Raw genomic sequence first — 288358 nt, forward strand, 5'->3', positions numbered from 1 at the left:
AATCTGTTTATCCATGTACACCTCTCTAATTTGTTTATCCATGTACATCTCGCTAATCTGTTTATCCATGTACACCTCTCCAATCTGTTTATCCATGTACACCTCTCTAATCTCTTTATCCATGTACACATCTCTGATCTGTTTCTCCATGTATACCTCTCTAACCTATTTATCCATGTACACCTCGCTAATCTGTTTATCCATGTACACCTCTCTAATCTGTGTAACCAAGTACACCTCTCTAATCATTTTATCCATGTACACCTCTCCAATCCTTTTGACCATGGACTCTCTAATCTGTTTATCCATGTCCACCTCTCTAATCCTTTTGACCATGTACACTCTAATCTGTTTATCCATGTTCAACTCTCTAATCCTTTTGACCATGTACACTCTAATCTGTTTATCCATGTACAATTCTCTAATCTGTTCATCCTTGTACACCTCTCTAATCTATTTAACCATGTACACCTCTCTGATCCTGAAATCTAACTAACAGCGAATGCTGTGAAATACTTTGCTCCAGAAAGATCTGGTACATATAGGTAAAGGCTTAAGAATCTGCTTAGCTCTGGAATAATAAGGGCATTAAAATAAACTATTACTCTGAATGCTTCCAGTTTGTAGTTGCAATTTTAGTGATCATCTACCCTCATATTATTAAGCAGCTTTCAGAACAATATTGTAGCCATAATAATCATTCTTACTAATTGAAATGAATAATTAAGAACTAAAAGTGATCCCTAAATTGCTAATTACATTGCGTTTAACCTTTCCGCACCATATAATTTAAAATTTAACCTTACTGTGCTTTGCATTGTTAACCATTATTTCATTTAATCAATCGCTCTTAACCTTAACCTTCTTTATCTGTGACATCAAGTGAGTTAACTGCTGGTCTTTTATCTCTCAGACCGATTTCAGAGATATTACGAATCAGAAACAATGAGTGGAAATTTCCAATTTGTTTTGGAGTATCAGTTCGGGTGGGAATAGTGGTTTGTCGCTCACGGGCTGCACTGCCGGCTTTTCCCAATGATGTTTTTCACAATTTTGGGGGAAAAAACAAGAAAGTGGGTCCCACGACATCATGCTGACGAAGTGGTTCACTCGGAATCCGCTCTGCCAGCAACTTAGGTTTGTGAGACTTTGGGGCACCCCAGTGTACAAAGGAATGTATCGCCCTATGGTCACGGACCCCTCCCTTCTCCAGAAAGCTCTCCCCCTCTCACATAGTCATGTAACACCGCCCCCCCGCCCCCAGGGAATCACCACTCTCCTCCCCCGGGAATCTCCCCCGACGGACAGATAACCACCGCTCCCCCCCCCCCCCCCGCCCCAAACTCCTCAACAGAAGCCCAGCCCCTGGCGTGGTCCCCTGGCACTGCCCGGGTAGAATCCTCTGCCACTTTCCTAACCTTTCTTAGCATGTGTCGCCCAACAGTACAATATTTGCCCCAGTTTGACAATAAATTGGTTATTTCATTCCAAGACATAAGGATGGATTTTTAAAATGTTGTCCTTCTGGATGTGGGCAATGGATTCAAGAGGCACTGAGGCCACTTGGATGTCTTGTGTCTTCCACAACAAATCCCTTCTTTCAAGGACACATGTGACTCAATTGAGTGTTAACCATCCATCATATTTTTTATATTCTTTCGCCATCACTGGCTAGGCCAGTATTTTATTGCCCATCTCTAATTGGATTGGATTGGATTTGTTTGTCATGTGTACCGAGGTACAGTGAAAAGTATTTTCCTGCGAGCAGCTCAACAGATCATTAAGTACATGAGAAGAAAAGGGAATAAAAGAAAATACATACTAGGGCAACACAACATATACAATGTAACTACATAAGCACTGGCATCGGATGAAGCATACAGGGTGTAGTGTTAATGAGGTCAGCGCATAAGAGGGTCATTTAGGAGTCTGGTGACAGTGGGGAAGAAGCTGTTTTTGAGTCTGTTCGTGCGTGTTCTCAGACTTCTGTATCTCCTGCCCGATGGAAGAAGTTGGAAGAGTGAGTAAGCCAGGTGGGAGGGATCTTTGATTATGCTGCCCGCTTTCCCCCGGCAGCGGGAGGTGTAGATGGAGTCAATGGATGGGAGGCAGGTTTGTGTGATGGACTGGGCGGTGTTCACGACTCTCTGAAGTTTCTTGCGGTCCAGGGCCGAGCAGTTGCCATCCAGGCTGTGATGCAACCAGATAGGATGCTTTCTATGGTGCATCTGTAAAAGTTGGTAAGAGTCAATGTGGACATGCCAAATTTCCTTAGTTTCCTGAGGAAGTATAGGCGCTGTTGTGCTTTCTTGGTGGTAGCGTCGACGTGGGTGGACCAGGACAGATTTTTAGAGATGTGCACCCCTAGGAATTTGAAACTGCTAACCATCTCCACCTCGGCCCCGTTGATGCTGACAGGGGTGTGCCCAGTACTTTGCTTCCTGAAGTCAATTACCAGCTCTTTAGTTTTGCTGGCATTGAGGGAAAGATTGTTGTCGCTACACCACTCCACTAGATTCTCTATCTCCCTCCTGTATTCCGACTCGTCGTTATTCGAGATCCGGCCCACTATGGTCGTCAGCAAACTTGTAGATGGCGTTGGAACCAAGTTTTGCCACGCATTCGTGTGTGTTCAGCAAGTAAAGTAGAGGGCTAAGTACGCAGCCTTGCGGGGCGCCGGTGTTGAGGACTATTGTGGAGGAGGTGTTGTTGTTCATTCTTACTGATTGTGGTCTGTTGGTCAGAAAATCGAGGATCCAGTTGCAGAGTGGGGAGCCAAGTCCTAGGTTTTGGAGCCTTGATATGAGCTTGGCTGGGATTATGGTGTTGAAGGCGGAGCTGTGGTCAATAAATAGGAGTCTAATGTAGGAGTCCTTGTTTTCGAGATGCTCTAGGGATGAGTGTAGAGCCAGGGAAATGGTGTCTGATGTGGACCGATTGCGGGGTATGCGAATTGCTGTGGATCAAGGCGTTCTGGGAGTTTGGAGGTGATGCGCTTCATGATCAACCTCTCGAAGCACTTCATTACGACTGAAGTCAGGGCCACTGGTCGGTAGTCATTGAGGCACGTTGCCTGGTTCTTCTTTGGTACCGGTATGATGGTGGTCTTCTTGAAGCAGGTGGGGACCTCGGAGTGGAGTAGGGACAGGTTAAAGATGTCCGCGAATACCTCTGCCGGCTGGTCCGCGCAGGCTCTGAGTGCACGACCAGGGATCCTGTCCGGGCCCGTCGCCTTCTGAGGGTTCACTTTCAGGAAGGCCAATCTGACTTCGGAAGCTGTGATGGCGGGTATGGGTGAATTATAGCTGAGGCACTCAACAGTGGATTGTTGGTTACCTGCTCGAACCGAGCATAAAATGCATTGAGTTCATCGGGGAGGGGTGCGCTGCTGCCAGAGATACTGTTCGGCTTCGCTTTGTAGCCCGTTATGTTGTTTAGTCCTTGCCACAACCGTCGAGAGTCTGTCTGTGACTCTAGCTTGGTTTGATATTCTATCTTGGCATCTCGGATGGTTTTGCGGAGGTCATACCTGGATTTCTTGTATAGGTCAGGGTCGTCTGCCTTGAACGCCTCAGATCTGTCCTTCAGTAGGCAGTCAATCGCGCGATTGAGCCATGGTTTCCGGCTGGGGAACGCACGTACTGCTTTCTTTGGCACGCAGTCGTCCACACATTTGCTGATGAAGTCTATGATGGTGGTGGCATACTCATTTCAGTTGGTCGCTGAGTTCTTAACTTAGAGTCCACTGACTCTAAGCAGTCACGTAAGAGATCTTCTGTCTCCTCGGACCAGCACTGCACAACCTTCTTAGCTGGATTCTCCCGCTTGAGTTTCGGCTTGTATGCCGGGAGAAGGAGCACCGTCTTATGGTCTGATTTCCCAAAGTGCGGTCGGGGGATGGAACGGTAGGCGCCCTTGATTTTTGAGTAGCAGTGGTCAAGAGTGTTGTCGCCCCTGGTGGGACAGGAGATGTGCTGGTGGAATTTTGGCAGTACACTCTTGAGGTTGGCCTTGTTGAAGTCTCCGGCCACGATGAACAAGGCCTCCGGGTGTTCTGTTTCATAGTTGTTTATTACTGTGTATAGTTCGTCCAGCGCCTTCCTCACTTCTGCCTGGGGTGGGATGTAGACCGCTGTGATAATGGCTGAAGTGAACTCACGTGGAAGATAATGTGGGCGGCACTTCACGGTCAGGTATTCCAGGTCTGGGGAGCAGTAGGTCGCCAGAGTCGCCACATCCAAGCACCAGGAGGAGTTGATGAGGAGGCAAACCCCTCCACCCTTCGCTTTGCCTGATGATGCCGTGCGGTCTGCCCGGGGAATTGAGAAGCCTTCAGGTTGTATGGCACAGTCCGGTGAGGCGGGGGTAAGCCATGTCTTTGTGAAACAGGGCACACAGCAGTCTCTTACTTCCCTCTGGGAGGTAAGTCTGGCATTAAGTTCATCCAGCTTGTTTTCAATCGCTTGGACGTTTGCCAGGAGTATGCTGGGGAGAGGGGTCTTGAAACCACGTTGCTTCAGTCTAACCTGCAGACTGCCGCGTTTCCCTCGCTTCCTCGGCCGGCAGCTGCTGCTGGATGATCCTGGGATCCGCTGGCAGATGTCAGCTCTTGTGGAAGGTAGGTGGTTGCGTCTGGCGGGGTCCAGGGCGCTGGCGGGGACCAGAGCGCTGTTTACATATCTGGGGTCGCGGCTGGCAGGGTCCGGGCCACTGGTTGAGGTAGAGGAGTTGCTAGGGGGGCATGTTTGCGATCCGGATGGGTCCCGGCATTCTGCGGGCACGGGAATACCTTGCAGCGCGTTTGGGTCCTCGTGCGGGGTCTCTGCCTTTTTGGGAGTCCTGGGTCATGAGCAGGGGCTTCCTGCGGCAGGTTGAGCTGAGTCCCGTGGTCTGTTCCCTCCCTGGGCGCTCCTGGGGTCGGATCTCGAAGTAGGCCCGGTTGGGCCTTCACGTGGATTTTTCTTTCTTCCATCACCAGGAAGGTCGGGTTGTTGGGTGGGCCTCTCCAGGTCGGGTCGCTGGGCGGGTCTCTGGGGGTCGCGTTGGGCCGGGTCTTGCCATCGGGGGTCGGGTCGGGAGCTCCGGGGACTGGGCAAGGCGATCCGGGGGCTGGCATCGGTAGTTAGGCCAGGTTGGGAGCTCCGAGGTCCGGGTCAGATCCAAATCGAGGTCGGGGCTTCACTTCCGGTTTGGGCCTGATCTTCTTCCAGGTTGTGGAGGTCAGGTCGGGTCGGGTCAAAAGGTCTCCAAGGGCCTCGGAGGATGTTCAAGCCTTCAAGAGAGGATAAAAGAGAGAGGTTAGTAATAATGTTAGTTTTAGAATTAATTTTTAAAAGATTATAACGAGTATAAGTTAAGTAAAAAGTGGATCTGTTTTGCAGAGCTCGCAGAGAGTCGCCTCGCTCCGGCGCCATCTTGGTAATTGCCCTTAAGTAGGTGATGGTGAGCTGCCTTCTTAAACTGCTGCAGTACATGTGGTGTAGGTACATCCACAGTGCTGTTGGAAAGTGATTTCCAAGCTTTTGTCCGAGCGACAGTGAAGGAATGGCAATATATTTCCACGTCAGGATGATGAGTATCTTGGAGGGGAACTTCGACCTTGTAATCCTGGAATTCGACCTTGTGATCCATTGGGTTGCTCATCTGGCACCATTAACATTCAGGTCCTGCCTCCACAACGATTGATGCACAATCAATTACTCGTGAGACAATACTAATCGGCTTTAATCAGCTAAACTGTACCCAGCAGCTTCGATACAGAAAGTGAAGGCTGCTGGGACGGCATGGGTTCTTATACCCCGCCTAACAGGGTGGAGCTATGTGCGTTAGCCAATGGTAGACTCCTAGGTCTAGCCAATGGGCATCCACCTCTCAGGTACTGCAATACCTGGTATTACCACATTCACCCCCTGTTAAAAAAGGACCCAGCGGTGTGATGGCCAGTGTTACTGTCGCCTTTTGCATGGTAGGACCAGGTATTGCAGGTACCGTGATGTCGAGGGAAACAGAGAAAGTTTTTATTGTTTTATGGTGCAGCAATCAGACGATCGGGTGGCCTGGTCGTCCTTCTGGAGCGTCTGGGCTTCGGCGATGATCCTGGTGTAGGCCCCGCCGGTTGTGGCTCCGGGAACGTGGTGTCTTCCTCCCTGGCAGCTTCGTCACCCCTAGGCGGCGCTGTTGGGGCGAAAAGTGGGCAGGGGGAGGGGCGCCTGTAGGGGGCGTCGGTGCCTGTTCGGCGCTGAGTAGGGGCGGCGGCAGTACTGACCCTCCGGTCAGGTGCTGCGGGGAGGGTGGGGGTGGGGGCAATGGTGCGGGTGCGTGTGGGGCACCGGCGGGCGCCAGGTCCCAAAGAGAGACCGTGTCTTGGCGGCCGTCAGGGAACGCTACGTAGGCGTACTGGGGGTTGGCATGCAGCAGGTGGACCCTCTCGACCAATGTGCACCCTCACATGTTTCCGCATCAGGGTGGGTCCGGGTGTCGCTAGCCAGGTTGGGAGCGAGGTCCTGGAGGAGGACTTCCTGGGGAAGACAAGGAGACGTTCATGAGGTGTCTGGTTTGTGGCAGTACAGAGCAGCGACCGAATGGAGTGAAGGGCCACTGGGAGGACTTCTTGCCAGCGGGAGACTGGGAGATTCCTGGACTGAAGGGCCAGCAGGACGGTCTTCCAGACCATTCCGTTCTCCCTCTCTACCTGCCCGTTTCCCCGGGGGTTGTAACTGGTCGTCCTGCTGGAGGCGATGCCTTTGCTGAGCAGGAATTGACGCAGTTCGTCGCTCATGAAGGAGGACCCCCATCACTGTGTATGTACGCGGGGAAACCAAACAGTATGAAGATACCCTGGAGGGCCTTGATGACGGTGGTTGTGGTCATGTCTGGGCAGGGGATGGCGAATGGGAACCGGGAGTATTCGTCAATCACGTTAAGGAAGTACGTGTTGCGGTCGGTGGAGGGGAGAGGGCCATTGAAATCCATGCTGAGGCGTTCAAAGGGACAGGAAGCCTTTATCAGGTGCGCCCTCTCTGGCCGGTAGAAGTGCGGTTTGCACTCCGCGCAGATTTGGCAGTCCCTGGTGACGGCCCTGACCTCCTCGATGGAGTAGGGCAGGTTGCAGGTCTTGATAAAATAGAAAAAGCGAGTGATCCTTGCGTGGCAGAGGTCCTCGTGGAGGGATCGGAGGCGGTCCACTTGTGCTGTGCACAAGTGCCGCGGGACAGGGCATCAGGAGGCTAATTTAGCTTCCCCGGACAGTACAAGATCTCGTAATTGAAGGTGGAGAGTTCTATCCTCCACCGCAAGATCTTGTTGTTCTTAATCTTGCCCTGCTGTGCATTGTCGAACATGAACGCCACCGACCGTTGGCCCATGAGGAGAGTGAATCTCCTGCCGGCCAGGTAATGCCTCCAGTGTCGCACAGCTTCTACTATGGCCTGGGCCTCCTTTTCGACCGAGGAGTGGCGAATTTCGGAAGCATGGAGAGTGCGGGAGAAGAAAGCCACAGGCCTGCCCTCTTGGTTGAGGGCGGCCGCCAGATCTACGTCGGACACGTCGCTCTCGACCTGGATGGGGAGGGACTCGTCGATGGCGCGCATCGTGGCTTTTGCGATGTCCGCTTTGATGCGGCTGAAGGCCTGGCGGGCCTCCGTCGACAGGGGAAGGTTGTGGACTGGATCATGGGTCGAGCCTTGACTGCGTAATTAGGAACACATTGTGCATAATAGCTAAAGAAGTCGAGGCAGCGCTTTAGGGCCTTGGGGCAGTGAGGGAGGGGGAACTCCATGAGGGGGCGCATGCGTTCAGGGTCGGGGCCTATGACTCCATTTCGTACTACGTAGCCTAGGATGGCTAGACGGTTGGTGCTAAACACGCATTTCTCCTTCTTGTAGGTTAGATTAAGGAGGTTCGCGGTCTGGAGAAATTTTCGGAGGTTGGTGTCGTGGTCCTGCTGGTCATGGCCGCAGATGATGACGTTATCAAGATACGGGAACATTGCGCGTAAGCCGTACCAGTCAACCATTCGGTCCATCTCACGCTGGAAGACCGAGACCCCGTTCGTGACACTGAAGGGAACCCTTAAAAAGTGATAGAGCCGCCCATCTGCTTCGAAGGCAGTGTACTGGCGATCCCCATGACGGAGGGGCAGCTGGTGGTAGGCAGACTTGAGATCCACCATGGAGAAGACCTTGTGTTGCGCAATCCTGTTCACCAGGTCGGCTATACGGGGGAGAGGGTACGCGTCCAGCTGTGTAAACCGGTTGATGGTCTGGCTATAGTCGATGACCATCCTATGCTTCTCCCCGGTCTTAACCACCACTACTTGAGCCCTCCAGGGGCTGTTGCTCGCTTTGATGACCCCTTCCTTCAGCAGCCTTTGGACCTCGGATCTGATGAAGGTCCGGTCCTGGTCACTGTACCCTCTACTCCTGGTGGCGACGGGTTTGCAATCCGGGGTGAGGCTCACAAACAGGGAAGGCGGGTCGACCTTAAGGGTCGCGAGGCCGCAGACAGTAAGGGGGACATAGGGCCGCCGAATTTAAAAGTCAGGCTTTTCAGATGGCACTGGAAATCCAGCCCAAGGAGGGTGGCTGCGCAGAGGTGCGGCAGAACGCACAGGCGGAAATTGCGGAATTCCCTGCCTTGGACAGTGAGGTTCGCTAGGCAGAACCCCTTTATCTCCACTGCGTGTCACCCAGAGGCCAGGGAGATCCTTTGATTTACGGGATGGGTGACAAGGGAACAGCGCCTTACCATGTCGGGGTGGACGAAGCTTTCCGTGCTCCCGGAGTCGATCAGGCACGACGTCACGTGGCCGTTGATAGCGATCGTTGTGGTGGCTTTCGCTAGCGTCCGGGGCCGACTCTGGTCCAGGGTCACGGAGGCCAGCTGCAGCAAGGGGAAGGTCTGGTCAGACAGCGTGGAGTCGGCAGTGCTGGGGGCCTGAGGCCGGTTCCGGTTAACGGAGGCCAGCTGTAGCAAGGAGGAGTTCTGGTCAGGCAGCGTGGAGTCGGCGGTGCTGGGGGCTTGAGGCCCCATCCAAGATGGCGTCAGCCACGGGTCGCACATGGACTCCGGGGATACAGAAGATGGCATCGGCGAGGGACAAAATGGCGGCGCCCATCCACCCAGCGTGGTGGCCGGGGGGCAAAATGGCCGCGCCCGTGGGTCGCACATTGCCGGTGGGTAGGAGGGCGGCGGTGGGCCTTGGACGGCCGGGACCTGGAACAAAGGCTGATGATAGTCGCTGGTGACCGCTGCCACAGCGCGGGCCTGGCAGACCGCGACATAGTGGCCTTTCTTGCCACACCCTTTGCAGGTGACGGTGCGGGCCGGGCAGCGCGCGCGCGGATGATTCGTTTGGCCACAGAAGAAGCAGCGTTGGCCAGCGGTGAAAACGGGCCGTCTAGTGGCACAGGCCTGCGGGGTTAGCGGGAAAGTCTGGGGAGCTGCCGCGACGGGGTGCCACGCAGCCCAGGGGGGTGCCGTGCGCCCGGGAGCAAAAGCCAGTGCGTTTTTGTACGCAATGTCCATAGACCCTGCCAGGGCCCGTGCCTCAGTGAGGCCCAGTGTGTCCATTTCAAGGTGCCTTCTGCGGATGTCGGGAGAAGACATACCTGCCACAAAAGCGTCCCAAATTAAAAGTTCCGTGTGCTCATTCCCCGTGACTGGTGGGCAGCTGCAGTTCCGGCCCTGCACTAGTAGAGCCCGATAGAAGTCCTCCAGTGTTTCTTCAGGGCTCTGCCTTCTAGTTGCCAACAGGTGACGGGCGTAGACCTGGTTCAGAGGACGGATGTAATGTCCTTCTAGCAGCGTGATAGCTGCAGCATAATGCTCCGCCTCCTCGATCAGAGGGTAGATTGCAGGGCTGACCCGGGAGCGTAGAAGGTGCATCTTCTGCCTTTCCGTGGGGGTGTCGGCGGCTGTGTTGATGAAGCTCTCAAAACACGCCAGCCAGTGCTTAAAAATACCAGCGGAGTTGTCTGCGTGGGGACTGAGCTGAAGGCACTCCGGCTTGATGCGGAGGTCCATCCTTTCAGAAGTAATAGTTGATTAAATTGATGCACAATCAATTACTCGTGAGACAAGGAGAGTCATACTAATCGGCTTTAATCAGCTAGAACTGTACCCAGCAGCTTTGATACAGAAAGTGAAGGCTGCTGGGACGGCATGGGTTCTTATACCCCGCCTCTCAGGGCAGAGATATATGCGTTAGCCAATGGTAGACTCCTAGGTCTAGCCAATGGGCATCCACCTCTCAGGTGCAATACCTGGTATTACCACAACAGTGAAATTAATGTCACACGAGGACAGTGAGGGAGAAACCCCAGTCAGCAGAGAGCACCAAGGGAGGAGGGGTCTAGCAAAAAAAACTGAGGATTCTTGGAAGTGTGAAAGAATGATGTCAATATTGGAGTCACAGCAAATATGGCAGTCGAACCCTGATGGTGAATAAATGAGGTGAGCTCAGTGGAAATAATTTCTTCTTTTAACAAGTTCTTTTTTTAAAATTTAGAGTACCCAATTCATTTTTTCCAATTAAGGGGCAATTTAGCGTGTTCAATCCACCGACCTTGCATATCTTTGGGTTGTGGGGGCGAAACCCACGCAAACACGGGGAGAATGTGCAAACCCCACACGGACAGTGACCCAGAGCTGGGATCGAACCTGGGACCTCGGCGCAGTGAGACTGCAGTGCTCCCACTGCGCTACTGTGCTGCCCTTTTAACAAGTTCAAATAGCCTGGAGATAAGGAGAGTGGAGCTTAAGAAGCTTGGAGAGTTAGTGAAGCAGCAGCACAGGGTGAGCAGGAGCACCAACGAGTAAGACCAGGAAGGTCCTCATTGGCCAGTCTCTGGTGAGTTGTTTTATGTATAGCTTTAATAAGTCGATAGTTTGTTTCTGTTAAGTTTCTTCTAGTTTTTCTTTTGGCACCTAGTGCCATCTGAGGCAGAGAAAGCTTCTAATTGTTTTCACAGCTAGTTTTACCTGGAACAAGTTGCTAGCCATTTGCCAGGGGCCATAGCTTGAAGGACACCACTCTGAATTAAACATGGCTGACCAGGAGATTCTCCCGCTCTTACCACCTGCCACAGCCATATTGGAAGGAATTACAGGTTGATTATCAACACCTCTTTGGCCACGTTACGAATGCACCTTCCTTGGCCATCAAGCCCTCAACTGGCTCAGAATCAGGCATGTTACCAACTGCATCTCAAGATTTCCTTTTAGTTAGTCTAATAAAAACAGTTATGGCAGTGCACCTCAGTCCTGAGGGGTGTGCATCCTGTTCCATGTGGGAGTGTCGGGACATTTCTCATGCCCTGGCCTACCACATGTGCAGAAAGTGTCATCAGCTGCAGGTGCTCGGGCTCCAGAGTTTGGAGTTTGAGCAGCATCTGGCATCACTATGGTGCGTCCACAAGGCAAAGAAATATGCAATAGCCTGTTTTTGAATGTGATCACTCCATGTCTTAAGCGTATTCAGGCAAAGAGGGAATGGGTGACCATTTGGTAGTCAGGGATGATAAGGAGTGCAGGATTTCCCTGAGTATATCTCACTCCTAGTTGGTATACTGGTTAAAGTGATTTTGTTTTTATTCTTTCATAGGCATCACTGGCAAGGCCAGCATTTGTTGCCCATTCCTTATTTCACCTTGCAATTAAGTGGCTTACAAGACCATTTCAAAGGGTAGTTAAAAGTCAACTATATTGCTCTAGTTCTGGAGTCACATTTAGACATTTAGGAGAGGATTGCAGATTTCCTTCCTGTGATAACGTGGCTCCTTTAAGGAGCGATCTTTCGCGGGCCACGTGACCTGGTCAGGTCCTATCGTGTGGGAGTGCACAAACCACATCTAATGGGGAAATAAGTAGAGCCTCAGGAGCCCGAGCAGTGTGGACCTGCTAGTCAACGGTTAAACATCTGTATGATATATCTCTGTGCCAGTATATTGTTAAACCTCATTGTTGTTTCCAATAAACCTCTTTGTTGCCAGAGGTAGTAGTAGAGGCGGGTACAATTGTGTCTTTTAAAAAGCATTTAGATAATTACATGGGTAAGATGGGTATAGAGGGTTATGGGCCAAGTGCGGGCAACTGGGACTAGCTTAATGGTAAAAACTGGGCGGCATGGACTGGTTGGGCCGAAGGGCCTGTTTCCATGCTGTCAACTTCTATGATTCTATGATTCTATGGTTAGACAAGGAGCCTCCTCAGTGATACCTTGCATTATTACACTTCCCTAAAGGATATTAATGAGCCAGATGACAATTGATGATGGTCTCATCAATTTATCGTCACTATTATTGATACCAGCTTTCAATTGTCGATACGTTAAATTTAAATTCCTTGGTGGGATTTTAATTCACATCCCTGGACCATTAGCTTAAGCCTCTGATGTTACCATTATGTCTCTCCCTCTGGGGAGTGCAGCCAGAGCTTAGTCCATAGCTGGCTCAGCTCTATGGGGGTTCGGAGGAAGATGAGGAAAGAAATAGTGAAATGGGGGCTCTGAAGTCTGGGGAATAGAGAAGTGTTTCTGCAGCTGATTATCCAGGATGGTATGTTACCTCCCTGATGCCACAGTCAAGAACATCACTGAGCAGCTGCAGGCCATTCTGAGTGTTAATGGCCCGTATAGGTACCAAGAGGGATAAGGTCTTACAGGCAGATTTTAGGGAGCTAAAAAGAACACAGGCAAGCAGAACCTCTGCATTATTCCCAGTGTCTCAAACCTGCTAGTATAGAAATAGAAGTGCGGTGCAAGTGAGTATGTGACTGGAGAGATGGGACTACAGGTAATGAAACAAGTGATCTACTCCGAGCTCCGCAATGGCAAGCGATCATTCAGAGGGCAGAGGAAACACTCCAAGGACATTCTGAAAGCCTCCGTAAATAAATGTAACATCCCCATTGACACGTGGGACTCGCTCGCCTTAGAGCTGGAGAAACAGCATCCACAAGGCAACAATCACCTCCAGCTTCACAGTGTGGAGCACGCAGAGGCCAAGTGTGAATAGCGGAAAGAAAGTACAGAATCCAGAGGGTCCAACCCACCCACCTCCTCAAACACCGCCTGACAAACCTGTGGCAGGGTCTGTGGATCCACGATTGGACTATTCAGCCACCACAGAACCCACCTCCCCTGAGTTACGAATGCACCTTCCTTGGTCATCAAGCCCTCAACTGGCTCAGAATCAGGCATGTTACCAACTGTTACCAGAATGGCACAGGTCATCCTCGACCCTGATGGATTGTTCAAGCAAGAGAAGAAGATGTGAGGTTTAGATTCCTGGGACATTGGAAGTGTATATAAGCTCAGGAGGCCCGAGAAAAAAAGTCCAAAAGATGTTTAACCAAACAACAAAAGTAAAGAGCGGAACATGGCTTACATTCCAGGTCCTAAACGAGACTACCGTTCAGCCGGACCCAGTCCGGGCCGGCTTTTATAAGACAATTTGTACGAGGTCCAAGTGACGGGCCTCTGCCCACGAATGAGGGAGCTCATATTCCATGAGTCCCATGGGGAGATAATTGGGCGTCCCTGTGGTTTTCGTGGGAGGTGAGATCAATGCAAACTGGATGGGTTGCACCTCAAAAAAGCTGGGACCAATAGGGTGGTTTGTTGCTGCTGTCGGAGCAGGTTTAAATCACAAGGTTGGGAGCCAGAATATTGCATTGGGAAGGGGGAACCCGCTGCACAATGAATTGAGAGAGATGCATATCATAGTAACTTAATAGCTGGGGTCAGAGTAACAGGGAATGCAATAAGGTCAAAATTAGGCTTACAATGCATGTATGTTGGGCAGCATGGTGGTGTAGTGGTTAGCACTGCTGCATCACCGCACTGAGGACCCGGGTTCGATCCCAGCACTCGGTCACTGTCCGTGTGGAGTTTGCACATTCCCCTCGTGTCTACATAGATCTCACCCCCACAACCCAAGAAAGATGTGCAGGATAGGTCAATTGGACACGCTAAATTGCCCCTTAATCGGAAAAAAAATAATTGGGTTCTCTAAATTTAAAAAAAGAATGCAAGTATGTTAACTTACCAAGTGTGGCTAATAAGGTTCATAAGCTGTAGGTGCAGATAACTATGTGTGAATACAATGCCATGGCAATATCAGAGATGTGGCTTAAGAAAGGGCAGGACTGGGTACAAAATATTCCTGGATACAATGTGTTTAGCAAAGATAGGGAGGCAATTGAAGGAGGAGGGTGGCAGTATTGATGAAGGAGAGTATTGCATTGCTAGAGAGAGGATATCCTGGAGTCAAGGATAGAATCTATTCGGTTAGAGTGTTTAATAAATTTTGACTGATCAATTCAGTCGTTTGCAGCCTAATTAGCACATCGAAAACTAACCCTTTAAACTGATTCAGTTTGACAGTGATATAAACATCAGGCAAAGACTCAGACACTGAATTGGCAAATCGTACCAAGGTTTATTGGACATAAGGAAAATGGAACAACAATACACTTATCAATTAATCACAGACTTATGAATGAACACAAAAGTGTGCTTATCAACCAAACACTACAGACCTCTGACTGTCTCGGAAGGAAGCTGCACTATCCCGGGTCCACATTGACAGGAATTCTGACTCTGTGCCTGGGCTCAGTGCTTCACTGACAGGAGCTACCTCTGTCTCCAAAGGATCTGTCGATGAAACTCATTTCCCTTCACTTGGTGTACACACTGTAGCGCACAAAGACTCCGAGAGACGAATAGAGTGAAGTCGATGAGGCTTTATTAAGCGTGACTGTTCCCCCGCAGTTCAGTAGTAGATTGTCTGATTGCCTGCGGGGGAGTACTCCTGGTTCTTATACTCCACCTTCAGGGCGGAGCTAGAGGTCAACGGCCACCCAGGACCCGGGATCTGTCAGCCAATGACATCACGGCTTCACAGTCCCACATGACGCCTAATGCATACTACCACATTCACCCCTTGTTAAAAATGAACCCGGCGGGGTGATGCTTCGCATGGTGGTAAGGGTTTACAAGGCTGGTCCTGGGAGGAAAACTTTCGCATGTTATTACAGTATGTATAAGGTTTTTTTTTTGTTTTGAACTATTTACAGTAATCGTCAGGAGAAAAAGACAAAATGTTCTCGTTAAAAGTCCACATATTGTAGTGTTAGATCGACGCCACGAGTCGGTCGGGCGGTCTGGTCGTCCGTGTCGATCGCCTCGGCCCCGGTGGTGGCGGTGGTGCTTATTCCGGTGTTGTCGTCTCCGGGAGCCTTACGGTTTCAGCTTGGGCTTCACTCCTGGTCGGGCCTGGGAGGAGGACCGATCCTCCTGGGAAGGGGGCGGTCGCGGGGTGCGGCGGTGGCAGGAAGGGGGTGATTGGTGTCGGGGGTGTGTGTGTGTTGCCGGCGGGCGCCAGATCTCGCAGGGAGACCGTGTCCTGTCGGCCGTCGGGGTACTCCACGTAAGCGTACTGTGGGTTCGCGTGAAGGAGGTGAACCCTTTCGACCAACGGGTCCGACTTGTGCGCCCGCACATGTTTTCGGAGCAAGATGGGTCCTGGGGCCGCCAGCCAGGTCGGCAGCGACGTTCCAGAGGAGGACTTCCTGGGGAAGACGAGGAGGCGCTCATGAGGCGTTTGGTTAGTGCTAGTACACAGTAGTGACCGGATGGAGTGGAGGACGTCCGGGAGGACCTCCTGCCACCGTGAAACCGGGAGGTCCCTGGACCGTAGGGCCAGTAGGACGGTCTTCCAGACCGTGCCGTTCTCCCTCTCTACTTGCCCGTTCCCCCGGGGGTTGTAGCTGGTCGTCCTGCTCGAGGCTATACCGTTGCTGAGCAGGAACCGGCGCAGCTCGTCACTCATGAAGGAGGACCCCCTGTCGCTGTGGACGTATGCGGGGCAACCGAACAGTGTGAATATGGTGTTCAGGGCTTTAATGACTGTGGTCGCGGTCATGTCAGGGCAGGGGATGGCGAATGGGAAGCGGGAGTACTCGTCCACCACATTAAGGAAGTATGTGTTGCGGTCGGTGGAGGGGAGGGGTCCTTTGAAATCCAGACTAAGGCGTTCAAAGGGACGGGAAGCCTTAATCAGGTGCGCACCATCCGGCCTGAAAAAATGCGGTTTGCACTCTGCGCAGATGTGGCAGTTCCTTGTGACTGTACGGACCTCCTCCAAAGAGTATGGGAGGTTGCGGGACTTAATAAAGTGGTAGAACCGAGTGACCCCCGGGTGGCAGAGGTCCTCGTGGAGGGTTTGGAGGCGGTTAATTTGTGCGTTGGCACATGTGCCGCGGGATAGGGCATCGGACGGCTCGTTCAGCTTTCCGGGACGATACAAGATCTCGTAGTTGAAGGTGGAGAGCTCGATCCTCCACCTTAAGATCTTGTCGTTTTTGATTTAGCCCCGCTGTGCATTATCGAACATGAAGGCTACCGATCGTTGGTCCGTGAGGAGAGTGAATCTCCTGCCGGCCAGGTAATGCCTCCAATGTCGCACAGCTTCCACTATGGCTTGGGCTTCCTTTTCCACTGAGGAGTGGCGGATTTCTGAAGCGTGGAGGGTTCGGGAGAAAAAGGCCACGGGTCTGCCTGCTTGGTTAAGGGTGGCCGCTAGAGCTACGTCGGAGGCGTCGCTCTCGACCTGGAAGGGGAGGGACTCGTCGATGGCGCGCATCGTGGCCTTTGCGATATCCGCTTTGATGCGGCTGAAGGCCTGGCAAGCCTCTGTCGACAGAGGGAAGGTCGTGGTCTGTATTAGGGGGCGGGCCTTGTCTGCATACTGGGGGTCCCACTGGGCGTAGTATGAAAAGAACCCCAGGCAGCGTTTTAGAGCTTTTGAGCAGTGCGGGAGGGGAAATTCCATGAGGGAGCGCATACGTTCGGAGTCGGGGCCTATTATCCCATTGCGCACTACATAGCCCAGGATGGCTAGCCGGTTGGGGCTAAAAACGCACTTGTCCTCGTTGTACGTGAGGTTCAAGGCTTTAGCGGTCTGGAGGAATTTTTGGAGGTTGGCGTCGTGGTCCTGCTGATCGTGGCCGCAGATGGTTACATTGTCGAGATACGGGAACGTGGCCCGCAACCCATGTTGATCAACCATTCGGTCCATCTCTCGTTGGAAGACCGAGACCCCGTTTGTGACGCCAAATGGGACCCTTAGGAAATGGTATAATCGCCCGTCTGCCTCGAAGGCTGTGTACTTGCGGTCACTTGGGCGGATGGGGAGCTGATGGTAGGCGGACTTGAGGTCCACGGTGGAGAAGACCTTATATTGGGCAATCCGATTGACCATGTCGGTATGCGGGGGAGAGGGTACGCGTCTAGTTGTGTGTACCTGTTGATGGTCTGGCTATAGTCTATGACCATCCTTTGCTTCTCCCCTGTCTTTACTACTACCACCTGCGCTCTCCAGGGACTATTGCTGGCCTGGATTATGCCTTCCTTCAGTATCCACTGGACTTTGGACCGAATGAAGGTCCGGTCCTGGGCGCTGTACCGTCTGCTCCTAGTGGCGACGGGTTTGCAATCCGGGGTGAGGTTTGCAAACAAGGATGGGGGCTGAACCTTGAGGGTTGCGAGGCCGCAGATAGTGAGTGGGAGTATTGGGCCGCCGAATTTGAAGGTTAGGCTCTGTAGATTGCACTGGAAGTCTAATCCCAGTAATGTGGGGGCGCAGAGTTGGGGAAGGACGTAGAGCCTGTAGTTTTTGAACTCCCTCCCTTGCACCGTTAGGGTAACTATGCAGAAGCCTTTGATCTGTACGGAGTGGGATCCTGCAGCTAGGGAAATCTTTTGTGCGCTGGGACGGATGGTCAAAGAACAGCGTCTTCTTTGAACCCCGTGGAGCCGTCGACGTTGGGGTCCGTTGTTGCCGTCCAAGATGGCGTCGGGGGTGAACAAGATGGCTGCCCCCATGCATCGCACATGGCTGGGGGCTCACAAGATGGCGGCGGGGGTGGACAAAATGGCCGCCCCATGCGTCGTACAGGTCTGGGGTGGTCCAAGATGGCGGCGCCCCTCCTCCCCTCGTGGTGGCCGGGACCCAAAATGGCGGCGCCTGCGGGTCGCACATGGGGCGCTGGGGGGGTTGGGGAGCGTTAGGAACACGCAGGACTCCCTCTTCTCTGGGGACAGCGGTGGCCGGGACCCAAAGTGGTAGCGCCGGCGGGTCATACATGGATACATGGGGAGCGGGGGGGGGGGGGGGTTGGGGAGCGTAAAAGGCGTGCAGGGCTCCCTGTTCTCCGGGGAGAGCGGTGGTCGGGACCCAAGGTGGTTGCGCCTGCGGGTCGTACATGGGGCGCTGGGGGGGGGGTTCGGGAGCGTAAAAGGCGTGCAGGGCTCCCTGTTCTCCTGGGACCGCGGCGACCTCCCGGGACCGGCACACAGCCGCGAAATGGCCCTTTTTCCCGCAGCTCTTACAGATCGCTGCGCGGGCCGGGCAGCGCTGCCGGGGGTGTTTCGCCTGGCCGCAGAAATAGCAGCGGGCTCCCCCGGTGCAACTTGGCGTTTGAACCGCGCAAGCCTGTGGGGTGTCCGGGCGGGTGGGTTTGTCGCGACGGGTGCGTACGGAGCCCAATGGGCTGCCGCGCGGTCGGGGCCGTAGGCGCGGGTGTTTCGCGCGGCCACGTCTAGGGAGGCTGCTAGGGCCCGTGCCTCTGAGAGTCCTAGCGACTCTTTTTCTAAAAGTCTTTGGCGGATTTTGGAGGAGTTCATACCTGCCACAAAAGCATCGCGCATTAACATGTCCGTGTGTTCATTTGCATTCACCGGCGGGCAGCTGCAGGCCCGTCCCAAAATTAGTAGCACGGCGTAGAATTCATCTATCGAGTCTCCGGGACTTTGCCGTCTCGTTGCGAGTTGATGGCGAGCGTAGATCTGGTTTACTGGGCGAACATAGAGACTTTTTAGTGCTGCGAACGCCGTCTGGAAATCCTCTGCGTCTTCGATGAGAGAGAAAATCTCCGTGCTTAACCTCGAGTGCAGGACCTGCAGTTTTTGGTCTTCTGTGACCCGGCCGGGGGCCGTTCTGAGGTAGGCCTCGAAACAAGTCTGCCAGTGCTTGAAAGCTGCTGCTGCGTTCACTGCGTCGGGGCTGATCCTCAGGCATTCCGGGATGATCCTGAGCTCCATAGTCCTTTAGTCATGCTTAATAAATTGTAGCGCACAAAGACTCCGAGAGACGAATAGAGTGAAGTCGATGAGGCTTTATTAAGCGTGACTGTTCCCCCGCAGTTCAGTAGTAGACTGCCTGCGGGGGAGGACTCCTGGTTCTTATACTCCGCCTTCAGGGCGGAGCTAGAGGTCAATGGCCAACCAGGACCCGGGATCTGTCAGCCAATGACATCACGGCTTCACAGTCCCACATGACCCCTAATGCATACTACCACACACACAAAAAAATAGTTCCTGAAATCTTCTTATGTATCTAATCCTGGCATCACCTCACCTCAGCCCACAATTGTTGCAATGAGCCAATTGGTCAATAATGTTGTCAAGTGAAAAAAGAGATATGCTGGGCACGATTCAGCAGATTCAAGTTAAAGTTTGCTGAATGGTGTGTTTAGCAGGGTGCTGGCGAGCAGGAAGTCTACTCGCGGATCATGGCACCATTTTTAAAGGCAGCCCAGATCGTTCAACCCCCCCCCCCCCTCCGCCCCCCCCCCCCTGCCCCCCCCCCCCCCCCCCCCCCCCCCCACCAAGACACTGAATTATCAAATAGTAACAAAGTTTATTGGAGTTAAAGTTTATAAGGAAAATGGAACAACAATAATAGCACCCCCCCCGCCCAACCCCAACTTCATACAGCTTTGTTCTTTACCCAGAGAGTAGTGGGGGCATGGAATGCACTGCCTGTGGAAGTAGTTGAGTCGGAAACATTAGGGACCTTCAAGCAGCTATTGGACAGGTACATGGATTAAGGTAAAATGATATAGTGTAGATTTATTTGTTCTCAAGGGCAGCACGGTAGCATTGTGGATAGCACAATTGCTTCACAGCTCCAGGGTCCCAGGTTCGATTCCGGCTCGGGTCACTGTCTGTGCGGAGTCTGCACGTCCTCCCCGTGTCTGCGTGGGTTTCCTCCGGGTGCTCCGGATTCCTCCCACAGTCCAAAGATGTGCGGGTTAGGTGAATTGGCCAATGATAAATTGCCCTTAATGTCCAAATTGCCCTTGGTGTTGGGTGGAGGTGTTGAGTTTGGGTAGGGTGCTCTTTCCAAGAGCCGGTGCAGACTCAAAGGGCCGAGTGGCTTCCTTCTGCACTGTAAATTCAATGATAATTCAACATCGTGGGCCGAAGGGCCTGTTCTGTGCTGTATTTTCTATGTTCTATGTTACCACTTCAGGGGTCACCGAGCCCCCCCTCACCCCAACTCTTATGGACAAGATCCCCCCTGGGCCCAATCCCTGGATGGGAAACATGGCATCTGAGCATCTTGGCACTGCCAGCCTGGCATCCTGCAGTGCCCTTGCCAGCTTGGCAGTGCCACCTGGGAACCCTGACAGTGACAGTGTGGCACTGCCCGGATGACAGTGCCATGATACCAGGCTGGCAGTGCAAAGGTGCCCAGGTGTCGGGGGAGTGCCAGGGTACCACCCTACCCTGTCCCAGACCACCTGGTGGCCTCAACCCCTGAGTGAGATCCCAAAGGTGCCATCATGAATTGGGTGAGTACATATTTAAATTAGCCTCAAGGTTTCCTCCAAGTAGTTTAACTGATTTATCAGCTAAGGGAGAGTGGTAGGTGATGGTCAGCAGGAAGTTTCCTTGCCCATGTTTGAACATTTTGCACAATCCAAAACAGAGGTGGACTTACAATGAAACTGCAGCGCGGGGCCACGGCCAATGGGGGGAGGGACCCATACTGAAAAGTGACTGTGGTATGGGAGCACCAATCAGAACCTGTTGGCTCTGAATTTGCTGATATGCTCATTCAAACTTCGGGCCTTGATAGGTGGACTCTCCTTCAGAGCGGGAAACCAGCTTGCCAGAGATTGGGAGATGGCGGAGACTTTCCGAGGGGAGCAGTGGGGTGACTCCCGACCTCTAGGCCAGGGCTGAGGACGTCAGGCAGGTAGCCAACCAAACAAAGAACAGAGGCCAGGCCAGATAAAGCTAACAGCAGCCAAGCAGCAAGTGGTCATCGAGGTTTGAGGCCTGGCCACCTACCCGAGTGAGAGCTGGGATGTGAGCAGTCGGGAGGTGCGAAGGACAGGCAAGAGCCGGCATTGTGGTTTTCAGGGAGCAGTGGCAAGCAGGTCAACTTGACCAGAGCCAGAAGCTGAGGGCTGAGAGCGAGTGGGCTAGGAGGAGTCAGATCGCGAGGGCCAGAGTGTAGAGGCAAGGCCAGATAGCTAACAGCAACAGCCAGGCAGTCAGCCAGGGGCACACATGGCCGTTGAGGATATCGTGTAGATAGTGAGTTAAAGTTTTTCCTTTTATTTAAGAACTGTTTAACTGTTAATTGTAAAGCTATTTCTTTGAAGTTACTGTGAAAAGCCTCTTGCCGCCACATTCCTGCGCCTGATCGGGTACACTGAGGGAGAATTCAGAATGTCCAAATTACCGAACAGCACATCTTTCGGGACTTGTGGGAGGAAACCGGAGGAAACTCGCAGACACAGGGAGAACGTGCAGACTCCGCACAGACAGTGACCCAAGCCGGGAATCGAACCTGGGCCCCTGGCGCTGTGAATTGAATTCAAAGTACTACCACCACTTCCCTATTCCCCCGATAGGACTTCCCCGTTTCCTAGTTTGGACTGCCCCCAATCCCTGACAAAGCTGCACATTTACTTCATTACAGTGTTTTTGACGGTGAGTCGGCTTGCTGTAATGTCGGTTATTATAATAAAATATTTTGGTGAGAATGCAAGCTCTCTTTTTGTTAGTTTATCTAGCATTGCATATTCCATTTAATTGGAAATTGAATTCCGACTGGTGGTATTACAACTCTTATCAGGGTCAATTGCACTTCTACATGCACGCATATTCTCTCCCTCCCGAAAAATCAAGCTGCACTTTTCCAGATAAAATGGAATTTGCTCCATGAAAATTCTGATTGAACTAGTTGATTAAGGAACCTCTGCGGGGAATTGGAGATGCAAGTGAAGTTGCTGGGCAACGGATCGTGAAGTACCGTAAAGCTCTGTTGTGTTCTTTGCCTAAGAAATGATCATTAACTCGACATGAATTGTTTCTCAAGTGATACACAGTTTATAATTTCCTTCTGCAGAAGTAGATTTCACAACAGGTGTGCTTTACAAGTGCAGAATGCAGCATGCTGCTTAATAGGATAATGACATTGACTCCACCCACTTAATTTGCACAAATAGAGACACATTTTTCTAAATGGAATATAGGCATATTAGCTCAAGGAGCATGAAATGAACAGATCCCGTGGGTTATCAGCGTGCCAGAAAGAAATAGGAACGACAAATAAAAGGTTGTGTCCTTCCACTGCCATGTAGTTCTTCAAAGCAAAATGATTGCATCACAGCTAGATGTAAATGTTGAACATAGAATTCCTACAGTGCAGAAGGTCATTCGGCCCATCGAGTCTGCGCTGACCCTCTGAAAGAGCATCCTACCTAGGCCCACTCCCCCGCCCTATCCCTGTAACCCCACCTAACTTGAAAATCGTTTGGACACTAAGAGGCAATTTAGCGTGGCGGAGGGTGCGCACGAGGCTCTCTGCAGTGGGGTGCAGGGCTCACTCGTGCCTGATGCTGTGTCACTCCTCACGCCCTCTGGAGAACTCCCGGAATCTGGCACATCATAATTGAAGGTTCTTTTGTTTTATTCTGCCTCTGTAGATAGTTCAGGCAGTGGCCCCACCACCCTGCTTTCCCCTCTCTCCCCACCACACCCCATTCCTTTCCCTTCTGTTGGTACAGAGGCGAGGGTATCTGGTCTCTCCAGCGCAAAGTTTAGTGCGTGTACCGTTTGTTTTTTGTACAACTCTGTTGTGAACTGTTTTGATAATCAGAGTATCCTACCCCCCTCCTCCCTGTACGTTGGTACTGAGGGGAGGGTACCCTCTTTCTCCAACACAAAATGAGTGTTTGTACCGTTTGGCCTTATATATTTTTTTTACTGTTTTAATAAAAAGATATGGCCAATCCACCTAACCTCCACATCTTTGGAATGTGGGAGAAAACCAGAGCACCCAAAGGAAACCCACGCAGACAGTCACCCAAGGCTGGAATCGAACCCGGGTCCCGGTGCTGTGAGGCAGCAGTGCTAACCATTGTGCCATCGTGCCGCCCGAAGTTAAAGTGTTTTCACCTGGAGCAGTGTTTGTCATAAAATGCCGGAGAAAGGGCCAATCTTCCTGCCTTTCCACAAGAAATCTGCAAAAAAAATCTATTCGAAAGAAGTCAGCTGGCAAAGCACAATGCTTGATGGAAGTGGCAGTTTTTCCTGTCAAAACTGCATGCTGGGGCCCTCACTCACCGGTCCTCCCAAGTGAGAAAGTGATTGGCACAAAATTAGCTTTTTCACATCCAAGGATACCGTTTATTAAGTAACCTGCAGTTTGTGGTATAATGACGGCATTTAGAGGTGCTGTTATTCCCACTGTGTAGAGTGAATTGGGAATACAGTAAGTGGCATTTCCTTGCCATTGCACGATGATTGAGCCCATTCACATTAGCTGCTTGGGGAAAATCACAGATCAGGCTTTGACACATAACATTCGGGATGATTTTGACTTAGGTAATGAGATGAGATGGGCATTGGCAGAGATTGAATTCAATCTCTCATATTGAATTCTATAGAAAGGAAAATCAGGCCGATCCAGGCAGCTGGTTAGAGGTCACCTGTTTTATGTTCTAGGTCAGAGTCAAAATTATTGTCCGTGTCCCTGTTATGCTGCGTGGTCACGAGGAGGTGACCTATGCAATGCATATGGTCAGATGGAACTTTCTGCTTCCTCCTGCTGTTTGATCCCGCTTGGATTTCAGGCCTCAGCAAGGTGCCTCTGCCAAACTCATATTCAATTTGGGGTCGGGAACCTGATGCCGCCATTATTTCCATGCCCCGACCAGTGTCGCATCGACACCAAGGAAACTGAAAACCATGGCCCAGATATCCCAGGAAGCAGGGTCTGTATTTTGAAGCGAGTCAGTAAATGCAGAAAATATAAATGATAAAATAACACCACTAAATAATTAGGGAAATTAAGATCAGGGCCTACTGATAAGTCTCAAATTAAAAGTAGTTAATTTAAAATCAAATTAATCTTTCAGCATTTTCAATGTGAAGTTCCATAATTGGTCAAGTTTACATTTCAACAGACGTCCGGTGGCGGCCATGGAGTGGGCGGTCGCACATTTGGTGGCTTCCACTCAAGGTGGTATTTTTCTGTCCTTTCCCCACCTGAGGGGGAAAATGTTGGCTGGAAAGAAGCATAGGAGTACCTGGAGAAGGTGTAACTCCCCTGGTGTAGCTGGTGGATCGATCCACAAACTAGTAGTGGGTCGAGGAGAAAGGAACTGTTGGAGCACGAGAGTCTTCATGCTCTGCTACAGTTAAGTTGGCGGGGGGGGGGGGGGTAAAGGGGCTGTTTTGCCTGCCCAGTGGTCGACGGAGCAGCTGATGGAATTTCTGAATGCTAAATTCAGCCAGGAGAGGAAGGAGGCCCTGGAGGACCTGGCGAAAGTGGTGGAGCGGGTTAAAGCAGGTATTGAGAGAGTGGAGCAGAGGCTGGAGCCACAGAAAGTGGAGGAGATGGTGGGGGAGCACGTGGAGCAGTTGGTCACGTTGGTGGCTGTGATGGGGGTGATCAGGAGACCCAGAAGAGGCTGAAGGAGAAGGTGGAGAATCTGGAGAACTGCTCCAGAAGTCAAAATATGAGGATCGTGGGGATGCCTGAAGTCATCAAAGGTGCAGAGGCCATCACATATGTGGCCAAAATGTTGGCGCAGTTGATGAGGGAGGGGACCTTTGACCAACCATGGATGGGCTCCTGACTTGTGCCTTCTAGATAGTGGACAGGCTTTGGGGGGTCAGGAGGTATGTTATTCCCCGCAGGATTCCTAGCCTGGTAGCCAAAGTATTAATATGGCTAATCTAGTCCACATCCGTTTCTGACAATGGTAATGCCATTGAATGTCAAGGGATGATGGTTAGATCCTCTCTTGTAGGAGATGGTCATTGCCTGGCACTTGTGTAGCATTAATGTAACTTGCTCTTGCCAGCCAAAGCCTGGATGTTGTCCAAGTCTTGCTGCATTTGGGGACAGATTGCTTCATTACGTGAGGAGTAGCGAATGGTGCTGAACATTCTGCAGCCACCTGCAAGGGAATCTCATTATGAATGTTCGGCTGAGTTCTAAACCCCAATAACAGATTCAGCTCAACAGAAGGTGTTGATAAGCTGTCAAGGGAACTATGAGCTTGTTTATCGAGACAGTTTTATTACCACTTAATAGAATTTTGTTATTATTAAGTGGATTTTGAATAACTGTGTTTTAGCTTGACAGTTCTGACAACTTAATATGCAGCCAATCACCTGTGAGAGCACACGCACTATAAAGACAGGGGACAGAGAGTTCCCGCTCATTCTAGTAGCAGCCAGCTTGGAGCACAGAGCTCACAGCCTGCAACACAGACATTCACCATGTGCTGAGTGCATCACCTGGTTAGGACTAGGCAAGGGTCAACAGTAAAAACCGGAATTGCATTTTCCCACAGTTCAAGTATGTTAATATAGTTAACCTTATAATAAAATAGAGTTGCACCACTTCAAGTGTTGATGACCTGTTTGTGATCCAGAACACCCAACGCATCATGATACCAGGAGTGAACTGGTTCAGTCCAGATAGCCATACCTCAGCGTACAGTGACAACCAGCAATGATACCCAGGCAAGATGTTCACGATCCGGGTTCTGCAGCAGCTCCAGTGCCACATCGATCTCCGCAAAAACTGGAGGGCATTCCGGCAAAGTTTGAAATCTTCCTGCTGGCAGCCGAACTAGAAGACCTGGCCGATCCTGAAAAAACAGAGCTTCTCCTCACCATCGCCGGTGACAGTGTAGAAGAAATCTTTTAAAAATTCAAGTTCTCCAAGGGGCAAAACAGGAACGACTTCCAGCCAGTCCTGGACAAATTCGGCAAATACTGTGAGGAAAACACACTCCAACCAGCAAGGAAAGGTAAGAGAAGCGCCAGTACTCACCTCGAGGCCGAAATCCCGGAGCAGAGAACGATTTTGGTCGGCGGCCATCTTTCTAAAGGGGCTGCACTTGCGCAGTTGCGCGGTGCCGCACATGCGCAATCACGAAAACGGCCATCAGTAAAGGAACCGCGATCTGCGCATGTGCAAACGCCTCCTACGTGCTACGTCATGCGCGTCATGACGTCAGAGGCCCCAACCACGCCCATTTAAAGGGGAAACGTCCCAAATCAAAGAAAAAATCTTTTAAAGCTGTAAAACAACCTTCCTTCACCTGGAATGACAGCACAATGCCTCAAATTGAATCAGGAAATTATATAAACCTCCAAAGAACCCTGCAACAAGCAGTTACCTATTGCCCAAACCGAGTCCGATTCCGACTTCCCGCAGACCAGTGACACCGAGGACCTGAGGGAGCCTTTTCGAGTCGCTGTTATAACAAAGAACATGCTGTCCCCGAATCAAAACCACCAGCCGCTGTTGGTGCACAGTATTGATCCAGACGACGAGTGGTGTGTCACCCTGACGGTCAACCGATCCCAGATACTATTCCGCCTGGACACTGGTGCTTCCGCTAATCTCCTAGCGTGGTCAGACTTTCAGACCCTTGGGGTTAAACCAACCATTCTTCTGTCGACCTGCCAACTAGTGGACTACAATGGCAACGTCATTCCTGCTACCGGTTCATGCCAACTCGAAGTGACGCACAACACGCGAAAAGCCATCCTTCCCTTCGAGATCGTGGGCTCCTCGAAGGACTCTCTGCTAGGCGCACAAACTCCTAACCTCGTTCAACAAGTACACTCTCTCTCTCCAGAGGCCACGTCTGCCTTCCAGGATGCGGACTTCAGGGCGCAACTCAATGCCACCATCGATCAGCACCGCGACGTTTTCGAAAGCATGGGCACGCTTCCATACACTTACAAAATCCTGCTCAAACAAGACGCCACGCCTGTGGTTCATGCACCTCGCAGAGTCCCAGCACCCCTCAAGGACCGCCTCAAGCAGCAGCTGCAGGACCTCCAGGACCAAGGAGTGCTCTCCAGAGTGATGGGACCAACTGACTGGGTCAGTTCCATGGTGTGCGTAAAGAAGCCCTCCGGCGAGCTCCGGATCTGCATTGACCCAAAGGATCTGAATCGCAACATAATGAGGGAGCAATACCCTATCCCCAAGGGCGAGGAGATCACGTGCGAGATGGCTCGGGCCAACATCTTCACCAAACTTGACGCCTCGAAAGGATTCTGGTAAATTCAACTAGACAGGTCCAGCAGAAAGCTGTGTACCTTTAATACCCCGTTTGGCAGATACTGCTACAACAGGATGCCGTTTGGGATTATATCGGCATCAGAAGTATTCCACCGGATCATGGAGCAAATGATGGAGGGCATTGAGGGTGTGCACGTCTATGTTGACGACATCATCATTTGGTCCACCACCTCGCAGGAGCATATCAGTCGACTCCAACGCATTTTCAAACGAATACGGGACCAAGGCCTTCGCCTCAACAGAGCCAAATGTTCCTTCGGCCAGACGGAACTCAAGTTCCTTGGGGACCACATCTCCCGGTTGGGTGTGCGGCCGGATGCGGACAAGGTGGCAGCCATCACGGCCATGCAGAAGCCAGCGTATAAGAAGGCGGTCCTCCGATTTTTGGGCATGGTCAACTTCCTGGGGAAGTTCATCCCCAACCCGCCTCCCATACGACAGCTCTCCGGAACCTGGTCAGGAAGACGACAGACTTCCAATGGCTTCCTGCCCACGAGCGCGAATGGGAGGAGCTTAAGACCAAGCTTACCACGGCCCCGGTATTGGGATTTTTTGATCCCACGAAGGAAACAAAAATTTCAACGGATGCCAGCCAATCTGGCATTGGGGCGGTGCTCCTGCAACGCGATGAGGCCTCATCATGTGCCCCCATTGCATATGCGTCACGTGCCATGACCCCCACAGAACAGCGCTACGCGCAGATCGAAAAGGAGTGCCTGGGCCTGTTGACTGGGGTCGACAAATTTCATGATTACGTGTACGGCCTCCCCCAATTCAATGTCGAGACCGACCATCGCCCGCTGGTCAACATTATACAAAAAGACCTGAATGATATGACCCCTCGCCTCCAGCGCATTCTGCTTAAACTCCAGCGGTAAGATTTCCAGCTCCTATACACCCCGGGCAAGGACCTGATCATAGCCGAAGCTCTGTCCAGGGCAGTCAACACCCCGTGTGACCCAGAGGGGTTCGTCTGCCAGGTTGACGCCCATGTGGCCTTCACGGCCTCCAATCTGCCGGCCACGGGTGAACGCCTCATCCACATTCGCCGCGAGACTGCGGCTGACTCCCTACTACAGTGTGTCATGCGCCACATGACGGACGGGTGGCTCAAGGGCCAATGCCCACAGTTCTACAATATCAGAGACGATCTGGCAGTAGTCGATGGTGTCCTCCTGAAGCTGGACCGCATCGTGATCCCGCACAGCATGCGCCAGCTCCTTTTGGAACAGCTACAGGAGGGCCATCGAGGCGTGAAGAAGTGCTGATGGAGGGCCCGAGAGGCTGTGTACTGGCTGGGCATTAATGAGGACATCGCCAACACATCGTCAACTGCCCCGGTTCCAGCCGGCCCAACCACGCGAGACCCTACAGCCGCATGAGTTGGTCACGTCCCCTTGGTCTAAGGTAGACATTGACCTGTTCCATGCGCTCGGCAGGGACTATGTTCTGATTGTAGACTACTTTTCAAACTACCCGGAGGTCGTACGCCTGCACGACATCACATCATCGGCGGTCATCCGTGCCTGCAAGGAGACCTTTGCTCATCACGGCATCCCACTCACTGTGATGTCGGACAATGACCCCTGCTTCGCGAGCCAGGAATGGTCCAACTTTGCCAGAAGGTACAACTTTGTGCATGTGACATCCAGTCCCCTGCACCTCCAATCCAATGGCAAAGCGGAAAAGGGCGTCCACATCGTCAAACAGCTCCTCTGCAAGGCTGCCGATGCAGGATCCGACTTCTACCTCGCCCTGCTGGCCTATCGTTCGGCCCCACTCTCCACGGGTTTGTCGCCAGCCCAGCTGCTCATGGGTCGCACCCTCCACGGGTTTGTCGCCAGCCCAGCTGCTCATGGGTCGCACCCTCAGGACCACGGTGCCATCCATTCACGTCCCAGACCTCGACCACGTTCCAGTCCTTCAGCAGATGCAACAGTCTCATGCACAACACAAGGTGGCGCATGGCGCTCAGGCGACTCATCTCCCTGCTCTGGCGCCGGATGACAACATCCGCATCCATCTTCCGGAGGGTGGCTGGTCTGCTACTGCTGTGGTTCTTCGGCAGGTGGCTCCCCGCTCGTTCCTGGTTCGTCTGCCAGATGGTTCCTTTCGCCGCCGCAATCGACGTGCCCTCTCGTTCCACGCTCGCTACGTGATCCTCCACCGGTGCCACGCCCTCCTGTTGTCCCCAACCTGGACTATGTGGAGATTCCGAATACTCTGCATCCTGCTCACTCTGCCGTGGCCCAGCCCGTTCCTCAGCCGGTGGCTCCTGACCCACCCTTGAGGCGGTCAACTAGAATTCGTCGCCCACCTCAGAGACTTGACTTATGAGTTTTACGATGTTGGACTCTTTGATCTGTTCTGTTATCCTGTTTCATCGTTCCAGTAGTTTGTATATAATGTTCATTTCGTTGTTGGTGTGACACCCTATTTCTCTGCACCAGGCACCATCCCGTGTACGCCTCATGTACATAGTCATGTAAATAACACGCACACACATAGTCAGGCACATTCACTACACGATATTTATTGTCACGCAGGCACATGTTCTTTATATAAAAGGGGGGATGTCATAATATACACCAGTCTATTATGGTGCAGACACACACACACACTGACGGACATGCAGTGGGACCAATCAGCATACACAACACCGCAGCCAATCACCAATGAGAGCACACACACTATAAAGACAGGGGACAGGAGAGTACCCGCTCATTCTAGTAGCAGCCAGCTCGGAGCACAGAGCTCACAGCCTGCAACACAGACATTCACCATGTGCTGAGTGCATCACCTGGTTAGGACTAGACAAGGGTCAACAGTAAAAGCTGGTATTGCATTTACCCACAGTTCAAGTATGTTAATATAGTTAACCTTATAATAAAATAGAGTTGAACCACTTCAAGTGTTGGTGACCTGTTTGTGATCCAGAACACCCAACACATCAAGTGGAGCAGAGGCTGGAGTCACAGAAAGTGGAGGAGATGGTGGGGGAGCATGTGGAGCAGTTGGTCACGTTGGTGGCTGAGATGGGGGTGATGCAGGAGACCCAGAAGAGGCTGAAGGAGAAGGTGGAGGATATGGAGAACTGTTCCAGAAGTCAAAATTTGAGGATCGTGGGGATGCCTGAAGTCATCAAAGGTGCAGAGGCCATCACATATGTGGCCAAAATGTTGGAATAGTTGATGAGGGAGGGGGCCTTTGACCAACCATGGATGGACTCCTGACTTGTGCCTTCTAGATAGTGGACAGGCTTTGTGGGGGGGGGGGGGGGGGTCAGGAGGTATGTTATTCCCCGCAGGATTCCTAGCCTGGTAGCCAAAGTATTAATATGGCTAATCTAGTCCACATCTGTTTCTGACAATGGTAATGCCATTGAATGTCAAGGGACGATGGTTAGATCCTCTCTTGTAGGAGATGGTCATTGCCTGGCACTTGTGTAGCATTAATGTAACTTGCTCTTGCCAGCCAAAGCCTGTATGTTGTCCAAGTCTTGCTGCATTTGGACACAGATTGCTTCATTACGTGAGGAGTAGCGAATGGTGCTGAACATTCTGCAGCCACCTGCAATGGAATCTCATTATGAATGTTTGGCTGAGTTCTAAACCCCAATAACGGATTCAGCTCAACAGAAGGTGTTGATAAGTTGTCAAGGGAACTATGAGCTTATTTATCGAGACAGTTTCATTACCACTTAATAGAATTATGTTATTATTGGATTTTGAATAACTGTGTTTTATCTTGACAGTTCTGACAACTTAATATGATGGCGTTTTTTGAAATGATATTTGAATGACTGTTTGCTTATCTTGACAGTTTTATGAGCATCTCAAAGATTTCTCAATGTTATACAGGGCTCATTAGTTCCATACAATGCATACTAGGTATATGTGCATGAGGGAGCTGATAGGCTGAGAGGGCATGGGAAGTGGGGGGGGGGGGGGAGCGGGCAGGGGGATATTAGGACCATGAGGGGTATGAGAGTTGAAGGGAGGCATGTGGGTGATGGGGAGGTATGAGGGGCATGTAGGGGCGAGAGATGGGCGAAGGGTAGGTGGTGGGGGGGGGGGGAGGTGTATGGGGCCTGATGCTCATCTACCGGAGTGGGTGATATCCCACTAATTGGAGTTGGGCCATCTAACTTGCTGCCTCGAGAGCTACCTACCTCCGTTTCTGACTCCTCTCTGTTTTGGGAGGTGGTGGTCCCAACTCCAGCCTGCCCCCAATATTGAGAAGTGGGCATGGCACTCGGGAGACAAAATTGCATGGTTGGAAAATGGCCCGATTCCCGTTACCCATCTCAAATGGGGAAAATTGGCCCTATGTCTCTATAAAGCCCAGAGTCGTAATCATTAAACTTTTAAAATATCAAGTCAACACAATGTCATGCAGCCTCTTTAAAGAGCGGCAGCAGGCATTTATGTGGCAATCCATATCCGGTGGCTCTTTCTAGTGCTGACTTTGACTCCTTTACCAGCAGGACGGCATATTGTGCTAAGCTTGGGTTAAATTGGCGTTTTAGCTCAAGAGCCCATCTTGAACACCTTGGAGGAACATTACCAATGAATGTGATCATTTTCGGTGGCGGCAGAGTGTGATCGGTCGCACACAAGTTGGCTCCTGCCTGGAGGCCTTGGGTTTTGGATCTTTTTACCGGATTTATATGGGGAATTTGGTGGAAAGTCATGAGGAAAGATGAAGGTGATCAGTTCTCTCCTGGACTGGAATGTCTATGGGATATCAGACCCAGTTAAAGACGGTGAGAGCCCTGGCCCAGGAGTTGGAGGGGACTCGTGACGCAGCACAAGCTGAGAAAATGGCGGAGAGGGCAGGGTCGTCATCGATGGCCAAGCTGCCAATGGGACAGTTGATGAGTTTCATCAAGGGGGAATTTCGGCAGCAACGGAAGGAGCTGCAGGGGGACTGCTGGAAGCCGATGGAGGGGGCAGTTGCACCTCTTTGCAGGACCTTGGATCAAGCGGAGAAGTGCTTGGAGGTGCAAGGAATGATGATGCAAGAGGTGGAGAAGGTAGTGTCCGACTCGAGTGACCAGATCATGCCACTGGAAGCGGAGATGGGGGATGTTTCCAAGATGTGGGTGAGGGTGGAGGAGCAAGACAATCGATCTCGGCGTCAGAATTTTTATATTGTGGGCCTGCCGGAGGAGTTATTTTGTGAGGACTTTGGTGAAGTTGGTGGAGGCGAAGACTCTAGACAAAGCCCCGGAGGTGGACCAGGCCCACAGGTACCAAACTTTGGGTAACTTTTGAGGTCCGGTATCTTATGGACGCCGGAAGGGGCGAATGACTTTGTCAAGGAGCATGGGTTGCGGGAGGGCTGAATGGTGGACTTTGGTACCTGTTGTATATATTTTCACTTGTTCTCTCGCTCGTCTGAGGAATTTTGTATGTTATATGTTTACTGCACCCTTTGTAACTGGCAGAAGTCACTGTGCCCTCCAGGCCTCTAGGTGCCAAGTGTATACTGGTTAACTTTTTTTGTATCTTTTTGTACGCTTGGTACAGTTTATGGTTGGTTAGGCTCACGTTTGCGTGAGTCCTTGGGGTAATTGAGAACATATTGTATGGGAGCCACTTTGGTGCGTTTTCTTCTTTTTCATGGATATGGGTTCGGGACACTGAGGGAGGGGCTGGGGTGTGGGGAAAGGAGGGGGGGGGCGGTGGAATAGGTGAGAACAGGGGGATGGGTGAATAGGAAAGGGTCGGTTAGCCTCTTTGTTTGGGCCTCTAGGTGGGAGTCGTCACGCTAGCAGGCAATGCTGGTGAACGGAAGCAGAGTGGGAGTGGTAGCTGCAGCGGTCAACCAATGTACAGGAGGAGGGGGGTAGTGGGGGGTGGTCCCAACATGGTTGGTATGGGAGATGAATTTGGGTGAGGACAGAGGGGCCGACCATTTTGAGTGGGCCCGGTCTAGGGAGTGGAAGGGAGACTGGGCAGAATTCGAGTTGGGTGATGATGACGGATGTTAGGGGAGCGGGAAGGCAGAGGCCTCCGGGAAGGTTTGTTATGTGGAATGCCCTTGGGTTGAATGGGCTAATCAAATGATCCCGGATGTTCACGCATCTAAAAGGTTTAAGGGTAGAGATTATTTTCCTGCAAGAGACACACTTGTGGGGGAAGGACCAGATGCAGCTGAGGAAGGGTGGATGGGTCAAACCCAGGGTTTGACTCGAAGTCGAGGGGTCACTATCTTGTTCAGCAAGAAAACAGAGATTGTGGTGGTGAAGGTGTGGGACCCGGGAGGTAGGTTTGTGATAGTGAGCGTGACGTTAGCGGGAGTGCCCGTGGTGCTGGTGTATGTGAATGCGCCCAACTGGGACGATGTTGAGTTTGGGAAGAAGTTGTTAAGAGCGATTCCGGACCTGGTCTCTCACCAATTGATTATAGGTGGGGACTTTAATTGTGTAATGGAGCCTAGGATGGACAGATCGAGTTTCATGTCAAGGGGTGGGGTGAGATTGGGAGTGACAAGGGAGCTAGGGGCGTTCATGGATCAGATAGGGATGGTGGACCCATGGAGGTTTTGGCACCCGGGGGTGAGGCAGTACTCCTTCTCTTTGTATGTTCATTGGGCATATTCCCATATTGACATTTTCATGGTGGACAAGGCGGTGTTGTCGGGGGTGGTGGGGACGGAATATACGGGGATCGTGATCTTGGACCACGCGCCACATCTCTTGGATGTTAGGCTTAGGTCAGAACGGGCACAGAGACCGGGGTGCAGGTTGGATTCGGCGCTGTTGCTGGATAAGGTGTTCTGTGGTAAGGTGGCAGGGTCCATCAAGAATTATGTGAGCTCAATCAAAATGGGGAGGTCTCGGCGGCCATATTTTGGGAGGCTCTGAAGGCAATGGTTTGGGGGAAAATCATTTTGTTTAAGGCCCACAGAGATAGGATTGAGAGGGCGGAGAGGTGAAGGTTGCTGTTTGAGATAGTCGATGGACAGGAGGTATTCTGGGGCCCCAACTAGGGAGTTACTGGCAGAAAGAAAGATGCTTCAGGGGCAGTATGTCTGATCGGTTGACAATACGGAAGGTGGTGGGGTAGCTACGGCAGGCATGAGAGGTGAAATACGAGTATGGGGAGAAGGCAAGTCGTCTGCTTGCCCACCAGTTTCGGCGACAGGCAGCGTCAAGTGAAATTGTGCATGTAAGGGCGGCGGCGGCGGCGGGCGGGGGGGGGGGGGGGCGGAGAGAATTAATGAGGTGTGTGAGGTCTTCTATCGAGGCCTGCATAGGGCATGGCAAGTGTGAGGAAAAATTAGATGAACTTGGGATACTTTGAGCTGCATAGGAGGACGAGACAGGGGTGCCCACTGTCACCGTTGCTGTTCACGCTGGCAATTGAACCCCTGGTGACATCTTTGCAGGCTTCCACCAAGTGACAATAGATTGTATGGGGGTATTGGGTAGGGAGCACAGGGTGTTGTTGTATGCTGACTATTTATTGCTGTTTGTGGTGAACTCACTTTGATTTGATTTATTGTCACATGTACCGAAGTACAGTGAAAAGTATTTTTCTGCGGCTGAGGAACGTACACAGTGCGTACATAGTAGACACAAGAATAATCAACAGCGAACATTGACAAATGGTACAATGACAAAACAGTGATTGGTTACAGTGCGGAACAAGGGGCCAAACAAAGCAAACAAAGCACATATATGAGCAAGAGCAGCATAGTGCGTCGTAAATAGTGTTCTTACAGGGAAAAGATCAGTCCGAGTGGAGTTGTTGAGGAGTCTTGTAGCTGTGGGGAAGAAGCTGTTCCTATGTCTGGATGTGCGAGTCTTCAGACTTCTGTACATTATGCCTGATGGAAGGGTCTGGAAGAAGGCAATGCCTGGGTGGGAGGGATCTCTGATAATGCTGTCTGCCTTCCTGAGGCAGCGAGAGGTGTACAGAATCAATGTGGGGATGGCAAGTGTCATGCGAGAGTGCCTGTAAGAACTGGATGTTTAAGCAATGTACCTTTAAGAAAACAGTGATGTCATGGAGTGGGTGGAGCTCAGCTCAGTTCAGCCATTTTGCAGTTTGGTTTTGCAGTTTGAAAATGCCTGGCTGGTTTTGCTGAGAGCAGCTAAAAAGTGCCTGGCTGGTTTTGCCAAGAGCAGTTTAAAGGTAGAAAGCCAGGTTTGAGAAAGCAGCTTCGGTGTGCCTGTGTGCTTCCAGAGAGTTTCCAGGAAGAAAACAAGGTGCTGGAGCTGAAATCAACCAAGTTAATATATCTCTGCCATTCTACAGAAAACATTTATATCCTTTAACCTGATGTGATACTGTTTAAAAGTGTTAAGTCTCTTGGAAGTTTGAAGGAATATTTTAAGGAGTTATTTACTGTTATAATATTTTCTGAGTTATCTTTGAAGTAAGGAGTGTTATGAGATCCAATGTTTATTTAAGATGTTAAGTTGAGTTCATGGAATAAACAGTGTTTTGTGTTTAAAAACCCACGTGTCCATAATTGTAATCCCACACCTAGGGAAAAAGCCGCGTGCTAGGAAAAGCAACAAATCCATTAAAGGGAGAGGTTGGTTGAACTCCATGATACATTTTGGGGTTCTGAAAACGCCTCGCCCATAATAATTGCGGGCTCGAGGGGGATAAAAGTCTATCTATTGGATTGGCTTTTGTGAACTTAAAGACAGTGAAGGATTGTTGCTTTTCCGGTGTGGTATTTTAGTTTAAGTGGGGAGAGTGTTGTGAACAATGGCTCTTTCAGAGGCTCAGACGTTTTTGGGGGTGGAGAATGTCACACGTAGTACTTTACGGACAGAAACGAAAAGCAGACTGCTAGATTTGACAAGAACATTGCAGTTAACATTACCTGATAAAATGCAAAAAGATGAGATAATTATGGCGGTGGTTAAGCATTTAAAGTTGCCTGAGATAGAGTTTGACTCATTGGAAATGGCAAAAGTTCAGTTGCAAATTAAACAAATGGAACATGAGAAAGAATTAAAGCGGCTTGCATACGAGAGTGAGAGAGAGGAAAAAGAAAGAGAAAGAGAGAGAGGGGAAAAAGAAAAGGAGAGAGAAGAAAGGAGAAAAGAAAGAATAGTCCTAGCAGAACAAAAAGAAAAAGAAAGAGAGATACATATCAGGGAAAAAGATAAAGAGGGAGAGTGTTTGAACTTCAGAAAATGGCCACGAAACATGACAATCAGTTAAAATTGGCAGACGTAAAGGGAAACGTACAGTTGGATGATCGTGATGAGGATAGTGAGCAAGAGCATCATGGTCGAAGGCTTGGTGGGAATCTATTCAAATATGTCCAAGCATTGCCGAGGTTTGACGAGAAGGAAGTGGAAGCCTTTTTCATTTCATTTGGGGGGTGGGTTCAAAAGGGGGAAAATTAACAAACTGGAGGCGGGATTCTCCGTTTCTAAGACTAGTGTTGACACCAGCGCAGGATTTGTGAACTTTCACGACAGAAGAACTGGCGCCGCACCTGGACCGATTTTGCTACTGTTGAGGGCCTAGCACCAACGCCATGTGGAACACAATCGAATCCAACCGGATTTGCCGGTTTTGCGATTGACACTCAGGAGGCTGACAAGATGCAGCCGCATATACACTCTTCACTCCCCACACACACCATCCCAACCAAAAAGGGGGCAGCGAGGAGAGCAGCCTTGAGGTTGACTGATGCTGAGCTGGAGACCCTCTTGGACGAGGTGGAGGAGATGACCCTGTACCCCACGCCATTCGCTGTGCCTGGGCGCAGGTGGCAGAGGCCGTCAGCACAGTGGGTAACACCATCCGGACCGGCCAGCAGTGCCGTAAAAAACTGTGCGACACTTTGTTTTCTGTTTGCTGTCCCCCCCCCTCGGGTCACGGATAACCGCCGGAAGCTGGAATAGACAGGAGGGGGAACCGCCGGACCTGCGGCCCCTCATTGTGGGCCGGCAGACTGGAGGAAAGGGAGGTCGGCGAGGTGGAGTTCGGCATGGGCGAGGAAGTGATACCCTACTTGGTTGCGGTTTTCCCATGACACACATCAACTGCCCCCCCAACACCACCCTCACCCCCACAACACCCCCACAACATCCTCACCCTACATCACCCCCACACCATCCTCACTCTCACTCCACACGTAAAGGTTCACGGTAAACGTCACCTTGACGGCCACCGGAAGTGGGTGTCCTCTCCCATACACCTGCGGCACCAGGTGTGCCATCATCTGGCAGATATGTCGCACTGTCCCTCTGCTCAGCTGGAGTCTTTGACGGCATGCGCAATCCAGCAGGTCCTCGAATGACAGGCGGTGCCGGTACACACGAGGCCTCATGCGGCGTCTCCTTGGGATCTCCTCCACATTGGTCTGTTGGGCGGCTTGCTCTCCACCCTGGGAGGCTGCCTCCTGTTCCTCTGCTGCACACTCCGCTGTTGCAGCTTCCTCCTCCTTGAGCAGCTCCAGCTTGTACAGCCACAGGGCATCCCCCAGGGCTGCGGCGACCAGCAGGAAGGCCACCATTGCTGGTTGAATTCCAATATCCATTGTCTGCAGGGGTGAAAGGTTGACATTTTAGCATGTTGCATACCCCCATGCCCAACCAGGTCCAATGGGCTACATGGTGATCCCGGTTAGCACCACGGGCTCTGCCCCTGTGTGTCTCCCGCCCAATTCCCCTGGCTCCATTGGTGGCCAGAACCATGGGGGCTTCTGGCCCTTGTGTCAAGGGTACTGTCGGCTGGCACTGCCCTCGCCAGCAGTACACTCCATGGCTCCCAATGGATGGGTCGCTGGAGAGTGGCGGCCGGGTGGAGGGGTGGTGTGGCAGAGGGGTGTGGCAGCGAGAGCAATGCGGTGGTTGGGCCGCCCATATGGCCGGTGTTACTCTGCAGAACCAAGGGCAGCAAGATGGCCGCAGTAATGGTGGTCCGTGCCTGGACACTGCCCCAGTCTTGCGGTGGGCTGTTTGGCCTGTTATTCTGTCACCACCCCCCTACCCGGCCCTGGCAGGGTGCCCCCCATTCCAGTCAGCCCAACCACTGTCCGGCCCGGCAGCCCAGAGTCACTCCTCTCCATGTCCTACCTCCTCTCTCTCTCCTTCATCAGCCACGATGCCAGTTTCATGATTTTTAAAAGCACAAGTGACCGCGCTTCGGAGGTGGAGAAAAGCGGAGGCCCCAGAGAAAATCGGATTGGGCCCCACTACTGATATGCAAATGGTGTCTATTGTACCTGCGTTCTGGTAAGCATTGACATCGCTATCGAGGTGACGGAGATTCGCGATTTGGCATTAAACCGCCGCCCGCCGCGATTTTGATTTCGGAACCTATTCTCCGCCCAATCGCATTTTGCGATTTTGGTGTCGGCCAACGGAGAAGCTCGCCCGATATGTATTCTCATTGGTGCTGTGCGGCTGTTTTTTTCGAGTGTTTGGGATAAAATATATATTTTTTAAAACAATGATATGGTGTGGAAAATTGCCCCTTCTTGCTTCAGGAAGGCTTCTTCATCTGGGAACACAACTATAAAAATGATGTTAATGGTGAGAACAGAGGGCGGCATGGTGACGAAGTGATTGGCACTGGTGCCCCACAGCGCTGCGGACCTGGGTTCGATCCTGGCCCTGTTTGGAGTTTGCACATTCTCCCCATTTCTGCGTGGGTCTCACTCCCATTCACTCCCATGGAAGCATTCCAGAAAGATTTGCTAGACAAGCCCAAAACATATAGCATTGAAGAGCTACTCGCAGATGGAACATGAAGGGATCCTCTCAAGTCAACAATGTTAACAGATCCTAAGTGCAGAAATGGAAGGCCATAGCAAAACCTACTACTGTGCAACATTCAGCTTTCAATAGTTCACTCATTCCATAGTCCTGGAGTGCAACTATAATCAATCCTCCTGGGTGTCGTGGATGTTCTAAATCATGGAGACTAATGGCCCAGTGATTGCAGGTTTACCGATATGCTGACATCTAACACTGGCAACAATCCATGGAATTAATCAGACTTCATGAGAAAGATTAACCTCAGAAACTACTCCTCTCACCTCAGTTCATGACCTAACATCAAATTATCCAGAATGTTTTGGTAAAATTTGTAGTTTCAATTGAGCTGGAATGTTATGAGCATGATAATAATCAATTGATCTGATACATTTTACAAAAAGCCAACAGCTACAGAAGAAATGGTGAAAGAGTCCACACGACAGAAACTGAGGAAAACCATCATTGAAGGATGGCCTGATTCAATACAGCATATCCAAGAAAAAGGACATTATTTTGACTTTAGCAGGATGAGCTGGGGGAGTCAATTTTAAAGACATACCGGATTTTTTGCAATTGATATTCTTCAACAACGTCATCACTTACACGTGGGCATAGATTGGAGGAAAAGACTCGTAAGAGAAACAGCCCAATGGCTGGGTACAAACAATGACATTGAAGTCATCATCAACAACTGTGAGGCATATTAAGAGCATATGCCAAGTCTGCACAAAGAACCACTGATTCCACATGAAGTTTCTATCCATCCTGGTCTAAAATTGCATCTGACCTCTTTTATGTCCATGGCTTTAACTTCTTCGTCATCATTGACTACTTTACCAAGTACCCCATTATTCGACAATTACACAATACGTCAAGTACATCTGTCGCATACATTCTAAGTGCTATTGTCAGTTTATTTGGTGATCCTAGAGAGATTATTAAAGATCATGACCTGCAATTTATTGGTAATCCATTTCCAGATGTGTGTGAGAAGTGGAATTTTGATCACACTACCTCAAGGCTGACCAGTACGTACCAATCTATCTCCTCTTACCTCTCCCACTCTCTCCAAAACTAGAGACCAACTTTTGAAACTACAAGAGAAGATGATAAATGCACACCTCCCACGAGAGATACATAGCAACCAGTCGTGGTGACAAGGATTTATTCCAAACCAATATCCTATGACGTAAAGCTTCCAGAACACGTAATATTACAGAGAGCATAGAAAGTGGCAGGAATCTAACTTCAGGCACAGCAAAGAAGGGGACAACTATGAGTAGGGGGACGATCAACACAGAACTGAGGGTGTTGTACCTAAATGTGTGCAGTACATGAAACAAGGTAAATGAGCTTGTTGTGCACATTGAAATGTTGTGGGAATCACAGAGACGGGGCTGCAAGGGGATCAGGGCTGGTATCTAAATATCCAAGGATATGTGTCCTATTGACAGGACAGGCAGATCGGCAGAGGGGGCGGGGTTGCATTGCTAGTAGGAAATGAGCTTAAGTCGATAACAATAAGAATATAGGGTTGAATCTGTGTGGGTAGAGTTGAGGAATCGCAAAGGAAAAAAGACTGATGGGAGTTATGTACAGGCCCCCTGGCAGGAACCCTTAGGGGGCAGTGACCACAATATGATAGAATTCACCCTGCAGTTTGAGACGGAGAAGCTGAAATCAGATGTAACGGTTTTACAATTGAATAAAGATAACTACAAAGAAATGAGGGAGAAGCTGGTCAGAGTTGGTTGGAAGGGAAGCCTAGCAGGGAAGATGTCTTTTAGCTAAGATGAGCGTGAGGTCAGGTGTAATGCCTGGATCTGGTATGTCTCTCTTGTGGAGACCATGAATTGGATTCAATTTGAATTGGTTTTTGGAGCAGGCAAGGAGCTGGATTAGGAGTTTGCCCCTGTCCACACTCTGAGCTCTGGCTTTGTAACTCTGATAAAGTAATTTAAAAAAAGACAGTTGAACAGCAATGGCAGGAGCTTTTGGGGGTAATTTAGGAGACATCACAGAAATTCATCCCAAGGAGGAGGGAACATGCCAAGGGGAGGACAAGACAACCATGGCTGACAAGGGAAGTCAAGGACAGCATAAAAGCAAAGGAACAAGCATACAAAGTGGCGAGATTAGTGGGGAGCCAGAGGATTGGGAAGCCTTTAAAAGCGAGCAGAGGTCAACTAAAAAAACAATAAGGGGAGAGAAGATTAAATATGAGTGTAAGTTAGCTGGTAATATAAAAGAAGGTTGCAAGAGATTTTTTTGATGTATAAAAGGTAAGAGAGAGGCAAAAATGGACATTGGACCACTTGAAAATAAGGCTGGAGAAGTAGTAAAAGAAATGGCAGAGGAACTGAAGAGTTACTTTGCATCGGTCTTCACAGGGGAAGATACCAGTGGCAAACCAGAACTTCAAGAGAGTCAGGGGGCAGAGGTGAGTGTAGCGGCTATCACTAACGAGAAGGTTCTGAAGAAACTGAAAGATCTGAAGGTGGATAAATCACCCGGACTGGATGGACTACACCCCAGGGTTCTGAAGCAGATAGCTGATGAGATTGTAGAGGCATTGGTGGTGATTTTTCAGATATCACCGGAGGGAGTGAGGATCCAAGAGGATTGGAAAATGGCTAATTTAATGCCCTTGTTTAAGAAGTGTGTGAGGCAGAAGACAGGAAATTATAGGCCGGTTAGCCTGACTTTGGTTGTTGGTAAGATTTTAGAGACTATTATTAATTCTTCAACAACGTCATCACTTACACGTGGGCATACGGTAGCATTGTGGAAAGCACAATTGCTTCACAGCTCCAGGGTCCCAAGTTCGATTCCGGCTTGGGTCACTGTCTGTGCGGAGTCTGCACATCCTCCCCGTGTGTGCGTGGGTTTCCTCCGAGTGTTCCGGTTTCCTCCCACAGTCCAAAGATGTGCAGGTTAGGAGGATTGGTCATGATAAATTGCCCTTAGTGTCCAAAATTGCCCTTAGTGTTGGGTGGAGGTGTTGATCTTGGGTAGGGTGCTCTTTCCAAGAGCCGGTGCAGACTCGATGGGCCGAATGGCCTCCTTCTGCACTGTAAATTCTATGATAATTAAGCATGACATTGCAAAGTACGTAGGACTGGGAAAAGGCTTCAGAAGTCAGAAGCACCAAGGGACTGAGGAGTCCTAGTTCAAGATTCTCTTCAGGTTAACGTGCAGGTTCAGTCGGCAGTTAGGAAGGCAAATGCAAGGTTAGCATTAATGTTGAGAGGGCTAGAATACAAGACCAGGGATTTACCATAGAGGTTATATAAGGCTCTGGTCAGACCCCAATTGGAATATTGTGAGCACTTTTGGGCCCCGTGTCTAAGGAAGGATGTGTAAACCTTGGAACGGGTTCAGAGGAATCTGTTCACATGAATGATCCCCGAAATGAAGGACTTGTCATATGAGAGGCGGTTGAGGACTCTGGATCTGTATTTGTTGGGAGTTTAGAAGGATGAGGGGGGGCCTCATTGAAACTTTTAGAATACTGAGAGGCTTAGATAGAGTGAACATGGAGAAGATGTTTCCACTGGTAGGAGAAACTAGAACCAGAGGGCACAGCCTCAGACTGAAGGGAAGATCCTTTAAAACAGAGATGAGGAGGAATTTCTTCAGCCAGAGGGTGGTGAATCTGTGGAACTCATTGCCACAGAAGGCTGTGGAGGCCAAATCACTGAGTGTCTTTAAGACAGAGATAGATAGGTTCTTGATAAGGAGCTCAGGGGTTATGGGGAGAAGACAGGAGAATGGGGATGAGAAATATATCAGCCATGATTGAATGGCAGAGCAGACTCGATGGCCCGAATGCCCTAATTCTCCTCCTATGTCTTATGGTCTTATTACATTCGAAGGTGCAATGGTGAGGTGTAACCGAGGACAAATTAGATCCAATCCAGCTCCTCAACAACCGTACAGCCCTATTGTCTCGAGGGCAAGATCCCAATGCAACCAGAAACAACATCCAAGAATGACAATCCCAGAGATCACCGTGAAAAATTAAAGAAACCTCCAGACAAGGATACCATCACAAGATCTGGGAGTACCAGCAGATTACCTTTATGTTTTAAAGACTCATAGATTCATCAATTCTAAACACTTGTGTAATGATTACTAAACATGAACATATATTGTAAATAGTCCAATTTCTTTGGAAGGAGGAATGCATATATTTAAATAGAAAGGGGATGTCTTAAGAGATAGCAGCATGTCACACGAGAAGGGAAATGTGCCAAGGAATCCAGTCTCAGTTTCAACCTGTGAGCAGAAGACTGTCCACATAGCTCCTCTACTGATGCCTTCAGGTTTTCGATCTATATCCAAGTTTAAATAGATAAACCCACAATGTGTTTACACATCCCTTATGAGTGATTAGTGTCTTTATATCATTAGAAGCCACAGCATACCTTCAGGCTGCACTGGAGTATCAGTCTGAATTAAATGCTCAAGTTTCTGGCAAGTGACTTGCAACTCAAGAAGATGTCTGAAAGGGATTGGTTTCTGTTTCTGAAGCTGCCGGTTATTCCACGTTGTGTCATGTTCTTTTTTCAAGAACAGATACACAATCCTGCGCTGGCGTAAACTTCATGCGCCAGCCTGAAGTTCTGTGCAGCGAGAATTTATTTATAGTCAGTCACAAAAGAGATTTTAAAATCGTTGACTCACAAAGGGAGCAGGGGCATGGGAACATCATCATGTCCAAGCCACACAGCATCCTGACTCGGAAACGCATCATCATTGCTGGGTCGAAATCGCGGTGTTTCCTTTCCCAATGGCATTGTGGGAATACCTTCATGTAAGAACATAAGAACCAAACACTGTGTCGGTCACATGCCCTTTGAGCCTGTTCTGCCATTCAAAACAATTGTGGCCTATTTTCCTCCTCAATCTCATTTTCCCACAATATCTCCATATCCCCATCCCTTAGTACCCAAAAACTTATCAACCTCTATCTTGAATATACTCAACTATACTTCGGCACATGGACTGCAGCAGTTCAACAAGGCTCACCACTACCTTGCGATGGGCAATTAGGGAGGGGCAATAAATGCCCAAGAATAATTTTTCTTTGAAGCCAACTTTAAAAGGCAGCATCATCAGTTACACATGGTGTCAGGACTATCACGTAACATATTAAACTCTCAACTTGTCTTGAAATAGGGGGGGGGATCAATTTTCAAACAAATTACAGGATCAGCTTTCCATGCTGATCCATTGTGGGAATTTATTATTTGCACAAATGAAATATTGGCTGAGAGTGTGCAAATAGATGCCAGTGCTGGGTGTGAGGCAGAACTAGGAATGCAACACGATCAATTTGTGAGAAGCTGATGTTCCACTGGATCCCCTGTACCATAGAACAAAAGACTGGTCTGTTGAAAGCGAAAGCCACAGAGCTGGGGTCTTTTATATGGTTGGAGAGGGCGGCCTGTGCCTCAAAACCTGCTCTAAATTGACAGCTCAGAACTTCCCCAACAGGGGGATCCAGAGACTCACCCAGGAGCTTGGAAAAATACGAAAGCGTTTTAGTCTTCAGCTCCTAGGGGAATGCAAATGTCTTTTTATTAAGACAATCCATTTTCTCTGAGATTTAATATCTTGAACTCAACAAATCCTGAAACCTCTGCAAGAGCTTTAGTAAAATTTGCAGAATCTTTCAATAGAGGGTGCAGCCACAGTGCAGGATGGAGTAATAGAGGTTCCCTTAAACAGAGTGCCTTATGAAAGGTTAATTATGAAAATGTTGCTCTAAGAGGTGCTCAGGATGAGCAGGGATGAAAGAGTGAGCATCGTTAGTGTGTTACCATCTCAGCCTAGCACAAGTCATTGAATGTCCTTGGGCATCATTCTGCAGACACCAAGAATCATTATCAACCAATATTGACTCTCACCCCACCAATTCCTACAGCTGCCATAGGCGGGATCTTCCTGTCCTGTCGAAGACGACCCCCCGTGGTGTGCTCCCCAGCAGCTGAACGGACGAGCCACACAAATTGGCGTAGACATCAGCAGGACCTGAAGATCCCACCAGCGGCCAATGACGAGCCACCTCTGAAGGCAAGATATGTCTTCTTTTGATATGTCTTCCTTTCTTCGCTACCAAGGATTTCCCCCACTGCTGTGGTCAACAAGACACTCAGCCAAGCCCATTCCATTTCCAGTCATTTGTTCCAGACTTCCTCAGTACTGACTGTACCACTCAATTTGGTCCGCAAATTTACAAAATGTGTTTTTCATTCCAAACTGTAAATTGCTCATATAAATTGTGGACAGCTATGGTCCCAGCACCGATCCTTGTGGGACCCTGTTTTCCATCTTCTGTCATTCACAATACCCCTCACCCCACTCTCTGCCTTTGGCCTTGCAATTAGCCAGCTGTCTGGGTTTCAGGATTTTGCAGAAAGGAATTACTTGTGCATTCCAGAGGTGGCAGGACTGATTACCCACACACCCCAGAATGAAAATCTGGCCATTCAGGCTGTGTTTCCTAAGATGGGTACACTGAGCTAAATGGGACATTGCTCAGCACATGTTAGAAGCCATGTTTATCTACATTACAATAGTGACCATACTTTTTTGAAACACCTCATTAGTTGAGCGGTACCTCAGAATTTAATCCCCTCAACAAGCAGCATAATTGTCAGTGGCCACGTTGCCGATCCGTGCCTGCATCTGCCGACTGCAATATCGAGCAGATGCACAATGATATTGGGATAAGCACCTGACTGGGGCGGCACGGTGGCGCAGTGATTAGCACTGCTGCCTAACGGCGCCAAAGACTCAGTTCGATCCCGGCCCTGGGTCACTGTCCATGTGGAGTTTGCACATGTCTGCGTGGGTCTCATCCCCAAAGATGTGCAGGGTAGGTGGATTGGCCACACTAAATTGCCCCTTAATTTGAATTTTTTAAATAATTGGGTACTCTAAATTTATTTTAAAAAGAGATAAGTGCCCATGTTATCTCATGCTATTCAATGCACTTCCAGATCAGGTGCTTGTCTGCCTGGCAGTCATAAAATTCGATCCATAGAGTGAGCCATTCAGAAATGTCAAAAGTGGGCAGATACTTTTTCTTTAAACATATCTTTAGAATGTAGACAGCTCTGGTAAAGTTTGATTTTGTTGTTTGTTCCTCAATGTCCTTTCAGGGTCAGCAGGAGCAATTTAGCATGTGGAGGCAGGCACAGGGGCTGTTTAAAAGACTGACCCATGGTCCACTCACTCATCCCTATGACCCTTCTAGCCCCTATGTCACTTAGTGTCAATTCATGCCAAGCCACGCCTCCTATCCAACGTATTTGGTCCTTACATCTTCAATGCTAACTCACCCAGTATCCATCATAGGCAGACGTCATGAACCATGTTGAGGTTAAATAAAATGCTTAATCTCTTATGAAAACAAAAATGTGTATTCATCATCCCACATCAAGAACTTCTAATCCCTTTGTAACCTCTTGAAGCTGTCAATCAAACTATGAATTTACAGCCACCCATCCCCACCATTGTGATAATGATAGATGGTAAAGCAGTCTGTGGTACTGGCTGGTAACAGAAATGGCCCCCTGAGCCCCTGGCTGAATTGATACTGGCGGCCTGCAAGAGCACTCAACTCAACACTTAACTCATTATCGCTATATGGACTTTGTGATTGCCCACTCAAGTTTACACAAAACAACAAGGCCATGATATGAATATGTAACGAATTTCCAGACACAGGTGATCAACTTTGTAGCAGGATGAAGGTCAAACAAAAGAAGCCATCAGACTCCATAATGGGCCAATAGCTGGTCAGATGAGGGTATTTCAGAGGGCAAGGGTTGATTGAATCACACTGGATGAATAGGAGTATCCTGTTTATTTCCATTAACGACTTTGGGTTTGGATGTCCAATTCAGAGAAACAATGAACTCAAGCCAGCTGTGGCTGTATACCAATGAGTCAATGCTAGCAGACCAGTATAAAGGAAGGAACATTGGAACAGATCTTCAGCGATAAGCTAGGTGTACCCCAGGCACAACCATTGCATGAAGGGACCCTGGGTTCAGAAGCCCAGAGAAGATATCCACATCATGTGATCGTAGCTTGGTCAACCTCCTTCACTAAGTGTGAGTAATACCTAGAGCTCAGCTGTGTCTGGATGAGTCATATTTTGTGTGAGTGAGAGAATTGTGAATTAAATTGTGTTAAACCGTGTACCTGTTTCATCCTTTGTTCATCTTGCAACTAAAACGTAACACATTTGAATAATAAACTGGTCGAATTGTCTGCGATTTGATAGATGCAACAAGTCAAGCAGCAATAATATTATAATAACAGCCCTCAGGATTATGTCAACAGCCAGTTATTAAAATTGCAAACGCCATTTCTTTTCCAATTCAGAGACACCCCAAGTTGGGTTTCTCTTCAAAATTTAAAGAGCTGGTTATTTAAATAACTTGACAACGTGACAGTTCCATAGACTTTATTTACCTTTTCGCACATTCACATCTACTCCTAAAAATTGTTGGTCAATCACTACAGGAAACAAATCTCACTCAAGCACTGAGTTTAAATCATTGTGCTAGTTTCAGATATCCCCCTCATGTGAATCACATCCTGCTCCCATCCCCCTCTCCTCAATGAAAGCAGAATCTGTTGGAAAGGGGGGGGGGTGGATTCCAGACATTGTTTTGGATAAGGTGCATTGTGTTTTCCTCCTTAAAACTCTGGGCCTGGGTCTCAGATGAACATTTCATCCAAGCAACTGCCCCTCTGACAGTGTAGCACCTACTCAGCTGGGCACTGGATTGTGGATCTGGATTCTGTGCTCAGCTCTCTGAGGTGAGAGAGCTACCAGGGACAAACATTGACACCTGATACTACACACATTGTAGCCCATCGATTTAATTGCATAATTTGTATAACATGTAGTTCACCTTTTTTATAATATGCTAATTAAGCTATGAAATTTGCATTTTGTAACAAATGAAAAAAAAACTTGTCACGTAATTGCTTTAAACTCTGTGCTGCCACCTGTTATGGATGTCTTGTTTCAATTGCGATAGCATTATAGGGGCGTCAGAAGGGCACAGTGGTTAACACTGCTGCCTCACAGTGCCAGGGACCAGAATTCAATTCCAGCCTTGGGTTACTGCCCGTGTGGCGTCTGTATGTTCTCCCCGTGTCTGCGTGAGTTTCCGCTGGGTGCTCCGGTTTCCTGCTACAATCCAAAGATGTTCAGGTTAGGTGAATCGGCCATGATATAATTGCCCCTTAGTGTCCAGGGATGTGCAGGCTAAGTGGGGTTACAGGGATAGGGCGGGGGAGTGGGCCTGGGTGGAGTGCACTTTCAAATAGTTTGTGCAAACTGTAGGGATGATATGATTCTATAAAAGTTTAAGAAGTCGGCTTTGTGGTGTTCTTTGTGTTGCTAAATTTAGGATGGTTGGCATAGTGTTCACAAAGACTGCAAAATAGCTTTAAATTGAACAAAGCTATACATTTATTAACACTACTAATTTGGATTTGACACTTTCTCCTAGATAATACACAGTTGATAATAAACATATAATCTGCACTCATGTACTATTAATCTCTACATTGTAACATTAACTATAATCTGCTCTCACTCACACTATCTTTTATTTCAGTCTGTTCTCGAGACTTCTCCTCAACCTCTCACCCATCACTGTCTTATATACTTGTACATCTAGCTCCCTCTAGTGGTTAAATTAGACATTTCATTAACCCTTGCAGTTCTTACATTTATGATAAAGTCACAGGGTAGTTCATAAAGACCTCACAATAAGATGATCAGTTATGAGATCTGGCAGCAGTAACTAATTTGGAATGGAAATATTTACATTTCTAGAGCAACATTCACAAACCCAGGATGTCCCGAAGTTTTTGTCACTAACAAACCACTCTTGATGTGTCACTATTGCAGTGTCTGGAAAAATGGCAGCCAGTTGGCATACAGGATGTCCTCAGAAAACAGTATGGTAATGGTAAATAAATTTTTTTTCACTGATTTTGGTTTGAAACTGTTTGAAATAAGTGAGTTAATGCCAGAGCTAAGATAACATTCACCATAAAATCTAGGCTACTGTCAATGTGTGAGAGCCATCAGCAGTGTAATTTAAAATGTGTGGAGTTGATTTTTCCCCACTGCAGATTATTTTTATATTCAAAGCTGGGCGTGAAGGACAAGACTTATAACGCAGAGTCTGGAGATGGGGGAAAGTAATGATTAAATGCTGTTGAGTATAGATTTTAAAAGCCTGTAAGTTTGGCTGGAGGGAATTCTGACTCCTTTACAAAGAGAAAAGCAAAGGTTTGTTTGGCTAGGGGTACTCTAGAAATGCATTCCCCGTGTTCATTTAGATTGAATTGTTGAGTGACTCCTTAAATGAATAACATTCTGTGGAAGAATAGTTTTGTGTTTACCAATACTCAAGCTGCAATAGCAAACAGATCTTGGAGTGTGAAAGAATTTGCAAAGAAATAAGACATGAATAACGCTGACAATAGCAGCAAGATAATGTTCATGCAATCAGATTGGATGTAATACATTCCAAACGTGTCCATTCATCAATAAACAGCCCTGTTTTGAATCGCCCTGACAAGCTGTCTAGAATAATAAAACTGGAGGAATGGGAAAATGTCAGTGGACCTATCAAGCTGGCTGGACTCGACATCGCCCAGTTAAATTCTTGATTAGGGCAGTGGGGTGAAAATGTTCTGCTCTGATACAGCAAAGGGCAAAAATTTGCTTGCATCACACCAACTTCCCACATGATCCATCTGGCATTCCGCATTAACATCACCAAGAAACTCACGGAGGCAGCGTAGATCGTCTAACCGCAGGGAATCAACCTAGTGTGCTAAGCAGGTTGCAAACTGTGCTTTTACATATTCTACTTGAAGAAATCTTTCTCCCTCAGTGATCGGTCTTTGGGCAGACTTAACTCAGCTTTCAGTCAATGGGCAGAATTTTGAGCCTGCGTTCGTCGTCAGCATAAATGGTGATGTTGGTCCAAAATCCCTTGAGAGCCAGGCAACGACATTCCTGCCGGTGAGATCTTGTTTCATGTTTTTCCACGCCCCTCGCACATGACATTACAAGATTCCCACCCAGGAAGGTCAGGAACCTCTTTTTAATAAATTATAATATAATAAGCGAATCGTCCCACCATTACTTTCCCCCTCAGTCACACCCGCACGGTTTATAACAGCTATATAAAAACGTGTCCCTGGTGACTGCACCTCTGAAGGGCATATCGGAGGTGAGTCGCCACTACCCACCGGGGAGGCCAAAGGAGAGGGAGCACTGGAGAGGGTGTGAGAGAACCAAATAAATTATTCTCAGGGGTGGGGTTGAGTCCCAGCAGTTTGGAGGGGGTTTGCTGCTTGCCGCACTTTGCGCGCCTTCGTTATTGTGGTGCTGTTGGTCTGCAATGGAACTGGTACTTGATTGGCGGAGGGGGCTTGAGCATCTCGAGCCGCCCTTTCTGGGGTTTAAGCGATGTTTCCTTGGAGGGATTGCCTTTTTGGAGTGACAACTGGAAGTGGGATCATCCACAGGGTCAGCATAGGGGACATCTGCGAGGTCCCAAGGTGGGGTTTGGTGACACTCCAGATCAGATGGGTCATGCGGGGTTCTGTGACATGAGGTTTTGATTAGCTCTATGAGGGCAATATGACCCCAACACAGAGGGGATGATGAGGCCAGTCACAATTATTCCTCCCACCCTCAGGCGGCAAGGGACAACTGGAGGGCATGAGCAGTGCGACTGGGCACTGCCTATGGTCCAGGAGGGCAGGCCATCTGGGATGTTATCATGGATGGCTGGGTGTATAAGATGGGAGACTAGTATGATCTGCTACTCATGAGAGCTGGGGGAATGCAAGTTAAAGTTGATGATCAACCTGAGGGTGATGTGGAAACTTGAAATAAATCAGGTGAACGTTGCCTGCAATGGGAGGAACCTGGGGGTGGGGGGGGGGGGGGGGGTGAACAGCCAGCTGTCGTGGTGCACATAGGCACCAATGATATAGGTAAAAAACAGGATGAGGTCCTACAAGCTGAATTCAGGGAGTTAAGAGTTAAACTAAAAAGTAGGACCTCAAAGGTAGTAATGTCAGGATTGCTACCAGTGCCACATGCTAGTCAGAGTAGGAATGTCAGGATAGATAGGATGAATGCGTGGCTCGAGAGATGGTGCTCGAGGGAGGGATTCAAATTACTGGGACATTGGAACCGGTTCTGGAGGAGGTGGGACCAGTACAAACCGGGCGGCCTGCACCTGGGCAGGACTGGAACCGATGTCCTAGGGGGGGTGTTTGCTTGAGCTGTTGGATAGCCTTTAAACTAATGTGGCAGGGGGATGGGATCCAATGTAGGAAGTCGGAGGGAAGTAAAACGTGGCCAGAAACAAAAAGCAGTAAGGGGGAAAGTGTAAGGCAGAGAAGCCATAGTCAAAAATCTAAAAGGGCCACAGTATAGGGTACAGTGACTGAGGAGCATGTGAAAAGGGAGGTGGCCAATGCAGGATTGAGGGTGTTGTACCTAAATGCGCGCAGTATACGGAACAAGGTAAATGAGCTTGTTGCGCACATTGAAATTGGCCGGTACGTGCTGTGGGCATCACAGAGATGTAGCTGCAAGGCGATCAGGGTTGGGATTTAAATATCCAAGGATACATGTCCTATCGAAAGGACAGGCAGATGGGCAAAGGGGGTGGGGTTGCATTGTTAGTAAGGAATGAAGTTAAATCGACAGCAAGGAGCGATATAGGATCAGAAGGCATAGAATCTCTGTGGGTAGAGTTGAGGAATCGCAAAGGTAAAAAGACCCTGATGGGAGTTATGTACAGGCCCCCTAGCAGTAGTCAGGATGTGGGGCAGAAAATAAATCAGGAGATAGAAAAGGCATGTAAAAAAGGCAATATTATAAAAATCATGAGGGACTTTAATATGCAGGTGGATTGGGAAAATCAGGTTGGTAGTGGATCTCAAGAAATGGAATTTGTGGAATGTCTAAGATAGTTTTTTGGAGCAGCTTGTGACAGAGCCTAATAGGGAACAGGCAATTCTGGATTTGGTGATGTGTAATGAGGCAGACTTGATTAGGGAACTTAAGGTGAAGGAACCCTTGGGGAGCAGTGACCGCAACAAGATAGAATTTACCCTGCAGTGTGAGAGGGAGAAGCTGCCATCAGATGTAACAGTATTACAATTAAATAAGGGTAACTGGAAAGGCATGAGGGAGGAGCTGGCCAGAGTTGTTTGGAGAAGGAGCCTAGCAGGGAAGACAGTGGAACAGCAATGGCAGGAGTTTTTGGGGGTTATTAGGGAGGCACAACAGAAATTCATCCCAAGGAGGAGGAAACATGCTAAGGGGAGGACAAGGCATCCATGGCTGACGAGGATGTGAAGGACAGCATAAAGGCTAAGGAAAAAGCATACAAAGTGGCGAGACTTAGTGGGAAACCAGAGGATTGGGAAGCCTTTAAAAGCGAGCAGAGGACAACTAAAAAAGCAATAAGGGGGGAGAAGATGAAGTACGAGTGCAAGCTAGCTAGTAATATAAAGGAAGATAGGAAAAGAGAGGCAAAAATAGACATGGGACCACTAGAAAATGTGGCTGGAGAAGTAATAATAGGAAACAAAAAAATGGCAGACGAACTGAATAGTTACTTTGCATCGGTCTTCAAGATGGAAGACACCAGTGGGATGCCAGAGTTCCAGGAGAACCAGGGGGCAGAGGTGTGTGCAGTGACCATTGCTAAGGAGAAGGTTCTGGGGAAACTGAAAGGTCTGAAGGTGGATAAGTCAACTGGACCGGATGGACTACACCCCAGGGTCCTAAAAGAGATAGCTGAGGAAATTGTGGAGGCATTAATGACGATCTTTCAGGAATCACTGGAGGCAGAAAGGGTCCCAGAGGACTGGAAAGTGGCTAATGTAACACCACTGTTTAAGAAGGGAGGGAGGCAGAAGACGGGAAATTCTAGGCCGGTTAGCCTGACTCCGGTCATTGGTAAGATTTTAGAGTCTGTTATTAAAGATGAGATCGCGAAGCACTTGGAAGTGCATGGTAAAATAGGACTGAGTCAGCACGGCTTTGTCAAAGAGAGGTCGTGTCTGACAAATCTGCTAGAGTTCTTTGAGGAGGTAACAAGCAAGTTAGACAAAGGAGAATCAGTGGATGTGATTTATTTAGATTTCCAGAAGGCCTTTGACAAGGTGCCGCAAAGTAGACTGTTAAATAAGTTAAAAACACACGGTGTTAAGGGAAAGATCCTGGCATGGATAGAGGATTGGCTGACTGGCAGAAGGCAAAGAGTGGGGATAAAGGTTTCTTTTTCAGGATGGCAGCCGGTGACTAGTGGTGTGCCTCAGGAGTCTGTACTGGGACCACAACTTTTTACAATATACATTAATGATCTGGAAGAAGGTACTGAAGGCACTGTTTGCAGATGATACAAAGATCTGTAGAGGGACAGGTAGTATTGAGGAAGCAAGGGGGCTGCAGAAGGACTTGGACAAGCTAGGAGAGTGGGCAATGAAGTTTCAAATGAAATGCAATGTGGAAAAGTGTGAGGTTATGCACTTTGGAAAGAGGAATCTAGGCATAGACTATTTTCTAAATGGGGAAATGTTTCGGAAAGCAGAAGCACAAAGCGACTTGGGAGTCCTTGTTCGCAATTCTCTTAAGGTTAATGTGCAGGTTCAGTCGGCAGTTAAGAAGGCAATGTTAGCATTCATGTCAAGAGTGCTAGAATACAAGACCAGTGATGTTCGCCTGAAGCTGTATAAGGCTCTGGTCAGACCCCATTTGGAGTATTTTGAGCAGTTTTGGGCCCCATATCTAAGTGTTATGGGAGAGGCGTTTTCAGAACCCCAAAATGTATCATGGAGGTCAACCAACCTCTACCTTTAATGTATTTGTTGCTTTTCCGAGCACACGGCTTGTTCTCCAGGTGTGATACAGCAATTATGGACACGTGGGTTTTTAAACACAAAACAATGTTTATTCCATGAACTCAACTTAACACTTTTAAATCAACATTGGATCTCTTAACACCCCCTTCATTCAAAGATAACCCCGAAAATATTACAACACTAAATAACCCTTCAGTTATTCCTTTCAATATCCAAGAGAGACTTAACCCCTTTAAACAGAAACACATCAGGTTAAAGGCTTTATTTTTATGAGTTTAAATCACCCATATGATCCAGAGATAGTCTTTCCTGGCAGATATCACAGCAGATCCAGCTCACTGCAAACACAGACACTCCCAAGCTCTTTTCAAACTGAAACTAAAAAACTGCAAAATGGCTGATCGAAAGCCAAGCTCCACCCACACTCTGACATCACTTCATTTCTTCAAGGTACATTGCTTAAACATCCATTTCTTAAAGGCACTCTCACATGACACTAAGGAAGGATGTGCTGGCCTTGGAAAGGGTCCAGAGGAGGTTCACAAGAATGATCCCTGGAATGAAGAACATGTCATATGAGGAACGTTTGAGGACTCTGGGTTTGTACTCATTGGAGTTTAGAAGGATGAGAGGGATCTTATTGAAACGTACAAGATACTGCGAGGCCTGGATAGAGTGGATATCCAGAGGATGTTTTCACTTGTAGGAAAACTAGAACCAGAGGACACCATCTCAGATTAAAGGGACAATCCTTTAAAACAGAGATGAGGAGGAATTATTTCAGCCAGAGGGTGGTGAATCTGTGGAACGCTTTGCCGCAGAAGGCTTTGGAGGCCAATTCACTGAGTGTCTTTAAGTCAGAGATAGATAGGTTCTTAATTAATCGATCAGGGGTTATGGGGAGAAGGCAGGAGAATGGGAATGATAAAAATATCAGCCATGATTGAATGGCGGAGTAGACTCGATGGGCCAAGTGGCCTAATTCTGCTCCTCTGTCTAATGATCTTATGGTCTTCACCCGATGTAGAGAAGGGCAGGAGAGGAGGAGCACTTCCTCGTGAACCTGCTCCTGAGCCTGGCCAAACACACCATAAACAGATTCAGGCAGTGGGCGATCGAGGGGATTTTCTAACCTGACTGTCTGACCCTCTACCTTGGCTACACCCGTGGGTGGGTGTCCCTGGAGAGGGAGCACGTGGTGTCCACTGGCATCCTTGAGACTTTCTGTGCCCATTGGGCACCGCAGGGGCTGGGGTGCCTTACTGACCCCGTCAATCACATTTTGGTTTAATGTTTAAAGTCTCATTTGTGATTCGCCTTTTGGTTAAGGCAGTTTCCCTTTAAGAGACTGTCACAATTTGTCCCTCAGTTCATTTGATTTAGTTTACTTGGAAATTTATATAAATGAAAATAATTGGGAGCTGAGCTACCAAGTATTGAACTCCATGGCTTGTGCTCACCTCTCAATAAGAGAGGTGACACAGGTTTAGTTCCAAATACAAAGGGCAAAGGTAACAGTGTTCAGCGGCAGCCCTGAAACGTGAGGTGGTGTGGCAGTGTTTCATACCCCCGAGACGTCAGCACACAGGGCTAGTCAATGTACGCATGTGCCCTCAGCCCTCACCTTTGGAGGGTTCTGCGGGTCACTAAGGCCACCCAAGGTAGATGCCGATCTGTCACGCGGAGTTGAGAAAGCTTGTGTGGGGACATGTCCGTTGTGTGTGAGAGTAAGGGATTGTAGCTCATTGAAATGGTGATGACATAAGGAAGTATGCATGTGTGGATGTCCCATGTCCTGATAGGGCAATGAGTCAAGGCATTGACAGGACTCCTCATTGCTCACAGTTCTTCACTTTCAGTTCATAGATCATAGAATCAGTGCAGAAGGAGCCTATTCGGCTCATCGAGTTTTCACCGGCCCTTGGGAAGAGCACCTTACTTAAACCCACGTCTCCTCCCCATCCACATAACCCAGTAACCCAACCTAACCTTTTAGACACTAAGGGGCAATTTAGCATGGCCAATCCACCTAACCTGCACATCTTTGGACTGTGGGAGGAAACCAGAGCACCCGGAGGAAACCCACGCAGACACGGGGAGAAAGTGTAAACTCCACACAGACAGTCACCCGAGGCTGGAATTGAACCCGGGAACCTGGAGGTTTGAGGCAGCAGTGCTAACCACTGTGCCACCGTGCTGCCCTCTTGGATTGTGAGGATGGTGGAGCCAGTGGAGTTCGCTGTTCTTTGAATCACAGTGGAACAGAAGAGAGGATGTCAATGTGCGGCTGCATGTGTACAGGACCAGCACCCTGCAGAGGAGGGCATGGCAAGGCCTGCTTTGTGACCAGGGGAAGGGCCACACATTGAGATGGCTTGGAGGTGACGGGCTTACTGGAGGAAAATAAGCCTCCAGATGTTGGCAAACCAGTGCTGACGATGACTGTGTCTACCCCCGAGGGATGGTGGGCCACCTGTGCCAGGTCATGCAGGAGCTGGCGCCATGTGGTCTGGGAGGTCACCCATGTCCTGTGACCCTGAAGGTTCCAGGATCATTGAACTTTAATGCTAACGGCACATTTCAAGGCTGCACAGAAGACCTCTCCAGATCCCATTCCGTCACACATAAGTGCATAAAGGTGGTGATCGATGCGTTATTTGCAAGGACTCATAACCACATAAACTTTGACCGGGACCAGGCCAGCCAGGATGCCAGAGCCATGAGCTATGCCTGCATGGCTGGCCTGACCAAAGTGCAATCTAATTGATTGTACTCACCTGGCTCTGTGTTGCCCCTGGCAGCATGGTATACCTTTCATCAACCCAAGTGATGCCACTCCTTCAATGTGCAGATCATCTGCGACAGCGCAGGTGTGTGCCCGGTTCCCAGGGAGTCTCCACGACACCTATGTTCTCGGACCTTCTCAAATCCCAGCCAACTGTGAGGGGGACCACCAGCTGGACGGATGGCTCCTTGGGGACAAGGGCTCCCCTCGGGTGGTGGCTGATGACGCCAGTGTGGAGGCCACAAACACCTACTGAGACAGGCTACAATGAGCCTCCTGCTTCTTCACATGCACAGGTTGAGCAGGCGATTGGTCTGCCGAATATGCAGTTCCGGTGCCTGGAAAGGTCAGGAGAAACATTCCGACAGCTCCCGAGGATGTCACGCTGAGACCTCCATAACCTGCCACTAGAACAGGGCAAGGAGCTGGATGAGGAGATGGAAGAACGCCACATCGCTTCGGATGAGGAGGATGGCAAGGAGGGAGGTGAGGTGCAACCCTGAAGGAGGCTGAGGAAGGACATGGGGCGATGGCCAGGGCCCAAATGGAGCGCAAGGCTCAGGACACCTTGATAGCCTCTTACTTTGGGAAGTACCAGGACTCGGGTGGGTATATATGTCCCCCCATGGGCTCGGGGATTTTATAACTTGTGTGTTGCCAGCGGGAGGTCTTCTGGCTAATCGCTCCTTTCATGGGCAGGGCACAGAACACAATGACCAGACAATGCAGGAGAATGACGATGGCTTGCAGTGAGGACAGAGCCATACTCCTCAAATCTCCTGTGAATGTCTGACTCCTGCCTGACTGAAACCAGATCATGACTTACCACTGAACAGGGTGATTGTAGTCAATGACACATCTCAGCCGCTATTGCCTCCTCCAAGGTTAGGGATGCCAGTGTGGGCCTGCACCTATAGTGCAGGTGGACAGACTCTCACAAGTTGTCAGCCGATGACTCCCTCATGCTAAAGGAATGCTTGCACAGATGCCAGTGCATTGGGCTGGGTTGGGGTAGGGGGTGTCTGTGACCAGGATTACATCAGCATGACTGCGCTGTTACAGTGAGAGGGGAGGAGAACCATTGAGCTGCCATCCTCTCTGCAGAGGAGGTTGAGAATGAGACAATGTTCTGCTTCCAGCCTGAAAATGGAGGTTGGCTGTGCACACTGCAATGAAATGAGAGCAGGCGGGGGAGCTGTACTTTAAGGGTGTACTTTAAGGGTGCATAACATGATTTGCAATGGATTAAGTGGTGCTAACATCGGTGGTTAGTATCTACTCAAGCCTAAACTCACTAGTACCCACACTGTGACTATAATTCCTTTGCTTCACTAGCGCTGCCATCTCCTCCCACATGGGAGGTTCACCACCTTGCTGACAGGCCATTTGTTGCGCACCCCACTGGCCATCCACCTTGGCCCCTTGATCTGCAGAGTGACACCGGCCGTATGGCTGTCACACCCGCCCCCCAGCCCCCATCCTCCACCCCATCACCCCCGCACCTGACTCTCCACCGTATCAACCCCCCCAACCGGCTGCCACCCTCTGACGGGGCATAACGCAGCCCACGCAAGGGCAATGCCCACAGTAGCCCCTACAGGAGGGCACCAGACAGGGTGTGGAACATACCGCTGGCGAGGTTTGCTCCTGTTGATGGTATCCCTGGTACCAGGGACAGGCACAAGGGCCAGTGCCCCTCATGGTGCTGGGCACTGATGGGCTAGACTCGCGGGGATGGGGGTGGTGGGGAACCCGAGAGCAGAGTCTGCAGTGCCAACTGGGCCACCGTAGCCATTGGACCTCGTTGGGCAAGGGGTTTGCACTACACTAATATGTCAACAATGGTGGCTTTCCTCTGAGTTGCCGCAGCCCTGGGGGATGCACTGCAATTGTACGAGCTGGAGCTGCTTGAAGAGGAAGAAGCTGCAGCAGTGGTACCTGCCCCAGAGGTACAGGAGGCAGATGCTGATGATGGAGAGCCAGCCGCCCAACTAGCCAAGGAGGAGGAGGTGCAAAGGAGGTGCCCCATGAGGCCTCGTGTGTACTGGCAGTGCCTGTCATTTGAGGACCTGTTGGATCGAGCATGCCGTAGAAGACTCCGGCTGATCATAGCCCATCTGGCACTGCGAGGGAATGGGGGAGGACACCCACTCCCGGTGGCAACCCCCTCCATGATACATACTTGCTGCACTATGGGATGTGGGCCAAGGGTTGGTAATAACAGCGGGTATATTCCATTAGATGGAGGATGCTGACAACACGCTCTGCGATGAGCTCAAGTGCTCCGCATCATCCAACAACATCTGATTCCAGCCCACTGTAGGACTTTACACCACCTACCTGGGTGATTACTGCACGTGAAGTGGCCATTCCATCAAGTGGTCCCATCAAATCCCCTGGGGTGACGGAGGTGGGGGAGGTGGGGGGGGGGTGCACCAGTAGGGGGTGATGGGATGGGGGTGGGACACCGGTGCGGTGAGCAATGGCTGAGCCAAGCCCACCCCCAATGTCCACCCATTTCCCTCTCCACTCCCACCCGCGCCCAGGTGTTTAATGTGAAAACATGTATACAGATTTGTGCCCTAGCCCCTATAACTAAACCCGTGCCAACTTAAATAGTGTCTAGTTTTCTGGCCTTACGGGCCCTAACGCTATGTCTTGGTGGATCCCCAGATGGTACATCGGAGTGGAGACGGCCTGCTGTGATTCCTGCCCTGCTACCTGGGTCTCCTTTGGCGGGCATATTCAGGGGCGACCAGGCCTGGAAGTGTCCGGCTGTTGCTCGGATGTACCAGGTGGTGTGGTGCGCCATGTTCTGCCCACTGCCCATCAGATGCGGCAGGCACAGGAGGGGGGGCAACCTGAGGCACTGCGGTGTTCCGGCACCTTTCCTGCAGGAGTCACCGGCAGAGGCCCCATCACCTCCTCCTCCCTTGGGGTGCCACATTTCCCCCGGGTTATTCATGGGATGGGGTGCGAGCGGAGCTATCCCCTATGGCTCCTCCGCCACCTGCCGCTGCCAGTCCTGGAGGCCTGCTCTTGTCTCGGCCAGGATCTGCATGCTGGGAGCCATGAAGCACAGGGCGTGGACCACCTCCATCTGGGACTGCGCCACATCACCCATTGACTGTGCCACCACCTTCTGGGTCTGTGCCACATCAGCCAGTGACTGTGCCATCTCCCTCTGAGACTGGGCCACCTCCCTCTATTTCTGTGCCATGTCGACCAGCCCCTGGACAATGCCGCAGATGCTCTCAGCCATAGCCCGCTGTGACTGGGCCACGCTCAGGAGCCTCGGCCACTGCCTGCACATATTGCCCCAGGCCTTGGACATGCTGATCCATAGCTGAAACCCTTGCCTGAAGGCCTCCACCGCGGACGCCACCCGTGTGGTGTAGGCCTGGATGACATGCATGTCCGGCTTCACCTCCTGCTCCTGCACACAGTTGGACTCCTGCGTCTGCAGGTGCTGGATGCTCGCTGACAACCCCTCATGCAGTCCCTGGCTCTTCAACTGCATCTCCACAATCAATGGGGCTGTCCATCCCAGAAGCCTGAAACCTGTCTGGCCGGCAGCTAGTTCCTGGGGTCAGACACCCTCCGACCATCCGCCCTTTTGGGAGTTCCTATCTCCACCTGATGTAACGGAGCATGAATGTGGTGCGCACCAGATAGTGTCCCAGGAGCTTCTTCACTAAAGTGCCCAACTGAGGTGAGTGCCTCCGGGATGTTGGAGGGTGTTGGCGACAGCTGTGATGGGAAATCTGTGTCATCATCGGATTCGGGCTCTGGGGTGTCCTGCGTCTCGGATGGATGGATCTCGTCTGTGTCGATGTCTTCGCCGCTGCTCGGCACCTTGGTTTCTGGCTGTGGTTGGTGGCTGCGGGCACCAGAAGGATCCGCCCCATCACCCGAAGCTCCTGGAAGACACAAGACAAGAAGTATGATTACACTGCGGGCCGAGGGGGGAGTGAGGGTGGTGGGTCTTTGGGGGTGGTGTGACAGTGGTGTGGGGGTGAGGATGGTGTGGGGGTGAGGGAGATGTGAGGATGGTGTGGGGCTGCAAGCAGCGTGGGGTGTGAGAGTAGTGTGAGGGTAGAGTGAAGGTGAGGGTGTTCCGGCACCTTTCCTGGTGTTGAAGGGGGAACACATGAGTCAAGGGGAACCGTAACCCAGCGGGGTCTCACTTCCTCGCACAACGCCGATCTGCACCCCGGCAACTGCCCTTTCCTCAGGCCCGCCAACTATGTTGAGGGCCCTCTGCTCTGCTGCGGTGAGGGGCCGCAGGTCCGGCGGTCCCCCTCCATTCTTTTCCCGCTCCCGACGGTTATGGGCAGCCTTCTCCTTGATGGGAGAAACAGAAATACACAGTGTTAGACAGTTTGAGGACGCATTCAGCCCAGCAAGTATGTATCTAATGGCTTCAGTAGCCAGGGCACCCGGCCATGGCGGCCAATATGGGTGCTGGCATGTGGTGCAGAGTGGGGGTTCAAGGCGCCCTCTGGATTGGGGGCGTGGTTACAGGTGTGTGTGACGAGGGTTGGTGCCAGGAGCATACTATTGCCTACTCACCCTGGCCACCCTGAGGAGGTTGTGCGTTTTTTTCCGACACTGCTGGCCAGTTCGGACAGTGTTACTCGTGGCACTGATGGCCTCTGCCACCTGCGCCCAGGAACGGTGAAAGGCGGCGGCTGTCATCCTCCTTCCTGAGCCAAGGTACAGGGTCTCTCGCCTCTCCTCCACAGTGTCCAGCAGCTTCTCAAGCTCGACGTCCGTGAACCTTGGTGCCGCTCTCCTTGCTGCCATCATGCCTAGAGCCAAGATCCTCCACATTGAGCAGCCTGACGAAGACGAGTGCATGCAGTTGAATTGCATCATTGTACTGCGGATATCTCCCATCAAAATCCCTGTCCAGGTGAATGGTCACCCGTTAGAAATGGAGCTGGGCACGGGAGCTGCAGTCTCAGTGATAGGATGGCACACGTTCGAAAAGATCAGGATGGGAATCCAGCATTCGAACTTAAGTGACACCGAGGCGAGGGTGATAACATACATGGGGTAACCACTAGCCATAGCGGGTACAACGAGGACCCAAGTTGTCTATGGACAGCAGTCTGTCAGGTTGCCCTTGATAATAGTGCAGGGCCCCGGTCCAAGTCTGCTGGGGCGCAACTGGCTCCAGAGGCCCCGTTTGGACTGGCAGCAGATTTTCAGGATGGGCACCTGGGAATTATACGAAGTCCTGGGGAAGTACCCGGAGGTTTTCCAGGGGGGGTCTGGTAAGATCAAAGGTATCATGGCCAACATACATGTAGATCCTGAGGCCCAACCAAAGTACTTCAGGGTCTTCCCAGTTCCCTCCGCATTGCTGACAAAGGTGGAGGATGAACTCAACCGCTTGGAAAGCCGAGGAATCATCTGGGTGGTACAATTCGCAGGTTGGTCAGTGCCGATACTGAAACCTGACAAAACTGTCCGCCTGTTTGGGGATTACAAGCTGATAGAGGATAAGGCCTCTCCTTTGGACAGATACCTGATGCCAATAATAGAGGAGCTCAATGCGAAGTTGGCTGGAGGACATGAGTGATGCATACCTCCAATTGGAGCTAGAAGCGGTTTCCAGAAAAGTTGTGACCATTAATACCCACAGAGGCTTCTATGAATATACAAGGTTGTCATCCGGAGTGTCATTTCCAGGGGGTCATGGAGAACATCCTCCAATGACTACCGCGAGTGGTGGTCAACTGGGATGACGTCCTGGTCACCGGAGCCACCGACAAGGAGCAAATTGGAGGAAGCCCTCCATTGGTTTTCTGATACAGGTGACAGACATTAAGAGAGGAAACTGTGTTTTCTACATGAAAGAGGTCACAGACTTAGGATATTGTGTCACCCGAGACGACTTGCATCCAGTTAGGAGAAGATGCAAACAATCAAACAGCTCCCACGCCAGATAACGCGACCGAATTGCGGTCATTCTTAGGACTCGTGAATTATTACGTGAAATTTATCCCTAACCTGGTGACCATCCTCACACCACTGCATGTGCTACTGAAGAAGCATCAAGAATCGGCATAGAGACTGGCACAAGAAGAAGCCTTCGCCAGGGTAAAGTGGTGGCTGTCGTCATCAGGGTCATTGACCCATTGCAACCACTCAAAGCTCCTTTTTGTCACTTCTGATGCCTCCCCGTATGGAATTGGGGCGGTGTTATCCTACCCACATGGATGACGGAAAGGAGAGACTGATAGTCTATGCATCACGGACATTGGCCGCTGTGGACTTCAACTATGCCCAGATTGAGAAAGATGGACTGACTGTCATCTTTGTGGTGAAGAAATTTCACCAGTTTGTGTATGGGCATCGGTTCACCATCATAACAGACCACAAGCCATTGCTCGAATTATTTAAAAAGGACAAGGCGAGTCCGCCAATAGCATCTTCCCAGATACAGCAATGGGCCCTATTGTTAGCGGCGTACGAGTATGTGTTTGAGTATCGCCCAGGCATGCAGATCGCAAATGTGGACTCTCCAAGCCGACTCCTATTGTTGACATGCACTGCCCCCCCTCCTCCCCGCACCCCCCGCATCTCCACCAAGACCGACGAGGTCGTATTGACCTTAAGTTTGATGGGTACCTTTCCAGTCATTGCCGCACAAATACGCGACTGGACACTGAAGGACCCAACATTGGCAAAGTTATATCATATCGTTTTACACGGGGGCCAGCAAGGGAAACTGCCTAAGCAGCTGTGGGCTTTTGAGACCAAGCAGCAAGAGCTCAGCCTGGAGGGCTGTATCCGCCTGTGGGGAGCTCATGTTGTGATCCCAAGTCAGGGAAGACATGTCGTACTCCAAGATCTACACAATGGACACCCGGAGTGTCAAAGATGAAAATGCTAGCCAGGAGATATGTATGGTGGCCAGGCCTGGATTATGACATTGAGCGACTGGCCCAGAAATGCACCACGTGTCAGAAACATTAGAAGCTCCCCATAGCCGCACCACTGCACCCAGGGGAATAGCTGAGCTGGCCTTGTAGTGCGGCTACATGCAGAGTTTGACAGGCTCAATGTTTTTGCTGATAGTGGAGCCCATTCCAAATGGCTAGATCTCCATCTAATGCCATCCATCGCTTCAAAGCTTCAAAGGCCACCATCGAGAAGTGACCACTCTCATTCAGTACCCATGGTATCCAAGAGGTGTGAGACACGGTACCCCGTTAACCAGTGAGGGGTTTGCATGCTTCATGAAGACAAACAGGTGAAACACATCCAGATGGCCCTTCCTAAGGGTCTGGCTGAACAAGCAGTGCAGACTTTCAAGAAGGGTAAGGTATGAAGAAACAGGCCATGGGATCTGTGGAGACAAGACTGGGGCAGGTTTTGTTCAGCTACCATACCACACCACACTTGACGACTGGAGTGGCACCGGTTTCATCATTTTTCCCTCAAAGTGGTATTTGCCATTTTCTGTACAGTTTTCTGTTTTATATAACTGCAAGGTCCCCTCAATTATTTTATTCAAAATTGAACGGTCAAATTTCTTGTCTTTCAATAACTGATTTTGGGGACACGTCTCATGGTTTCCTGAATTGGTTAGCTCAGTTGACTAGATGGCTAGAGTATGGCGCAGAATAATGCCAACAGTGCAGGTTCAGTGCGTGAAGCAGTACATGTTCAAATGCAGCAAGGCCTAGAAAATATCCAGCCTTGGGCTGACAAGTGGCCAGTAATATTCGCACCACTCCAGTGCCAGGCAATTACCATCACCAACAAGAGAGAACCTAAGCATCTCCCTTTAACATTCAATTCCATTACCATTGCTGAATGTCCCACTACCAACACTCTCGGGGTTCCCATGACCAGATACTGAACTGGACGAGCCATATAAATACTGTGTCTACAATGGCAGGTCAAACGCTAGGAATCCTGCGGCGTGTAACCCACCTCCTGACTCACCAAAACTGGTCCACCAACAGAAGGCACAAGTCAGGAGTGTGATGGAATACTCTCCACTTGCCTGGATGGGTGCAGCTCCAACAACACTCAAGAAGCTTGATATCATCCACAAACATTTATTCCCTCCACCAACGAAGCACAGTGGCAGTAGTGTAGGAGCAGAAGTAGACCATTTGGCCCGTTGTATCTGTTCCGCCATTCAATAAGACGATGGATAATCTGGTATAGTCCTCAAGTGCACTTTCCCACCTCATCCTCATTCACCCTTAATTTCCTTACTGATTAAAAATCTGTCTCTCTCAGTCTTGAACATACTTAAACACCTCAGTCTCTACAGCTTTCTGTGGTTTCCACAGAATTCCATAGATTCACTACCCTATGAGAGAAGAAATTCCTTCTCATCTCTGTCTTAAATGGGCGACCCTTTACTCTGAGATTATGCGCTCTGATCCTAGACTTTCCCACAAGAGGAAACATCCTCTCAGCATTTACCCTCGCAAGCCCCTGAGAATCCTATATATCTTAATAAGTTCACCTATCATTCTTCTAAACCCCAATGAGTACAGACCCAACCTACTTAACCTCTCCTCATAAGAAAATCACTCCGTACCCGGAATCAACCTAGTGAACTTTCTCTGGACTGCCTCCAACACCAGTATATCTTTCCTTAGATAAAGAGCCAAAAATGTTCACAAGTATTCCAAGTGTGGTCTAACTAATGCATTGTATAGTTTTAGCAGGACTTCCCTATTTTTATCATAGATTATCATAGAATTTACAGTGCAGAAGGAGGCCATTCGGCCCATCGAGTCTGCACCGGCTCTTGGAAAGAGCACCCTACCCGATGTCAACACCTCCCCCCTATCCCCATAACCCAGTAACCCCACCCAGCACTAAGGGTAATTTTGGACACTAAGGGCAATTTTGGACACTAAGGGCAATTTATCATGGCCAATCCACCTAACCTGCACATCTTTGGACTGTGGGAGGAAACCGGAGCACCCAGAGGAAACCCACGCACACACGGGGAGGATGTGCAGACTCCGCACAGACAGTGACCCAAACCGGGAATCGAACCTGGGACCCTGGAGCTGTAATGCAACAGTGCTACCCACTGTGCTACCATGCTGCCCATAATTTTGTGGAAGTGCATTAACCCTTGTCACTAGGGTTTGTACGGAGCCCTGGGAACAAGGTCCCGTGCACTATGGACCCCGGAGCCGAAGAGATCAGTCCCATGATATTGAGTTCTGTGCCTGTTACTTATCTGCCTTTGCTTTTCATCAATAAACCTCTTGTTAACAACTGGAAGCCTCCAATGTAGTCTTGAGCCACCACATTGGCGACGAGGTAAACGGTTCGATCGCAGCCGGCAGTACGTCGTGAATTGAGTGGGGAAAGAAGGAGCATTTGAAAAAGGAAAGAAGCATAAACAAGAGTTGGGAACCATTAAACCGTGAGTGAAATACCCATCATTGATAACTTAATTAGGAACCTCGCGTCCTCAGAGCCTCCCAACTCGAAGGTATTTGATCAGATAGTTAAGTTGGTCAAAGAACAACCCTGGGGCAGCACGGTAGCATTGTGGATAGCACAATTGCTTCACAGCTCCAGGGTCCCAGGTTCGATTCCGGCTTGGGTCACTGTCTGTGCGGAGTCTGCACATCCTCCCTGTGTGTGCGTGGGTTTCCTCCGGGTGCTCCGGTTTCCTCCCACAGTCCAAAGATGTGCAGGTTAGGTGGATTGGCTATGATAAATTGCCCTTAGTGTCCAAAATTGCCCTCAGTGTTGGGTGGGGTTACTGGGTTATGGGGATAGGGTGGAGGTGTTGACCTTGGGTAGGATGCTCTTTCCAAGAGCCGGTGCAGACTCGATGGGCCGAATGGCCTCCTTCTGCACTGTAAATTCTATGGTAATCTATGAAAACACTTCAACCCAAGGCTTTTGATTATCTTCCATCATTATAAATTTAATTCAACAGTCAGGATCCTTGAAGAGCCCATCTCAGCTTTCACAGCCAGGCTTCGTCTGCTCATGAAGCACTGCAAGTTCAGGACCGCACTTAATGACATGTTTCTTGATGGCTGGTTTGTGGAGTCCACAACCTGAATATACAGAGGAAGTTCCTGGCTGAAACCACCATAACGTTGGAAACAGCAATCAAGATTACTCAGGCGAAGGAGTCTACCGCGAAAGGTGCCACTGAGCTCCAAAGCGTGGCTGAAGAGGTGGTCAATTAAATATGAGGCAGTATGGCAACAAGGTGCTTGGTAAGATCAACAGGCATCGCAGAGAACCAGACATGGTCCTTAGGAATGGACCGGAGTCAAAGGACAGGGAAAAAGTCGGGGCGTCAACCCAAGTCAGTGGTGGTCTGCTATTGTTGCTGGGGAGACCATTCTCAAGAGACCTGTCTCGTTTGGGACTTCATCTGTTTCTGATGAAATCACGAGGGGTTACATTCAAGCATGCTGCTGTGCTAGGCAAAGCACGACAATGCAACAAAAAAAAACAGCAGCAGCAGTCCAAGCGCCACTGAACATAGTGGAGAAGAGCTCCGGAGAAGAGCATGCAATGTATGGGTTGAATGCAGTCCAGTTGAATAAGATGACCCCAACTGAAACTATCTTATGGGTAAATGGCAAACCCCTCATAATAGAAGTCGACACCGGGGCTTCGGTGACCATTGTGGGACCCCAGACTTTCAAATATATCTGTGATGGAACTCAGCCTTTAAGTTTGAATAGTACCACAACCAAGCTTTCCACTTACACTAGTGAATCCTTGAAAATTCATGGAACCACCAGGTGGTTTATAACAATGGGCCAACCTGCCCTTGGTTGTTGTGGAAGGGCGCAGGCCCAGCTTGATGGGAAGAGACTGGCCACAGAAGATTGGGCTCAATTGGCTGAAAAATGTTTACATTTCCAACAGTGTCCTCCAAGATGTCCTGAGGCGGTATGAAGGTGTTTCACAAGGAACTGGACTGGATCAAAGATGTCAAAGCCAAAATTTCTGTCAATCCAAATTCGACATCCAAGTTCTTCAGAACCAGACCAGTGCCCCATACCCTGAATCTGAATTTAAGAGATTAGAAGAGCTGGGCATCATCAAATTGGTTCAGTTCTCAGAGTGGGCAGCACCCATAGCCCTGATCTCAAACTGGGTTGTTTGATAAGAACTTGTGGGGACTACCAACTAACCATAAATTAGCTGTCCAGGTGGAAAGGTACCCGATTCCTCAGATTGAGGACCTCTATGCCAATTTGGCACAGGCCTTACATACTCAAAATAAGACCTCAGCCATCCAAACCTGCAACTAGAATTGGATGAAGGGCCCCAGCTGCTTGCCACAATAAACATCCACAAGAGCCTCTTTCAGTACACAAGACTACCATTTGGCATCACTTTAGCCAATGCTATTTTCCAGCATTCGATGGAAAGTTTCCTTCAAGGAACTCCCAAGGTGATGATCTACCTCAATGACATCCTAGTCATCGGCACCACCCCAAAGAGCACATGTCTGGCCTGGATGAAGTACACGGTGGTCTGTCTCAAACTCACAAAATGTACTTTCCAGGCCTCAGAACTGATGTGTTTAGGATTTTGTGTCGATGCGACAGGGTTGCATCCTCTCAAGGAAAAGGTCAAGGCCATACATGAAGTCCCAGCACCCAGGAATGTCAGTGAGCTCAAATCCTCCATCAGTATGGTAAATTATTATGGAAGATTCATTTCCAAGTTAGCCATAACATTGGCACCATTACATTAGTTACTAAATAAGCATCAGCAGTGGCAGTGGAGAGAACTCCAAGAGGAAGCTTTTCGAGTGGTGAAGCAAGCCTTGCAGTTCTCGAATCTTTTGCTTCACCTCAACCCGGGGAAACCAATCATGCTCACATATGATGCAAGCCCTGATGGTATAGGGACCGTTTTATCCCACAAGATGCGAAATGGTTCTTTGCCTCAAGGGCCCTTTCAGAAGCGGAAAGGAACTATGCCCAGATCGAAAAGGAGGACTTACCAGTTATATATGGTGTGAAGAAATTCCACCAATATGTGTACAACTTACCAAGGCTCCTGAGACAGCACTTTCAAAACCCACAACGACTATCATCTCGGCGGACAAGGGCAGCAGACATATAGGAACACCACCACCTGGAAGTTCCCCTCCAAGCCACTCTGTGGGTGTACCTATACTATAGACCAGTGAACCTTACTTCTGTTGTGGGCAAAATCTTGGAAAGGTTTATCAGAGATAGGATGTATAATCATCTGGAAAGGAATAATTTGATTAGAGACAGTCAACACGGTTTTGTGAAGGGTAGGTCGTGCCTCACAAACCTTATTGAGTTCTTTGAGAACGTGACCAAACAGGTGGATGAGGGTAAAGCAGTTGATGTGGTGTATATGGATTTCAGTAAAGCGTTTGATAAGGTTCCCCATGGTAGGCTACTGCAGAAAATACGGAGGCATGGGATTCAGGGTGAATTAGCAGTTTGGATCAGAAATTGGCTAGCTGGAAGAAGACAAGGGGTGGTGATTGATGGGGAATGTTCAGACTGGAATCCAGTTACTAGTGGTGTACCACAAGGATCTGTTTTGGGGCCACTGCTGTTTGTCATTTTTATAAATGACCTGGAGGAGGGCATAGAAGGATGGGTGAGTAAATTTGCAGATGACACTAAAGTCGGTGGAGTTGTGGACAGTGCGGAAGGATGTTACAAGTTACAGAGGGACATAGATAAGCTGCAGCGCTGGGCTGAGAGGTGGCAAATGGAGTTTAATGCAGAAAAGTGTGAGGTGATTCATTTTGGAAGGAATAACAGGAAGACAGAGTACTGGGCTAATGGTAAGATTCTTGGCAGTGTGGATGAGCAGAGAGATCTCGGTGTCCATGTACATAGATCCCTAAAAGTTGCCACCCAGGTTGAGAGGGTTGTTAAGAAGGCGTATGGTGTGTTAGCTTTTATTGGTAGAGGGATTGAGTTTCGGAGCCATGAGGTCATGTTGCAGCTGTACAAAACTCTGGTGCGGCCGCATTTGGAGTATTGCGTGCAATTCTGGTCGCCGCATTATAGGAAGGATGTGGAAGCATTGGAAAGGGTGCAGAGGAGATGTTGCCTGGTATGGAGGGAAGAACTTATGAGGAAAGGCTGAGGGACTTGAGGCTGTTTTCGTTCGAGAGAAGAAGGTTAAGAGGTGACTTAATTGAGGCATACAAGATGATCAGAGGATTGGATAGGGTGGACAGTGAGAGCCTATTTCCTCGGATGGTGATGTCTAGCACGAGGGGACATAGCTTTAAATTGAGGGGTGATAGGTATAGGACAGGTGTCAGAGGTAGGTTCTTTACTCAGAGAGTAGTAAGGACGTGGAATGCTCTGCCTGCAACAGTAGTGGACTCGCCAACACTAAGGGCATTTAAATGGTCATTGGATAGACATATGGATGATAAGGGAATAGTGTAGATGGGCTTTAGAGTTGTTTCACAGGTCGGCGCAACATCGAGGGCCGAAGGGCCTGTATTGCGCTGGAATGTTCTATGTTCTATACCACATGGGCGGCTCACCGCCACCTTCTCAAGGGCAACCTGATGGGCAATAAATGCTGGCTTAGCTAGCAATGCCCACATCCCATGAATGAATTTTAAGAAATAAAAAAATAAACTTGGCTTAATTCCCTTCAGCATAGAGGATTAAGGAGTGATTTAATTGAGGTGTTTAAAAATATTAATGATTTGATAGGCTAAAATACAGAAAACATATTCCCTCTGACGGTATACTTGGTAACAAGGGGTTATCAGTAAAATTAGTGCTAGGTCATTCAGGAATGAAATCATTGAGCACTTTTGAAGAGAAAAATAGAAAATAGTAGCAGGAGGAGGCCATTTGGCCCTTTGAGCCATCTCCACCATTTATTATGATTATGGCTGACCATCCAACTTCTTCTATTGGGCAGGAGATACAAAAGTCTGAAAGCACGCACTAACAGGTTCAAAGTCAGTTTCTTCCCCGCTGTTACTAGTAGCACTATGCTCCGTATGCTCACCCGATGCCTGTGCCTCTGCATTTACATTGTGTATTTATGTATGTCCTATGTTTTTTCATGTATGGAATGATCTGTCTGGACTGTACGCAGAGCAATACTTTTCACTGTATGTCAGTACACGTGACAAATCAAATCCAAATCAATAGCCTAATCATACTTTCCCCCATATCCATAGGACGTGGATGCTGGGATGATTGGAGTTTACAAGACTGAGGCAAATTTATATTCGGTAGGACTTTGAGTAAAGCTAAGCAAATGGGGTGAGGAGTGCAGATCAGTTATGATTGATCAGTGAAAGCAAAAGGCCACAGATGTTGAAAATCTGAAATAAAAATGCTGCATATGTTCAGGCAGCCATTTTTTTGGGAGGGATGAAGATGAAAGCCCTCAACTTGAAATGTTATCCCTGTTTCTCTCCACGGTAGCTACATGGCCTGCTGAGTATTACGACTTTATTGAATTGGTCTCTGCAATGAACCCCAATCTCTCCTAGATTGAGTGACAGACTGTGTCGTGAGTGGCCGCTGAGGAGAGTCTCATGGGTCATCACTTTCAGGAAAGGAATGTACCAGAGGTGAGCTGAGGGTTGAGTAACTGGCTATCCGAGCCTGTAGTTGGCGCTGTGTCCCGTTTCCCTCTCCCGAGCTTGTGGCAGCGTCACCTCTCTCCGCTCGGTCAGTGTGTTGTTGGTTGCTGCGGCCGCCGCCTCCATGGCGACGGATTGGCGACTTCCTCTGGCCCTGGAGTTGGGAGGGACCGAGCCAAAAAAAAAGATGCACAAGCGGCGGGGCCTCTGCAGCTCGGGATTGAAGGAGGATCGCGGCTGAAGGATCCCGGCCTCAGGGTAGGTGGGGTGGAGGATGAGGACGAGGAGAGTGGTACCCAGGAGGATGCAGGATGGGGAGCAAAGCCCAGCCAGTGTAGGGAGATGCTGCTCCTCACGTCAGTAACAGGGCCTCTGCTGCCAAACACCCCAGTGCAGAAGAATTGTAAATCCCGTGGCTTTTATTGCGTATACTCGCCAAATTTTAAGCATTCATCTCTTTTTGAAGGATTTAGTTTGAGACAATATTGACATACCCATCATTGTGTAGGCTCCAGACTTTATTGGAAGAGCAAATCAACATTTGATAACTTTTTTTTTACCCCCTCCCTCTCTCTGCCCCACCGCATTTTGCACAATTCCTGCGGTTTGGATCTAGCACCTTGTAACTTGGCAGGTGCCGGGAGAACAAAGAAACGCAAGGCACTTCAATGTTGGGTTTTTGTTTTGTAAAACAAGTGACCCAACACCTACTGGGCTGAGTCACGCCGGCTCTGATGTTTACTGGCAGCCCTCACCCCGAACAAGAACAACAAAACAAATGAGCGTCCGCTTGCCCATGTTAATTGGCTTCATGAATAATTTAAAACATATAGCTCAGAGGATTATAGTAATAGTGTTTGACAACATATTAAAGTGTTGGAGTTAATATCGTGTTGCTTTATTAAATATAATATAGTATTCAATATATGGTTAAGTGTTGCTTGGTTCAAGCAAATTATGACAATTATCAATAAATTTTAGTTAAAACATTAAAACATTTTATGAAAATTCTGTGTTTACCTGCTAATTATGATTGAAACAAAAACTGTATTATAGTTAACACTGTCAAACTCTCTCAAATTCTTAATTCCTGAAGTATTAAAACGTTGATTTTCATATTATATGAAATTTAAAATATCAAAATTGTCTTATTTTGAAGAATGTTGTTAATGTTATAATATTATTATGGTTTGTAATATTTTTTTATTATGTTTCATCAGTTTAGCTTATAAGGAGCATTGCTATAATGGTAATCATGTTTAATGGACAAAATCCCCAAACCATTTCTGGTGAATGCAATTGTTTTAAATGGACAGAACTCCAAGGGGAGCTGATGGTGGTAACTATTATTAAGCTCTGCCTGTGGCTTCTGATATTCTTTTCAAGATCCCAATCACACCGTCTCCCCAAGGTACTGCTGCTCATTTTAAAGTTAGTCTTGTTGATGTCAGCACCGTGGAGTTGCCGACTTTAAAAAAAAAAAAAATTATTCCTGGGACGTGGGCATCGCAGGCTGTGCCAGCATTTATTGCCCAACCCTAATTGCCCTGATGGGGTAGTTAAGAGTCAACCACATTGGTCTCGAGTCACATATAGGCCAGACCAGATAAGGATGGCAGATTTCCTTCCCGAAAGGACATTAGTGAATCAGATGGGGTTTTTACGATAATCGACAATAGTTTCAAGGTCATTATTAGACTTTTATAAGAGCAGAATTAGGCCACTTGGCCCATCGAGTCTGCTCCGCCATTCAAGCATGGCTGATATTTTCTTATCCCCAATCTCCTGCCTTCTCCCCATAACCCCTGATCCCCTTATTAATCAAGAACCTATCTATCTCTGTCTTAATGACCAATTTTAATTCCAGATTTTTAAAATTGAATTCTGCAGTCCTGGGATTTGAACCTGGGTCCCCAGAGCATTATTCTGAGTTTCTGGTTTACTAGCCCAGCAATACTATTACGCCACCATCTCCCGCATATAGAGACTGCCTTTTTAAACATGCAGTTGTAGCGGTGAACAAAGATCGTGCTGAATAACATCAGCTGGAATGATATTCGATTTCTCGTACATTTAGACTCAATTAAACCATCACCTTCCAAAATCAGCTGGTTACAGATACCTATCTTCCATTGGGCAGCTGTTTGTAAGTGACACAATGCAATCTTAGAAGCAGCTTAAACTGCACTGTCATGACATCAAAAAATTGAAGCATTTCTAGGAATATGGAAAGTTGTGATGCAGTTGCACTTACTTCCTTTCATTATTAGGATTTACGTGTGAATCCAGCCCAAACTGGTGGGGTGAAGATCTTCCTCTCTATAGGGCTACAGAGATCCTATGTGATTTGATTTTTGGCACTCTGGTCTTGTTCTGAAGGATATAGGTCAATGGCTTAATATCACTTGTAATTCATTATAGGTTGGCATAAAAATTACATCCTTGGGTCCCTTCACTTCAGTCGGATGATTATGTAAATGAGAAATGGTCATGACTGCCATAGAACTGGCGAGACTAAGGGCGGCACGATGGCACAGTGGTTAGCACTGCTGCCTTCTCCGCTGAGGACCTGGGTTCGAACCCGGCCCTGGGTCACTATCTGTGTGGAGTTTGCACGTTCTCCTCGTGTCTGCTTGTGTTTCACCCCCACAACCCCAAGATGTGAAGGTTAGATGGATTGGCCAAGCTAAATTGCCCCTTAATTGGAAAAAATAATTGGGTACTCTAAATTTTTAAAAATAGAACTGGTGAGACTAACTGGAGCTTGCATGAAAATGTGTTCCACTTACTTTTCATGGAAGAGTTTTGACAAGGGCACAGTTCCTTTCTTTGTGCACTTAAATTGATCCAGCGCTGCTTTCAGGCATTTCCAGTGATGCCTAAAAACTGTGGAGACAAACATGGCATCAGCCATGTTGCCACTGCAGGACCTTGTGGCCAGAAATGAGAATACGTTGTACCTGTTTACACCAGGTAAAAACACACACACATCTATTCCAATGCATCCAAATATCTTTTGTGGCATGTGGCCCTTGTCAAATCGAGGTACAGGTCAGCCATGATCTAATTGGAATTCGGAACAAGCTTGAGGGGCTGAGTGACCTACACTTGTTTCTATTTATGCAGAATTTTTACATACCTGGGAATGCTTGATGTTGGCTGACAAGAGAATAAATGGAACCGTTTCCATTTCCTCAGCAACGACATTCATCACTGAGCTTAAAATTGACTAATATATTTATATAGATAAGGGTTACATAAAACTAATTTGAGAATATATGTTGCTCGAATAACTTCTGATATGGGGAGAATGATTAAAACTTCCGATTTCAAATTTACATATAAATAGAATCATTTTGCAGTGGTACAGTATTAAATTAAGGTACGAGTTAACATGTTACATAATAATGGAATGAAGATTTCATTTTGTCCATTACCTTTGCGACAACAGTAGTTCTAATCTGACAGATTGAGGTCATTGCTTTTGCAATGTGCAAGGTATTCAGATCAATGCCTTTCTTGGTTACAGTTGGGAGCTGGACATCCATTTTGAATTGCGTTTTGGTCCTACATATTGCTATATGAATTGAAATCTGGTCGTATTGAATCTTTGCTGGACCCACTTAAATATTTGGTGTTTTAACCTGTATGATGGGCTCTAATTTTTTTTTAAAACAGTCATTTTTAAATCACTGTTTGAAGCAACACCATAAAATTCACAATTCATCTTCTAGTCATATTCCAACTTGTTAGCCATCATGCTCCATCCTTCCTATGTTCTTTTCATGCTTCATTTGACTGTAATACTTTTTTAATAGTGAAGTGCTTGTACCTATTGCTTCAACAACAACAGTGTGCATTTATAAAACATTCCAAGGTGTCTCACAGAAGTGTTACCCAAACAATATTTGACACCAAGCCGTACAAGGAGACATTAGGGCAGATAAGGGTTAAAGAGGTAAGCTTTAAGGAGTATCTTAAAAGACAGATGAAAAGTGAGGAGGTTTAGAGACAGAATTCCAGAGTCTGGCCTCAGTAGCTGAAGACCTAGGCGCCAATGCTGGAGCTACTAAAATTGTGGATGTGTGTGGGTTCGGAATTGGAGGAATACAGATATTCTGGCGGGTTGTAGGGCGAGAGGACATTGCAGGGGTCAGAATGGGCAAGGCCAAGGAGGGATTGGAGAACAAAGATGAGAATTTGAAAATCGAGGAATTGTTTATTTGGGAGCCAGGTCAGCGAGGACAAGGGTGACAACTGAATGGGGCTTGTTGTGAGTTAGGATATGGACAGCTATGTTAGGATTACGGAGGGTGGGAGATTGCAGATTGACAAAGAATGTGTTGGAATAGTCAAGCCTGGAGGAATAGTCAAGTCTGGGATTTCAACTGGGTAAAATGCAAACGCACACTACTCTTATGCAAATGAATTGTTCCATATAGGAACAAAGTTTACAAACATTGGACTTGGATCTAAAAACTGACATTGATATTGTTTTGATCACTTTGATTACTAAAGCTGTGTCATTAAAATTAGTTTGATAAATAAACTATTTTTGCTAAATTGTGTCATCCTTCCTCAGTTGGTAGAAATCTTATATTGAGCCAGAAGGTCTTATGTTTGAGCTCTAATTGAGAGATGAACACATTTCAGTGCAATTGCTGGCCTGATGGATGTGGTATATCTGGGGCCAATGGATGTGGTATATCTGGATTTCCAGAAAGCCTTTGACAAGGTGCCACACAAAAGGTTACTGCATAAGATAAAGATGCATGACATTAAGGGGAAAGTAGTAGCATGGATAGAGGATTGGTTAATTAATAGAAAGCAAAGAGTGGGGATTAATGGGTGTTTCTCTGGTTGGCAATCAGTTGCTAGTGGTGTCCCTCAGGGATCAGTGTTGGGCCCACAACTGTTCACAATTTACATAGATGATTTGGAGTTGGGGACCAAGGGCAATGTGTCCAAGTTTGCAGATGACACTAAGATAAGTGGTAAAGCAAAAAGTGCAGAGGATACTGGAAGTCTGCAGCGGGATTTGGATAGGCTAAGTGAATGGGCTAGGGTCTGGCAGATGGAATACAATGTTGACAATTGTGAGGTTATCCATTTTGGTAGGAATAACAGCAAAAGGGATTATTATTTAAATGATAAAATATTAAAACATGCTGCTGTGCAGAGAGACCTGGGTGTGCTAGTGCATGAGTCGCAAAAAGTTGGTTTACAGGTGCAACAGGTGATTAAGAAGGCAAATGGAATTTTGTCCTTCATTGCTAGAGGGATGGAGTTTAAGACTAGGGAGGTTCTGCTGCAATTGTATAAGGTGTTAGTGAGGCCACACCTGGAGTATTGTGTTCAGTTTTGGTCTCCTTACATGAGAAAGGACGTACTGGCACTGGAGGGTGTGCAGAGGAGATTCACTAGGTTAATCCCAGAGCTGAAGGGGTTGGATTATGAGGGGAGGTTGAGTAGACTGGGACTGTACTCGTTGGAATTTAGAAGGATGAGGGGGGATCTTATAGAAACATATAGATTATGAAGGGAATAGATAGGATAGATGCGGGCAGGTTGTTTCCACTAGCGGGTGAAAGCAGAACTAGGGGGCATAGCCTCAAAATAAGGGTAAGTAGATTTAGGACTGAGTTTAGGAGGAACTTCTTCACCCAAAGGGTTGCGAATCTATGGAATTCCTTGCCCAGTGAAGCAGTCGAGGCTCCTTCATTAAATGTTTTTTAGATAAAGATAGATAGTTTTTTGAAGAATAAAGGGATTAAGGGTTCTGGTGTTCGGGCCGGAAAGTGGAGCTGAATCCACAAAAGATCAGCCATGATCTCATTGAATGGTGGAGCAGGCTCGAGGGGCCAGATGGCCTACTCCTGCTCCTAGTTCTTATGTTCTTATGATGTATTGTCATAAGTCCCATCCTTTTCATGCCCTATTGTTCCTTTTGTGATGAATGTGGGAATTTCAGATGTGTATTATTATAGGTATTTAGTGCAGCAGGGGTTACAATTCTGGGTTAGAGTGTGTTTGAATGCTGCAGTCATGTTTTAAAAGAACCTTGGTTTGAAAGGTTGGGAGCCAGGGATACAATGAAAGCATTGTAAAAAAACTTGGACTCATTGCATTTTGTTTGATTTAGGGGATTCCCTGCTAAGCTAATTAGATTTCAGCTTGGTGGGATAATGTTGCTGGGAGGAGCTAGGGTTTCAGGTATTCTGTTGGAAAAGCAGGTCACTGCAGTTCTGGATGAAGCTGTGACCACAAGTCAGGCAGCTTTGCTCTCTGCAGTTCCGTTAAAAGAGATTAACAGTCTTTAAAGACTGTCTGAGAACAAAGGGGAGCTGAAACAAGCTGAATAACAGCTTCTGAAGACATACAGCCAGGGTTTCTGGTCTCTTGTCTTTAAAGCAGCACGGTAGCATAGTGGTTAGCACAATTGCTTCATTGCTTAAGGGTCCCAGGTTTGATTCAAGGCTTGGGTCACTGTCTGTACGGAGTCTTCACGTTCTCACCGTGTGTGCGTGGGTTTCCTCCAGGTGCTCCGGTTTCCTTCCACAGTCCAAAGATGTGCAGGTTAGGTGGATTGGTCATGCTAAATTGCCCTTAGTGTCTAAAATTGCCCTTAGTGTTGTGTGGGTTTACTGGGTTATGGGGATAGGGTGGAAGTGTGGGCTTGGGTGGGGTGCTTTTTCTAAGAGCCGGTGCAGACTCGATGGACCGAATGGCCTCCTGCACTGTAAAAAAGATATTCTATGAAAAGCAGTGTCAACAGATCTCGCTTAAATAACATTGCTGTAAAACAAGTGTTCCTATGTGCCATTAGTGGTTACAGTGTATTGAGAGCTAACATGGCTCTTTTTTTCTTGTTTAAGTGGGAATAAAGATAGCAATTAAGGGTGTTGTGTTGACTGTATTGAGTAGTATTGTTTAAGGGGTATAAGTTATTTTCTAGTATGATAAGGATTTTAATACTGTGCTAGTAATAAAGTTTGTTTTCATATTCTGTATCCTTATTTCCTTTTAACACTCCAGGAGCAAGGTATCCTTTCCTCACAGTCTTAAAAAATTAAAATAAAATATTGGGGATTCTGTCTAGTATCCTAGCCACTGTTGGGGTCTGGCCTGGGATTGTAATACTTTCTATTGGATGTAGTTATTTGAAGAAGTACAGGAAAGTTCTACATGTCCTGGCCAACATTTATCTTTTAACTTACATAACAAAATTGGATTATTTTGACATTTGTGCGGCTTGCTGTCCATAAATTAGCTGCAACATTTTCCTACATTACAACAGTAACCATACTTCACAAGTACTTGCTTTAAGGTACTTGGGGAATCCCTAAATCGTGAAAAGCGCTATATAAATATATATTTTTTAAAAAACATTGAAATGCACAGCAAGTTGATCAACATTTGAGAGCGAAAAAAGATGGAACATTCCTGGGTAAACGCTTCTTCAGTTATCCATTGACATGTTAACCTACCTTTTACTTTTTTAACTGGGATGCTGGATGTTTCTATAGTTTTATGTTTTATTTCAAAGTTTTGCATATTCCTTAAGCTGGCATAGCTTTCTTCCTTCTCTGTGTTACTAGAATGTACACCTGCAAAGCCTGAAGAAAGGCATGAGTTTGTTAATGTATTAATAATTTGAAGATCTCACTCAATGGTATACGGCACCTTAATACAATATTTCTTCTCATTGTGGATGGACAAGGCAAATCTAATTTTGAAATAGCCATAATTCAAATGGAAGTTATTTTCCCTTAGTTGTGTCTTACAGTTTGCTTAGCAGTCTTGAGTTACTGTGACACCGTGCACTTTTTACATGTATGTTGTCATCTGGAGCTATAGATAGTGATGAAAGAGGCTCCAACATTCTTTCTATATAATTGCAGACCAAGAATCTATTCCACTCTTACTGCCTGCCATTGGTATGTGTTTGAAGGATTTGTAGGTTGATACTCAACCTGTTTGGCCACTTTGTGAATGTATGTTCATTGGCCATCAAGTCCTTCAACCCTTGAGCTTCTAGCTAAGAGGCAGGAGTGTGGCCCACTGCACCACAAGACCTCCATTGTTTTCTCTCGCCAAATATTTAAATTATTAAGAATGGTACATATCTTCAACCTTTCAATACCTGCCACCACCTGTCTGTCCAACCCAAACTGCACCGCCATATCCCACTTTGGCCTTTTGTCCCCTACTCCTTTGCGTTCTCCTCCATTGAGTGTATCATCATATTCCATCACGCTTGTCTATCCATTAAAATCCTCTTGCTCGACTGTCCACTTGAGCTCTGCCCTAAGTTTCTTATTGAGCTATCCTCACTGCTTTCCTCCCTCAGCCTCTGCACTGAACAACTACTGATCCTCAATTATTTCAACCTCCATCCCAATCCACCATACACCCCCCCCCCCCAAGCTTTCAATGTCATTCTGTCCTCCTTAACCTTTCCCTCCATGATTACTTTTTTGTATCCCTCAGTTTCCTCCTCCTCCTCCCCTTGATGAAATTCCCCCCAAGCCACTTGTAAACCTCTTTCAAATCTCTGACACTCTAGCCTTTGATCCTCTGCTCACTGTGATTCTTCCCATCTTGAATCTGCTCAAAATCACTTCCTTCTACCTATCAATGGAGTGTCCCTTGAAGAAAGGTTTTTGGCTTATCACATGGCTTCAGTGATGTCATTTTGTGGGTGGAGCTGAGCTGTGGCTGAGAGGTTTGTTCTAGTTTTGCTTTCAAATTTGACTGCTGTGGACTACAGACAGAGAAAATAAGTATTTTGGTCTGTCTCGCTCTCTATTTTCATTTTAAAGAGTTGTTCCAGAAAATAAAACCCATTGATTATAGTTACCTGCTTTGGTAACTTAAAAGATATAGTTTGCTTTCCAGAAGGGTTTAAGCCTGTTGGTGAGACGGGGTCCGAATCTCAGGAAATCCCAGTCTTATTCAAGTGAGAATGCAGAGTGCTGGGTCACTCCCAAAAGGGGTTTGTGGGATTTTGTTTTTGAATTGGAACAGTTAAGGGGAAATTTATTAAGTGTTATACATAGATTACTGTAGCTGGGTGGTGTCTTTATGTTTGTAATTGATAAAAATAATTCTTGCTGTGTGTTTATATAAATGCTAAGTGCTTAGATTAAAGCTTGTTTGATTAAAGTGTCTGGGAAGACTGTTGAATCACACCTGAAGGGAAGGCTCTTGTGCTTATCCTGGCCCAATTCAACATAAAGGTTGTAGATCAGGTGGACTTCATTATATTCTTTGAAGTTTCTAAACCCTGGCGCATAACACTACCTTATCCTGAGTAAATATTTTACTGTCTTCCAACCCTGTTATTTACCTTTTCTCCTGCTCCCTTAAGCTAAAGGACCAAAGTTGAATAAGATATGTATTGAATAATACACTCTATATGGATGTATACATTGTATATCAGATTTCATGCATATGCAGTGAAAAGCAGCTCTCTCGGACCACTCCTTTCTCGCTAACTCCACCGCCCCTCATGTATTGGATACGCAGCAATTTTCTCCAGTTGAACATTGAGAAGATTGAAGCAAATGTTTTCAGTGCCCAAATCCTGTTCCACAGCCACTAACTCCATCCCTCTCTCTGGCCACTACATTATGTTGAACCAGATTGTTTGCAACCATGGCAATCAGTCTGACCTGAGATGGGCTTCCTCACTATCATCAAGACCATTTCTTGCCAGCTTTATAATATCCCCTGTCTCTGTCTGGCCCATTGATTATTGAGTCCCTCATCCTTTGTTACTTCTAAATTACTCCAAAACACTTTGAGCATATCCAAAGTTTTGCTGCCTTTTAACCTAATCTGAGCCAAGTCCCTCTGCTCGCTGACGTGTAATGGTTCCTCATCTGGCACCACCAAATTTAAATTCCTATCCTTTTTAAAATGCTCCATGGACTTTCCCTCATTATTTCTGTAACGTCCTCCTAAAAGCCTCGGGTCTCTGCTCATCCAACTCTGGGTCGGGATTCTCCGATCTGAGTTCACCCAGCCATCACTACCAGCGAGAACGGAGAATTTGGCGCTCAGCCAAAACTCCGTTAATTGCAGCGGGACTGGAGAATACGCTGGTGTGACGGGACAGAGAATTCCAGCCCTGGCCTCTCGTGCACCCCCGATCTTCATTGCCCCACCATTGGCAGTTGTACTCTCAGCTGGCTAGGGCCTAAATTCTGTCCCTAAATTACTTTACCTTTTTGATTAAGATTTGTTCACCAATCATAATATCTCTCCTTGTGGCTGGTTGTCAAATTATATTCGATAAAAGCTTTTGTAAAGCGCCTTGGGATACTTTACAATATTAAAGGCACTTTATAAATGTGAGGTGCTGTTACATACAATGCACATGGGCCCTGCTCTTCTCTGTCAAAGCTACTAATTTCTCTTTGATTATTCTGGAATGCAAGGAGATCCCCATTACTTTTTTTCCCAACTGTTTCCTCAAACTCCTTTTCGCTGCACCTGCCACTACCACTTTCAACAAAAGTGCAAAGAACTCATGGATTTCCTTGTTCTTATTGATATGATATTTTCAGCTGCCTTCCCTTGTTTGTTTACCAAACCAAGCTGCCCCAAACGTTATCACCCTGAAGCCACATACTTTACTTTCTCTCCTACCTCTCCCTTAGCTGTCTCTGGGATGTGTTCCTACTTTCAAAGGTGCTATAAAATTAAATTCCACTAAGTGGAAGGTATTGCGTGCTGGAAGAAAGATAGGGTAATTTAAGTGAATAGTGTCAAGGTAGCAAGAGGAGAGGATGACAAAAAAATTGGGAATAGTTAATAGCTTCAAGGAACCATGTCCTCACACTGCACAGCAGCACTTAAGAAAGCAAACAGCTGAGCTATTAAGTCAAAGGGCATCATTGCTGAAGTTGGATTGAGCCACTGATCGGCACCTTGAATACTGCAACAGAGGAACACCATGACCTCAAAGTAATTTGAAGAATGATGATGAGACTGATCTTTTGCTTTAGAGAACTTTAAAGACTGAAAGCATTTGCTTTAGAGTGAGGAACGGTTGGAAAAACATTGACTCCTCAGCCTTGAAGTGAGACAACTGAGAAAAGAGTCTTAATAGCCAAATAAATGGAATACTAAAGGTTAATTCTGAGCACTATTTAGAGTTAAACCATAGCTGCATGGCCAGCAGGTATGGGGACAAACTGGTAAGTTTGTGTTAGGTAGTGGTGTCATTTAAGTGGCAGTGAAGATCATGGATTTTTATGGAGGATAAGATGTCAAGAGAGGTGCAGCAAGTTGTAGTCAGTGTGCAGACAAGAGACTGGTGAAATACTGGAAAATAGCAGATGATAACACTGTCATGATATGCAAACATGCAACCAATGAACACTCAGAATAGGACACAACCAATGGGCAGTCAGGACACTCAAAGGTGGCATCACCACAAGGGGGCATGACATACACACTAAAAGGGATGAGGCACTCACACCTGGTCTCTTTCCACAGACAGACATCTAGAGAGTTTGACAGGGTTGATCAGCAGCATCACACCCCAGCATGTGGTTTAGAGCAAGCTGGTACAGTTCGACTGAGTTACTACAGTTAGATTAGCAGAGAGTCAAACTCATTTGAGAACTGTGTTAATAGTTCAATAAACACGTTGAACTCATTTCAGAGTCTGGAGCATCCTTTAGTTAAGACTGCATCAAGTAGCAGCCTGTGTTATCCGAAGCAGCATAACACAACAAACATAACCAAGATATGTGGCGAGTAACCTGGCAAAAAGCAGATGGAAGATGATGTACTTTTTCTCTCATTTAAAGGGCAGCATAGTAGCACAGTAGTTAACACTGTCACTTCACAGCTCCAGGGTCCCAGGTTCGATTCCCGGCTTGTCTGTGAGGAATCTGCACGTTTTCCTCGTGTCTGTGTGGGTTTCTTCCGGGAGCTCCGTTTTTCTCCCACAGTCCAAAGACGTTGAGGTTAGGTGGGTTGGTCATGCAAAATTGTTTTAGTGTCCAAAGGGGTTGGGTTGGGGTTCCTGAGTTAGGGGTATGGGGCGAAGATGTGGGCTTAAGTGGGGTGCTCTTTCCAAGAGCTGGTGCGGAGTCGATGGGCCGAATGGCCTCCTTCTGCAATGTAAATTCTTCTATGTCTAAAGCTTCACTACAAACATGGCAATTGTCTGCAATTCTGCCAGAGAGTCAAACACCTATACTAGATGGACTGCAAGGGTTCAAGAAGGCAGCTTGCCAGCACTTTGTCAAGGGCAATTAGGAACAGACAACATGTTCACACCCCAGGGAAGAATTGAAATAAATAATTTGGATCTAGTGTCCACTTTTCTACATTTGCAGATTAATGTCTGCAGAGAATTGAGTATTTCACTGTCTGATGTGGTTTCCCCACCAGAATGACTCATCTGGAATGCACACATGCTGCCTCTTCATGTGACAAATCAAAGTAAGGGTCAGGATTCGATTTCCTCTGTGGTGTATGTCAGGGATGCGCTACAGTTTAAGAATGAAATTAGTGTTGGGCATTAAGCAAAGGTTTTCAATTATATAAGATGTAACCTTTGCAAGAAGGTGAAGATTGGCATTGGGTTCTTAGCAGGTTTTGTTTGAATGGATTTGATATCTATCTGCAGAGAACACCATGTTGGTTGGTGGGTTGAAAGCAGCGAGATGTCAGTGTGACAGTGATTTGTCAACAGACGCCTAGCCCCCAACCCATCCCCAGTTCTTCAGAGTTCACAGCAGCAGTGCATAGAGTATTCTTTTGGAAGTGATGCCTGTGTGTCCACTGCTATCTGGTTGCTGAGCAATAATGTAAAATGGGCGTTGCCCACAGCAGCCTCTACGGCAGTGGCGATGCGGATGCACCTGAACACCGAGGTTTCTGAGGTCCCGGACTAGTGGCTGCGGAGCATAACGCTGGCATGGACAGCATCAGCTGACAGTACCCCTGGCACCAGGGAGGATGCCAGGGCCAGAGTCCCCACAGTACCGGGCAACATTGGGACCAGGGGTGCGGGGATCGGCCGGTGGGGGGGGGGGGGGGGGGGGGGGGGGAGAAACGTGAGGGCAGAGCCTGCATTGCCAACTGTTGCCACCATGTAGCCCTTTGGACCTTGTTGGGTATGGGGTACGCACCACGATAACATGTCGGACTTTCACCCTCTGCAGGCAATGGATATTGGAATTCAACCAGCAATGATGGCCTTCCTGCTAGTCGCTGCAGCCCTGGGGATGCCCTGCAGCTGTACCAACTGGAGCTGCTTGAGGGGGAGGAAGCTGCAGCAGCGGAGCATTCAGCAACGGTGCGTGCCCTAGAGGAAGCAGCCGCCCAGCGTGGAGAGCCAGCCAGGCCGAGGAGGAGGAGGTGTCAAGGACATGTCGCATGTGGCCTCGCGTGTACCGGCACCGCCTGACATTCGAGGACCTGCCGGACTGGGTATGCCATCGAAGACTCCCATTGAGCAGGAAGACCGTGCAACATATCTGCCAGATCATGGCACAACTGGCACTGTGGGGATATGGGGAAGGACACCTGCTCCCGGTCGCCGACAAGGTGACGGTCGGTGTGAACTTTTCCACCACAAGTCCTTCCAGGCGCAAAATGGGGATCTGTCCGGGAGCTCAGAAACCTCGGTGTTCAGGTGCATCCGCATCGTCACGGAGGCCACATATGGCCAATTGGCACAATACACCCACTTCAATGTGGACGTGGCCCACCAGGGTGCCCGAGCAGCTGAGTTCGCCGCCATTGCCAATGTACCCCGGGTCCAGGGGGTGATCGACCGGATGTATGTCCCCCTAAGGACCTCTGCAGATGACAGGCCGCCCTACACCAACCGGAGGGGTTCCACTCGATGAACGTGCAGCTGATATGTTCCCATCAGCTCCACATCATCCATGTCTGCGCCTGATACCCGGGCAGGGTGCACAACGCCTTCATCCTGGCACACTTGATGATTCCGGACATGTTCGAGATGCTCCCCCGGCTAGGGGGTTGGCTCCTGGGGGACAGGGGATATCCACTGTCGTCGTAGCTGATGATGCCTATTAGGAGGCCACAGAACGACACGGAGACCCTCTACAACGACGCCCATGCCGCAACCAGGAGCGTGATCGAGCGGTGCTTCGATCTCCTGAAGATGCCGTTCAGGTGCCTGGACTGTTCTCGAGGGGCCCTCCAGTATGATGTCGAGAGTATCGCCCGCAATGTGGAGGCCTGCTGCAGCCTCCATTGCGCAGCAGAGGGGTGATGTGCTGGAGGATGAACACCAGGCCTCGCCTGACGAGGAGGATGTGGGGCGGGGGGAGGATGGGCACGACATGGAGCCCCAAAGGTGCGGGACGCTCTGATCGCCTCCAGGTTCACTAAGTGGTGGGGGGAGAGCTGGCCAGAGGCACGGACACCACATCCCATCCCCCTGGCCACCTCCATGCCTGCAACCCCCTTCCCCTTCGTGAAATGTATCTGCTGCACAATGGAGTGCGGGCCCTGGGTTGGCAATAACACCGGGTCTGGTCCATGGGATGGAGGATGATGACAACCAGCTCTGTGATGAGCGCTGGTACTCCACATAGTATGACAACGTCTGACTCCTGCACACAATGCCAGTTGGGAGGTATTGTGAAAACTACTGTTTTCATCCACCTTCACTTGCCAGTATCCAACTTTCACACCGAGGGTGGTGAGAACGTTTGCCGTGGCAAGTTGTGGCAACATTTCTGTGATGTAGTGATATCTCTTATGAGCTTTTATTACAACCAAGTGAAGGGGAATAGGCTGGTTTTCTGCTTTCCCGTTCCTCGTTTGGTTGTAGTATGTTTTAAATTTTCATAAAAGATGCCGTGTTGCCAATTCAGTATGTACTTGACTCTTTACAGTTGGTAAGAATTGAACCAGACAGGGTTTTCTTAAATTAAACATGAAAGGGTGCTAGTAAAAATAGTCATTTCGTAGTACAGAACTTGAATATTACTGAAAAAGACACTTTGTTGAAACCTTTTGTTTTGCACTCCCGCTTTACGCCAAAATTTCCCGGGACGCCGGTCTGACGCCCTCCCGCGATTCTCCCAAGCTGCGGGAGCGGCCCGGTCGAGTTTCGCAGGCCGGAGAATCGCCGGAGCACCCAAAATGGCGATACTCCGGCACCCCCGCTATTCTCAGGCCCGGATGGGCCGAGCGGCCAGGCCAAAACGGCGGGTTCCCCCCGGCGCCGTCCACACCTGGTCGCTGCCGTCGTGAATGGTGCGTAAACGCTGGGGGGGGGGGGGGGATCCTGCACCGGGGGGGTACCTCAAATGTTGGGTGGCCTGCGATCGGTGCCACAGACCGTCGGGTCGTCCTCTCTGAAGGGAGGACCTCCTTCCTTCCGCGGCCCCGCAAGAACCGTCAGACATCTTCTTGTGGGGTGGACCTAGCGAGGACGGCAACCATGCATGCGCGGATGATGCCCGTTATGCGGCGCCAGCCGCGTCATCTATGCGCCGCTGCCTTTACGCTGAACCGGTGGCAGAGAGCAGGTCACGTGCCTTGTTTACTGACATCACGTGCTCTGCGAGTGAGATTCCTCCATTTTGTAGCTGCCAGCAGTGTTGTTGTGAACTCCAGGGCCTCTGATGAACAACCCATCAAGAAGAAGCTGAAAGCAGTATAAAGATCATTTCTTGAGGTGTGGGTTTATTAATTGTGCCACTGGAAATAAGGATGCAAAGCTCATGTGTTATATGCAGGGAAGTACTGACAAATGAAAGTTTAAAACCCTCAAAACTTCAAAGGCATTTGAAGACCTGAGCATGGCGAGTTCGAGAACAAACCTCTTGATTTTTTTTTCAACAGATTCAGTGAGCACTTAAATCATCAGCTGAAGCCCTTAGCAGAAATGTAACATTGAATGACAAAACAAGTGAGATCATGAGGCTCACCTGTCACATTAAAGATAAGTGAAAATGGTGGGTCGTGATGAGATATAGATTCTGCCTTCATCTGAAGTCAAGCTATAGAATCATTTACGGCACTGAAGGCGGCTGTGTGGTCCATCAAATCCAAACTAGTTCACCATGGATCAGTCCATTCCTTAAGTTTATTTCCCACAAGTACCTATCCTGTTTCTTTAATCATTTATCATCGCCTCTTCCACCGCCCTTGTAGACATTGAGTTCCAGGTCATTACCACTGACTGGGTAAAAAGATGTTTCCTCACATCCAAAGAAGAACAAAGAAAAATACAGCACAGGACCAGGCCCTTCGGCCCTCCAAGCCTGCGCCGACCATGCTGCCCGTCGAAGATCCCTCCTGTATCTTTTGCTTAAAACTTTAAATTTGTGTTCCCTGATCCTTTGTACCATCAGCTAACAGGAGCAGCTTTTCTTTGTCTACTTTTACCACCTCTTCCTGCAGTTACCATGCCCTGAAATTGTTCCTTGGGCTTCTCCATTACTAATCTATACTTTATGACAGTCATTTTCAAACTCAGGGCCGCGACCCATAGGTGAGTCACGGGCAGATGTAGGGAGGGTCGCGAGGCCATTGATCACGGGACGAAGTGCCTAACGGCCGCGACCGGCTTTTAAAAATGCTGCTGTGACCGGCTTTCAGAATTCCGGCCGTCCTACCCTTCAGCAGTGCGCAGGCCAGAGCCCAGCAAAGCAGACTGCCTCCTCTGACATCAGCGCACTGACCCATGAGCAGATTATTTTAAAAAAATCGATGGAGCCTTCTCCCCAGAAGTGGCGACAGAGAGCAGGTCACGCACATTGTACACTGACGACATGTGCTCTGGGCACAAGAGAGATTCCTCCATTTTGTAGCTGCCAGCAGTGCTGGTGTGAGCTCCAGGGCTTCTGATGAACAACCCATTAAGAAGAAGCTGAAAGTAGTATAAAGATGATTTCTTGAGGTATGAATTTAATAATTGTGCCACTGGAAATCAGGATGCAAAGCTCATGTGTTATATGCAGGCATGTACTCGCAAATGAAAGTTTAAAACCCCCAAAACTGCAAAGGCATTTGAAGACTAATCATGGCGAGTTCGAGGACAAACCTCTTGATTTTTTAAAAATCATCAGCTGAAGTCCTAAGCAGAAATGTAACATTGAATGACAAAGCAAGTGATATCGTGAGGACCAAGCAGGCTCACCTGCCACATTAAAGGTAAGTGAAAATGGTGGGTCCCGAAGGTCGGCCGGCGTGGGGTCCGAATGTCGGCCGGCGTGGGGTCCGAATGTCGGCCGGCGTGGGGTCCGAATGTCGGCCGGCGTGGGGTCCGAATGTCGGCCGTCGTGGGGTCCGAAGGTCGGCCGGCGTGGGGTCCGAAGGTCGGCCGGCGTGGATCCCAAAGGTCGGCCGGCTTGCGTTCTGAAGGTCGGCCGGCGTGGGCCCCGAAGGTCGGCCAGTTGGCAAAAATGGGCCCCGGTCAAGAAAACACTGCTTATGATACCATGATCATTCTTTGCCAAATATTCTCCTGCAGACACTTGATCCACTTGGTCCAGTTCACTCCCCAGCATCAGATGAAGCAATGCCTTCATGGTTGGACCGAAAACCTTGGGTACTCTAAATTTAATAACAAAAGCCATCTGGGAATATGATGTAGTAGCAACGATGGAAACATGACATATAAATGGTGAGGACTGGGTGCTTAGTATTCATAACTGTTTTCCTGAACATGTTATAAGTTCAGAAGATGGGGGAGCATAATTAGGCCATTTGGCCCATGGAGTCTGCTCCACCATTCGCTCATGGCTAATCTCATCCTGCCCTTAACTTTACTGCCCTGTCTTGCCTATTCTTCATAATCCTTCAGCCCATTATCAATTCAAAATCTGTCTAACTCCTCAAATTTACTCACTGTCCCAGCATCCATTGCGCTGTGGTAGAAAATTTGATAGATTCACAACCCTTTGGGAGAAGTAGTTTCTCCTCACTCTGTTTTAAATTTGCTTCCTCTCATCCTAACACTATAACCTTTCATTCTAGATTGCTTGACAAAAGGAAGCATCCGCTCCACGTCTACTTTATCCATACATTTTATCATCTTGTGTAGCTCAATTTGATCTCCCCTCATTCTTCTAAACTCGAGAGAGTATAGGTCTAAACCGTTCAATCTCTCTTCATACGACAAATCCCTCGTCTCTGGAATTAACCTAGTGAACCTCCTCTGAACTCCCTCTAATGTCACTACATCTTTTCTCAAATAAGAGGACCAAAACTGTGCACAATACTCCAGGTGTGGTCTCACCAATGCCTTGTATAGTTGCAACAACACTTCCTTACCTTTATACTATATTCCTTTAGTTATAAATGCCAAATTAGAAATGCCTCCCCTCCTTTCCCTTTACTGCAACATTATCTCAACCGATATTTGGGTAAATTAAGTCCCCCAGTACCAGCACTCTATAGCTCTTGCATATCTCTGTAATTTCCCTGCAGATTTGTTTTCTATCAATCTCGTATTATGTGGTGGCCTTTAGAAAACCTCAGGTAGTGTGATCAAGCCCTTTTTGCTTCTCAACTATAACCAGATGGATTCTGTGCTTGCCCTCCATAAGCAGATTCACTCGTTTCAATGTCTTCCCTGAACAATACTGCCACCCCACTTCCCTTTTTTCCTTCACTTACCTTTTCTGAAGACTTTGCAGTTATGAATACTAAGCACCCTGTCCTCACAGTTTATATGGCACATTTCCATCATTGCTACTACTACAAATCTTATTCACCACTGTTTATATTAACATGCGTGAATTTTAAACCCATCTTTGTATTTCTCACAGTCCTTCCTATTCTGCTCTTATTTAATATGGTACTACCCCCTTTTTCTAATTCTATCCAACATTTTCATTCATTTATGCACCTTATTCCTCTTTTCTACCTCTATAAACTGGTGCTGACCCTCTCTTCCCCCCACTTTCACTAACTTACATCTGACTTTTCCCAGTTCTGATGAAAGACCATCGACTTGAACTGTTAACTTTGTTTTTCTGTCATCAGTTGCTGCTTAACCTGTTGAGTGTTTCCAGAATTTTCTGTTTTTTGTTCAGCATCGTGGTATTTTGCTTTTAAATAAGTACTTTAACTGCAGTTTTTGTCTGGCGAACACTTGAATGCAACCAGGCTTGCTAAAATCACGCCATCAAAAACATAAGTACATTTATTAAGTTGGGTTAAGGGTATAGTTTCTTAATTGTCCAGGACAATTTAATGTGAAGAAGCTTTGCCAGCTGAAACCAATGCCTTGCGGGTGTTGATTCTGAAATGCATTTTCTAGTCTATTACTGCAGTTTATATGCTACGATATTGGGCTCCAGGTTCAGTCGAAACATTCTGTCCATCTGACCGCACCATTCATTTTTCAATCTGTGCCTGGAGCAAAAGCCCTAACCTGATAAATTTGGTGAGTAGGTACTCTAAATGTACACTGAAGCCATTTCATGCTTCTGTGCTGCATCTTATTACATTTCAGTAATCTCTTTAATAGCCTTGAGGAATATGTAAGATTACTGAAAGTGAGAAGGGGCAGAATATAATTCAGTGCTATTTGAAGATTAAAAAATAAAAGTTCTGTCTTGGAAAGATGCATCCAGTTCACAAAAGCCATTACAATATATTGACACCAATGAACAAGCTCCTGTATTAGCCATTGTACCAGTGACTAATTGTGCATAAGCACAAAGAAAATATAAGCTAAAGAAATACTGAGCTATATTTCCTCTTTTTATCCTTTTAGCTTGGCTGATAGAATCATAGAATTTACAGTGCAGAAGGAGGCCATTTGGCCCATTGAGTCTGCATCGGCTCTTGGAAAGAGCACCCTACTTAAGCCCAGGCCTGTCCCAGTAACCCCACCTAACCTTTTTTGGACACTAAGGGAAATTTATCATGGCCAATCCACCTAACCTGCATATCTTTGGACTGTGGGACGCACCCGGAGGAAACCCACGCTCAGTTGGTAGCACACTCAATTGAGTCAAAAACTTGTGAGTTTAACATTAGAAAAAAAACAACCCTTGACCCCATCATCCTGACTCCAACTTGCCTTTCTTCTCCAGAATCCTTGAACATGTTGTCACCTCCCAAATCCATGCACAAATTTCCCAGAACTCCATGTTTGAATACCTCCACGAGGTTCTCCCCCTTCTACAGATACAAAACAGTTCTTAATTAAAGCCACACATTGCATCTTATGTGACTCTGACAAAGGTAAACTATCCCTCCTTATACCCATCTACAGCCTAGGACATGGTTGACCAACCTTCACCAATGCCTCACCTACCTCATCTAGCTGAAGGACTTCAACTTCTGGTTCTGTTTTTATCTGTTTAATTGCAGCCAGAATATCGCTCTCTACTCCTGTACTGTTATGTCTGGTGTTCCCCAAGGGTTTTATCTTGTGTATCCTGCTAAATGCTGCCTCTCAGCAACACCATCTGAAAGCACAGGGTTAGTTTTCACATGTATACTGACAACACCCAGTTTGACCTCATCATCACCTCTCTCGACTCCTCCACTGTTGCTAAATTCTCGGGCTGCTCATCTGGTATTCAGTATTGAATGATCAGAAATTTCCTCCAATTAAATATTGGGAGACTAAAGCCATTGTCTCTGGTTCCTGCTCATAACTATGTTCCCTGCGCACTGCCTCTATCCCTGTCCCTGAAAGATTTCACAGAGAGAATCAGACTGTTTGCACTTTGGTGTCATATTTGGCCGCAAGCTGAGCTTCTGACCACATATCTGTGCCATCACTAAGACCTCTATTTGCACCTCAGTAATTTCACCCAACTTTGTCCCTGTGTCGGCTCATTGTGTTTGCGCAGGTGTTTTGGGGAAAAACCTATATTTTATGTTGGGTTGATGGCCACTTTAAGGACGAGGTTACTCTGAAAAGGGAGTTCTGATAAAACACCTTGGGCGGGATTCTCCGCCCCCCTGCCGGGTCAGAGAATCGCCGGGGGTCGGCGTGAATCCTGCCCCCACCCTGCAAATTCTCCGGGCCCCCAAAAATCGGCCCGGCATGAGTCGTGCTGCCCGCCTCGGAGAATGGCGGGGTCCGGCGCGACTCAATGGGCGCCGGGTCTGCCTGAATTCTCCGGTCCGCAATGGGCCGAAGTCCCGCCCGTCTTTTGCCAATCCTGCCAGCGTAAATTGGAGTAGGTCCCTTACCGGCAGGACCTGGCGGCACAGGCGGCCTCCGGTGTTCTTGGGGGGGGGGGGGGGGGGGATCTGGCCCCAGGAGGTGCCCCCATGGTGGGAACTCTATCCTTCCGCACCGGAGGCTGTACCGGTCCGCCATTCTTGGTGCTGAAGCGAAGCCCTCTGCGCATGCGTGTGGATGATGCCAGCACATGCTGGCGCTCCCGCGCATGCACCAACCGCGCCGGCCGGCGGAGGCCCTTCGGCGCCAGTTGGCGTGGTGCCAAGCCCCTTTCCCGCCCGCTGGCGCGGCGCAAACCACTCTGGGACCGGCCTATCCCCTGAAGGTGCGAAGGATTCCGCCGGAGTTGCCCACCCCGCCGATTATGGAAGAATCCCGCCCCTAGTCAGAGAAAACGGAAGTGAAGCTGTCACCAACGCCCCCAGACTGGACCCCTTTTACTACCTCACCTTTATCTTTCCCCATACGGAACCTAGGTCACTAGCACCCCAGTACCTTCTCCGCATTGGCCACCCAACAATAATAAAGCAAATTATTAAAGCAAAGCCCTTGCCTCCCTCTCTATATGCACCTTGTACGATATAATCTCTCCCCTAATCACCACCATCTAGGCCTCCCAAAGCATGGAGGGTGAAACCGAATCATTCCTATTGAATTCCACATGCTCACCAACAGCCTTGGACATGCGCCCACAAAACCCCAAATCAGCCAATAACCTCTACATCTAAACTCCACAGCGGGTGCTGAATAGGGCTGAACTCCAAAACCAAGTCCACCAGATGAAGGGTGTGATCCGAGATGACAATGGCCGAATGTTCTGCAGCCTTCACCCAAGGGAGAAGAGATCTACCCACCGGAAGAAAGTAAATCATGGACTACACCTTATGTACTGGAAGAATGAGAATTGCTTATCCCCCCCCCCCACCACCAGGTGCATAAGCTTCCACGGATCTGCCAACAGCTTCTAACAAATGCTGTATCGTCCTAGGCCAGAGCATATACGTTAAGTAACACCACCAACTGACCAACAAAGTATCCTGTAACCATCACATACCTACCAAGTGGATCCACCACTACTAACTTGTCAGCTGAAAAATGAATCTGCGTGTTGATTGAAATACTCCCTCCTAACTAGGTCCCCCCCCCCTCACACAAACAAAAACACTTAGGCTAATTTAACCACAAAAATTAGTCCAACAGGCAGCACTCCCCCCCCCCCCCCCCCCCCCCCCACCTCATTCCTGTTCGCTACCGAAACCTTCAATGCTAGTAGCCCCTACCCAAGGCCAAAAGAGAGAAAGAAATACCACTGCCCATCCCTGCTACAAAAATACAACAATATTCAACACCCCTAACAAGGGTACATAGAATCATAGAATTTTGACAGTGCAGAAGGCATTCAGCGCATCGAGTCTGCACCGACCCTCTGAAGAGCACCCTACCTAGGCCCAATCCCACCCTTTCCTTGTAACCCCACCTAACCTTTGCATACTAAGGGGAAATTTAGCAGAGCCAATCCACCCAACCAGCACATCTTTGGACTGTGGGAGGAAACCGGAACACCAGGAGGAAACCCACGCAGACACAGGGAGAAAGTGCAAACTCCACACAGACTGTTACCCGAGACTGGAATTGAATATGGGCCCCTGACGCTGTGAGGCAGCTGTGCTAACCATTGTGCCACCGTGCCATCCCATCGGGAGCCATATATTTCCAAATAAAGATAAATTTTGCTGTTCTAACCCCAGCAGAGGTAACGGGATAGGAACCATTAGGTTTCCTGTGCTTTCTGGGATATATGTTGTAGCCCCTCTAGTATAAAAACCCTGACCTGGGTGCAGGTTGGGGAAGGAGACCTTCTGGGGAGTGGTGATTTGATTGTAAGAAATAACAACAAATACATACAAAATACCCCAAAACCCCTTCCCATAAACATCCAAAACAAGTCAATTCAGAGCCTGTTTAGCTCAATCCCAGTCCATTCTCTGTAACAAAAGCTTCTGCCTCCTCTACAGTATTGAAGTAATGATCTTTAGACCCAAAGGTAACACGCAACCTCACCAGGTGCACCACTCCAAACCTCACTCTACTCTTGTATAAAGCCACTTTAGCCTTATTAATGGTCTCCCGCTTCTTCGCCAGCTCTGCACTAACATCCTGATATATTCGAACATGGATTCCTTCCCAACTCGGGTCATGATTCTCCGTGGCCCACTTCAGGAAGCTGTGGAATCCGGCGATCACTGCTCATGGTGGCTCATTCGCCCGAGGCTTCTGGCGGAGTGTTCGATGGGCCCTATCTAACTCTAACACTCCCCCACCATCTTATCAAACATCTGCAAAAAGTATGCAGTTGGATTCAGGCCCTCCACGTCCTCCGGCAACCCCACAATCCTAAGGTTTTGCCTCATCACCCGATTCTCCAGGCCATTCACTTTCGCCTTCAGATTCTTATTCTTCTCCGCCACCACCGAGATCTCAGTCCCCAGTGAGGCTATTTGGTCGCTGTGCCTCAAAAAAGCTTCCTCCACCTGTTTTAACATTCCACCATGTTCCTTCACAATTTCCAAAGGCCTAACCAATTTCTTACGGACAGGACCCAGAACCACCTCAATCGACTTACAGAGAGCACTCTCCATTGCTTTTCAAATCTTTTTCAAACTGCTTTTCAAACTCTGCAGTCAGCACCCCAGTTAGCATATCCATTGTGATCGGGGCGGCCGCCCCCGTTACTATATTCCGTGCTGAGGCTCGACGTAAAGTCTCTTGAGTCAGTTGAGGAATTTCCACCTGCAGATTTCTTAGTAGTCTTTTTTGACATATTTCCACACTAGGATACTCTACTTTCTTACAGGAAGAGATTACCCACCAAAAAACCCTGGGGACTGGGCAAAAAGGGCCAAAAAATAAGTATAAAAGCAAATTACTGCGAATGCTAGAATCTGAAATGAAAGAGAAAATGCTGGAAAATCTCAGTCATGGAAGAGTCCGATGACTCTTTGTAAAAGCTAACAGACAAAGTGGGAAATATTTATACTGTGGAGTGAGAATGAAAGAAGAGTCATAGCCACAGAAACCCAGGGAAACCGGGTGCCAAAGGCCACAGAAACCAAGGGAAAAGAGTGCTAATGGCAGTCCCCAGAGAGAACAAAAGATGTGAAAGGTCAAACAGCAGGGAAACTAACATCAGAGGATGAACTGTAGATGTGGGGGGAGGGGAAGGGGGAAGCAGCGAGGAGAAAGGTGAAGGAGAGGTGGATAAGATTGGTAAAAGACAGTTAAAATGAAATGGGATGAAAACAAATGGGTTGAGGTGGGGTAGAGCTGATCATCTGAAGTTGTTGAATTCGATGATCAGGCCGGAAGGCTGTAGCGTGCCTAACCGGAAGATGAGATGTTGTTCCTCCAGTTTGCATTGAGCTTCACTGGAACATTGCAGCAGGCCAAGAAAAGACATGTCGGCATGGGAGCAGGGTCTTTTGTTAAAATGGCAAGCAACAGGAAGGCCAGGGTCCTGAATGCACACAGACCAAAGATGCTCAGCAAAGCGATCACCCAGTCTGCGTTTGGTGTCTCCGATATAGAGGAGACCACATTGGGAGCAGCGAATGCAGTTGACCAAATTGGAAGAGATGCAAGTGAAATGCTGCTTAACCTGGAATGAGTGTTTGGGGCCTGGGATGTTAAGCATGGAAGAGGTAAAGGGGCAGGTGTTACACCTTCTGCGATTGCATGGGAAGGTTCCATGGGTGATGAAATGAAATGAAAATTGCTTATTGTCACAAGTAGGCTTCAAATGAAGTTACTGTGAAAAGCCCCTAGTCGCCACATTCCGGCGCCTGTTCGGGGAGGCTGGTACGGGGATGGGAGAGGTATTGGGTATGTTGGAGGAGTGGACTAGATTGTCTCTGAGGGAACGGTCTCTGTGGAATGCTGACTGAGGGAGTGAAGGGAAGATGTGTTTGGTGGTGGCATCACGCTGGTGTTGGCGAAAATGGCGTCGGATTATGCTTTGCATAGGGAGGCTGGTGGGATGAAATGCAAGAATGAGGGGGACTCTATTCTTGTTCTGGGAGGGAGTGGAGAGGGCGAGGGCAGTGGCGTGGGAGATGGACCACACGCTGTTGAGGGCCCTGTCCACAACTGTAGGTGGGAAATCACGGTTGAGGAAGAAGGAACACATTTTCGCAGCACCATTTTGGAAAGTGGCATCATCGAAACAAATGTGACGGAGGCAAAGGAGTTGAGAGAAAGGGATGGAGTCCTTACAGGATGTACGGTGCGAAGAGCTGCAGTCCAGATAGCTGTGGGAGTCGGTGGGCTTGTAGTGGATAGTCTATTGCTGGAAATGGAGACAGAAAGATCAAGGAAGGGAAGGGAAATGTCTGAGATGGACCAGGTGAAAGTGATGGAGGGGTGGAAACTGGAAGTGAAGTTGATGAATTTTTCCAAGTCCGGGCGAGAGAATGACGCGGCACCAAAATAGTCATCAATGTATCAGTAAAGGAGTTGTGGGAGGGGGCCCGGATAGGCCTGGAACAAGGAATGTCCCACATACCCCATAAAAAGGCAAGCGTAGCTAGGACCCATGCGGGTCCTACAAGAATATAAATAAAACTTGCCACTCATCAAAATAAAACCATACCCATTGCTATACCTTTGATTTGGAGAAAGTGAGAAGAGTTAAAGGAGAAGTTGTTGAGAGATAGAACAAGTTCAGCCAGGTGGAGGAGAGTGGTGGTGGATAGGAATTGTCCCGGCCTCTTTTCGAGAAAGAAGCAAAGAGCTCTCAGGCCATCCTGGTGTGGGATGGAGGTGTAGAGGGATTGCACATCCATGGTGAATAGGAGGCGGTTAGGGCCCGCGAACTGGAAGCTGTCAATATGACGCAGGGCATCAGAGGAATCCCGGATGTAGGTGGGGAGGGAATGGACCAGAGGAGCGAGGATGGAGTCAAGATGAGAGGAAATAAGTTTGGTGGGGCAGGAGCATGGTGACACCATGGGCCTGCCGAGACAGTCCTTTTTGTGGATTTTGGGAAGTCGGTAAAAGTGGGCTGTCCGGGGTTGGGAGACTGAGATTGGAAGCCGTAGGGGGAAGGCATCTGGAGGAAATGAGGTAGCTAACGGTGTTTGAGATAATGGCTTGATGTTCAGTGGTCTGGTCATGGTCCAGGGGGCGGTAAGAGGAAATATCTGAGAGTTGGCGCTCAGCCTCTGCGAGGTAGAGGTCAGTGCGCCAGATGATAACAGCACCCCTTTTGTCGGCAGGTTTGATGACAAAGTTGGAGTTAGACCTGACGGAGTGAAGAGCAGAAAGTTCGGAAGGAGAGAGGTTGGAATGGGTGAGGGGGGCAGAAAAATTAAGACGGCCAATGTCCCGTCGACAGTTCTCAATGAAAACATCAAGGGCAGGTAATTGTCCCGGCAGGGGGGTCCACTTGGAGGCAGAATGTCGGAGGCACATGAAAGGATCAGTGGAACGGGGGGAGGATTCTTGCCCAAAGAAGTGGGCACGGAGACGAAGGTGGAGAAAGAAGAGTTCAACATCATGTCGAGCCTAGAATTCATTGAGGTGGGGATGAAAGGGTACAAAGCTGAGTCCTTTGCTGAGAACAGCATGCTCAGCCTCAGAGAGGGGAAGGTCGGAGGGTATGGTGAACACGTGGCAAGGGCTGGGGCTGGGAAAAATGGGGTATGAGGGATTGGAACTGGTGGAGGGCCTGGGATGGGCAGTGGTGTTGACACTGGGAGAAATGGGGTACGAGGGATTGAGACTGGTGGAGGGCCTAGGATGGGCTGTGGTGTTGATGAGTTGTTGAAGCTTGCGTTCCTTAACATCTGTAAGAAACAGGAAAAGATTCTTGTTAAGGCATTGAATGATGTGAAGGATGAAATAAAACTGGGGACAGGGACAGCTGTGGGAGAGAGTAAGAAGGTGCTGCTGGAAAGAGATGTCGAGTGTCTTCATGTGGCGGCGCATGGCACTGAGTGTGGCTTTCAGGGTGTGGCGAGAGCAGCAGTTGGAAGAATGTTGTATATCCTGGAGGTTACATGCAGGGTGGAATTTAAGTTGAAATCCCCGTGGGGTAAGTCGGAGACGAAGACAGTCACTGAGGAAAGAAATATGGCTGTGGAAGCGAGTCTTGGTAAATACCTTGTCCAACACTAAGAGAGAAATGGAAAGCAGTGAAGTTGGATAGTGGGGGAGGGACTTAGCGAAATCCCATCGGAGAGAAGAGCAGTACTTCTTCAGGGTAGACATTCCTGGAAGAGGTGGCAGTGAGCTAAACACTGGATAAAAGCAAATTACTGCGGATGCTGGAATCTGAAACGAAAGAGAAAATGCTGGAATGCCAAAAAGTAAGTACATAACTTCATTTGAAGCCTACTTGTGACAATAAGCGATTTTCATTTCATTTCACTGGTGGGAGCTACCTAATGCACAACCTCCATGCCTCCACTTGAAGTCCCAAAACCTTCCTTGATTAACAACGCTACTCCACTTCCTTTCCGCTTTGGCCTGTTCTTTTGGAACATTGCATACCCTGGAATGTTGCGCACTCAGTCCAGGTCACCATGCAACCACATTTCTGGAATATCTAATACTGCATAGTCATATGTTGTAATCTGTGCGCTCAACTCATCTATCTTGTTGCAAGTGCTTTGTGCATTCAGATAAAGAACATTTAGCCTTGATGTTTTACAGATGTTTACAACTCTGGATTTTCTCTGTTGCATAATTTTGTTTATGTTTCCTGCCCCGGCCTATCACACTAAGACAGTCAAGTTCTCCCTCACTATCCTGTGCCACCGCATCCTCATATACCTCTGATTTTTTAAACCTTCCAATATTGAAACCCTCTCCCCTCCTAGTTATGGCTCTTGTATGAGTCGTTGGTGCAATATAATGTTCATTTGATCTGTCCCTACCTGTTGCTTTCTGTTGATAATCAGACTGATCACTAACCTGCACTCCTACCTTTAACTTTGACTTCCTAATTTTGCAAGCAACTGAACCCCACTCTTTCGTTTAAAGCCTGCTCAAACTTCCCTCGAGCTGCCTTCTATCACCTTCCTTACTTACTTTTGCCTTGAAGCTGCTGATATCAATTTAGTTCCTCTCCTTTTGTACACGTGTGTAATTTCAGAATTCCCTGTTGAAGTATGATGTACACTGTGCTCTGTATGAAGCCAAATCTGCCCTCTTCAAAGCTTCCCCATTAATCTTTTGGATTTGAGTTGTACACTACATAACCTTGTGTGTTTTTGAATTTGCTGTTACACATTGCATACCAGTAGCATCAGATCCCCCCCATGCATTCCACTATTTGTTTTATATTGCTATTGCTTATTTCCCTAGCTCAGTATCAGTACCTTGCATTTGTCCATAGTTAACAGTATCAATCTAAATTGTAATTCTAATCCTCCACTATATTCAAATCGTTAGGTATTTGGTTTTATTGTTCCATTTTTTTTTTTTAGCCTCTTTTCCCTCTTTCCCTAGTTTGGCCCAAAAAGATTTTATTTTTGTCAGCGGTTAAAATTGTTTTTTAGAGTGCGCGCGTGCTGTATTGCACCTAGCACTGACCCTCTAAGTGCAATACAATTAATTTTATTTGTAAACAGGTTTGCTGCCATACTTCCAGTGAATTACCTCTCAGGAAATTTCTGGTCATAATTTCTTGCATCCCAAGTAATATGAAAATTGACTATATCTGAGAGATCTTTTGTTGAATTGGAAATGTATCGTTTGGCAGTGTTCAACTTTGTTACAAATGGAAAATTCCATATTTCATGATCACCAAATATCCCAAAGTGCTTTACGGCCAATACATTTCTTGTGAAGCATAGTCACTGTTGTGATGTAGAAAACTAGTCAGCTAATATGCACACAAAAAGCAGTGTGATAATGGCCATATTATTTTGTGAAGTTGATTGAGAAAAATATTAGCAAGGTCACTCCACTATTAAAATGCTGTCCGAAGCTGGAGGGATTCTGGCAGGGGTTTGCTGACGTTATGTCTGAGGTGCTGAGAGTGAAGGTGGTCCCGGGTCCAGAGGTGGAAATCTTTGGAGTGTCAGAAAGACCCGGAAGTCCAGGGGGTGAGAGAGGCTGACATTCTGGCCTTTGTCTCCCTGGTAGCCCGGAGACAGATCTTGTTGGAATAGAGGGACTTGGGGCTGTCGAAACCGGTGTGGGTGAGCAATCTTACGCAATTCCTCAGGTTGGAAAAGATCAAGTTCGCCTTGCGAGGGACTGTGGAGGGGTTTGCCTGGAGATGGAAACCATTTATCGACGACTTCGAAAATAGTTAAGTCATCAGCGGGGGGGGGGGGGGGGGGGGGGGGGCTTAAATAAAAGGAAGTAGGGGAGATGGAGAGTAGCAGAAGGGAGGGTGGAGTGTTAGATATTTGTCATTTGAATTCCTATTTGCTCTCTTTTTGGTTGTGTTTGATGTATATATATAAATGCCTGAATAAAAATATATTTTTTAAAAAACTGCTGTGGAATCTTTGCCCACCCGGGTGGCCAGACAGGGACATGATTTAACACTTATTTGAAAGATGGCATCCCTGATAGTGCAGCACTGCCTTATTACTGCATTGCATTTTTGAGAATGGAAAGTAGTGACTTTTGGCTGAGATTTTATGCCTTAGAGTCAGAAATTTACAAATAGCTACAAAAAAAATCTCTAATTGACCCTAGAGGTTTACAAGCATTCACCAGTTAACTCATTTGAAAGTATTGAGTTGTTAAATGACTTGGGAACTGTGATTGGGTTGGGCAATGTGTCTAATTCTTTTCTGCCCTTGGTCAGTGGTGTTTCATTCACAGGCCTGTCAACCAGTGAGGTGAGAGATTTGTCAGTAAGCTGCAGACTTCATCAAATGAAGGTTGAGCATGGTTTATTTAAGAAATTACAGTAATAGTAGTAGCAACATCCAGATTTATCACCTCAGTCCCAGGACTCATGCTTAATTCAGTTAATTAAGATGGTGGTTCATATACCATTATGACTGGCAATAAAACGTGATCAGCTTGTCTTCTGAATGTTGTCAATATCTTTTCATTCAGCACTGGGCCTGGTGTTCCCTCTGGAACCAAAAGCAGGAAGATCTCTTGCCCAGGACTTTATTGCTACTCAGTCTTGGTTCTGCCCTCCAAACCCCATCCCCAGCTATGCCCAGTCCACCCACTAGTTACTTCAAAGCTAGGTCTAGGTAAACCTGCCCTTGACCTGGAATTTGCTGTTGCTGGTCCCAGATGCAGACATGGTTTTAAAAAAAATGTGTTTTTTTACGGGATGTGGGTGTCAGCCACATCCCGTAAAATGCCGGTTAGGCCAGCATTTATTGCCCATCCCTAGTTGCCCTTCAGAAGGTGGTGGTGAGTTACCTTCTTAAACCGCTGCAGTCCTTGAGGTGGAGGTACACCCACTGTGCTGTTAGGGAAGGAGTTCCAGGATTTTGCCCGGCGGCAGTGAAGGAACAGCGATATATTTCCAAGTCAGACTGGTGAATGACATGGAGGGGAACCTCCAGGTGGTGGGGTTCCCAGGTATCTACTGGTCTTGTCCTTCTAGATGGTAGTGGTTGTGGGTTTGGAAGGTGCTGTCTAAGGAACCTTGGTGATTTACTGCAGTGCATCTTGTCGATGGTACACACGACTGCCACTGTTCGACGGTGTTGGAGGGTTTGAATGTTTTTGGAAGGAGGAACAATCAAGTGGGCTGCTTTGTCCTGGGTGGTGTTGAGCTTCTTGGGTGTTGGAGCTGGACGCATCCAGGCAACTGGAGAGTATTCTATTACATTCCTGACTTGTGCCTTGTGGATGGTGGACATGCTTTGGAGGATAAGGAGATGAGTTAATCACAGCAGGATTCCGAGTCCTTGACCTGCTTTGGTAGCCACAGTATTAATGTGGCTAGTCCATTTCAGTTTCTGATCAATGGTAACCCCCAAGATGTTGATTGTGGGGGATTCAGCAATGGTAATGCCATTGAATGTTATTGGTAATGCCATTGAATGGTTAGATCCTTTCCTGTAGGAGATGGGCATTGCATGGCACTTGTGTGGCGTGAATGTAACTTGCCACTTGTCAGCCCAAGCCTGGATATTATCCAGGTCTTGCTGCGTTTGGAAATGGACTGCTTCATTATCTGAGGCGAATGGTGCTGAACATTGTGCAGTCATCCGTAACCATCCCCACTTCTGACCTTATGATGGAAGGGAGATCATTGATGAAGCAACTGAAGATGATTGGGCCCAGGACACTACCCTGAGGAACTCCTGCAGTGATGTCCTGGAGCTGTGATGATTGACCTCCAACCATCTTTCTTTGTGCCAGGTATGACTCCAACCAGCGAGAGTTTTCGCCCTGATTCCCGTTGACTCTAGTTTTGCTTGGGCTCCTTGATGTCATATTCGGTCAAATGCTGCCTTTACGTCAAGGGCAGTCACTCTCCTCTCCTGGAATTCAACTCTTTTGTCCATGTTTGAACCAAGGCTGTAATGAGGTCAGGAGTTGAGTGACCCTGGTTGAATCCAAACTGAGCATCCATGAGCAGGTTATTGCTGAGTAAGTGCAACTTGATAGCACGCTGGTGACTCCTTCCATCTATTTGCTGATGATGGAGAGTAGACTGATAGGGCAGTCATTGGCTTGGTTGAATTTGTCCTGTTTCTTGTGTACTGGACACACCTGGGCAATTTTCCACATTGCAAGGCAGATGCCAGTGTTGTAACAGCCCATGAACAGTTTGGCTAGGGTGTGGCAGGTTCTGGAGCACAAGTCTTCAGTACTATTGCTGGAATATTGCCATAGCCCAAAGCCTTTGCAGATCCAGTGCCTTCAGCTGTTTGTTTTAAAAAAAAAAATATTTATTAAAGATTTTTAACAACACAATTTTTTTCCCCTTGCAAACAATAACCCCCGCAACAAAATAACACAAAATCGCACTGAGCAAGATATATACATGGCAAAATGGTATATTTACATAGCTTTATACACTGGCTCTCGCCCGCACGTGCCAGTTTCCCCCACCCTCCATGTTATCTCCTGCTCCTCCATCCCCTCAAACAATCTCTCATGTCCCCCCCCCGCCCCCAGGGTTGCTGCTGCTGACCGACTTTCCTCTATCGCTCCGCGAGTAGTCTAGGAACGGTTGCCACCGCCTGTAGAACCCCTGCGCAGACCCTCTCAAGGCAAACTTAATCCTCTCCAGCTTTATGAACCCAGTCATGTCGTTTATCCAGGCCTCCAGGCTAGGGGGCTTCGCCTCCTTCCACAATAGCAAGATCCATTGCCGGGCTACTAGGGACGCAAAGGCCAGAATTCCAGCCTCTTTCGCCTCCTGCACTCCCGGCTCATCCACTACTCCGAATATTGCTAGCCCCCAGCCTGGCTTGACCCGGACTTTCACCACCTGAGATATTGCTCCCGCCACTCCTCTCCAGAACCCCTCCAGTGCCGGGCATGACCAAAACATGTGAACATGGTTCGCCGGACTCCCTGAACACCTTCCACATCTGTCCTCTACCCCAAAGAACCTACTCAACCTCGCCCCCGTCAAGTGCGCTCTGTGAACCACCTTAAATTGTATCAGGCTGAGCCTGGCACATGAGGAGGAGGAATTAACCCTACCCAGGGCCTCAGCCCACAAACCTTCCTCGATGATCTCCCCCAGCTCCTCCTCCCATTTACCCTTGAACTCTTCTGCTAGGGCTTCCCCCTCTTCTTTCATTTCTTGGTGTATTGCCGAAACCTTGCCCTCCCCAACCCATACACCCGAGATCACCCTGTCTTGAATTTCTTGTGCCAGGAGCAACGGGAATTCCCTGACCTGTTGCCTCACAAAAGCCCTCACCTGCATATATCTAAATGCATTTCCCGGGGGTAGCTCAAACTTCTCCTCCAGTGCCCTTAGGCTCACAAATGTCCCGTCGATGAACAGGTCCCCCATTCTTCTAATCCCCGCCCGATGCCAGCCCTGGAACCCCCCGTCCATCTTCCCCAGGACAAACCGGTGGTTACCCCTGATCGGGGACCACACCGAGGCTCCCACTGCACCCCTGTGCCGTCTCCACTGGCCCCAGATCCTTAACGTTGCCGCCACCACTGGGCTCGTGGTATACTTTGATGGCGAGAACGGCAGCGGTGCCGTCACCAACGCCCCCAAGCTCGTTCCTTTACAGGACGCCATCTCCATCCTCTTCCATGCCGCCCCCTCTCCCTCCATAACCCACTTGCGGATCATCGCCACATTTGCTGCCCAGTAGTAGCTCCCTAGGTTTGGCAGCGCCAGCCCTCCTCGGTCCCTACTGCGTTCCAGGAACCCTCTCCTTACCCTCGGGGTCTTATTAGCCCACACAAACCCCATAATACTCCTACCTACTCTCTTGAAAAAGCTCTTGGTGATCACGATGGGAAGGCACTGAAACACAAACAAAAACCTCGGAAGGACCACCATTTTGACCGACTGCACGCTACCCGCCAACGAGAGCGGCAACATGTCCCATCTTTTGAAGTCCACCTCCATTTGGTCCACCAACCTCGTCAGATTCAATTTGTGTAGGGCCCCCCAACTCCTGGCTATCTGGATCCCTAGATACCGAAAACTCCCCACCGCCCTCCTCAGCGGTAGGTCCCCTATCCCTCTTTCTTGGTCCCCTGCCTGTAATACAAAAAGCTCATCCTTCCCTACATTGAGCTTATAGCCCGAGAACTCCCCAAACTCCCTCAGAGTCTGCATGACCTCCACCATCCCCTCCATTGGGTCCGCCACGTACAGCAGCAGGTCATCTGCGTATAGCGACACCCGATGCTCTTCTCCCCTGCGGACCACCCCCCTCCATTTATTAGACTCCCTCAGTGATATGGCCAAGGGTTCGATCGCCAATGCAAACAACAGGGGGCACCCCTGCCTCGTTCCTCGGTACAGCCGAAAGTACTCCGACCTCCGCCGGTTCGTCACCACACTCGCCACCGGGGCGCTGTAAAGGAGCTTAACCCAGCTAATAAACCCTCCCCCGAACCCAAACCTACGCAACACCTCCCAGAGGTACTTCCATTCTACTCGGTCAAAGGCCTTTTCCGCGTCCATAGCTGCCACTATCTCCGCCTCTCCCTCCTCCGATGGCATCATTATCACGTTTAAGAGCCGCCGCACATTAGTATTTAATTGCCTGTCCTTTATGAATCCCGTCTGGTCCTCATGAATCACCCCCGGGACACAGTCCTCAATCCTCGTGGCCAGCACTTTTGCCAATAACTTAGCGTCCACATTGAGGAGCGAAATCTGTCTGTACGATCCACATTGCAGTGGGTCCTTGTCTCGCTTCAGAATCAAGGAAATTGTCGCCTCCGACATTGTTGGGGGCAGGGTCCCCTCCTCTCTTGCCTCGTTAAAGGTCCTCACTAGTAGCGGGGCCAACAGGTCCACATACTTTCTATAGAACTCCACCGGGAACCCGTCCGGCCCCGGGGCCTTCCCCGCCTGCATACTCCCCAAACCCTTACTCAGCTCCTCCAACCCGATTGGTGCCCCAAAACCAGCCACCTCTTGCTCCTCCACCCTCGGGAACCGCAGTTGGTCGAGGAATCGTCTCAACCCCTCTTCTCCCCCCCCCCCCCCCCCCCCCCCCCCCCCCGGGGGCTGGGATCTGTACAGCTCTTCATAGAAGGCCTTGAATACCTTGTTTATTTTCATTGCACTCTGAACCGTGGCTCCCCCTCCATCTTTGATTCCCCCTATTTCCCTCGCTGCCGTCCTCTTACGGAGCTGGTGTGCCAGCATCCGACTGGCCTTTTCCCCGTACACGTAGGTTGCCCCCTGCGCCTTCCTCCACTGTGCCTCCGGCTTCCCCGTGGTCAACAGGTCAAACTCCGTCTGGAGCCGTCGCCTTTCCCCAAGTAATCTTTCCTCCGGGGCCTCTGCGTATCTCCTGTCTATTCGCAAAATCTCCCCCACTAACCTCTCCCTTTCAATGCCCTCTGTCGTCTCCCTGTGAGCCCTGATGGAGATTAGCTCTCCCCTGACCACCGCCTTCAACGCCTCCCATACCACCCCCACTCGCACCTCCCCGTTGTCGTTGGCCTCCAAGTACCTTTCGATACACCCACTCACCTTCCCACATACCACCTCATCTGCCAGCAGTCCCACGTCCAGCCGCCACAGCGGGCGTTGGTCCCTCTCCTCTCCCAGCCCCATTTCCACCCAGTGCGGGGCATGGTCCGAAACGGCTATGGCCGAATACTCCGTCCCCTCCACCCTCGGGATGAGCGCCCTGCCCAGAACAAAGAAATCTATCCGGGAGTAGGCCTTGTGCACGTGGGAAAAGAAAGAAAATTCCCTGGATTGCGGTCTTGCAAACCTCCATGGGTCTACTCCCCCCCCCCCCCCCCCCCCCCCCCCCCCCCCCATCTGATCCATAAACCCCCTGAGCACCTTGGCCGCCGCCGGCCTGTTTCCCGTACTTGATCTGGAGCGGCCAGTGCTGGATCCAGCACTGTATTGAAGTCCCCTCCCATTATTAGTCCTCCTACCTCCAGGTCCGGAATGCGCCCCAACATGCGCTTCATGAATCCAGCATCATCCCAGTATGGGGCGTCTCCATTTACCAACACCACCCACGTCCCTTGCAACCTACCACTCACCATCACATATCTCCCCCCGTTATCCACTACGATAGTCTTGGCCTCAAATGACACATGCTTTCCCACCAGAATTGCCACCCCTCTATTTTTCGCGTCCAGTCCCGAGTGAAACACCTGTCCTACCCATCCCCTTCTTAACCTAACCTGGTCCGCCACCTTGCGGTGTGTCTCTTGGAGCATAGCCACGTCTTCCTTCAGTCCCTTCAAGTGCGCGAACACTCGAGCCCTCTTCACCGGCCCATTCATGCCCCTCACGTTCACGTTCCACGTTATCAGCCGGATTGGAGGGGCTCTCACCCCCCCCCCCCCCCCCCCCCCCCGGCCGACTAGCCATCTCCTTTTCTGGGCCAATCCCGTGTCCGCGTCTCCCTCACCCTCCAGTCCCCCAGCCGGGGGACCTCCGTCCCGACCACCTCTTCTGTGTCCCATTCCCTTTCGGCCAGTGCAGCAGCAACCCTTTCCACCCCCCCCCCCCCCCGTTTCTCCCCCCCCCCCCCCCCCAGCTAGATCCCTGTCTAGCTTTTTTGCTCCCCCCATATCACTCCCGTAAGTCAGCTGACACCTGCTGACCCCGGCTTCCCCCGCCATCCCTTTGACCCCCCCGCCCCCCCCGTGTGGGAGTCTCCCCATCAATATATGTTCCTTCGTTCCCCTTCCCCGCGCTTTCCAAAGCCTGCCCCGCCCCCTCTGGCGCAGCTCTTGTCTCTCTCCCTCAGCCCATATAACATTCCCTGCGCGTGGTTGACCCCCTATATACAACAACCATCATACTTCAACCCTCAAACAACCCCCACCCTCACAAACCCTCAATTAGAGTCCAACTTTTCAGTTAGTATAAAGGTCCACGCCTCTTCCGGCGTTTCGAAGTAATGGTGTTGGCCATTATGTGTAACCCACAGTCGCGCTGGCTGCAACATTCCAAATTTTTAGTCCTTTCCGATGCAGCACCGCTTTGGCCCGGTTGAAACCCGCTCTCCGCTTAGCGACCTCTGTGCTCCAGTCCGGGTATATTCTGATCTCTGCATTGTCCCACTTGCTGCTCTGCTCCTTCTTGGCCCATTTCAGGACCCTCTCTCTGTCCGTAAACCGGTGAAATCTCACCACCATCGCCCTTGGCGGCTCATTTGCCTTGGGCTTCCTCGCCAGCACCCGGTGCGCCCCTTCCAGCTCCAGCAAACTCGGGGGGGGCCTCCGCGCCCATCAGCGCCCCGATCATTGTGCCCGCATATGCCGCGGCGTCGGCCCCCTCCACTCCTGGGAGACCCAGGATCCTCAGATTATTTCTCCTCGACCTGTTCTCCAGGTCTTCGAGTCTTCCCGCCCACGTCTTGTGTAGCGCCTCGTACCGCTCCACTCTCACCGCCAGGCCCAAGAGCTCATCCTCATTCTCACTCACTTTGTCCTGGATCTTCACCACGTGGGCTTTCTGGGTTGACCCAAGTCCTTCAATTATTACCAACATAGGCGCCACCATCTCCTTACGCAGCTCCTCGAAGCAGCGCTTGATGAATTCCTGCATCTCCTCTTTGTCCCCGGCCGCCGCCATTTTGCTTGTTTTCCCTCTCCTCCCGCTGCTCCAGTGCCACTTTTTTGGCCCTTTCGCTGCGGGTCCGGTCGATACAAGTTAGTAGGGGACCTCTCTCCTCTCTTCCCCACGGGTTGGCTGTAAAAAAAAGTTCCGTTGGGGCTCTTCTATCGAGCCCGAAAGTCCGTGTTCGCGGGAGCTGCCGAATCGTGCGGCTTAGCTCCGCATAACCGCAACCGGAAGTCGCCTTCTGCTGTTTGTTGATATCACGTGGAGTGATTCATATTGACTGAAGACTGACATCTGTGATGCTGGGGACCTCCAGAGGAGAACGAGATGGATCATCCACTCGGAACTTCTGGCTGAATATTATTGCGAATGCACCAGCCTTGTTTTTTGCACAAATAGTGCTGGGCTCCTCCATCCTCCAGTGACTTTCTTGATTGTCCACTACCATTTACGGTTGAATGTGGCAGGACTGCAGAGCATAAATCTGATGCATTGTGGATTCGCTTAGCTCTGTGTATTGTTGCTTAAGCTGTTTGACACACAAGTACTCCTGTGTTGTAGCTTCACCAGGTTGACGCCTCATTTTTCCGTATGCCTGATATTGCTCCTGGTATGCACTCTTCATTGAACCAGGGTTGGTCCCCTCCCTGGCTTGGTGGTAATGGTAGAATGGGGGATATACTGTACAATGAGGTTGCAGATTGTGGTTGAATACAATTCTGCTGCTGCTGATGGCTCACAGCGACCTATGTCTTTGAGTTGCTAGATCTGTTTGGTCTATCCCATTTCGCATGGTGGTAGTGCCACACAACATGATGGGGGTTATCCTCAATGTGAAGATGGGACTTTGTCTCCACAAGGACTGTGCAGTGGTTACTTCTACCAATAATGTCATGGGGAGATGCATCCGCAGCAGGCAGATTGTTGAGGATGAGGTCAAGTATGTTTTTACCTCTTATTGATTACCTCACCAGCTGCTCTAGTCCCAGTCTAGCAGCTGTGTCCTTTAGGACCAGGCCAGCTCGGTCTGTGATGGTTCTACCGAGCCACCCTTAGTGATGGACATTGAAGTATCCCACCCAGAGCATATTCTGAACCTTTGCCACCCTCAGTGCTTCCTCCAAATGGTGCTCAACATGGAGAAGGACTGATTCATCAGCTGATGGTGGCCAGTGCGTGGTAATCAGCAGGAGGTTTCCTTGCCCATGTTTAACCTGAAGCCATGAGACTTCATGGGGTCCAGATTCGATGTTGAGGATTCCCAGGTCAACTCCCTCCCAACTGTGGTCATTGCTAGATGAGATTGCAGTTTTGCAAGAGAGATATTCCATCCAAAAAAAATTCACTAAAAAAAGAAAGGCCAAATGACAAAAAAACAAACAAATTCAATTGGCATGGTGAACTTTTCGAGTCTGGAATGTTGATCAAAGGTTTAACCATCTGGCACTACAATTTCAATGGAAGGGAAATAATCTTTAAGATGCAACTTGCTGATGGTAAATGCAAAGAGTATTTTTCTATTAAATCAATGTAATGTGAATGTTATAAGTAGCCTTTTTCATCAGATTTTTAAAGGAGTGTAATTTTTCATTCTGATTATCTGGGTGTAGGGTGGAGCATAAGGGTGATGTAACATTTGGAAGGCAAATTATTTCAAAGTCAAAGAACATGGGATACAGGTGTTTGTTCTCGAGCCTCTGGAGAATCAGGCACACACATATTTAAATGAACATAATGGCTCTGGGCGAGATCCAGATCCCGACATCTTGTGAGGCGTTCCGAGCATTGCAAATCTCGTGAGCGGCCTCTCGAGCAACTTAATAGCCTCATTGCGTCGTCAAGGTGGGAGTGTCGAGGACATTAAATCACACCCTAAGTGTTGATGCCGAGACTGAATTCGTTTTTGGTAAGAGAGACAGGACATGCAAATAGCCCAGCACTCTGCTGGTGCGGCTTGAGAGCAATTCCTGGTCCTGTGGGAGTTCTAACTGCTGGGGCCGGAGTTGGTGTTAAAGAGCCTGACAGCTGGAGGTGTTTTTAAGCGCTCCACTTACCACACACTCACTGTAGACACCAAGATGGCTCACAGAAGACCTGTCCCCCGATTTGAGAGTTCGAGGTGGACCCACCACTCGATGTCAGTGAGGAGCAGAGGAACACCCTCTTCCTGAGGGTGGGATGCAGATGCAAGCCCACTCTACTGAACACCACATGGGAGGTGATGGCAGAGGCAGTCAGTGCTGCCAGTCTCACCAGTGATGTGTTGGGTATGCTGGGTCGAGGTGAACTGCACTTGATGCAGTGTAGCGAGAGACAGACCTCCAACACTTGATAAAATGCAACACGATTTTATTCAACATCCAAACTGTTATACATGTTCAACTGTGGGTTTACACTATGCTGACTTGACTGGAGACCTGACACTAGCCTGACCAGACTAACCTAGCTACCACATGGTGTAGGCACTGGCTAGCTCACGAGCTCTGACTGTCTCAGAGGCTGGGTCCCGAGAGAGAGCGGGAATACTGGTGCCCTCTGGCTTTATAGTGGTCGTGTCCTGTCTGGTGATTGGCTGCTCTGTTCTGTGTGCTTACTGGTCATCCTGTGTGTCAATCACTGCCTGTCTGCACTCCATTGTATACATAGATGTATATTATGACAACCAGCTGGAGACAGCTGGTGATCCGGAGGGGTGGGGGTCACTAGTGAGTCCTCTGCTCTGAGATGGGCAGAGAACCAGGGAGGGTTTCTCAGGCCACAGTGCACATGTCCTCTGGTTTGGGTGAGCTCTGCTGATCACCTACTTCCTCTGCAGTGAGACAGTATTTCTGAGCAGTGCCAACACTGGATAATAATCTTCTTCTTACCCCTGATTGAGCTTGGCCACACCCATCCGCTTGCTACACCTGGGGCATGAGTGGGTCCAGAGGGGTGGTCTGGCTCCCAGATGACCAGAGGTCTTCTCAGCATTCAAAGAATACAGGCAGCACTCAGCAGTGTGAGCAACCAAAAGCCTATAAGTAGCACCAAAGGGGTGCGTTTTTGGATTGGATTGGATTTGTTTATTGTCAGTGAAAAGTATTTTTCTGCGAGCAGATCATTAAGTACATGAGAAGAAAAGGGAATAAAAGAAAATACATAATAGGGCAACACAACATATACAATGTAACTACATAAGCACTGGCATCGGATGAAGCATACAGGGTGTAGTGTTAATGAGGTCAGTCCATAAGAGGGTCATTTAGGAGTCTGGTGACAGTGGGGAAGAAGCTGTTTTTGAGTCTGTTCGTGCGTGTTCTCAGACTTCTGTATCTCCTGCCCGATGGAAGAAGTTGGAAGAGTGAGTAAGCCGGGTGGGAGGGATCTTTGATTATACTGCCCGCTTTCCCCAGGCAGCGGGAGGTGTAGATGGAGTCAATGGATGGGAGGCAGGTTTGTGTGATGGACTGGGCGGTGTTCACGACTCTCTGAAGTTTCTTGCGGTCCTGGGCCGAGCAGTTGCCATACCAGGCTGTGATGCAGCCTGATTGGATGCTTTCTATGGTGCATCTGTAAAAGTTGGTCAGAGTCAATGTGGACATGCCAAATTTCTTTAGTTTCCTGAGGAAGTATAGGCGCTGTTGTGCTTTCTTGGTGGTAGCGTTGACGTGGGTGGACCAGGACAGATTTTTGGAGATGTGCACCCCTAGGAATTTGAAACTGCTAACCATCTCCACCTCGGCCCCGTTGATGCTGACAGGGGTGTGTCCAGTACTTTGCTTCCTGAAGTCAATTACCAGCTCTTTAGTTTTGCTGGCATTGAGGGAGAGATTGTTGTCGCTACACCACTCCACTAGGTTCTCTATCTCCCTCCTGTATTTGGACTCATCGTTATTCGAGATCTGGCCCACTATGGTCGTATCGTCAGCAAACCTGTAGATGGAGTTGGAACCAAGTTTTGCCATGCAGTCGTGTGTGTACAGGGAGTAGAGTAGGGGGCTAAGTACGCAGCCTTGCGGGGACCCGGTGTTGAGGACTATTGTGGAGGAGGTGTTGTTGTTCATTCTTATTGATTGTGGTCTGTTGGTCAGAAAATCGAGGATCCAGTTGCAGAGTGGGGAGCCAAGTCCTAGGTTTTGGAGCTTTGATATGAGCTTGGCTGGGATTATGGTGTTGAAGGCGGAGCTGTAGTCAATAAATAGGAGTCTGATGTAGGAGTCCTTGTTTTCGAGATGCTCTAGGGATGAGTGTAGGGCCAGGGAAATGGTGTCTGACGTTGACTGGTTGCAGCGGTATGCGAATTGCAGTGGATCAAGGCGTTCTGGGAGTATGGAGGTGATGCGCTTAATGATCAACTTATCGAAGCACTTCATTACGACTGAAGTCAGGACCACTGGTCGGTAGTCATTGAGGCACGTTGCCTGGTTCTTCTTTGGTACTGGTATGATGGTGGTCTTCTTGAAGCAGATGGGGACCTCGAAGTGGAGTAGGGACAGGTTAAAGATGTCCGTGAATACCTCTGCCAGCTGGTCCGCGCAGGCTCTGAGTGCACGACCAGGGATCCCGTCTGGGCCCGTCGCCTTCCGAGGGTTCACTTTCAGGAAGGCCAATCTGACTTCGGAAGCTGTGATGGTGGGTATGGGTGAATTATGGGCTGCTGGGGCACTCGCCAGCGGATTGTTGGTTACCTGCTCGAACCGAGCATAGAATGCATTGAGTTCATCGGGGAGGGGTGCGCTGCTGCCAGAGATACTGTTCGGCTTCGCTTTGTAGCCCATTATGTTGTTTAGTCCTTGCCACAACCGCCGAGAGTCTGTCTGTGACTCTAGCTTGGTTTGATATTCTCTCTTGGCATTCCGGATGGCTTTGCGGCCAGACAGACTGCAGCAATGGCGGTCTGAGTAAAGCCACCCCAATCTCGAGGGACTAAGTCGCTCTCTGCTACTGCCCTGCCCCGAAAGCCACTCCCCAGCAAGCCCGACAGTTTTCAATGGTTTTTCAGTTTTTGTTTAGCCACCTGCTCTGCCTCCGCAGCCATGGCGCCCAGTCCCTGTTTGTAAATACTTGTAATTCATGCCCGGGTGACTTCTGCTTGAGAGGGGCAGAGCATTGCGGAAGGGTGGAGCATACTGGGTCCAACCCAGTAAAAACCTTCAAATGAATGCAAATGCTGGTTTTGTCGGCATGGGGCGCAAACCTCATTTTCGCCACTAGGGAAGGACTGGAGCATGGGGCTTGAATCAGGGCTAGGCACGAACCTTGATTTGTTTTGCCACCCCGATTCTCCACCCGATCATGATTCGCGTTTACGTGAGGCGAAGAATCCAGCCATTAATTTAGACTTCTAGGTTAGAACAACAGGATGTTTTTTTTAAAGTATATGTTTGAAGCTTATAATAATAACAATATAACAAACAATCAACTAATGAAGATGTAATGGTGCAAAGTCAAAAAGATACATACAAACACTAAATCTAAAACCTGAACACTATAACTAAACCTCCTAATGGTAGAACGGTTTCTAGATCCTTAAAAAAAGAAATAAGAGGTTGCCATCTAAGGTTGAACTTTCCTACCGACCCCCTAATGGTATATTTAAGTTTTTCTAAGTGCATGAATATCATTAATTCGCCCAGCCAGGCAGATGCACTGGGCGGGATGGGAAACGTCAAGCTTAGCAATATCCATCTCCGGGCTATCAGTGAGGCAAAGGCGACAACATCTGCCCCAATCCCAGAGTGAAACGATAAATGTGGTTTCCAATGGAAATGGTTCTAGAACCATTATAGTGTTGAACAAAGAAACCCAGAATCTGGCAAGTATGGGGTTGGATCAAAATATAAGTGTGTGGTTAGCTGGAGCAAGCGAACAATGATCACACTTGTCCTCCACTTTTGGGAAAAACCCACTCGTCCTTGCCTTGGTCAGTTGCGTCCTGTGTAGCACTTCGAACTGGATTAAGCTCAACCGGGCACAAGAGAACGTGGAGTTGACCCTGCAGAGGGCCTCTCTCCATGCTTCATCAGTAAAAACACAGGACCCAGTTCCCTCTTCCATGCCATCCTCACCCTATCGAATGGGGCAGGACCTGACGAGAGAATATAGCCATATAGGTCCGAAATAGGCTCCTTGTCAGGTTGAGCCAAGGATAAAACCTTCTTCAGCAAAGAGGACGGTGGGACTGAAGGAAAGGAAGGAAAAACTTTACGGGAAAAGTCATGAGTCTGAAAATCACGAAAAAAGCTAGAATTGGGCAACCGAAATTTGTAAGCCAGCTCCCTAAAGCCTGCAAATTTCCCCTCTACAAATAGGTCCCTAAAATGCTGAAGCCCATTTGTCTTCCAAGATTTAAATGAAGGATCCAAACCTACAAGTAGGGGCGAAAGAAGACAGGGATGAAAGCTTAAAGTGCTGCTAAAACTGTTTCCAAACCCTGAAGGAGGAGACCACAACTGGATTTGACGAAAATCTAGCAGAAGAGAAGGGCAGTGTTGCAGTAATTATGGCATGAAGAGTAGAGATAGTACATCAGCGAGTCTCCATTCTGCCCCAAATTGAGTCAGGATCACTAACCAATCCAAATGTTTTTGGATGTTTGCAGCCCAATAGTAAAACAAAAGATTTGGAGGAGCCAAGCCTCCCACCCACCTGTCTCTTTGGAGCAGAACAGTGTGGATTCTGGGACGCTTACCCACCTAAATGAAAGCAGAAATCAATTTGTTAACCTTAATAAAAAAGGATTTGGGCAAAAAAATAGGGATACATTGAAAGAAAAAGAAAAACCTAGGAAGCACATCATTTTAATTGTTTGGATCCTATCTGCCAGACTCACAGGGAGGTCGTTCCACCTCTGTAGATCCGCTCTGACATTATTGATCAGGCTTGAGTAGTTTAATTTTTTAAAATATTTTTATCGGAATTTCATTTTACGTCATACACAATGGTGCAAAACAACAAGACACAGTAAAATACCGGTACAAATGTAAAACCCCGAAATAGCATACCCTCCCCCACCCACACTTTTTACATATTGTTATTTACAGTTGGCTGGTAGCAGCATTGTCACATTAGTGCTTAAACATACAAGACGCAAGTATAAGTAACAAGGGATCTATTTAGTACAAAATATAGTGCAAACTGGGGGTTAACATATTTTGCCGCAAGGACAACATACATGCATACTGATGCACTAAGCGTCAAGAACCACAAAGACATGTGAGGCTTTAACTAAGGCTTTAATATACTACATGGGAGGCTTACCCGACACAGACGACCCCAGACAGAATGGGGCCAGTCCCAGAAGAGGGTTCTTATACGTAACTCCCGGGGGAGTGGCTAAGGCGGAGCTCTCCGTGGCCAGGTCGGGTTACCTATCAGTGACCGAACCTCTGCAGAGCTACAGGTGGCCAGGTCGGGTTACCTACCAGTGACCGAACCTCTGCAGAGCTACAGTACAATACACAGTATTACAGGGCCACGTTACACACAACTATTATATACTATGTACAATGGTAGGGAAGTACAGTGGTGTATTACCACACATACATGCTGATCTGGGGGGGGGAGGGAGGGGGAGGCTGTTTTATGGGCAGCACGGTAGCACAAGCGGATAGCACTGTGGCTTCACAGTGCCAGGGTCCCAAGTTCGATTCCCCGCTGGGTCACTGTCTGTGCGGAGTCTGCACGTTCTCCCCGTGTCTGCGTGGGTTTCTTCCGATCGCTCCGGTTTCCTCCCGCAGTCCAAAGATGTGCAGGTTAGGTGGATTGGCCATGATAAATTGCCCTTAGTGACCAAAAAGGTTAGGAGGGGTTATTGGGTTACGGGGATAGGGTGGAAGTGAGGGCTTAAGTGGGTCAGTGCAGACTCGATACAGTGAGTCCCCAAGATGAGGTAATCAGAGTGTAGAATGTTCGTGCGAACGCTGGCAATATGGGCATTATACAACAGGCGAATCCAAGAGGCAAATTTATGACCGAATCCAACTATCCCGAGAATCTCGAATAAATATTCCCATTCCATCCTATCAAAGCTGCTATGACCTCAGGCTCAGGTGCTAGGGAGGGGGAAAGAATAATGTTTAAAAGGCGATGTATATTGACCGACAATTTTCGGCCCTTCACAAAGCCTGTTTGATCCTCTGAAATTATACCTGGGAGGCAAGGCCACAGCGCCAGGACGTTAGCCAGCTTAACATCTGTGTTTAAAAGGGAGATGGATCAGTATGAAGCACACTCTTTAAGGAGCAAAGAATTAGAGACTTGAGTGAGGGTCGGAGGCAATGAACCCTGAGACAGTGAGTCATTAAACATAAAACCCGATACAGTGAGTCATTAAATATAAACTCCGAGACAGTGAGTCATTAAACATAAACCCAGAGACAGTGAGTCATTGAACATTGACCCCGATACAGTGAGTCATTAAACGTAAACCCTGAGACAGTGAGTCATGAAATATAAACCCGATACGAGTCATTAAACATACACCCCGAGACAGTGACTCATTAAACATGAACACCGATACAATGAGTCATTAAACATACACCCCGAGACAGTGAGTCATTGAACATAAACCCCGATACAATGAGTCATTAAACATAAACCCCGATACAGTGAGTTATTAAACATAAACCCCGAGACACTGAGTCATTAAAGGTAAACCCTGAGACAGTGAGTCATTAAACATAAACCCCGAGACAGTGAGTCATTGAACATAGACCCCGATACAGTGAGTCATTAAGTATAAACCCTGATACAGTGTGTCATTAAACATAAACCCCGATACAGTGAGTCATTAAACATAAACCCCGATACAGTGAGTCATTAAGTATAAACCCTGATACAGTGAGTCATTAAACATAACCCCTGAGACAGTGAGCCATTAAACATAAACCCCGATACAGTGAGCCATTAAATATAAACCCCGAGACAGTGAGTCATTGAACATAGACCCCGATACAGTGAGTCATTAAACATAGACCCCGAGACAGTGAGTCATTAAACATAAACTCCGAGACAGTGAGTCATTGAACATAGACCCCGAGACAGTGAGTCATTAAATATAAACTCCGAGACAGTGAGCCATTAAATATAAACCCCGATACAGTGAGCCATTAAATATAAACCCCGATACAGTGAGTCATTAAACATAAACCCCGATACAGTGAGTCATTAAACATAGACCCCGAGACAGTGAGTCATTAAACATAAACTCCGAGACAGTGAGTCATTGAACATAGACCCCGAGACAGTGAGCCATTAAACATAAACCCCGATACTGTGAGCCATTAAATATAAACCCCGATACAGTGAGCCATTAAATATAAACCCCGATACAGTGAGTCATTAAACATAAACCCCGAGACAGTGATTCATTAAACATAAACCCCGATACAGTGAGTCATTAAACGTAAACCCTGAGACAGTGAGTCATGAAATATAAACCCGATACAATGAGTCATTAAACATACACCCCGAGACAGTGACTCATTAAACATAAACCCCGATACAATGAGTCATTAAACATACACCCCGAGACAGTGAGTCATTGAACATAAACCCCGAGACAATGAGTTATTAAACATAAACCCCGAGACAGTGAGTCATTAAATATAAACCCCGATACAGTGAGTCATTAAACATAAACCCCGAGACAGTGAGTCATTGAACATAAACCCCGAGACAGTGAGTCATTGAACATAAACCCCGAGACAGTGAGTCATTAAACATAGACCCCGAGACAGTGAGTCATTAAACATAAACCCCGAGACAGTGAGTCATTGAACATAAACCCCGAGACAGTGAGTCATTAAACATAAACCCCGAGACAGTGAGTCATTGAACATAGACCCCATTACAGTGAGTCATTGAACATAAACCCCGAGACAGTAAGTCATTAAATATAAACCCCGAGACAGTGAGCCATTAAACATAAACCCCGATACAGTGAGCCATTAAATATAAACCCCGAGACAGTGAGTCATTAAACATAAACCCCGAGACAGTGAGTCATTGAACTTGGACCCCGATACAGTGAGTCATTAAACGTAAACCCTGAGACAGTGAGTCATGAAATATAAACCCGATACAATGAGTCATTAAACATACACCCCGAGACAGTGACTCATTAAACATAAACCCCGATACAATGAGTCATTAAACATACACCCCGAGACAGTGAGTCATTGAACATAAACCCCGAGACAATGAGTCATTAAACATAAACCCCGAGACAGTGAGTCAATGAACTTGGACCCCGATACAGTGAGTCATTAAACGTAAACCCTGAGACAGTGAGTCATGAAATATAAACCCGATACAATGAGTCATTAAACATACACCCCGAGACAGTGACTCATTAAACATAAACCCCGATACAATGAGTCATTAAACATACACCCCGAGACAGTGAGTCATTGAACATAAACCCCGAGACAATGAGTCATTAAACATAAACCCCGAGACAGTGAGTCAATGAACATAAACCCCGATACAGTGAGTCATTAAACGTAAACCCTGAGACAGTGAGTCATTAAACATAGACCCCGATACAGTGAGTCATTAAATATAAACACAATACAATGAGTCAATAAACATACAACCTGAGACAGTGAGTCATTAAACATAAACCCCAATACAGTGACTCATTAAATATAAACCCCGAGACAGTGTGTCATTAAACATAAACCCCGATACAGTGAGTCATTAAACATAAACCCCGATACAGTGAGTCATTAAGTATAAACCCCGATACAGTGAGTCATTAAATATAAATCCCGAGACAGTGAGTCATTAAACGTAAACCCCGATACAGTGAGTCATTAAACGTAAACCCTGAGACAGTGAGTCATTAAACATAGACCCGATACAGTGAGTCATTAAATATAAACCCAATACAATGAGTCAATAAACATACAACCTGAGACAGTGAGTCATTAAACATAAACCCCAATACAGTGACTCATTAAATATAAACCCCGAGACAGTGTGTCATTAAACATAAACCCCGATACAGTGAGTCATTAAACATAAACCCCGATACAGTGAGTCATTAAGTATAAACCCCGATACAGTGAGTCATTAAATATAAACCCCGAGACAGTGAGTCATTAAACGTAAACCCCGATACAGTGAGTCATTGAACATTGACCCCGAGACAGTGAGTCATTAAATATAAACTCCGAGACAGTGAGCCATTAAATATAAACCCCGATACAGTGAGTCATTAAACATAAACCCCGAGACAGTGAGTCATTGAACATAGACCCCGATACAGTGAGTCATTGAACATAAACCCCGAGACAGTAAGTCATTAAACATAAATCCTGAGACAGTGAGTCATTGAACATTGACCCCGATACAGTGAGTCATTAAACGTAAACCCTGAGACAGTGAGTCATGAAATATAAACCCGATACAATGAGTCATTAAACATACACCCCGAGACAGTGACTCATTAAACATAAACCCCGATACAGTGAGTTATTAAACATAAACCCCGAGACAGTGAGTCATTAAACGTAAACCCTGAGACAGTGAGTCATTAAATATAAACCCCGAGACAGTGAGCCATTAAACATAAACCCCGATACAGTGAGTCATTGAACATAAACCCCGAGACAGTGAGTCATTGAACATAGACTCCAAGACAGTGAGTCATTGAACATAAACCCCGAGACAGTGAGTCATCGAACATATCCATTGTTAAAGATACAAGTTGTTCCCAGAATCCTTTGCAAAACTTGATCAGGAAGTCAGCAGAACCCAGGGCCTTGCCTGGTTGTATCAGCCCAATACATTTTAAAATGTCATCAGGGTGCAATAAGGGGCGAGATTCTCCAATAATGGGGCTATGTCCCCACGCCAGCGTCAAAACGTGGGTGTTTCATTCTGGACTTTCGTAAGGAAAGTGATTCTCCAATTTGCAGGTGGCTTGCAGGGCCCCGGAGTGCTCCTCGGAGCTCTGGTTGCGGATACGGGGCCCTGCATTTCCGTTCGGGGGTCTACGCATGTGCACAGCGGCGGCCACCCCGTGCAACATGGCGGACTCTCCCGCAGAGCGGCATCACAAATGTGGTCCCGCCGAGATCGCGCGTGCCCATGGATCGGTGTCGCCCGATCGCCCCCCTGGCCGTCAGTGAGCCCCCCCCCCCCCTCGGTGAAGGATCCCCCCCGCCCCACCAGGGGCCACTCAGTCCGCGGCCGCCGCCAACCATTCCCGACAGGCAAAACATGGTTAGAACCACCCAGTCGGGAACTCGGCCAGTTGTCCTCGCAGAATCGGCGCGCGGGCCTCTGTCAATGGCCCTCTACCCACGGTGATTCTCCAGGGACCGGAGAATCGTGGGAGTGGCATCGCGCCGGATTTCGGCGGCAACGTCCATTCTTCGCCCCTGCGCCGATCGTGATTTTGGCTCTGAGAATCCTGCCCAGGTAATCCAATTCACAACTCTTACCTACTTGAACAGTCGGGATGTGCAGACCATCCCAGAAGTTGGGATTCAGGTATTTCACATGGGGCTGCTTACTGTTTGAGTTGATGAGCCAGAAGATGACTGGCTTTCTGCCCATTCTTATAAAACCTACTCCTGGAGCGTTGTAACTGATGCACAGCCTTGCCAGTGGACAGCAGCTCAAACTGGTTCTGTACTTTTTTCCTGTTAGCCAGTAGCTCTGGAGTAGGCTCAAGCGAGCATTAGTGGTCCACCAATAGGATGGAATACACCAGCCTCTGCTGCCCTAACTTCGCTGTCTTCAGCATACACACTCTGTCAGAAATAATTTACTTCCTAATGACATCTTTAAAAGCCTCCCAAAGCCTGGAGTGAGAGATTGAGTATGACTTGTTTAATTTAATATAAGCTTTTATCGAGGTAGTCAAACACTCACAAAATGTATTGTCTTACAGCAGAGTGGTATCTAGTCTCCAGGGTGGACATTGGGCAGGGCGGACTCTAACAGTAGACTGACAAAGTGTGGGGCGTGGTCGGAGATTGCAACCACTGAAGGGAGGACAGCCCTATCAAAAATAAAAAAAGCCAAAGGGGGAATAAGCTTGATGGACATGTGAAAAAATAAAAATCCTTATTGTTTGGGTTCAAAAAAAACACCAGGGATCCACCCCACCCCCTCCCCCACTCCCATCTGCCATAAAAGAGGACAAAGCCCTGGCCATCCCGGATGGGACACGAAATTTAGGTGTGGAATGGTCCAATTTAGGGTCCAAAACACAGTGTGAGTCAAGGCTGGGGAGAGAGTTTAAAAGAGAATTGAGAAAATTTGTTCCAGTTAGGAGCATAAACATTAACCATCACTACCGGAGTGTTCACCAGGGAGCCGCAAACAATGGTATATCGACCATTAGGGTCGGCTATAATCTGAGAGGAGGAGAATAGAATTCTCTTATTAATTAAAATTGCCATGCCCCTGGCCTTGCCATTAGAACTGGAGTCAAAACCTGCCTGAACCAACCCTTATGTAACCTGGTCTGGTCCTTGACAGACAAGTGGCTTCCCGCAAGACGACAACATCAGAGTTTATACTCTGATGATGGGCGAATGCCCTCGACCATTTTACTGGGCCGTTCATAGAATATAGAACATACAGTGCAGAAAGTGGCCATTCTGCCCATCGAGTCTGCACCGACCCACTTAAGCCCTTACTTCCACCCTATCCCCGTAACCCAATAACTCTTCCTAACCGTTTTGGACACTAAGGGAAATTTATCATGGCCAATCCACCTAACCTGCACGTCTTTGGACTGTGGGAGGAAACCGGAGCACCCGGAGGAAACTGGTGCAGACACGGGGAGAACGTGCAGACTCCTCACAGACAGTGTCCCAGCAGGGAATCGAACCCGTGACCCTGGCGCTGTGAAGCCACAGTGCTACCGGGCTGCCCTATCCTGAAGATTCCAGGGTCTGAACTATTTTTCCACAGTAAAAAAACAATACCTTATCCCAAAACCTGCAGTTAACAAAATACAACTAACTATGTGTTCTAAACTCATTCTCACAAGTTGTGAAGAAGTGCAGAAAACCCTCTATCACAGCTTCCGTTAGCTAACCCCTTTGCAAGCAGGAAGACTCCCAACTGGAAAATAAAACCTTATCTAGTTTATAACGACACATTCATGTTCAATTACCAAACGCAACAAAAATGATGAAAAGAGAAAGAGAACAATGAACAGATAACCAAAAAAAAGGACCGAGTAGCAGAAAACTTTCAAATTTAACCCAAGAATGTTGTGAACACGCCCGAACCCTGAAAATGAGGAAACATAAAATATGAAGTGCCTGTCCACAGGGCCATAAAATAGATTAAACATAGATTAAACAGTGCCCACCCTCACCCACTATCTTGCAAAACGTGCCTGAAAAATATTCAGTAGGTGTACGGCCGTCCACCCCTCCGACAATTCCACAATGCGACTGTTCTGCCTCATGGGTCTAATGTCCAGGTCACTCAGTTTGGCCTTCAATGACTTATATTTGACCACTAAAGTAAGATCAGTCTCCAGAGAGGTGATCCGATCACTGTGGTCTGTCAATGCCGTCTCAGTGACTTTAATTGTGGCTCCATAAGCCTTGATGGTCTTATTTGTGCTTTCTAAGGCCAAATGAATGGGGGCCAAGGCCTCTTCAATTGATCTTTTAAGATCTGCCGCCAAACTTTGGCAGTGTCTCGAGATCTTTCGCCAAAATGAAAACGAGATCTTAGGCCGTCAGTGGAGTGGACAGAAAAGGAGATGCCACCCCCACCATCTTACTCCCAGATGAATCCTGCGAGCTTTCAGAGTACGTCCACAGACTTCAACCACGATCCTTCTTAATTTTGTCTCTCTTTGGCATCTCCATAAGGTAGAAGCTCGTTTCACTAAATTATTAGAGCTTCATTTTGTCTTGAACCATTGCATACTTTGAATGGAGCCTGCACCCATGACTAATTGTATCCGTTGTTAGCATTTTTCTGGCACAATAAAGGGGATAGGGGAATTTACCTTTTCCGTACTGGTCCCTAATATAGTCCAGAATAGAACAGTTTGACCAGAAAAAACACTTGCAAATATTTGTCTTTAATTGTGGGCGGCACGGTAGTACAGTGGTTAACACTGTTGCTTCACAGCTCCAGGATTGATTCCCGGCTTGGATCACAGACTGTGCGGAGTCTGCACATTCTCCCTGTGTCTGCGTGGGTTTCCTCCCACAGTCCAAAGATGTGCAAGTTATGTGGATTGGCCATGCTAAATTACCCTTCAGTTAGGTAGGGTTAAGGGGAAAGGGTGGAGGTGTGGGCTTAAGTAGGGTGCTCTTTCCAAGAGCCAGTGCAGACTCGATGGGCCGAATGGCCTCCTTCTGCACTGTAAATTCTATGATTGTACCTTGTTTTCAGATTCCACTGATTTGCCTTCCAACTTGGAGAACCTGGCTATTTTCTTCCATGTCTTTGCTATTTCTTGTAATGAAAATACCATTGGCTGTGTACCTTCATCCTACTGTAATTAGATGGAGCAGACCATCTAGATTCTAGAGACAGTGTCACTTGACTTAAAACGGTAACTTTTGGGAGTTTGGCTGCGCTGGCATCACACCAACTAAATTGACACGTGATTATCCATAAAATGCTATCTATGATTAGGTTTTTGAAAGGTTACCGTTTTGTGGCACCAGAAAAGAGGGTTTAAAAGAAAATCAGCTTTCAAACGGTAGCCACCTCATGCGCGTCCTCCCCTTGCATTGCGTCACCAGAAGTCCAACAGGATCTCTTTGATAATGTGTAATTTAGTGTGTTTTCTAAAAAAAACTAAATTATGATTAGTTTGTTATTTTGTATTGAAGGAATTGCATATCTTAACTAAATTTGAGGTTTGAAGATATCTCCTATCACCAATGATGTAATTAATTTATTTTCTCTGAAACTTAAAATTTGTGCCACTGTTTCATGTTAATTTTGTTGAACCATCAGTTTCTATTTCAATTAAGATTAACTTTGGATTCTTGGAGGCAGTAGATAAATATAGGGTTTGGAATAAGCTCCATCATATTAACATTAAGAAAGATTGTCTCAAAGTGACGAGGTAACACTGAAACGATGCAGTGTTGCTAGATTTACCTAGCTTATGGCTTGGATCCATTTGGACGGGTGTGAATGCAGGGATACTGGTAAAGACTGATGGAAATTGAGGCCAGTGTGTCACATATTTTTACCCCATCAGCTCCCTTGTCATTCTAACCAGGGAAACTGGAGTTCTACGCTCGTGTCTAATGTTAGCAGAAGCTAAAGCGCCCGCTGGCTCTTACTAACATTAAGGATATTAAAAATGTAATTTAGGAAGTACCTCATCAGAACTTTCAATTTTTCAGTGTGCACCTGAAGTGATGAGACTGAAGTCTGCTTCAGGGGAATTTGCATCTGAAATGCACCAATGCATTGTCAAATCTGCTTCTCATCGACACTACTGTGCAGCATTACTGGCTTCTAATTTGCTTGGTTTTGACAAGTATATTGTATATGTTTTGTCCTTAAGGATGCATTAAGGTCTGTATTATATATAACCAGGTAGATTTAATTTGCATGCCTGCACGGAGGCAAAACAGAAAATGCACCAATGCATTCAATTAGCAAAATCTTGCTTCTGGGTAGTTGTGGTAATGACAAAGCATTGATCTTTTTTGAATTAACAGAAGGCACATACTCAATGGAGCAATATTTCTTACGCAGGGCTTTAACTATTCTCTCTTTGTCCCCAAAGCTTTAGTTTTATAGTCCGAATAAAACCAGTGACATGGTTTGGGCACCATTTGTACAAAATATGCTCAAATTGTTTAAGATGACAGGTCTACTACCCAGGCTTATTGGGAAAAACTCACTGTTCTGCCAGTTGCCATCTAGATTTGATTGCAAATTCACTAACCTATCAGAAGATGTCTCCAGTGAATCTGAGAAAGATATGTTGATAGGATTAGATAGGAATAGTATGAGGCTTTTGTGGAGCAAAAACACTAGCACAGACCAGTTGGGCTGAATGGCCTCTGTCTGTTCTGTAAATTCTATGCAAGTGTGTACATTACATATTTGAGAGCTCGTCACAGAATTGAAATTCTGAATGAGCTAATGCATTTAGAAATATGAACCCAGTTATAGTCCGTCTCTTGTCATCTTGGAAAAAGCTTATAGGGTGTGGGGAGGTAGTGAAGAAAAAGGGCTCAAAAGGACAAAATACCCCTAAGATTTCTTCTGTTGCTATTCATTTGTTTTTAATTCCAGTCCATTGAGGGACAGTGAGTTATAATTTGTTACAGGAGTGAATCTAACAGTGTGTACCCTTTGGAGACTTGCCCATTAATTTTATACAATACTTATACGATACTTTGCAGGAAATGTTGCTGCATGTGTAAGCTGATAATATCACTGGATGAATCTGGGACCTCAGGGTAAGCAATAAGTCAGATACAGAAAGAGGAATCAAACAAGGGAAAGATAGAAAACAGAAAAAGCTCCAGGGATGGGGAGATGGTGGTGTAGTAGTAATGTCATTGGACTAGTAATTCAGAGGCCCAGACAAATACTCCATGGACAAGGGTTTAAATGCCACCATGGCAGCTGGTGAAATTTAAATTCAATGAATAAATCTGGAATGAAAGGTAGTCTCAGTCATGGTGACCATGAAACTATCATCAATTGGTGTAAAAACCCATCTGGTTCCCTAATGTACCTTCAGGGAAGGAAACCTGCCATCCTTGCCTAGTCTGGTCAACATGTGACTCCAGACCCACAACAATGCGATTGACTTTCAAACACCCTCTGAAATGGCCTCGCAAGCCACTCATTTTAAGGGCAATTAAGGATGGGCAACAAATGCTGGCCTTGCCTGCGATGCCCACAACCCAGGAAAGAATGTTTAAAAACTCAGCAGGTCAGACAAGTCTTGCAATGTTAATTCTCTCCACAGATGCTGTCTGATCTGCTGAGTATTTTCAGCATTTTCTGTTTTTTTTTTTTAGATTTCCAACATCTGCAGGATGTACAAGTGAAAGGTGAGAGTGGATTAGAAGAGAGAAAAGACATAAAAAGTCAAAAGAAGTTCAAATTTTTAAAATATTCAACCACTATAAAAACCTGAAGGAATGAAATTTGACATTTGAATCGTTACTGTTCACTGGTAGTAATGAACAGTTAGCATATCAGTAAAATAAATTTGACAGGTAATTTGTGCTTGATTAAATATATACAGACCTTCAATGGCTCCAAAACGGGCTCCTAGTGGAACATCCGACCAGCTCTAATTTTCTGTTTCTAGTCTTTGTATCTACCATACAAAAACAGCAACTTCATGCTGTTCAGTGCACTTTAATGAGGAACCAGATAGTTTATTGCAAAACGGCAGAGAGCCCCACCTTACAGCAATTTTTGATTTTCTGTGCTTAACCGTATATTTGCCTTTGCCTGACGTTACAGAGGCTTTAAAAAAAGTACATTTATAGAATTTACAGGGTAGAAGGAGGCGATTTCGGCCCATTGAGTCTGCACCGGCCCTTGGAAAGAGCACCCTACTTAAGCCCACACATCTACCCTATCCCGTAACCCAGAAACCCCACCTAACCTTTTTTGGACACGAAGGGCAATTTACATAGAACATTGGACATAGATCATACAGTACAGAAGAAGGCCATTCGGCCCATCGAGTCTGCACCGACCCACTTAAGCTCGCTCTTCCACCCTGTCCCCGTAACCCAATAACCCCATCTAACCTTTTGGACACTAAGGGCAATTTAGCATGGCCAATCCACCTAACCTGCACATCTTTGGACTGTGGGAGGAAACCGGAGCACCCAGAGGAAATCCACGCAGACACGGCGAGAACGTGCAGACTCTGCACAGACAGTGACCCAGCGGGGAATCGAACCTGGGACCCTGGCGCTGTGAAGCCACAATGCTAGTCACTTGAGCTACCATGCTGCCCACGAATTGAGCATGCTCAATCCACCTAACCTGCACAGCTTTGGACTATGGGAGAAAATCGGAGCACCCGGAGGAACCCACGCAGACACGGGAAGAATGTGCAAACTCCACACGGGTAGTGACCCAGAGCCAGGATTGAACCTGGGACCTTGGCGCCATGAGGCAGCAGTGCTGACCACTGCGCCACCGTGCTGAGTCACTCAGGCCTGAACAAACAGGCCACTGCACCACTGTGCTGTCCCAATGTTGCAGCGGCTTTGTGCGTAAATAACATCAAGTGCTTTTAGCTTCTCGTTATTTTGACAGAAAATTATGGACCAACGTGTTTTGTGAGTTGAGTAGCTGCAGTCATCAATTGGAGTGTACATGTGGTAGAGGCTGTGTGACTGTTCTTCACATTTTTAAAAAATGGTATGAAACCGCAGTTGTTCAGTTAGTGAAAACAACACTTCTGGATGTATTGTCTATTATGTGAGCTTCCATTGTGTTTTATTCCTGATTTCTCTCCTGCACTTCAATCCCATTAATCTCCTTTGCAAATTATTGAAGCAAACCTCTAGCAGCTTTTGACCAGTCTTTTGGTACTAAAAATAAAACAGACCATGCCTTTCTATAGTTGTAACCACTGTATATACATCTTACAATAAAATACTCACTGACCTGCTTATCACAGCCACATTTGGTATTGTTGAAGCCAAGTTACTGGAAAGTGACCACTCTGTCTAGGTTTTGGCTGTACATTCCTCAAGCAGGGTTGGAATTACTGCTAGCCACAGACGGTGCGTTAAATGGTAATTAACAGTTTTGTGTTGTTAGAAAAATTGTTTCTCACCCTTCCAAGAGGAACACACAACTTTGCTCAGTGTTTGGATGTGTTGCCGCCATTTTGGTTCCATGAAGTACATCAGTTCTCACCACTGAATTTCTGAAGCATTTATGTGTAAGTCAAGTCCCTGTTAATTTAAATATACATTAATCACAAAATCATAAGGCACTTGAGGAAGCCATTTGACCCATCTCTTTGAAAGAGCGATCCACTTAGTTCCCACTTCCTACTCTTTTTCGAATTGTTCCTTTTCAAATAGTTATTGTCATGATATTCAAACACACACATCATGATAGACAGACCAACAGACCAATTTGCACACATAACACGACAGCCAATCACAGACAAGGACAGAGACAGTATAAGACAAGAAACACCACACCTGGTGGTCAGTAGATCTGGAGACCAGGATAAGGACAGGACCTGATTAACAACACACTCAGCGAGTCACCACGTGCTGAGTACCAGGACAGATCTGTAAATAACAAGTTGAAATAAAACAGCGTTGTACCAATTGCAACCGTGTTGGTTCATCTGTACCTCAGAGCACCCAACACCACATGGTACCAAGTGAGTGGATCGATACCCGCCGCCATACCTCAGCGTACAGAGACAACCAACAATACCCAGGCAAGACGTACGAGCTCCCGGTTCTGCAGCCGCTCCAGTGCCACGGCGATCTCCGCGAAAACTGGCAGCGATTCCGGCAAGCGTTTGAATTCTTCCTGGTGGCAGCCGAACTTAAAGACCTGGCAGATGATGAAAAAATAGAGTTTCTCCCCACCATCGCCGGTGCAAGAGCAGAAGAAATCTTTTAAAAATTCAAGTTCTCCAAGGGGCAAAACAGGTACAACTTCCAGGCAGTCCTGGACAAATTCGCCAAATACTGTGAGGAAAACACACTCCAATCGGCAAGGAAAGGTAAGAAAAGCAGCAGTACTCACCTCGAGGCCGAAATCCCGGACCAGAGAGCGATTTGGGTTGAGGTCGGCGGCCATCTTGCTAAAGGGAGTACGCTAGCGCAGTTGCGCGAGAAGTGCGCAGAACCGGAAGTTTCGTCTGCGCATGCGCGAGACGCCGTGCATGCGCAATCAAGAAACCGGCCATCGGTAAAGGAACAGCGATCTGCGCATGCGCAATCGCTTCCTACGTGCTACGTCACGCGCGTCATGACGTCAGAGGCCCCAGACCGCACCAATTTAAAGGGGAAACGTCCCAAATCCAATTTAATGGGGAAACGTCCCAAATCAAAGAAAAAATCTTTTAAAGCTGTAAAACAACCTTCCTTCACCTGGAATGACAGCACAATGCCTCAAATTGAACCAGGAAATGAATTTAACCTCCGAAGAACCCTGCAACGAGCAGTTACCTACGCACAAACCGATGATTCCGACCTTGAATACTTCGATACCGATCTTTACATTTTTTCCGGACCTCGCGAGCCCAATGACAGCTCCATGGTCCTAGACGACTACGACCCGGACGAACCTTTTGTGTTGAACATTGGCGACCCCCATATTGAATCCGACGCAGATGCGGATTCACTTTTCGGATCTGAGGATCTTCAACCCAGCAGATACGACGTCCCAACTCATCAGTGCAGGATGATGCTGCAGCCTGAAATTAAGAGACAGAAAGCGGTACAGACACACAGAGAGCGGCCTGCCACCACACCGAGCGTGGTCCACGCCCCGCTCAGGGTTCCCGACCCTACGAGGGAAGCAACGCAAGAATCCAATGTACAGTCCTTGCAGGAACAAGACCATGAGGGTCTAGCAACCTCCTCTGACCAACTAGCGGCAGATGATGCAAGTCTGCCATGCTCACGTAAACAGCAAGAAGGCTATAACAGTCCACCACGCTCCAGTGGACAGCAGGACGACCATGACGGTCTATCATGCTACAACGAAGGGCACAGCGCTGATGACTGTTCAAGCCCAAATGAAGACAAGCCAAAGGAATCTCCTCTTCCAAGCCCGAAGAAAAAAGGATTATGTGCTGACCTTCAGGAACATTATAACCGAAGAGATATTAATAATGCTGCACAGTCACCCAAGGATGCTGAGGATTTGCTAAAGAAATTACTTGTATGTCTAACCTGCAAGGAGCAGACTGAAAATTGCCATTGTTTTAGTACGGATCGAAAAAATGGACAAGACATTGATCCTCATTTAATGGAAATAACACAACCTGAATCATATCTACAGCAGGGACAACTGTCTCCTTTCAACACAAAACCGCAAAGTCCCAACTTCAGAGACCAGCAGTTAGTCAGTAATGACTCTTCAAACCCTGATGGGAATATTAATCGCATTGAACCTATGCACACTCCACTGATAAATGAGCAGAACATTGGAGCAAGAATCCTGAGGACACCGACATCGAGTAGCCAGACAAAGCATTTAAAACCCGCAGCAGTTTCAAGTGAACCAATTGTGCTTTCCAGTGATGGTGAAGATGCAGATAAGGTCGACCCGATTATCCATTGTACCACATTAACTCCAGAGATTAAGCATTTATGTCTGGGGAGTAGAATGTGGGCAATTGAGAACAAACAGTAAAAGAGAGACTGTGACTATGCCAGTCCCAGCAAAATCAGACCCAGAGACTATGAAGGCATGTACATTAGAAAAGGATACATATGAAGTAACTGAGAAGAAAATTGAAACGGACTGTTCTTTGGAAACTAGTACAATGACGAAAGAAACATTGGATCCAACATCTGATGCCCTACATATGGGAGAAATTGAGGGAAATGAACAAGGTTCTGTAATGTCTGTGGGAAGATTTAAAATTCCAAATAAGAAAAGCCCAAATGAAGGACAACGGCAGGACAATGACAGTCCACCGACATGGTTTGCACCACCAGATGAAAACTCTGACAATTTACCCAACCCTAGTGAACAGCAAGCAGCTACTGAGGATCTACCCACGGTATGTGAAACGAGTGACGACAGCATCCCACTTCCCATGCAAAAGGTGCAAAGTGACAGACCTCAGCTAGTGCGTACAGAGGCACTCGATGATCACGGTGAGACCACTGGTAACTACGGTGACACCACACTACTTCCACCCTCAATTGCTCGAACCTCTCCACTAGTCAATGCATTCCTGCACGTTCTGACTCCAGAAGTGCAGCTTCAAGAAATCTCAGCTGACTCCAGTGAACCTGCTAAGACTCCGGACGGGGAGCATCAACAAAAAACAGACCAGACTCCAGATGGGGAGCAACCAAACACCGACTCTGATTCACGTAAGCCAGACTTTACTCCAGACAGGCAGTGTCGCAACCTCAGTGATGACACGCTCAGGGTGACAGCAGATGCCACAACGACAGGAGATGGATCACGTGACAATCACACTGGGTCAGCAATAACAAGCAGCAGCGACAGTCCAAGAGGAGTACACCAATTTTCACCACAGCTATGTCCACACATTTGTTCCACACCGACAGTGCGGCCATTGACAGCTCATGCTGGACAAACCCAGTATTCAAGCCTGCAGCAGCCAGCAGTCTATGCAGCATATTCTCAAACAGGCCAGCACTACGGATTGCCCACTAATGGAATCAAGACCGAAGGAGGACTACCGCCAGCGCAATCTGCACTACAGACTGGATGCCTTAGTTACTGCCCAGGATTTGCTGCACCACAGCCTGGCCAGATAGCATTTTCCTATCAGATGCAAGGTTCTAGTTTCACACCATCACCAGACATTGATGCGAGCAGCAATTTTGTCTCCAAAGCGACATGCTTCAACGCTTCTCAGCAGAATCACCCTTCCAGCACAGCATGTGGCCAGAACCAGTATGCACAGCCTCATCCGACTTCAACATCTGGCACATTCACGACCTTGAATGATATTGTTGATGGTACCTCTTCAATGCCAACGACCCATCAGCTACAAGATGCCATCCGACAGCACCACCACAAACATAAAAAGAAAAAGACTCCACCTCGTTCCTGGTACGCATGACGGATGGATCGATGCGTAGGCGCAATCGGCGAGCCTTTCGCCGACTTCCACGCTCGCAACGGAACCACACACAGACGCCGTGTCCTCCAATGGTTCCTGATAGTGACTTCGTGGAGCTGCCATATACCATGCCACTTCTGTTGCCACCCGTGGCCAGGCTCGCACCTCAGCCGGTGGTTCTCGACCCACCCTTGAGGCGGTCAACCCGTATTCATCGCCCACCTACTAGAATGGACTTATGAGACTGTTCACACGTCAAAGTTTAGAAACTATTGTATTGTAACATTTTTCTGTTTTATCGTTCCAGTTCTCGTTTGACTGGACCACACTTCAAAGTTTGTCCTCTTTTGTTATGGTACAACCTCGTTAGCATGCCACACCTGACATCGCCCCATGTATATAGTTACGCCACATGTACATGCTGTAAATATCACGCACACACACCTTTAGCTGCACTCAGGACACATTCATATTTATAACCACGTAGGCACATAATCTTGTAAAAAAGGGGGGATGTCATGATATTCAAACACACACATCATGATAGACAGACCAACAGACCAATTTGCACACATAACACGACAGCCAATCACAGACAAGGACAGAGACAGTATAAGACAAGAAACACGACACCTGATGGTCAGTAGATCTGGAGACCAGGACAAGGACAGGACCTGATTAACAACACACTCAGCGAGTCACCACGTGCTGAGTACCAGGACAGATCTGTAAATAACAAGTTGAAATAAAACAGCGTTGTACCAATTGCAACCGTGTTGGTTCATCTGTACCTCAGAACACCCAACACCACAGTTATCTAATTCCCTTTTGAAAGTTACTGCTGAATCTGCAACCACCCTTTTGGGCAATGTATTCCTGATCATCATACCTCACTACATTTAAAAACAGATCTCCCCATCTCCCGGCTGGTTCTTTTGTCAAATAAAGTCACCACTTAAACCTGCTGATGCTAACAAATTTGGTGTGTTGATTAAGCAGCTACCCACTAATAAGGCAAAACTATTAATATCTGTGTTAATAAAGTAACCACATCAATAACGTTCCTCACTAAACCCTTCTTTCCACAACATCATTCAAGCAAGCTTTCCTAAACTTTAAGAGTTGTATTGTGAAGGTTTTGGAGTGGCATTTGATTCGCTATCTACAATCGAGGTATGTCAACTAAAAATAACCCACAAATAAATCAGTGATCCAGAGATCCTGTAGGGATAAAACAGACTGGGAGCTGATTTGAGAACTTGGCCAACATTGGTTTTCATCATTGGAATAGACGAGTCATTCTCAAAGTGATGCCAATTTTTAGTCTGCAGCTGCCTTTGGCCATGTGAGAAAAGGCTCACTGAAGGTAGAATACCATTGTCTATTTCTGGCTCAAAGGCAGCCTAGTCCCCGACTGCTGTGCATCAAGACAAGCCAACTTGATCGCAGGCATGCCTGAATAAAGAGACAACAGATCTCCTTAAATTTTGAAATGAATGGCTTCCAAGTAAAGATAGCACAGTACTGACGGGGGATATTCTGCCCAATGTGCTTGTGCTCACTGGCTTAAAAAACTATACATTTAATGACATTCTGTGCTCTTTTCCCTTCTGCAGCAATATTGATGATTACTTTGAATTACTCTTCAATTTTTATACAAAATCTAAAGGTAGTTGGTCTCCGGGAAAGATGATGTGAAGATGTGGCGTTGGACTTGGGTGAGCACAGTAAGAAGTCTTACAACACCAGGTTAAAGTCCAACAGGTTTGTTTCAAATCACGAGCTTTCGGAGCACTGCTCCTTCCTCACGTCCGGGAAAGACTGTAAGGAGATATTTCATATTCCAACCTGAAATGAGATTTTGCGTGCTACACCATTACTGCCGAAGGCTAGAGGGAAATCTTACAGAAGTGAAGATGATATAATTTGAGAATTTCCAGCATTTAACCCATTCATGGGTTTATTTCATTCACAGGTGGCACAGTGGATAGCACTGCGGTCTTAGAGCGCCAGAGACCTGGGTTCAATTCCGGCCTTGGGTGTCTGTCTGTGTGGAGTTTGCACGTTCTCCCCGTGCCTGCGTCGGTTTCCTCTGGGTGCTCGGGTTTCCTGCCACAGTTCAAAGGTGTACAGGTTAAGTGGATTGGCATGCTAAACTTCCCCTTCCTGTCCAGTGAAGGTTATAGGGATAGGGCGGGGAGAGGGCCTAAGTAGGGTGCACTTTCAGAGGGTCAGTGTAGATTTGTTGGATCAAATTCTCTGTTTCTAAGAGTAACTCTGGGTTTTGGTATCCTGGTGTGCCATATGTCATGCTGAGAAGGCAGGAAGAAAAAAATTGTTTCTCTTCCACAGTCTCTTGTTTAAAATCTGTTTTTGAAAATGGACAAAGGTTCATGCATTGTATGAACATGCCAAGCCAACACAAAGGATGAGTAAATGAGAGGTCTGCACCAGTGGCGCAGCAACAATTGGAAAGATGGCAGAGGGGGAAGGGTTTCCGCATGCTGGAAAACCTCCGATGGAGCAGTTGATGGCGTTCATCTGAGAGGAGTTCTGCCAGCAACGAAAGGAGATGCAGGAAGACTGAACGAAGGCCATCAAAGGAACGGTAGCATCCTTGAAAGGCTCGATGGAGAGAGTCAAGAATTGCTTGGAGGCACAGGGGTCGCAGATCTGGGAGATGTTTGACCACAGTGATTGGAGCTGTCCTCTGCTGGCATTGAAGGTAGAGGTGGGGCTCCTGGGAGAGCTATGCAAGTTGCGAAGGGCAAAGGTAGGGAAGCAGGAGTATAGATCTATAAGGCAGAACCTGCGTATCGTTGGCCTGCCTGAAGGTGTCGAAGGCACGAGTGCTACGAGATATGCCTCGAGGATACTGGCGGGGCTGGTGGTGGAAGGGGTGTTGGACAAGGCCCCAGAGGTGATGGTGCACAGGTCCCTAAGGCAGAAGCCAAAAACCAGGAGCCGCCGTGGGCGGTGATTGTAAGACTCCACAAGTTTGTGGAGACAGAGAAGATCCTGCAGCGGGCCAGGGAGAAGCGGAAATGCGGATGGGCAGTGAACAATGTCCGAATATATCAGGACATTGGAGTGGAGCTGGTGAAAAAGTGTGGTGGCTCTATATCGAAGGCAGATCAAGTTTGGGGTGCCAAACCCGGCGAAACTGTGGGTGACATTTGAAGGCTGGGAGTACTATTTTGAAACCCCAGAGGAGGCCAATGACTTTATTAGAGATCATAAACTGGGTGAAAACTGAACGTTGATGGGAGTGGGAACAACAAAACTAGGAAGATATGGGGCCGGAGTGTGGTGGTGGTGGGGAGGGGGTTTCTTTTCTTGTGTGGGATGATTTTATTGTTGCAATTATTTGTTAAGGAGGAATAGGTTTGTAAGGGGGGAACTGCCCCCACCTCCCGCCCCCTGTGGCGGTGTTCATTTTTTGGAGGAGGTGACCTGTGGATGTGTCTTTATTTGGGTGGGGAAGGGGGATGTCCACAGGGAGCTGTTTGGATTGGATTTGTCTATCGTCACGTGTACCGAGGTACATTGGAAAGTATTTTTCTGCGAGCAGCTCAAACTGGTCATTTAGTACATGAAAAGAAAACCCATAATAGGGCAACGCAAGGTACATTTGTAAATACATTTGCACAGACCAAGGAGGAAAAGGTGGGTGGAGGGGTAGATAGGAGTAGCCTTCGGGCAGGAGCTGCCACGCTGGTAGGTAATGCTGGTGAACGGAAGAGAGGTGGAGGAGATGGCCGCATTGGTTAACCAAGGTGGGGGGGTGGGGGAGGGTGAGGGTGAGGGGGGAATGCGATGTGGCTGTGTTGGAGGAGAAGCGTGGTCATGGATGGGGAAGGGGGCCATCTTGGATGGGCCTGATTTAGGTTGAAATTAAAGGGAACAGAATCGGTAGCTGAGGATGGCGGACAATAGAGGGGAATGGAGGTGCAAGCCTCCGGTAAGATTCGTAACATGGAACGTACGGGGGCTGAACGGGCCGGTGAAGAGGTCTCCGGTCTTTACGCACTTGAGGAGCTTGAAGGCACGGAGGTGGTCTTCCTGCAGGAGACGCACCTCCGGGTGAAGGATCAGATTAGGATGAGAAGGGCAGCATGGTGGCGCAGTGGTTAGCACTGGGACTATGGCGCTGAGGACCTGGGTTTGAATCCCAGCCCTGGGTCACTGTCCTTGTGGAGTTTGCACATTCTCACCGTGTCTGCGTGGGTTTCACCCCCACAACCCAAAGATGTGCTGGTTAGGTGGATTGGCCATGCTAAATTGTCCCTTAATTGGGAAAAAAAAAAAATTAGGTATTCTAAATTTATTTTAAAAACAGGTTAGGTTGAGAAAGGGATGGGTGCATCAGGTATTTCACTTGGGGTTTGATTCAAAGTCGAGGGGGGTAGCCATCCTGTTCAGTAAGAAGACAGGTTTTGTAAGTGCCAAGGAAATGTGGGATCCACGTGGTAATACATGATAGTGAAGGATGGGTATGGTGGACCTGTGGAGCTTTAAGAACCCCGGGGAGAGGGAGTATTCCTTCTCGCACGTGTACAAAGTATACTTCAGAATTGATTTTTTTTTTTAGTGGTGTGCCGAGAGGTGTTGGTGGGGGTGTTGGGGGCAGCACATGCAGGAATCGTGATTTCTCACCATGCAACGCACTGGCTGGAGGTTCGACTTAGCTTGAGGCAGGAACAGAGGCTGGGATGTATTCTAGACCTGGTGCTTTTAGCGGACAGTGGTTCTGTGATAAGGTGCAGTCGGTGATTAAGGACTATGTGGAGCTGAACCAAAATGGAGAGGTATCGGCCACCACATTCTGGGAGGCATTGAAGGCGGTGGTTCAGGGGGAGATTATTTTGTTCAAGGCGCATGGAGATGCGAGGAGGAGAGAGGTGTATGGACGATTATTGGGCGAGATAGTCGAGGTGGACAGGGAGTATTCAATGGCCCCCACCGTGGCAGTTCGACAGGCTGACAACGGGAAAGGCTGTTGGGCAGCTGCAGAGGGCGAGTGGGTTGCAAAATGAATATGGAGAGAAGGTGAGCCGCATGCTAGCCCATCAGCTACAGAGGCAGGTTATGTCCAGAGAAATCCTGAGAGTATGGACAGGGAAGGGGGAGAGTAGTGTCGGAACCGGAAAAGATAAATGAGGCGTTTAGGGAGTAATAATAATAATCTTCATTATTGTCACAAGTAGGCTTACATTAACACTGCAATAAAGTTACTGTGAAAATTCCCTAGTCGCCACAATCCAGCACCTGTTCGGGCACGCAGAGGAAAAATTCAGAATGTCCAATTCACCTAACAGCACGTCTTTTGGGACTTGTGGGAGGAAACTGGAGCACCTGGAGGAAACCCACGCAGACACAGAGAGAACATGCAGACTCCGCACAGACAGTGACCCAAGCGGGAATCGAATGCGGGACCCAGGCGGTGTACTATGAGACGTTGTATAGGGCTGATTTAGGAGGTGAGGAAGGGGATATGAAGCGTTTTCTGGACCAGCTGGAATTCCCACGGTTAGATAAGGAGAAGAGGCAGGAGCTGGAGAAACCATTAGGGTTGAGAGAGATGATGGAAAGCATAAAATCGGTGAAGTTGGGGAAGGCCCTGGGGCCAGAGGGTTACCCGGTGGCGTTCTATAAGGTATTTGCAATTGAGTTGGCACCATATTTATTGGGGCGTTTAGCGAAGCGCTGGAGAAGAGGGAGCCGCCGGAGACACTGACATAGGCAATGATCATGCTAATTCTGAAGAAAGAGAAGGACCTGCTAGAGTGCTGGTCATACAGACACCTATGACTGCTGAATATAGATGTGAAAGTGTTGGTTAGGTTTGTGGTGGGAAGGATGTGTTCCAGGGGTGGTTGCAGAGGACCAAACAGATTTTATGAAGGGTAGGCAAGTTTCCAGTAAAATGAGGCGGTTTCTAAATGTGATAATGACCTCGCTGAGGGGACGGGTACCGGAGGTAGTGGTATCTATGGACATGGAGAAGGCTTTCGACCGGGTGGAGGGACAGTACCTGTTCGAGGTTCTGGGAAGGTTTGGGTTCAGGCCGAAGTTTGTGGCGTGGGTGCGTCTGCTGTCTGTGGCCCCAGTGGAAAGTGTACTGACCAATGAGATGAGTTCACGGAGCTTCAGGTTGCATAGGGGAATGAGGCCGGGATGTCTACTGTCGCCGCTGCTCTTCGTGCTGGCAATAGAGCCGTTGGCGATGACCCTTAGGGGGTCAGCAGAGTGGCAGGGGATTATGAGGGGGAGTAGGGAACACCGGGTGTCATTGTCTACAGACGACCTGCTGCTGTTTGTGTCAGACCTGTTGGAGAGTATGGGGAGAATTATGGGGATATCGGAGAGTTTCGGTGCATTCTCGGGCTATATGTTGAATGTGGGAAAAAGCAAGGTATTTCCGGTGAACAGGGCGGGTCGGGGAGCTAATTTAGGGGTGTTGCCATTTAGGGTAGCCAGGGCTAAGTTTAGGTATCAGGGAATCCAGGTGATGGAGTGGGCGACATTGCACAAATGGAACTTAACAAAGTTGGCGGAGGAGATAAAGGAGGACTTTAGGAGGCGGGATACACTGCACCTGCGCTGGTGGGTAGGGTTCAAGTGGTGAAAATGAACGTCTTTCCAAGGTTCCTATTCGTATTCCAGACCCTCCCAATCTTCATTGTGAAGGCTTTTTTCCAGAAGCTGGATGCAGCAATCTCCGAGTTTATATGGGCAGGAAAGGTAACAAGGGTAGAGAAAATGCTGGAAAATCTCAGCAGATCTGGAGGGAGAGAAAAGAGCTAACATTTCGAGTCCGATGATTCTTGACAAACATTTGAGAAACGTTAGCTCTTTTCTCTCCCTACAGATGCTGCCAGACGTGCTGGCGATTTTCCAGCATTTTCTCTATTGTTTCTGATTCCAGCATCCGCAGTAATTTGCTTTTATCCAAGGTACCAATGGTAAAGAGGGTCCTGCTACAGAGGCAGAAATGGGGGTTGGCATTGCCGAATCTGCTGCACTATTATTGGGTGGGAAATGTGGAGAAAGTGAGGAAGTGGTGGGAAGGGGAGGGGTTAGAATGGGTTAGGATGGAAGAGGAGGGGTCCAGCTTGAGGGCCATGGTGACAGCGCATTACTGCTGGCACCGAGAGGATATACTGAAAGCATGGTGGTACAGTCCATGATTAGGGTGTGAAACCAGCTGTGGAGACACTTCAGGATGGAGGGGATGTCAGTGTGAACACCGCTGCGTGAGAACTACTGGTTCAAGTTAATAAATTCTTGATTTCTCGAGGAATTAAGGGCTATGGAGAGAGAGTGGGTAAATGGAGCTGAAATCAGCCATGATTGAATGGTAGAGTGGACTCGATGGGCCGAATTGCCTTACTTCCGCTCCTATGTCTTATGGTCTTAAGCCGGGGGAGACGGTTGACATGTATAGGAGGTGGAGAGAGGTGGGGCTGGTAAGAGCGAGGGATCTATATCTGGAGGAGAGGCTTGCAAGTCTGAAAGGAGAGGAGAGAAATCCCGAAGGGAAGCAAATTCAGGTATATGCAAGTGAGGACTTGGCACGGAAGATATGGAGAGGATTTCGCTAGCTGCCTACAAATACACGATTGGAACGATTGCTGCTTCTGGATGAGGAAGGGGAGGGTAGGATTGGGGACAGATACGGGTGGCTGAGGGAGCAGGGGGGAGTGCAAGTGGTGAGGATTAAGGAGAAATGGGAGGAGGAGTTGGGGGGGGGGGGGAAGGGGGAAGAGATAGGATGTGGAGTGAGGCGCTGTGCAGGGAGAATGCGACCTCCTCGTGTGCAAGGATGAGTTTGAAACATTTTAAGGTGGTACACAGGGTGCACATGACTCAGGCGAGGATGAGTGGGTTCTTCCAGAGAATGGCAGAAGAGTGTGAGAAGTGTGAGCGAAGATCAGCGTATGACGCACAAATGTTCTGGGGTTGTAAGAAGTTGGAGAGGTACTGGGAGGGAGTGTTCGAGACACTGGCAAAGATTGTGGGGGTAGCAGCTGGGCCGGAGCCTAAAGTGGTGATTTTTGGGGTATCTGAAATGCCGGAGCGTATGGAGGGAAGGAAGGCCCATGTGGTGGCTTCACCTCTCTAGTTGCCCGGCGAAGGAATTTGCTGGAATGGCGGTTGACTACTCCGCCGGGGGTGGAGACCTGGCTTGGGGACCTGTACGACTTCCTCCAGTTGGAGAAGATTATGTTTGAATTGAGGGGATCAGCGGAGGGCTTTGAGATGCGTGGGGACTGTTCCACAACAGTGGGGGGACGGGGTGCGTGTAAAGGGGGAAAACCTGTACAAATTGTCAATCGTGAGATGCAGAGATTGTACTCTGGCTTGTTTATGTTTTTGTATCTTTTGTACTTGGGCAAAACGGTAGCAGTGGTTAGCAGTGTTGCTTCACAGCTCCAGGGCACCAGGTTCGATTCCTGGCTTGGGTCACCGTCTGTGCGGAGACTGCACGTTATCCCCGTGTCTGCGTGGGTTTCCTACGGATGCTTCGGTTCCTCTCGCAGTCCAAAGATGTGCAGGTTAGGTGGATTGGCCATGCTAGATTGCCCTCGGTGTCGAAAAAGGTTAGGTGGGGTTACTGGTTACGGGGAGAGAGTGGAAGCGTGGGCTTAAGTAGGGTGCTCTTTCCAAAAGCTGGTGCTGACTTATGGGCCGAATGACCTCCTTCTGCACTGTAAATTCTATGATTCTATGAATATGTTTGGAATAAAATCGATTTATAAAAAAAAAAAGAATGATACTTGCCTCTAAAGGTTAAATTGAGGAAAGAATATACAAACTGTAGTTTAGAACCTATAATAGAGAAGATTAAGGAGTAATTTAATTGAAGTGTTCAAGGTGTTGAGCGTAACAGGTCGAAAGATAGAAAGTATGGACCCGATTCTCTGGAAATATTTCTAAGTGTGGTAGCGAGTGGGAATTGCCGTGAGCTTCCCGGTGCTCGGGCCAGCGAGGCCGGCAATGATATTCAATGTTAATTAGTCCACTTAACAAGGCCTCACCGGCTTCTTGCCACAAATGATGGCTCACCAGCTAATTCGCTGGGACCACGCTCGCCAACCCCCTGCAAATAGCGTCGAGCAGCACTTAAGCTGCACTTGCTCAGCCAACCCCAGCCAGCTCGCAACAATGGCGCCAAGGAGACCAGCCCCAAGATTCGAGAATGTTGACCTGGGGAGGCTCTTGGACGTGGTGGAGGCCAGGAAGGATGTCCTGTTCCCCTAAGGGTCCTGGAGGGTGAGCCACAAGGCAGCCAGTGTTGCCTGGGACGAGGTGTGCAGCCGCCTCAAGCTCGGGGTGTGTGACCAGGACTGGCCTTCAATTCAGGAAGAAGGTCAATGACCTACCCCGGGCATCATGAGTGAATAGACACCAATGCCACCTCCCTCCTTCAACTCCCCAACCATTCCTCCAACCCTTCCCCACCCCCCCACCCCCCACCCCCTCCCACCACTGTGAACCACGCATGTGGCTAACGATGCCCTCTCTGTGCCTCCTCGGGAAAAGCTCTCCCACAATAAGCTGGAGAGGGCCCAGTTCGGCGGAGGGGTGCCAGATATTGGAAGCCTCACCTCCTTCGATGAGCGGGCTCCGGGGGTGACCGGTGTGGCCGAGGACAGGGCGGTCACCAACGCGGAGGCTGTCAGACGCCACAGAGATGAGGAACCACCTGGCTCCACCTGGAGGTCCTGTCAAATGTGAGTACTGATTGCCTTACTGACTGACCCATCCCTTCCACTGACCACATCTACGCAGCTCCTCCAGCCAACGGAGCTGGCCCATCCCAGGCGACCCCATCTCCTGACCCCCAGCCGAGGGCCCCCCATCTCACGCCTGGTGCTGGGATGGCAAACCCAGCGTCCCCAGTCTCTTTCCTTGTAAGCAAAGATTTTTATTTTTAAATTTAGAGTGCCCAATTCATTTTTTCCAATTAAGGAGCAATTTAGCGTGGCCAATCCACCTAGCCTGCACATCTTTGGGTTGTGGGGGCGAAACCCACGCAAACACAGGGAGAATGTCCACATGGACAGCGACCCAGAGTCGGGATCGAACCTGGGACCTCAGCGCCGTGAGGCAACAGGTCTAACCCACTGCGCCACCGTGCTGCTTGTTAGCAAAGATGGTTACTCATCCCCTTGGCTCCCTACAGAAGCCCTTCACCAGCTTTACGTTTTTCAAAAGGAATACTGATTGGCACCAGCGTGACCACTGGCTGGGGAAGCTGCTGAATGACAGGAGGCCATTGGATATGGGTCGTTCTCATTAATTGTGGAAATGGGGCTTAAGTGGTGATAATTGGTTTCTCGCCACGCTACGGCAAGATCCCGATTTCGCCTACAGATCTGGGCTGGTTGCATCGCAAACTGTTTGGCGCCTGGCACGGGTCTCGTTTTTTGCCTCTCCCGCTATCACCGGCCTTGTTACGCTTGAGCGAGGACGCAAGAGGCCTGAAAATCGCGCCCTATTTCTTCTTGTTGAGGGCTGGCATCTGGTACCTAGCCTAAATGTTCAAACAATTCATTTCAAGAACGAAATTAGGAAATACTTCGATATGCAAACATGGTAGAGGCTTGGACTCCCTTCTGCAAAAGGTAATTGATGCTTGATTAATTCTTAATTTTAACTCCGAGTTAGATAGATTTTCGTTAACCAATTGTATTAAGGGATTTGGGGCAATGTTGGGAAAGGAAGGTAGGTCAGGTCAGCCATGATCTCATTGAATGGTGGAAGAAATGAGGGGGGGCTATTCCGGTTCCTAACAAGAAATTCCAGAAATTCTGGAAGCTGCTGAATCGCACAGTAGATATTACAGGCTTTTTCTCAAGCTGTGCATGCATCTTTTGTCCTGCATAAAAGTCTAGATCCTCTTTGAATCTGTGATCTTGTTCAGCAAAGATAAAACCAAGCTATGTTTTCATTAAATTGTGAGTTGTGTGTATTGCATATGTAAAATAAATTAATCATTGATCGAGTTTAATTTAAAAACCACTTGAGCTTTGCTGTTGAAGTTATATAAACCTCTCAATTGTATTGTAGTCTTGTAGCTCATTCCCAGCTATCTATAATTTTGTATGTAATCAATGGGACCTAGCAAGCATGTAATAGAGTTAAACTGCTACTACTGAATAATCGTACTCGTGATTAATACCCAGCTGGCCAGTGAGATAAACCTCTATTTATAAGCATGTGGATAGCATGGCCTTGAACAGTCATCTTGTGATTAACTATCCTGGCATCTACCTTATCATCAGAAATAAACAAATTGAAAGGACTAAGTCGACATTGACAGGAAGTGTACATGAAGTGACAAATTATTGTAACATTTTTCAATGGAAGATTTCAATTTAGATTAGGATTTTACAAGAGATGCAATGCAGTTTCGGAGCAATGTTTAATTATTTCAATTTTAGATACAAAATTCAGTGATTATAAAGGTGGCCAGGGTTTGTTATAAAGGAGGCTGTACAGCTAAAATCAATTGTTTTATTATTGAAAAACCTGGATAGATGGTCAAGGCTCCATGCATGACAACATGATTATTGATTTTACTACCATCACCAACTTCTAGCTTTGACTGAAGAGGTGGACAAGCTTGCTAAAACAGTTTGGAAAGTTTTGTGGTACAGTGGCTGCAGAGATGCATCATTCCTTATTCCTACAGATTCAACCCACTCTGCGACACAAAATAGATGCAGAGGACTGATGAGACTGCTGCAAGATCGTGATTACAGCAGTGCAACAGGGATGGCGACCACTTAAGTTGCATTTCTATACTTATTCCAAAAACAGCTAGTGCGGAGGTGTCTGCTTTCTGCACCAGTCCAAATTTCTGCATTGAGTACAACAACAACTTGCATTAGTATGGCACCGTGACATAATGAAAAAAATCCTAAAATGCTTTATGGGAACATTATTAGACTGCCCTTGATAGTAAGCCACATAGAAGGACAGGTGACAAATTAGGATTTGAGAGGCTTAGGCAGTGAAAAACAGAGCTTGAACAGCTGCAAGCACAACTGAACAAAATCAGGGATGTGAAAGGGAGAACATTGGAGGAATTCTATTCTCTGAGAGTTGTAGAGGTGAAGGAGTTCATAGAGATATGAAAAGGTAGGCCATGTAGATTTTGAAAAAAGAGCTGATCTATCCAGTCTGCAAAAGTGGGGCTGGTGAGTAAAATTATAAAACAGAAAAATTCTAAAACTTAAAGTCAAGTTTTGGTCATACTTGACCCTTTGTGGGTTAAAATAGTGCTGTGCGATGTTAATGCATTTGGATCCACTTGCAGTTTTATCAAAGGCATTGACATGAACCAATGTTAAAATTGGAGAGAGGAATTTGTATTACAAAGATGTGAGTAAGTTGAAATCACCTTGAAACCACCTTGGACCAAACATGGACTAACATTTTTCTTAAAACAGAAGAATTTTATTGGCTATTGTCGGACACCATGGCTTCAACCTATTAGACCAATATTTTTCTACAATTAAACAGATAAATTATAGACATCTTAAGTTATAGTTATCCAAATGGTCGCTGGATGTACTGTGAAATTTTCTCAACAGTCTCAAATAGCTGACAGTAGAACATACAGTGCAGAAGGAGGCCATTCGGCCCATCGAGTCTGCACCGTACCATTTAAGCCCTCACTTCCACCCTATCTGCTTAACCCAATAACCCCTCCTAACCGTTTTGGACACTATTTACCATGGCCAATCCACCTTTCCTGCACATCTTTGGACTGTGGGAGGAAACCGGAGCACCTGGAGGAAACCCATGCAGACATAGGGAGAATGTGCAGACTCCGCACAGACTTATACATAATAAGTATTTCCTCAATAATGCTAAGAACGTTACGTTTGGAAGCTAACGTTGCAAGTACAGTAACAGCAGAAGCATCTGTTCATAACCACAAGATGATGGGCAATTGTATTACCTGGTGTCTTAACACCTTCTGTGTCCGCATGGGGTCCAGTAGGACCGCATAGTTAGCATTTAACTTCCTTCCTTCTATGGTTCTATGCTTTTCACTTTCTGTATCTTTGAAACTATTGAAAGTCGGGCTTCATGCAGGTCCTCTGTCCCTGTGAGGTCAGAAGCGTGAGAGGTTTCTGGGTCTCCTTAGGTCCTGATCCATGCATATCACCTTTGTCCACATTGGATTGTGTGTTCATGTATTTTCTGATGTGCATTGTCAACAAAGAGTTGCAATTGGAAACAGGGGCAATGGTTGCAGGAATTCATACTGTGATACTGGCAGAAACAGATTAGCTATCCATTGGTCATCATTATTTTTAGCCTTGGAGAATTTTGAAGTGTGATGCCACAAAGTGTAAGATAGTTTGGTACATTGGAAGCTCCTAATTTGCGATAGGTCTGTAATTTCAGAATGCTTCTTGTATGTTTTACAGTGTAAGTGTCTCAGTCAGAGCCAGTTTGTTTGCAGATATCTGATTTTGGGTGTCCATTTATTTATTTATAAACATTTTTAAAATTAATTTAGAGTACCCAATTCATTTTTCCAATTAAGGGGCAATTTTAGCGTGGCCAATCCACCTACCCTACACATCTTTGGATTGTGGGGACGAAACCCAGGCAAACACTGGGAGAATGTGCAAACTCCACACGGACAGTGACCCAGAATCGGGATCGAACCTGGGACCTCAGCGCTGTGAGGCAAACAGTGCTAACCACTACACCACTATGCTGCCAAGGGAGGGGGGGGGGGGGGAGAGAGAGAGGTGTCCATTTATATAGGTTTTGCTTTATACTGTTTTTAAGAAAATTAGGTGATATAAATATGTTTAGTCATAGATGTTTTCAAAATGCACCTGACACTTCACACATTGAAGAGAAATACACAGAAACACATCTGGACCCTCATGAACCATTGTACGTTTTCAAGAAATTAAATTTAATGAAAGCAGAATAACTTATTTGTAGAAATCTGAAAAAAGGTTAGTGTCCAAAATATCGCAGGGACATTGGTTGCCTAAAATAATACAGCTCTTTTTGTTTCAAGGAGGTTTAATACAAATGCACTCCACATATTATTTCTTCTGTCTTTCTGAACACGTAACTTTCTTTATTGGAAAACCTTGGTGAGATGACAGGCTTAAGAGGAATCTGACAAGTAGCACAATGAAAGTCACAGCACTTCCAAGCAATTTATTGTGTGTGAAGTGCTTTAAGATATTATGACTTGATAAGATGCTCCATAAATGCTGGTATTATATTCATTTAGACTGAAGCCCCTGTTGATTCCTTTTCATTATGTGTTGGTTTGATTTTCAAACTTCCTAACATTTGAGAACATTTTTTAAAGTAGCCTTTAAAATTCCCTTCCCCATTCCCGCTGAAGAGGTGAGTAATGTAAATACGTACATTCATCCTCCGTAATAGTGCCAAAATGTCTGCTTTGTCATTTGAGTGCAGTGACCATCATAGTTTTATGCTACTAACCTTTATTCTTTTATCACAATGTAAAGTACTAACTTAAGTGAAGTTGGGATGTTAACTGTTAATATTTAACTTGAGTCCACCTAATTTCAAAGTACTTTTGAGTGATCACTTGTTTTACTTACAGGACATAGTCACCATTATTGCAGTCTAAGTTCTACCAACATGAATATACAAATATAAGAATTACAGGAATATATAGTGAACTGGCTAAAGTTCATCTGCGGGATTGTCCATCTGTGGGGGGGGTCCTCTGCTTCGCTGGCAGTGTACCCACGCCCGTGGATTACCTGACGGCGTGGGGTGGCCACACTGGGAAACCACATTGGCCAGCTGCGGGAACGGAAAATGCTGCTGCCGGTGGCGTGCCGGAAAACGGGGCTGGCAGGCCGGAGAATCCTGCCCCATAAATTTTGTTAACCTTTATGACTATTATGTATAAAATATTAAAACTTCAATTTGTAACGATGCTTGGTGAATATTCTTGGTAGCTTTTGTAAAATGTATTGCAAAAATAGGCTGCTTAGTATTTTATATCAATTGTTTTAATAGATTCTCCATAAATATTGGTTGCTGTATTAGAATAGATTAACAGATTTGAAGAGTGCAACAAGATTACATTTCCGACAAAGTTGATAGAATAAATTGCTCTGTTTTCAAGAAAGAAAAGCAAAATACTGTGACTGCTAAAATCTGAACTTAAAAACAGAAAATGCAGGGCGACACAGTGGTTAGCACTGCTGCCTCACGGCGCTGAGGAACGGCTTTGCTCCTGGCCCTGGGCCACTGTCTATGTGGAGTTTGAACATTCTTCCCGTGTCTGCATGGGTCTCACCCCCAGAACCCAAAGATGTGCAGGGTAGGTGGATTGGCAACGCTAAATTGACCCTTAATTAGAAAAAAAAAATTAAAAACCAGAAAATGTTTCTCTGTCCATAGGTGCTGTCAAATCTATTGAATATTTCCAGCATTTATTGCTTGAATATAGAACCTTTTAGTCTCAAAGCTTAAGGTGCTTAGATTGGGCACTAAAATACAAAAATCCCAATGATGGAAATAATCTGTTTGTCCATGGGGAACCTGGCATTTTATAACTGCACACTGAAAACAAAATAATAAAATATTTCACAGGCAGACTGTTATAAAAAGGAGGGCTCTTGATGGAAATAGGGCCATTAAAGGTTAGACAGGATAATACCACAGATAAATTTCAGCTGGAAGATGCTAAATAATTATTTTACATTGGTATTTACATGAGAGTAAGAACAGGTAGACACCGCACTGAATGATGAGATGAGTGTATTGAAACGTTTTTTTAAAAAGTGGATGTATTGAATATACTGATCAAACTCTCAAAGGATAAGACCCCAGTCTGGATGGATTAGATTCACACATTGTGGTAAACCACTGTTGTACCTATATTAGAGGATGTACGGTAGAACCTGCACTACAGGTTCACCGGTAGTCCCTGCCTGCTGGCTCCGCCAGGAGGCAGGGTATACATAGGCATGGCCTCCAGCTAGCAGCCCTTTCGTCAGCTGCTGTGGGAGGCCACACATCTGATAGCAATAAAGCCTCAGTCTGGATTCAACTTTCGTCTTTAGTCCAATTGATCGTGCCTCAATTTATTGCTATCAGTTTCGAAGGATGGACCTCCATATTAAACCGGATCGCCTGCAGCTGGATCCACACTCAAGCGACGCCAGAAAGGACTTCCAGCACTGGCTAGCTTGCTTCGAAGCGTATATCAACGCGGTGCCAACCTCTGTTCCAGAGGCTCAGAAGATCCAGATTTTATATTCCAGGTTGAGCTCCAAAGTCTTCCCACTAATCCAGGATGCGCCGAACTACGCCGAAGCCATGACTCGACTCGACTCTACTCAAGGACAACTACGAACAGAAGACAAACACGCTCTTCGCTCGGCACGCACTCGCCACTCGCTCTCAACTACCTGGTGAGTCCATAGAAGACTTCTGAAGGGCCCTAATCCCACTAGTCAGGGACAGTTACTGCCAGGACGTCACGGCCAAGGAGCACTCAGACGTCCTTATGCGTGACTGGAATTGGGTCAGACATCATACGCCAGCGGCTCCTAGAAGGGGCCACGCGCGACCTTGCAGAGACTAAAATGCTAGAGCTCTCCATGACGGCCCACCCAATGTGCCTGAGCTACACGCCAGCCATGGGGGCCCTGACTTTTGCAGCCAGCGCAGCCCGGCCCGCGCTGCCCTTTGTAAAGCTTGCGGGAGGAAGGCCTGCTTCACCGCGCTGTGCCAGGCCCGCTCAGTAGCCGCTATCACCCCCAAACCCCCCCCCCCGGTCACAGACAATGGGCGGCGCCATCTCCTCCTCTCCCCCCCCCAGACCACGTGTGACCAGTGGGCACCGCCATCTTCCCCTCCGCGCAACATGTGCGATTCATGGGCGCCGCCAACTTGTTCCGCCCCCGCAACGTGCGTTCCATGGGCGCCACCATTTTGTAACCTGCAAGATCTTTGGGCGCTGCCATCTTGTCTACCCCTCAGCACATGGGCACCACCAGAGTTCCAGGATCGGAGCTCAACGGCCGCCCCATTACCCGACGACCAACCAAGGCTCGCCTCCATGACAATCGACCAGTCTCACCCGCATAACCTGACCAACGCATCCACCAGCATGAAAATCGACGGCCATGTAACCTCCTGCCTGCTGCACTCCGGGAGCACCGAAAGCTTCACACACCCGGATATGGTAAGGCACTGCTCCCTCACGATACACCCTGCCAATCAAAAAATCTCCCTGGCCTCCGGATCCCATTGCGTAGCGATTCGGGGGTACTGTACGGTCACGTTCACGGTCCAGGGCGTAGAATTCCACGGCTTCCGCCTCTACGTTCTCCCTAACCTCTGCGCTGCACTAATCCTCGGCCTGGATGTCCAGTGTAACCTCCAGAGCCTAACCCTGAAATTCGGCGGGCCCTCACCACCCCTTACTGTGTGCGGCTTTGCGACCCTAAAGGTCGACCCACCTTCCCTCTTTGACAATCCAACTCCAGATTGCAAACCCGTCGCCACCAGGAGCAGACTGTACAGCACCCAGGACAAGACCTTCATCAGGTCCGAAGTCCAGTGGCTGCTTCGGGAAGGCATCATCGAGTCCAACAACAGCCCCTGGAGAGCTCAAGTGGTAGTAGTTAAAACTGGGGAGAAGCACTGAATGGTCGTGGACTACAGCCAGACCATCAACCGGTACACGCAGCTCGACGCGTACCCCCTCCCACGCATATCTGACATGGTTAACCAGATTGCACAGTACCGGATCTTCTCAACGGTAGACCTGAAATTCGCCTACCACCAGCTCCCCATTCATAAATCGGACCGTCCATACACCGCCTTCGAGGCAGACGGCCGCCTATACCACCTCCTTAGGGTCTCCTTCCATGTCACTAACGGGGTCTCGGTCTTCCAAAGGGAGATGGACCGAATGGTCGACCGGTACGGGTTGCGGGCCACCTTTCCATACCTAGACAACGTCACCATCTGCAGCCATGATCAGCAGGACCACGACACCAACCTTGCTAAATTTCTCCACACCGCTACTCTCCTAAACCTCACTTACAACTAGGAGAAGTGCGTGTTCGGCACAAACCGCTTCGCCATCCTCGGCTACGTGGTCCAGAACAGAGTTCTGGGGCCCGATCCTGACCGCATGCGCCCCCTCATGGAGCACCCCCTCCCCCACCGCCCCAAGGCCCTGAAACGCTGCCTGGGTTCTTTTCATACTACGCCCAGTGGGTCCCAAACTATGCGGACAAGGCCCGCCCACTCATACAGTCCACCCACTTCCCCCTGACAGCTGAGGCCCAACAGGCTTTCGCCCGGATCAGAGCTAATATTGCCAAGGCCACAATGCACGCTGTAGAAGAAACACTGACCTTCCAAGTAGAAAGTGACGTATACGACGTCGCCCTTGCCGCCACCCTCAATCAGGCAGGCAGGCCCGTGGCATTTTTTTCTCGCACCCTTCATGCCTCTTAAATTCGGCACTCATCCGTCGAAATAGAGGCCCAAGCTATCGTTGAAGCTGTGTGGCATTGGAGGCATTACCTGGCCGGCAGGAGATTCACTCTCCTCACTGACCAATGGTCGGTAGCCTTCATGTTCAACAACACACAGCGGGGCAAGATTAGAAAATGATAAAATCTTGCGGTGGAGAATCGAGCTCTCCACCTATAATTACGAGATTATGTATCGCCCTGGCAAACTCAACGAGCCCCCAGACGCCCTATCCTGAGGTACATGTGCCAGTGCACAGGTAGACTGACTTCGGACCCTGCATGACAGCCTTTGTCACCCAGGAGTCACACGGTTGTACCACTTCATTAAGGCACAAAATCTGCCCTACTCCGTTGAGGAAGTAAGGACAATCACCAGGGACTGCCAAGTCCGTGCGGAGTGCAAGCCGCACTTCTACCGGCCGGACCGCGCACGCCTGGTGAAGGCCTCCCGCCCCTTTGAACGCTTCAGCATGGATTTTAAAGGGCCCCTCCCCTCCACTGATCGTCACACATATTTCCTCCGTGTGAACGACGAATACTCCCGGTTCCCCTTCGCCATCCCATGCCCCGACATGACATCTGCCACCATCATTAAAGCCCTCAATTCGATCTACACTCTGTTCGGTTTCCCCACCTACATCCACATTCATGAGTGATGAGCTACGTCAGTTCCTGCTCAGCAGGGGTATCGCCTCCAGCAGAACGACAAGCTACATCCCCCGGGGAAACGGAAAGGGAGAATGAGACGGTTTGGAGGGCCGTCCAACTGGCCCTGTGGTCCAGAAGTCTCCCAGCCTCCCGCTGGCAAGATGTCCTCCCTGATGCACTCCATTCCATTCGCTCATTACTCTGCACTGCCACTAACAATACACCGCACAAACGTCCTTTTGCCTTCCCCAGGAAGTCCACTTCCGGGGTGCCGCACCCGACTTGGCTCACAGCTCCGGGAACCGTGCTTCTCCGTAAACATGTCCGACTCAACAAGGCGGACCCGTTGCTGGAGAGGGTGCAGTTACTCCACGCAAACCCCCAGGACGCCTACGTGCCATTACCCGATGGCCGCCAGGATACTGTCTCCCTCAGGGACCTGGCACCAGCAGGTTCCACCCCCACACCATCCCTTTGCCCCCCCCCCGCACCACCCTCCCCTCCCCTGTCGCTCACAACAGCACACCCCCAGGACCGTCCGCGTCCCCCCCCTGCCCACGCCCATCGATAAAGAGGATTTCGGCATACTCCCGGAGTCACCTTCGACCAGGTCAGCACCAACATCGCCGACACCACTTCGCCGCTCCCAGAGGAACATCAAGGCCCCGGACCGGCTAAACCTCTGACCGGTCCACCGGATGTCAATGGACATTTATGTGCTTTGTAAATGTTATCTCATTATTGTATATAGTTATCCACCACCCCCGCCGGACTCAATTTTAGCAGGGGGTGAATGTGGTAAACCACTGTTGTAACTATATTACAGGATGTACGGTACAACCTGCACTACAGGTTCACTGGTAGTCCCTGCCTGCTGGCTCCGCCCAGGAGGCGGGGTATAAATATGCGTGGCCTCCAGCTAGCAGCCATTTTGCCAGCTGCTGTGGGAGGCCACACATCTGATAGCAATAAAGCCTCAGTTTGGATTCAACTATCGTCTTTAGTCCAATTGATCGTGCCTCACACATTTTAAAAGAATCTAGGTTGAGATATCAGATGCATTACTACACATAACTGATAATTTGTTGGAAAAAGGTGGCGTACCAGAGGAATGCCAGATCACTAACATAATTCCTATATCCTCTGTAGTCAATCCCATGCAAAGTTTTCTCCAATATGCAAGTTCAATTAATACGATTACAGTGACGTAGTAATTATATTAAAGCAATCTTCTATTTTAAATACATCTGTGACTTGTTTCTATGTAAAAATGTACTCGTGAAATATTGCCTCCAAAGCTCCGCACATTAAACGCTGTTAAGCTTTGTTCACGGCCAGTCGTGATCATATCATGGAATCTTGCATGGCGTGAAATAGAATCAGAAATTGAGTTTTCGACTCACATTTAAGACTTTAGTTAGTTATAGAAAGAGATCTTTCAAAGTTTGTAACAGAGTTAACCACCTGGCAGGCATTAACAGTGGCAAGGGTTAAACACCATTCATCTTTAACACTGCAGGAAACTCATCAGAATTTGCTACTTTGTTAGTATGACTTTTGATCATTTTGCACTTCAATTATTTCACTGTACATGAAAGATACATTTTTATGATACAATTCTATTTATTGGGTGGCTGAGATGTTTAGCAACCTTCCCTACTATCTGCAACTGACACATTAATTAATGTATTTACAGTGACAGGAATGGTTTTAAGTACATTTTTTCCAAACTGTGGGTTGCCACCTGTGGGTGGCTCGCGGGCGGGTGTCAGGAGGGTCTTGGAGCTATCGGTTATGGCGTTCCCAATCGCAGGAGGAACACCCAAGGCCCCAACAGGCTTTTGTATTGAGAATGCCGGCCGTGACCGATTTTTAAATGGAACAATGCAGCCTTCCGGACAGAACCGACGGTAGAGATTAGGTCATGTGCCCAGCACATACACTAATGTCATGCGCCTTGTATGTCCTTGCTTTTGGCATAAAGTCATGGAGTAGAGATTCTTCCATTTTCTAGCTGCGAGCAAGCAAGGCAACAGGATTGTGAAGAACTGAAGATGGATCCTTTTATTATAAGGAAGAGAGAGCCAGAGACACAAACAGGCCAGGATCTCGCAACTGAATCTGCTGGAGAGAGCTGCTTGCAGAGTCCAAGGCAGGTCAAAGCAGTGCTAGTGTTAGCTCTGTACAGAGCTCCAAGACCTCTGGTGAACAGCCAACAAAGAAAAAACTGAACTTGGGAACAAAGCAATGTAAAGATGATTTCTTGAAGTATGGCTTTGTTAATTGTGCCAGTGCAAATCAGGATGCAAGTCCATATGTGTTATATACAGGGAAGTACTGGAAAATGAGAGTTTAAAGTCCTCAAAACTACAAAGGCATTTGAAGACTAAGCATGGCCTCTTGATTTTTTTTCAAAAGATGCAGCGAGAACCTCAAATCATCATGAAGTCCTTAGCAGAAATGTAACATTAACCGACAAAGCAAGGGGGATCTTGAGGATCAAGCAAACTCACCTGTCGCATTATAGGTAAGTGAGAATGGTGGGTCACGAAGGCCAGCCGGCGTGGGTCGTGAAGGTTGGCCGGTTGGTAGAAGTAGGTCCCAGGGGAAAAAGTTTGAAAAACACTGGTTTAAGCTGAAGCTGCTGTGGGCTCAAACTTAAGTGAAAAATTATGTCTGGCTTCTCCTATCATGTGACTGCTGGAGGCCCATGTTCTCATAAAGCATATTTAGTCTGAGCCTTGTAGCCATGTAAAATGGCTGCGTTCCGATTAATCTGGCCAAAACCCAGTTTAAAATGGCTAACCCGAAAGGCTGCTGGGAACAGCAGCCAAGAAGACACAAGCAGGCAGCTGCAGACAGGTTTGCATATTCAGCTCTGGGAACATAGCCCAGATCGATACTCAGGGCTATCAACAGCCCATGAACCCAGGTATCCTCAGTTGCATTCAGGACTGTTTACACCTAATCTACTCAGACATCCACAGTTAAATCGGCTATCCCCGGGAACAATTGCAACATATTAGCAATTGAATACCGGGCCAGACCTGTCAGCGCCTGCAGTGGCCGAAACAAAGACAGGTGAGCGACCACCCCCCGATCGAGGAATCGCCTTACCATTGGACACATCGACCCCAGAGACTGGGGACAGAATCCAATCACTTGGGACTCAGGGTCAAGGGCCGCCCCGGGAGGCGGGAAGCCCCTGGGCCCTATAAAAGTAAAGGTCCAAGTTCAGATCTCTCTCTCCTCTTCGCCTGCTCGAGACCTTCGCAAGACCAGCCACCGTGTATCGTACGTTTGAATCCAACGATCGCTATCCGGTAGAGACACCTAGCCACCGACCTGTAGCAGCCTTTTGAATCCCGCGGGCCAGATTTGATTGGACAAGCCATTTGTTTCCCTGACCTGGTGGGCTCTTCCTAAGTTAAGTATTGGCCAGTAGTGATAGGTTTATTATATAGAAAGTAGTATTAGGGTATTAATATTGCTTGTTGTATATAATAAATGACCGTTGTTTTAATCCTTACTAAGCGGTGTGCTGTGTTATTAATCATAACCTGAACTTGAACCACGTGGCGGTATCATAAAGATACCTGGTGACTCATGAGCAATGGTGACCTAAACAGAGCAAATAGACTAAAGCTAGAAAGAGCAACAGCATAGAACAGTCGGCCACACTGAAATCTTCAAATCTCTTTCTCTTGACAAAAACAAACATTATAAACTTCACCGTGTCTGAAAATGGTTTCCTTTGCAATTGGTCTCATCTGTCCTGCTTCACCTGGCAAGTGATTGGAGGACTGGGCAGTGGGTACAAAGAATAAACTAGCATGCTGGCTAGAATTGCACAGAAATTAAAATGTGGAAACAGATAATTTGCCCCAAACTCTCTGTGAGACCTACCTTTTTGATCACTGTCCTAATACCTCTTTATGAAACTCTGTGTAAAATTTGTTTGACAATGTTCCTGTGAAGCACCTTTACTGTGTTAATGGTTCTGTATTAATGCAGGTTTGTGTGGTTAATGCTTATCCTTCACATGAGCAGTATACTCAATTTTGTACAACTGCCCTGTTCCACATCCCTTTAGTTCTCTTTCCTTTAGTCACCAAAGTTTAGTTGTTAACACGAATCACTGGCCAGCTTTGCAGTGAATGATGTCAGTAATGGCAGCTTTGCTGTCTGTCATAAATCTCTTACTATTAATTTGTATCATTATCTGTTGCTCTTATTAGCCTTCGTTTTATTAGCTCTAATTCTGTCACCTTTGCTCACGAGTCGCCAGGTACCTTTCTGATACCGCCACGTGGTTCAAGCTGTAGTTATGATTAATAAGACAGCACACTGCTTAGTAAGATTAAAATCAACGGTCATTTATTATGTACAGCAATAAATACTTACACAATAATCCTACTTTCTATATCACTACCTACCACTACTGGCCAATACTTAACTTTTGGGAATGGCCCACCAGGTCAGGGAAACGAATGGCTGATCGAATTGGGTCTGGCCTACAGGATTCAAAGGCTGATACAGGTCGATGGCTAGGAGTCTCTATCGGGTAGCGATCGCTGGAGTCAAACTTTCGGTTGCTGGTCGATGGTTCTTGCGAAGGTTGCGAGCAGGAGAAGAAGGGAGAGAAGGGTCGATCTGAACTTGGCCCCTATCTTTTATAGGTCCCAGGGGCTTCCCGCCTCTCGGGGCGGACCTGACCCTGGTCCCAAGTGATTGGACTTGTCCCCAATCACTGGGTTCGATATGCTCCAATAATGGGGCGATTCCTTGATCGGGGGGGTGGTCGTTCACCTTTCTTTGTCTCGGCCACTGCTGGCGCTGAGAGGTCTGGATCGACATTCAATTGCTAATATGTTGCAATTGTTCCTGGGGATAGCCGATTAAACTGCAGATGTCTGTGTTGATGTGCTGCTAATGGTCGCAGGTATCGATCTGGGCCGACTTCCCCAGAGCCGAATACGCTATTCTGTCTGCAGCTGTGCGTTTGTGCCCTGTTGGCTGCTTTTCCCATCAGCCTTTTCGATTAGCCATTTTATATCGGGTTTTGGCCAAATTAATCGGGAATCAGCCATTTTAGGTGGCTACATATCCTCTTGGTCTTGACCCACCCAATCACTGGAATCAATCTGCTCCTATCTACTATATCTCTTGCTACACGATTTTAACCCCAATCCCCAACAATCAAACCATCGCTTAATCTCCTTTTGTGGAATGAAAACAGCCCCAATTATTTTTTTGTATTTGCGTTTCCTCATACTAGGCAGAATTGTAGAGAACCTGCGCTAATCTTTTCTGTTTCCTCAACATCCTTTTGTGTGGAGCCCACAATTGCTTGTAATTCTGTAAGAATTATTTTATGAAGCTTTTTGATAAAGTCACCATTAAATCTCAACTTTTATATCTTTTGCCTAAAACTTAGTATTCCATTTGATTTTAAAAAAATGATATCCACTTGTAAATGTTGGTTTTAATACATTCTAAATTTGAATCCCAAATCGCCTTTGAAAAAATTATTTCACGGGATGTGAGCGTTGCTGGCAAGACCAGTATTTGTTACCCATCTCTATGTTCCCTTGTTCTTCCACATCAGCCTGTTTTTCTCTATCCAAAGTATATTTATTTTGTTTACCTGAAAGTGCTATTTTGCAGTCAATCTGCGAAAATAATGAGCAGTTACATGGGTTTGTTTTGGGAGCTAGATGCTGCCTTGCTGTTTATCAGCTGACTTAGATAAGCCTAGGAACTCGCATGACTTCATGCAGCTTACACAGATACAGGTCTGTGATAAGATACATTGTCCAAGGCAGTTCCAACACTAAAAGCCATTGTGTAAGTAAAGGCAATAATTTTCTCGTCATCTGATTTTTTTCTTTAAATGTTGCAAACCTTTGGTGTTCAGTTTAACGGACAACTAAAATGGCAACGAAAAGCTCTTCAACCAATATTTTGGATTACTTGATTGCTTTAGCTTTTGTTTATAGATGCTTCTAATCGCTTACCTTTGATTTGTAGATTTTTGAACTTCATGGCTGGTGATTTCATTCCTCTTTGCTGTTTGACACATTTCCTACTTGCAACAGTTTGATTGAATATTGTTGTATGAGAGTGACATTTAAAGCAATCTGGTGCAAGCGTAACACGAGAATTTGGTGTGCAAGATGGCGTTGACAACAATATTTTCTTTGTCTAACATGGCAACTTTGCTGTTGATCTATGATTATCTGTAAACAAACTCACTGGCAGATGTAGCATACAGTAGATACCTTAGTTACAAGTATAAAACATTTTATTTTTGAGGATTGGTTCTATAGGGAGGCATGGTAGCACAGTGGTTAGTTCTTTGTTTTTTGCTGTCTCGCAGTGCTAGGGACCCAGGTTCGATTCCAGCTTGGGTGACTGTGTGGTGTTTGCACTTTCTCCTGGTCCCTGCATGGGTTTCCTTTAGGTGCCCCGGTTTCCACTTTAAGTTCAAAGGTGTGCAGGTTAGTTAGGCCACACTTGGAGGATAGTGTTCAATTCTGGTCGCCACACTACCAGAAGGATATGGAGGGTGCAGAAGAGATTTACCAGAATGTTGCCTGGTATGGAGGGCATTAGCTATGAGGAGAGGTTGAATACATATGGTTTGTTCTCACTGGAACGACGGAGGTTGAGGGGTGACCTGATAGAGGTCTTCAAAATTATGAGGGGCATAGACAGAATGGATAGTCAGAGGCTTTTTCCCCAGGGTAGAGGGGTCAATTACTAGGGGACATAGGTTTAAGGTGCGAGGGGCAAGGTTTAGAGGAGATGTACGAGGCAAGCTTTTTACACAGAGGGTAGTGGGTGCCTGGAACTTGCTGCCGGAGGGGGTGGTGGAAGCAGGGACGATAGTGACGTTGAAGGGGCATCTTGACAAATACATGAAAAGGATGGGAATAGAGAGATACGGACCCCGGAAGTGTAGAAGATTTTAGTTTAGACGGGCAGCATGGTCGGTGCAGGCTTGGAGGGCCGAAGAGCCTGTTCCTCTGCTGTACTTTTCTTTGTTCTTTGTATGAGCCTGAGTGTGTGTGCTCGAGCCTGAGTGTGTGTGCTCGAGCCTGAGTGTGTGTGCTCGAGCCTGAGTGTGTGTGCTCGAGCCTGAGTGTGTGTGCTCGAGCCTGAGTGTGTGTGCTCGAGCCTGAGTGTGTGTGTGTATGTGAGTCTGAGTGTGTGCGTGTCAATGTGAGTCTGTGTGTGTGTGTGTCATAAGAACATAAGAACCAGGAACAGGAGTAGGCCATCTGGCCCCTCGAGCCTGCTCCACCATTCAATGAGATCGTGGCTGATCTTTTGTGGACTCAGCTCCACTTTCCGGCCTGAACACCATAACCCTTAATCCCTTTATTCTTCAAAAAACTATCTATCTTCATCTTAAAAACATTTAATGAAGGAGCCTCTACTGCTTCACGGGGCAAGGAATTCCATAGATTCACAACCCTTTGGGTGAAGAAGTTCCTCCTAAACACAGTCCAAAATCTACTTCCCCTTGTTTTGAGGCTATGCCCCCTAGTTCTGCTTTCACCCGCCAGTGGAAACAACCTGCCCGCATCTATCCTATCTACTCCCTTCATAATTTTACATGTTTCTATAAGATCCCCCCTCATCCTTCTAAATTCCAACGAGTACAGTCCCAGTCTACTCAACCTCTCCTCGTAATCCAATCCCTTCAGCTCTGGGATTAACCTAGTGAATCTCCTCTGCACACCCTCCAGTGCCAGTACGTCCTTTCTCAAGTAAGGAGACCAAAACTGAACACAATGCTCCAGGTGTGGCCTCACTAACACCTTATACAATTGCAGCATAACCTCCCTAGTCTTAAACTGCATCCCTTGAGCAATGAAGGACAAAATTCCATTTGCCTTCTTAATCACCTGTTGCACCTGTAAACCAACTTTTTGCGACTCATGCACTAGCACACCCAGGTCTCTCTGCACAGCAGCATGTTTTAATATTTTATCATTTAAATAATAATCCCCTTTGCTGTTATTCCTACCAAAATGGATAACCTCGCAATTGTCAACATTGTATTCCATCTGCCAGACCCTAGCCCATTCACTTAACGTATCCAAATCCCTTTGCAGACTTCCAGTATCCTCTGCACTTTTTGCTTTACCACTCATCTTGGTGTCATCTGCAAACTTGGACACATTGCCCTTGGTCCCCAACTCCAAATCATCTATGTAAATTGCGAACAGTTGTGGGCCCAACACTGATCCCTGAGGGACACCACTAGCTACTGATTGCCAACCAGAGAAACACCCATTAATCCCCACTCTTTGCTTTCTATCAATTAACCAATCCTCTATCCATGCTACTATTTTCCCTTTAATGCCATGCACCTTTATCTTATGCAGCAACCTTTTGTGTGGCACCTTGTCAAAGGCTTTCTGGAAATCCAGATATACCACATCCATTGGCTCCCATTATCTACCGTACTGGTAATGTCCTCAAAAAATTCCACTAAATTAGTTAGGCACGACCTGCCCTTTATGAACCCATGCTGTGCCTGCCCAATGGGACAATTTCCATCCAGATGCCTCGCTATTTCTTCCTTGATGATAGATTCCAGAATCTTCCCTACTACCGAAGTTAAGCTCACTGCCCGATAATTACCCGCTTTCTGCCTACCTCCTTTTTTAAACAGTGGTGTCATGTTTGCTAATTTCCAATCCGCCAGTACCACCCCAGAGTCTAGTGAATTTTGGTAAATTATCACTAGTGCATTTGCAATTTTCCTAGCCGTCTCTTTTAGCACTCTGGGATGCATTCCATCAGGTCCAGGAGACTTGTCTACCTTTAGCCCCATTAGCTTGCCCATCACTACCTCCTTGGTGATAACAATCCTCTCAAGGTCCTCACCTGTCATAACCTCATTTCCATCAGTCACTGGCATGTTATTTGTGTCTTCCACTGTGAAGACCGACCCAAAAAACCTGTTCAGTTCCTCAGCCATTCCCTCATCTCCCATTATTAAATCTCCCTTCTCATCCTTAAAGGACCAATATTTACCTTAGCCACTATTTTTTGTTTTATATATTTGTAGAAGCTTTTACTATCTGTTATATTCTGAGCAAGTTTACTCTCATAATCTATCTTACTCTTCTTTATAGCTTTTTTAGTAGCTTTGGTAGCTTTAGTTGCCCCCTAAAGATTTCTCAGTGCTCTAGTCTCCCACTAATCTTTGCTACTTTGTATGCTTTTTCCTTCAATTTGACACTCTCCCTTATTTCCTTAGATATCCACGGTCGATTTTCCCTCTTTCTACCGTCCTTCCTTTTTGTTGGTATAAGGCTTTGCTGAGCACTGTGAAAAATCACTTGGAAGGTTCTCCACTGTTCCTCAACTGTTTCACCATGAAGTCTTTGCTCCCAGTCTATCTTAGCTAGCTCTTCTCTCGTCCCATTGTAATCTCCTTTGTTTAAGCACAAAACACTCGTGTTTGATTTTACCTTCTCACCTTCCATCTGTATTTTAAATTGCACCATATTGTGATCGCTCCTTCCGAGAGGATCCCTAACTATGAGATCCTGAATCAACCCTGTCTCATTACTCAGGACCAGATCTAGGACCGCTTGTTCCCTCGTAGGTTCCATTACATTCTGTTCTAGGAAACTATCGCGGATACATTCTATAAACCCCTCATCAAGGCTGCCTTGACCGACCTGGTTAAACCAATCGACATGTAGATTAAAATCCCCCATGATAACTGCTGTACCATTTCTACATGCATCAGTTATTTCTTTGTTTATTGCCTGCCCCACTGTAATGTTACTATTTGGTGGCCTATAGACTACTCCTATCAGTGACTTTTTCGCCTTACTATTGCTGATTTCCACCCAAATGGATTCAACCTTATCCTCCATAGCACTGATGTCATCCTTTACTATTGCCCGGATGTCATCCTTAAATAACAGAACTACACCACCTCCCTTACCATCCACTCTGTCCTTCCGAATAGTTTGATACCATCGGATGTTTAACTCCCAGTCGTGACCGTCCTTTAACCATGTTTCAGTAATGGCCACTAAATCATAGTCATTCACGATGATTTGCACCATCAACTCATTTACCTTATTCCGAATACTACGAGCATTCAGGTACAGTACACTTATGTTGGCTTTTTTACCCCTGTTCTGAATCTTAACACCTCGATCAGTAACCTGTCCTAAGTTATATTTCCTCTTAACCTTTCTCCTAATTTTCCTTGTTGTTGAACCCATATCTTCATGTAACAACCTGCCGCGTCGCTTACCATTAATGTTTTTACTTCCCGTTTTATTCCTTTTAGTATTCCTGGTCCTATTCACTGAGCTCCCCTCAGTCACTGTACCTTGTACTGTCGCCCTTTTTGATTTTTGACTATGGCTTCTCTGCCTTACACTTTCCCCCTTACTGCCTTTTGTTTCTGTCCCTGTTTCCTCCCTTCCAACTTCCTGCATCCGTTCCCATCCCCCTGCCACATTAGTTTAAACTTTCCCCAACAGCTCTAGCAAACACCCCCCCATAGGACATCGGTTCCAGTCCTGCCCAGGTGTAGACCGTCCGGTTTGTACTGGTCCCACCTCCAATGCCCCAGGAATTTGAATCCCTCCCTCTTGCACCATCTCCCGAGCCACGCATTCATCCCATCTATCCTGACATCCCATCTATCCTGATCCCCAATAATCATGGTCCTGAACAGACTTGAGAACTGAGCTCTCTGAAATGGAGAATTTCAACGATTCACTTCCCACCGGGTGAGAAAGCTTCTCATCATCGCATCCCCAAATAATTTGCCTGTTAATTTTGAGATTGTGACGATGCTCTCGATTTGCCGGCCAAAGAAACATCATTGGCGGGATTCTCCGACCGCCCGCCGGGTCGGAGAATCGCCGGGGGCTGGCGTGAATCCCGCCCCCGGCGGTTGCTGAATTCTCCGGCACCGGACGGGCAGCATGGTCGGTGCAGGCTTGGAGGATCGAAGGGCCTGTTCCTGTGCTGTACTTTTCTTTGTTAGGTGGGGCTACGGAGATAGGGCAGGGAGTGGGCCTAAGTACAGTGCTCTTTCAGAGGGTCAGTGCAAACGCGATGGTCAGAATGGCCTCTTTCTGCACTGTAGGGATTGAATAGATTCTATGGAACACTTGTGTATCTTTTTTTTCGAGAAATCCTCACACCATCTAATGGAGGGGGAAAAACAGATTTTAAAATGTTACAATAAAACATACAAGCAATGCATACCACGCCAAAATATTTGCAAAAGTTATGACTATTTTGATGCAATAGTTTATCAATAATGATGACCTTAAGGCAGAATTCATTATCCTTAAATATTTCTAATAGAAAGCAGATTTCTAAACCACCAGATGAACGGATAAATTATCTTTGGAATATGAAAACTATTTTAGAGTGTCCTTTCATGTTTCCTGCTATGAGACGTGCCTCCCATAGCTTCTAATCAGAGCTTGTTCAGAAAAAAATCTTTTGCGTCCCTATCTGAAAATCTCCTCCAGCTTCGTTTTGAATTCTGTTTACATATTATCCTAATCTATGACTAAAAAAGAGGGTAAATCTCTGAATTTGGTGGAGCTTTAGTAGCAAATGATCTCCTTATCCTCTTTTTGATTTATCTGGCTCCATAGATATTTTACCTACCCTTTTTCCAGGTCCATGGATTTCTCTAATAGCTGCACTGCTTTGTTGACGGATTTAAGTGCCCGTGTCGATTAACTGAGTCCGAACATGGTATATCCTGATCCATGCTTGTACTCTTCCCAAGAGACTATTTTAATTTTGGGTATGACGAAATAAAAGTGGTAGGAGCCGCATTTAATCAAATCTTTAATTTTGAGATAGCGGGCCTATCGACATGACGGAATTAAGAGGAGGAAAGATTGTTTTTGTTGCATTGGATATCGTAACTCCAACATAATTAAACTTTAATGGAAAATTATATTATCCCTTGATGGACCCAGTTGCTATTGAAAAGTAGTGAACTGAAGCTGAAAATTTGCCCAAGAAGAGGGAGGGAGAGACAACGATGAGAATGCTCTTATATATCTTCTGAAGACCATTCAGAACACCACTTTTTTTTTAGAGGCTTAGGAACAGCTGCCAGACAATCTATTGCCTCAATGGGTTATGATACAAGGATCTCAAAGAGAGAAACATTATTTGACCTTTAAAATCTCAAAAGATACATTTCCAAGTAGGTAAATACTACAAGTTGAAGTTCCAGAATGCTGTTCTGTGGTATGTTGAGGCAGGAGCTCTTCACTTCCAATACTCCAGTGTGAATTGCTAATATCAACCATTTTGTTGAGGGACCAGCCACAGGTGACCAGATGTTTTCACAGAGTGGAATGCAGAGAAAATTGAGAGGGGGAAGGACATGCTACCCAAATATATATATTTTCCATTTGTCTATGGGATGTGAGTATTGCGACAATAATAGCATTTATTGTCCTTGAGAAGCTGGTGGTTTCTTCTCGATGGTGCGACTTGGAGAGAAAATTGCAGATGGTGGTGTTCCATGTGTTTGTTGCCTTTGTTCTTCTAGGCGATAGAGGTCATGGGCTTAGAAGGTGCAGTTGAAAGAGCCTTGGTGAGTTACTTTGAAAAAAATACGGGTTGGGATTCTCCGTTTCTGAGTGTTGACGCCAACGCAGATTTCGTGGACTTTCATGACAGCAAATCCAACGCCGCACCTGGACCGATTCTGCTACTGTTAGGGGGCTAGCACCGGAGCTATGTGGAATACAATCGATTCCATTGAGAAATGGTGCCAGACTCGCCAGTTTTGCGATTGACACTCATGAGGTTGACAAGCTGCAGCCGCATATACACACTTCACTCCCCACACAAACCATCCCAGCCAACAACATGGCAGTAAGACACATGGCCTTCAATGCCCCTGGCGAGTGTACTCTAGGGGCTCTGAGGCCGGAAGGCCCCGGCTCACTTGTTGGCAGCATATGCACAGCTGTGCTGCACTGTCCTATGTGCTGGTTGTGAGAGGCAACCTCATCAGAGGGGTGGAACTTGGGGGAGCTGGTGGTGACTGTTGCAACTCCACAGGATGGGCCCAGGTTGTCGCTCAGCATCCCTTCTTCCTGCTTGGTGCCCATAGGGCCCTGAGGTTTACCTTGGCATGGAGGGGTAGCTGGTTCGAGCCCCGACTGGCCCTGCATCATCTGGCTCTGCCAGCCTTGGCGGCTCCCCATGGTTCGCAGCATTGTGTCGACGTCCTCAGCGATGCTCATTAGTAACTGGGACATGCTCTGCAGGGCCTCGGTAATGCCCACCTGCGACTGGGACAAGCTCCACGGTGCCTCGGTCATTCCCATCTGAGAGCGGGACATGTCCCGCAGAACCCCATCAAGTTCAGCCTTGTACTGGGTGACAACCCCCAGCGAGGCAGACATTCTGCCTAGACGCTCCGCCATTGCCGTCAACGAATGCGCGATGTCTTGTACACCTTCACTCATGGTGCCGACGTCGTGTACAAGGCTATCCACTGCGGTCGCCATCTTAGCAGTGTTGGCCTCTGTGTTATGCATTGCCAGCGACATCACCAGCGCACATAGACTCTGGGACTCCTCCAAGCGGTTATGGATCTGCTGGAGTGTTCATGACGCCTCCCTCTGAATATCCCGGTCACACCCTATCGTCTCCATGAAATGACCTCTTCCACAGGCTCAGCATCAGGCTGGGACCCAGCTGGATCCTGGGATCCAGCAGACCTCTGACTGCTGTCTCCCCTCAAGGGGTTTCTGCCTCTACCTGATGTACATCAGCAGCAGTGTGGTGCTCACCAGATTGTGCCACAGAAACCTGACCACTAAAATGTCCCACCAAGGTGCCTGTATCTGCGCTGGCGTAGGGTGGGGATGACAGCTGAGATGCCTCGATCATGTCTTCCTTGGAGCTCTCCAAGGTGGTCTCCTGGGAGGCAGGAGAGGCAGCCCGGGAGGGGCTGTCGGCTGGAGGACCTGCGGGAGAATAGACATGTGGTTAGTGGGAGGGATGGGTCAGTCGGTAAGGCAGTAACAACTCACATTTGACAGGTCTTCCGGGTGGTTCCTCACCTCCAAGGCATGCTCCTCGAAGGTGGTGAGAATCCTGTCTGGACACCACCGACAGTCTGGGCCCTTTCCCAGCGATTGTGGGAGAGCTTTCCTGAGTAGAGACAGAGAGGGCATTGTCAACCACACGTGTGGTTCGCAGTGATGGGAGCGGGGAGTAAGAAGGAGAGGTTGAGGGTGTCGAAGGGGGAGGGGGTAAATACTCTCATGGGGGTGGAGGTCTCGGGAGGGGGGCGTGCGTTGATGTCTACTCATTCGTGCTACCTGGTGTAGTCATTGACCTTTTTCCTGCACTGGATGCCAGGCCTGGTCAAACTGCGCAAGCTCACTGCCACCACCACCTCGTCCCAGCCGGCACTGGCTGCCTTATAGCTGACTCTCCTGGACCCTCGGGGGAACAGGACATCCCTCCTGGCCGCCACAGTGCCTAGGAACCTCATAAGGTCTGCGTCCCCGAATCTTGGGGGTGGTCTCCTCGGCGCCATTGTTGTGAGCTGGCTGGGATTGGCTGAGTAAGTGCAGCTTAAGTGTTGCTCGACCTTGTTAGTGAGAGGCTGGGTAGCGCGGTCCCGGCGAGTCAGCTGGCGAGCCTTCATTTGCGGCGTGAGGCCTCGTTAACTGGACCAAGTAATGTTGAATAGCATTGCTGAGCTCGCTGGCCGAACGCCGTGAAGCTCGTGACAATTCGCACTCCTTACAACACTTGGAAATCTCTCCGGAGAATCGCGTCCCAAGTGTGTGCTAAACCGGTGAGAAATTCCCCAGGACCCAATAAAGTGAGTAAGTGTTGTTTCATAGCGGTGAGGATCTCGTCGGTAGAGCCGACAGGAAACTCCCTGCGAAACCGGCCATGAATGATTCTCCCACCATCTGGATACCTTATCCTAGGCTCTTTAATAATATTACTGCATGAAATATATACTTTAACCTGAGCTTTTAATAACATTATTGCCACAAGTATAAAATATAATACATGACAATTTCTGCATTCATCAGACCTCCCCTTTAAAAAATGAACCAGCGATATGAAAAGATGGCTTTATTTTCCAAAGTCTTTTCAGCATTAAACTCTATTCATTACTGAGCAGTGCAGTTGCACTCTATGATACATATCTCATCATATTTCTGCATGCAAATTTAAACGTTAATATAGTCCATTTCAGTCTTTCTTTCCTAACTTAAAAAAAAAGATTTTCAACATAATAACATAACTTAACCTCCAACAGAATATACCTTTTGGACATTTTTTCCCCATTTACTCCCTCCCGACCCTCCTCGACTCTTGCCATGATTCACCTCCACCGTACCTCAAAGTCCTCCTCCGACCTCCTTCAGGCAAATTTGATTTCCTCCAACCTGAGAAACTAACCCAAGACTTCCAATTCAGAAGTATCTGCCACCGGGCAATCAGCGAGGCGAAGGCCTGACATCAGCCCCCTTCCCATCTAGCAGCTCAGGCACCTCCAACACCTCAAAGATCGCCACCATAAGGTTTGGCTTCATTTCAACCCCTACATTCCTCGATAAGTTCCTGAACACTGCCTCCCAAAGGTTCTCCAACTTCTCACACACCCAGAAAATATGAGCAAGGTTCGCCATCCCCTCCTACCCTCCTACACCTCTAGCACCAGTGGCTACCCTCTGGAAAAAAAAACACTCATCCTGGCCCACGTCACGTGGACCCTGGGCACCACCTTAAATTATATAAGACTCATCCTTGCACAGGAAGAGGTTGGGTTCACTCGGCGCATTACTTCACACCAACTCCTCCTCCCACTTTCACTTGATCCTTTTCACTAAGGCTGTGCTCTGCTCCCCCAACCACCCATATACCCAATCCTACCATTCTCCTCCCCCCCCCCCCCCCCCCCCTATCTGGGAGCAACATTTTCTCGAAAAGCGTATACCGGGCACCTGAGGAACAAAGGCAGCTCCTTGCGCGCAAAGTCCCGGACCTGCCAATATCTAAACTCACTCCCCCTTGGTAGCTCAAACCTCTCCTGCAACTCCTCTTGCTCAGTAAACCTCCCCTCCGCAAACTTGACCCTGACCCACACTAACCCCTCCTCCCTCCATCTCTTATATATCCCATCCTTCCCCCCCTCGGCATAAACCTTTGATTCCCACACAGTGGAGTCAGCACTGACATGTGACCCAGTTTAAAGTGGCTCCTCAGCTGGTTACAAATTTTTATAGATGACTCCACCACCAGACTCCTCATACACTTCGTCGGGGCGAACCAGTAGCAGGGCCGTCACCAGAACCCTCAGGCCGGTACCCTTGCAAGACTCCTCCTCTTACTTGACCCAATCCGCTCACTCCTCCTCCCAACATCATCTCACCTTCTCCACATACGTTGCCCAATAGTAATGCAACACATTCAGGAGCGCCAGCCCACTTAACGCCTCTGCCTTTGCAACAGAGCCCACTTCACTCTTGGCACCTTCCCTATCCACACAAATTCTGAGATGAATTCCGAAAAAAGGCCTTGGGGAGGAAAATCGTGAGAGACTGAAACAAGGACAGGAATCTGGGCAGTATGTTCATCTTCACCATCTACACCCTCCCTGCCAATGTCAGGTGCAGTGCATCCCACCTTTTAAGGTCCCCCTTAACCTCCTCCACCAACCCTGTCAAATTCCACCTATGCATTGTGGCCCACTCATGTTACCTGAATCCCCAGGTACTGGAAACGCTACCTTGCCATCTTAAATGGCAGTGCCCCCGGGTTCATCCCCTGCCCCGTTGCATTTACTGGAAATACCTTGCTTTTCCCTACATTCAATTTATAGCCCGAAATTCCCCAAACCTCTCCAGTAAGCCCATGGTTTTGCCCATGATTACTAACGGGTCCGTCACGAACAGCAACAGGTCATCAACATACGACACCAGATGCTCCCTGCCCCCCTCTCAATCCCCTGCCACTCAGCCGAGGCCTGAAGTGCCATTGCCAAGGGCTCATTCACTAATGCGAACAAATGTGACTGTGGACACACCTGCCTCATACCCTTGTGCAATGCCAATCCACCTAGAGGGAATCACCTGTGATCCCCACCTGAAATGGCACTTAAGTCATTTTTCGGGAGAATCGCTTCCTTTGTGTCTTTGTGTTAGAGCTTGCACCTTTGAATAAGTTTCACGTTGAGTTTCTATTTCCATAACTGGCCAGTCACATTGTTTGTCTTGAGGCAGATAGTATGAAGTTCCATTCCCCTCTCCGACCTAGTTCATTTTACCTTGAGTTAAGGGAGACCTTAAACATGACCGTCTTACAATGTCCATTGGTCATTACAGAACTCACGTACTGAATTTTCATGTTGTCCAGAGTCAATGCATAAAATTCTGAGACTTATCTCTCCTGACTACGCACCACTAGCAACCACCTCTGGTGGTTCTGTCTTGCTGGTGGGACAAGAAATACGGAGGAATGCTGATGGAAGAATCTGGGGCATTGGTTGTCAGGTATGATTCAGTGAGTATGATTGTCAGGTAGTTTAGGAAACCGATATCTCAATTTTGCCACAAGTCCTGTATGTTGGTGAGGAGAAACTTGCAGGGTTGACTGGGCAGATCAAAATGCTTTTGCTGCTTCTGGTGTCGTGGTCAACATTAAATGGTCTCTCTGGTTTTATTTTTCAACTTTTCTGTAAGTTTGACTCAACTGTGATTGGCTTGTTAGGCCATTCCAGAAGGTAGTTAAGAGGCAACTGCATTTTAAAATTCATTTATGGGATGTGAACGTCGGATTATGCCAGAATTTATTGCCCATCCTAGTACACCCACAGTATGGTTACAGAGGGAATTCCAGGATTTTGACCCAGCAACAGTGAGGGATAGGCAAAATATTTCCAAGTTGGGGTGGTAAGTGACTTGGAGGGGAACCTGTAGGTGGTAATGTTCCCAGGTATCTGCTGCTCTTGTCCTTCTAGATGGTAGTGGTCCTGGGTTTGGAAGGTGTTGTCTTAAGGACCCTTGGTGAGTTCCTGCAGTGCATCTTGAAGATGGTACACACGGTTGCCATTTTTTGTCGGTGGTGGAGGGATTAAATGGTTGTGGATGGGGTAGCAAACAAGTGGGCTGCTTTGTCCTGGATGGTGTCGAGCTCTTGAATATTGTTGGAACTGCACTCATCCAAGCAAGCGGAGAGTATTCCATTGCACTCCTGACTTGTGCCTTGTAGATGCTGGACAGGTTTTGGGGAATCAGGAGGTGAGTTACTAGCATTTGACTTGCTCTGGTAGCCACAGTATTAATATGGGCAGTCCAGTTCAGTTTCTGATCAATGGTAACGCCCAGGATGTTGATTGTGGGCGATTCAGTGGTGGTAATCATATTGAGTGTTCAGGGGCGATGGTTAGATCCTCCCTTTTGGAGATGCTCCTTGTCTGGCAGTTGTGTGGCGCAAATGTAACTTGCCATTTGTTAGCGCAAGCCTGGATATTGTCTAGGTCTTGCTGCATTTGGACAAGGACTGCTTCATTCTCTGAGGAGTCGCAAATGGTACTGAACATTTTGCATTCATCTGCGAATAGCCCCACTTCTGAGCTTATGATGGAAGAGAGGTCATTGATGAACCAGCTGAAGGTGGCTGGGCCGAGGACACTACACAGAGGAACTCCTGCAGTGATGCTCTGGAGTTGAGATGATTGACCTCCAACGGCCACAAGCATCTTCCTTTGTGGCAGATATGACTCCAACCAGCGGAGAGTTTGCCCCCTGATTCCCATTGACTCCAGTTTAGCTCGGGCTCCTTGATGCCATACTCTGTCAAATTCTGCCTTGATGTCAAGGGCAGTCACACTCCCCTCACTTCTGGCATTCAGCTCTTTTGTCCATGTTTGAACCAAGACTGTAATGAGGTCAGGAGCTGAGTGATCCTGGTGGAATCCAAACTGAGCATCTGTGAGTATTGCTTTGAGTCTGAGGGCACATTTCAGCCAGACCAAGCACCAATTGCAGATTTCCCTCCCTGAAAGACGTTAATGATCCAGATTAGTTTTTCCGACAATCCTGTGGTTTCATGATTAGCATTACTAAGATTAGCCTTAGGAGTATATTACAATAGCCTCAAGGTTATTTATACACCTCCTGCAGGGTTAGATTTTATTGTAGTAGTCGGCTTGTTCAATATTAATCCCATTAATTTCAGCACAGCATTATTATTTATCTTTGCTTTTGTCTTTGTTTAGAATTTTCAGAATACAGGTCATTGATTAGCCAAATAACAGCACAATGCATTTGGCAATTGGACATGCTATAAATGATCTGGACTTAGGAATTGACAGAACGATGTTGAACCAGGTTATATTAGACTTGATGAACCAACCCAAGAGCAGGTTATGTTAGACTTGTTATTGTATAATGTGACAGGGTTAATTAATGACCTGAGAATAACAACACCCTAGATTGCAGTGACAGCAATATGATTGAATTTTACATCCAAGACATCCAGTTTGAAATGGAGAAGAGTGGGTCCAAGACCAGTATTTTAAACTTAATTAGAGCAACTATCTGGGTGTGAAAATTGAGCCAGCTGAAGTGAACTGGGTTACTCAGCTAGAGGATAGACCGATAGAGAAGCAGTGGGGCTATTTCAGAATACTTAGAATAAGTATATTCCTACTATAAAGAAAAATTTGAAGGGGAGGTCTCATCATCCATGGTTAACTAAAAAAATTAAGTAAAGCATCAAACTTGAGGACAAAGCATATAACTGCGTAAAGGCAGCTCATGTTTGGTCAGAATATAAAGAACAGTAGAGAATGACTACAAGGTTAATCTGGAAAAAGAAATTAGAGCACGAGAGGAAGCTAGCTAGCTAGAAATGTAAAAATGGACAGCAAGACTTTCTCAAGGGATTGTTGGTCTCTACAGGGTGACAATGGGGAGTTGGTAGCAGATAATAAGAAAATGGTGGATGAAATAATATTTTGCTTCTGTATTCAGTATAGAAGGTACTTAAAACATTCCAGCAATGCTGTAAATTGGGAGTTGGAGGGGAGAGAGGAACTTGGTGAAATACAATCACTAGGAAAGCAGTGCTGAGCAAAATGATTGAGTTGTGGGTTGACACGTATCCAGGTTCTGATTAAATTCATCCTACGATCTTAAAAGTGGTGGCTAATGAAGTAGTGGATGCCTTGGTATTCATTTCCCAAAATTTGCTATTTCTGGAAAGGTTCCATGCAAAGTCACAAGTATAGTCTCTCTATTCAAGAAAAGAGGGAGGCAAAAAAACAGGAAACTACATGTCAGTTAGCTTGACATCTGTCATGGGGAAGGTGTTAGAAATAATCATTAAAGAGGTTATAGTTGGGCACTTAGAAAAACTCAAAGAAATCGTGCAGAATCAGCATGATTTTCACAGAATTGTGAAGGAACAGCGATATATTTTCGAGACAGGATGGTCAGTGACTTGGAGGAGAACTCTCAGGTGGTGGTGTTCCCCTGTACCTGCTGTCTTTGTCATTCTAGATGGTAGTCGTCATAGGTTTAGAAAGTCCTGTCTAATAAGCTTTGGTGAGTTCCTGCAGTGTATCTTGTAGATGATACATAGTGCTGCCACTGTGATTCAGTGGTGGAGCCAAATGAATGTTTGTGGAAGGAGTGCCAATCAAGTGGGCTGCTTTGTCCTGGATGACTGTGAGCTTCTTCAGTGTTGTTGGAACTGCACTCATCCAGGCAATGGGGAGTATTCCACCACCCTGCTGACTTGTGCCTTGTAGCTGATGAACAGACTTTGGGTAGTCAGGAGGTGAGTTACTGGAGGATTCCGAGCCTCTGATCAGTTCTTGTAACCACAGCATTTATATGAACAGTCTAGTTCAGTTTCTGGTCAATGGTAACCCCCCCAGAAATTTGATAATAGGAGATTCAGTGATGGCAATGCCATTGAATGTCAAATGAGTGATGGTTTGATTCTCTCTTATTAGTGATTGTCATTGCCTGGCACTTAAGTGGAGCACATGTTACCTTCCACTGGCCTGGATATTGTCCAGGTCTTGCTGCATTTGCATGTGGACCACTTCAGTGTCTGAGGAGTTGCAAATGGTGCTGAACATTGTGCAATCATCAGTGAACATCCTCACACCTGACTATGTTGGAAGGAAGATCATTGATGAAGCAGTTGAAGATGGTTGGGCCTAGGTCACTAGCCTGAGAAACTCCTGCAGTGATATCCTGGGACTGAGTTGACTGACCTCCAACAACCATAACCTTTGTGCTAGGTATAACTCCTGTTTAACCCTGATTCCCATTGATCCCAGTTTTACTAGGGCTCCTTGATGCCATATTTGGTCAAATGCTGCCTTGTTGTCAAGGGATGTCACTCTCTCCTCACCACTGGCATTCAGTTCTTTTGCCAAATGAGCATCATGGCTTAGTGCCATTCCCCTGCCTTTTGTCGTACCCCTGCACAATTCCATCACAGTTTCAGGCAGTGCATTCCAGACCCGAATCACTCGTGTGAAAAAGTTTCTTTTCACGTCACATTTGCTTCTTTTGCAAATGACTTCAAATTGCAAATTGCCTTCTTGTTCTTGATCCTTTTATGAGCAGGAACAGTTTCTCTTTATCTACTCTGTCCAGCCCCTTCATGATTTTGAACACTTCAGATAAATCTCCTTTTAGCCTCCTTCTCTCCTCAGGAAAACAGTCCAACCTCTCAATCTATCATCACAACTGAAGTTTTTCATCCTTGGAACCATTCCCGTAAACTCCTTCTGCATTCTCTCCAGTGTGTTCACATCTTTTCTATAGTGTGGCACCCAGAACTGTGCACAGTATTCCATCTGAGGTCTAAATGGTGTCTTGAATAAGTTCAGCATTACCTCCTTGCTCTTGTACCCTATGCCCCTATTAATAAAGCCCAGAATGCTATATGCTTTATTAACTGCCTCTCCATCTGCCCTGCCACCTTCAGTGATCTATGCATATGTACACCCAGGTCCCTCTGCTCCTGCATCTCCTTAAGAATATTACCCCTTATTTTATATTGTCGCTCCATGTTCTTCCTACCAAAATGCATCATCTCACACTGCTCCGTATTGTGAAAGGGAAGTTATGTTCAACCAATTTATTGGAGTTCTTTGAAGGAGTGACATGCACAGCGGTTAAAGATGTGCTGCACTTCGAGAAGACATTTGATATTGTTCCACATCAAAGGTTATGGCGGAAACTAAAAGCTCATAGTGCAAGGGGTAACATATTAGTTTGGGACAGAAGATTGGCTGGCTGGCAGGAAACCAAAAGTATGCGTTATTGGTTCTTTTTTGATTGGCAGAATGTGACAAGTGGAGTCCCGCAGGGGGGCTGATCTGAAGCCTTAACTTTTAACAATTCATATCAATGACATAGACAAAGGGAGTAAAGGCATGGTAGCTAAATTTGCAGATGACACACAGATAGGTAGGAAAGTATGTTGTTAAGAGGACAGAAGGAGGTTGCAGATGGAAATAAATAGGTTGAGTGGGTGACCAAAATCTGGCAGATGGAGTATAATGTGTGAAAATGTGAAGTTGTTCACTTTGGCAGGAAGAATAAATAAGCAGAGTATTACTTAAACGGAGAACGGCTGAAAAATTAAGAGGTGCAGAAGGAGTTAGGTACTCCAATGCTTGAATCACAAAAAGTTTGTATGCTGGTTCAGCAAGTGACTAAGAAGACTAATGCTCCCTTGTTACGAGAAAAATTGAACTTAAAAGTAAGGGTGTTAAGCTTCAGTTATACAGATGTGTGAGACCACATCTCGAATACTGCAGGGTCCCAAAATATTTTTAAGGCAGAGATAGATAGTTTCTTGTTGGGCTAGGGAATCAAAGGTTATCTGTGGTAGATGGGAATGTAGAATTTGAAACACAAATAGATCATCCATGATCTTATTAAATGGCAGAATAGGATCAAGGGGCCGAATGGCCTACTTATGCTCCTATTTATATGTCTGTATTTGCTCATGCCATCAAATTGGGGTTATGTCAAGTTTCCATGAGAATTGTTAAAGACTGGAGAAGGACATGGGTAGATGACAGAAGGTTGGAAATGGAACCTCAGAGGGTGGTTAGAATGTGGAACTTATTGCTGGTTAATTTTTAAAAAAAGAGATTAGACAGTGGCTTGACGAAGAGGAATATTAAAGAGAATGGACAGGAAAGTGGGATTAGACTAGGTATTTTGTACAGAGAGCAAGCCCATGGTATCTACTTGATGTGCCAGATTTGCTGCTGTTCTATAATTTTCACATTTCACCATAGAAGAAGCTGAGAGATGCTCTCTTTTTTATTTCCGTCCAGTTACCCTGTTTTGCACACTACCGGGCTAGATACTGGTTTAAATTGGTTTCTGAATATTCTGCACATACCCATTGTGTTGACCAGCTTAATTTCTATAAATTATATTTCATGTTAACAGTACTGCTGATGTAAATACTGTAATTAATATTTACCCAAAATAATTTGCTGCAGCTTTCTGTGAGTAATGACTCGCTTGTTTCTTGATTTGATTGATACTTTCTGTGTATGGAAACAGCATTTTGCACACTGCAATTCCTCTTGCTTCTAATGGTGTCTGCTTTGGTTAAAGGGTCCATACAATATTGTGTGCATGTGAAGTGAACAGATTGCAATCTGGTGCATGTTCTGAGGCAGTGAGTTCCAAAGTTACACAATGCTCTGACATAAAATATTTTCTTCATCTCTGTCCTAAAAGGGTGACCCCTAATTTTAAAACCATGCCCCCTGGCTGGAAGCCCCCACAAGAGGAAACATCCTTTCCACTTCCATCTTGCCAAGATCATTCAGGATCTTATAAATTTCAATAAATCACCCATTACTCTTACATAGAAGATAAGAGCAGGAGGAGGCCTTTTGGCCTTTGGAGCCTGCTCCGCCATTCATCACGATCATGGCTGATCATCTAACTCGATAGCCTAATCCTGCTTTCTCTCCTACTACAGTGGTTTGTCCCCTACTACTCTCCTCTTCCTCTACAGTGGAAACAATCTCAACCTGTCCATCCTTTCCTCATAAGACAACCCACTCATTCCAGGTATCAATTCGGGCAGCACGGTAGTACAAGTGATTAGCACTGTGGTTTCACACGCCAGGGTCCCAGGTTCGATTCCCTGCTGGGTCACTGTCTGTGCGGAGTCTGCACGGTCTCCTTGTGTCTGCGTGGATGTCTGCTTGTCAGTGTCTGACCACAGTCACTGTGGTCCGGTTTCCTCCCACAGTCCAAAGACGTGGAGGTTAGGTGGATTAGTCATGATAAATTGCCCTCAGTGACCAAAAAAGGTTAGGAGGGGTTATTGGGTTACAGGGATAGGGTGGAAGTGAGGGCTTAAGTGGGCCTGTGAAGACTCGATGGGCCGAATGGCCTCCTTCTGCACTGTATGTTCTATGTTCAATCTTGTAAAGCGTTTCTGAACCGCCCGCTTCATATTTACATTCTTATCATGGCCTAGATCAGCCATCGTCATATTCAATGGCGGGGCAGGCTTGAGGGGCCTGGTGGCCTACTCCTACTCCTGTTCTTGTGTGTACTCCTTAAATAAGCAGACCAAAACAGCACACAGTATTTGAGATGTGGTCTCACCAATGCTCTGGGTGACTGAAGCTTAGCATCTTTACGTTTTATGTTCAATGTTAGTACAGTGTATTCTTACTTCCCAGATGACCCTGCAAAGTCCCCTTCATTTAATCTGGGGATTTGTGCCAAAATTGGGAGAGCTGTTCCACAGACTAGTCGAGAAACAGGCAGACACAGTCACACTCCCCAATTCAATCAATGTGTCAGGCAGTTCCATCACCAGGATTGCCTGTCCCACTGGCAGGGCATACCACCAGAAGTGTACAGTCAGTAGAGAGTAGTCCTGGAAGTCTTCAACATTGATTCTGTGACCCCCATGAAGTCACATTGCATTGGGTCAGACACTGACAAGGAAACAACCTGCTGATTATCACCCACCAGATGAATCTGTACTCCTCCACGTTGAACCTAATAAACAGCGAGGCTCACAAGTGCATGGACTGTAATCTGAGCAGGCAACTTGCCCGTTACCAATGGTGGCTTCTTAGCACCTCTGTTGACCATGCTGGTGAAGTACAAAGGAAATATCTGCCAGACTGGGTCTGTGAGAGAAAAAACTATTTGACTTCACCCTCGCCAATCACATACATTGGTCCATAAAAATACTGGTAGGAGTGACTACTGCACAGTCCTGTGGAGATGAAGCCCCATCTTCCCACTGAGGCCACACTCCATCGCATTGTATGGCATTGATTCAGAATAGATCTCGGAACTCAAAAGTGGGATTCTGTGGCAATGTGGGGTATGAGCAGCAGCAAAACTGTATTCAGCTATAATCTGCAACCTCATGATCTGACACGTGTCACATTACCATTATCATCAAGCATGCAACTAACTCTGGTTCAATAGGCAGGGTATGAGAGCATGCCATGAGCAACACCAGGTAGACCTAAAATGTAGTGCTAACCTGGTGAAGCTACAACACAAAACATGTAGTTTCAACATGCTAAACAGCATAAGCAGAATGCTATAGATAGAGCTAAGCGTTCCCACAAACAACACATTAGATCAAAGTTCTGCAGTCCTGACGCATCCAGACATGAATAGTAGTATGAGATTAAACAATTGTCAGGAGGAGGCACCAAAAAATCTCCATCCTCACTGATTGCAAAGCCCAGTGCATCAGTGCAAAGACGAGACTGAAGCATTTGCAACCACCTTAAGGCAGAAATGCCAGGTTGGATGGTCCATCTCAGCTGCATCATAGATGCCAGTCATCAGTGAATTCAGTTCACTCCATGTGATCTCAAGAAATGGCTGTAAGCACTGGCTATGGCCCCTGCCAACATCTTAACTGTATTGAAGACTTGTGCTCCAGAACCTACCATGCCCTGAGCCAAGCTGTTCCATTACAACTACAATACTGGCAATAATCTGCCAATATGGAAAATTGCCCAGGTATGCCTCATCCACAAAATGCAGAACAAATGTAATCCAGCTAATTAATGCACCTATCTATTTTTAATCATCAGCAAAGTAATGGAGAGTGTTGTCGACAGTGTTATTAAACGGCACTCACTGAGCAACAACCTGCTCACCAGTACTCAGTTTGGGTTCCACCAAGGACATTTAACTCCTTGTTATAGACCCTTACAATCCAAAAATGACAAAAGAACGAGATGCCTTGGATGAGGCGAGAGCAACTTGACATCAAGACAGTATTTGATGAAGCATGGCATCAACAAGCCCTGGCAAAATTGAAGTTGATGGAAATCAGTGGGGAAACTGTCCATTGGTTGGAGCACAAAGGTAAATGGTAATGGCTGCTGGAGGGCAGTCAGCTCAGTCCAGGGCATCACTGTAGGCCTTCCACAGGGTAGTGTCCTGGGCCCAATCATCTTCAGTTTATCCATGAATGAACTCTCTGTCATGATATGCAGCCACACACAACGATATACAGACAAGCAGCTAATGGACACAGAGAACAGGACATGACCAATAAGCAGGCAGGACATTCAGGGGTGGGATCTGACTATAAAAGACACGAGGCACTCACACTCCGCCTCTTTCCACTGATGAACATCTAGAGAGTCAGTCAAGGGTGTTGTTACAATCTCACACCTCCACCACGTGGCTAAGAGCTAGTCTGGTTCAGTCAGACAGAGTAACCACATTTAGGTTAGCAGAGAGTCAAACTCAGAGAACTGTGCTAACTGTGCTATTAGTCCAATAAACCTGATTGAACTAACTTCAAGATCTGGAATATCTTTCTGATCTAAACTGCAGCCAGTGTTAGACCAGTGTACCTAACACGACATGATACCAGGAGACTACTAATTTAAGGGGGCTTACCTCAGTCCTTTCTGTGATGACCAGCAAATGTATCCCTGCCCCAAGGAGAAGATTCAGGCTCCTCACCAGCTCAGGACCTCTGGCGATCTCAGTGGCAACTGTAGGACATTCAAGCAAAAGTTTCTGCTGTACATCGCCTCAGACCACGAGGGTACATCTAAATCAAGCCAGATCGCGCTTCTCCTCTCAACAGCGGGTGATCAAGCCATCAAACTCTTCAACTCGTTTAACTTCACCGAAGGCCAGGACAAGACAAAGTGTCAGACCATCCTGGACAAGTTCAATAGTCACTGCAATGGACACCAATGAAATCTTCAAGCGCTACATATTCAAACAACGTCTTCAAGGTAAAGATGAATCTTTCAATGCCTTCTTAACTAGCTTGCTAGCGCTGTCCTGCAACTTTGGTGATATTGCTGACTCCATGATCAGAGACCAAATCGTGTTTGGAGTTCACTCTGATCCTCTGAGAGAGCAGCTCTTAAAAATCAAGCATATGACCCTGCCAGTCGTGATTGAAACATGTACAGTGCATGAGCACGCAAAAAAATAGGTATTCCCAATACAAATCTGCTGAAAATGAGAAACTTGCCTCCCATGAGGCAGTGAGTGTGCAGGCCACCTCCCAGATGCAGCGCCTCAGCATTGAAGACAGCAGCCATCTCGCGCACTTTTCCCGGGGCCCCACGCATGCACGATGCGAACGGGATAACGAAGCGGCCGACACCCACACTGCGCAGGTGCAGACGTCTGCCGACCGCTCTGTGCATATGCGACGACGTACACCGCGTCATCACAACGCCGACGTCATGACGTGCCCGAACTGTGGCAACGCCCACTTAAAGGGACACTGCCCTGCAAGAGGCAGGCGATGTTTAAACTGTGGGAAGCCTGGACACTATGCAGCCTTGTGCAGGTCTGCACCACCAGTCAGAGGACAGCGTTCCCAATTCTGACGACGGCGCATCCAGAATGTGCAACGACGATTACAGGATTCTGATCCTGGCAGTACAACGGATCCAGAGGACGAGTGCCTGGAGTCCGCCTTCCTAGTGGGCATCATTACCACACCTGAACATGCCACACCTAACTCATCTCGCATTCAGTCCATCCTCGCTGTGGATTCGGAGGACGAATGGCGTGCGGTGATGCAGGTCAACCGCTGCTCCATCCAGTTCAAGCTGGACACAGGTCCTTCTGCTGACCTCCTCTCATAGGCAGACTTCAAACGCATCAAGAAGCCCCCCCAAGGTCCTTCCAGCAGCCTGCCAGCTCCTGGACTATAACGGTAATGCCATCATGGCACTGGGGTCCTGCCATCTACTCATCTCCAACCGGAGTACCCATGCACGGCTAAGGTTTGAAATTGTCAAGCCGGACAGGGCATCCCTACTGGGCGCGCATGCCTGCAAAAAGCTAAACTTGGTGCAGCGGGTTTATTTAACGACATCCTCCAACGTGGATCTTCAAGCTGGCATTGACGCCATCCTCGCTCAGTATCCAGATGTATTTGACGGGATGGGCACTTTGTCATATCGGTACAAGATCCAACTGTGACCTGATGCCAAGCCAGTGGTCCATGCGCCACGCTGGGTCCCGGCTCCGCTGAAGGAGCGCTTGAAGGAACAGCTCAAGGAGCTGCAGCAGCAGGGGATAATTTCCAGGGTAACCGAACCGACTGACTGGGTCAGCTCAATGGTGGCGGTTAAAAAACCCTCTGGAGACCTGCGCATCTGCATTGATCCCAAGGATCTCAACCAGAATATAATGCGTGAACACTACCCCATCCCGAAACTGGAGGAATTCACCAGTGAAATGGCACATGCACGGTTATTCACGAAGTTAGATGCGTCACATGGATTCTGGCAAATCCAGCTGGATGAGTCCAGAAGAAGGCTCTGGATCTTCAACACACCGTTTGGCAGGTACTGCTATAACCGTATGACGTTCTGCATCGTCTCGGCATTGGAGATATTTCATCGCATCATGGAGCAGATGATGGAGAGCATCAAAGGGGTTTGTGTGTACGTGGACGACGTCATCATATGGTCCACGACCCCTGAGGAGCATGTTTCCCGTCTCCAGCAGGTACTCCGCCGTGTCCACGCCAATGGCCTGAAGCTGAACAGGGCCAAATGTTGCTTTGGCATGTCAACGCTCAAGTTTCTAGGAGACCAGATCTCTCAGCAGGGCGTGTGCCCCGACACAGACAAGGTCAAGGCCATCGAAGCCATGAAGGTCCCGGAAGACAAGAAGGCGGTATTGCGCTTCCTGTGCATGGTCAATTTTCTGGGCAAGTTTGTCCCAAACATGGCCTCACACACCACGGCCCTACGAAACCTAGTGAAGAAGTCCACTGCCTTCGAGTGGAAGGCGGCCCATAAGGCAGAATGGTTGACGCTGAAAGCCAAGCTCACCACTGCACCCGTATTGGCATTTTTCGACCCAGGCAAGAAAACTAAAATCTCGACAGATGCGAGCCAGGATGGCATCGGTGCGGTCCTGCTGCAACGCGATGACACTTCATCCTGGGCACCGGTTGCCTTCGCATCAAGGGCAATGACGCCCACTGAACAAAGATATGCACAAATCGAGAAGGAATGCCTGGGCCTTCTCACTGGCATTCTCAGGTTTCACGACTATGTCTACGGCCTGCCGACATTCACAGTCGAAACGGATCACAGGCCCCTTGTCCACATTATCCACAAATGACATGACGCCTCAGTTGCAGCGGATCCTCCACAAACTCAGAAGGTATGACTTTGACCTGGTCTACATGCCTGGCAAGTAGCTCATCATTGCTGATACACTGTCCCGCTCCATCACCGTGCCTAGTCAACCACTAAACGTCATCGGGCAAATTGAGTCACAGGTGCAGCTGTGTGCTAGCACCCTCCCGGCGTCTGATGAGAAGGTGATTCGTATCTGTGAGGAGACAGCCAAAGACCCCCTCTTGCAGCGTGTTGTGCAACACCACGCCAATGGCTGGCAAAAAGGGCAGTGCCCTCAATTTTTCAATGTAAAGGACGACCTGACGATGGTTGATGGTATCCTCCTCAAACTGGACCAGATTGTAATTCCACACAGTCTCCAGAGCTTGGTGCTCCGTCAAATCCATGAGGGCCACCTGGGTGTGGAAAAGTGCAGACGCAGAGCCAGGCAGGCTGTCAACTGGCCCGGGATCAGCCAGGACATCGCAAACATGGTCCTTAACTGTGCAACCTGGCAACGCTTCCAGCCAGCGCAGAGTAAGGAGACACCAACAGCATGAAATCAAAACCTTTCCGTGGTCCAAGGTTGGCATCGAACTCTTTCATGCAAATGGTCGTGATTATGTGTTAATTGTTGATTACTTTCCAAATTACCCTGAAGTCGTGAAGCTCTCAGACCTCTCATCTCGGACTGTCATCAAGGCCTGTAAGGAGACGTTCTCCAGGCATGGTATCCCACTCACTGTCATGAGTGACAATGGCCTGTGCTTCAGCAGCCATGAATGGTTTCTGTTTGCCCAGTCGTATCAGTTCAAACACGTCACTTCCAGCCCACACTACTGCAGTCAAATGGAAAAGTTGAAAAAGGGGTGCACATAGTGAAGCAGCTCATCTGCAAGGCCGTGGATTCTGTGTCTGACATTCACCTTGCAATGCTTGCGTACAGGGCGACCCCACTGTCCACTGGCATGTCGCCGGCTCAACTCCTGATGATCAGGGACCTGTGAACAACACTTCCCGCCATACACGTGCCCAACCTGGATCACCTCCCGGTGCAGAAGGTGCAGCACCTCCGAGACCGGCAAAAACAGGGCTATGATAGTCATGTCACCGATTTGCCCGTGTTATTCCCGTCAGCCACTGTTCGGGTGAAGATCCCTGATGGAGGCAGGTCAGCTCCAGCTGTCGTTGTTCGACAGGCTGACCCCCGCTCGTATGTTGTGCGACTGGCTGATGGTTCTGTTGTGCAGCAAAACAGACGGGCACTGCGCAAAGTTGCCTGCCCACAACCACATTGTTCTCCGTTTCCTTCTGTTGTTTTGCCACCTCCTGATACCTCGACTCACGAGACCACCAGTCAGTCTTCAATCCCGCCCATCAAGGCGCTGTTGTCCCCACCACCACCTCTCTGGCGGTCGACCAGGATCAGCCGCAAGATACAGAGATTGGACTTATGAACATTTGTTCTGTTTGCTATGTTCTGTGTTCTCGCATTAGACAGCTGTTTTCACATGTATATATGTTCACAACCACTGCATGTTAATATTGGCCTATTCTTGTAAATATGTTCACATATGTCATCCAAACATAAAAAAAGGGGAGATGTCATGACATGCAGACACACACATAATGATATACAGGCAAACAGCTAATGGACACAGAGAATAGGACATGACCAATAAGCAGGCAGGACACTCAGGGGTGGGATCTGACCATAAAAGACACGAGGCACTCACACTCCGCCTCTTTCCACTGATGAACATCTAGAGAGTCAGTCAAGGGTGTTGTTACAATCTCGCACCTCCACCAAATGGCTGAGAGCTAGTCTGGTTCAGTCAGACAGAGTAACCACACTTAAGTTAGCAGAGAGTCGAACTCACAGAGAACTGTGCGAACTGTGCTATTAGTTCAATAAACCTGATTGAACTAACTTCAAGGTCTGCAGTATCTTTCTGATCTAAACTGCATCCAGTTTCAGCCAGTGTTAGACCAGTGTACCTAACACAACACTTTCTTCCATCATAAGGTCAGAAATGGAACTTGATGGTTTGAGTTATAAGGAGAGGCTGGATAGACTTGGACTTTTTCTCTGGAGCATTGGAGGCTTGGGGTGATCTTATAGAGGTCTATAAAATAATGAGGGGCATAGATAAGGTATGAAGTCTCCGCACCTTTAGGGGCCAAGTCCTTACCTTGAGGGGCTAGGCCCGCGCCGGAGTGGTTTCCGCTCCGCTGCCTGGCGGGAAAGGCCTTTGGCGCCACGCCAGCCGGCGCCGAAAGGACTTCGCCGGGCTACGCATGCGCGGGAGCGTCAACGGCTGCTGACGTCATCCCCGCGCATGCGCAGGGGAGGGGGTCTCTTCCGCCTCCGCCATAGTGAAGACCGTGGCGAAGGCGGAAGAAAAAGAGTGCCCCCACGGCCCAGGCCCGCCAGCCGATCGGTGGGCCCCGATCGCGGGCCAGGCCACCATGGGGGCACCCCCCGGGGCCAGATCGCCCCCCTAGGACCCCGGTGCCCGCCCGCGCCACCTTGTCCCGCCGTTCACAAGGTGGTTTAATCCACGCCGGCTGGAGAGGGTTGACAGTGGCGGGACTTAGGCGAGACTTTTGCCAATAGCGCATAAGGAACTGGGTGGGCCCTAAAATATTTTGGCTGTGTGTCTGGATCTATCTGTACCTGCTCCATGGCCCCTTTCCTTTTTCCTAATCCCGGCTGGAAAACCTCAGGGTATTTCCCCAACAGTCCGCATCTGAAAAAATTGTTGCCAGTTCAGGTGGAGGCGTTGAAACCAGTCGCAGCCCAACAGCCTGGACCCATGTCCCTTTACTACAATCAGTGGGAGTGTTACCGCCTGCTGCCCATAAAGTGCTGGTGTAATCATGGTTCCCACAATGGCAAGTGGTTCACCCATTTATGTTGCTAACCTCGTCTCTGTGTCCTGCAGATTCAGTTATATCCCCGATTTTATCTTATCAAACGTCTGCCTTCCAATGGCTGAGACCGCGGCTCCCGTATCTAGTTCCATCGCTAAACCGTTGAATCGTACGGTGATCGTGATGGGGGCCACTCTTGGTGCCGTGATGCAATTTAGTTGTATGCATTCCTCATCCTGTTGGTCGATGTGAAAGGTACGGGGCGGGATTCTCCACTCCCACGCCAAAGTGGCCGCGCCGTCGTGAATGCCGTCGAGGTTCACGACGGCGCGGAACGGCCCCGGTCCCGACTGATTCAGGCCCTGACAATGGGCCAGTCTCGGGGCTGCGTCATCTACACGCGCCAGGCCTTGTCGCCCGCGTAAAAGCGGCGCCGCATAGAGGACGCGGCCGGCGCCGCATAACGGACGTCATCCGCGCATGCGCGGGTTGGTCGGCGCCAACCCGCGCATGCGTGGTTGCCGCCCTCTCTAAGTCCGCCCCGCAAGAAGATGGGGGACGGATCTTGCGGGGCCATGGAAGGAAGGAGGTCCTCCTTCAGAGAGGACGGCCCGATGATCGGTGGGCACCGATCGCGGGCCACCCCACATTCCAGGTGAAGCCCGGTGCAGGATCCCCCCTCGCCCCCCCCCCCGACAGGCCGCCCTCCCAGCGTTCACGCATCGCCCACGACTGCAGATACCAGGTGTGGACGGCGCCGGGGGTACCCGCCATTTTGGCCAGGCCACTCGGCCCATCTGGGCCTCAGAATCGCGGGGGTGCCGGAGAATCGCCATTTTCGGTGTCTCCGGCGATTCTCCGGCCTGCGGCCCGCAAAACTCGACCGGACCATTCCCGCTGCTTGGGAGAATCACGGGAGGGCGTCGGACCACCGTCCCCGGAAATTTTGGCAGCCCAGGTGATGCTCCCAACCGGCGTGGGAGTGGAGAATCGCGCCCAAGGTCTCTGGACTGGCATCTGGTTCTGTTGGGGTGGCAGGGTGTCAGCTACTTTGGGATTGCGTTCCCTGCGGTTTCTGCGTCTGCATGTACCACATCTCCTGGTCTCCTACATCGCCTGGATTCCCCTTCTACCGACTCGGGGGAGGTGTTGTGTCCGGCTGCCTCGGTCCCAGACCAACGAACCAGGCCACTACGGCATCTGGTCCAGTGTGGGTTTTCCATTTTGATGGTGCCACTTGCTAGGAGGAGGCATGTCCAATAGTGTGCACCTCCGTTCTTTGGAGCTCCTACACTCTGTTGTCGGCACTTTCTCTCGAGGGTGCAATCTGCACGGCCTGTTGAAGGTCTAAAGATGGCTTGGCCAGCACCTTCCTTTGTGTTGTCATATTATTAATCTGTCCTGTAGGATCTTGGAGAGTGAATTGCCATACTCCGCTCAGCCAGTTTTCTCAATCATGTTAGAAACTCAGTCATTGACTTCCCTGGGGTCCTCTCAGCCATATTAAAAGGGTATCGCTGCACAATGATTGACGGCCTGTGGTTATAATGATGTGCGACCAAGGTCACCAGCTCTTCAAAGGACTTGGTGTCCGGGGCTGCGGGATATGTCAGGCTCTATATCACCCCACAGACAGTTAAAAGAATTATCGTCTGTCGGTCTTCACCTGTGATAATATTTGCCTGAAACAAATAACGCAATAGTTCAACGTATTGTGTCCAATCCTCGATATTCACATTGAACGCGTCCAAATAGCAGCAGTGTGAAAAGAAATATTCCGACCTTAATCTAGTAGTGCAGAGGAGGTAATCGTCCATCCAATGGTCAGTAGCTTTGATTGTAGCTCCACTATTATTCTCATCGCCAGTTTAGTAACCTCAGACAAGTCCAAGGTGAGTGGATAACAAAATTATAGTTTTATTGCTAATATGTACAATGCTATCGCGATCCCATCCGGGTCTGGACTGTTGGTTCCAAGTCTGGCCGACATTTTTATCAAAGTCCATTACCCTGTCTATGGACAGACTCGATGGGCCGAATACCCTCCTTCTGCACTGTAAATTCTATGATTCCATAAAAACTAGTTCATACTAGGGGTTGGTTTGGGGGGTGAGGGGGGGGTGGGGGGACAAGTGTAATCTGTGTCATTACTCTGTAGTCTTGGAAATAAACCTGGCTTGGGGAAAAGACCAGCTTCAGATTATTTTTTTCTCAATATATGATTAAGACTAACACCCTAATTGCTGGTACTTTCTGCTAATCTCTGAACCGTTGTTAGATGATTGTTAAAAATATTTTATAATTGAAAGTTGTAAATACAATGGCAATTTTCCCAGGCCTAGCTCAACAAATTAATTGAAGCAGTATATCACATGACTGATGAGGTAAAAACAATGCTGCAGTGTGAAAATATTATAGTAATTTGGTTAATTTGATGCTGATTGTATGATTTTTAAAAATGAGTAATTTGATAGGATGGTTTGTGGCGATTACTCCATACTGATAATGAATGGAAGTGGCTTTTGATTGCTTCATAGTGATTTAATGAAATATTTCAGCCAAGTAGCGCCATTAACTTAATGGGCAGTATTTATTTCAACCAATTATAATTTTATTTTTATTTTACAGACATTTGTAAAATGACAGGTGTGTCTTTAGGTCACAGGTGTAATTGTTTTGATTTTGTATTTATCTTGGATAGCAGTTGGTATTTGGGATCAAGTGCACTTGGATTAGATAAATAAAAAATAAATGCAGAGTAAAGAATGTACTTCACAAAAGCACTCCTAATTACACCAGTCTGACCTTTTACATTTCACACACCAGCTGTCCTGTGTCCTTTCCTGCCAGAGAGATTGCCAGTTGGTCCTTGGACAGTTGGGACTGGTTTGAGATGATTCAAAGCATTGATCTGGACTGGATTTGAACACTGGTCTCAAAGTAAAAGCCCATTGTACTACCAGTTCCAAGTGGTACAGTTTTACATATCTAGATTAAATGATAACACTCTAAACTAGCATCATTTTTCAGAATGTTTATTATATACACTATGTTCCAGTCATGCTTTCATATTGTTCTTGTTCAATATGGTATTCAGAAAAGGTTTGTACATGGGTTTCTGGCAATAATACTTGGTTTCATTTTGTTTCACCTCAGTACCCCAGCACTCATTTTATGCATGGCCTCAGTGATTTTAACATCACACTGTCACTATTGCTTTTGCTCTGTAGCAGCACCTTCACAGAATGATAATACATTTGCTGTGACTTTTAAAATTTCTGCTGATTCTTTTTCTGGAGTCTGTACATCACATAAGAACATAAGAACTAGGAACAGGAGTAGGCCATCTGGCCCCTCGAGCCTGCTCCGCCATTTAATGATATCATGGCTGATCTATGTGGACTCAGCTCCACTCTCCGGCCCGTACACCATATCCCCGAATCCCTTTATTCTTTAGAAAGGCATCAATCTTTTTCTTAAAAACGTTTTAAGAAGGAGCCTCAACTGCTTCACTGGGCAAGGAATTCCAGAGATTCACAACCCTTTGTGTGAAGAAGTTCCTCCTACACTCCGTCCTAAATCTACCTCCCCTTATTTTGAGGCTATGCCCCCTAGTTCTGCTTTCCCCGACCAGTGGAAACAACCTGCCCGCATCTATCCTATCTATTCCCTTCATAATTTTATATGTCTCAATAAGATCCCCCCGCATCCTTCTGAACTCCAATGAGTCCAGTCCCTCTCAACCTCTCGTCATAATCTAATCCCCTCAACTCTGGGATCAACCTAGTGAATCTCCTCTGCACTCTCTCCAGTGCCAATATGTCCTTTCTCATGTAAGGAGACCAAAACTGAACACCATACTCTAGATGTGGCCTCACCAACACCCTATACAATTGCAGCATAACCTCCCTAGTCTTGAACTCCATCCCTCTAGCAATGAAAGACAAAACTCGATTAGCCTTCTTAATCACCTGTTGCACCTGCACACCAACTTTTTGCGACTCGTGCACCAGCACACCCAGGTCCCTCTGCACAGCAGCATGTTTTAACATCTTACCGTTTAAATAATAATCCATTCTGCTGTTATTCCTCCCAAAATGGATAGCCTCACACTTGGCAACATTGAATTCCATCTGCCAGACCCTAGCCCATTCACCTAACCTATCCAAATCCTTCTGCAGACTTCCGGTATCCTCTGCACTTTTTGCTTTACCGTTCATCTTACTGTCGTCTGCAAACTTTGACACATTGCACTTGGTCCCCAACTCCAAATCGTCTATGTAAATTGTGAACAACTGCGGGCCCAACACTGATCCTTGAGGGACCCCACTAGTTTCAGGTTGCCAACCAGAGAAACACCCATTTATCCCCACTCTCTGCTTTCTGTTAGTTAACCAATCCTCTACCCATGCTACCACTTTACCCTCAATGCCATGCATCTTTAGTTTATGCAGCAACCTTTTGTGTGGCACCTTGTCAAAAGCTTTCTGGAAATCCAGATATACCACATCCATTGGCTCCCCGTTATCTACTGCACTGGTAACGGCCTCAAAATTTCTACCAAATTAGTCAGACACGACCTACCCTTTGTGAACCCATGCTGCGTCTGCCCAATGGGACAATTTCCCTCCAGGTGCCCCGCTACTTCCTCCTTAATGATAGATTCCAGCATTTTCCCTACAACCGAAGTTAAGCTTACCGGCCTATAATTACCCGCTTTCTGCCGACCTCCTTTTTTTAAACAGTGGTGTCACGTTTGCTACTTTCCAATCCTCTGGGACCACCCCAGAGTCTAGTGAATTTTGATAAATTATCACTAGTGCGTTTACAATTTCCCTAGCCATCTCTTCTAACACTCTGGGATGCATCCCATCAGGGCCAGGAGACTTGTCTACCTTTAGCCCCATTAGCTTGTCCAATACCGCCTCCTTAGTGATTACAATCATCTCGAGGTCCTCACCTATCATATCCTTATTTCCATCAGTCACTGGCATGTTATTTGTATCCTCCACTGTGAAGACTGACTTAAAAAACCTGTTCAGCTCCTCAGCCATTTCCCCGTCTCCTATTATTAAATCTCCCTTCTCATCTTACAAAGGACCAATATTTACCTTAGCCACTCTTTTTTGTCTTATATATTTGCAGAAGCTTTTACTATCTGCTTTTATGTTCTGAGCCAGTTTACTTCCATAGTCTACCTTACTCTTCTTTATGGCTTTTTTAGTAGCTTTCTGTTGTCCCCTAAAGACTTCCCAGTCCTCTAGTCTCCCACTAATTTTTGCCACTTTGTATGTTTTTTCCTTCAATTTGATACTCTCCCTCACCTCCTTACATATCCACGGTCGATTTTTCCCCTTTCTACCGTCTTTCTTTTTTGTCGGTATGAACCTTTTCTGAACACTGTGAAAGATCGCTCGGAAGGTTCTCCACTGTTCCTCAACTGCTTCACCATGAAGTCTTTGCTCCCAGTCTACCTTAGCTGGTTCTTCTCTCATCCCATTGTAATCGCCTTTGTTTAAGCACAAAACACTAGTGTTTGATTTTACCTTGTCATTCTCCAACTGTATTTTAAATTCCACCATATTGTGGTCGCTCCTTCCAAGAGTATCCCGAACTATGAGATCATTAATCAATCCTGCCTCATTACACAGGACCAGATCTAGGACCGCTTGTTCCCTTGTAGGTTCCATTACATACTGTTCCCGGAAATTATCCCGGGCACATTCTATCAACTCCTCCTCAAGGCTGCCTTTACCAAACTGGTTAAACCAATCGATAGGCAGATAAAAATCTCCCATGATAACCGCTGTACCATTTCTACATGCATCCGTTATTTCTTTGCTTATTGCCTGCCCTATCATCCTGTTACTATTTGGTGGCCTATAGACTACTCCTATCAGTGACCTTTTCGCCTTACTATTCCTGATTTCCACCCAAATTGATTCAACCTTGTCCTCCATAGCACCAATATCATCCCTTACTATTGCCCGGATGCCACCCTTAAACAACAAAGCTACACCACCGCCCTTACCGTCCATTCTATCCTTTCGTAGAGTCTGATACCCTTGGATATTTAACTCCCAGTCGTGACCATCTTTTAACCATGTTTCAGTAATGGCCACTAAATCATAGTCATTCACGATGATTTGCACCATCAACTCATTTACCTTATTTCGTATACTACGAGCATTCAGGTAAAGTACACTTATGCTGTTTTTTATGTCTTTGTTATGAATCCTAACACCTTGATCAGTAACTTTTCGCAATTTATTTTTCCTCTTACCCTTTCTCCTAATTTTCCTTGTCTTTGAACCCATATCTCTACATAATAACCTGTCACGTAACCTGCTGCCTTGATCTCCATTAACCATTATACTGTCCATAGCTTTACACTTCCCTTCCCCCCAACTTGCTAGTTTAAAGTCCTTGTGACCAACCTATTTATCCTATTCGCCAGAACACTGGTCCCAGAATGTTTCAGGTGAAGACCGTCCCAACGGTACAGGTCCCTCCTGCCCCAGTACTGATGCCAATGCCCCATGTAATGGAATCCCTCTTTCCCGCACCACTCCTTCAGCCACGTGTTAACTTCCCTAATTTTCTCAACCCTATGCCAATTGGCACGTGGCTCGGGTAGTAATCCAGAGATTATAACCCTGGAGGACCTGTTCTTTAATTTAGTCCCTCGTGTTTGATAATCCCCAAACAGGTCCTCTTTCCTAGTCTTACCTACGTTGTTAGTCGCAACGTGGACCACAACAACTGGATCCTCCCCCTCCCTCTCCAAAATCCTTTCAAGCCGATCAGAGAGGTCCCTCACCCTAGCACCGGGCAGGCAACATACCATGCGGGACTCTCGATCTGGCTTACAAAGGATGCCATCAATCCCCCTAATTATAGAATCCCCTACAACTACCACTTGTCTTTTTGCTCCCCCCTCTTGAATGGTTTCCTGTACCACAGTGCAGTGGTCAGTCAACACATCCTCCCTACAGCCCTCTTCCTCATCCACACAGGGAGCAAGTACCTCATACCTGTCGGACAAGGTCAAGGGCTGAGGTTCCTCAACTCCTAAACTCAGGATCCCCCTACCTGCCTCCCTTGCAGTCACACCACTCTGTCCCTGACCACTGTCCGAATTAACAGAACTTATTCTACTGGGTGTGACTGCCTCCTGAAACAAAATGTCCAGGTAATGTTCCCCCTCCCAGATGTGCCGCAGTGTGTGCAGCTCGGTCTCCAGCTCATCAATTCTGAGCCGAAGTTCCTCGAGCAGCCAACACTTGCTGCAGATGTGGTCACTGACGGTCTCAATGGGATCCACCAGTTCCATCATCATACAGCAACAGCACATCACCTGTCCAGCCATATTCAACTAGTTAATTAATTTAAATTTTTTAAAATTTTGATAGAACCTCAAGGATAAACCCGAACACCAACAAAAACACAGCCACTCACCCGAACTCAGTCACTCACCTAAACTCAGATGCACTCTGTTCCAATCAGTCACTCACCTAAACCCCGATGCGCTCTGTTCCAATCAGCACTCCGTGACTAAAGGCACTCCTGCCACACCTTTTGTGCACTCGCCTCTCCCAGCACTCACAGATGTAAAAGACAAATGGTAAAGCCCATTAGGCAAATGGTAAAGCCCATTAAAGAGATTTAGATTTCAAGTTATTTTATCAAGAAGGAAAGCAATTTAATTGCAATAGCTTGCTACATTTAAAATATGTAGCAATATTTTAAGTATTGGACAATACTTGTCAAAAAGGCCTATTCAACCAAAAAAGCAGTATTTGTATTTGGTGTAAGCAATTTATAAATGTTCTGGAAAATGAACAGTTCAGAGTAAATGCAAGTTTTTTTGTTTTCATTGCTATTCTGTAAAATGTGTTAAGCTTACCATGTATAATGTCTAGATCATTGTTGTTTAATACCTGAAGTCAAAACATTTACTTAAATGTTAGTTCGAAAACATCTTGGAGTAATTGCTAATTCAATAAATGGGACTAATTCGGTAACTAATTTAGTTACACCCAAGGGAAAGACATCACTAGCAGGGCTTGGTGACTTGGTGCTTGTCATCATATAGCAGCGGTTTGGAGATAATCATCCAGCTACAACTACATTATAAAGACCAAATAAACCTTGATATGATTAAGATCTGAATTGATTGTAGTATTATTTCAGGTTGTAACGTACTCTCGGGCTCAAATTATCTCCCAAGATAATATAATCGTTTGCATCTTTGTACATACCAACAAATTATATTGTTTTCATTGTCTAATTGTATTTGCAATCTTATTTATCTAAGTTTCAGAACTTGCAGATTGCAGTTCAGCAGTTTAAAGTTTCTTCTGCCAGAATTTTTCATGCCACTTTGTCACCAGTCAAGCCTGTTATTAACATAGAATTTTACAGAGCAGAAGGAGGCCATTCAGCCCATCGAGACTGCACCGGCTCTTGGAAAGAGCACCCTACCCAAGGTCAACACCTCCACCCGATCCCCATAACCCAGTAAACACACCCAACACTAAGGGCAATTTTGGACACTAAGGGCAATTTAGCATGGCCAATCCACCTAACCTGCACATCTTTGGACTGTGGGAGGAAACCGGATCACCCGGAGGAAACCCACGCACACACGGGGAGGATGTGCAGACTCCGCACAGACAGTGACCCAAGCCGGAATCGAACCTGGGACCCTGGAGCTGTGAAGCAATTGTGCTATCCACAATGCCACCGTGCTGCCCTTATCTGACATGGAAGATCATATTTTCTGCAGCCAGTTCTGGAAATGTAAACGTATTGGGTTTCTGAAACACTGACAACAAGGATTTATAACGAACAGTAGTTTATTCACTAGCTTCATTCTTATACTCTGCCCACGCCTCCCAGTGAGAACAGCCCCGCGCCTTCCAGGGAGAACTCCCCCCCCCCCCCCCCCCAGCGCCTCCCGAGAGAACTCTTCCCACCCAGCGCCTCCCGGGGAGAACTCCCCCTTGCCCCCTCTCCCCTCCCCGCGCCTCCCGGGGAGAACTCTTTCCCCCCCCCCTCCTCAACGCCTCCCGGGGAGAACTCACCCCCCCGCCCCCTTCCCCCCGCGCCTCCCGGGGAGAACTCACCCCCCGCCTCCCGGAACTCCCCCCCCCCCCCCCCCGCACCCCCCAGGGAGATCTCCCCTTGCACCTCCCGGGGAGAACTACCACCCACCCCGCACCCCCCAGGGAGATCTCCCTCTGCACCTCCCAGGGAGAACTACCCCCCCCACCCCCCATCTCCCGGGAAGAATTTTTAAAAACAGCCATGAAACTTCCCCCCCCCCCCCCCTTTTTTTCTTGATATCAAAAATTAAGTCTAAAGATGCATATCTTGTCTCCAATGTCAGAACATTAGCATCAGTGTTGAAGAGTCTTTAATAATGACTGTAACTACATTATTACCAAAATGACTGCACTTTGACCAGTGACACTGTAGCATACATAGCAAAATGAACCTATCCATTAGTTATTGTCAGTTGGTACACTAATGTACACCATCGGGTTCACTAATGTCCTTTAAGGAAGGAAATCTATCATGCTTACCTGATCTGGCCTACATGTGACTCCAGACCCATAGCAATGTGGTTGACTCTTAAATGCCCTCAGGGATGGGCAATAAATGCTGGCCCAGCCAGCGATGCCTGCATCCCATAAACTAATAAAGAAAAAATAATTCATAATTGAGTAAAACTTTAAAAATTCTTGTGCTTCACAATGCTATGGTGCTAATGTGCCACTTGAAACGCAACTTTTAGCATTCAACATTTTCAACATTCACTGCATTCACAAATATTGCAAATGTGCATTGAAATAGCTTGACAGTATTATGTGATCATGGAGACTTGCATCGCTTCTAGACCTGCCGTTGAGGCTTATAAAAGCGATGTGTGTTGTGAACTGTGTATATAATTGCACTTGTCGTTTAGCATTAATGTGGCTTGTTAGTCTTGTTGACTGACTCTGAAAGTTCCCAGAGTATGCATGATGTCTTCTAGGGCAGTGTAGTCTGTCACAGTTTTTTTGAGAAGAGGGAGGATTGTTGGGTGTTCTCTTGTAGATTTAGACAATACGCTGTCATTGTAAGTTGTGCTATCTCTACATAACCCCCAACCCCTGGCAAAGAGGAAGTACAGTGAGGCACAGAGAAGAATTGTGACTTCGGTTGAGTGGGCAGTTGGGAAGCTGCAGTTAATGTTTAAATGGTTTACCTCGTCGGAGAAAATTATGATATTGCTATAGACCGAGGTCTAAAGAAGGATATACTTGACATGGAGGGAGAAGCATAGAGAAAGTTCACTTGACTGATTTCTGGCAGACTTGTTCTAAGTAAGGTTTAGCGTTTTGAGGAATAAAACCCTTCTAATTTAAAAAAACTCTGTCTGAATTCTTAATTCCTAACAAGAAATTAGTGTTGTGGCTTGGCCTGCAAGATATGATTAACTAGTACTAATGAATCACGTAGAATTTATTAAGCAAAAGGGAGGCATGGTAGCACAGCGGTTAGCACAGTTGCTTCACAGCTCCAGGGGCCCAGGTTCGATTCCCATCTTGGGACACTGTCTGTGCGGAGTTTGCACTTTCTCCCCTTGTCTGCGTGGGTTTCCTCCAGTTTCCTCCCACAGTCCAAAGATGTGCAGGTTAGGTGGATTGGCCAAGTTAAATTGCCCTGCAGTGTCCAAAGGTTAGGTGGGATTACTGGGTTACGGGGATAGAGTGGAGGTGCGGGCTTATGTAGGGTAGTCTTTCCAAGGGCCAGTGCAGACTCAATGGGCTGAATGGCCTCCCTTTGCACTGTAAATTCTATGATTCTATGAAAATTTTACATATACTTAACACAAGCAGTGGAGACAACATAGAAGGTTCTCATCACTCAAGATCTTAGTTTTTGGTGTTGCCAGCATAGATGGTGTCTTTCTCTTTTTAGTCTTTGAAGCGATGTTGAACTGTGTCTAGAAGAGCCTTACTCCACAAGCCATGGTATCACTGTGCCAACAAGGATTATGATTTCTCATCTTTTATCTCTCTCATTATTCGGAGTATCCCTTATTGGAAATAGTCCAAATTCACCTCATATTGGTTAAAGGATGCAAATCATCATGTGTCACCCCACTAACTGGTAAAACAAAAAAACAATTCTGCTTCTCACAAACATCTGAATGTGGATAAATCACCTGGACTAAATGGACAACACCCCAGGGTTCCAAAGGAGATTGTGGAGGCATTGGTAGTGATCTTTCAGGAATCACTGGAGGCAGGGAGGGTCCTAGAGGACTGAAAATGGCTAATGTAACACCCCAGTTTAAGAAGGGAGGGAGGCAGAAGACAGGAAATTATAGGCCGGTTAGCCTGACTTCGGTCATTGGTAAGATTTTAGAGTCTATCATTTATAATAATAATCTTTATTGTTACAAGTAGGCTTACATTAACACTGCAATGAAGTTACTGTGAAAAGTCCCTAGTGGCCACACTACGGCGCATGTTCGGGAACACCGAGAGAGAATTCAGAATTCACCTAACAAGCACGTCTTTCGGGACTTGTGGGAGGAAACCAGAACACCCGGAGGAAACACACGCAGACACAGGGTGAACGTGCAGACTCTGCACAGACAGTGGCCCAAGCGGGAATCGAACCTGGGACCCTGTCGTTGTGAGGTAGTGCTAACCACTGTGCTACCATGCCACCCCATAAGTGGACCAATTAACGTTGAATTGCATTGCTGGCTGAGCGCTGCAATTCCGGCCTGCTACCACACTTAGCCATTTTTCAGGAGAATTGCGCCCAATAAATCTCCATTTCCCAAATGGTCTCCTTCCTCCTTGATCTGCACCCAGGTCGTGATTCATAGGCAAGTGAGAGTTCTCTTCATTAAGTGGAGGCCCCGTCCTCCTTACCGTGGAAGTTCATATTCCGTTGAGGTCACCGGGAATCGGATTGCCCTTATACTGTGACCTCTGTGGGGGTTTTAACACACACAAAATTCTTCTGGGGCTTGACAGGATAGATGCAGAAAAGATGTTTCTCCTGGGCGGGAGGTGGGTCTAGAACCAGGGGAAACAATCTCAGAAAAATAGATAGGCCATTTTGGAAAGAGATGAGGATTTTTTTTTAATCAGAGGGTTGCGTGATCTTTGGGATTCTCTGCCCCAGAGGTCTGCTGAGGGTCAGTCATTGAATATGCTGAAGAAGCTGACTGTTATATTTCTAGATATTAAAGACATTAAGGGATATGGAGATTATGTGGTAAAATGGCTTTAAGTAGAAGGTCTGCCATGATCTTGTTGAATGACAGAGCAGGCTCAAGGGGCTGCACTGTATTCTGTAGAGCATGGCATATTTGATTAATTATACCACCTGGCCTGCACAACACAAGCCTTCAACATTTAGGATTCATGAGGTTCACAGACTTTTCTGCCAAACAAATCTATTGGTTCCTTACAGAGCAAGTTCTTTGGATGCACCACTCACTCTTCCAACTTGTGTTGTATGCTGATTTTCCCTTTGAAGAAAAGAACATTGTGGACTTGGGAAGAATGGTTTGGTCAGTGATGCCTTGAATATACAGCACAGAAACAGACTATTCAGCCCATCTACTCCATGCCAATGTTTATACTCCACAAAATGAACCACCTCGCACTTATCTATATTGAAATTAATTTGCCAATTATGTACCAATTCTGTACGTGTTAATATTGGGCTGGATTCTCTGATCCTCCAACCACGTGTTTCTCGGTGGCAGCGGGATTGTATACTCCTGCTGTTTGCCAATGGGATTTCCCATTGAAGCTACTCCATGCTGCCAAGAAACTCGCGGGAAGGGGTGTGCTGCCAGCGGGAAAGGAGAATCCCGACTACCAGAGAATTCCGGCCATTATCTTCAATTTTGTCACAGTCTTGACACCTCTTAATTTGGTGTCGTTTTGAAATTGATCTTTTGATTCCTGAGTCAAAATCATTTATGTTAATGTGAAATAGCAGTGCTTCCAATACCTATTGGAACACTGCTCAATTTTATTTGCCTGTCTGAGTAACTAACCTAACCCTTCTCTATGTTTGGTGTCTTATAACTAGTTTGCTGTCTATCCTGCTACATATCCTCTGACTCCACACATTATGACTTTTGTCATGAGTTAATATGTGGTACTTTATTGAAGGCCTTTTGAAAATCCAAATATGTTAGATTACCCTTGTCTACCTTCTCTTAATCAAGGAATTCAGGAATTTTGGTGAAGGCTATTGTTGGAATCCATTCACTTTATTATGTTTTCATTACCTAGTTGTTTATCTATCAAGACTTTTAGTAATGATTCCATTATATTTCCTGCCATCATCATAAACAATGCATTTTGAATATTTCTGCTATATTTGCTTGCTATGGATTTTATAACGCTTTTCAAAAATACTGTCACAGGAGAAACTGTAATTTTTCTTCATCTCTTTGTGTCAAGTGCTGCTATTGCAGAGTAATGCTCCCTTGCCTTTGTGCCCCTTTCTTAAGTTTTCCTTCTTCTAGACCTTTTGGTCCTCGGAAATTAGATCTAGTTCACATTTGCCATTTTCAATTACTGTATTTGTTACCTTCATTCTTTCCCTAACATAAAGAGCGAGATGCGCTTGAGAAATTAGAAGTTCTATGGATCTGATCTAAATTTGGTAGAGTTCAAAGCCCAGGTTTTGAGTCTGAAATAGTTACAGAAGATTAGGTACGGTAGTAAACAGAAGCAATTTAGTATGTCAGCTGTAAGACCCAACACGAACTGCGTACCGTATCATCTTGTCACTCAACAATCATTTAAAACCAATCGTCTAGTTCATGCTCCACCATGAAAAAGCCCCTGTGTTACATGCTTACTGATCTTCTAATTCCTCAAAGAAATGTTTTTTTTAATCCTTTAGATTTGAACCTTATAGTTTAAAAAGAGGTTTAGCAACCTTTAGAATTTACGAAGACACATCCTTTGATGTTCCTCCCTTGAAAGATGCCTCTTTAGGTAATCAGCTCTTGTGATCAGTAAAGTTGGCCTCTCAGTTAACATTTCTGGTCAGTTTTCTTCATCTGAATCGGTCCATTCTTCATTCTTGTAACTCAGGAGCCTGGTTTTGGAAATAATTTTTTCATAAATCTGTATTTTACTCTGCCGTTAAATTTTTAAAAATGTCTCTGTAGGGGACAGGATAACAAAACGGGGATGAGACCCGTTGATTGCCCAATTGACCAATATGTAATTGGATGGGTAAATCCCCAAGGAAACAAGTTGGTCCCTTTTGGCTAGGATTGAGATATAGAAAACCTGATGAAAATAGTCTTATGCCTTCCATTTGGCTTTCTAAAGAAATTCAGGCACCATTGCCCAGAATTATTAGTTAGCTTTATGATTGTCTCGTTTACAATTTAATCTGTCTCAGAAATGTATGTTCGTGTTTTGGTATTTGTACCCTCTTCTCTTGTGTGAGATTATGGGGATTTGAAACTTGATAACAGCCTGACAGACATGCTCCTTTCCATGGCCATACCAACCAATATATAGTCCTACACATCCCATGGATTTTATGGGCTCCCCTATAATTGAGCACGGTAGCATTGTGGATAGCACAATTGCTTCACAGCTCCAGGGTCCCAGGTTCGATTCCGGCTTGGGTCACTGTCTGTGCGGAGTCTGCACATCCTCCCCGTGTGTGCGTGGGTTTCCTCCGGGCGGTCTGGTTTCCTCCCACAGTCCAAAGATGTGCAGGTTAGGTGGATTGGCCATGATAAATTGCCCTCAGTGTCCAAAATTGCCCTTAGTGTTGTGTGGGGTTACTGGGTTATGGGGATAGGGTGGAGGTGTTGACCTTGGGTAGGTTGCTCTTTCCAAGAGCCGGTGCAGACTCGGTGGGCCGAATGGCCTCCTTCTGCACTGCAAATTCTATGATAATCTATGAGAAGGCGGGTTATGGGGGACAAGCAGCAAAGTGGAATTAAGGCCGCAATTTGATCAGTTATGATCTTAATGAATGGGCCACTCCTGCTCCTACTTCTTATGATAATCTGATAGTTGGGAGGCCACCCAACACCCATGAGACTGGATTGTTCCACTGGAAGTCAACCCGTAGTCAGATCCAGAGCTTAATCCCAATTCTGCTTGCCAGGCTTGTCTGGAGCAGGGTTTGAATCCTGCAACTTCTGACTGAGCGCTGAGAATACTCCTGCTAACCAAAAGCCTTGTCCCAGCAATTTACGTGATAATGGGAAACTCCATTTGATGCAGAGGACCAGAAAGTTTCAGTATTTTGACTAAGAATCATAGAAACTATAATACAGGAAATTATAGTGCAAATCTATTCTATTGGGATGGGCTCCAATTGAGCAGGCTGAGACACCTGGTGTCTTGGCAATCTTACAACTTGGTAAAAGGTAAAGTTCCAGGTAACCATAGACTGCTTTCCCCTTTGAGGGGGAAAGTTGACTGGTGGTAGTTTAACCTGAGGGTCACCAAACCTCAGGCAAGATGCAAAGTTGAGAAGGCCCGCCTTCATGAATAACCTCATTCGGTACGGGCCTTGTTTTGCATCACGGACCAGCTGTCTAGTCCACTGAGCTAAACCGGCCCTCTATAAACTAACAGGGAGGCCAATAGGGTGGGAGAGGATTGGGGTGAAAGGAGACATAGAAGTTCAAAGAGAAAGGTCAAACTATTGGGACAGTAAAAGCAAATGGGGTAAAGGCAAGCATAGTCAAGATAGGAAGGGACAGAGTTTAACAAAACTTGTACATCAATGAATAAGGTCAATGCAGGGAATAGAAGTAAAAAATGAAATTAAAGATTCTTCTTCTGAATGTACAAAGTATCTGCAATAAAATAGATGAATTTGTGGCACAAATAGAGTTAGATCTAATTATCATGACAGAAACATGGTTACAAGGTTGGGAAATAAATATTCCATGGTGCACGTTATTTCAGAAAGACAGGCCTAATGGCAAAGGAGGTGGTATAACCATCATAGTCTGGGATGACATGAAGACATTAGTGAGAAAGGATCTGACCTCTGAAGATCATGAAGTGGGATAAGTATGGGTCGAAGTTGGGAAAAGCCAGAGTCAGAAAACACTAGTTGGAGTAGTTTATAGTCCTGCTCCACCCCCACCCTCCGACAGTAGTTATAATAATATTTATTAATGTCACATGTAGGCTTACACTCTAATGAAGTTACTGTGAAAAAGTCCTAGTCGCCACACTCCGGCGCCTGTTCGGGTACATAGAGGGAGAATTCAGAATGCTTAATTCATCTAACAAGCACGTCTTTCGGGACTTGTGGGAGGAAACCGGCGCACCCGGAGGAAACCCACACAGACACGGAGAACGTGCAGACTCCGCACAGACAGTAATCCAAGCGGGAATCGAACCCAGGACCCTGGCACTGTGAAGCAACAGTGCTAACCACTGCTATTGTGCCGCCCTGCCGGGCAGAGCATTAAACAATAAGAGCCTGTAACAAAGGAAATGTAATAATTATGGGCTACTTCAATCTTCATATAATTTGGGACACTAACATTTTCACGAATGGTCTCGATGATAAGTTTGTAGAATGTATTTGTGGTAGTTTATTGGGGAAGTATGTACTCAAACTATCTTGGAATAGAATAATGGTATCTTAGATTTGGTATTATGTAATAAAGCAGGGTTAATTAGTCATGTTGTAATACAAAATCCACTGGGAAATAGTGACCATAATACCATTAAATTACATGTTGAGTTTGAAACTGGTGTATTCGAAGCGCAAACAAAAACCTTAAACTTAAATAACATCAATTACATGGATATAAGGACATAAGAACTAGGAACAGGAGTAGGCCATCTGGCCCCTCGAGCCTGCTCCGCCATTTAATGAGATCATGGCTGATCTTTGTGGACTCCGCTCCACTCTCCGGCCCGTACACCATATCCCCGAATCCCTTTATTCTTTAGAAAGGTATCTATCTTTTTCTTAAAAACGTTTAAAGAAGGAGCCTCAACTGCTTCACTGGGCAAGGAGTTCCAGAGATTCACAACCCTTTGTGTGAAGAAGTTCCTCCTACACTCCGTCCTAAATCTACTTCCCCTTATTTTGAGGCTATGCCCCCTAGTTCTGCTTTCCCCGACCAATGGAAACAACCTGCCCGCATCTATCCTATCTATTCCCTTCATAATTTTATATGTCTCAATAAGATCCCCCCGCATCCTTCTAAACTCCGAGTACAGTCCCAGTCTACTCAACCTCTCGTCATAATCTAATCCCCTCCACTCTGGGATCAACCTACTAAATCTCCTCTGCACTCCCTCCTGTGCCAATATGTCCTTTCTCATGTAAGGAGACCAAAACTGAACACAATACTCCAGATGCGGCCTCACCAACACCGTATACAATTGTAGCACAACCTCCCTAGTCTTAAACTCCATCCCTCTAGCAATGAAAGACAAAACTCGATTAGCCTTCTTAATCACCTGTTGCACCTGCACACCAACTTTTTGCGACTCGTGCACCAGCACACCCAGGTCCCTTTGCACAGCAGCATCTTTTAACATCTTACCGTTTAAATAATAATCCATTCTGCTGTTATTCCTCCCAAAATGGATAGCCTCACACTTGGCAACATTGAATTCCATCTGCCAGACCCTAGCCCATTCACCTAACCTATCCAAATCCTTCTGCAGACTTCCGGTATCCTCTGCACTTTTTGCTTTACCACTTATCTTAGTGTCGTCTGCAAACTTGAACACATTGCACTTGGTCCCCAACTCCAAATCGTCTATGTAAATTGTGAACAACTGCGGGCCCAACACTGATCCTTGAGGGACCCCGCTAGTTACAGGTTGCCAACCAGAGAAACACCCATTTATCCCCACTCTCTGCTTTCTGTTAGTTAACCAATCCTCTACCCATGCTACCACTTTACCCTCAATGCCATGCATCTTTAGTTTATGCAGCAACCTTTTGTGTGGCACCTTGTCAAAAGCTTTCTGGAAATCCAGATATACCACATCCATTGGCTTCCCGTTATCTACTGCACTGGTAACGGCCTCAAATAATTCTACCAAATTAGTCAGACACGACCTACCCTTTGTGAACCCATGCTGCGTCTGTCCAATGGGACAATTCCCTCCAGGTGCCCCGCTATTTCCTCCTTAATGATAGATTCCAGCATTTTCCCTACAACCGAAGTTAAGCTTACCGGCCTATAATTACCCGCTTTCTGCCGACCTCCTTTTTTAAACAGTGGTGTCACGTTTGCTACTTTCCAATCATCTGGGACCACCCCAGAGTCTAGTGAATTTTGATAAATTATCACTAGTGTGTTTACAATTTCCCTAGCCATTTCTTTTAACACTCTGGAATGCATCCCATCAGGGCCAGGAGACTTGTCTACCTTTAGCCCCATTAGCTTGCCCAATACTGCCTCCTTAGTGATTACAATCATCTCAAGGTCCTCACCTATCATATCTTTATTTCCATCAGTCACTGGCATGTTATTTGTGTCCTCCACTGTGAAGACTGACCCAAAAAACCTGTTCAGCTCCTCAGCCATTTCCCCGTCTCCTATTATTAAATCTCCCTTCTCATCTTCCGAAAGGACCAATATTTACCTTAGCCACTCCTTTTTGTCTTATATATTTGTAGAAGCTTTTACTATCTGCTTTTATGTTCTGAGCCAGTTTACTTCCATAGTCTACCTTACTCTTCTTTATGGCTTTTTTAGTAGCTTTCTGTTGTCCCCTAAAGACTTCCCAGTCCTCTAGTCTCCCACTAATTTTTGCCACTTTGTATGTTTTTTTCCTTCAATTTGATACTCTCCCTTGGATATCCACGGTCGATTTTTCCCCTTTCTACCGTCTTTCTTTTTTGTCGGTATGAACCTTTTCTGAACACTGTGAAAGATCGCTCGGAAGGTTCTCCACTGTTCCTCAACTGCTTCACCATGAAGTCTTTGCTCCCAGTCTACCTTAGCTGGTTCTTCTCTCATCCCATTGTAATCGCCTTTGTTTAAGCACAAAACACTAGTGTTTGATTTTACCTTGTCATTCTCCAACTGTATTTTAAATTCCACCATATTGTGGTCGCTCCTTCCAAGAGTATCCCGAACTATGAGATCATTAATCAATCCTGCCTCATTACACAGGACCAGATCTAGGACCGCTTGTTCCCTTGTAGGTTCCATTACATACTGTTCCCGGAAATTATCCCGGGCACATTCTATCAACTCCTCCTCAAGGCTGCCTTTACCAAACTGGTTAAACCAATCGATAGGCAGATAAAAATCTCCCATGATAACCGCTGTACCATTTCTACATGCATCCGTTATTTCTTTGCTTATTGCCTGCCCTACCATCCTGTTACTATTTGGTGGCCTATAGACTACTCCTATCAGTGACCTTTTCGCCTTACTATTCCTGATTTCCACCCAAATTGATTCAACCTTGTCCTCCATAGCACCAATATCATCCCTTACTATTGCCCGGATGCCACCCTTAAACAACAAAGCTACACCACCGCCCTTACCGTCCATTCTATCCTTTCGTAGAGTCTGATACCCTTGGATACTTAACTCCCAGTCGTGACCATCTTTTAACCATGTTTCAGTAATGGCCACTAAATAATATTCATTCACGATGATTTGCACCATCAACTCATTTACCTTATTTCGTATACTACGAGCATTCAGGTAAAGTACACTTCTGCTGTTGTTTATGTCTTTGTTATGAATCCTAACACTTTGATCAGTAACTTTTCGCAATTTATTTTTCCTCTTACCCTTTCTCCTAATTTTCCTTGTCTTTGAACCCATATCTCTACATAATAACCTGTCACGTAACCTGCTGCCTTGATCTCCATTAACCATTATACTGTCCATAGCTTTACACTTCCCTTCCCCCCCAACTTGCTAGTTTAAAGTCCTTGTGACCAACCTATTAATCCTATTCGCTAGAACACTGGTCCCAGAATGGTTCAGGTGAAGACCGTCCCAACGGTACAGGTCCCTCCTGCCCAGTACTGATGCCAATGCCCCATGAAATTGAATCCCTCTTTCCCGCACCACTCCTTTAGCCACGTGTTAACTTCCCTAATTTTCTCAACCCTATGCCAATTAGCACGTGGCTCGGGTAGTAATCCAGAGATTATAACCCTGGAGGACCTGTTCTTTAATTTAGTCCCTAGTGTTTGATAATCCCCAAACAGGTCCTCTTTCCTAGTCTTACCTATGTTGTTAGTCCCAACGTGGACCACAACAACTGGATCTTCCCCCTCCCTCTCCAAAATCCTTTCCAGCCGATCAGAGATGTCCCTCACCCTAGCACCGGGCAGGCAACATACCATGCGGGACTCTCGATCTGGCTTACAAAGGATGCCATCAATCCCCCTAATTATAGAATCCCCTACAACTACCACTTGTCTTTTTGCTCCCCCCTCTTGAATGGCTTCCTGTACCACGGTGCAGTGGTCAGTCAACGCATCCTCCCTACAGCCCTCTTCCTCGTCCACACAGGGAGCAAGTACCTCATACCTGTTGGACAAGGTCAAGGGCTGAGGCTCCTCAACTCCTAAACTCAGGATCCCCCTACCTGCCTCCCCTGCAGTCACACCACTCTGTCCCTGACCACTGTCCGAATTAACAGTACTTATTCTACCGGGTGTGACTGCCTCCTGAAACAAAGTGTCCAGGTAATTTTCCCCCTCCCTGATGTGCTGCAGTGTGTGCAGCTCGGTCTCCAGCTCATCAATTCTGAGCCGAGGTTCCTCGAGCAGCCAACACTTGCTGCAGGTGTGGTCACTGACGGTCTCAATGGGATCCACTAGTTCCATCATCATACAGCAACAGCACATCACCTGTCCAGCCATATTCAACTAGTTAATTAATTTAAATAATTAAAAAAAATTTTTTTTAATAGAACCTCAAGGATAAACCCGAACACCAACAAAAACACAGCCACTCACCCGAACTCAGTCACTCACCTAAACGCAGATGCACTCTGTTCCAATCAGTCACTCACCTAAACTCAGATGCACTCTGTTCCAATCAGCACTCCGTGACTAAAGGCACTCCTGCCACACCTTTTGTGCACTCACCTCTCCCAGCACAGTCCGGGCTCTCTCCTCCCGTGCTTTTTAAATCTCCCGGCTCTCTCCTCCCACGATGTTATCGCTGTCCCGGCTCTCTCTCCGCTCGCGCTGTTTTCGCTGTCCGGGCTCTCTCCTCCCGCGCTTTTGAAATCTCCTGGCTCTCTCCTCCCGCGCTGTTTTCGCTGTCCGGGCTCTCTCCTCCCGCGCTTTTGAAATCTCCCGGCTCTCTCCTACCGCGCTGTTTTCGCTGTCCTGGCTCGCTCTCCGCTCGCGCTGTTTTCGCTGTCCCGGCTCTCTCTCCGCTCGCGCTGTTTTCGCTGTCCCGGCTCTCTCTCCGCTCACGCTGTTTTCGCTGTCCCGGCTCTCTCTCCGCTCGCGCTGTTTTCGCTGTCCGGGCTCTCTCCTCCCGCGCTTTTTAAATCTTCCAGCTCTCTCCTCCCACGCTGTTTTCGCTGTCCGGGCTCTCTCCTCACGCGCTTTTAAAATCTCCCGGCTCTCTCCTCCCGCGCTGTTTTCGCTGTCCCGGCTCTCTCTCCGCTCGCGCTGTTTTCGCTGACCCGGCTCTCTCTCCGATCGCGCTGTTTTCGCTGTCCGGGCTCTCTCCTCCCGCGCTTTTTAAATCTCCCGGCCCTCTCCTCCCGTGCTGTTTTCGCTGTCCGGGCTCTCTCTCCGCTCGCGCTGTTTTCGCTGTCCCAGCTCTCTCTCTGCTCGCGCTGTTTTCGCTGTCCCAGCTCTCTCTCCGCTCGCGCTGTTTTCGCTGTCCCAGCTCTCTCTCCGCTCGCGCTGTTTTCGCTGTCCGGGCTCTCTTCTCCCGCGCTTTTTAAATCTCCCGGCTCTCTCCTCCCGCGCTGTTTTCGCTGTCAGGGCTCTCTCCTCGCGCGCTTTTTAAATCTCCCGGCTCTCTCCTCCCACACTGTTTTGCTGTCCCGGCTCTCTCTCCGCTCGCGCTGTTTTCGCTGTCCCGGCTCCCTCTCCGCTCGCGCTGTTTTCGCTGTCCGGGCTCTCTCTTCCCGCGCTTTTTAAATCTCCCGGCTCTCTCCTCCCGCGCTGTTTTCGCCGATATGAGGGGAGAACTGGCTATGGTAATTGAGTAAATAGACTAGAAGTTATGGAGGTAAATGAACAGTTGGGAACATTTTAAAGAAACAATTCAAAATTTTCAACAAAAATACATTCCACTGAAGAGCAAAAACTCAGTAAGAAGGATTCATCCATGGCTTGGGAAGTTAAGGATAGTATCAGATTAACATTGAATGAAATTAAAATCACTTATTGTCACAAGTAGGCTTCAAATGAAGTTACTGTGAAAAGCCCTCAGTCGCCACATTCCGGCGCCTGTTCGGGGAGGCTGGTATGGGAATTGAACTGTGCTGCTGGCCTGCCTTGGTCTGCTTTCAAAGGCAGCGATTTAGCCCAGTGTGCTAAACAGCCCCTGGCTCCTGCTAATGCAAGATGGCCACTGATATCCATCTGCACATGTGCAGAAACCCAATGATGCCACTCCTCTGCGCCCAGCCCCAGCTTGCCAGCACGCCTCTGTGCATGCGCAGTGATGTTGGTACAACTTCATATGGTGGCCCTCAGAAACACAGTGAACCAAATTATTCAAAAATACATCATCTATATTTTGAAACTGGAAAAAACTCGTATGCAGGGACAGTCACATGTTTAATGAAACATATTTACAGATAGACTATGTAATCCACTTCTCTTCCATTGGGAGTTAAAAATGTGGGTTACAATTTTATATAATTGGTTAAATACATGTTCACATAGTTACGTTTAGGCATTTTAGGCATTTTCTCTGCCAAGTGGATTTGGAACTATTGTGTTAACTTCATGGAGCCATTAAGGATTCTTTAAGGACTGATAAAAGGATGAAGCAGCCTACAATATGATAATTTGGGCAGCGCCACCTTTGGTTCTGGCTGCTACCTATAATAATCTTTATTGTCAAAAGTAGACTTACATTAACACTGCAATGAAGTTACTGTGAAAAGCCCCGAGTCGCCACATTCCGGCACCTGTGTGGAATGAGGAAATGGCAGAGGCATTGAACAAATATTCTAGGTCTGTCTTCATTGTAGAAGTCATAAGTTCCATACCAGAAATAGATGATAACCTATGAGCTAAAAAGATTGAGGAAATTGGGGAAATTAATATCAGCCGAGATAAAGTATTGGAGAGATGTAAGAGACTAAATCTCTGGGACCTGATGGCTTACACCCTAGTATTTGAAAAGGGAGCTGCAAGGATAGTGAATGTACTAGCTGTGATTTTCCAAATATCTTGCATTCAGGAACCATCCCCCTAGATTCGAAGTTGGTAAATGTTACACTGCTTTTCAAGAAAGGAGAGAGAAAACAGTGAACTACAAGCCAGGTAGTCTAACCTTAGTTGTTGGGGAAAATGTTGGGGTCTATTATTAAGGAAGTCTAAACAATGCATTTCGAAAAGCATTCTATGATTAGAACAAGTGAACGTGGTTTTACTAAATGAAAATCCCATTTAACAAATTTATTAGATTTATTTGAGGATGTAACTAATAGGGTAGATAGAGGGAAACCAGTAGATATAGTATACCTAGATTTCCAATTGACATGCGATAAGGCGCTGGACAAAAGGTTAACAGGTAAGATAAGTGCTCACTGAGTTGGGAGTAATATATTAGCATGGATGGAGGACCGGTTAACAGATAGAACAGAGAGTGTGCATAAACGGGGCTTTTTCAAGTTGGCAGTCAGCGAATAGTGAAATGCTGCGAAGATTAGTGCTGGGTAGTGGCTATTTATAATCTTATATGTAAATGACTTAATGATGAGACAGAGAGTAATGTATCTAAGTTTTCCTGATGGAAAGGTAAAAGTAAACTACAGAGGCTGCATAGGACATTGGAACAGGAGTAGACCATTCAGCCCGTTGAGTCCGCTCTGCCATTCAATACAACCATAGATGATCAGACATTTCAATGCCTTTTACAAACACTATTCCCATAGCCATTTACATTATTATTAATCAGAAATCGATCAAGCTCTGCTTTAAACTTGCTCAATGACTGAGCCTCCACAACCCTCCAGGGTAGAGAATTTCAAAGATTCACAACCCTCTGCTTAAAGAGATTTCTTCTCATCTCAGTCCTCAGTGACATCCCTCTTATTTTGAAATTGTGCCTGCTGGTTCTAGACTCCCCAACCAAGAGAAACATATTCTTCATCTCGTCTGTCTATTCCTTTATTTTGTAGGTTTCAATTAGATCAACTCCGAATGGCCTCCTTTTGCACTGTAAAATCTATGATTCTAATTCTTGAAAATTCTAGAGAATGCAGGCCCAGTTTGCCCAATCTCTTCAAAAGACAGTCCCGCCATCCCTGGCATATGTCTGCTGAACCTTTGTTGTGCTCCCTCTGTGACAATAGTATCCTTTCTGAGGGAAGGGGACAAAATCTCCACTAAATGTGGTCTAACCAATCTTCTATACAATTGAAGCAAGACCTTACTTTTTCTGTATTCAAATCCTCTTGCAAAGAGATATAGACAGGTTAGGTGAGTGGGCTGCAAGATTGTAGATGGAATTTAATATAGAGAAATGTGAAGTTATTCACTTTGATCATAATAATAAAAAAGCAGAATATTTTTCGCAAGATGTGAAACTTGTGAGTGTCGATGTTCAAAGAGACATGGGTGTACTTGTATAAGAAATGCAGAAGTTAACATGCAAGTTCAGCAAGCAATCAGAAAGGCAAATGTTGGCCTTTATTGCAGAGGGGATTAGAGTACAAGAATAACGGAGTCTTGCTGCAGTTTTGCAAGGTTTTGATGAGACCGCACCTGGAGTACTGTGCACAGTTTTGGTCTCCACATTTAAGAAAGGATCTAGTTGCATTGGAGGAGGTAAATCAAAGGTTCACTAATTTGGTTCCTGCTGTTGTCCCATGATGGGAGGCTAAGTAAATTGGGCTTATATTCTCTAGAGTTGAGAAGAATGAGAGGTGATCTCATTGAAACATACAAAATTCTGAAAGGGCTTGATAGGGTGAATGTTGAGAGATTGCTTCCACTGATCGGGAAATGTAAAGCACAGGGGTGCAGTCTCAGAATGAGGGGCTGATCATTAGGAATGAGATACGGAGAAATTACTTCACCCAAAGGGTTGCAGATGTTTGAATTCTCTACCACAGGGGTTATGGATGTTCCATAGTTTTAAAAAAATAAAAATTTAGAGTACCCAATTCAGTTTTTCCAATAAGGGACAATTTAGTGTGGCCAATCCACCTACCCTGCACATCTTTGGATTGTGGGGGCGAAACCCACACAAACACGGGAAGAATGTGCAAGCTCCACATGGACAGTGACCCAGAGCGTCGTGAGGCATCAGTGCTATGGATGTCCCATAGTTGAATACATTTAAGACTGGAATGGACAGTTTTTGTGTTCTCAGGGTACTAAGGAATATGGGGAGTGGGCAAAGCAATGGAGTTGAAGCCTAAGATCAGTCATGATCGTATTGAATAATGGAGCCGGCTCGAAGGGCCGTGTGCTGTATTCTTGCTCCTATTTCTTAGGCTGCGTGCTTGTGCCAATGTTAGCCCCTCCTCCAGAGCCGGCTACTGTAATTCCATTTCTCTGCTTTTTCTGTATCCTTTTATATTATTTTACAAATGCTTTCTAATTCCATTTAAGTGACAATATAGTCTCTGCCTTCATGCCACTTAAGGAAAACAGAACAAGAGAGAAACCTGTTTGTGTACCGCTGCTTCCCTGTGGGGGCCGGCAGTAATGACACTAATTCACTACAAATCTTTCAGAGTTTTTAAAATCTCTGTGAGCTATATTCTTTGTTCCAGTGAAGAAGACCCCAATTTTAAAACCTTACTGCAGATGAACATACAAATTAGCAGCAGGAATGGGCCACTCAACCCTCGAGCCTGCTCCGCCATTCAATAAGATAATGGCTGATCTAATTGTAACGCTAACTCCATATTCCTGCCTACTGCCAATAACCTTTCATCTCCTTGCTTATCAAGAATCTATTTACCTCTGCCTTAAATACTCAAAGACTCTGCTTTCACCACCTTTCACGAAGAGAGTTCCAAAGACTCATGACCCTCAGAGAACAAAATTCTCCTAATCTTTGCCTTCTGTAACTGAAGCATGACCTTCCTACTTTTGTGTTATTTTCCCTTTGCAATAAATGATAACATTCTTTTAGCTTTCCTAATTATTTGCTGCACCTGCATACTAGCCTTTTGCAATTTAAGCACAAGGACACCCAAATCCCTCTTCATCTCAGAGCTCTGCAATCTCTCACCATTTAGATAATATCCTCCTTTTTTATTCTTCCTTCCAAATGGACAATTTCACACTTTCTCACATTATACTCCATTTGTCAGATCTTTCCCCACTCATTTAACCTATCTTTATTCCTTTGTGCCTCCTTATGTCCTCTTCACAACTTACTTTCCTACCTATCTTTGTGTCAGTAGCAAATTTAGCAACCAAGTTATTTATCTAAATTGTAAAAGGCTGAAACCACAGCTCTGATCCCTGTGGCAAACCACTTGTTATATCTTGCCAACCAGAAAATGACCCATTTATGCCAACTCTTAGGGCGAGATTCTCCACTGCCGCGCCGGTTGGGAGAATGGCCTGGGCCGCCAAAATTTCCCGGGATGCCGGTCCGACGCCCTCCCGCGATTCTCCCAAGTGGCGGGAACGGCCCGGTCGAGTTCCACGAGCCGCGGGCCGGGGAATCGCCGGAGACACCCAAAATGGCGATTCTCCGGCGCCCCCGCTAATCTTAAGCCCGGATGGGCTGAGCGGCCAGGCCAAAACGGCGGGTTCCCCCCGGCGCTGTCCACACCTGGTCGCTGCCGTCGGGAACAGCGCGCGAACGCTGGGGGGGCGACCTGCGGGGGGGGGCGAGGGGGGGATCCTGCACCGGGGGATACCTCAAATGTGGGGTGGCCCGCGATCGGTGCCCACCGATCGTCGGGCCGTCCTCTCTGAAGGAGGACCTCCTTCCTTCCGCGGCAAGATCCATCTGCCATCTTCTTGCGGGGCGGACTTAGAGAGGACGGCAACCACGCATGCGCGGGTGATGTGAGTTATGCGGCGCCGGCCGCGTCATCTATGTGGCGCTGCCCCGATCCTAGCCCATTGTCGGGGCCTGAATCGGTCGGGATCGGGGCCGTTTTGCGCCGTCGTGAACCTCAACGCCGTTCACGGCGGCGTGGGCACTTCGGCACGGGAGTGGAGAATCCCGCCCATTGTTTCCTGTTCGCCATCCAATCTTCTACTCATGCCAATGTGTAACCCAGTACACCATGAGCTTTTATTTTACACAATAGCCTTTGATGTGGCTTCTTATCAAATGCCTTCTGGAAATCAGTACATCCACCGGCTCCCCTTTATTCCAGCACATTACTTCTTCAGAGAACTCGAATAAATTTGTTAAACGCGATTTCACTTTCACATCATGTTGACTCTGCCTGGTTATCTTGAATTTATTTAAGTGCCCTGTTACAACTCTTTAATAACAGCATCCAACATTTTACCGATGACAGATGTTAGGCTAACTGGCCTGTAGTTTACTATTTTTCTGTTCCCTCTTGTTTTGAACAAATGAGCTACAAGTGTTATTTTCTAATCTAATGAGCCTTCCTTGAATCTATGGTGTTTTGGAAAATTAAAACCGTCACGTCAATTATCTCACTGGCTGGATCTTTTAAGACCTAAGGATGAAGTCCATCAGGACCGGAGACCTGTCAGCTCCAGCAATTTACATAACCCTAGTCTCTTCTCCCTGGTGTCCTTCTAGTGAATTCTTGCTCTCCGCTATCCTTGGGTCCCTGAACGAAAGCAGCCTTCTTTTGTATACACAATCCATTCTCCCAAATGTTTTGATTAAAGAAAGCATCTCTGGTTTGGTCACACAAAAGTAAATTCGACTGCCAGTGGAGTACTCTTCTTTGTTCTTTAGCAACATTTAAGAGGCATCTGAATGGGTCCATGAATAGGGAGGAAATAGAAGGATACGGACCGAGTAAGGACAGACAGTTTTGTTTTTAGTTAGGGTATTATGATCGGCACAGGCCTGGAGGGCTGAAGGGCCTGTTCCTGTGCTGTACTTTTCTTTGTTCTTTGTTCTTGGAAAGAAGCTGTAAGCGCATACACTGCCCTAATACAATGCACTGTATGCCAGTCATAATAATCTTATGTAATGTTAGAGAAAGCCTTTCTGAAAAGTTTAGGGGTGGGAGTCTCTGACCCCCCCACCAGGTCGGAGAATCGTCGGGGGTTGGCGTGAATCCCGACCCTGCCGTCCTCCGAATTCTCTGGCCCCCCAAAAATTGCCCCGGCGTGAATCACGCCGCCCGCCTCAGAGAATGGCGGGGACCGGTGCGACGCAATGGGCCATGGGGCCACCCGAATTCTCTGGGCCGCTATGGGCCAAAGTCCCGCCTGTTGAACGAGGGTCCCGCCGGCGTAAATCAGTGTTGGTCCCTACCGGCGGGACCCAACTCTGTGGGCGGCGTCCAGGGTCCTCGGGGGGGGGGGGGGGAGGGGCGTTCTGGCCCCCGGGGCAGTGCCTGGCCCGCGATCGGGGCCCAACAATCCGCGGGTGGGCCTGTGCCGTGGGGGCACTCTATTCCTCCGCGTCAGCCTTGTACTGATCCGCGATGGCAGTCGCGGAGATGACCCCCACCTGCGCATGCACGGGGATGATGGCAGCAGACGCTGGTGCTCCCGCGCCTGCACCAACCCGCGCCAGCCGGCGGAGGACCTTCGACGCCGGTTGGCGTGGCGCCAAGCCCCTTCCCCGCCGGCCGGCGCGGCGCAAACCACCCCGGCGCCGTCCTAGCCCCCGAATCCTCCGCACCTTTGGGGCGGTTCAACGCCGGAGTGTTCCCCGCCAGGGTTTGCAACATTTTTTCCCACCCCGACGAATGGCGCAGAATCCCGCCCAAGATCACTGGCCATTTATTAACAGAAATTTCACAAGAAGCTTTATTTCTTAAACCGTAACGTTTGGCTGGATGGTCAATCTCGTCTTCAATTTCTTGGGAGTGTTTAATTTTTAATGTTATACCGTAGACTTAACTTTCTCTCCTTTTTTTCCCACTATGTATAAAAGTTACCATATTAGTGTGTGCTAATTTACCAAACCCGTTGGCCTCCATTTGCATCTAGCGCAGGCTCATTTCACACCAGCAACTAGAATGTCCTGGAGGGAATTGAATCACACTTTTTTAAAAGAGGCTTTAAAATAAATCCACCGCTGCAGGCATTCATGATGAATGTGATGTAATGCACCCATTTCTATTTATGAACATCTTCAAGGCAACCTCTAGATATGCTGCAATGCCCTTGTTTACTGCAAACCTGTTTGACTTTTTCTGGATTTTATATTACAATAAGAAGAAAAAAATCAGTCTGTGGACAGTAAGGATTTCATGCTGCCCCTCAAGGAATCTTAGCAAACTTTCAGAAACTATTGGACAGTGCTCGTCCAGCATTTTTCATTTCACTGCTTTTCCTTTGGGATTATGCAAATTATGGGTGGTACCGTAGCACACTGGTTGGCACTGTTGCTTCACAGCAGCAGGGTCCCAGATTTGATTCCGGCTTGGGTCACTGTCTGTGCAGAGTCTGGACGTTCTCCCCGTGTCTGCGTGGGTTTACTCCGGGTGCTCCGGTTTCCTCCCACAAGTCCCGAAAGACGTGCTTGTTAGGTGAATTGGACATTCTAAATTTTCTCTCGGGTGTATCCGAACAGGTGCCGGAGTGTGGCGACCAGGGGCTTTTCACAGTAACTTCGTTGCAGTGTTGATGTAAGCCTACTTGTGACAATAATAAAGATTCTTATTATGTGTAGAAATGGGCCAGTCAGAAAGCCACAAAGTTTAAAAATACAGGGATTTCTATCTTGCTGAAATCCACTTCTGGGCAAAGTTTATAAAGAAATGTAGAATCTCTTTTTTAGCCATGATGTGGAGATGCCAGCATTGGACTGAGTTGGGGCACAGTAAGAAGTCTTACAACACCAGGTTAAAGTCCAACTGGTTTATTTGGAATCACTAGCTTTTGGAGCGTAGCTCCTTCACTAGCTCCGAAAGCTAGTAATTCCAAATAAACCTGTTGGACTTTAACCTGGTGTTGTAAGACTTCTTACTGTATCTTTTTTAGAAACCTGGAATTAAAGTTTTGATGCTTTGTTCATTCTGTTGTTCCTATTGCGATACTCTTTTGGTGTATCGATTTTCAGTGGAATAGTCATGGAAGATGTGGTCCTGTATTTTACCAATAAATGTTAATATTCAGAAATCAAATTACTCATGAGAACAGCTTTTCATCGTTCTCCACACTTTATCGGATTGTAGCTTATGAAAGAACTGTAGTCTGACCTAGTCTTTACAATTCACTTAGTGCTCACTGCCTGATACATGATATACGTATTATTGGAAAAAGTTAAGAGTGCACTACAATACAATTTTCAAGCTCTCTAGAAATGAAAAAATGTGCATTTCCAGTCTCTTATTTAAAAGACCATGAATGGCCAAAAAAAAATTTGATTCCAGTTTGCAATGGTTTATAGATTTTCAAGTTATTTTCTTCCAATCAATAACTAATCAACTTTATTTTGTGCTTTTTCCTCCAATTTGGATTTGGTAACATTTTTGAATTTATTTTGTCTATTTATGTTTATCTTTATCCCTTTTATTATCACCAATTCCTCTTTTTAAAAAGATTTGTTTTATTTCCCCTGCTGATGATGGAAAAACATTGAGCAGTATGTAAAAAAACATTTTTCCTGGAGAGGGAAATAAAATTAATGAACACTGAAGAAACCCCCCCAAAAAAATTAAATATAAACATATGAAGATTGAGAAATGAATAGAAAATAGGTTAACACAGTAAGGGAGAAATATTCTCTCTCGTTCCCTCCCTCCCAGAAATACAACTTTTATTATAGTATCATTCCCTTTAGGCATGAAAGAAACCAAAACTTTTAAGTTTCACTTTTTGTTATTTTTAAAATGGACTTTTGCTTGATCACAAGATGGCTGCCACAGGCCTCCTGATGGCAAGGTTGTCGACAGTTTCCAGAAAGTTCCAGCAGCAGTTCCCAGAACAAAATAATTGCTCCCAAAGCCTGTGGAATCTCGCACCTCATTATACAGATCCTTTGTAATCAACAAATGCAGAGGACGTGCAGACAAAGTGGCTCCCCAACCTGAACTATCACAAAAAAGAGAGATTGAAACTTGTTATACTTGAAGAGATGATCATAGCTCCTAAGGGAGAACAGTGGATTCTTGACAAAAGAACAGAAAGTGATTTTTAACCTGCCATCAATCCATTAATGGGTCACATCACATTACCCAAGCCTCTGACCTTGTGGACAATTTTAACACTGTATCTTTGGCCTCACAGGGAGTCTGCTGTTTAACATCCAACCTGTGAACACCAAGAAGCAAGATTCCAGGCCGAACAATAGCCTGCTCCTCAAAGCCCGTCTGTGTTGGAAGATGTCCTACCATCGCCTGCAGAATTGACCCAGTCTCTAATAAATTCACCTTGCAGTATCAGCACCAACCTTAAAAAAACTCTACGACTTCGATCTTCAGCCAGCTGAACTCGACTTCCTAAGTGAAATAACTCCTCTCACCGGACTCTAACTCAGGACTCTGAAAATCGTGTGAACTGATATTCATTTATGTAGTTCTTTTACTGCTACCACCCATAGTTGTAAAACGTTGTTTTTCTATCCCCACTTACTGTGTGTGTGTGTACATACGTGCACTTGGTGGGATGTTGCAAACAGGGTCAATAGGAATGCGGAATTGGAAACACAAACAGGTTTGAGAGTGTAAATAAATGATGAAGCAACTTATTTAAAATTAGATCACAAAAATGGAGGGTTTGGGAAACACGACTCGGCCTACTTAAAGCAATTCAAAAACACCTTCAGATTTTGGACAGTCAGTGCGAGGATAAAGAAGTTCCGTTTGCCTTTCTCTCCTGCCCATAATAATAGGTGCAACTAGTGGGTTTGGAAATATTAATAGTATAAACAGAGAGATAGACTGTTGTCATGATGGAGAAAAAAAAACATGGAATATATACATGGAAATATTGACCTGAGTTTTATATTTTAAAATGGACACAACCCTCTGGAGATGGTTGAGAATGGACAGTTAGTCACTGCAAGGTGTACCTCTAAGGGACAATGGAGATTGAGAAATGAATAGAAAATAGGTTAACACGGTATCTGGGTTTCCAGCCAAAGTACTTCTAAAAGCATCTAAGGACTGATTACCATCTCTGCTAAAGACTAAGGAATATAATGGCTACCTCATCTGAAAGGCTTCCTGTCTGTGTTTGCCTTGATGGTTTGAGCGTGTCTGTGCAATTGCCTCCCTAGATCTAATGGATTCAAGGTCCAGTTGGAACACACAAGAGGGGGGTTAAAAAGCTAGCTACTTGCTGACCTGCATGCATCCTATGTCTACCCTACCGGTCGGTCTGTGTGTGTGTGTGTGCTGTGAGGAAAATCAGCTGGAAGTTTTCCATGCTGAAGGTGTGTGATACAGTAACCAAAACAGGGCCACTGAAACAATAGCCACTTTTTGCAGGAATATCAAAATACCCCCTCTGACTGTAGAAGTCCACCAGCCAGCAAAAAGGGATCACAGCTGGAAATAAAACTGAAATATCGCTACTGAACTAAAGAATCAACTATTCGTCAGCAGAAATGGCCACAACGCTTCATCGTCTACTTTTCACAAGTCAAGGACTGTTGTACATAACTTTTTATTTTCTTACTATTGGTCTCCGTTCTTTCTTCTCGTCCATATATATGCAGATACACGTGTTTTACCATTTCTCCGCACCATTTTAGCAAGTTTATGAACTTATTCCATAAGGCCTGATTAAATTGGCACCTTTTCAAACATGACTATTGGGTCTGAAAAAGGTACCCAAGGGAAAGGGAACCTTGTTCGATTAAACTTTGTTATTACCGGCCTAGAGTGAGTTGAATAAGGACAGAGTCAGTCAACCCTCATGACCCGGGTTTATAACACTTTGGGGTATCCTAGCTGGTTGGGGACAAATCTAGGGGCCTTGCCTGGTTTAACAACTTTTGGAAACCCCCACCTGGAGCTGGTTGTAACAAGACACTCAATTGATTATTTATTGAGACAAGGGGCGGGATTTTCCGACCCCCCCGCCGGGTCGAAGAATCACTGGGGGCTGGCGTGAATCCCGCCCCCGCCGGTTGCCGAATTCTCCGGCACCGGATATTCGGCGGGGGGTGGGAATCGCGGCGCTCTGGTTGGCGGGCCCCCCCCCCCGGCGATTCTCCGGCCCACGATGGGCCGAAGTCCCACTGCTGGAATGCCTGTCCCGCCGGTGAGAATCAAACCACCTCTCTTACCGGCGGGACAAGGCGGCGCGGGCGGGCTCTGGGGTCCTGGGGGCGATCTGGCCCCGGGGGGTGCCCCCATGGTGGCCTGGCCCGCGATCGGGGCCCACCGATCCGCGGGCGGGCCTGTGCCGTGGGGGCACTCTTTTCCTTCCGCCTTCGCCATGGTCTCCACTGAGCGGCCGCTCACGCGCATGCGCCGCACGGCAAAGTCATTTCCGCACCAGGTGGCGGGGCACCAAAGGTCTTTCCCGCCAGCTGGCGGGACGGAAATCAGTCCGGCGCAGGCCTAGCCCCTCAAGGTGAGGGCTCGGCCCCTCAAGATGCGGAGAATTCCGCACCTTTGGAACCTTTGGATGCCGGACTGATTCGCGCCGTATTTGGCGCTGGTCGGCCGACATCGCGCCGATTGCGGAGAATCCAGCCCAAGGTGTAGGACGTGAATAATATGAGAATTTGACATTTCCAACTGTTTACAAAGCTACAGACGAGTCTCAAATTCAGTTCACATACTGAAAGTTGGCCTTGGAGTATAAAGTATAGATCATAAATTAATGACCATCCCATTTCTCCTGCAGCAGTGTGTCGTGTCATGGAGGTGAGCTTCTAAATAAAACAAAAAGTGGTAAAATGGTTCTATGGGTAGCTGTGCATCATTATACAATGGCATGTGGAGGTCAGTAATGCTACATTCCCTACTGTTTTCCAAGTTTGCTGAAGATATCTCATGTCAGTTAATGGGTTCAATACTAATTTTGTTGTTCTGTAATAAATCCAGTTCTTCTGAGAATAAGATGTTAATGGCTAAACACAGTTGTTAACCTTCACTTAAGAACTGGCAATGTAGACAACTTCAGCTTTGTTTGCTGTGCTAACGGTTTGGAAAATTTTAAAATGTGAATCTGCTGCAGTGAACACTCTCCTGTCCCCTTCTCAGTCTAAAAAAATGACAATGTATATATGAACACTATATTGCTTGGGTAAGAGGCTCAAAATGCAGCTTGTTTTTGTGAACCGCAAATAATATTCCAGATGATTGGATTCTGAAATATAGACGAAAATGTAGAACATATCCAGATGGTTAATCAGCATCTATGGGGGAAAAAAATGAAGTCAGCCGGTGGACGTGCTTTTCGGCGTCGGAGGCGGCCCGCTAGCGGGATCTACCAGTCCCGCAGTTGCAACGGGGTTTCCCATTGACTGCACCTCTCGTCGCCGGGAAACCCGTGCGCTGACGTGGGACCAGAATAGCCCACCGGTGTGAAAAGTTGGTAAATCCTGCCCTGTGTTTCAGGCTTTCAAAATTTTCCTCAGGATTAGGAGATAATATAGATGAATGCAAGAAGTCAATGGGAATTAGGGGGGGAAATCTCAACTGGTTGAAGTCATATCTAGCACAAAGGTAAATGGTTGTGGTTGTTGGAGGTCAATCATCTATGCTCCAACATCAAAAGCAGCTAAATAGTTTCACTTCCTCTTTTGCATGGTAGAAAGTACTTAGCTCTTTTTGGTGAGGCAACCAGCTTTCAATCATAGCAAGAGTGTTTATCAACACTGTGGTTAGCACCAATGCAGAGTACTTGAGATGCATTCAAGGGTGAAGGGAAAGATCAATAAACAATCCACCAAGCAGCTGTGCCTGACACACAAAACTGTCAACCCCAGGCTAGTGAAAGGTTTTTCTCAAGTGAAATCGAAAGGGAGTTTTGCATTTCAAAGGCTGTCAGGGGATTTGAAGCCCTTTCAAGCATTCTGGGCTTTAGAGGACGCCTTTGACACTTTTAATAGCTGCTGCTTTAAATACTTTTCACGGTATAGCTTGGGCTGCTCTTCAGCTTTCAGGCACATGTACTGATGAGGTGACTTCTGGGGTGTTTGATGGGGATGACTGATGGGGGTTTCTGATGGCTGGCTGAGGAGGTCAGTAGGGGAGGGCTGTGTTTTCCCATTGTGCGTGCGTGCTGTGGGGGGGGGGGGGGGGGATGGGGTTGACCTGTTTTTCTTGAAGAGAGGAACACCCACCTGGGCGCCACTCCCAGTGTCAGCAGGGATCAGTCACGATTCACCGCTGGCGGGAGCACTTAGGCTCCAGAATGGAGAATCCAGGCCAATAAATTACTTCCCATAAACAAGTGCTTTCTTATTCAATCAACGAAAACACAAATTTTAGATGTTTTCTGTATCTTTTACTAATAACTGTTCCCAAGTTTCACCTATACAGCTTGTGTTCAATCTAAATTTGTGAACTTGCAAATGGGATAGAAGCAAAATGAAAACTGTGTGGGATTCTTTGATCCTGAGGCTAAGTGTTGACGCTGTTGGAAACGCCGTCACGTTTCCCGACGGCGTCAACACGGCCCCGACATGAGGCCAGCAGGGCGCTGGAGCGGTTCACGCTGCTCCAGCTGCTGATCCGGCCCTGGAATGGGCGCCGGGGGATGCGCGCGTGTGCAATGGGTCCGGTGCAATCCCGCGCATGCACAGTCCCACTGCCGCAATTTCCGCGCATGCGCGGTGTCTCCTTTGTCCGTGCCGGCCCTGACCCAACATGGCACAGGAATACAGGAGCCAGCGTGGAATAAAGGAGGCCGGGACACACAGAGGCCGGCCCGCCGATCGGTGGGACCCGATCGCGGGCCAGGCCACATCGGAGGGAGCCCCCCAGGGTCGGACACCCCCCCCCCTCCCCACCAGGCCACCACCTGACACTTCAACGCCGAGGTCCCGCGGCGCCGGCGGGACTCGTTTTTTTTTTTACGGCCGCTCGGCCCATACGGGCCGGAGAATCGCGGGTATGGCCGCGTAGAGCGGCCCGACTGGTGCCGCTCTTGAGATTCACATCGGGGCGGCGTGGCGCGATTCCCGCAGCCCCCCGCTGATTCTCGGACCCGGCGCGGGTTTGGAGAATCCTGCCCACTAACTCTCCGTTGGAATTGGAACAACTCACAGAGGAGAATTGATTCAGAAAAACTGTATACGGCATGTTAAACAGCTAGAGCTGAGTTACATAAGGACTATGGTGACCCATGAATTCTTGAGATTGGGACCTGCCTCGGGATCAACAATGCGTCGGCACTCTGATCTCCACTCATGTTTGGGTCCAAGTTCAGTTCAGTTCTGGGATGTGGGGTAAAAGGGGAGTGGGATGAATTGGATGACTCAAAGAAACAGTGAAAAGTTGACGGACTGAATGGCCAACTTCTCTGCTGTATGATTCAATGATCTGACCAGAATAACTGGACTATGTGGGATGATTGCCAAAATGAACGTGATGCTTTATGCTGCAATGGATGGATAAAGATTGTTGCGTTGCAATCATTTTATCAGATCAACGCGGATCTTAAGTTTACTGCACAAAATTTAAAGAACACAAACACACTTTAAAAAAAAACTAATATAGTCAAAAAAACTGATTATAAAATGAATAACATGACCGTGATTGACCACCCTCCTCCCTTTATGGACTGTTGGAAAACTCAATAAAATTCACTGTAAAATATAATGAAATTAGTTGAGGCATATCAGGATGACTGGGCTTTATTAAGGAAGATTGTTTTACAACACGATATTTGTCAATTATGTAAATCAGTAATATGTGTAGCGTCTCATGAAAATTGAAGTTAATTGTATTTTTTTACAGCCAACTCCTACTGTAATTATGCTCGTCGAGTTTTGTTAATAAAATTTAGTGGTATTACAATAACTTCTTGTTTTTCTGCCCCTTCAGCTTTTCTGCACCTCCCGCTTTTGCAGGAACACACTAGCTAAATGGGACTATAATATAATGGCAATAACAAATGACTACCTGAAGGGGATATTTGGGAAACTTAATATTTCTGGCTGCAAGTTGTTTTTAGGAAAAAGAGAGAAGGAAAAAGGAAGATTAGTGGTGCATTGGTCAAATAATGTATTTTATAACACCGGAGAGAGATGTTATTTGAGGGTTCAGACAAACTATTTGGTTACAGTTAATGTACAAAAGAGGAGCTATTATCTAAATGGGTGTATGCAATAGGTCACCAAATAGCAGGAAAAAAGATAGATGGATATTATTTCAGGCAAATTTTGAAAAGATGCAAGAACTGCAGAGTAGTTTCCATAAGAACATAGGAGCAGGAGTGGGCCATTCAGCCCATTGAGCCATTTTCCCAACTATCCCCATGTTCCTTTCTGTTGTTGGTATTTAGAAATCTGTCAATCTCTGCTTTAAACATACTCAATGACAGAGTTTCCACAGCCGTCTGGGATAGAGGATTTCAGTGATTCACAACCTTTTATGAGGGCCACAAAGAATCCAGCACGAGTTTGTAGAGTCAAACAGAAAGTAACTTTATTTACAATAATATGTACAGTGTACTAATATTCCACAACTGGTCCTTCTCTAGCTGGTACCACACTGGCCAACTATATTTACACAACTGCACTGCTAATGATTGCACCCCCTCGCCCCCCTCATTGGGGGAGCTCATATTCCCCTAGGACCATGTGGTAACCAGTTGTCCCCAGCCGATAGGACGGGCAGGTTATAACAACAACCCTCTGCGTAAAACAAATTCTCCTAATCTTGGTCCTAAGTGGCTTCGTCCTTTATTCTGAAATTGTGTCCCCTATTTTTAGACTCCCCAACCGGGGTGAAAAATAATTATCTATTTCTATCCTGTCTATCCCTAAAAGTATTCTGCAGATATCAATGAGATCATCTCTCATTCTTCGAAACTCAAGAGAGTACAAGCCCAGTTTCCCCAATCTCTCTCCATAGGACAATCCCGCCATGTTAATGGGGGGGACCTCAATTATCCTAATGTGTATCAGGATAGTAACAGTGTAAGGGCAAAGAGAGGAAGGAATTCTTCAAATATGTACAAGCAAACTTTCTTGTTCAGTTTGTTTCCAACTAATGAGAAGGAAGTAGCGCTAAATCTAGGTCTTGGAATGAAGCGGGGCAAGTGGAGTGTGTTTCAGTGGGGGAGCATTAGAATTATGGAAAAGGCCAAGGAATGATCAAGTGTAAAAATACTCAACAGTAAAGTGCTAACTTCCATGAATTGAAAAGGCACCTGGTCCAGATTGATTTAAATAAAATATTAGTAGGCAAAATAATAATTAAAAAGAGGGAAGATCGGTCACAGAATAGATATATTTCCATGAGGGGGAAAGGAAGGGCACTGAAGGTTTGAGTTCACCAGAATGACAAAAGATATAGAAATTAAATTGAGGCAGAAGAAAAGATATGATGAATGTAAAGTTGTAAAACAATGGAGAACCAAGCTGAATATTGAAAGTATGAAGAGATTTATAAAAATGTGAATAAGAATGGCAAAAATAAAGTATGAGAATAGATAGTGGCTAACATAAATTGAAACTTGCTTTTTAGAAGCATATGGACAGGAATAGGACAGTCAGAGGAAAGGTGGGCTGATTAGGGACCAAAATGGAAATGATTTCGAGGAGGCAGAGAGTATACCTGTCGTACTAAATTAGTACTTTACATCTCTCTTCACTAGAGCAGGCAATACTGTCAATATAGCAGTAAAGGAGGAATCAGCAATGATATTGAACTGGATAAAAATAAACAGGAGGAACTTAAAAGTCTTAATAGTAGTAAAGCCACTCCATCCAAACAAGATTCCTGGGTGACTGAGGGAAGCAAGGGGTGGCTTTTTGGAGACTATGGTCACAATCTTGCAATTTTCCTTGGGTATTGGAACAATGCCAGAGAATAGAGGATTGCAAATGTTACACCCCTGTTTGGGAAAGGGGGGAGGGATAAACATAGTAACTACAGGCCAGACAACTTAATGTCAGTGGATGAGTAAACTTTTAGAGACAGCAATCCTGGACAAAATTAATTTGCACTTGGAAAATAATTTGTAAGCTATCAAGAAAAGTACAATGAAGAGCATGGAGATGGTGGTGTACGGCTGGTTAGATAGCCAGCAGCACAATGTTGGGCTGAATGGGCTCTGTGAGTGCTGTATTACAATCCTAGACCAGACCTCAACAGTGGCTAGGGTACAGGACCGAAACCTCAAAACCTTTAACTTCACACCTGAAAAGAACAGCTTGCAATTACCCTTAACACTTATACTCAATTTCCCATTAAACAACAAGAAAATAAGCATACAGCTCTCAACCCAGTTTAAAAGCAGCAGGGCATAGAGTAATACTCCAGCGTGATGCCACCACCAAATACATCCTCCCTTCACTCCCTCTGTCAGCATTCCGCAGAGACCATTCCCTCCGAGATAATCCAGTCCACTCCTCCATACCCACCATACCCAACTCTTCTCCCATCACCCATGGCACCTTCTCATGCAATCGCAAAAGGTGTAACACCTGCCCCTTTACCTCTTCCATGCTTAACATCCCAGGCCCAAAACACCCATTCCAGGTTAAGCAGTGTTTCACTTGCACCTCTTTCAATCTGGTCTATTGCACTCGCTGCTCCCAATGTGGTGGTCTCTATATCGGAGAGACCAAATGCAGACTGGGTGATCACTTTGCTGAGTACCTTCGGTCTGTGCGCATTCAGGATCCTGACCTTCCCGTTGCTTGCCATTTTAACACAAGGCCCTGCTCCCATACCCACATGTCTATCTTTGGCCTGCTGCAATGTTCCAGTGAAGCTCAATGCAAACTGAAGGAACAACATCTCATCTTCCGGTTAGGCACATTACAGCCTTCCGGTACTTCAGATAATTAGCTCCAACCCTCCTCGACCCATTTGTTTCATCCCATATCATTTTAACTTTTACCATTTATTTCTCTCCTGTATTGCTTTATTTATATTTAACAACCCCTGCATCTTATACACCTTTCCTTCCCCTTTCTCCCCTTTGGTTCCCCCTTCCCCTCCCCCCACATCTACATCTGTTACAGTTTACCCTCTGATGTTAGTTTCTCTGCTGTTTGACCTTTCACACCTTTTGTTCTCTCTAGGCACTGCCATTAGCACTCTTTCCCCTTGGTTTCTGTGGTCATTAGCACCCAGTTCCCCTGGGTTTCTGTGGCTATGACTCTTCTTTCATTCTCACTCCACAGTATAAATATTTCCCACTTTCGCTGTATTATAGCTTTGACAAAGGGTCACCTGGACTCGAAACATTAGCTCTTTTCTCTCCCTACAGATGCTGCCAGACCTGCTGAGATTTTCCAGCATTTTCTCTTTGGATAGAGTAATACTTGCTTTGCAGAACAAATTTGGGCCCCAGTTAGAATCCCTGCAGACTCTGGCCGAATGATTTTAAATTACTGCTTCAACTGGGTTTTTTCAGCTTCTTCCTTGTCTTCAGACAAGATTGCTCTGCTTTAAAATATCATTAATCATTTTTAAACTATCCTACTGGGAAAGAAAACTGTCTTTGCTTGTGGTCTTAAACAGGGGTTGTCTTTTCTCCAAAGCTTTTTCAAAATGTCTCTCCTTCAGCTCCACCATCATCTCACCAAGCTGGAAAACAAATTCACTTTCCAGGGACTGAAAGCACATTAACCCCCCCCCCCAAGGGATGGTCCACAGTCAAACCACAGTGCATTAGCTCAGACTGAAAAACACATTCCTCTGTTAATTTCACCTTCTGGCTGCTAATAGCTCCCAGGATCTGCAAAACAGAATCTTTAAAAAAAAAGGACCACTGCAGTCAATCGCACTCTAACCCTAGACTTTCAACCCTTAAATTGCCCACTATGTTTATATTCCAATTCTCCTAAAATCCTCCATTTGTTGTACTCCCCTTAAACAAAACCTAACCAGCAATATAAACAGATGGTTTCATTTTTAACTTTAAACATTTCTTATGATTACATGTAACTTACAATGTATAAGATATATAATTTTACATTTTTAAAAAGGCAAACATAAACATGAATATAGTCAAAGATGAACTTCTGCCCATTTCTCATCTGCTTGAATATGTAACGGTCTTCATTTTCTCATCAATGCATTATTTCTAATGTAATAAAACCCTCTGGTATATACTCAGATTCTATTTCCGTATATGCTTTCTAATGCAACTGTTTTATCTCTAATTCATTTTGCTGTAATTCAACCAACTTTCTTGAGCTAAAGATATCCACTTCATCCACCACTCGCTCTTGTTCTTTCCCAACCATCTGATCAAACATGGTTTATGACAGCTGCACCTCGGCCTCCCAATCGGTACTCCTCAAGCTATTTTCCTCCTGTCTCAATCTGTGGCTTTGTGATCTTGTTACCACAGAATCAGGAAACACTCCCGGATATACCTCTTGCAACATCTCAGTTGTTTGACTTTCCACTGGCTTTTCAACTACAGTAAGCTGCACTCCCACCTGTGATCAAGCTATGTGAGTACCTAGCATAAATTGTACCCCTGAAAAAGGTCATTTTTATATTACTCCCACCACTTCACATTTCACCAGACTTTCTAACCTTACCTTACACAGTGACATACTACTACTCTCACCACTAATTCCACATATTACCACCTTCTCTGGCAATGCTCCTTCCAAACTACATATCTCCTTATCTCTCACCATTAAAGATTGAATTGCTCCTGTATCCCTTGAGATCTTAATTGCCTTACCAACTCTTATCTTGTGCACATGAATAAACCTTACCTTCACAAATAAACTCCTTAAAAGAGTTCTGGTACCTGCTTATCAACCACCTCTGAACTGGTTGTATACTCTTTTGCACCTCTTACAATGTTTTTTCTTCCCACTTTAATAAACTCCACTGGCTTATCCTGTTTTACCCAAGTCTGTCTTCCCAGTACTTTTCTTTAGCCACCAACACTGTGACTTCACATGTCCAACTTTATTATAATGAAAACACTTACGTTTTCTTACCTCCCTTCCACTATCAAAGGTTTCCTTTTTACTCTGAGCACACTCTCTGTAACATCGCCAACTAAATCTTTGCATGGATCACCTGCAAATTTCTCATTTCCTTAGTTTCTATTCTTCTCAGGTGTTATGGGCCAGAGTTTAGAGAACCCAAAGTGTATCATGGAGCTCACCTGACCCACAACTTTTAATAGATTGTGGTATGGGGAGCATACAGCCCACTCTACAGGTGTGGTAGAGCAGAAATGGAAACGTATTTTTGAAAGCAATACATTGTTTATTCTATGAACTCAAGTTAACCTTTTTAAAACATACAGTGACCATCTTGGCAACCATTAATTCAAATACAACCCCCAAAGACTACAACACTAAGTCATCCTTTAAACTTTCCTTTTAACATCCATACGACTTAAAACACCTTTTACCAAAAGCACATCAGGTTAAAGTCATTACTGTTATTAGTTTTAAATCACTAGGATCGATTACAGTCTTTAGATTACAGAGAGAGATTCATACACCTTCTGACTGTGACTGCAGCTCTGAAAACTAAACTAAAACACACCCTGCAGCAAACAGCCTAAAACGAAAGTAAAAAGCTGACAGACAGCCCAGCTCCACACAAACTCTGACATCACTGATAATACCCATTTCCTAAAGGTACATTTCTTAAACACCCAATTCTTAAAGGTGTACTCACATGACACAGGTTAAAATTGATATCAAAAAATGAAACTTTCCTTTGTGAACCAGTGCAAAAATTTGCCATTTCTGCTGCCTGTTGAGCAGTTTTAACTCTTTGCTCTTCCACATTGGTTCTCTTTGCTGTGGGACATGAATCTTCAAATTTCTCCGAAATTATTGTTTCCCTAAGATCTTCATACGTTTGGTCTATTTTTAATTTCTTATTCACCTATTGAAATTATTTTGTTTAATTCTTTTGAATTCTATATATGTCTGACTTGGTTCTTCCCTTAGATATTGAAACTTTTGTCTGTAGGCTTCTGGCTAGTTAATCTGTTTTTTGAACCAACGTGGTTTTTGGCCAATTCAATTGTTTAGCCACTTCCTCAAATGAGATGAAAAAGGCTTCCACATCTTTCTCATCAAATCTTGGCAATGCTTGACTATGTTTAAGCTTTTGACTAGGAAGTATTTCTTCTTTCTCTAGACCTTCCTCAGCTTCTACCTTTAACTCCAACCTTTTAAGTTGATGTTCTCCTTGCAGTGCCAGTTTCCAAAGTTCAAATTCTCCCTTATCCCTTTCTTCCTTTGCTAATTTTTCTATTTCTACCTCAATCTTCCTCCTTTCCATTTCCCTTTGAAAAGTCCTCTCTTTTTCCTTTTCTTCCTTTTCTTTCATTTCCAATTTCTTCACTTCTATTTGTAATTGAATTCTAGCTAATTCTAATGATTCAGGCTGCCTCTCTGGCAAATTTAAATATTGAGCTGTGGCTTGTATTATCTCTACCTTCCTCACCCCTTTAAATAAGGTTAACTGCAGCTTCTCTGCCAAACCTAAAAGTTTTGCTTTAACCTCCCTTTGTAAATTATCACAAATAATAACTTCCAAACCCAGGAAAGTTGTTGCAACTTAAAGAGCCATCTCCAGTCATTCCATATTTAAATTTCAAACCTGAACGAATGCAAACGTTACACACAAACGCACTGTGTTTAAATTCAATAACCGCAAGCCAAACAAGGAATTATACTTTAGATGCCGGATGAGCCCCCAATTTGTATTACAATCCCAGACCAGACCCCAGCAGTGGCTAGGATGCTAGACCGAAACCCCAATATTTTAGTTTATTTTGTAAGACTATGCGGAAAGAATGATTCTCTCCAGGGGTGATGGCATGAAAAATAGGGCTTGGGTATTTTAAAACAAAACTTTATTCTGAATACAACATTGAACTCTTTAACTTCACACCTGAAAAAACAGCTTAACACTTAACATTACTACTCAATTCCCCATTAAACAACAAGAAAAGAAACACACAGCTCTCAATCCAACTTAAAAGTCAGCAGGGCATGGAGAGTAAAACTTGCTGTGCAGAACAGATTTGGGCCCCAGTTAAAATCCCTGCAAACTCTGGCTGAATATTTTCAAATAGCTGCTTCAACTGGATTGTTTCAGCCTCTTTCTTGTCTTCAGACAAGATTGCTCTGCTTTAAAATATTATTAATTAAAAAAAAAATATATCCTACTGGGAAAGAAAACTGCCTTTACTTGTGGTCTAAAACACAAGGGTTGCCAGATCAAAGTTCAACTCTTCTCTCCAAAACCTTTTTTCAAAATGTCTCTCTTTCCCTTAGCTCCACCCAGCACAGACATCATCTCCCCAAGTCGAAAAAAAAATCACTTTCCAGGGACTGAAAGCATATTAACCCCCTAGGGACTGACCCCAGTCAAACCACAGTGCATTAGCCCAGACTGAAAATCCCTCTCCTCTGTCAATTTCACCTTTTGGCTGCTAAAACGCGCCCAAGATCTGAAAAACTGAATCTTTTTTTTTAAAAGGACCACTACAGTCAATCACACTCTAACCCCAGGCTTTGAACCCTTAAATTGCCCAATACGTTCATAATCCAATTTTCCTAAAATCCTCCATTCATCACAGCTGTATCATTCTTTGATTCTATTGTGCTGCAGTGCGCCTGAATTGGGAGTAGCAGGGAAATGTTATTTCCGGAGATTTGACACTTATTAGCAATTGGATGCCAAGTTAGGTGGAGAAAACATTGACTTTGATACAAAATTGGGGTATGGCACTGATCCAAAATGCCACTCCCGTCAGGCTCGGCTGTTCTCGGTGAATAAGTAATTTGATCTGAGTTTTGACCTGCTTCCATTTAGACCACTTTGTCCTGTGTGGCCTGTGGTGCGTAGACTCAGTGGGTATGATGAGTTTTTATTTCTAGCCGCAGATGAAGTGCTTCTGTTGTGAGCTGTGGCTGAAGCTTATTATTATGTCAGCAGCACAGTGATTTGCTGGTTGAATTCTAGTCGTGTGAGCATCGGAGATTGGTTCCTTTAACTATATTCAGAAGAAATAAATCACTCCACTGTCAGGCTACCAGCACCTTTATCTTTGGATCTTAAATTGCAGTGATGTAGAAAGGGGCATTTATCAATCAAAATTTAGCAGTGTTGATCTCAATGGGGGTGGAATCTCAATGATAATTACCCTTCTAGCAGTTTTTGGCAGAGTAATGGCAAAACAATAGAACATTTTAGGAAAATAAGGCGTGGCATATGTGATGGCCGAAGTGATTTACAGCATAAATTCCTCTTTTGTGCCATTCAAGGGTCCCTGCAATGTTGGTGCACTGTTTCAATGAAGCAAGTTGCCAGGAAACTCGAGGTTAAAAGCTGAGCTTGATCCTGCCCTGCATGCACATACACTGACCTTCTAGCAGGACTATTTAATACAAATCAGCAGTAGCAACCTTGGCTGTTTTGTGACATCCTCTAGGTTAAGGCAATGAGACCAACTTTAATATTCTGGCTACAATCTCACCCAAGACCAACTAGTTCAGCACAGATCAGAAATTGAACCCTTAGAAGTGCTGGATTCCCAAACACTGACAAAAAGGACTTGCAACAAACAATACTTTATTCACTATCTAAGCAGCTACTCCATGCTTGTGCTCTGGCTGCAATCCAGGGAGAACTCCCACGCTCCCATCACGTGACCCTTTTTGTAGCTGCTTCATCACGTGACTGCTGTGTACATCTTCCCCATTCAAGTTGGGTATTGAAATGTAATAGTGTGCACAAACAGTAACTGTGTATGAGCCCTTGTACAACATACAGATTGAACAGGCTAACTAACAAAAAATAACTATTAACATATGGTGAAAAAAGGATTAAGCTGTTGCAGCTGGTGCGTAGCCCATCGCGTTTCCTTTTCCCTCGCCGCTTTTTTGTTGTGTAAAGATTGGATTCGATGGCCACTGCAGACTAGCTGGTAACATAGTCCTGGAGCCTTGTGTTTGGCTTGATCACATGCCCTGAGCGTGTGGTTCTGCAAATTGGTTGTGGTATAGATTGGTGTCTTTGGTGTGGACAACCTGGAATGTACCATCAGCGTACTTAGTGGGTGCAGGGTTCGATGCATGGGCCTCTGGAGGAGTCTGCATGTCCACTGATGTAAGGGGTCTACTTTGTATACTAGATGACTGGAATGCAGCGGCATCCGTTGGTGCTGGTTCCGATACCTGTCGGAGATGATGCCGATTGTGTAAGTAGTGGGTATCGCCTGATGCCACCACATAGCTGTGCGGTTGTGGGGCATGGGATGTACCATGTAAACTTGTCATGGCTGTGTGCAGTCTGGATCCTGACAGTTTAACCAGGTATTAGAGGGCCTAGTCTGTAAAAGAGACATTGTGCTGACGAGGGCAGGCCCTGTCATTGTAGGTTTCACAGGCTGAGTAGTGCACAGTAGTCATCTGTGCGATCCTGGGCACATTTCCATAGAATATTCTTAGTTAAGTGTATCACCCGCTTGCCAGGCCGTTGGATTGTGGAGATAGGGGACTATTTTTTATAATCCCATTTGTGTACAAAGTTTTGAAATTCAGTGGAGACGAATTGGCGAGTGTTGTCTGTCATGGGTCTCCAAAGGGTGCAGTGTGTGCAAGGTCTCTTGAGCTTGATGATGACTGTTATTTGTCAGGTTTGGCCGGTAATCTAGTTCAATCCACCCAGAGACAAATCGACTAAGACTAAATGTTGTTTAGCATTCCATTCAAAGATGTCAGCTGCTGTGAATGACCATACGAGGTCTGGGACCTCCTAGAGGTGCAGTGGTTCTTTTGCTTGATACAGCTTGAGTGCATTGGACAGTGCACATCTGGAGATTTCCCTTTCCATGTCCACATACATGGAAGGCCAGTAAAGTGATTTCTTGGCCCTGTGTCTGGTTGCTCCCAAACTAGTGTTGGGTTTAGTACCTCTGAAGAGAAGTAGGGATGATAAGTCGCTGACTTGTAGCATTAGTCTGTACAGTTAGTTCATCTCTAATGGTGAAGAATGTGTGGAGCTTGTGAGGAAGCTCCTTTGAGGACTCTGGCTCACTCCTCGTGACGATGTTGGACAGTTGTCTGCATGTGGTGTCCACCTGTCAGGCATCTTTGAATTCCTGGATTCTACGAGAGGACAGCATCTCCATTGTCATGATGTCTGTGTCTACCTCACTGTCTGCCTCGTTGGTAGTGGGTAGGAAAGCTCAGGAGTCGGCATCAGCCAAGTACAGCTCCTTACCACATTGTAGAAGACGCTCAGATTGTGACATTACAGCTTCAGCATCATGCATTGCAGTCTTACAGATGAAGTGCAAAAAAGTTATTTTAAGATAGTTATGAATGGCTGGTGATCAGTTGCACCATTTGTAGGACGGCCATATATGAAATTTCTCACAGGTTAAGACTAGAGCGAGGATTTCCTTTTCAGTCTAAGAATAACGAGTCTCATTGTCAGTGAGGACCATTGATGCAAAGACTAATGGTCTGTCATTCTGGCTACAGACTGCCAAGTTCGTGCTGGGAGGTGGCCACTGATATGCTTTCGGGTGCTTGAACATGGATCTGTTGCAGCGCCGGTGGGGCTGAGTGCCTGTTTGAGTCTGCTGAATGGTGCTCTTGCCAGCTCTATTTGACATCCTGGTGGAATGGCTGATAACGAGGTCCAGTGCCCCCACAGTGACAAAGCATGAACTGAATAAGTTGATTTATCATAGCAAGGAAGCCGTGTAAAGCCTTCTTGTCCATGGTGTGGCCATCTGTTGGCCATCTGCCTTTGCCTAGTTTGGGTCAGACTTTACACCATTGGCTGTCAGTAACTGACCCACATAAGGAACCTGGTTGACCCTGAATCTGCATTCAACAGGTTTAAGCGTCAGCTGTATGGTCCTGATTCTGTTGCGGACGGGATGACGATGAGCATCATGTTCTTGCACAGTATGACCCCAAACAAGGATGTCATCGACAATGATTTTGCAAGGTTGGCCTGTGCAGTGTTGCTCCATGTACCACTGGAAGATCTCCCTGCCAGTGGAGATCCCGTAGGACATTCAAAGAAAGCGATATGTGTCGGGGTGTGGTAGGTTTGGAGGATTCTTCCAGCAGGGTCTGCCAGAACCTGCATATCTCATCCAGGATGCTGAAAACCATAGCGTTTGACATGTCTACTTGCCTGTTCCACTGTCTTCAGAGTGTGATGAGGTCTGAGCAGTGCCTTTTCAAGTGCACTGGGTCAATGCACATCCTGACTGTGCCATCTTTCTTTACTGCAGCCACCATTTCTGAAACCCATTCCGTGCCTCGTCTATAGGAGTTATGACACCTCATGTTAATGTTGTCATCTGATGCAGCTCATTGACTACTTTCTGCTTCATAGCTATTGGTACTCTTCTCGGAGCAGAGAATGTTGGTGGTACTGAGTCATCTAGTCTCATGTGGTATAGTACTGGTAGCATACCAGTGACGTCCCAGTTGCAGAGGTCTTTGTACTCTCTCATTTCTGGGGTCTGGTGTTATAAGGCATATACCTCTGACCCAAGGTGGATGAGACCCAGTGTGATGTTGCCCTGAAGACCTAGCAGTGGCCTTGCGTTCTGGTCGACTATGAAACTTGAAACTACCCTGTGTACAATGGAGATTGTGTGGATCAGTGCGGATGATTTGTCCGCCATAAGCCACAAAGTCCACCTGGGTGCTGGGGGTCTGGTGCTGCATTTGGCTCTCGTTCTCATAACATTCGGCAGTGCAATACGTTTCACTTTCCTCCAGTGTCAATCTTTATCTTCAGTCTTGCATTACTTCAAATCATATTGAAGGTGGTGGACACTATCACAATAATGTGCTGTTGGAGACTCAGTAGTTTGACTGCTTTGGCTGATCTCCAGTTTGTTTATCTTGCTGATGCTCTTGCTCTTGGAGGACTGACCAGCTGCAATGTAGCTGGTGGCAGAGGGAGGCTGCTATGGTTTTGATCCGCAGCATTTTGTGAAATAATTCCACTTGCCACATTTATTGCAGTGGTTACCATATGTGAAACATGCTGTTCTGAGGGTGATGGCTTCCGCAGTTGGAGCAGGGTGCGGCTTGTACTGTGAATACTTCTGTTTCCTGCCTAAAATCTCTGCTGCTTTGTTTTTTCTGACTATCCATTTATCATGAAGAAGCTGATGGCGGTTTGTAGTGTGAAATTTTTCTCTTGTTGAAGTTGCTTAGTGAAAAGATCGCTGTGAACCCAGCAGACTGTTCAATTCCTGACTAAGTCATAGAATCCCCAGTGCATAAGGAGGAGTCTGCACCTACCCTCTGAAAGAGCTCCCTACCGAGGCCCATTCCCCTGCCCTATCCTTATAACCCTGTAACTCCATCTAACTGCACTAAAGGACAATTTAGCATGGCCAATCCACCTAATCTGCACATCTTTGGGAGGAAACCGGAGCACTCGGAGGAAACACACAGACAAGGGGTGAACGTGCAGATTCACACAGTCACCCAAAGCTGGAATCGAGCCAGTATCCCCGAAGCTGTGAGGCAGCTTTACTAACTCATCAGTAAGGGTGCCCTCTGCACATTTCTCCGCTCTGATTTTCAAAGTCTCTGTAAAAGATTGTGTTGATTCATCTGCTCCTTGGTTCATTGAAGTAAACGCACACCTGTTGAGTATTATATTTTGTACCCGTTGACAAATGTTCTCAAACTTTTTTTTCGAATGATTTCAAGGTCCTGATTCTCCTCCATTTAGAAAACAAATGACTCAAACTTTTTGATAGCCTCGGGGCCCGTTAACTTTAATAAGGTGTAGGCTGGTACCCCTTTTGATTTGTAAGATAATGCAGCACCGCAGTAAATATGCCACTCCATCTCAAATTTTTTTCCCAGCTGTCTACAATATCCTCGTTGAGGATAAGCAGGTTGATGTGGCAATGTTCTTGCGCTGTACTGCCAACACATGACACCATGGAGAGGTGCTGGATTCCCAAACACTGACAACAAGGACTTTTAACAAACAATACTTTATTCACTAGTTTAGCAGCTACTCCATGCTTGAGCTCTGCCCAAGCTCCAGGGAGAACTCCTGTGATCCTGTCACATGACCTTTTGTAGCACTGTCACCAGCCCCGACCTACCGGCAGATGGAGAAGAGGAGAATCAATGTGGAGGGCCGACCAGGCCTACTCCAAGGCCTAATTTTAGGTAGCCTCAACGACTACCATCTGGTGGCCTTGACTTCTATCATTATGAAGTGCTTCGAGAGGTTGATCACGAGACACATCCAATTCCATACTCCCAGAATGTCTTGCTTCACTGAAATTCGCATGTCACCACAACTGGTCCACAGCAGATGCTATCTCCTTGGCCCGACAGTCATCCCTGGAGCTTCTCGACAACAAGGACTCCTACCTCAGACTTCTATTCATTGACAACAGCTCCGCCTTCAACACCATAATCTCAGCCAAGCTCATATCAAAACTCCAAAACCAAAACTTGGCTCCTCCCTCTGCAACTGGATCCTCGACTTCCTGACCCATAAACCACAATCAGTAAGGATAAACAATACCACCTCCTCCATGATAGTTCGTCAGGCTGTGCACTTAGCCTCCTACTATACTCCCTATAACACATGACTGTGTGGCAATGTTTGCTGAGGACACGGCCTTAGTGGGTCGGATCTCAAACGATGATGAGTCAGAGTACAGGAGGGAGATCGAGAACCTAGTGGCGTGGTGTAACAACAACAATCTCTCCCTCAACATCAGCAAAACTAAGGAGCTGGTCATTGACTTCAGAAAGCAAAATATCGTACTCACCTCCGTCTGCATCAATGGTGCTGAGGTGGCAATGGTTGACAGCTTTAAATTCCTAGGTGTGCACATCACCAACAATCTGTCCTGGTCCACCCCCGTCAACGCCACAACCAAGAAAGCACAACAGCGCCTATACTTCCTCAGGAAACTAAGGACATTTGGCATGTCCACATTGGCTGTTACAAATTTTTACACTAAGAAGTCTTACAACACCAGGTTAAAGTCCAACAGGTTTGTTTCGAATCACTAACTTTCGGAGCACTGCTCCTTCCTCAGGTGAATGAAGAGGTAGGTTCCAGAAACATATATATAGACAAAGTCAAAGATGCAACACAATGCTTTGAATGCGATCATTTGCAGGTAATTAAGTCTTTACAGATCCAGAGAGAGGGGTAATCCCAGGTTAAAGAGGTGTGAATTGTCTCAAGCCAGGACAGTTGGTAGGATTTCGCAAACCCAGGCCAGATGGTGGGGGGTGAATGTAATGCGACATGTATCCAAGATCCCCGTTGAGGCCGTACTCATGTGTGCAGAACTTGGCTATAAGTTTCTGTTCAGCGATTCTGCGTTGTCACGCATTCTGAAGAACGCTTACCCGGAGATCAGAGGCTGACTGCCCTTGACTGCTGAAGAGTTCCCCGACTGGAAGGGAACATCCTGCATGACGATTGTCGTGCAATGTCCGTTCATCCGTTGTCGCAGCGTCTGCATGGTCTCGCCAATGTACCACGCTTCGAGACATCCTTTCCTGCAGCGTATGAGGTAGATAACATTGGCCGAGTCGCACGAGTATGTACCGCGTACCTGGTGGGTGGTATTCTCACGTGTAATGGTGGTACCCATGTCGATGATCTGGCATGTCTTGCAGAGATTGCCATGGCAGGGTTGTGTGGTGTCGTGGTCGCAGTTCTGAAGGCTGGGTAGTTTGCTGCAAAAAATGGTTTGTTTGAGGTTGCGCTGTTGTTTGAAGGCAAGTAGTGGGGGTGTGGGGATGACCTTGGCAAGATGTTTGTCTTCATCGATGACGTGTTGAAGGCTGCAAAGAAGATGTCGTAGTTTCTCCGCTTCGGGGAAGTACTGGATGACGAAGGGTACTGTGTCAGCTGTGTCCCGTGTTTGTCTTCTGAGGAGGTCAGTGCGGTTTTTTGCTGTAGCGCGTTGGAACTGTCGATCGATGAGTCAAGCGCCATATCCCGTTCGTACTAGGGCATCTTTCAGCGTCTGTAGATAACTGTTACGCTCCTCCTTGTCTGAGCAGATCCTGTGTATAAGGAGGACTTGTCCACAGGGGATGGCTTCTTTAATGTGTTTAGGGTGGAAGCTGAAGAAGTGGAGCATCGTGAAGTTATCCGTGGGCTTGCGGTAAAGCGAAGTGCTGAGGTGACCGTCCTTGATGGAGATGAGTGTGTCCATGAATACAACCGATTTGAGAGTAGTCCATGGTGAGTCTGATGGTGGGATGGAACTTATGGATGTCATCGTGTAGTCGTTTTAGTGATTCTTTGCCATGGATCCAAAGGAAAAAAATGTCATTGATGTATCTGGTGTATAACGTTGATTGAAGGTCCTGTGCGGTGAGGAGGTCTTGTTCAAATTTGTGCATGAAGATGTTGGCATATTTTGGTGCGAATCTGGTCCCCATGGCTGTTCCGTGTGTCTGGATGAAGAACTTGTTGTCGAAGGTGAAGACGATGTGATCCAGAATGAAGAGGATGAGTTGCAGAATTGTGTTTGGAGATTGGCAGTTGTCGGTGTACTGAGGTTGTTGCAGCAATGCCGTTGTCATGGGGGATACTGGTGTAGATTGCCGAGACGTCCATTGTGATGAGGAATGTTCCTGGTTCAACTGGTCCATGCGTGTTGAGTTTCTGTAAGAAGTCTGTCGTGTCGCGACAGAAACTGGGCGTTCCTTGTACGATGGGTTTCAAGGTGCCTTCGATGTAGCCAGAGAGTTTTCACACAGGGTCCCATTGCCTGATACGATAGGACTGCCTGGTGTGTTGCCCTTGTGTATTTTCGGGAGGCAGTAGAGATCTCCAACATGGGGAGTACGTGGGATGAGAGCACTTAGGGTGCTCTGAAGGTCTGGATCCAAGGTCTTGATCAGTCTGTTGAGTTGGCGGGTGTGTTCCTTGGTAGGATCTGCGGGTAACTGTCTGTAGAGTTCCTGGTTGTTGAGTTGTCGAATCACTTCTTTGCAGTAGTCCGCTCTGTTCAGTATGACGGTGGCCCCTCCTTTGTCTGCTGGTTTGATGACGATGTTGCGGTTGGTCTTGAGAGCGCGGGTGGCATTGCGTTGTGCTTGGGTGACGTTCGGGGCTCTCTTGTGAATGGACTGATGAATCTGGCATTGACACGACTCCTGACGGCTTGAGCATACATGTCGAGTCTAGGGCTGCGGCCTTCCGGTGGGGTCCAATTCGACTCTTTCCTCTTCGGTTGCCGCACCGCAGATCTGTCGGCCTGCTGTTCCGGTTCATTGGTTGTGTCGGCTTGCTGTTCCGGTTCATTGGTTGTCTCATTTGGTTCGCTGCCGGCCTCTTGTGGTCTGTGGAAGAATTCCTGGAGCCTCATTCGCCTGATGAATTCCTCCGTATCTGCCGCGAGACTGATGGGGTCCATTTTGGTGGTGGTGCAGAAATTGAGCCCTCTGCTGAGGACTTTGATTTCGTCTGAATGAAGGTTGTAGTCCGACAAGTTGACAATAGATTTCCCTGTATTGTTTTCTACTGTGGTACCGGGGGTGGCTTGGTTGCTGCTGGTGGTGATGCCGAGTTTCTCAAGCTTCCTGTTCTTGGTGTGCATATAGGTGGTGTAGTATCGTTGTCTCATCTGTTTGCTGGTGTTCCGCAGCTGGTCTGCTGCGTCCTGAGCGCAAGTTGAGAATATGGCCTCTATCTTGGTTTCCAGGTTGCGGCGTTTGCTGTAGAGCTGGTTTACGAGGTGGTTGAGTAGTGTGAGAGAGGTGCGACGGCAGAGTCTCTCAGTATAGTCTGTGTTGTAGGTCGACTTGAGTGGGTTTGTGATCTGTAGCCTTTTCGGGATCTTGTCTGCTTTCTTGCATCTTTGTAGAAACTTAATGTCAGTGTCTATATGCACGATCTTCCTGGAGATCCTCTCCTCTTTGAACCAGCAGTTTGCGGTGTCAATGGTAGCCGTGATGTGGAGATGTCGGCGTTGGACTGGGGTGAGCACAGTAAGAAGTCTTACAACACCAGGTTAAAGTCCAACAGGTTTGTTTCAAATTTTTACAGATGCACCTTAGAAAGCATCCTATCTGGCTGCATCACAGGTTGGTATGGCATCTGCTCGGCCCAAGACTGTATGAAACTACAGAGAGTCGTGAACACAGCCCAGTCCATCACACAAAACTGTCTCCTATCCTTTGACTCTGTCTACACCTCCCACCCGGGTTATTCTCTCTTCCAACCTCTTCCATTGGGCAGGAGATACAAAAGTCTGAGAACACACACTAACAGATTCAAAAACAGCTTCTTCCCCGCTGTTACAGACTCCTGAATGACCCTCTTATAGACTGATCTGATCTCTCCACGCATCTTCTTTACTGAATAGCACTACACTCTGTATTCTTCACCCAATGTTTATGTATTTACTTTGTGTATTTATCGTTATGTCCTATCATTTTTCATGTATGGAACGAGCTGTCTGGACTGGAAGCAGAACAATACTTTTCACTGTACCTCGGTACACGTGACAAATCAAAATCCAACCTTGTAACCACTCGGTCAACAGAACATGAAAATGTCTGTTCTACATACCTTCGCTTCACAGTGCCTTTTACAACTACAACATCAAAGGAGCTCCACTGATGCATTGTAAACAGTTATTTTTGTATTCTGTTTGTATATCTATGACACTGTCCAATTTTGTTGAAGCATTTGAATACATGTTGTGCAGTACCACAGAGACAAAGCATTGTAACTGATGGTGCAGAATGTCTTGATCAAGGGGACCAGGGGTCTTTATGCCACCAATGTTGATAATGTTTCAATTTTGGAAGGTATCTTGGATATTTATTTCTAAATTATTGTCAGTGAAATAGCAGGTATAGTGAAATAGCAGGTATAGTGAAATAGCAGGTATAGTGAAATAGCAGATACTGTGTTTTTGTGGCGAATGGCATTGTGCACTCGCAGACAATCTTGCAGATTAATCAATGATCTTTTTCTTGGACGTATTAATGTGTACGTTTCCTTCCATTTTACCCATTGATGCAAATGCAATTTGTCACTTACGATTTGATTTCCTTGCAAGTGTAAGGAGATCCTCTCATAAAACGTGTAAAACCATGTTGGTGGTAACAGAAAATTCAATTTGCTGCACAGCTTGTACACTTTATAAAACATTTGTGCAAGAAAGTCTAAATGTTTCCAAATTTAACTATGTAAATACTTACACAGTGGGAGGTGGTGGGGGGTGGGGTGGGGAACATTAAGAGTATCTTGTTCATTGGGGGTTGGGTCATCACTGATCTATGAAGAGCGCCTGGAGCAGAATGGGCAGGAAACCTGTTACAAGGTGATGAGATGATTTAATTTGATACTGGATGAATTTTATATTTAAATTAGGTAGAATGAAATGATTAATATTCCTAATGCTGGCATGTTAGGGTTAAACTGCAGGTTAAAGTGGTCTTGTGTTATACACTGGCATCTACTGGAAATTTAATTTGAGGCTATGCAAATTTAGTACACTTCTGGGGCGTCATTCTCCGACCCCCCGCCGGGTCGGAGAATGGCCGTTGGCCGCCGTGAATCCCGCCCCCGCCCCCGCCGAAGTCTCCGAAGGGAGAAAAGTCGGCGGGGCGTTAATGGCGCCGCTGCCGCGGAGAATGTCACGGGTCTGCGCAAGGCAGCCGATTTTCGGCCTGCCGATATTCTCCCTTCCGGATGGGCCGAAGTCCCGTCGACGTGATGGCCGTTCACGTCGACGTCAATCAAACCTCCTTTTCATCGGCGTGACCCGGTGCTCCAGGCTCACGCCGACCAGCGAGGAGGTGAGTGACGGCCTGGGGGGTTGGCTCTGGGCAGGAAATGGCGTGGCCGCAGACTGATTGCGTGAGGAGAGGTGTGTCTCGGCTTGTGTGTGTGTGCGGCGGGGGGGGGGGGGGGTGGTTAGAGTAGGCTGGGCTCCGGGGGAGTGCCGGGAGGGGGTCCGTGCCGGGGTGGAGGTTGGGGGTTGTGGAGGGGGTCCGTGCCGGGGTGGAGGTTGGGGGGGGGTCCGTGCTGGGGTGGAGGTTGGGGGTTGGGGAGGGGGTCCGTGCCGGGGTGGAGGTTGGGGAGGGGGTCCGTGTCGGGGTGGAGGTTGGGGGGGGGTCTGTGCTGGGGTGGAGGTTGGGGAGGGGGTCCGTGCCGGGGTGGAGTTTGGGGGGGGGTCCGTACTGGGGTGGAGGTTGGGGAGGGGGTCCGTGCCGGGGTGGAGGTTGGGGAGGGGGTCCGTGCCGGGGTGGAGGTTGGGGGAGGGGTCCGTGCTGGGGTGGAGGTTGGGGGTTGGGGAGGGAGTCCGTGCCGGGGTGGAGGTTGGGGGGGGTCCGTGCTGGGGTGGAGGTTGGGGGTTGGGGAGGGGGTCCGTGCCGGGGTGGAGGTTGGGGGGGGGGTCCGTGCTGGGGTGGAGGTTGGGGGTTGGGGAGGGGGTCCGTGCCGGGGTGGAGGTTGGGGGGGGTCCGTGCTGGGGTGGAGGTTGGGGAGGGGGTCCGTGCCGGGGTGGAGGTTGGGGGGGGGTCCGTGCTGGGGTGGAGGTTGGGGGTTGGGGAGGGGGTCCGTGCTGGGGTGGAGGTTGGGGGGGGGTCCGTGCTGGGGTGGCGGTTGGGGAGGGGGTCCGTGCCGGGGTGGAGGTTGGGGAGGGGGTCCGTGCCAGGGTGGAGGTTGGGGGGGGGTCCGTGCTGGGGTGGAGGTTGGGGGTTGGGGAGGGGGTCCGTGCCGGGGTGGAGGTTGGGGGGGGGTCCGTGCTGGGGTGGAGGTTGGGGGTTGGGGAGGGGGTCCGTGCCGGGGTGGAGGTTGGGGGGGGGTCCGTGCTGGGGTGGAGGTTGGGGGTTGGGGAGGGGGTCCGTGCCGGGGTGGAGGTTGGGGGGGGGGGGGTCCGTGCTGGGGTGGAGGTTGGGGGTTGGGGAGGGGGTCCGTGCCGGGGTGGAAGTTGGGAGGGGGTCTGTGCTGGGGTGGAGGTTGGGGGTTGGGGAGGGGGTCCGTGCCGGGGTGGAGGTTGGGGGGGGGGTCCGTGCTGGGGTGGAGGTTGGGGGTTGGGGAGGGGGTCCGTGCCGGGGTGGAGGTTGGGGGGGGTGTCCGTGCTGGGGTGGAGGTGGGGGGGGTCCGTGCTGGGGTGGAGGTTGGGGGTTGGGGAGGGGGTCCGTGCCGGGGTGGAGGTTGGGGGGGGGTCCGTGCTGGGGTGGAGGTTGGGGGTTGGGGAGGGGTTCCGTGCCGGGGTGGAGGTTGGGGGCTGGGGAGGGGGTCCGTGCCGGGGTGGAGGTTGGGGGGGGGTCCGTGCTGGGGTGGAGGTTGGGGGTTGGGGAGGGGGTCCGTGCCGGGGTGGAGGTTGGGGGGGGGGGGGTCCGTCCTGGGGTGGAGGTTGGGGAGGGGGTCCGTGCCAGGATGGAGGTTGGGGAGGGGGTCCGTGCCGGGGTGGAGGTTGGGGGGGGGGTCCGTGCTGGGGTGGAGATTGGGGTTTGGAGAGGGGGTCCGTGCCGGGGTGGAGGTTGGGGGGGGTCCGTGCTGGGGTGGAGGTTGGGGGTTGGGGAGGGGGTCCGTGCCGGGGTGGAGGTTGGGGGGGTCCGTGCTGGGGTGGAGGTTGGGGGTTGGGGAGGGGGTCCGTGCCGGGGTGGAGGTTGGGGGGGGGTCCGTGCTGGGGTGGAGGTTGGGGGTTGGGGAGGGGGTCCGTGCCGGGGTGGAGGTTGGGGGGGGGTGTCCGTCCTGGGGTGGAGGTTGGGGAGGGGGTCCGTGCCAGGATGGAGGTTGGGGAGGGGGTCCGTGCCGGGGTGGAGGTTGGGGGGGGGTCCGTGCTGGGGTGGAGATTGGGGTTTGGAGAGGGGGTCCGTGCCGGGGTGGAGGTTGGGGGGGGGTCCGTGCTGGGGTGGAGGTTGGGGGTTGGGGAGGGGGTCCGTGCCGGGGTGGAGGTTGGGGGCTGGGGAGGGGGTCCGTGCCGGGGTGGAGGTTGGGGGGGGGTCCGTGCTGGGGTGGAGGTTGGGGGTTGGGGAGGGGGTCCGTGCCGGGGTGGAGGTTGGGGGGGGGGGGTCCGTCCTGGGGTGGAGGTTGGGGAGGGGGTCCGTGCCAGGATGGAGGTTGGGGAGGGGGTCCGTGCCGGGGTGGAGGTTGGGGGGGGGGTCCGTGCTGGGGTGGAGATTGGGGTTTGGAGAGGGGGTCCGTGCCGGGGTGGAGGTTGGGGGGGGTCCGTGCTGGGGTGGAGGTTGGGGGTTGGGGAGGGGGTCCGTGCCGGGGTGGAGGTTGGGGGGGTCCGTGCTGGGGTGGAGGTTGGGGGTTGGGGAGGGGGTCCGTGCCGGGGTGGAGGTTGGGGGGGGGTCCGTGCTGGGGTGGAGGTTGGGGGTTGGGGAGGGGGTCCGTGCCGGGGTGGAGGTTGGGGGGGGGGGGTCCGTCCTGGGGTGGAGGTTGGGGAGGGGGTCCGTGCCAGGATGGAGGTTGGGGAGGGGGTCCGTGCCGGGGTGGAGGTTGGGGGGGGGTCCGTGCTGGGGTGGAGATTGGGGTTTGGAGAGGGGGTCCGTGCCGGGGTGGAGGTTGGGGGGGGGTCCGTGCTGGGGTGGAGGTTGGGGGTTGGGGAGGGGGTCCGTGCCGGGGTGGAGGTTGGGGGGGTCCGTGCTGGGGTGGAGGTTGGGGGTTGGGGAGGGGGTCCGTGCCGGGGTGGAGGTTGGGGGGGGGGTCCGTGCTGGGGTGGAGGTTGGGGAGGGGGTCCGTGCTGGGGTGGAGGTTGGGGAGGGGGTCCGTGCCGGGGTGAAGGTTGGGGAGGGGGTCCGTGCCGGGGTGGGTGATGGGAGGGCAAATGAGTTGGTCCACCTGGCCAGGTGCCAGCCTCCAACAGTTGGACCCATGCGGTCCATGCCACCTGGCTGGGGGGAGGAGGGGATATGGGCAATGATGACATGTCGTCGTTCCCCTCCCCCACCCAGCCTTCCGTGCAGGCGGCGTCTGTGGCCCAGGAAATGGCCCTAAAACTCATCTGTGCCCTGCACCCGTGCCAACTTACTCAGTGTCTAATTGTTTGGCCTTACGGGCCCTTTGACTACGTCTACGTGGTTCCCCAGACGGTACAGCAGAACTGGAGGTGGACTCCTGTGATTCCTGCCCTCTGACACCGGATCCCTTTGGCGGCCGTTTCCTGAGGCGTCCTGGCCTAGATGGGCCAGGCTGCGGCCCGGGTGACTGGGATGGCGAGCTGCCAGCCTGTCTTGCCCGTTGCCCACCCGATGCACCTGGGACGGAAGGGGGGGAGTCCGAGGTGTCGCGGTGTACCGGGACCTCCCCTACAGAGGGAGCCAGGACGGACCACACCACCTCCTCCTCCCTCGGGGTGCCCGATGGCCCCCAGGCCTCTACATGGGTGGGGGATGCGAACGGACTGGCCATCCGACGCGCCCCCGACATCTGGCGCTGCCAGTCCTGGAGGCCCGTGCTGGTATCGACAGGGGTCTGCAGGTTTGCAGCCATGGAGCCCAGGGGGTAGTCGAACCCTGTCTGCGACAGTGCGACGCCAGCTCGCACATGGCCACTGGCGCCGATGCCCTCAGCGATGGCCTGCTGAGACTGGGCCATGGCCTACAGAGACTGGGCCATGGCCTGCAGAGACTGGGCTATGGCCTGCTGAGACTGGGCCATGGCCTGCTGAGACTGGGCCATGGCCTGCTGAGACTGGGCTATGGCGTTGAGCGCCTCTGCCATCTGGCGCTGGCACTGGCTCATGGCCTCCTGTGAGAGGGCAGCCATTTCCTGGGCCACAGACGCCGCCTGCACGGAAGGCCCCAGGCCTCGCAAACCGTTCCCCATGTCTGACACCGTCGCACCCATTGCCTCCACCGCGGACGCCACCCGTGCGGTGTCAGCCTGGGTGGCACGCATGACCGGGACCACTCCCAGCTCCTGGACGCGGGTGGACTCCTCCACCTGCGACCGCAGCCGCCGCAAGCCACCCGTCACCCTATTCGCTCGTCTCCGTGTCGGTGGTTGCATCGGATCTATGTGTGGGTGTGGTAACTGCAGGAACCCGGGATCCATCTGGGCGGCAGATGTTCGCTTGGCCTGGGCTGCCCTCCGACCGCCCGGTCCCTCTGCTGCTCCTACCTCCACCTGCTGTACCGGGACGGCTGTGTTGTGCGCACCAGTGAGTGTACCAGACGCCTCATCACTAAAGTGCCCAACCGTGGTGAGTGTTTCTGCGATGGTGGAGGGTGTTGGTGACAGCAGTGGCGTTGTGTCGTGCTCTTCGTCCCACTCTGAGTCTATGGCACTTTGGGGTGGGGGTTCGTCTCCACCCATCCACTCTGAGTCACTGTCCGGTATTTCGTCTTCTCGGGTAGGGGTGTCCTGGGTAGTGCTGTCCCGGGTAGTGCTGTCCCGGGTAGTGCTGTCCCGGGTAGGGGTGTCCTGGGTAGTGGTGTCCCGGGTAGGGGTGTCCTGGATAGTGGTGTCCTGGGTAGTGGTGTCCTGGCTCGGATGTGACGGGGGCCTGTGGCTGCCCCCCTCATCGCTGGGTGGTCGCTCCCGCACGTGACGGGGGTGTCGTCTCCCTGTTGCTCCAGGTCTCTCCGTCTCCCGTGGTGTGCGAGGGGCATCCTGCGGGCGTCGCATGCTGGAGGGTGCGGGTCTCTCCGTCTCCCGTGGTCTCCGAGGGGCATCCTGCGGGCGTCGCATGCTGGAGGGTGCGGGTCTCTCCGTCTCCCGTGGTCTCCGAGGGGCATCCTGCGGGCGTCGCATGCTGGAGGGTGCGGGTCTCTCCGTCTCCTGTGGTCTCCGAGGGGCATCCTGCGGGCGTCGCATGCTGGAGGGTGCGGGTCTCTCCGTCTCCTGTGGTCTCCGAGGGGCATCCTGCGGGCGGTCTGCATCTGCGGGGATGGGTGCCTGGACGTTTGGTCCTGCGATACACAATGAAGCATGCATGGTTAGACATCAGGCAGTGATCAGGTGATACGGGGGAGGGGGATATAGGGGAGGGGGGATATGGGGACGGGCTGTTGGTGGCTCACTTGCTCGTGGGGCCCCGACCTCTGCATCAGCAACCTCCCGGTCCTCAGGTCCGCCAGCCAGTTCCAGGGCCCTTTCCTCGTGTACGGTCAGTGGCCTCTCATCAGCGGGCCCTCCTCCAGTCCTCACATGCTCCCTATTGTTGTGTGCGCGCTTCTCCTGTGGGGGGGGGGGGTGGTGGCAGGGGTAAAAGGCAACAGTGTTAGGCAGGTATATGAATGCACGCCATCGGTTGCGCGTGCATTGCAGAGGTTAAGGTTAGGGCTGGATTCACTTGGGGATATGGGGAATATGGGGGAGGGGGGATATGGTGGATATGGGGGAGGGGGGGCTATGGGGAGGGGGGGCTATGGGGAGGGGGGGCTATGGGGAGGGGGGATATGGGGGAGGGGGGATATGGGGGAGGGGGGATATGGGGGATATGGGGGAGGGGGGGATATGGGGGAGGGGGGGATATGGGGGAGGGGGGGATATGGGGAGGGGGGATATGGGGGAGGCTCACCCTGCCTGCTCTGACGAGGTCGTTCACCTTCTTGTGGCACTGGGTGCCTGTCCGTGGTGTTAGGGCCACAGCGGTGACGGCCTCTGCCACCTCCCTCCACAGACGCCGGCTGTGGCGTGGGGCAACTCTGCGGCCGTGCCCGGGATACAGGGCGTCCCTCCTCTGCTCCACCGCGTCCAGGAGCGCCTCCACATCGCGTGACTCGAACCTCAAGGCTGAGCGACGTCCAGCCATCAAGTCGGGTGTTGCGGTCGGGTGTTCCGGTCGGGTGGGGGGAGCAGCGCGGCCTTATGAGCCGTCACGCCGTGCAGCGCGTATGACGCTGCACGGCATGAACCACTGCGCAAGCGCGGATCCCGTTACGTCGCTGCTAGCCCATTTCGGGCCGCAGACTATCGGCCCATTTTTATGACGTGATGCAAGTGGGATTTGCGCCGTCTTTTGCGCCGATCGGCGGAGTTTCCGCCGATAACGGAGAATTTCGCCCCTGATCCGGATTGATACAGCAGAAAAGAAATTTCTCATCTGCTTGGGTGAGATTTCAATTCAGGTCCAGGAAGGCCTTTATACTCCCTGCTCCACCAATTTTCTTGTAGTATAATTAGCTTTATTTAACATTTGAACTTTGAAATGTACATCATGTAATAGAAACTGTTTTCTCAATTCCAGGTGTGACTGCTGTCATGTTTAGTATCTATGCAATGGGATTCAAATGTGAATATTAATGAAACAGTTTTGGGCTGATATACTTTTATGAACATTTAGCCTGAATTGGCTTCTCTGTTTTCTTCAACAGTGACCACACTTCAAAAGGTACTTAATTGATGTAAAGGACCTTGGGACATCCTGAGGTTGTGAAAGGTGCTATCCAACTGCAAGTCTTTCATGCTAGCTGACACATTGTATACCCAACCTGGGAGCAGGTTTGAGTGTAAATGTGTGCCGTGTCGAGTGGAAAAATCTTTTTTCCTTTTTTATAAATTTAGAGTGTCCAATTCATTTTTTCCAATTACGGGGCAATTTAGCGTGGCCAATCCACCTAACCTGCACATCTTTAGGTAGCGGGGGCGAAACCCACACAAACACTGGGAGAATGTGCAAACTCCACACGGACAGTGACCCAGAGCCGGGATCGAACTTGGGACCTCGGCGCCGTGAGGCAGCAGTGCTAACTCACTGCGCCACCGTGCGCCCCTGTCGAGTGGAAAATTAACATTTCAATGGGATGCTACGGAAAAGGTCCAGGGTGTCCAAATGAGTTTAGCCTGGCAATGAAATAAAAGAAAGCTGACAGATTGTACCAATGTTTAGCACTCAACTCCTTGAATCTCATATTAAATTTATGACATTTGGCCATTAGGTCTAATCTGGCATGTCTTGAGAGCAGTTAACACTGACATTCGGTGCAAAAAAAATAAAGTTCCATTCTCCAGCATTGATGTTGCTTGCTATTTTTTCTAAAAATATGACTAAGTTTCTTGAAGAAAGCAAGCAGTATTTTGAAGAATTATCTCTCCTGAGATTTAAATATGCATATTAAAAAGAAAGATCTTGCATTCATGATGTCCCAAAGCATCTTTCAGCCAATTAAGTATTTTTAAAGTATGGCCACTGATATAATGTAGGAAAGATGCTAATGCTGTGTTTGTGAATTGCTGCTGTCCTTGTTTTAATTTCAAAGTAATGAACTAGGATTATCCAAAATATATTCCTCGTTTGGCCTGGAAAAAGTATTTGGTTGGTAAATCAGCATGAAGCGGAATTCTTATTAGTTTGCATTTTACATTTTAAGTTAATTTTAGACAGTAATGGATACCGTCTAAGCATGTTATCAAGCAATCAAATAAGATTCCGAAAAACCGGATACCCTGCAGGAACAACCAGAATCTGAAATTTCTGGGCCACATAAATAAGAACAGCCTGTACTCTGGGCCAAAAGCTGGAAGTTGGGTAGAGTCTGGCCTCATTGTCATACTGCCTATTTTTCACCTCCATTGATGAGAAATTGTAACAGGGGAGGGATAGGTGCTTCTTGCACCTGTCTCTAGATTTTCTCCTAACAACATCATCTCCAGTTCTGCCTCTTTTACACTTGTATGTTAAATGTGTGCATACAACATCGAGGTAGAATTGGGACCCATGTGGTGATTTCCTTACAATATGTTCAAAATATGTGTCTTTTATTTTCTTTTGAACTGTCAATTGCCGGATTAGTTTGCCCTTTGACACCCTGCCCCAGTACAGCACCAGAATGCAGGTCTGACATTATATGGGTGATTGAGAAGCGCTGGAAAACTTGTGTGCACCTGTCCCTTTTTTACAAATGACTTTTTCCACTGAATCTGCAATGGGGTTGAATGCAGGATTAGACAGAAGGCCAGAAATTCCATCATGTTGTACTATTGACAGCAAAATATGTCGCCACAAATTCATGCTCCGAGTTACTAATTTCCATGACTAGTTGTGGAGTTGAAAGTATCCAGGTATGATTGGTCATGACACAATAGTGAAGAAGGATATTAGCTCCGACAATGTAGAATCTGTTTTGGTAATGCTGATAAACACGAAGGGGCAAAAAAAAATTGTGGGGGTTATATATATATATATATATATACCCTTAAACTGTAGTGGTGATGTAGGGCATTAAACAGGAAATTAGAGACACTGCGATGAAGGAACATCTGCAATTATGGGGGACCTGCATCTAGGTTGGGCAAATCAAATTTGTGACAATAATGTGGAGGAGGAATTTCTGGAATGGTTTTGTAGACCAGTATGTTGAGGAACCAACGAGCGAACAGGCCATCCTGGACTGGATATTGTGTAATCAGAATGGAATAATTGGCAATCTAATTGTGCGAGACCCCTTGGGGATGAGTGACCATAATATGACAGAATTCTTCAAGATAGAGAGTGACATAGTTGATTCTAAGACTAGGGTCCTGAATCTTAATAAAGGAAACTACGATGGTAGGAGTTGGCGAGTTGGCCATGATGGTTTGGGGAACATTACTTAAAAGGAAGACAGTGGCTAGGCAATGGCAAATATTCAAAGAGCGCATGGTAAAAGGTTCTATAGATATGTGAAGAGAAAAAGACTGGTGCAATCAAATGTTGATCCCTTAAAATCAGAAACAAGGGAATTTATAATCGAGAAGAACTCGAGCTGACCAACTAAAGAAATACTTTGGTTCTGTCTTCACAAAGGAGGACACAAATAATGAATCAGAAATGTTGGTGAACACAGGGTTTAGTGAGAGGGAGGAATTGAGGGAAATTAGTATTAGAAGGGAACTGGTGTTGGGGAAATTGATGGGATTGAAGGTCGATAAATCCCAAGGGGTTGATACATTATATCTGAGCACGTAAGGAAGTGGGCCCCAGTGGAATCATTGGTGATCATCTTCCAAGATTCTATAGACTCTGGAACCGTTCCTATTGATTGGAGGTTAACTATTGTAATCCCACTATTTAAAAAGGGAGGTAGAGAGAAAACAGGGAATTACAGACCAGTCAGCCTGATGTCGATAGTGGAGAAAATGCTGGAGTCCATTATAAAAGATTTAATAACAGATCACTTGGAAAACAGTTGCAGGATCAGACAGAGTCAGCATGGATTTATGAAAGGAAAATCATGCTTTGACAAATCTACTGGATGTAATTAGTAGAGTTGGTGAGGTGGAACCAGTGGATGTGGTTTATTTGGACTTTCAGAAGGCTTTTGAAAAGGTCTCACTTTAGAGTTTAGTGTGTGCATAATTAAAGCGCGTAGGATTGGGAAAGTGTATCGGGATGACTAGAAAACTGGTTGACAGAACGGGAAACAAAAGTAGGAATAAACTGGTCTTTTTCCAAGTGGCAGGCAATGACCAGGGGGGTACTGCAGGGATCAATGCTAGGACCCCAGCTATTCACAATGTATATTAATGATTTGGATGAGGGAACTAAATGTAATATCTCCAAATTTTCAGATGATATAAAGCTGGGTGGGAGGGTGAGCTGTGAGGAGGACTCAGAGATGCTTCAGTGTGATTTGGGCATGTTGAGTGAGTGGGCAAATGCAGTGGATAATGTGGATAAATTCGAGTTTATCCACTTTGGTAGCAAAACCAGGAAGGCAGATTATTATCCAAATGGCAATAGATTGAGAGAAGGGAATGTGCAACGAGACCTGGTGTCCTTGTACACCAGTCACTGAAAGTAAAGTGCAGCAGATGGTGAAGAAAGCAAATTGGTTTTCATATCAAGAGGATTTGAATGCAGGAGCAGAGATATTGTGCCGCAGTTGTACGTTGCATTGGTAAGACCACACCTGGAATATTGTGTGCAGTTTTGGTCTCGTTATCTGAGGAAAGATGTTCTTACTCTAGCAGCCAAGGTTTACGAGACTGATTCCTTGGATGGCGGGACTGATGTATGAGGAGAGCTTGAGTCGGTTAGGATTGTACTCGTTGGAGTTTACAAGAATGAGGAGGGGATCTCATAGATACCTAGAAATATTTTACAGGGCTAGATAGGATAGTTTCAGGAAAGATGTTCCTGATAGCGGGGGCATCCGGAAGCAGGGTTCACAGTCTGAGGATGCGAGGTAGACCATTTAGGACTGAGATGAGAAATTTCTTCACCTAAAGCTTGGTGAGCCGGAGGAATTCTCTACCACAGAAAGCAGTTGAGGCCAAAACATTGTATGCTTTCAAGAGGGAGTTAGATCTTGCTGTTGGGACTAAAGGGATCAAAGGATATGGGAAGAAGCAGTAACAGGTTACTGAGTTGGATGATCAGCCATGCTCATAATGAATGGCGGAGCAGACTCGAAGGGTCGAATGGCCTACTCCTATTTTCTATGAACAACCAAACACCTAACGGTATGAAGATGAAGAGCATCTCTACTCTCAGTGCTGATGGTGCCTAGTATCAGTGTAAAACATGAGGCTAAAACCATGCTCAGCTAGAGGTACCGAATAAATGATCCATCTTGTTCTCCTCCTGAGGTCCCAAATGTTACAGATGCCAGTGTTCAGCTAATATGGTTCACTGCCCGTGATATCAAGAAATGACTGAGTGTACTGGGTGCAGCAAAGGCTATGGGCCCTGACAACATCCTGGCTGCAGTATTGATCATTTGAGCTCCAGAATTAGCCATGCCTCGCACCAAGCTTTCGTAAGACAGCAGCAAAGTGGAAAGTTGTCCAAGTATGTCCTGTCCACAAAATGCAAGACAAATTTGATCTAATCAGTTAGCACTGTATAAGCTTATTCATCACCATCAGCAAGTCATTTCATCCAGAGTGCTATAAAGCAGCCACTTACCAATACCCTGTTCATTGGTGCTCATATTGGTTTCTTCCAGGACAACTAAGCTCCAGAACTCATTACAGCATTGGTTCAAGCATGGATGAAATAGCTGAATTCCAGCTGTGACATGAAAGTGCCTGCTTTTGATGTCAAGACAGCATTTATGTGAGCGTGGAACAAGGATTCCTGTTGAAGTTGATGGGGATTGGACAAAGACTGTCCATTTAATGCAAGATAGTTGGAGGTCAAACATCTCTGCTCCCGGATTTTAAAAAGATATATTTGTCCATGGGATGTGGGCATGCCAGGTAAGCTTAGCATTTATTGCAATTCCCTAAATGATTTTAGGAAGGTGGTGTGAGCTTCTACAGTCCATGTGCTGTAGGTATACCCACAGTGCTGTTCGGTTTGGTGTTCTCGGATTTTGACACATCAATGATGAAGAAATGATGATATAGTTCCAAGTCGAGAACTTAAGGTTCAAGACGGTGGCTCAACATTACCATCTCTAGGGCATTAGAAATGGGTAATATATGCTGACTTTGTCAACGCTGCCCACATAAATTATATAAATTAATACATTGTTAAAATTGACCAATTTTAATCTCCGCCCCCTGTTTCTAATCACGGACGTTTTTGTGCTGAAACATTGATGATTATGTGGCAACAGCGGCTGTGTGATATTAGTATGACAATGTAAGAGTCCTTCCTGTTGTTTCCCTTTCTCTCTATTTTTGCTGTTATCATTTTGATCCATAGATGCTTAATGGACATATCTTTAAGCCGAGCAGGAGAAATGAGGAATTAAAAAGGTTACAACAGAGAACACTCTACTAGCATTTGACAGAAAAACTCCGACTTTTTGGGACACCTGAGAGATGGGTTGGGACTCTGTTCAATTGGTTGGCTGATGGCCGAAAGACCGTATTCTGCCTGGTAACAGGTGGCGATTGGATCCTGCCTGTGTGAGATGATTTCCAGAGACCTCCGGAAAATAGAGTTGAGACCTGGAGACACAGAGAAAAGGACCTGCTCTCTCTGCCTCGTGTTTTCTACAGAAATGCTGCAAGCTACTGTATTTCTGAAACTGCAGAGATCTAAATGAATCTACAGTGAAAGCCATTACAGACGAGAAAGCAGAAATCTCAACCCGAAAGCCCGGTTTGAAGGATACAACCATCTGAATCAAAGACTTTGATCTCTTTCATTGTTATTTTTACACCCCACTTCTCCCTCCTGTTTATGTCTGTCTTGTGTGTGTGTGTAGAGGGTGGGGAAGTTCAAGTTGGGTATCAGGCATTAAATGATAATTAACCAATTGTACTTGCTGCATATTTTATTATAGTTCTTGTTATAAATAAAAAGTAATTGTGTTTAAATTTACAAATCTGGTGATTGTAATTATTGGGTGGCCAAGGGCCAAAGGCTTCAAGCATTTTTCTAAGAATTATTGGTTAATTCAATTGTGTTGCGACTCCGGGTCAAATGGGACTGGATTTGACTGCGCACTAGCCCAAGGGGTCATAACAATAACCAGAACGCAAACGGGGAAGCTAATAGGGTAAGAAAAACGTCAGCTCACTTATCAGAGCGTTTCTCATTGACCTGTGTCGAGAATTGCAGTGGAGATTAGGTGCTGAATTTGAAATTGCTGTTTGGTTGGGGCTACAAAACCTATATGCTTCCAGCTGCTTCCTGACATCTTATGAAGGAATACCAGACACTTTGAATTGGGTCATGCTTTATTTACAAAAGCAGATCTATATCGTAAAAAGCAGTAACCATTTATGTTGTTATTGACTTTTGTTAGTACTGGGAACAGTTTCTGTGTATGTTATGCAAAATCGGCATCTAAATATGCTGGAACAAGAAGGTTGGGAGAGGGTGGAGAAAAAGAGATGAATTTTATGGCTCCATCATGGAGGGAGTGGGGTTGGAAAATGCAGCAAGCCATTTAAAAGTGCATTCACTTCGTCAGGATCAGAAAATCCTGCCAGCGGAAAATTCCACCCAAGGAGTTGGGCCTGTGGGTGTCCAAGAATTTGGGCAGGAACAGAATCTATTTTTAAAAATTAATTCACGGAATGTGGACGTCACTAGCCAGATCAGAATTTGTTGCCCATTCCTAGTTGCCCTTGAGAAGGGGGAGGTGTGCTGCCTTCTTTAACCGATGCAGTCCCTGAGATGTAGGTATACTCACAGTGCTGTTAGGGAAGCAATCATGGAGGTCTACAGCACAGAAAAGAACCTTTAGCCCATCGCATCTGCGCCGGTCAAAATGAACCACCCAAGTATTCTAATCCCATTTTCCAGCACAAGGCATAGCCTTGTCTGCCTTGGCACCACATGTGCACATCTAAATACTTCTTAAATGCTATGAGGGTCTCTGCCTCCATCATTCCTTCAGGCAGTAACTTCCAGACTCCCTCCATCCTCTGGGTAACAAGGTTTTTCCACTCATCCCCTCTAAACCTCCTGCCCCTTACCTTAAAACTATGCCCCCTGGTCATTGATCCTCCACCAAGGAGAAAGGTTTCTACCTGACTACTCTATCTATGCCTCTCATAATTTTGTACATCTCAATCATGTCCTCCCTCAATCTCCTCTGCTCGAAGAAAACAACCCCAGTTTATCCAATCTCTCTTCATAACTAAAACTCCTCAGCTTAGACAACATCCTGGGAAATCTCCACTGCAATTTTTCAGTGCTAACACATCATTCCAGAACTACACACAATATTTTATCTGTAGCCGAACCAATGTTTTATACAGTTCCACCTGCCCTGTTGCCTTAAGGGACCAGTGTACATGCACACTAAGGTCCATCTCATCCTCGGTGCTTCCCAGAGCCCTGATGTTGATCATGAATTTTCCTGCCTTGTTTGTCCTGCCCTAGTGTATCACCTCACATTATCCAGATTGAATTCCATTTGTCTGTCTATCTCCTGTAATCTAAATCTCCTCACTATTTACCACCCCACCAAATTTTGTATCATATGCAAACTTACTGATCAACCCTCCTACATTCAATTCTAAATTATTTATATAAACTACAAGCAGCAAGGGCCCCAATACTGATCCCTGCGGGACCCTACTGGACACGGGCTTCCACGACCATCACCCACTGCTTCCGGCCACTCAGCCAATTCTGGATCCAATTTACCAAATTTCCTTGCATCCCGTGGGCTTTTACCTTCATTATTAGTCTCCCATGTGGGACATTATCAAAAACCTTGCCCTCATTGACACACCGGGTCACCTCTTCTAAAAATTCAGTCAAGTTCGTCAGACATGACTAGGTTAACAAAACCATTGTGACTGTTCTTGATTAATCTCTGCCTCTCCAAATGCAGATTAATTCTGTCTGTGTATATACAGTGTTTTCCATGTACACGGGGGGGGGGGGGGGGGGGGGGGGGGACTGGATTCTCCGCTGTCGGGATGCTCCGTTTTGCCTAGCCCAGGGGTTTCCCAATGGCGTGGGGCTGCCCCACAATGGGAATCCCCATTGACCAACCGACGAAATGGAGCATCCCGCCGGTGTGCTGAACCAGAAATCTGGTGCGGTGGGACAGAACATCCAGCCCAGGATGTTCCAAAGTGTTTCACAGCCAAAGCGGTACTTTTGAAGTGCAGTCACTGTTGCAGTTTGATGCAGTAAGTCAGCAACAGGGTTAGAACTCTGTAATTTCAGGTCTAATATCTTCTGCTTGCCTTAACAGGAGAATGTTCAATGACAAGAGGTGATTCATTACACCTATCTGTACAATTACCCCGACTTCACATACAACCCTTCATTTTCTCATCAATAAAGCAAATCTAGAAGTAATGCATATATTTCAGTTCAGGGATGAAGCATTTCTTGAAATATTAGCACATCTTTTATATATAATATATATATTGTAAAAAGAGGGGAAGGTGAAGATTAGGAAGAAGTGATACTGGAGAATACAGCATATCTTCACTTTGTGCATCTAGTATCATACTGACTTTGAAGACATGTCTGATGATTTGTTATTATTGATAGTAGATGCGAACCATAAACATATGCACATTTGGTTACTCAGGGTAGATTTGGCAAGCTGAAGGAATGCTTCCAAATCTAACCGTTTTCAAGATATACTGATAAGTGCAGAAGCAGATCTGTGAAATACATTTAGTATTATCTGTTGTGTGAACGTTCTACAAGGTGTGATCTCTCCAGAGAGAGTTTACTCATCATTGCTTTGGAGAATAAAGAACTACAAAAGCTTGCTAATGTAGCCAAATGAATTGTGATGGGTGAAAACATCAAGGAAATTTAATCAAGCAGTACTCAGTTCTTATCAAAAACCTACCATTCAAATCTTTATAATCTCCATTTGGTCAAGTTCTTTTAAATTGATTAGGTATAACATTTTTGTGTTTCTAAATCATAATATGCAGAAGCATGATTTCAAACCTGAAGGTAAATGTTGCATGTCTTATGATAATACCTGACAGATGGAAGCCTTTTATTGTTTTTTTTCTGTAATAATTTCCTTGTAACACAATTGCTTTGACACCCCATTGTGAATTATCTCTCTAATGAAGAAGTGCATTATTAAAATGCCACATAACACAAAATTATTATTTCAATTATTATTCATCCAGTCATTTGAATAAATTGTTGGAGTTTTTCTGCAAGATGTCTTTCGCAGCTAAGTGCTTTGTAGCTCATGCAAGCTGTTGACTATGACACAGATAGTGAAGGCTTCAGGTTCAGAGCACTTGGGTGAAATTCTGGGATTGGAGGCATATTGTCACCAGCACCATAGCATCCTGCACTCCTTGATCACCAGTGTCATGTGAGAGTACCTTTGAGAAATGAGTGTTTATCGAATAGCTGTAGTGGGTGTACCTTTAAGAAATGGGTGTTTATTAGATAGCTGCAGTGATGTCAGAGTGGGTGGAGCTGGGCTGTCTGTCTGCTTTTACTTTCGCTTTGGGCTCGCAGCTACAGGGTGTGTTTAGTTTTTTAGATTTGGAGACGCTGCAATCACAGCAAGATGTGTATGAATCTCAACAAGCTAAAGAATGTTCATTTGGTGATTTCAAAGTGGTAACTGCTCTCAGTAGAGAAGTTAATCCTGATGTCTTTCTGTAAAAAGGGTTATTTTTTGTCTTCTGGATGTTGCAAGGAATGATTAAGAGTTACTTATAGAGTACTGTATTCTTTGGTGAATTTATTGGTGTTGATAGTTGTTAAGATGCTTACTGTGGGTTTATAAAGTGTTAACTGGTTTCATAAATAAACATTGTTCTAATTTAAAAGTACTTTAACGCTCTGTTGCACCACACCTATAAGGTAGGCCCGTGTGCTCCCCATAACCACAATCTATAAAAAGTTGTGGGTCAGGTGAACTCCATGATACACTTTGGGGTTCTCTCAACCCTGGCCCATAACACCAGCTATAGAGTGGCAGGTCAGTCTTTCTCTGGGGCAGAGGGATTGAATTATTTCCATAAGATTTTTTAACATCAATTAAACCTTTTTATATTCTCTCCCTCTCGCACACACACTGCAGGCTTCTGTCCCAATGTGTAAGGCAGTGCAAATAATATTCTGTTCGATAACAGTCATGCTTTGGGGAGGGAAGACATTTGGTCCAATTAGTCTAGTCTATCTTTCCAAATTTATCGGTTTTTAAAATTGTGATTCTGGAACAGTCTTTCAAAAATATGCCATCTTCCAACACCCCTATCGTTAATGAGTTCCATAATATATCACCCTCTTACTAAAATAGAGGTTCCGAACATACGAAAATGATGGACAGAAGAATGCATAATGCTCTGTTCAGTCAGACCTGAAGAGTTGTGATTGCCTCATAGAACATAGAACGATACAGCGCAGTACAGGCCCTTCGGCCCACGATGTTGTACCGACGTGGGAAGTCAAAAAACAAAAGCCATCTAACCTACACTATGCCATTATCATCCATATGCTTATCCAATAAACTTTTAAATGCCCTCAATGTTGGCGCGTTCACTACTGTTGCAGGTAGGGCATTCCACGGCCTCACCACTCTTTGCGTAAAGAACCTACCTCTGACCTCTGTCCTATATCTATTACCCCTCAGTTTAAGGCTATGTCCCCTCGTGCTAGCCATTTCCATCCGCGGGAGAAGGCTCTCACTGTCCACCCTATCTAACCCCCTGATCATTTTGTATGCCTCTATTAAGTCTCCTCTTAACCTTCTTCTCTCTAACGAAAACAACCTCAAGTCCATCAGCCTTTCCTCATAAGATTTTCCCTCCATACCAGGCAACATCCTGGTAAACCTCCTCTGCTCCCGCTCCAAAGCTTCCACGTCCTTCCTATAATGAGGTGACCAGAACTACGCAATACTCCAAATGCGGCCGTACCAGAGTTTTGTACAGCTGCAACATGACCTCATGACTCCGGAACTCAATCCCTCTACCAATAAAGGCCAACACTCCATAGGCCTTCTTCACAACCCTAACAACCTGGGTGGCAACTTTCAGGGATCTATGTACATGGACACCGAGATCCCTCTGCTCATCCACACTTTACATCCAAGAACTTTACCATTAGCCAAATATCCGCATACATTGTACATACATTCATACATTGTGATATACAATCCCCACCAACCTGGAACCAGCAAACGACAGACCAATTGGGAAAAAAAAGATTGGAAAATTTATTTCCGACGCCCTTAGGTGGTTGAAGTTAGATCTTGAGATCACCTGCTTTAATGTATTTGTTACCTGCCTCTGTAAGAGGAGATCAAGTGCCCCAGTCATAAACAGATCCAGCTCTCACTTGGAGGAATACCACAAATCGGCAGTCAACATACAAATTAGCAACCTGTTCCATAGATCCACAATTCTGAGGATGTTTATAAAGCTCAATCAAATGGAAACGTGTAGCCTCTAGCAGCCAACCAAGATATTTTGAGTACTTTTTCATAAAGAAATAACAATGGAAAGATATTGCGTTGAGTTGTCAGCTGCTGGCAGCAAGCAGGCTGTGAGCAATGTGGACTCTGGATATCCAGAGAATAAGTCGAATAGCGAAAATACATTTACCATCAACCACCTGATCGAAACTATCCTGCTCGAGGAAGCTCCTTTTTCTTGGCTTTCGTGTTGATAGGTTGACGAGTTTCCTGTCTGATCATGTGTGCAGGTGCCTTCCATGTTGACAGGTAAAGTATAGATGAGGAGACAGAGGAAAAAGATACAAAACAAGAGTTGGGGCTAAGAGGCAAGCCATTTTTTATCTCAAACTGTCAAGAGGTGAGCCTTGAACTGAATGGTACCATGCATGTTATGGAAAGACCGTATGACTCTGGAAAGCTTGGGAGGAGAGCCAACTTTCTCTATTGTCCCGTAGAGGCCCATCCTGCTCATGGTGTCAAGTACTTCTGTGTGATCCACAAAGCAAGGTTGAGTGATATTTTCTAAACTCTGTACTTTTGAAGCCGACATAGGGAGAAGATCATATGTACCATGGATCTTCCCTCTCTAAAGCCACACTGCACCTCCGGGTATATTCCATTGGCGAGTCAATTATTATAATGTCTCTGGCAAAGCCTTCCTTGTGTTGTTGAGGAGTACAGACATGATAGCAAAACAACTTTAAGAAGCAGATGAGGGAGGAGGGGTGGGGGGGGTGGGGGGGTAGACCCATGCAGGCTCAATCACCCGAGGGAAAAATAATTCTTCTTTCCCACGTGCACAAGGCCTACTCATGCATAGACTTTTTTATCATAGGGAAAATGATGCTTCCAGGAGTAGTGAGGGTGGGATACTCTGCAATGGTGATCTCCGACCATGCGGTGCGTTACATGGACATGAGATTGGAGAAGGCCGGGACCAACGCATCCCCCCACCCCACAATGGAGGCTTGTACACAGCCCTCCTTTTTGATAAGGAATTCTGTAAAATGAAACAATCCCCAAGCCATCGGCAGTTGTGTAACCTGTAACCAGAACGGGGATGATCAGGAGGGAAATAATAGCTTATAGGGCTCTGAGGGACAAGAAAGAAAGGACGGCTAGGCAGCATCTGATCAACTCCATCCTGATGGAATTTTATCTGCTCTCCACAGGGAAAGCAGTCCACCAACTCCGACTCTCACAGGGAGCCTTTTACAAACATGAAGTCAAGGCCAGCCGCATGCTGGCACACCAACAAAGGAAACAGGCGGTTGCGAAAGAAAAAGTACAAATCAGGGACAGAAATGGTAGGGTGGTTGTGGCCCCGAACAAGATTAATGAGACCGTTGCAAACGTTTACCGAGGCCTGTACACCTCCCAGCCCCCGAGGGGGACTCTGGGATGAACTGGATATACCAATGGTGGGAGAAGACAAGATATAGGGGCTGAAAGCACTGCTAGGGTTCACTGAGATAATCAAATGCATTAATTTCAAGCAGTCAGTGAAGGCACCAGGACCTGATAGGTTCCTAGTAGAATTTTACAAAACATTTGCAACAGCACTGGCCCCGCACTTGTGGAATATGTTCAATGATTTACTGTCGAAGGGGACCCTGCCGCCCACACTGGCAAAGGCCTGGATCCCACTGATCACAAAAGACAAAGATCCGACGGAGTGTGGATCATACACAACTATCCCTCTTTTGATTACTGTTGCTAAAGTCCTGGCGAAAGCACTGGTGAGGTGGCTGGAGGTTTGCCTGCCAGAAATGATGGTGGAAGATCAGACCGGGTTTGTCAAGGGCAGACAGCTAACAGCGAACACCAGATGCTTGCTGAATGTAATAACGACCCCCACCCGGCAAGGGAACACCAGAAATGATTGTCACCCTGGACGCTGAGAAAGCCTTTGATTGAGTAGAATGAAGGTACCGCATGGAGGTGTCCAGGTTCCTCTTCATATTTAGATCGCTCCTGATCTTCATCCCCAAATCCTTCTTCACCGGGGTTGATAAGCTAATCATCCTAATAAATCAGTTTGGTTGCTAAGAAGTGGAAGAACTTGCTTCTTTAACCCACCTGATAACTGATCAAGTATTTTGAAATCTGGGAACGACAGATTTTTATTCTCTGTGTACATTATTTAAAAACAGGGAGGAAAAACAGCATCATAAATATTCAGTGAAGGAATCAAAGGATCGTGTGTTCAACACCGGTGGGAATTTCGGAGTCAAAATCTGAAACGATGTAGATACACTTGAAAGGGAAATATGTCGAGTGATGGATGAGCCAAAAATTGAAAAGCTGAATAAAAATTAAGGTTTCAGTTTTATTATATTCCACTGCAGGACACTGTTAATGAAACGATGATGGATCTAGTTAAAGCATACTATTGTTAGCTATCTCTTGTAACTCACTGACCATGGCAACACTTCTGTGCCAACAAATTAGCAAGCATCAAGCAAGTTTACTTTTCCTGAATGTATTACTTATGCGGCATTAAGGACAGATGACATTAACTTGGTTTATAATCTCTTATGTTTATTTGGTTGATGGGTGATCTAATCAACGGATTCAATAAGGTCGCTATAGAGTTCTGTTTCCTCTGGTGGTGGAATCTAGAACAAGAGGCATAATCAAAAGTAGAGCTAGACCATTTATGAGTGAAATTAGGAAGTATCCGTCCAAACAAAAAGTAATGGAAATAGTTTCTTGGTAGTACAGTACTTGAGTATTGCTGAGAAAAAAAGTCATGCTGTTGAAGCTTTTGTCTTGCCCTCATCATATAAAAGGGTGCCAAATTTCAACAGGAACAAGAAATTATACTGCATGAGAGCAGGGTGTGACTGAGGCCACCATGTTCGGAGCAGTCTACCTCTAATTACCCTGGAAGGCCAAAATATCTCCAACATTTGAACAACAGGTAAAGCTAACTATTTCATGCTGCTACTATCCAGTGGTAGCACAAGTGGTATTTTCCACCACCAGGATACTACCATCAAGCCAAAAAGACATTCTGCCTAACTGTACTCGACCAACTCGTGCTTGCAAAACCCAGAACTTAATTTCCAACGTTCGATCTGATTCTGCGATTGGCCAGAACCTGCTGAACATTCTGAGTGAGCTAAGAATTACGCTAACAATCCATAGAACCATAGAATTCCTCTAGTGCAGAAGGAGGTCATTTGGCCCATCGTGTCTGCACCGACCCTAGACCTACTCCCCCGCCCCACCCCAATCACCCTACCAACCTGCACATCTTTGGACACTAAGGGACAATTCAGCTTGGCCAATCTGCCTAATCTGCATATCTTTGGACTGTGGGAGGAAACCGGAGCACCCGGAAGAAATCCATGCAGACATGGGGAGAAGGTACGAACTCCACACAGTCACCCAAGACTGGAATTGAACCAGGGTGTAGCGCACAAAGACTCCGTGAGACGAATAGAGTGAAGTCGATGAGGCTTTATTAAGCGTGTCTGTTCCCCCGCAGCTCGATAGTAGAATGGCCTGCGGGGGAGGACTCCGGCTTCTAATACTCCGCCTTCAGGGCGGAGCTAGAGGTCAACGGCCAACCAGGACCCGGGATCTGTCAGCCAATGACATTAGGGCTTCCAGTCCCACATGACCCCCTAATACATACTACCACATTCACCCCTTGTCAAAAATGAACCCGGCGGGGTGATGCTTCGCATGGTGGTAAGGGTTTACAGGGCTGGTCCTGGGAGGAAAACATTCATATGGCAATACAGTATGTACAATTTTGCCCTGTTTCAACTATTTACAGAAGGTATCGGGAGAAAAGCAGAATGTTCTTGTGAAAAGTTCATATATTGATTTAGATCGACGCCACGAGTCGGTCGGGCGGTCTGGTCGTCCGTGTCGATCGCCTCGGCCCCAGTGGTGGTGGTGGTGCTTGTACCGGTGTTGTCGTCTCCGGGAGCCTTACGGTTTCAGCTTGGGCTTTATTCTTGGTCGGGCCTGAGGGGAGGGGAACCGATCCTCCTGGGAAGGGGGCGGTCGCGGGGTGCGGCGGTGGCAGGAAGGGGGGGGGTTGGGTGAATGGTGTCAGGGGTGTGTGTGTGTTGCCGGCGGGCGCCAGATCCCGCAGGGAGACCGTGTCCTGTCGGCCGTCGGGGTACTCCACATAAGCGTACTGCGGGTTCGCGTGGAGGAGGTGAACCCTTTCGACCAACGGGTCCGCCTTATGTGCCCGCACATGCTTTCGGAGCAAGATGGGTCCTGGGGTCGCCAGCCAGGTCGGCAGCGACGTTCCAGAGGAGGACCTCCGAGGGAAGACAAGGAGACGCTCATGAGGCGTTTGATTAGTGCTCGTACATAATAGCGACCGGATGGAGTGGAGAGCGTCCGGGAGGACCTCCTGCCACCGTGAAACTGGGAGATCCCTGGACCGTAGGGCCAGTAGGACGGTCTTCCAGACCGTGCCGTTCTCCCTCTCTACTTGCCCGTTCCCCCGGGGGTTGTAGCTGGTCGTCCTGCTTGAGGCTATGCCCTTGCTGAGCAGGAACTGGCGCAGCTCGTCACTCATGAAAGAGGACCCCCTGTCGCTGTGGACGTATGCGGGGCAACCGAACAGTGTGAAGATGGTGTTCAGGGCTTTAATGACTGTGGCCGCGGTCATGTCAGAGCAGGGAATGGCGAATGGGAAGCGGGAGTATTCGTCCACCACATTAAGGAAGTATGTGTTGCGGTCGGTGGAGGGGAGGGGCCCTTTGAAATCCAGACTAAGGCGTTCAAAGGGGCGGGAAGCCTTAATCAGGTGCGCACCATCCGGCCTGAAAAAATGCGGTTTGCATTCCGCGCAGATGTGGCAGTCCCTTGTGACTGTACGGACCTCCTCTAAAGAGTATGGGAGATTGCGGGACTTGATAAAGTGGAAAAACCGAGTGACCCCCAGGTGGCAGAGGTCCTCGTGGAGGGTTTGGAGGCGGTTAATTTGTGCGTTGGCACATGTGCCGCGGGATAGGGCATCAGACGGCTCGTTCAGCTTTCCGGGACGATACAAGATCTCGTAGTTGAAGGTGGAGAGCTCGATCCTCCACCTTAAGATCTTGTCGTTTTTGATTTTGCCCCGCAGTGCATTATCGAACATGAAGGCTACCGACCATTGGTCGGTGAGGAGAGTGAATCTCCTGCCGGCCAGGTAATGCCTCCAATGTCGCACAGCTTCCACTATGGCTTCCTTTTCCACTGAGGAGTGGCGGATTTCTGAAGCATGGAGGGTTCGAGAGAAAAAGGCCACGGGTCTGCCCGCTTGGTTAAGGGTGGCCGCTAGAGCTACGTCGGAGGTGTCGCTCTCGACCTGGAAGGGGAGGGACTCGTCGATGGCGCGCATCGTGGCCTTTGCGATATCCGCTTTGATGCGGCTGAAGGCCTGGCAAGCCTCTGTCGACAGAGGGAAGGTCGTGGTCTGTATTAGGGGGCGGGCCTTGTCTGCGTACTGGGGGACCCACTGGGCGTAGTATGAAAAAAAACCCAGGCAGCGTTTCAGGGCTTTTGAGCAGTGCGGGAGGGGAAATTCCATGAGGCCGCGCATACATTCGGGGTCGGGGCCTATTATCCCATTGCGCACTACGTAGCCCAGAATGGCTAGCCGGTTGGTGCTAAAAACGCACTTGTCCTCGTTGTACGTGAGGTTCAAGGCTTTGGCGGTCTGGAGGAATTTTTGGAGGTTGGCGTCGTGGTCCTGCTGGTCGTGGCCGCAGATGGTTACATTGTCGAGATACGGGAACGTGGCCCGCAACCCATGTTGATCAACCATTCGGTCCATCTCCCGTTGGAAGACCGAGACCCCGTTTGTGACGCCAAATGGGACCCTTAGGAAATGGTATAATCGCCCGTCTGCCTCGAAGGCTGTGAACTTGCAGTCACTTGGGCGGATGGGGAGCTGATGGTAGGCGGACTTGAGGTCCACGGTGGAGAAGACTTTATATTGGGCAATCCGATTGACCATGTCGGATATGCGGGGGAGAGGGTACGCGTCTAGTTGTGTGTACCTGTTGATGGTCTGGCTATAGTCTATGACCATCCTTTGTTTCTCCCCTGTCTTCACTACTACCACCTGTGCTCTCCAGGGACTATTGCTGGCCTGGATTATGCCTTCCTTTAGTAGCCGCTGGACTTCGGACCGAATGAAGGTCCGGTCCTGGGCGCTGTACCGTCTGCTCCTAGTGGCGACGGGTTTGCAATCCGGGGTGAGGTTCGCAAACAAGGACGGGGGTTGCACCTTGAGGGTTGCGAGGCCGCAGATAGTGAGTGGGGGTATTGGGCCGTCGAATTTGAACGTAAGCCTCTGTAGATTGCACTGGAAATCTAATCCCAGTAATGTGGGGGCACAGAGTTGGGGAAGGACGTGTAGTTTGTAGTTTTTGAACTCCCTCCCCTGCACCGTTAGGGTAACTATGCAGAAATCTTGGATCTGTACGGAGTGGGATCCTGCAGCTAGGGAAATCTTTTGTGCGCTGGGATAGGTGGTCAAGGAACAGCGTCTTACCGTGTCGGGGTGGATAAAGCTCTCCGTGCTCCCGGAGTCGACTAGGCATGGTGTCTCGTGCCCGTTTATTAGCACCGTTGTCGTCGTCGTCTGGAGTGTCCAGGGCCGAGCTTGATCGAGCGTAATTGAAGCGAGACGTGGTTGTAGTAGTGGAGCGTCTTCCTCGAACCCCGTGGAGCCGTCGACACTGGGGTCCGTTGTTGCCGTCCAAGATGGCGTTGGAGATGAACAAAATGGCTGCCCCCATACATCGCACATGGCTGGGGGGTCGCAAGATGGCGGCGGGGGTGGACAAAATGGCCGCCCCCACGATTCGTACAGGTCTGGGGTGGTCCAAGATGGCGGCGCCCTTCCTCCCCTCGTGGTGGCCGGGACCCAAAATGGCGGCATCTGCGGGTCGCACATGGGGCGCTGGGGGGGTTGGGGAGCGTTAGGACCGCGCGGGGCTCCCTCATCTCTGTGGACAGCGGTGGTCGGGACCCAAATTGGAAGCGCCCGCGGGTCATACGTGGGGACGGGGACGGGGGGGGGGTTGGGGAGCGTAAACGGCGTGCAGGGCTCCCTGTTCTCCCGGGACCGCGGTGGTCGGGACCCAGAGCGGCTGCACCTGCGGGTCGTACACGGGGCGCTGGGGTGGTTGGGGAGCGTAAACGGCTTGCAAGGCTCCCTGTTCTCCCGGGACTGCGGTGGTCGGGACCCAGAGTGGCTGCGCCTGCGGGTCGTACATGGGGCGCTGGGGGGGGGTTGGGGAGCGTAAGCGGCGTGCAGGGCTCCCTGTTCTCCCGGGACAGCGGCGACCTCGCGGGACCGGCACACAGCCGCGAAATGGCCCTTTTTCCCGCAGCTCTTGCAGATTGCTGCGCGGGCCGGGCAGCGCTGCCGGGGGTGTTTCGCCTGGCCGCAGAAATAGCAGCGGGCGCCCCCGGTGCGACTTGGCGTATGGACCACGCAAGCCTGTGGGGTGTCCGGGGGGGGGGTGGGTTTGTCGCGACGGGTACGTACGGAGCCCAATGGGCTGCCGCGCGGTCGGGGCCGTAGGCGCGGGTATTACGCGCGGCCACGTCTAGGAAAGCTGCTAGGGCCCGTGCCTCAGAGTCCTAGCGACTCTCTTTCTAGAAGTCATTGGCGGATTTGGGAGGAATTCATACCTGCCACAAAAGCATCGCGCATTAACATGTCCGTGTGTACATTTGCATTGACCGAAGGGCAGCTGCAGGCTCGTCCCAAAATCAGCAGCGCGGCGTAGAATTCGTCCATCGATTCTCCGGGACCTTGCCGTCTCGTCGCGAGCTGGTAGCGAGCGTAGATTTGGTCAACTGGGCGGACATAGAGACTTTTCAGTGCTGCGAACGCCGTCTGGAAATCCTCCGTGTCTTCGATGAGGGAGAAAATCTCCGTGCTTAACCTCGAGTGCAGGACCTGTAGTTTTTGGCCTTCTGTGACCCGGCCGGTGGCCGTTCTGAGGTAGGCCTCGAAACAAGTCTGCCAGTGCTTGAAGGCTGCTGCCGCGTTCACTGCGTGGGGGCTGATCCTCAGGCATTCCGGGATGATCCTGAGCTCCATAGTCCTTTTTAGGCACGCTTAATAAATTGTAGCGCACAAAGATTCCGTGAGACGAATAGAGTGAAGTCGATGAGGCTTTATTAAGCGTGTCTGTTCCCCCGCAGCTCGATAGTAGAATGGCCTGCGGGGGAGGACTCCGGCTTCTTATACTCCGCCTTCAGGGCGGAGCTAGAGGTCAACGGCCATCCAGGACCCGGGATCTGTCAGCCAATGACATTAGGGCTTCCAGTCCCACATGACCCCTAATACATACTACCACACAGGGTCCCTGCCACTGTGAGGCAGCAGTGCTAACCACTGTTCCATGGTGCCAGCCAAATCAACTTAAGATTATAAATTGGGCTCGCAATGTGGCTCACTTACGCTTGCTGGAAGCGACATTTATTCATCTACAGGGTCCTGACTCCGACAGTCAAAAGGAATATATCCAGTCATTGCAGCTTCTTTAAGTTAATAACATGGGACAGCAGCTTCCTGGTGTATTTCCCGTGCCAACAACTCAGCCAGTCAGAGCTGATTTGCCAACTAATCCGCATCCCTTTTCTTAGCAGCATAAATTGCCCGACCCAAACATTTTGATATCGTTATTGCGCTCACTACACTCCAATGATTTCATTTGGAATGAGTGTGAGCCATCTTTGACATCAAATGGCAAAAGATGCTCAAAGGCATCCAATGTGCTCAAAGCTATCCAATACACTCAGCAACTGCATTGAAAAATATAAAGAAATGAATAACTTCAATAATATCAGAAATTATTCTGTTTTTTCATTTAGATCAAATTATACAGTACATCCAGATACCAATCAGTTCTTAATTCCTAATTGTCTTCGAGTTTATACTTTCCACCCACCCAGCCTCCAACACTCCTCTCTGTACATGGAGTTTTAAGGTCTAAACCCTCTTTCTATCCCCCCCCCCCCCAACTCTCATCTCAGGGTCTAAAATTGTTCAAAATCTTCCCTCGTGATCCTCTCCTTCCAGTCTCCAAACCCTTACCTCCCACCTAGCCCCATGTTTCAATCTCCTACATCTCTCTCCAATCCCTTACTGCCCTCTCTCCACAACCACTCCCCCTCTCCAGCCTCCAGTCTTTAGGCCTTTACTGAGCTTGGAGATTCTGGCCGTAGCTGACACACTCTACTACCCTTCAGTTCCCTGCACCCCCATCCCTCCAAAATACCCACTTTGTTGCCGGCACCATCAATGTTCAAACACCGGTTCAAAACTGTATCAGGGTTGGCCTCACCGTAATGCCTGGTTTTGGCCAGCCCTTCAGTGTGAGGGGGAAAAGGGAGAGGGGGAAGGGGAAATGGTGAGAGGGGAGGAGAGAGGGTGAGGGTTGTGGGGAAGAGGGAGATGGAAAGGAGAGCAGAGAGGGAGGTTGAAAGTGGAGGGGGGGCATAGAAGGGGAGCGAGAGACTTGGCGAAGGGGAGGGGTAGGAGAGAGAGGGAGAGATTTGGGTAGGAGAGAGGGGGAACATAGAGGGAGGTGGGGGATCTTGGTGGAGATGTTGTTATGGAGAATGCACCACCTAACGGTGACTGACACCATGGCAATGCCCCAATCGGAGCCCACTTGCCAACCAACTCCATGGTATTTTTAATTGGTTGTTGGCATGAAACTTAGGAATTGAAGTCTTACATAATCAGGATGTTCCTTAAAAACGAAATAGCTGCATGGAATTATGACCTCAGTTGAAGCATTGATTGCCTCTGTGAACTCTGAAGTAAAGGTCAAGCGTGGCAAGAAATGAATTCCATAAAGAACAAATGGAATGATGGTACCACGCACCTTTAATAACCAATTAATTGATGTACTCGCCGACTCCTGCCAATACGTTTCTTTAGCCAGACTCCAGCAGCTTTTTCAAGAAGAGAGTATATTGCCCTCTAAGTCTTACCTCTTTCTTTGTGGGTGAGTTCTTCAATTCTGCTCAAAAGCCACTGCTTGAAGAAAGCTAATAAACCACCGTGCCAAACAGCTGATGTTGAAATGTAATAAGGATGTCCAGTTGAGTAAACAGATGCATGTAAATGTAATGATGCATGAAATTGCTGCTTGTGTTTTCTATATTAAAAATGGGACTAGAGACTGATTTTTTTTTGTACTTTACTTGCTCACTTTACATCTCCTCATTGGACCACACATTTCACGGCCCACGGCAACTTGTACCCAGACGTCTGACAATTGTATCTGGAATTAGTTTGCAAAATCTGTGAGAGAGAATTTTTCCAATTTGCTTCTCTCTGGGTAAGCAAATCTCTTGCTTGCTAACCTTTCTTGATGGCTTCATCAAGGTAGGAACTCAATTTTTGTGAACTGCAAAGAACTGATAACGTGGAATTACAACTAGAATTTGAAAAAATTAATTCATGGGATGTGGGCATCGTTGGCAGGGCCAGCATTATTACCAATTCCTAATTGCATTTGAGAAGGTGGTGGTGTGCCATCTTCTTGAAACACTGCTTTTCATGTGGTGTAGGTACACCCATAATGCTGTTAGCAAGAGAGTTCGGGGATTTTTGACCCAGCGACAGCGAGGGAATGACGATATATTTCCAAGTCTGGGTGGTGAGTGACTTGGTGAGGAACTTGCAGTGTTCCCAGGCATCTGCAGCCTTTATCCTTCTAGGTAGTGGAGATTGCAGGTTTGGAAGGTGTTGCCAAAGGACTCTTGGTGAGTTACTGCAGTATACCGTACAGATGATATACATTCCTGCCACCAGTGGTGGAGGGAGTGAATGCTGAAGGCGTTGGCCAGAGTGCCAATCAAACGGGCTATTTTGTCCTGGACAGCTTTGAGCTTTTTGATTGTTGTTGGAGCTGCATTCATCTAGGCAAGTGGAGCGTATCCCATCACACTCTTGACTTGAACTTTGTAGAAGATGGATGGGCTTCGGAGAGTCAGGAAGTGAGTAACTCTCCACAGTATTTACATGGCTGGTCCAATTCAGTTTCTGGACGATAGTAACCCCTCGGATATTGACATTAGGGATTCAGTGATGGCAAGGGCAAATTATTAGATTGCCTCTTGTTGGAGTTGGTCATTGTCTGGAACTGGAGTGGTGCACATGTTAGTTGCCACTTATCAGTCCAAGCCTGAATATTGTCCAGTCCTGCTGCACATCGACATGGACTGTTTCAATATATAATGAGTTGCAAATGATGCTGAACGTTGTGCAATCATCTGTGACCATCCTAATTTCTGATCTTCCAATGGAAGAAAGGCCATTGATGAGGTAGCTGAAGATGGTTGGGCCTAGGACATTCCCCTGAGAAACTCCTGCAACAATGTCCTGGCACTGAGATGATTAATCTCAAACAGCCACAACCATTTCATTTGTGCTAGGCATGGCTCCAACCAGTTTAGTTTTTCCCTGATTCCCATTGACTCCACTGTGCTCGGTTTCTTGATGCCACATTCGGTCAAATGCTGGTTTGATATCAAGGGCAGTCACTGTCACCCAAATCTTGAGTTCTGCTTTTTGTCCATGTTTGGACCAAGGCTGTAATGAGGGCCAGCAGCTGAGTGGCCCTGGTAGAACCCAAATTGAGCATCAGTGAGCAGGTTATTGCTAAGCAAGTGCCACTTGATAGCACTGTTGATGACTTTTCCATCACTTTACTGATGATCAAGAAAACTGATGGGGCAGTAATTGGTTGAGCTGGATTTGTCCTCCTTTTTGTGGACAGGACATAATCAAAACAATTTTTCACATTGCTGGGTAAATGTCAGGGCTATAGCTGTACTAAGGCAGCTTGGCTAAGGGTGCAGTTAATTCCGGAGCACAAGTTGTCATACTATTGCTAGAATGTTGTCAGGACCAAAGCTGTCTTCAGCCATTTCTTGATGTCAAATGGAGTGAATCGAATTGGTGAAGACTAGCATCTGTAATGCTCTGAGCCTCGAGAAGGCCAAGATGGATTATCCACCTGACGCTTCTGACTGAAGATGGTCGCAAATGCTCCAGCTTTATCTTTTGCACTGATGTGTTGGATTTCCCCATCATTGATTGAGGGATGGGGGTGGGGGGAGCTCCTCCAGTTGTTATTTAATTGGACTAGGCAGGCCAGCAGAGCTTTGACCTGGTTGTGGGATCGCTTGGCTATGTCTATCGCATGCACTGTCTGCTGTTTGGCATCCCAACTATCCTATGTTGTAGCTTCACCAGGTTGGTGCTGCTCCTCAAATGCTCTCCTGCACTCTTCATTGCACCAGAGTGTTCCCCTGGTTTGGTGGTAATGTTAAAGTGGAGATAGGCTTGGCTATGAAGTTATAGATTTTGGTTGTGTTGGAGTGTCATTTTGAGTACAGTGTGTCCGAATATGCCTTTCTCCTATGTAATTGTTTCTCTGGTGCCTGTTGAGGGTTCTGAGCATGTGCGGGCTTTGGTTGAATTTTCAATCTGCAAGATATTGACCTGTAAGCAATACTTGTTTTTAGTGATGCTCCTGTTTTCATATATGACACTGTTACTGATGTGTTATGTACTCTGGGATAACACAGGCTGCAACTGGATGCAGCTTTAACCAAAAGATACTCCAGACCTTGAAGTTAGTTCAATCTGATTTATTGAACCGGTAGCACAGTTAGCACAGTTCTCTAGGAGTCCGACTCTCTGCTAACCTAAGTGTGGTTACGCTGTCTGACTGAACCAGACTAGCTCCTAGCCGCGTGCTGGAGGTGTGATACTGTACATACACCCTGACTCACTCTGTGGATGTTCATCAGTGGAAAGAGGCGGAGTGTGAGTGTCCCGTGCCTTTTATAGTGAAATACCACCCCTGAGTGTCCTGCCTGCTCATTGGTCATGTCCTGTTCTCTGTGTTCATTAGCTGCCTGTTTATATCATTATCTGCATGTCTGCATATCATGGCAGTTACTACCGTCCTGCTGAGTTACTCTAGTTGTCAAACTTTGTTATTTATTTATATAAAGAAGTTCCTTCTTTTAAACCATGCATTTGACTGCATTCTTTTGTTACCACAGGATGAGTACAGTTCTGGTGTTGCACAGTGCCCCGTGGGTGCCCAGTCTTTGAGTTGCGGGATCAGTTCAAAGTCTATTCCATTTAACATGGTAGTAGTGCCACACAACACAATGGAGGGCATTCTCAAAGTGAAGATGGGCCTTTGTCTCCACAAGGGCTGTGCGGTGGTCACTGTTTTCCCCCTGCTTGAACCAGGACCAATCCCCCTGCTTGAATCAGGGTTGATGCCTCCCAGCTTGAACCAGGGTTCATTCCCCCAGCTTGATGGTAATGATAGAGTGGAGGACATGTTGTCACGAATCATAGAATCCCTACAGTGCAGAAGGAAGCCATGCAGCCCATCGAGTCTGCACCGATCCTTCGAATGAGCACTCTACTCATACCTACTCCCCACTATGCCCGCAACCCCATAATCTAACCTGCACATCCCTGGAAAATAAGGGACAATTTAGCATAGCCAATCTACCTAACCTGCCATCTTTGGACGGTGAGAGGAAACCAGAGCACCCGGAGGAAACCCACGCAGGCACAGGGAGAAGGCGCACACTGCACAGACAGTCACCCAAGGTTGGAATCGAACCATGGTCCTAGCATTGTGAAACAGCAATGCTAACCACCGTGCTGCCCCAGTTACAGATTGTGTTGAAGTTAAAGATTGTGTTGAATACAGTTCTGTTGCTGTTGATAGCCCTACACACCTCATGGATGTCCAGTTTTGAGTTGCTAGATCTGTTTGAAATCAATACCACTTAGCATGGTGATAATGCCATACAACATGCAGGAGGATACCCTCAGGTTGAAGCCGGGACTTAATCCCCACAAGGACTATATGGTGGTCACTCCTAATACTGTCATGGACAGATGCGTTTGTGATAGGTTTGGTGACAATGAGATCAAGTCGGCTTTTCCCTCTTGCTGGTATTCTCATCCTCTGCTGCAGACCTAGTCTGGCAAATATATCCTTTAGGACTTAGCTAGTTTGGTCAGTTGTTGTACTACTGAGTCACTCTTGATGATGGACACCCAGAGTTTCTTCCATGCTCTTGTCACCCTCAGTGCCTCCTCCAAGTGGTGGTCAACATGGAGGACTACTGATTTATTAGCTGATGGGGGTGGTAGGTGGTCATCAGCAGGAGGATTCCTTGCCATTTGACCTGATGCCATGTGACCTCATGTGGTCCATTGTGGTAGTGATACTGCATCATCGCCACCTCTATGGGACTGTCCCGCCGGTGGAACAGAACATACCCAGGGATCTTGATGTTTGTATCTGGAACATCGTCTGTAAGGCTATGATAGGCTGCTTTACTAGCCTGTGGGATAGCTCTCCAAATTTTGCCACAATGTTAATAAGGATAGACTTTGCTGGGTTTGTCATTGTCATTTCTGATGCCTAGGTTGATGGCAGGTGATTTATCTGGTTTCATTCCACCTAGACTTTGTACTGGTTTGATACAACTAACTGGCTAGCTCGGCCATTTCAGAGGGCATTTGAAAGTCAACCATATTGTTGTGGGTCTGGAGTCACATGTAGGCTAGACCAGATAAGGACTAGTAATCCCGAGACCAGGGCAATGCTCCAGGGACCAGGGTTCAAATTCCACCATGGTAAAGGCTGCAATTTGAATTCAATAAAATCTGGAATTAAAAGTCTAATGATGAGCTCCAAACCTTTGTCAATTGTTGTAATAACCCACCTGATTCACTAATGTCCTTTAGGGGAGTAAATCGGCTGTCCTTATCCGGTCTATCCGAGCAAACGACTCCACTGAAGGACAATTCGAGATGAACAGCAAACGATACCCACACCCCATGAGTGGATAAAAAAGATTCCAGATTATTACTTATTCAAATATGTCCTGGGTGGAGGCTAAGAAGGAAGCTATATATCTATGTCAACCGATAACATTATTATAATTTTTAAATGGCTATGGCTCATTCCAGAGGAATTTGTAACCTCTGAAAACATCAGAGACTTGTTACCTGTCAAAAGTCAATAATGACCCGAAACTGCACAAAACCCCTACATTTCCAAAGAAGATTTCTGGCCACTGGAGACAGTGGGTACGATCTACCAGCCACAGCGCGTCTCAATGGGAGTGCGACGTGGTAAGAGGAACCCGGCTGAAACATCCCTCGCGGGCTTCCCGACAGCCATGATGCCTCACTGGTTCAGGAACCCACCCACAATGGGCGGGACCAAGCCGATCCCGCATAAGTAGGCCTTAAACCTACTTAAGGCCTACTTACCTGGTATCTACCGGCGTCCCGGGATGTGCCGGCTTCCCCAGGGATGCCGTGGCCGGGTGCCGCTCAGTTCTGGTCCACACAAACATGAAGCAGGAGGACCGGCACCCAGGGGGGTCTCGCAGGCCATCGGAGGTCCCTGGGTGGCCAGGGATCTTGCAGGGTAGCACTGCCAAGATGCCCAGATGGCACCATCAAGGGGCAGAAGCACTGGCAGGGTGGTATTGAAAGGGTGCTTGGGTGCCAGTATGGCACTGCCAAGGGCCTGAGGGGAGCCATGCACGTGAAGCGGAGGTATGGAGAGTGGGGGGTACTGGGAAGGTAAGAAGGGGTCTCTGGGAGGTTGGGGGACTGGGAGGTGGGGCCCTGGAAGGAAGGGGACCCGTAAGGAGGAGGTGAGTGGGGCCTGAAGAGTGGGGGCTCCCAAGCACCCCATCACTTGGCAGTGTGTGGGATAATGCCCAAGTGTGTGGAGGGTGACTGCCCATGGGTGAGGGATACAAGCTGACTCAGAGATGGGGGCGCCCTTTCAAAATGGCAGCACAAACTCTGAGTTCAGCTCCGCAGTGCTAAAAATAATTCTAAGTGTGGGCTAAACCGGTGAGAAACTCCTCCCCCCGGGGCCCAGAAAAGTGACTAAATGTCATTGAATAGTGGTGGGGAACTCACCGGCAGAGCCGGCAGGAAACTCCCTGAAAAACCCAGCACAAATTAACTTTGAAACCTTTTGGGAGAATCGTGCCCTTTGTCTTAGACGAAGTGTCTCAGGACTCAAAATGTTCATTCTGTCTCATTCTTTTTTAAAATTGTGGTCTTGCCCTGTACCCCTTTCTTTCCCTTATCCGTCTTTTATTGTACAAGTACAAAAGGGGCAGACACTGCAAAACGCTCTTCCCGCATTTTGTGTTTCTGTAAAGTAAACCGATCCCTTTATTTTACCTTATCTCGAGTTTGCTCTGGGGCTATTAATAGAAGATTGGATTTCAAATTCAATCCAAATCAAACCATTCCACATTTAAGGGTTGGGGAAACTACGCTACCACTTATAAAACAAGTTATCTATTTACAAATCGGTCGTGAGAGGAGAAACTGGTGCTGTTTAAATGAATCCCCCTCTGGTTGGTAAGAAATTCCACTGTCTTCTGCCTTAAATAGCTTGCATTAAACTTTTTACCTCTGTGCCCTCATTCTAGACTGTCCAATTGGACATATTTGTTCTTCCTCTTTACCAATTTTCTTCTTGCTTCAGTCTTCTCAAAGTGGGTGTAAAAGATGTAGCATTATTTGATTAAGAGTGGGAGTTTTCTTGGTCTTCCGGTCAACATTTATCCACAACTAGCACTACCAAAACAAAGATTATCTGGATTATTTTTATGGATTGTGGGAACTTAACTGTATGCAAATTGGTCTCTACATTTCCTACATTACAACAATGACAGCACTTCAAAGATACTTCAGTAACTGTGAAGTACTTTGGGATGCCCTGAGATCATATAAGTTCTTTCTTCCATTGTACTTAATTGTTCTATTTTAAAATTGACAACTTAAATCATAGTGCTCTTATAAGCTGTCAGTATTTTTCAAAGGTGGAAAACAAACCTCAAGAACACTTTATTCCACGAGTACCATGGAGGTTGGCGGCAAAAACAGCAGGTGGGGGTGGAATCTGATAATTTTAGCGCTATTCGAGTTTTGTTTGCTCTGTGAAAAAGGAATTTATTAGCACTAATGTTTTGGTGTTATTGTTTAATGCTCAGTTGTGTTAAATAAAAGAGTTGTTAATGTCGCAATGTGACTATGCTGTTGCCTAGTTAATTCTGTGCTGATGCTTGTTTCTTCTTAACCAAGTTAATCTCTGGGATGAGCAAGAAGCATTACAAGTGCGATATATTGTATTTTGCAATGTTGCAAGAAACCCGGACAGAGCAGGAACGAAACTCCGACAAAAGGCTCAATTAACTGACCAACTACTCCTAAGCCAAGACAAAATCCTAAAGCAACACGTGGCAAGATTGATCTTTCCAGGAAAGTGCTTGGGAGTTCTACCATGCCTTAAGTGGTGAGCTGCAACCTTCAATCAGCTCTGCCACTCTCGGCGGCAGTCAATGATAGCACAGAATTTATTGTGAGGGCCCTTCCTGTTGATTCCCTTAGTTTCTGTTTTTCTGTTTTGTCTTTATCATTTTTGGTCCATGGATTGTTAATGGAGACATATCTTTAAGTCGAACAGAGGGAGTAAGGAACTCAAAGTATCAAAATAGTACAGTGTTATAAAGTTTTGTATTTTGGGCACACGAGCCCAGACTTTATGGCACCCAAGATTTGGAGGGGTTTGTTTCGATTGGTTGGCTGTGGCCAATGGATTATCCAGGGACAGTATTCTGCCCGGTAACAGACAGCAACTGGATCCTGTCAGGTGGGATTTTTCGTAGAGAACCCAAGAGAGGCCACTGGACTCTCAAGGTGGAAGCCGCTCTCTTTCTCTGCTCTTCTGCCTTCTGTCTCAAGGCAGAGGCTTCCAGACCCTGAAAGAAGAAGCTGTATCTCTCTCTCTCTCTCTCGAATTCTAGCTGCCTGTTATTTCTGTGAGTCTACTGTGAAAACCATTACAAGCTGAAAGTATAGATGAAAACACCGGCCTCCCTGAACAGGCGCCGGAATGTGGCGACTAGGGGCTTTTCGCAGTAACTTAATTGAAGCCTACTTGTGACAATAAGCGATTATTATTATTAGAGGTCTCTCTGAGACCAATACCTGGGATTTAACTCAATAGAAACTCCTATCCCGGTGCACGCAGCTAATTCAACTAGGTCTGTTTGTGCCATCCAGAAGCCTCATGTTGAAGGCAGTTGGAAGCGCGTAAAACAAATCAAACATCACTTGAATATTTAATATTGGATCCAAACAGTGAAAAATGTATTAAAATATTGTCGGCAGTTTAGTTTTAATGTTGAGACTTTGTAAATTAATTCAGGCTCATGGAAGAAAGGCGCAAAGTCATCAAAGTCACATGAGTGATATGGTGCTGGCAGTGATGACTGCTGAACAGCAGACAATAAGGGCTGAGCTGATCCGAGGCCTATATTGGTGTTGTTGAGAGAAGCTGTTGGATAGTGGATACCCCTTGAAACCTTCACATGTACCCTTAGTTTAGAACCTTAGTCCTAGCGTTCTCAGTAATTGGTGGCACCCCTGTTGCTTTTGAGCATTGTGTAACCATGCATCTACATTGAGAACATTTTCACTTGCTTACTGTGCTGATCATATGTGACCCCAATTTAGGATGATGTATGCTAATCCTTGCATTCTCATTAATAGCCATGGTTGATGCTGTCTGAGCCAGTCCAAAATTACTGTCCAAGACCAAGAAAAGTCAGTTGCAAACAACAGTTATGCTTTGTAGCAATGATCGACACACGAGGGCTCAGGTGCAGAATAGCAAAACAAATCAGGCATACCTTCGGCCAACCCAAACATTGTGCCAACTGTTGAGCCAACACTGGTGGCTGTCTTGTATTTTTAGTTCTTTAATGGTTTAAACTGCTGCACTGGGACATTTGTCCTTTATTTACTGAAATCATCTCCATCCTATCTGCTTACCCAGTGTTGGTCGATATGTTACCAGCAACCTTTCTGCATTAGACTGTGCTGATTTTTTAAAAAAGTTCATGTTATGGGACGTGGACGTCACTGGCTAGGCCAGAATTTATTGCCCGTCCCTAGTTGCCTTTCAGAAGGTGCTGATGAGCTTCCTTTTTGAACCCCTATGTTTAGGCACACCTACAGTTAGGGTGGCAATTCCAGGATTTTGACCCAGCGACAGTGAAGGAAAGGCGATTATATTTCCACGTCAGGATGGTGAGTGACTTGGAGGGAAACTCCCAGGTGGTGGTGCATCCGGGTATCTGGTGCTCTTGTCCTTCTAGATGGTAGTGGCTGTTGGTTTGGAAGGTGCTGCCTAAGGAAATTTGGTGAGTTCCTGCAGTGCATCTTGTAGATGTTCGCCGGTAGTGAAGGGATTGAATGTTTGCGGAAGGGGTAGCAATCAAGTGGGCTGCTTTGCCTGGCTGGTATTGAACTTCTTAAGTGTTGTTGGAGCTGCACTCATCCATGAAAATGGAGAGGATTCCCTTACACTCCTGACTTGTGCCTTGTAGATGGTGTACAGTCTTTGGGGGATCTTGAGGTGAGTTACTCACCACAAGATTTCTAGCCTTTGGCCTGCTCTGCTAGCCACAGTATTTATATGGCAAATCCAGTTCAGTTTATGGTCAATGGTAATCCCCAAGATGTTGGTTGTGGAGGATTCAGTGTTGGTAATGCCATTGAATGTCAAGCGACGATGGTTAGATCTCTTGTTGAAGATGGTCATTGCTGGGCACTTGCGTGGTGCAAATGTTACTTGCCACCTATCAGCCCAAGCTTGGATATTGACATGGACTGCTGCAGTATCTGAGGAGTCACTGAACACCCCTACTTGAAATGAAAATGAAATGAAATGAAAATCGCTTATTGTCACAAGTAGGCTTCAAAATGAAGTTACTGTGAAAAGCCCCTAGTCGCCACATTCCGGCGCCTGTTCGGGGAGGCTGGAACGGGAATTGAACCGTGCTGCTGGCCTGCCTTGGTCTGCTTTAAAAGCCAGCGATTTAGCCCAGTGTGCTAAAGCAGCCCCTGTGATGGAAGGAAGGTCATTGATGAGCGGCTGAAGATGGCTGGGCCTTGGACATTGTCCTGAGGAATTCCTGCAGTGATGTCCTGGAGCTGAGATGATTTACCTCTAATCACCACAACCAACTTCCAATGTGGCAGGTATGACTCTAACCAGCGGAGAGTTTCCCCCCTGTTTTCCATTGACTCCAGTTTTTCTAGGGCTCCTTGATGCCATACTCGGTCAAATGCTGCCTTCATGTCAAGGGCAGTCACTCTCACCTCACCTCTGGCATTCAGTTCTTTTGTCCATGTTTGAATCAAGATCCCCTGGCTTCGTGGTAATGATAGAGTGGGGGATTTGCCTGGCCATGAGGTTACAGTTTGTGGCTGAGTACAACTCTGCTGCTGGTGATGGCTCATAGCAACTCATGGATGTCCAGTCATGAGTTGCTAGATCTGTTAGAAGTCTATTGTTATGGGAGAGGGGTTTTCAGAACCCCAAAATGTATCATGGAGTTCAACCAACCTCCCCCTTTAATGGATTGCTGCTTTTGAAGCACACGGCTTGTTCCCCAGGTATGGTATTACAATTATGGGCACGTGGTTTTTATAACAAAACAATGTTTATTCCATGAACTCAAATTAACCTTTTAAATAAACATTGGATCTCTTAACACCCCTTGCTTCAAAGATAACCCCGAAAATAATATAACACTAAATAATCCCTCAAAATGTTCCTTCAAACCTCCAAAAGACTTCCCCTTTAACAACAGACATGAGGTTACATTCAGTATACTTATAGTCTTTGGGTTTGCAGACATCCACAGACTAGCTCTGTGTTTTTCTTCCTGCAGCTGTTTTCAAAACACACAGACACCCCCAGTTTTCTCCTCAAACTGGCTTTCTCCTTTCATGCAGCTCTCAGCAAACCAGCCAGGCACTTTTCAGCTGCTCTCAGCTAAACACACACACCCAAGCTGCTCTCTCAAACTGAAACCAAAAGCAGAAGTGAGCTCAGCTCCCCCCAATCTCTGACATCACTTCAGTAATATGATCAGCTCCATTCCTTAAAGGTACATTGCTTAAACATCCATTTCTTAACGGTACTCTCACATGACACTATCCTATTTAGTACATTGGCAGTGCCATACAATACGATGGAGGGTATCCTCAATGTTACGACAGGACTTATCTCCACAAGGACTGTGAGGTGATCACTTCTGCTGATACCATTATGGATAGATGCATCTGGCGCAGGCAGGTCAGTGAGACTGTGGTCACGTGTGTTTTTCCTCTTGTTGGTTCTCTTATCACCTGCCGCAGTCCAAGTCTAGCAGCTATGTCTGTTGGAACCTAGCCAGCTCAGTCTGTGATGGTACTACCAAGCCACTCTTGGCGATAGACTTTGAAGTCCCCCACCCCAAATGCCTCTGTGCCCTTGCTACCCTCATTGCCTCCTCCAAGTGGTGTTCCACTTGGAGGAGTACTGATTCATCACCTGAGGGGAGGGGGGGACATACCTGGTAATAAGCAGGAGGTTTCCTTGCTCATGTTTGATCTGGTGCCATGAGACCTCTTGGGGTTCAGAGGCAATGCTGAGGTCTCCCAGGGAAACGCCCTCCCGACTGAGCCGTCACCTCTGCTGGTGAAACAGGATATACCCAGGCAAGCTGATGATGGTGCTTGGAACATTTTCTGTAAGGTATGGTTCCGTGACTATGACTATGTTAGGCTGTTGCTTTGCTGGTCTGTAAGACAGCTCTCCCAATTTCAGCAAAGCCGCAGGTGTTAGGAGGGTTGTCAGGGCTGGGATTACCATTGTCGTTTCTGGTGCCTAGGTCTCTGCCGGGTGCTGCGTCCAGTTTCATTCCTTTTTATTGACTTTGTCGCGGTTGATTACAACTGAGTGGCTTGCTGAGCCATTTCAGAGGGCATTTAAGAGTCAACTGTTGGTCTGTAGTCATATGTAAGCCAGACCATCCAAGGGCGGCAGATCTCCTTCCTTAAAGGACATTAGTGAACCAGATGGGCTTTTACGGCAAACGGCAATGATTTCATAGGCTTTTAATTCCAGATGTTTTATTGAGTTTAAATTCCACCATCTGGAATTCAAACTCTGGTCCCCAGACGCTTACCCTGGGTCTCTGGATTACTACTTCAGTGACAATGCCACTGTGCCACCGCTTCCCCCTCTTGATATTTACAGAGCAGACAATGCAAACTTTTCATTAGTGGCAACATTTACTTAACTATAATGTACATTGCTCTGCTCTGTTTGTTCCAACTGTATGTATGTGTGCAGAGCTCCAATGTGTGAAATTATATCTTTGTGCAATTTTGTGTGTAATGTAGTGGAAACGGGTGCGAAGAATTTTCAGTAACATGTGCTCCTTTTGAAAGCTGTGGCTACTAATGTTCAATAAGACTGCTTGCCTTTGTACAGCACCTTTCACATAGAAATGTTTACAGACTTATAATTAGATATGAATGGATGCTGAGCCAAATAAGAAGGGACTAGAAGGGCTGAGCTAAAATCTGGCCAAAACAGGTTGGTTTTAAGAAATGTGAATGAGAAGAGGGAAGTGAAGAGGTATAGTTGTTCAAGCCTCGAAAAATACTGATCCTTGAGGAACATCACTTGAGGCATTTTTAAGGTTGCAAGATATCTGCATCCATTGTCATTCATATTCTGTGTTTGAAATGATGTAAGTGAATTGGTATGTCTTATGCATGGTTTGGCAGAGAACATCACTTGTCATATCTGTATAAAAGAAGTCATGAACGTTAACTCTGTTTCTCTCTCCATATATGCGACCAGACCCACTGAGATTTTCCAATATTTTCTTTTGCTTTTATTTATATCACTTTTCTTGTCCTTCATTGATGGAACTTACTCTTAGAAGAATCACACAACTAATAAACTCAACTGGGCAGACCTTCCTGAACTTTCCCTATCTGATGTCACTTTGACTCTCGTCCATTCTAGAATTGGAACAATGTTTGACTTAACGAATGGTGCGAAGGAAAGCTTTAGATATAACTGTTTCTCTGTACCGGAGTTAGGGATAGCATTTTGGTTTGAATCTCCGGACTTCTCATTCTTGCCATTCTCTGCCAAACCATGCATAAGACATACACGGTAGCATGGTGGTTAGCACAATTGCTTCACAGCTCCAGGGTCCCAGGTTCGATTCCGGCTTGGGTCACTGTCTGTGCGGAGTTTGCACGTTCTCCCCGTGTGTGCGTGGGTTTCCTCCGGGTTCTCCGGTTTCCTCCCACAGTCCAAAGATGTGCGGGTTAGGTGGATTGGCCATGCTAAATTGCCCATAGTGTCCAAAATTGCCCGTAGGGTGGGGTTACTGGGTTATGGGGATTAGGTGGGGTTACTGGGTTATGGGGATAGGGTGGAGGTTTGGACCTTCGGTAGGGTGCTCTTTCCAAGAGCCGGTGCAGACTCGATAGGCCGAATGGCCTCCTTCTGCACTGTAAATTCTATGTCTATGTCTAATTCACTGACATCATTTCAAACACAGAATATGAATGACAATGGATGCAGATATCTTGCAACCCTAAAAATGCCTCTGCTTTTCCGGGGAGATATTGACCTTTATTGGTTTGTCTGTGCTTTTTGTCCAAAAATGAATGTACATCAATTACCAAACTGAGCTTTCAGTCTATGGTGTAGTCTGTGCAAGTAGTATAATTGCACGTTAGTTTCTACTGTTACTCCATAATTGTGCATATTGTGATGGTTGCCTAACACTTGCTAAAAGAAAAAGTTTTTGATTGATGCTCTCAAAATTCATATCTGCCCTGTTAACCGTTGTTTATTGACTTATTTACATTAAACTGCATCCTGCCCAGTTGTGACCTAAGTGGGCCAGACATCATCATATAAACCACTTTGGTGATGTCTGTCATGATATTCAAACACACATCATAACACATACATAATGATAGACAGACCAACGGACCATTTAGCAAACATAACACGACAGCCAATCACAGACAAGAGCAGACACAGCATAAGACAAGAAACACGACACTTCCTGTCGAGTCCATCTGGAGACAGCACAGGGCCAGGACCTCATTAGCAAGACACTCACACAGTCACAACGTGCTGAGTACCAAGTCAGATGTGTAAATAGTTGGTTGGAATAAAACTGCGTTGTACCAATCGCAACTGTGTTGGTTCGTCTGTACCTCAGAGCACCCAACACCTCATGGTACCAGTGAGTGAATCGATACTTAACGGCAAATCTGCCATCCTGAGCCATGGACACCCGCAACAAACCGCAGCCGTTGCAAGACGCTGGGAACCTGGGCACAAATTGGAAGCTCTTCAAGCAGCGATTCAAACTGTTCATGCAAGCCAATGAAAAACAGAGCGCCTCGGATGAAACAAAGATTGCCATGCTCCTCACTACCGCAGGTCAGCACGCCATCGACGTATACAACTCCTTGGTGTTCGCGGAAGGCGAGAACAAATCTAAGTATGACACGGTCCTCCTCAAGCTCGACAAGCACTTCAACGTTGAGGTCAATGAAAGCTTTGAGAGGTATGTCTTTCAGCAGCGCCTGCAAGGTAAGGATGAGCTCTTTCAGTCCTTCCTGACGCACCTCCGCATACTCGCGCAGTCCTGCGATTACGACACCACCTCAGAGTCCATGATCCGGGACCAGATCGTTTTTGGCGTTGCCTCCAGTGGCCTACGCCAGCAGCTTCTAAAAATTAAAGGCCTGACCTTAGCATCTGCAGTTGAAGCCTGTGTCCTGCATGAGAATGCGACCAGCCGCTATGCCCAATTTCAGGCGACCGAATCGGCACGGAGGGGGTCCCAAGCGATCGAATCGGCAAGCCAGGCCGCCCACGAGGCCGAACACATCCAGGCAATCGATTTTCTCCCGGCCCGTGGCCCGGACGAGGGCGGCCGTTTTGCGTGCCTTTTAAGGCCTCCCGCGTTTGTGCGCGCCAAAACTTACGGCAACACTGAGGGACGTGCTGCGCAGGCGCGCCCGACGCAAGACCGAACTGTGCATGCGCAGTGGCGTAACGAACGCCATGACATCATGACGTGCGGCAACTGTGGAGCTGCACATTTAAAAGGGCAATGTCCTGCAAAAACCCGACAATGCCTACGCTGTGACAAGATGGGCCACTACGCTGCCTACTGTCGAGCGGCTCAACCTGTTGATTTTCCACATCTCCGACAACCTCGCAGACACGTGCGGACCATCCAGCCTCCACATCACGACATCCAAACCGACGACACAGATGACCAAGATGCCTTCCGGGTTGCGGTCAATGATGCGAACCGGGTCAACACCATCAATCCGGCCGATGAATGGAGTGCCACCCTAACGGTCAACCGATCGCCGATCACTTTCCGCCTGGACACTGGCGCCTCCGCCAACCTCATAGCATGGTCAGCCTTCTATGCCATGAAGGTCAGACCACCAATCCAGCCTTCCCGGTGCAACATGGTCGACTACAACGGGAACGTTATCCCGGCCATGGGACCCTGCCAGCTCCAGGTGACACGCAAAACACACACGGCCACACTCTCGTTCGAGATAGTTGGCTCATCGAAGGACTCCCTGCTGGGCGCACCGGCATGTAAGGCTCTCCACCTTGTGCAACAAATTCTCTCTCTCTCCCCAGACGGCACGTCTGACTTCCGGGATGCAGAGTTCTACGCACAGCTCCAATCGCTCCTCGCCCACAACCAGGAGGCATTCGAGGGCATGGGAACACTGCCATACACATACAGAATTCGCCTCAAACCGGACGCCATCCCGGTCGTTCACGCACCTCGCAGGGTTCCTGCGCCACTTAAAGACCGCCTCAAGCTGCAGCTGCAGGATCTCCAGGACCAAGGGGTCCGATCCAGGGTCACGGAGCATTATCCCATACCCAAACGGGAGGAGATCACCAGTGAAATGGCCCAGGCGAAGATATTCACGAAACTGGATGCTTCTAAAGAATTTTGGCAGATCCAACTGGACCCATCCAGCCGAAAGCTATGTACCTTCAACACCCCTTTCGGCAGATTCTGCTACAACTGGATGCCATTTGCCATCATCTCGGCATTCGAGGTCTTCCATAGAATCATGGAGCAGATGATGGAAGGCATCGAAGGAGTGCGCGTATATGTGGACGATGTCATCATCTGGTCCACCACACCGCAGGAGCACATACATCGTCTCCAACGCGTTTTTGCCCGCATACGGGAAAATGGCCTGCGCCTCAACCGAGCCAAGTGCTCCTTTGGCAGACCGAGTTGAAGTTCCTGGGGGACCATATATCCCGGTCAGGGGTCCGTCCGGATGCAGACAAGGTGAGCACCATCACAGCCATGCCGCAGCCGGCCGACAAGAAGGCTGTCCTACGCTTCCTTGGCATGGTCAACTTCCTGGGGAAGTTCATTCCCAACCTTGCCTCCCACACGTCGACTCTGCGCCACCTCGTCAGAAAATCCACAGAGTTCCAGTGGCAACACACACACCAGCTGGAATGGGAGGAGCTCAAACGCAAACTCACTACGGCACCAGTGTTGGCGTTTTTTGACACGTCTCGTGCCACCAAAATCTCAACTGATGCCAGCCAATCCGGCATTGGAGCAGTGCTCCTGCAGAGGGATGACACGGAATCATGGGCCTATGCATCGCGGGCCATGACCCCCACAGAGCAGCGCTAAGCGCAAATCGAAAAAGAATGCCTGGGCTTGCTAACCGGTTTAGACAAGTTCCATGATTACGTCTATGGTCTTCCAAGGTTCACGGTCGAAACTGACCACCGCCCCCTGGTCAGCATAATAAATAGGACCTGAACGAGATGACCCCTCGCCTCCAGCGCATCCTACTTAAACTCAGGAGGTACGACTTCCAACTGGTCTACACTCCAGGGAAGGACCTCATCGTGGCGGATGCCCTATCCAGAGCAGTGAGCACGCCGCCAGATGCGGAGGGGTTCGTATGTCAGGTCGAGGCACAGGTGGCTTTTACAGCGGCAAATCTGCCGGCTGACGACTCCAGTCTGGCCCATATCCGCCGAGAGACTGCGGCCGATCCCCTTCTGCAGCGAGTGATGCGCCACATGATGGGAGAATGGCTCAAAGGGCAGTGCCCGCAGTTCTACAATGTACGAGACGACCTAGCCATCATTGATGGTGTCCTTCTGAAGCTGGACCGGATTGTGATTCCTCAAACTACCCAGAAGTCATACGCCTGCACGATTTGACGCCGTCTGCTGTCATCAGGGCCTGCAAAGACACCTTTGCTCGCCACGGCATTCCGATGACTGTCATGTCGGACAATGGGCCCTGTTTTGCCAGCCATGAATGGTCGTCCTTTGCTGCTTCGTATGTCTTCACACACGTGACGTCCAGCCCTCTGCATCCCCAGTCCAATGGAAAGGTGGAGAAGGGCGTTCACATTGCTAAGTGGCTCCTCTGCAAGGCTGCTGCTGCCTGGTCGGACTTCTACCTCGCCCTGCTGGCCTATCGCTCGGCCCCACTAGCCACTGGTCTCTCACCAGCACAGCTGCTGATGGGTCGCGCCCTCAGAACCACTATGCTTTCCATCCTGGCACCAACAATAGACCATGCTCCGGTACTGCATAGGATGCAACTGCAGCGCGATTGCCAGAAGAGATCGTACGACATACGGGCGACTGATCTTCCCTCCCTGGCCCCTGGAGACCACGTCCGCATCCACCTACTAGACGGTGGCTGGTCAGCACCTGCCGAAGTTCTCCGACGCGTTGCTCCCCGCTCGTTCCTGGTACGCATGCCGGATGGATCCGTGCGTAGGCGCAATCGCCGAGCCCTTCGCTTACTTCCACGCTCGCAACGGGACCCTACACAGACGCCGTGTCCTCCACTGGTTCCTGATAGCGACTTTGTGGAGCTGCCGTATACCATGCCCCTTCTGTCGCCGGCCGCGGCCAGGCTCGCACCTCAGCCGGTGGTTCTCGACCCACCCTTGAGGCGGTCAGCCCGAATTCGTCGCCCACCTACTAGACTGGACTTATGAGACTGTTCACACGTCAAATTTTAGCAACTACTGTTTTATGAGACTGTTCACACGTCAAACTTTAGCAACTACTGTTTTGTAACATGTCACTGTTTTATCGTTCCAGACCTCGTTTGATCGTTCCAAATTTCAACGTTGTTTTTCTTTTGTTATGGTACAACCTTGTTAGCATGTCACACCTGACATCGCCCTTTGTTTCTAGTTAAGCCCCATGTACATGATGTAAATATTACACACACACACCTTTAGCTGCACTCAGGACACATTTATATTTATAACCACGTAGGCACATAATCTTGTAAAAAAGGGGGGATGTCATGATATTCAAACACACATCATAACACATGCATAATGATAGACAGACCAACAGACCAATTAGCACACACAACACGACAGCCAATCACAGACAAGAGCAGACACAGTATAAGACAAGAAACACGACACTTCCTGTCGAGTCCATCTGGAGACAGCACAGGGCCAGGACCTCATTAGCAAGACACTCACACAGTCACAACGTGCTGAGTACCAAGTCAGATGTGTAAATAGTTGGTTGGAATAAAACTGCGTTGTACCAATCGCAACCGTGTTGGTTCGTCTGTACCTCAGCACCCAACACCTCAATGTCTACTCTCGCTGGGCCAAACATACACGTACTATTTCTCCCCAGGATTGTACTGCAAGTTCAGAAAGATGCTTCATCAGCTAAATGAGCTTTCTCTGCGTCTGCCTGAGAAATAATAGCCCCAGAATTTATGATGTTGCAGTAAGCTGAAACATGGCCAAATTTCTGCTGTAATCATGAGTACCAAAGTTGGCCTCGGGAAGAACATCAGAAACTCCATGAAAATAGAGATATTAATGCAGAAAGCAGAAAATGTATCTGTAATAATGAACTGCCTGTGCTGACAAATTTGTGATTGCAGCAATAATCGTCACGACAGTGCAATTCATACATCAGCTAGTGGAAATTACTTTTTTAATTTTACCATTCTATTCATGCACTAGTGCCAGCAAGCCATTACTTTTAGGTGTTCTTGTCAATTGAACGGTTGTGATTTCATATTTTGATTGATGAAGGCTCCTGTCAGCAGTCTCATAAATCCCTAGCTACAAAAAAGCCTGATTATCTCAACATTTCATAGTTGACATTATAGCAGTCTTAGCAACTCAACTAGTGTGTGTGTTCCTCTTCCCTGCCCCCATACGAGCCTTTATTTGTACCTGGGGATCCAAAGAATAACAACAAATTCTAAAGCCGGGGACATGAAATGAATATTATCATTCATTAATGCTGTATCTGTAACTTAAGTTTTTGCAATTAAAAGAAAGAAAATTTCTGCAAGTGAGGCTACAGAAGACTGTGCATTTCTACATATTAATCATGGTTGATATATTTTTGATGGCATATTTTGATTATGAATTGCCACATTGCACTGAATGAGTGAGGCTCTGCTGGAGCAGGCTCTGGAAAACCATGTTTTCCTTTTAATGAAATCCCTTGGGCCAGAAATACTCTTTCTAATCTTAACAACCTTACCCAAAATCTTGCTGTGAAATGAATGAGCTTTGTTACTAGGGATCCTTGAACAGTAAATTGGACTGAATGTTGCTCAGTATTATCAATGCACTCTTCATAATTCATAAATCCTTCAAAGTGTTCTGAGATTCTGGATGATGCTCCTGCAGAATTACCGTCATTGATATTTGCCACGCTCGGATAACTTCAGTGCAATATTAGCTATGGACTGAATATAAAATGGAACATTACATTAGGAGCAGAGGTAGAGCTTTTAGTGTCTCAACAGCCCCAGGTTAACAAATGTATTAATCTTGTTTCCACTTTTTATATGTGGAAATCATTACCTTGATGGTGACTGTCTGCAATATTCTACTCTTGGTTCAAGTGGCTTT

General features: G+C 47.5%; 1 long non-coding RNA gene across 1 annotated transcript; it reads left to right on the top strand.

The window, feature by feature from the left end:
* The first annotated feature begins 71601 nt into the window (after positions 1 to 71601).
* On the top strand, positions 71602 to 216222 carry LOC140386666 (uncharacterized). Its single transcript, XR_011933648.1, has 2 exons — positions 71602 to 71747; positions 215883 to 216222. It is a non-coding gene; the product is annotated as an uncharacterized lncRNA (long non-coding RNA).
* The last annotated feature ends 72136 nt before the right edge of the window (positions 216223 to 288358 follow it).

Source organism: Scyliorhinus torazame, chromosome 12, assembly GCF_047496885.1.
Source record: "Scyliorhinus torazame isolate Kashiwa2021f chromosome 12, sScyTor2.1, whole genome shotgun sequence".
Lineage (NCBI taxonomy): Eukaryota > Metazoa > Chordata > Chondrichthyes > Carcharhiniformes > Scyliorhinidae > Scyliorhinus > Scyliorhinus torazame.